Here is a 288358-nt window from a genome sequence, read left to right as displayed (position 1 = left end):
AATAAAGTTAGAAAACCAAAATTATCATGGGCTTCTTTCTCTAGAGATATGACTGATAATATCAGGCAGAGAAACTTTCTAGTAGTGCAGTTACATCCTGACTCTGGGATAGCTAAAATCCATTTATAGAATTTTTCTATATTTTACAACAGGCACAGCATCATGGACAATCTGACATCTAGTGTAGACTTTTAATGCTCCCATAGAAGTAGAGCAAAATTCTTAGATTTGCTTACTGGAAGATTTTCTCATCTTCCATAATTTAAAACATTTATTACTGTAATCTTTTAGTGTGTCTACTCTACCTGAATGTCTGAAGCTCACATATCTGTATGAGAGACAAGATGATGTACCTCATGAAAAAACAAAGCTCTATATTTTATTCAAAACAGAAGCATGTCATGCCTGGGAAAAGGTGCCTGACACTTTTCCTTCTCAACCTTTAGCATCATAACATTCACAGTAATGTGCCACTTTACACAGGGTTTTGATTAACTGGGCTGAGAAGGGAATGTAATGGCTGACATGGAGATATAACTACACTGAGCTCTTCAGCTGTTATCTCTTCCTATCAAATCCAAATCTCTAAACAGATTAGGATTTTCAGTCTCTCTTTTTCTATTCAATGCAGTAAATTGTCTGAGGCAAAGGAACCAGAATTGTAGATTTTATTTCCTTTCACTTATCTTGTGAAATATATTCAGCTCAGCTTAAATCAAGCACTCAAGCGGAGCTGCCTGTTTTGCATGCTGATCTGCCAGTTGTCAGCAGCAAGCTGAATGGAAATCAAAATCAGTATCTCAATATTTGAACAACTGTTATTATAAATAATTGCAGGAGTGCAGCCTCTTAGAGAATGACTATATATTGAAGGTATGAATACTGTGCCTCTAAAGTGCTTACATGGCTGCTTGTACACAAATGAAAGACAGAACACATCAATGCAACAACCAAGACAGAAAGAAGGAATGAGATGCAAAATTTTCACAGTTCACATAAATATTTAAATCTCACCTATAGTGAGAATTGTCAAAACCAAGGTTAAAATCAGCAGCACTTCCAGGAAGAAGCTCTGATAAATTTCAGAGCAAAATGCCACCCTGCATCTTGTCACTTGCTCAAGTTAATCTGAAGTCCCAAGATGAAATGCAACTTAAAGAATTCCACCTTCTTGTTTCATACAATATTAGGGCATTTTTTGTGACTATAATGTGGTCTCAGCTGACTTGAAAATTGCTCCAGGCCATCATGAAGCATTTAAAGTTGATAATACAAAATACACAAATTTCACGACATCTGTTTCTCCATTTAATTGTTTTGCATAGTTCATTTTTCTCCATTCCCAAGCACTAACATGAACTTTTGGAGTCTGTCAACACAATGTACCTTTACAGGTAATAGCATCCACTCCACAACCATTTGGTCAAAGTTATTTTCAAAGAACTTCAGTTCTTTTATTATATTTCAAATAAGGAGAAATCTTCAGGGAAATAAGGAAGCATGGATGAAACGGGCTGTCTCCCCCATCCGTCTGAGTAAGTGCAATTCAAAGGTAAAGCAGTGCTAATAAAATGGGAGAGTGAAACACTGAAAATGACCACTGAAAAGTGGAATAGAGAATAATAGCTTTGTTTTTCAAAGTCAGCAAGGGACTTGCATGTTGAATGTGTATAATGTCAAGTGAGCCAGATGAAATAAGTATTTATCATTGGCTAACACAGAGTGAATCCTGAATGAAAACAATTTTCAATTAACTGGTCATGCTACACTTACCTGAGGCTATGTTGCATAATCAATCATGAAGTGTTATTTGCCTACTGTTCATAAGCCAGATGGTCCCCATACTTATTTTAAAACTAAAATATGATTTTAAAAAGGAGGGGATGCAATGGCCTACTTGACTCCCACTGCAAAAAATGAATTAAATATGTCTATTGACTCTGTTAATGTAAAATTTCAAAATATTTTGAAAACAAAGACCAGAGATGCTGGCATCTAACAGTAGAAATAAACATGGCATTATCCTTCTGAAACAATTCCATGGTTACTTTTATAAAGAAAGTTATTTCACTCTTGTTAATTACTGTGGACTATGAAAGTCAAAAGATGCAATTAAAGCGGTAAAGAGATGCATGCAGATGGTCTGTATTCCCTCTTTATATGCTGAATGATGGTCAACAGTCCCCTAAACTAGCATTTGTATTACACCATTTGGTGTCTTTAAAAACATGTCTTGAAGTCGTTTCTTTCCTAGGGGAAAAAAATTTCACTCCTCTGCCACCTAGAACCCCTTTGCAATGCTGCTCTGAGGCTTTGTGTTGCCCAACTCTCCATGAGCCCAAAATTTTATGGAAAAATGGCAACAAACTTGATGAAGGGTCTGGAGTACAAGTCTGATGAGGAGCCGTTGAGGGAGTTGAAAGGAGGCTGTAGCCAGGTGGGTAGGATTCAGTGTCTTCTCCCACATAACAAGTGATAAGAAAGGAAGAAACACCCTCAAGTTGTCCCAGGGCAGATTTACATTGGATATTAGGAAAAATTTCTTTGCTGAAAGGTTAGTCAAGTATTGGAACAGGCTGCCCAGAGAAGCCTGGGAGTATTTAAGAGACATGTAGATGTGGCACTTAGCCACATGGTTTAGTGGTGGACTTAGCAGTGTCAGGTTAACAGCTGGACTCGAGGGATTCAGAGGTCTTCTCCACCCTGTGACTCTAAGATGGGAAGGCACTCAGGCACGGCCATACATAAATCTGCTTTGCAGTACCTTGGACTCTGTGCTTGGCTGAGACCATGGGTGCAGACACCACTGATGGAAAAGACATCCTGGTACCACAGTGAATCACCCCACACCACAAGGTGCTCTCACACAGAGACAGATGTAACTGCAAGCACAATATCACACATTATTGTGCAACACTGATGTAGTAAATTCCCCATCCTGCATCTCCTTCCAGGGGGACATACTCAAGCATGACAGAATCAAGATTTTTTAGAAAGGATACATGATTTTGGGTCACTCTTGAACATAACATATAACTGTGCTAGGCTCACTCCTTCCCAGATTTGAAATTTTTACAGTACTAGGTTCGATGGCAATTTATCACTGAAGGTATGTATCAGACCTTGTTCCTTTTCAGTCTCTTGAGGTTCTTTACTATTCACCTTCCGATTTTCTGCCTATTGCCTACTTTTCACTAGTTAAACAAACATACTCTGCACTCAGGAGCACAGAATGCAATTTGTGCAGACTTTACAGTTGCTTAGGGTAAAGAGGTTTTGTCTCCAAAAAAGAACTCCTGAAACCTTTGTAATACAAACAAATATCAATAATGTTCATGTCTTGGAGCAATCTACATTTCCCATGCCAAAGTATTCAGTTTAAAATTGATACATGCATGAGGCAATGAGAGACAGTTTTCATAATAATTTAAAGCATTCTTAAAATTTAGCTTGCTTCAAGTAATTAATATAATGTATAACTGTATTATTTTTATGTAATAAATACATAAATAAATTTACAAGTGACAGTATTTGTAAAATATCAAAGAGGAATTCTGTTTTTCACAAATGCAAATATTCCAAATATCTTGGAACAACTGTCCATGTACTTGCTAGTAAGTGTGTGCACAAAGAATGATTGCATAGTCAGAGGCATTATTTTCAGAAGGCAGAAAAGATTATTTTAAATACAACCACTGAATCACCCTAGAATTTCAAGCATTTTATAAAAGCTATTTAATTATACTTCTTGTTCACTGAACCTTTAATCAGAAGAGCTCAGCATCTTTTGCAGTAATTGATTAATTTTTCTCTTCTGACACCACAGTGAAGTAGGAAAATATTATTGTTCCCTCTAATAATTTGAGGGAAGTGAAAAGCAGTGCCCCTTTTCAGTGATGCTGCAGGTCAGGTACTTCCTCCAGCAGCAGTCTCAGCAGCACACTGAACACTACTCACTTGCCATGTGCATTTTGCAGGTGTTGGAAATTTTTCCAAGCAGTGATACGTAAGAAAGTCAGAAATAGCACCCGACAGCGATGACTTTGAATCACCGAGCTAACCAGTAGGAGAACATTTTTGCTAAAGAATGTTAACTAACTTGTAAGGCACTTCTACACTCTTTTGCGACATCTTCATTAAAGTCAGCTTCAGACACTTCGCAGTTGCTCTTAACCGAGTGCATCGACACCAAGGTGAACAGAAGGGTGGTAGTGCTAACAGAGACAAGATGTGTTACAAAGGGAACTGAGCCATGGGAAACAGAGAAAGCAATTCCCTAGGAGGTGCTAATGGATGGAAGACATGCCTGCATCCCAGTATGTCCTGTGGTTGAAACCCTCCTGCTAACTAATGTCGTGCTAATTAAATAAGATTCAGTAAGTCGACTGCCATGGTTATTATGTATCAGATACCACTTATCTCAAAGCCTATGCAAGAATTTCAAAGCACTGGTGAAAGTGTAGTTGGCAAAGAGCAATATAGGATGTACACAGGAAATTCACAGTGTGTTATGTTGGGCTGGAGCAGCTTTTGTGATAGAACAGGAATCGACATTTTCCTCTTAACCCTGCCTGCACATACCAAAGGCATGAGCTGCACACCTCAGTAGTTTTGGTTACTGTGTATAGTTCTTCAGCCAGTGGACAGCATGTAAGTGATGTGTTTGATGCAACTTACAGGGAATGTGCCTGGTGCATCCACTCATACCTGCTGGAACATCTTCAGGCAGGACTTCGGGACTGCTTCACAGAAACCACCTTGATGACACTGCTAATATGTTACATTCCCCATTTGTCCTTCTGTGTAGTTTGCTACAGCTACCACCAAGAAATGCCAGCAGAATTCGGGAGATGAAAGGAAATAGTCTCTACATTCCTGATATTCCTGAAAACACTAATCTCTTGCTTATTTTCTGCTGTTAGCTGTCACCACAGCTTCACTTAGGCAACTTTGCAGGGAAAAGGCAGAAAAATCTAACTTGTCTCACCTCATAAAAGAGCAGGTCCTTGCCTTCTAACTTCTGTGCAAGGTCACAGACAGGGAGTATTTGATAAGAGTTAGCCATTAATCCTCTCAGAGATAAGGATTCCCTCCTGTAACTGGATACTGCAGGGGCTTCAGTGGCAGAAGAGGATCTCATCTGCTTTGCCTCCCCTATTTTTCCATCTTCCAAGAACTGAGCCATAAAAATAGCCTTGGATGTTTACAAAAATCCTTTGAACATTTCTGGGAGTCAATGGCTGATATGATCCAAGACTCTGTGAAGAAGAGTGAAAGTGTTTCCTGGGGCGATGTCAATCAAATACCTTTAGAAATTGTGGCTTTGGCTCATGGCCAGGATGTTCACAAAGCCTGTATCGATGGCCCACTTAGATGGGGTTCATTGTTCAAGGTTGTCCCATACCTTTCTCCATTCAAATCAAATCAACTCTGAACAATTGATACACTTTTCTTGCAAATACAGAATGGCACCTATTGAGGCATCATTGATGAATGTAAGGGACTTCTTTCTCTTCACATCTCATAGTATATAAAGCCATGGTAGAAAAGATTATGCTATATATATATATATATATATATATATATATATATATATATATATATAAAGGTAGAAAAAGCAGTTGAGAAAAATATCTCTAAGACTGTTTTGGAGCTTGACCCTCACCAAATTCAGTCCTAGTTCTGCTGCAGAATTTCTTCTAGGTCATGAAGAATTCTACAGTTCATCCTGAATGAAGAATTTTCTGACAACTCACTTCCATCAAGACATTTACATTCATTTCAGGGAAATAATTTTAAAGGTTCTTAAAAGTAGAAGCTTATTCTATGTGCATTTACTAAGTCAATTAAATACACTATACTCATGCAAAAAAAAAATATATGAATGCTGTGTATATGCACATGTATGTGTATAAGGATATGCAAATATATAATAGATACAATAAATAAAAATCATCCCTGTATTTTGTGATGGATATTCCAGTCAGAACACTCTAATACTCTGCTTTTCTTAAACTCCCCACTTTCAATTCAAAGAGGAAAAATGGAATTGCATTTCTTTTCAATTGTAAAGCTTATTCAGCACCTTTGGTTCCAGAGGTGGGATAGGTACTTTGTCAGAGCAGTAATTTAATGCAGACCCATATGCAGAAGCTCAGACTAAAAATGCTTCATCAACAAGGCACTATTCCCTCCTTCTGCGGTGTAACTGCTCTTCAATTTACTGAAACCTGAAGGTGATTCACTGGGAAAAGAGAAAAATGTTGCCTTGACAGTTATTCATAAAACCCTAAAGATATAGGGACAAATCCAAAGAGATCTTAAGGACCTAAAAAGTCATTTGAGGGACTGAGCTACAAATACACTGTAGTAATTTAAATTGGAATTATCTACATCCCCTCTGTGGCAACAAGGGCACATAAGTGTATTGAAAGCCCGCAATAGGCCTAATTGTGTATTCTTTGGACTTGACTAACTATATTAAATATTCAGATCCTCCTTCTATAATTCACCTGATAGTGTTGTAGAGAAAACTAGCTTGTGATTAAAAATAAAATAAATACTCAATACACAAACTCAATACTATTATTTTACTACATGTATTTAACCTGACAAGCTGTATGGTCTATTTTTTAGCCAGGAATAATTATTTAGCACAAAAAAACTTCACAGAATTTACTGTTTCTACTTCAACTGAGCACCTTGCTCCACAGTTCTTAGAGAAATGTGTGAACATGCATAGATATCAGCCTGTAATTAATTAATTAATAAGGGGGTTTTGGTAGGATGAATCAAAAAATGCAACCTAGGAAAAAGATATGTATGGCCTTTTCAGGGCCTTGATTAAGAAAATGTGCTTTACGTAGTATTTGCTCCACAACAGACTTGCATAGCAGAAGAGCTGCCCATACAATTGTGAGAAACTCAGTTGAGAGAAACTCAGTTTTGAGAAGCTTGTATTTATTTCCCTCACCACTCTCCTAATGTTCTCCCTCTCTGAACATATCTGTAGCTGGATATAAACTCTGTATTGTGACATAGCCTTTCCACAGGTTTTCCACAAGGAGATCTTGTTCCTATGTTTAAATCCTCTCACTGGGTGTGCATGTTTAGGCTTAAGATCATTAAATCCCTGGCTGAAGAGAATTTCTGTCTGGTTCACATCACAGTTCTTCAGGAGGCTTGAACTCACACTCATCAGTTAGTGAACTCACTTTTTTGCAGGCCTTTCCAAGGTCCTTCCAGCCCGAATTGCTTGCCTGATTCTTCTGCCCATCAAAGATGATGCCCACCAAGACAGATTTTTTAGGAGATTCCTCAGCATCCATACTGAAAACACCATGGAGACGTGAAGCCAACTTACTCTGTCACCACTCACGATGAGAAGTGGCAGCACAGAGTTTGGAAGACACTTTATCCACACACTTTATTCAGGGCCAGAAACTCGTGGCTTTGGGAAGGAAAGCAGTTCTTCAGCTCCCCCTGTGTCTGCACCACTGGGTTGGGAAGGCAGACACCCTACATGCAACAGGTTGGTGCAGGCAATGTTGTAGGCTGTGTCCAAGCCTTCTCTTCCCTCTATAGCGCACTGAATACCTCTCAGGGAATATTTAGCACTTTTTGGAAATACTGATCTTCTGGGACAAGAACTCAACAGAAAAAGGCCTAAATTCAGCACTCTGCTGGAAATGTGCTATCATATAGAACCTACTGACAAAAGTTATTATTTTCCAAGGTTAGATGGCACAGCAGATGTTTGTCTGCACCTTCAGTCGAAAAGACAGATTAAGGGGCTTATGAAAAGGAGAGTGACAGAACCACTGTGAGAGCTCCCAAACACAGACAGTTCCTCTGTAAACAGTACCCTAACAAAACCCACTTTGAGTGTCAATTAAGTTTGGTCCTGCCCTTGTAGTCTGAAACAGTGTATTCAAAATACCTCATTCAGCCTGTGTACCCACTTGACTCTGTGTGCAGCCAGCAGCCAAATTAGTACCATAGAGTAGGGTTTTTTCTGTGAGTTCTGGCTTTGAATCACAACAGAAATGTGTGCAATTCCAGAGTGTCACTGAAGAGTATCAAGGGGGCCAGTTTTGGATGGATTATTTTCAGGATGAATACGTTGTGTGCTGAAAAGAGTGGCAATGCTGTCTGAGAATCTGGTTTTCTTTCCAGGATCTTCAGGCCATCTAAACTGCTATCACCACCAGTAATTAGAAAACTAGTTTGCAGCACCCTGGATGCAGTGGACTGCACAGAATTGGTTGGCAGTGGGAGGAGAAAGTATGAGTGTGTTGTAGCCTCTCAGCAGACTGAGAGGCTACAACATAACTAGGGACTGTAGCAGGATTGTGGATAAGCCAATACAAACTGGTCAAGTGCTGGTTACCTTTGATACCTTCAAGATGCCTACAAGATCCTATTGTCCCACTGAAACATCCTTTTTATTGCACTTTTTTGCTGCCCGTTGACAAGTTTTCAACACAAGATGAGTTCCAGGTGAGGGGCTGGCCTGGGAACTAATTTTTGAAACCACTGTGGCTGAAAGGAAAGTCAGACTTGGCTTTCCTGCTTCCTAGGGGAGCACTGGAAGCATCAGCCTACTAGTTATAGTTAAATATTGCAGAAAGACTGCAGCCAGCTTCCCCCATTTTCCTCTCTTATCCACAAAGCTGTGACCGAACTGTCAGAAAGACTCAATACAGTTCACATAGTTTCAGTGTGTCCCGTTAACTGAACTTCAAGCATTTGGGAAAGACAGGCAGATCCATATTAGCTACAAGGTCGGCAAAATGTGGCTGGATATGAAATCACTTTAAACCCCCTCAAAACACACAACACTACTCAGCTACTACTGGAAGAAAGTATCAGGTGAAGTTCAGTATCCTAGGTACATAAACTGGGGAAATTTAATCACCATTAAGTCTATGACAAAAGACAGTTTTAATGGTTTAATTACAGTTAGTAGAGCAGCTTTATTGATAAGTCACACACAGTTCACAAAACAAATTAAAGGAAAATGCTCTGTGAGCCGCTGACCCTCCTGAAAATCCCATGCCGTGATCCTTCATTTTTATACTGTCTTTATTGTCCCTAATATAAATAGAGGTTATAAACAAGGTTTATAACAAGGTTATAAACAAATAACAAGGTTTGGTTTACCTCAAGCAGTGACATTAAAGATGGACAACTCACTAAAAAAAACAGGGAAAATACACAAAGAAAGTAAAGTCAAAATTTTATTTGTGCTGAGGTAGCTTGCCTTATTGTGGAATAGTCAGCTGAGATATCTGCAGTTTCTATAGTGCCATTTTTCAGTTTTATTGAGATTTTAAACAGTAGGAACAAGGAAAGAGCAAGCAGCATCATTTACATGTCAGAGCATATCCAGATTACACAGAGGCAGCAGCAAATGCCAGCAGTGACAGTTTGAGTAGCTGCACAGAACCCAGAACTCCATCAGTCACACGAGCACTGCGAGTCATGCAAGCACCAGGAAAGCAATGTTAAAAAGGTGACTGGGAGGGGGGAGAGGGAGATTTCATGTGAGCCTTCTCCTGACAAAGGAGAAGGATGCTTGCCAGTAGTGAAAGCTGGATTATTAGATGGAGAAGTGGGTATGGGCAACAGGTTCTACTGGTGAATGGAACATATCTGTCACTGCTGCCCTCCTCACACAATAAAAGGATTGTGATTTTGGCCACCAAAGATGGGCTATGTAGCTCTGCTGACCACTTGAATGGGAAGGGGCTGCTGGGTCTCCTCAGGTGCTAAGGAAGGTTTTGCCAGAGTTTGTGCTTATGACAGGTTCAGTCACAGATGGGCCCTAAGAGAGACTAAAGATGCCCTATGAGGAAAAAAACTCAAACACACTTTGAAAATGGGGAGTTGACATCTAAACAATTAAGAACCCAATGTATCTTGTAGCTTCTATGACCTACTGGAGGAGGAGGAGAAAACTGAAATAAAAAGAAACAAACAAAAAAGCACCAATTTTTAACTTCTTGTCTAGTTTTATGCTTTGTGCAAAGGAAATGATGCAGCTTATATTAATTGAGTAGAATTAGCATCCACAGTGTGTAAGCGGTAGGACTAGCATATGCAGTTATATCTGACTGCAGAATAAGAGACCACAATCATTTTTTCATCTCTTCTTTATGTTACAGAAACAATTGCAATTTAAATTAATTTTCTATCTCGTGCTAGTGATTTTTTGCTGTTTGGGAAACTAAATAAATGGTTACAAATGAGCCATAACTTTTTTCTCAGACTAAGCTACAGAGAGTAAATATTTAAATGTTCTTTAGCTTTCTGGTAGTAAATCTGGATAAGATAGATGGAGATGGTAAAGTTTACTTTCAAAATTTAGATGTAAGCATTGCTATGTATCTAAAACCTTCTCTTTTCATTCTCTGCTCTTCAAAAACATCTCTTCATTTAGGTGCATTACAAAAACAAACTTGCTTGTTCATGTAAATATGCATATCAAATACTTCATAAGATGATTGCTATAGAACAACTACTGGGTTTTATTTGCAAATTATAACTATAAATTAAGAAGAATTCTTAAAAAGAGATGCTGCCATTCCCTATGGCTAATTCTAAAATAAATAAAATAATAAGTGCTGGATCAATTTTTGAAAGTTTGAATAGTCAAACAAGTTTGATCACATGTTTGAAAATCCACACTTAGACTCCTACTTAGGAAACTGAATTGGAAATTTCCCTAAATTTACAGCAACTACCGATTGCTTTTAGGCTACAAACAATATAGAAGCAGTACTTTTTGGTATTTTTGAACATATGCTTTTGATCCATATCTGAACGAAGAAATTCTTTGATGAGAAAAAGCAGAGCAGATGTACCATGGCCAGATTTAAAACCTCATAATTTATTCCATTTAATAGTAATTCTTATACTACAATATCCATTTCTCTGAAAGCAATGACACTTAGAGAACTCAGACATCTTTTAAAGCTCTGGATGTAGTCAGTGGGTTTTGCATGGAAATTATCTGAAGGATTCAAGAGGAAAGGGGATCTTCATTGTGCTGGTGAGTGTAACAAAGTGCTGAGTAACTTGTCAATCTACCCAAAGGCATTCAGTGCATCACCATCCCTGCAGGACAGGCCTTTGTGAATTACCAGCACCTCACTCCAGATTTCAAGATCAAAAGTACCATCAGTATCCAAACACACACATACTGTATCTGCTGCCACTACTTGTTTTGTTATTGCACTCAATATTAGGGAAGAAAAAAAAAAAAGCTAGAAACTATATAAGCTGCCAAGCTGGAAGAACACTACTCATAGGTGCACTGCCATCTTCTGGGAGATTTTATCCAATTTTTAGTCAGATGAATTTGTCACTTAGTCCACTCTCTGTCCAGTGAGTGAAGATGTTGATTTCCAGCTAGCCACTAGTACAGCTAAAAGTTTTGTATTTTGATTTTATGATCTCTTGCTTGAGTCAGCACCAAGAAACAATCATAGTCACAAACTAGAGTTATGAGCACTAATGCATCAGACTGCTTAGAAAAATCTCTCTCATAGCCACAGAAGTCAAGAGATTGCTGTAAAACATTATTTTCAAACAAAGTGTTTAGAATTTTTAACTAGTGGATCTCCTATCCAATAAACCAAAGGAAAACATAAGAAAGTATTTGGGTTTCACATGCAGTCAGAGATTCATTATGACTTTGAGACATATTAGCTGATCTTAAAATAATTGAAGTTATTTTTCTTGATGATGCACACTGACCCTCTGGAGCATATCAGTTGGACATATCAGTTGGAAATCAGCTTCACGAAAGGCTGCATGCCTCTAAAAATATTTTAATGCTGCTAATAAAAAGTCTGGATGTCTCAGATGTAAAGCAAACACTCTAGTCTTTTGAAACTTTTCTCAAAATATTTCTGTTCTCTTTTTTAGAGAATGTAGAAAACCACTGCCTAAAACCTCTTGCAGAAATCACATTAATCTGTTAAATTTTTAAAGCTAGTGTATATCAAGTCTCCATTGCCCTTTACTAGGCAGGCTACAGAAGGTCAATCTGTCAGTCCTGCAGTGTAACAGAAGGAAATAGAGAAAAAAAAAATTACTTCATCCTATAAGGAAAGTAAATGTTAAGTGAAACAACCTGTTTAACAAACTCAAAATATCCATTTTACCGAGCCCCAAAACCCTTTAGAAACAATATATCTTGCTGCTTATGTTGATAAGCAATGGACACACCAGTTACTATCAGTAATACCAACGAAAAACAAAAAAAGCATTACGGTGTGATTCGTTTGTAATCACCAAACTCGGGTTTCTTAACTCCTTCTGCTCTATCTCCTTCAGTCATAGGCTGGGTGTATGTCAGGTGAGGAGTTAGAAGGACTGCCATTAGCTAGTGCTGAATCTCATATCTGCTCTTCAGGCTAACGAGCCATTCCCAAGGCAATGTATCAGTTACTGCACTCAGACTCTCAGTCACTCCAAAAGGAATTGCACTCATCGAAACAGTTTTTAAAGGAAATGCCTTGTCTTGAAGTGAAATGAAATGTACCAAGCAGTACAGCTGATAAATGCTGGTAAGCTCAGGACAGGATGCAAAGATCCCAGAGAGTTCAGTGACTCCTCCTCTGCCACCACCTTATCACAGCTCAGGCTCCAACAAGGAACAAGGTTTCATTTGTTCGGTGGCTGTCTGCTACCAGCTGCTTTTTCCATGTCTCCACTAACTTTGACCTCCAGAGAAGCTCAGCTGGGGTCTCTGCCCTGTGTTTTGAGGGCAAAAGTTAATTACAATCAATTAAACTACAATGATGGTAGATAATGAACGCATCCCACTCATGAACCTTCAGACTTTCTGTAACCAAGAATACCTGTGATGTTCAGAGATGTCAACTAGAGGTATGTTCCAACCACTGCTTAGTCAGCAACTTAGTTCGACCATTTTGTTCCTAAAAATGGGTGTCTCTGGGAAGCTCACAAGGATGAGTGTTAACTAATGGAAAAGGCTGCCAGATCTAAATATTAAACTCTTGTAAAATACCTTTTTATTCTCTACTGTTATCTACCCAGTCAAAAGAACCTGGCAAAGAATGGCAGTCACCGGGCATAAAGAGAAGTTCACTGATAATATCAGGAATTAAATCCAACATCAGTGTTTCCAAGGAAAGTTTATGCACACAAACAGGAATTCACTGAAGGAGCCATATTTCCCTGAACGGTAATTCTGAGCCAATTACTAGAAAATTTAGAACCGACAGCTACAGTTAAGAGGTACCGAAGTTTGTTTTGGGGATGAAAGAGGACTGAGAGGACTGGATTGTGATACACAGAAATGAAATTATGATCTAAGTGTCCATGCTCAGTCATGTCAAATAAAAATGAGACAATTCAATTTGAAACTGGGACCAGATGCATTTCCAAGATCCAAGCAGGTTTCCGGGGCTGCAGATGAATGGAATAATTTGCTGACCAGATAAAATCAATCCATGGTTTTGTCAAAGCCAGCTGTCACAAAGTAACAAAGTAAACAAAAATGGTATTTTTCAAATGCTGATAGAGTGCTGCTATCAACACTCTCTCAAGAAAAAAAGGAAAAAAAAGAAAAAAACAGGAAAAAAGGGATTAATAGGATTTAGAGACAAATTTCATTAAAAGAGGGATACAGAAGTGTAGTAGATCTGGTTTTGTTTTCCAGACTGTATTACAGTAAGCCATAACTCCCTTCCCCTGGAAAGGCCAATGTGCCCTGTGGAACAGCTTGAATATTCTCCTCTGTTGAGAGAAGATGTAGAAACCATGATGGTCTAGAACACAGGACCTTTTGAAAACCAAATTTACAAACAGTTCCCATCCACAGGGACCAGAAACAAGACTGGAGGGGTCTGTAGCATAGGGATTATTAAAATGAGCAAAGCCCTCTTGATTTCATCTGTAAATCTGTGATGGTCTCAGTACCAACAGTGAAATTTAAGCAGGCTTTCTACTGTAGATGGCAGCTAACAAGAAAAGTTCTGAAAACACTGGAGTTTGTAAAATAATTGCAAATTGATTTTCTTGTCCATGGAGACAATTAACTCCTGATATCACTCTTTGGCTCCAGACTACAGATGCCACTGAAGAGTTTACAGGGGAAGAAGTGCTTGAACAGCTCTCTCCATCACCTCACTCCAGGGCCTCTTGCACCTTGCACCTTGCCCTCCTCCCAGCTTCAGCCTGGCAGAGGCTTTGTCCTGGGCTTCCCAAACCTACCCACCAGTTTTCAAGTGTGACCTCCTCTGGCTGGAACCACCACACAAATGCCTTTGTTGGCCAGTGACATCCAAAGAAGAAATACACAGCTCCTTCCCAGCCTGGGAGGAGAGGTCCTTCCGCCTCGTCCTGCCAGAGAGCTCAGACTGGGCTGTAGATTCTGTTTTCCTTTCAGCCCAAGTCCATTTGAAGGCCAAAGACTTTGTTGTTGAGAGCAGGACATCTGTCTGTCCTTCACAGCCACTACTGCTTCAGCTTTCTAGTATGCTAGAATAATTTTATGGAAGAGTCAGGAAAAAATAAAGATATTTTGATACAAAGCATTCTGAATTATTCTAATGCCTACAGTATTTATTAAAGACGCACATTCATTTGGAACACAATGAAAATCCTGGGGTTTAAGAATTATTTGAGCACCACCTACCTGAATATGTCAAGAGATGAAAATGAAGCATCAAAAATCATTAGATACTTAAGCAAAAGAAGCAGTGTATTTTTTTGCTGGCACTTGACATTATATTGTAAACAGCTTTCCAATATTCATTAAAGGAAAAAATTCATGACTGGGTAGGAATAGATGCCAGAAAAAAAGAGCTGTTTCTTTACACTTTCAGAAATTGGAAATGTTATTTTAAATGTTTACAAAGGCATGGACTGGAATACAGTTTTACAGTTTCTGGTGAACTAATCTAGAACAAAAATGATTGCTCGCTTTCCCACAGGAAGAAATCCTTATGTTTCACCCATGTTCCCTTTCCTGCACAATTAACAGATACTTCTGAACCAACAACAGATGACCTCCAGTAACCATTCACAAGAGACTAAATTCATAAATAGATACAGTCTTAAAAATATTTATCTAAAAGAAAAACCACTCTCAAATCAGCTGAGTGACATGATAGGTTTGCTTGGCACATATTAAGATATAAGGATTTTGACTCTTCCCACAACTTAGAGCCTATGCAGTTTTCTCAGATAATCCATGCAAGAAAAGCAATAAAAGATCTAAGAACTAAGAGAAACAAATCAGATATAGTTATAAATATCTATGTTGGTAATGAATACAAGCTGGTTATATTTCACTGAGAGTAAAAAATAAAAAAGCTTTATCATGACTTTCAAACAGTAGTGCAGAGTGCATTATTAAGCTCAGATCTCAATATTACCAGAAAACTCATTTTTATCAGCATCAACAAAGTCTATATAATATAAATATCTATTAATAGACTATAGCAAAAGACTATAAATAAAAACGACTGCATATAACTGCCCAAACAGGAAATGCTGGAAGTTAAATATTATTAACGCCTTAATGAAATGAAAGTTACCTTCTATCAGCACACTGTTCTCTAAAAGTTAGGAAGCTCCTGGAAATGCCTACTGTGGGTACCAGCTGTCCTCCAAAGAGGCAATCTATCCCCAGAAGCTGTACTTCAAGCAGATCTGTTTTTTTCAGTTTCTCTCTTAATTTTACGATTGTTGTGGTGGCAAAGCAGAGTTCAAAGGTTTGCACTGCTCCTTTAATTCACTCTGGGCTTTATCCTGCTGCCAGTAACTCACATGTCAGGATTGCTGGCTCTTTTCTCCTTTACCAAATGGAGGTGGGATGTAGATCTGCACAGCCAGGTGCCATGAGTGGTGCCTTAGTTTGGTTTGACAGAGAAGGGGAAAAGAGCAGGAGGAAGCTTGGGACCTATTAGAAATATCTTCCTCTCCAATTAAGGAGCCATGCATGTATTCCAGCTCAGCTGGAAACGAACTAAGCAAGAAAATTGGTGAGGCTCAGAGAGGTACAACAGCATTTACAGCGTGATTCACAGATTAAATACCTGCTAGTAGGACACAGAGATGGAATTTATTTCACTGATGCTTGTGGAAGGAGCTAAACAGGCAGATAAAGGACAGAAGAGTAAGGCTTTCATGTCCCTGACTTTCTTCTATTCATCTTTCACATTCAAAATTTAGAGGCTGCTTGAATTTAAACCATGAAACTTTCTAGTACTTAAGATAATTAGGTGGCACAGGTGACGTCAGATGTTAAATACAATGAGATTTCACCATTCATACAGTGAATGATGAAGCTCTGCAAACCACAGATGTCTGGTATCTATTCAGGAATTAATTGAAGTATTCTGTTCAAAATCGCAGGAGACTCGGTGCAAAGTTTAATGCTTATGTAGCTGGCACTCGTCAAGCCCACTCATGGACTGGTTGATGAACATGTCAAATTATACAGAATACAAGAATGTAAGCAAAATATAACAAAGAAAGTTACTGACTTTAAAATTGAAGAGGTTACATTCTACAACCTTGAAACTAGGTTTGGTGTAAGTTCAGTGCTTAGAAGTAATTTAAAAAGTAATAATGCCTCTAAGGAAACAATTGAACTCCTAAGTATAAAATGTGGCTATATTTATGCTATCAGCACACTGAATCAAATTATATCTGAAAAATAAAAAAGTCAGGACAGACAGGTTTTTCTTCCATACTAAGGTAAAAGAGATTTCACAACACTAAATGGAGTCAAGAGGTTAAGGGCAGGGGTTCAAAACACTTGAGAAAATAAAAACATAAACTAACATATTCAAAAGTGCCAGGGAAATTAGACTTTTGTATTCAAAAACTGTCAGAAAACAATTTTTTTCTGTTGCCATGCGAATTGAAACAAAACCAAAACCCATTCACAACCACAATGGAAGGGCAGGATTTTGAAATTTCCTCTGGAAGAAAATTTCCAGGGGCAAAAAAAAAAAAAAAAAAAAAAAAAATTAATTCAGAGCAATAAAAATACATTGCTTCTGATAGAGGAAACATGTAGAGCTAAGGCTCAGGATTTCCTTTCAGCAGTCCAGCTCACCTCTTTTTACATAATTAAAATGCTAATAGCTATATGATAACAAATAAACTATAAAAAAATTCTTAGTACTATATTCAAATATGTGCATGATAAATTGAAGATATAAAAGCAGAGGGGAATTGCCCTTTGACTTTTAAAATCTGAGAAGAAATAGAAATATTAGCGATTACTTACAACTATGCTGAGGGCAAGACAAACCATGTGTGTGTAGCGCTCACATACCAAAAATCATCTATACCAAGAAAAATTAGGCAAATACATCGAAGACTGGTAGTAGCTGTAGAATTTGCTCTCATGGCAGATTGTCCCTGTGTCTCCATCATGCTCCCAAGGACCATTTTACTGAGTAAAAAATTCTTTCACTTTTTATTGGCATGCATTTCCAGTTTTATCCTCCAAAGCCCTTCTTCCTTTTCCATGGGAAACTACTGGCCCATACCACCAAGTACATGAACCCCTCCCTTTTAGTCCAGGACAGAGCAGGGCAGAGTCACAACAGCAATGCAATGTACAATGTACAAGGCTGGGTCCCAGCACCCAGCTGGTCTATCCCCAGAACAACCCAAGCTCCAAGGCCAGGGACACCTCTGGACACAGGTAGGTAGCCCAGTGAAGTTCTTCCTGAAGCCACCAAGTCAGAACCTCAGTGGAGCACATTTACCTACTCCCAATAAACTGAAAAATTATGCAAGTCATATGTCAGACTCAATGGTCTTGGCCAAAGGTCTTTTCCAACCTCACTGATTTTGTGATTCTGTAATTTGGACTGCTGCCAAGTATGGGGTCACTGGAAAAAGAGTTGGGTCTCCATCAAGAAGAAAGTGATCCAGGGCCTGTTCAACTTCTCAGGTTCACATCTCCCTTCTCCCACTCAGCAGAGAATTATTATTATTATTATTACTCTAAACCTGGGTCATTCAAGCAATCTGCTCTACCTTTACACAGATTTGGATCCGCATGACTGAGATAGTGAGCACCTGGAGCTGGGGCTGAGCAAGGGGCCACAGGCAAACAGGAGGAATTCTTGAGTCACTTCTACCATCAGCCATTCATCTTCATTCTCCTTGGTTTGAGCTTTGTGCCCTAAACAGTAAAGGAAAAAAACCAAACCTACATGTTTCTTGCAAAAGACTTTCATACACAGTAAGATTTCTCTAACTGCCCAAGCCTTCTCTTCTCTAGACTAAACAGCACAAATATTATGTAATAATATTATAACATTCCCTCTTGAGATGACACATCCGTTTAAGAACACTACAGCTGACCAGCCATTTAGCAGTTACCGGTTGGAGCAAGTTTATTTACTGAAGGGTACTCTATTGAGAATATACTTGCTAATTATTGCAGAACACACATATCCATTCGTAATTATTACTTAAAAGAAACAGTGATTTTCTCTCTGATCAGCCTTCAGCTAGATTCCCATCAAAGGAATCACATGAACAGATGGGGCCCAACAGGCTTTTTATGTGTTTTCTTTTTTTATGCTTTGTAATGAAGCTCTCCCTCATAAACTTGTTAAAATGGACTCATTTCCTTTACCAGGATGTGATTTTCTGGTAACTGTTTTTCATTTTCTGTCTTGAACAAAGTAGATAATTCATTTCTCTTTACCAATAACCTGAGTGACTGGTAAAGTGTCACACACATCAATGGATCCATGACAGCAATCATGGAAGTGACAAATATTTTACTTTTTTTTCTCTGACTTCCCCAAGGAAAATAAGCATTTTCCAAAGAATACAGCTAAAACCGGATGAGAACAAATTTTTTGTGAATAGAAAATTCATTGAAAAAGGCTGTGTCAGAGAGAGAAACTTTATATCTGAATCCAGCCCACAGCTGGTGGGAATCTTCTACAAAGCAAACACACTGAACAAAAACAAAACAAAAAGGCAGGAAGGATTTTGGAACAGTGCATATTTCATTGTGAAATTTTCTGAGAGCTTCTTGTTTCCAATGATGCTGAAATCTTGCATTTCATCATATTCTAAAAAAAATTTTTTCATTGTGAAACTTTTTATTTTAATGTCAAACCAGTCTAAGTTTAATTAGATGTAAAAGAATTAACTCCTCCAAATCAAATAAAACATTGAATCAAAGTAAAAAAGCTCAAGGGGTTTTAAATTACAGATTTTTTAAAAACACTTTGGTTCAGCAACCAAGTAAAAAAAAATCTATTGTTTGGTGTAATAAATTATACTCTTTTTTATATAACTATGACAGGACAGCATGGGGGATAATTACTTCTCTTCCCCCTCAAACTAGTATGTGTTCCTTTTTTTTTCTGAGACATTTCATGCTAAATAACTTGGCCAAAGCTAAAATCAGTTCTTCCAATAAGCACTCAACATTTTACACTTCTCCACACTTAAGTCACCATTTTCCCAGTAATGAGGACTTCACTGCCCGCTTTGGACCACCACACCCCTGCCAGGGAAGGAGTGCACAGAGTGAGAGACTGCCACCCTACATCGCTTAAATGTCAGAAAGAGGCAGAAGATGTGACAGAGAGCAGAAGGATGCCAGAATGGTGGCACAGGATCACATGGAGCTTCAGGCAGGGCTGCAATGTTTTGTATCCCTGAGCTGTTTCACCGTGGGAAGTGATCCTTGATCCAGCCCAGATCCATCCCGATGCTCCGAGCCCACTGTATGGCAATGCCCACAGCGGTCCCTTCCTGGTAGAAGCAGGATTGGCTGCTGATCCCCACAGTACTCTTGTGCCCAAATGACCACAACAAAAAGCCTAGTGTCCACTTTCCTGGCAATTGAGCTGCCTTCACACTGCCAAAGATAACTTTTAATTAAGGTGTCAACACCTGACAAGACTGATCACACAGAGGTGGTTTCCTCCAAGCTGAGCTGTCTCAGATTCCAAACTCCTTCTTCAACTATACTTCACAACCACTTAATTAACAAGTAGTTCTTCATCTGACTTGCCGAGAAAAAGGCATCTCAATCTCCACAAAAGGAGTCAGAGAGAGAAAAGAGCCAGATTTTTTTTAATTTTTTTTTTACTTTTCCTTTTGTTTATGTTCAAATGCCTATATAGCTTCTTTTTTGATGATGTCACCCTACAAGGATCACTTTGATAACTGTGGAATCATCTGGCCATGAGAGTTACTATTCAAATGTTTTTGCTTGCCTTTTTTCATCACAAAGAAGCCAAGCATTTTTCTTCTCTTTTTCATTTTCATCCAAAAATCAACATTCAATCAGCCCATGTAAGGCCTATTCCAATTTTTTTTTTTGTATGCTGGACTAGATTAGTGATGGGGAAGTCATCTGCATTTTAAAGGAACTGGATGCTGAAATTATATGCAGAAGAACAGGATTTTAGCAATACAAAGCATTTCTTCTGACCTTATTCCCTTCACCCTTTCTTTTAGTTTGCTGAATAGCTGGGAACATTGGATGGATTATAAAGCCTGGCACATACTGCATGCATGGAAGGGGAGTGTTGCCAAAGCCCACTTGGATGGAAAGAAATAGAGAATCAAAGGGAAAACAATGACCACAAAGTGAGCAAGACTGTTCCCTTCCCAAAACACATTTATCTCCCAGGTTACATTGCACAGTGGTTTATCTACTCCATAATGACCACAAGAAGGGAGAAGGCACTTTGCAAAAGCTATGCTAAGACACACAGTTCTTTTACTTCAGAGCACAAGTGCAGGCTGCGCAGAAACTGGATTTAGAAAAACCCCAAGAGGAAGGACTTGGGGTTGTTGATGGATCAGAAGCTCAGCGTGACTCTGCAGTGTGCCCTTGCAGCCCAAAAAGCCAATGGCATCTTGGGCTGCATCCAAAGCACTGTGGGCAGCAGAGAGGATGTGGAACTCTGCTCCATGCTCATAAGCCCCACCTGCAGTGCTGCATCCAGCTCTGGGGTCCCCAGCAGAGGAAGGAGACAGACCTGCTGGAGCAGGTCCGGAAAAGTCTACAAGGATGGTCAGAGGACTGGAGCACCTCTCCTATGAAGATAGACAGAGAGCTGGGGTTATTCAGCCTGGAGCAAAAAAGGCTCAAAGGTGACCTTAATTGTGGCCTTGAGTAGACAAAGGGGAACTACAAGAGAGCTGGAGAGGGACATTTTACCTGGGCATCTAGTAACAGGACCAGGGAGAATGGCTTTAAACTGACAGAAGGTAGATTTAGATTGGATGCAAGGAAAAAATTCCTTAACTATGAGGGTGGTGAAACACTAGCACAGGCTGCCCAGAGAACTTGTGGATGGTTTCATCTCCGGAAATGCTCAAGGCCAGGTTGGATGGGACTTTGAGCAACCTGGTCTAGTGGAAGTTGTCTTTGACCATGGCAGGGAGTGGGAACTGGATGGTTTTTAAGGTCTCTTCCAACCCAAAACACTGATTCTCTTGTAGGAGTTGAAGAGAGGAAAATCTTCAAGACATGGAAGGTCTTTGCAGCTCTTGCCATCAGCCTGTCTTTCCTACTTCATTGCCTCCTTCCAGTTGCTCTCATTACATCTCGTCTGTTTTCAGGTCTGAGGAAGCATTTTAGCTCTTGCAAAAATGGGCATTGGACTGAGAAGGGCACTGTGGAGAGGGCAGAGAAGGCTGCAGTCAGTGCCTCCTGAGCAGCAGATGGACACTGGTGCAAAGATGTCTTCTTCCCACCCACCATCTGGAGCATGGAGCATACAACTGCTGTGTGGCATATCCAGCACACGCAACTCCTACCCTAGACCCCAGATTCCTTCAATGCTTATCTTCATAGGGACTCTCAGTGGCCTGAAAGGCTCTCAGAAGTCTGAAGTTTGCTATGCCATTCCCATTCTTGCCCCGTCATTACTTCAATGACAAGGCAGAAAAGCCGGGGCAAAGAAATTTTGAGCCACCTCTACAGCCTCGTCAGTATTTGCTTTCAAGGAACACTTTTGTTTTATAAACCCTTTCCAAATAGCATAAATCATGGGATTAATTAACATATTAGATGGAGAACACAGATGTTTTCAGCAGGTGACAATACAGTGAAAGCAGGCCAGCAAAACCCAGCAGTTTCGCTGCAAGTGCCTTTGGTAAAGCCCCACAGTCTCCCTGCACTGTTCTCCCTGCACACCTCTGGAATGCAGCAGCTCCTGAGCAGATTAGCAGAGGTTACCTTTGCTAACAGACAGCCAGAAGTCTGCACAATAATGCTCTGACAGCTGTCCAGTCAGTCTGTATATGGCTATATATACAAAATTCCAGAAGTAATAGACTTCCATTTATAGAGGCAACCTAAGAGCCAACAGTACATTACTGCACCAGAATATGCAACTAGAACAGAACCAGATTAACACCAGAATTTGTACCAACCTTTCATGCACAGAACACCGCCAGAACTTTAGTTCTGTGGCTTGAGATACATTAAATGTGCTATACTTATGTGTGAATTTGTATGTTGCTTAGGAATGCTTCTGACGAGTTTTTAAATTTACTGTCAAGACTGAAATGCTGAAGTCTAAATTTCCTTCACATTAAGTGGCCTAAAAGAAATCCACAAATAAAGATTGTCTATTACTTATTTTGATTCTTCAGTCAATACAAAAAAAATTGCCAATGCAAAAAAGTGTGTGATGCTAAAGGCAAAAGAAATAGAAAATAAAAAATAAATTATAAAAACTACACGCACACATACCCTCCCATCCTACCCACCAGCCAGCTCTCTTTCTATACCTCTAACTGGAGCTAATTTAATCTTTAAAATACCCAGCAAGGAAAAATAGTGCTGTGGGTCTGGTAGCTTTTTTTTTTTTTTTGCCTTTAAAAACCAAACCAAACAAAACAAAACAAACCCCCCGAAAAAAAACCCTAAAAAAACCCTTGGAACAACATGAAAATTATTGTCCCAAGGGAAGTGGGGTGTTTACAAAAAAGTCATGTTCCCTTTTAACCAACTTGAATTCATTGTGCCCTTTGTTTCATTCAATGCTCTCCATCACCACAGAACAGCAAGACTGTTACTACTTCCCCCCTGAAATATTTAGAGAAATAAGAAGTATAAGAGGCTTATAAAGCCATGCTGTCTGACACCAGGATCATTCTGGTTCATAAAGGATTCGCTCAATGAGCATTCAACCAGCTTTTTGGCACCTGGAATTATTTCTTCAGCACTTTTTTTTCCCAAAGATACACAATCCAAATAAGACTGCAACTGTGTAAACTGAAGAAACGGATACTTAGTTGGGTACTTGAGGTTACACTACCTGGAATAAAATTAGGACTCAGGATCTAATCTCAGGACCCAAGTTGCTCTTCAAATACTTTTATTTTAAAAAATACCTAAAGTCCCAAAATTCACAATTCAGGAGCAGGGAAAACCTCTTTCCATGAAATGTGTGTCATTTGATGCTGTCAAAAAGTAATATTGAACTAGAGAAACTACTTTGAACTCTTTCATGCTTATAGTTTCCAGGTTTCTAGAAAATGTGGTAGAAGCTGCAAGGATGATTTATGGCATGTGCTTCAGAAAGATCCGAAGTCCAGCCAGCCTGAAAGGCAGTGACAGCATCACATCTAGAAACTGGCTCAGAGAAAAGCACATACTGTAGCTGTAACTCAAAGCCTGTGGGAAGACAGTACATTATTCCACCTCAAGGAATGGGTTCAAGGCTAAATACAGAATTCTACCTGTGATTCAGTAGAAACCCTTGAATTAACATAACACAAAGTAGCCTTCCAATGGCTGCTGTTAAATATCTGAGCCTTCAACTTCTTCCTCATTCCTGCTTTCTCTCCCAGGTCTCGAAGAGGTGTAGGAGGGTGGCAACACCAAATTCAGTGATACAATTTTACTTCCCCAAATGCTATTTCATACAGACCTCATTATTTTCCTGCAGAACCACATCCCACTCTAGGGAGGAACGGCTCCCCACAGTGTCCCAGGAAGGGTCTGCTGAGGAGGGGTCCCTCAGCCTGTATGGTCAGTGTTAAAGGGGCAAAGGAAGAAAGGGAAGCCTGAATACCACTGCTTGTGCATGGTCCCTTGCTCCTTCCCACCGAGGCAGCTGCAACAAGAAAACTGCAGTGGCAGCTAAACAGTATTTCTGCAATTTCTCCAAGCCAAGATTTTTTTTTCCCTTCTTTAATGGTGCAATTCCAGGACTTGGCACCATTATTCTATTTGTATTAATGCACAGGGGCAGATTTTACAATGCATGTCAGAGTAAGAATATTTTATATGGCTTACAAGCCAAGAAATAATGCAAATTTGGGTTATAAAAATACTGTCAGCATATTGCACCTGCCTCTTTGCCAGCACGTTTGCTCCCTCTCATATTTTATTATGTGTTTTTTTAAAATACTACAGGAGGCTGAAATTCCAGTTGCAGGTCATTACCGACCCTTTAACTCCTTAGTCCTGCAGCAGCCATCAGCCCATTCCACAGTGAATTACCACTCTATGCACCACCTGAGCTCTTACAGTGAGATGGGAGGGCATTGCCCTGAGTTGAAGTTAGTAACATCTTGCAACTTGTCTAGAGACACACAGTGACCTTTTCTTCTGTCAGACTGTGCTTGGAACATAGGTCATCAGAAAAAATTAACTACAACTACGCACAAAATTAAAAGAGAAGGTCTCAGCAAGCCATGACATTTTGCTGTGCTTGGAAGAGATGCTGCAATACTTGTGCAGCTGGAAAGTGCTGAGATGGTTTTAATGGCATCTGCTGTCTCTTGATTGACAGAGCACAAACATTTCAGAAATGCAGGCAACAGCACTGCAGCCACACAGCAGCAGACAGCATTATTTACTGACTGTGACCGAGCTACTGCTATCAGTCACAAACTGCACATTCAACTCAGGGTAACTGTGATTTCATTTGAGAAATATCCTCTTCTGGATGAAGAGGTATTAGCAGCTTCACAAACACTGTCAGCTAGTCAAAAAATATTAGAGAAGCTCTCCACAGCTTAGTGCTTTTTTGTCACTTGCTCTAGATGTTAGGAATATGTGGAAATAAATAAATGTATTAATACACAGCAGCCTGTGAGGACCCCTTGGCACGCTGTGAGCCTGTGTACTGCATTTGCCATCCAAATCTGCCTGATACTCTCGGCAGTCCCTGACAGCAACCCATTCACATGGGAATCAGCAAGAAGTCTGCTTTTAAATGGTAATATCTGGCATGATCACAGAATCACAGAATATGCTGAGTTTGAAGGGATGCAGAAAAATAATGAAGTCCAACTCCCAGCCCACAGGACAGCCCAGTTATCACACCATGTACCTGAGAACATTGTCCAAACACTTTTTGAGCTCTGTCAGGCTTGGTGCTGTGACCACTGCTCTGGGGAGCCTGTTCCCATGCTCAGACACCCTTTGGGTGAAAAACCTTTCCCTGATATCCAACCTAAACCTGCCCTGACACCACTTCAGACCATTCCCTCAGGTCCTGTCCCTGTCACCAGGGTGAAGAGAACAGTGCCTGCCCGTCCACTTCCCTTCACACAGAGGTTGTGGACTGTGAATTTCTACCTAAGCCATAAGCGGTGTTTCATTTAAAGGCCTGACACAAATGAGATATTTATATACCCACATTTATGTTCCACAATCTGAGCAACACTGTAACTCTTACAAAAAGCACTGCCTATGCTCAGTAATTTCATCCCTGCTAAGCTTTGTTTGCTGCTATCCAGGTGGATGGAACATGCCTTTCTGATTCAAAAAGACCCTCCTTTTTGGACATAAACAGACTACTGGATTACAGGCTGGCTGGGAAGGAGGGCCAGGGTAGGAGCAGGAGGGGATGGAAGGGAGAACGAAGGAAAGGGGAGAAAAGCACTGGTGGGAAAAAAACCCTCAGGAAATAAGTGAAAAAATGTGAGGACTTTTTCTGTCAACTTCTTCCCCTTTTCCTTTCTTCTGAGGTCCTCTCATGCTTCTCCACCACACCTTTTGACTGAATGCTTCCTGCCTTCTCCCATTTCTCTTTTCTAATTCCTTTACAGTGGACTTTTTCTTCTACTAATATATCCCAAAAACCAGTGCCAGTGCCAGAGCCTGCCCCCAGAAAGGCAGGAGCTGTGGGCAGTGGGGTGATAGCCCTGCCAGCTGGAATCCCCTCAAATAGAGCTGCAATGCAGTGCAGTGCTGCCTTCCCATTACACACTAAGGAAAAGCAGGAAGAGGTGGATGATCCTGTGGAAATATTGGATATCAAAGGGGAAGAGCCTGGCATCAAAACAAAGAAAGCAACAACATGCCAGTAAATTGTTTTGTATAAAAACCTACAAATCTCTCCCATACAAAATGGGATGCATGACTAAATGGTAATCTTCTCTGTGCTTTGGTGTTTGAAACAGAAAAGCTCGGTGGTAAAAAATGAGCATTTTTAAAGCAAAAAAATGCGGTTTGGGAAAAAAAAAATATCCAATATACCTTCTGTTGACATTGATATCACTATCAATCAACAATATGCCACTGTAGGCCAAGAAAGAAGACAAATTTAGTAAGACACAATCCCCTAGAATGTGCAGTGTCTCAGTCTTTGCTCTCATCTGCTTCTTTCTGGCACTTGAGGCTTGTGACACTCTCTAGCACCAGTGCCTGTCACAGCACTGCAGTTCTGCCTTGGGGGGAGCATCTTTTGGCATGAAGCACAGCTCATGTCCTGCTCACAGTCACACCTGTGTGAAACCAAGAGCTGGATTTATTCCAGCAAAGGGATAAGGTTACAAGAAAGCCATTTTTAAGATACAATTGATTTTAAAAAGGCCAAGATCTCATCACAGGAATCAAAATTGTGTACACTAAATGATATATGGATACGTACTTCATCTTCTGATGTATTCCAAAAGATATATCTTACTTTGCTGCAAGCTGTACCAATGTATAAAGAACTTAAAAAGTATAACAGCCTTAAGATTGATTCATGAGTTCAATCAAAAGCTTATCAATTTCATGACAAATTACCAGTCAGTAAAATTTAATCCACGAAGTTGTATATTCTGTGATCCTTGAGTAATGCCTGACACACAAAATGAAAATTCTCAGTAGCACTTTTTCAACTATTTAATATAATTTCTTGCAGGTTTTATCGCATCACAATATTTTTCACTGCTTTTGATCTTCAGTGGCAATGTAAAATATATATATCTTTACATGGACACCACCAAGACATTTTCTTTGGACAGAGAATAACTTTTGTGCCGTTATTCTGCTGCTTCCTATTAGATTCATATGCACATACATATTTAGTATTTTGTAACATTGCATCTTTATAATGTTAATTGTTCAGCAAGAACAAATCACATTTAGGCTAACTTTGCCTTTTTCTATTCCTTCAAGAACTATGGGAAGAATTACCTTTAACTGTCTGTGAAGCATCGCATACCCTTACAATAGTCAGCAAGTAACAAGCCAAATCCTGAGGTTTGTACAAAGCTCAAAATATTTTCCTTAAGTCCCATATCACTATATTGATTCACAGCAGTCCTGAGAGACACACCTTTACAATGTATAGGCTGATCCTGTTCTTTTTTGTTTCTCCATCTCAGAAAGAGGTGAGAGCTCTGTGTCTTAGTAAATTTAAGTGCACCTCAGTTACTTACTTAATGCATTTTGCAATAGGAAATCTGGCAGACACATGAAAAATCAAGTTTCTGTAGTGGCCAAAATCAATTGTCACTTTCTGACATCTTACTCAGTTCTAAAGTCAATTCCTATGGAGTTTGATCTTCTTGAATAGAAGCTCAGTACAGGCTTCTGTATTTGACCGAATAATATTTTAAAAAATAAAATAGTCAAACCTCTCTTTAAGGAAAATACTGACATCACAGTGTCTTTGATTCTCCGTTGCCCAGCACCTGATTGAGTCACTAGACAAATGAAAGAAAATGAGTGTTCAGAAACACCATGGACTATAAGGTCCACTTAACACTCTAAGGTCCTTGAGCTTCTCCAGCACTGCTTGAAACACAGCAGAGTTAGCTGGCTGCTTGAGAAATCCCCGGAGAGGAGGAGAATGCACAGAGCTGCAGGACTCTGTCAAGCAATGAGCACTGCTCCAGCACACAGCACACACTAGGAAAGCTGCCACCACCACCAGACAAGCTTTAGAAAAATGAGCTGAAATAGTTCCAACATGGATGCCCACACGCAATGCCCACCCTTCATCTCTGATGGGCAACACATGGCAGAGGAGAGCATGTTCTCACCTCTCCACTGCTCAGCACTTCAGCCCTGGACAGAGAGCCAGCACAGCAGCCAAGATGCTGCTCCCACTGCTCCTACTGCTGAGGCAGCAGCCCCCAGTAAGGAGCTGGGCTGGCAGTAGGCAGCAGTAACTTCTAAAGGCCACCACAGATGTTTGCTTCAGTACCCACAAATCAAAGTCCCTGGGGAAGCCACCAGGGTGGCCTTAATCACAGGAGGATCCCCTCCAGGCACCAGAATTGCTCAGGGTGACAATAGCAGGAGAGATGGCTAAATGGTACAAAAAGCTCCTAATCCTGCTTACACCAGACACTTCATCCTGGGACTTATCAACTTAAAACCTTTAGGACCTGATTGGTCTTGGCCATGGCTGGATCCTAGGAAAAATATAGGCACAATAGGAATCATTTATTTTAACAAACTAAAAATGTATTGTGCTTTTGGATAGAAATTAATAGTTATTATGCTTCTGTGAAGTAAAAACAATACGTACCAATATATTTTCTGCCCCACCTTAGGAAACAGGTTCCCAACTCTAAAACTACATAAATGTGTTAGTGAGCACAATTTTACACACACACAATTCCTTCATTTATCTAATGTATTTGCAGGTAAAAACTTCACTAACTTGTGCAGTAGTTCTTACATGTTTGTAATACATCTCTACCTGAAGAGAGCAAATTATAAAAGCAAAGTCTGTGTAAGATATGAGACTGCTGCAGGGGAAAAAACAATGAACAAATCAAATAACAATACTGACAAACCAAAAAACACATTTATCTCACATTTAAAACTTTTTTCCCAACTTTTTGCCCCCAAAAATGCATAACATTTGTTGTGCAAAAAACCCCACTAAACCACTACACGAGGCATATTTTAAAGCCTCATATAAACAATGAAGCTTTTATGGCATCCTTAGAGGAAAGAATGTCCAAATATGGCTGAGAGTTAAGTACCCTGAGAATCGACTGCTCTTAATGAATTCACTGAAGTTTGTCAGTCCACATTTACCAAGATTCAGAAGAGAAATAAAGAGAAGCAAACATGATTCAACTCATTTTCCTCTACCATTCTCTAAAGATACTGTGTTATAAACATCCTCCATATCTTGGATACTGGAGGCATCTGTTGAATCTTGGTCGCTGACTACAATTCCTACTGAAGAAAGGCTAGAAATGAAGGAGTGCATCTTTTTTGCATAAATATCCCTAATGTTAAAATAGGGTAGGTCATTGCTTTTCTCTTTGCGATCATTGTTGCACTGGTCTCTGTCAATAGCTTTTTGCTTTTGGTAGTACTTAGAAAACTTATTGAAAATAATGGTGATTGGAAGTGCTACCACCAGTATCCCACAGATAATGCAGAGGGTGCCTAGCAGCTTCCCAGCAAGTGTGACTGGGTAAGTGTCCCCATAACCAACAGTGGTCATGCTGATGGTTGCCCACCACCAGCAAATGGGGATGCTCTGCAGTTCTGATGAGTCATCATCTTTCTCCACTGAGTAGACAAGCACTGAAAAAATAGAAATCCCAACTGACAAAAACAAAAGCAGGAGTCCAACTTCCTGATAGCTGTGTCTCAAAGTGGCGCCCAAAGAGCGCAGTCCTACAGAGTGCCTGGCCAGTTTCAGGATGCGGAATATCCTCATCAACCGCAGGATCTGAACCACTTTTCCCATGTTCTCAATGTCTTCACTTTCTTCTTCCTTCGTGTCCACAGCCAGTGTGGCATAAAATGGGATAATAGAGACGAAATCAATGATGTTCAGTGGTTTTTTCCAGAACTTCTTTTGACTTGGAGCAGTGAAGAGCCTGATCACTAGCTCAGCAGTAAACCAGATGATGCATGTAATCTCCACAGCTTCCAGCACAGGGTCTCCAATCTCCCTGTCATTGGCATCCAGCCTTTGAAATTCTGGCATGCTATGAATGCACATGGCCACAATTGATGCCAGAACAACACTCAGGGATGACACGGCAATTAACTTAGCAGACAAGCAGTACGCAGGATTTTCCATTCTGACCCAGATCTTCTTTCTTATTTCACCAAAACACAGATTATCAAATTTTTCTAGCTCTTTATCGAATATGGATGACTCTTCATCGGAGGAGTCCATACTGTCATTGCTCTTCTGATCCCAGTCTTTATCGGGACCTTCCTCTTTCCGTTCCTGGTATCGATTGCTGCAGCAGGAATCAATAAACAGCTCATTTATCCCCCAGTACTCTATTTCCTGGCAAAAGGAAAAGACACAAAGTTCTTCCATAACGTGGAGTTTGCCCGTATAGTAAAAATTCAGAACATATCGGAACAAGGAAGGATTCCTGTCAAAGTAATACTCCTTGTCTGCCACACTATAATCATCACATAGCTCTAGAATAGCCTCTTCTGAATGGCATTTGAGAAGTTTTCCAAGTCTGGTATGGGGAAAGCGGAGCAAGGTGCTTTGATCCACCGACTGCTTAAAGCCACCCACATTCAAATTGATAAGTTCTGCATCTTTGCTAGGTCGGCGGAAAAATTCACCATAAACCATTTTGGACAGATGAGCTCCTCTGCTGTTGCCCAATGAGATTACATAGAACCTGAAAAGAACATAAGATATTGTTAGAGCATTTAATTCAGTTTTGCTCTTGTGACACATTCTTCCCTCCACCTCTGATTACTGTGAAATGCTGTAACAAAACAAGCAAAAAAAGAAATTAAATTATGAATACCCTTATTCAGCATTTCACAGGTGTATTTTAAATTAGTTTGGTTCTGTCCTGGGTTGAAGTATATTTTATCACCATCTTCATGAACTGTTGAAACCAGGTGAGGCAGTGCTCCCTGCCTCCTCCACTCTGGCTTATCTTCTGTTAATGGGCCCATCAGCACCTTTGCCACACAGCTCACAGATAATCCCCTCCTGGACTACCTCCTGTTAATGGGCCCATCAGGCCTTATCACATGACTCACCATGCCATTGTGGGATGCTCCACCCAGAGGGAGAAACCAAGCATTCCAGCCTGGATATAAGCTGAGACTCTGAACACCAGAGTGGGGGGCTTACCCACTGGATTACCAGAGGACCCGAGTTACCAGACCTTTCTACAGGATCACTGCTTCAGGAAGACCACCTCATCTGGACTGCTTCCATCACTCCGCTCAGGTTGTATTCTGACTCTGTCAGTGGTCTTTTGTATTATTGCATCTATTTTATTTTACTTTCTTTCCTTTTTTTTTTTCTATTAAATTGTATCTCTGACTTGGAGCCTCTCATTTGTTTTGCTTTCAAACCACTACAGGTTCACAGCTTCAGAAAATTTGAAAGCAGTAGGTTCTGGTTTAGGTCTCCTTTTTTACCAGGGTGAAAGAAGGCTGCCAAATTCATCTGCAAATCAGTCTCTGCTTTACTATCACACTGAAATTAAAAGTCACAAAATCCATGTACTTCAATGATGCAAAAAAATCTTTAAAGAGAAAACTTGTCCATCAATCAAAACACTGAGGATAAAATTTTGAGCAGGTTTCTCTCAATTACAGTTTCAGCTGAGTTGTATTAATTTATATGATGCTGCAAGTTATAATCCACAATATTTATTTTTATAATATATATTTATAAATATTATATATATATATATATATATTTACAAATATAATATTTATATAATTTATAATCCACAATATAATTCCAATGTTTTTTGCTTGAATGTGGATTGCAATCACTTCTGCTGACATTTCAATTCTTTTACTTCTAGAGTAATCCACACAAGAGTGTACTGTGTTCTTGAAAACATATCAGAACTGCATTTGAAGCTTTTCAATTCCTGACTTCAGAACGCTGCAGTACATATCTGGGTATCTTCACTCCTCAGGTATTTTTCTATCTGCCTTCCTACTCACCTCAAGTGACACAACCCTCTTACAACCTTGGTCTGTTCCTAAAGCAATTCCTATTCTGCCAGAGCATAACTACAACCACTACAGCAATACTGAGAAGTTGAAGTGTCCAGCAATGCTGAGAAGTTGAAGTGACATTTCTGCAAACACAGCTTTCAGAGATGGAACTTCCACAGTAATTTTTCCTCAACAACTAACTGGACACCTGCAGATGGACAGAAGGACGTATAAATATTTCCATATTTTACTATAAATTCAGCTGAAACTGAATTCAAAAGTCAGTTATAGTTACTAGTGAGTAAGTTAAATTTTACAGAACTGTTTTCTTGCTTTCCTTCCAAAGAGAAGTCGTTGTGAAGCCAAAACTGGCAGTTCTTACACCTGTTATCAGATTATATGTAACTTCAGATCATGAGGAGAGCAAATGTTTTTGATCTCTGACACTTAAATGCTAATTGATGTACACTAAGCTAATTAATTTCAATTTAGTATGGAAATCAATTCATTTTAAATGTGACAAAATGGTATCAAAATCCTCCTGTCCTAAGAGATGACACCATATGGTGTCATGCTCAGCATGTAGAGCTGGGGGAAGAAGAGGGAAAGGGGGGTGACAGAGTGATGGTGTTTGTCTCCCCGAGTCACCATCAAATGTGATGGAGCCCTGCCTTCCTCGGGATGGTTGAACACCTGCCTGCCCATGGGAAGGGGTGAATGACTTCCTTGTTTTGCTTCACTTTTGCTTTACCTATTAAATGATTTTTTTTTTAATCTCAACCCTCAAGTTTTCTCATTTTACCTCTCTGGTTCCCTGCCCCATCCCACAGGGAGTAGCTGAGTATGGGGCTGAGCTATCAGCTGAGATTAAATCATGACACCATAGAAATTATTTTGCACCTTTAGATTTAGTTTGAAGGCAGGTATTTGCTAGTAATAGAGTGGCTGTAAGACACATTTGCTCCAGGCATTTCCCAAGGCTTCAGTTTGCAGGAATCATTAAGACGTAAAATAAGATCATTGATCTCTCCTCACAGAAGAAGAGCAGCAACACTCATCTGGTAAACATCACCACACTTCACTCACAATCTAGAGCCAAGCTCTGTTTTATAGCATTATAAATTTTAAAAAAAGCCATAAATCTGGTCTGGGGTGACTGGAAGTCAAAGTATATTCAGACCCAAAAACCCTCTAGTTATTGATTCATTTTAGTCAATAAAATCTCTACTTCTAGCAATTCATTAACATGAGAACACTGGCAGTGTAAGTGAGCACTATAAAAACCAGGCAAGATCTCAGACCACAGAGTCACAGAACAATAGAATGGTTAGGGTCAGAAGGTGCCTTAAAGACCATTTCGTTCCCACCCTCTCTGACAGGGCCAGGGACACCTTCCACTAAGACCAGGTTGCTCAGAGGCCCATCCAACCAGCTTTGAACAATTTTGGATGAAGTTGTATGAGACATCCACAGCTTCTCTGGGCAACCTGTGCTAGTGGCTTACCAAGCTCACAGTAAAGAGCTCCTTCCTAATATCCAATCTAAATCTACCCTTCTTCAGCTTAAAGCCATAACCCTCCTGTCTTGGGGCACTTCTGACCACGAAAAATAATGACAAATACAAAGCAAGTTTTACTCAGAAATAACTAAAGCAAGAACTTAGTGCTCAGCAAATTCTTAGTAGACTAGACTGACTTACTGTTGAGACAGCAAAATAAAACCATACCGATTATGCAGATGATATTCATAATGGTGCCTCCATGAAATTGCTCTGTATAATAAATTCAGTGAGCAATAATTTACTGCTTTGTTTTGAGGGTACTGTAGTCATAATTTGTGCAGGATACAGAGACAAAGCGAATCTTGCTTAGAAAGACCATGGTCCAGAACCCGCTTAATGCATTACTACTATTAAGTGGTTTTTAGACTACAGAAAGAATGTATAGGAAAGATTTACGATAACAATGTCAAGAGGAGCTTCATCATCTGAAGAATGTCTTGTTTGACCTGCAGAGACCTTGATTCCTGAGCCATGGACCAGGACATGGTTGTGCCAATTACCATCAGAACAATGTGTCTCATTTTAACAAGTGGCTCAAGGCACAGGGCAATGTCCACAGACAACTTCTGTCTCAGCACAACAAGCTCTCTACTCAAGGAAACCCTTTACTCACTCAGGAAACCTTTTCCTCTAGTGTAAAACTGTGCTCAAGTATAAATGATGTTTTCCTGGAGCATATCATGAATATCCCAGGAACATCAAACTACCAGAAACGTTGCAAATCTCAACTTGAAGTGCAACATTAACCTCTTTGATCTTCTTCAAATATAGATAACATAATAGGCTGGTAACCATTCCAAATCACACAATTCTTGCCCTATGGAGAGTATAAGAGAGCAAATAAACACATACCAGATGTTAGTTACTTGTTTGCTTTAATTGCTTCAGCTGTTTCAAGCAGCTACTGGGTAAGAATTCATATAGAATAGAAAATGAAACAAGACAGAAGAAAGATGCTTACTGGAAGAATGAACATTATTTTCCAAGATAATGGAAAAAAAAAAAAAAAACCTCCAACAAATAGAAGATCCAAATGTTAAGCTTCAGGGCTAAATAAAAGCCAGTCATAAGGAAAGCTGTGTGAAAAGGATTCAAACTTTAGAATAAAAAACAATTACAGGATCTAACTCTTCCCAGTTCAATTTGCGTATGGGCTCTAGCCAGTCCTTCTGCAGTCACACATTATTGGTGAGGCCACAGGCCCATTGTCTGGCTTGGAAAGGGAGTTGCAGATTTTTCGGCTTTTAGCACGCTGTGAAATCCCTAAAGCTCTCAAAAGGGAGTCACAGAGACAGTTTGCAGATACAGTCCCTTTAAGACAGCTTTGCCACAGATGTATAACACATCCCAAAGTGCTGTGGTTTCCAACCTCTTCTGGAACAAACCACTAAGATTTTTAGTGACCATGTGGATCCCCATACTACACATTTATTTGTTAGCAAAGTTCCTCTTTCTCAGTTATGCTTTGCATAGTATCTACACAATGTCCCCATTTTCTGTGAGGTCCTACACCACAAGCTTCAGAACATCTTTTTTGATGTGTTGAATCTTTGAGTACAGTACCACCTTGGCAACTGGTAACTCCAAATTTGGGCAGTTTCATCTTTTGTTAGCATTAATCTGTGATTATCCAGACAACAGAAAGTTGAACTAGTTTACAGCTATCATGCTCTGCTACTTAAAATACTCAAAGAGAGCACATGCTTAGAGATTTTCTACCAGTTTCCTTCATGGCTATAATGTCTTAGCCTCAGCTCCTGCTTTCTGTATGTATGTTACACTCCATAAACCTCTCAAGATCAAGTTCCCATTTTAGCATGGTTTTCTCTAAGTTGAAGGAGCACAAACAAAACTGATATAACACTGATGTGAACCTGAAAGGGCATGCAAATCCTGGTAACTCAACAAAGTATTTTCAGAGCTCAAAGTAATTTTTTTTCCCAAGGAATCTGATCATCTTGGTAGATCTATCTCCATTTTAGGGTTCCAAACTGAGGAAATTCAACTGTGAGCAAATTCCCTCTAAAGAATCTTTGGCACTCAGCCATGCCCCTGAACCAGATTTTGTCTCCTAATGATGCAGACAAACACCTGGGCTGTTTAACATTTCTGTTAATTTCCCGAAGTTAAGAGCTTCTACAAATCATCCAAGCTACATACGTGCAGGTTTTGACACCTAAGTACTTCTAAAATGCTGTGGATAACAAACCATAAAAACCTTCAGCTCAGGATCAACATTTCACTAATTTTTTAAGTGTTTGAATTTCTCCACTCATTATAGGGCAAATACTTGTCTAATGCACCACCTAGAAGTACTGTCTACATTTTCTGACTCACTGAGCAGAGAAAAACATTTAAAATGCATATATCATTTACTTGATCAATCACAATTAGGGATTTGGACTGAAATCCAGCTAGCATGGCTTAAGTTGTTGTCTGTCAGCTGGGCAGTAATAACTGCTTAAGCACACTTAATTAAGCCTGGAAAAATATAAAGTAATATTACTTGGCACAGCTTCTTTCACTATGATATAAGCTGCAACATTCAACTTTCCTTTGTAATACTTGACATAGTTAAGTTAATTGTAAAGTCATTCACAGACAATGGAGGCAGAGGTTAACTTTAAAAACTCTTTTAGCACAAATAGCAAGACCATCTGAAGAAACTACTCTGTGGTTATGGACATTCTGTGAGGCAAAGACAAATTAATCAGCTAAATTATTTTCTCAGCTGTAATTTATTTTTGTATCCCACTGGCAGCATCATCCTTTATCCAAAATATTGCATTAAAATGCCATGAAAATAATGGAATTATGCAACTACATTTCTTTTAAAATGTATTTAGTACAACCACCCAGAAGACCTCAGGTAAGTTGAGTTGAATTATCCAGGTCAAATTTTGTTCTGCTGTTACTCGCATGTAAGCCTGGGAGTGTTGGCTGTGTTCACCCCAGCAGCGCAATTCTACTGTCACCAGGCTGTTTTAGAATCTGAGCTTGTTCCAAAAGTTTGTGCAACTTTACAATACAATGAAGATCAGAAAGAGATGATCATCATTTGGAAACAACAATAGCTGCTAGAAGCACTGCTGACATTCAAATGTAAAACTATTTAAATATTTGTACGTGTTGAAAAAAACGACCTTAAAATATAGGGGTTTAAAAAAAAATTACTTCCTCCAAAAGACTGAAAAGGAAGAAGAGAAGCTGTTATAACTGAGAGTAAAAGAACATAAGCACGAATAAAAGAACAAGTACCTCCAGCCCATGGTTCACACCACCCAGCTGAGGCACAGGTTTTTGGGGGTGAATCACCAGTGGTGGGGTCCATCTTTGCCATGACTGGTTAAGCAGCCTATATGAGTAAGTGTGTAACTTCCATGGGACTAATACAACGTAAAATGAATCCTCCCAAAGTAAAATTCTGCTATTTCCACTATGCGGATGCCAGTGAGGACAGAGGATATGCCAAGGGTTGGGTATGAGAAAGGGGCAATGAAAAATGCACCAGCTGTAGCCTGCACATAACAGGAGCTTGTTTGGGAATGCAGTCTGTGACATGAACTGCTTTCTCATATACTTTTCATATAAAGAACAAGTAGCAACACCTAATATTACCCAGTTATCGGAATGTCCCCTTGTAAAATGATTAAAGTGAAAAAAAAAAAAAAGTTACTCTCTGACTTGAAAAGCCCCTGGAGATAACACACATTATGAGAGTTAACAAGGCTTGCACCTTGCAACACTCCCAAAGGTTCTGCAATTTATATGCTGTTCATATAAATTAAAAGATCATTATCCACAACTAAGTGGAAGTGACAGATTTAAATGCTCTTGCTTGAAAACCAACCTGTAAATCCCCACCATTTAAGCACAGTTAGAATGCTGCAGTTACAATACCTGTTCCACAGACAGCTCAGACAGACAGCTGATCACACTAAGCACTTCCTTGTGTTCTATCATCCCAATGGCTGAAGCTCACAGAAATATTTGAGAAGATACCAAAGGCATTTTTCTAGGTACCTCTGTAATGAGGGCAATTTCTATGGATCCCTTTCTCCAAAAAATTAATTTTAGTACCCCATTTTCCACTGAGTTCCACATTTTTTTCCATTCAAGTACCTCTCCAGTGATCACAATCAACATAAAATCCTATTGTTACATTTATTGTGGTAATTTGTGATATCACTGGTTGTCAAAAATATCTGATACATGATCCCAACATCAGACGCTTCCATATAAAAAAAAATATGCAGAATAAAATATATCAATATACTTCTTAAAAATAATTCTGCATTCCTCCTTGATCCTTGATTAGTCTAGAATCTACGAAGATCCTTGGTGAAACTAATTCACTTATAGATGTCATTTGGTTTTGAAAGTTTACCTACCTAAGCAAGGAAAATAATGCAGATACCCAGAAACAGAGGAGAGAAATGTCCCTAAAGTCACACAGCAGATCAGCTGCCCACAAACAAGCCCACATCCCTCTCATATCACTACCTCTTTCACAGTCTCCTCAAAAGCTATCACAGACCTCTCCAGGTACTGGTTCCCCCGAGACATGTGGGCCCAGAGCCAGCAGTCAAATGCATTCTGACAGTTCAGCCCTACAGCAGCTAGTTAAAACAAACAAATAAACAAAACCAAACAAAAAACCCCACCATATTTATCTGGCACAGAAAAACTAAATGGCATTCCTGTATTTATAGTGCAGTTTCAATGTCCATGGCTGCAGAGGGGCCATGATGGCAGAGGTGAGAAACTGTCCCATCTATCCCACCACAACTCCTCCAGGCCTGACATAAAGGGATGAACAATCAGGCATGATATATTTTCTCTAATACACAGGTCCATGAACCATTGAAGACTTCCTTGAGTTTTTAAGGAGAGTGTTAATGGTTCACAAGCCTCTGCACAGTGGCAAATAATACCCACACAGAGCCATAACTCTTCCCTGTTTAGGAAAGGAATGCTAACCTTGGTGCAATTCAGAATATTCTTATCTCTTGTAGAAGGGGTACAGAGTATTAAAATTAAGATTTAACTCACAACCAAGAAGACTGATCTGATACTCAGAATCTTCTATTTGTTTGTCCATCCTACATCTTCTAACTGCAAAGTAAAACTAGTTATCCTCATTTCTCACTTTGGAGTCTGAGGAACTGCCCTCCTATACCTACTACAGATGGCAGAGCTGCTGATCATTTCTGCTCCCAGATTATCTCTTTCCACTCCTAATTTCTTTACTTTTTTAATTTTTTTTTTTTCATTTTTGGAAGCAAGGTAATGTTTTCAAAGGGAAAAAAAATTCAATCACAAGTCAGTTTCACTGGGTGAAAAAGTTGTTCTGAACAATCCAGAATCTATGCACCACATAAAGTAGGTCTTTCCCTCCTTAAACTGGGAAGAGACATGAACATAAACACCAGGATTATGTTGTAACACATTACAGCAGAAAAAAATGTAAGGAGACCTGAAAACAGTCCTGCCTGTGCTACCTGTAATACTTGCACTAGCAGCAGAGCTAAAAGGGCAACTCAGCTGCAGAGCACAGGGCTAAAACCACTGATCTGGATACACATAACTTTAGAATCCATTACAGCTTTATTCTGCAGAGTCCTGGCTTTGGGATAAGCTGCTTGAATAAAAAAAAACTCTCCCCTCACAATATTGTTCTGGGTGTACTTCAGCCCATTTTTTGGAGTTTTTAAAATTTATTTAGAAATAACACGCTTACGTTAGTAAAATACCATTGAATACAGAAAACAGACTTAGAAATTCAGCTTCTCCCTCTCCCCAAGGCAGGATCAGCTACTTCAAGACAAATTTTGGCAGATATTTATTTAATGCCCAGTGATAAAGCCTCTCCAGAGAGGTTGTGGAATCTGGTCTAGTGCTTGAATGCCCTTGTTCTCTCAAAATTATTTTCCTATCTACTTAATAAGCACACTGTGCCACAGTCCAGGCCTATGGATGTGTACATGTACAGCAGATTCAGAATGGGATGGAGTCACCCAGGATGGACAGCAGAAACAGACTATCTAAAAATTTTCCACAACAAGCCAGTTCCTTCCTGTGCTATGTATTTAATTTTACTTGGCAGTCTGAGTAGATAAAGTTACATTGTATTTATTTTTTATGTTTTGAAAAAATTCTATTAATTTCAGAGATAAACAAAGGTTTTCTTTACCATGCTAAAGTTCTCCAAGATATTCAGAGTCTCTTAGGCGACAAGAACACAACCCATTGTTATTGTGAATATTCTGAGTGAAACCTTCAACTGTAAAATCTGTAAAAACACTTGTGTTTGCAGCATGTTAATCTCACAAAAGGAGTCAGTACTGTTCAATATAAATTCTCTTGACCCCAGACAATTCTGACACAGAGCTACAAATCTCACATATAAGTTCTGCAGTCTGCTGTGATCCAACATTCACTTTCAAAGCATCCAAGTAACTTTTACAATGTGCTGGTATGTGTGACTTGAGTGCCCAGGCTGAGGAAGGACATGTGGAGGCAGCTGGAGAAAATACCTACAAGAGATGCACGGTTCAGAGCCACGCTGCCAACCTTACCCACCCTGAGGCCTCCAGAAGCCTCCACTTCTTGGAGCACTCAGATTTTGCTACGTGCTCACTGCTCCTATGCTGGACATGGCTTAGCTATACCACTCACTCCTCCTGACTTTCTAGGTAGCATCACAAAGTAATTTGTGGTAAAAAGATCCTTTGGAGGTCATCTTGTCCCACGCAGAGTCAAAGCTGGTTCAGTTAAAGAAGGCTGTTCAGGGCCAACTGATTTTTTTAACATCTCCAAAATTTCCCAAACTCTCTGGTAACCTGGTCCAGTTGGACCCCTCTTATGGGGAAAATATTCCTCCTAAAGCCTAGTCAGACACTCTTCTGTTCCAGTCTGGGTTCAGTGACTCCTTCCGTGGACCAGCTGGCTACAGCCTTGCTGACAAAGCGCAGGATGCAGCTGGCCCTCCCTGTGAGGGCATGGTGCTCACTTGTGCTCTACATGCTGCCTACCACAATGCCCACGTCCTTCTCTACAGAGCTGCCTTCCATTCCAGCTGTTGCATGGGGCTACTTCATCCCAGATGGAGTTTCTCCAGGGTGCTGACAGCCCTTTTAACAGCATCCATCAGTCAACCAGTGTATTATTAGTTATCTCAGTCCTTAAAAAAACAAAGGTGTTTTCCCTGTTTATTTCAGCTTGGCTGTCCCCACAAAGCATCCAGCAGGAAGGACATTTGCCAGAAAATGTGTGAAGTGAGTATGTGACAGGCTAAGATACAGCTGCATCACTGCACCACTGTTCAATTCAATATTCATAGAAGCTGAGGCATTGTTATTGCACACAAATAGAAACAGTTTTTTCACAAAATAAGTCAGTCCTAACCAGTGGAATTCATTTCAGCACCTGTCAGTATTATTATCCATTGTTTTTTCAATCTCCAGACCTGGAATTACATATGCAAAGTAGTATCACACATTGGCACAATTTGTAAGGTACTGGAGGTGCTATGTGTGTGGGCTGGATTCTGGCTAGCACGTGGGTTTGCACAGCCCATAACAACACAGTCATTTAATCAACTCCATGTCAGACCTTATAAAATTACTGTGGTGCCATTTTTGCTATTGTATTCCAATGACAGAAAGTTTGGAACAGATATAAAGCCCAACCAGATTAGAAGAAATCTCAGAAGCCAGAATCCAGCTCTTTCTCTCCTTACTTCTCCAGCTTTTTTCTTACAAATATATTTTTCTAATGTTTAAGATGACCCACGCAAATGTCCAGAGAGGGAAAAACGAAGGTGTATGGCTGCATAAATCCTAATGCCCCAAAATTAGCAGATGTTTTGTGAAAGATATTACAGGACAAGGGATTTCTTAGGATTTTGCCTGGGCTAAACTTCAGCTAGATAGATTCATAATTTCCCACAATGAGCTCCAAGGATTTTGAAGGCACCACACACCAAGAGGTCCAGAGGAAGATCTGAGATCCTAACTACATGTCTTCCAAGAAAGAATGAAGAGCTAATTAAGCATATGCAGTGCACTGGAAGAAATTAAGAGGAATACATATTTGGGTGTTGTTAGTAGTTTCCCTTTACAAGCTGCTGCTTGAAGCACAGTACCACTGAACATCACTGTAAGCAAAAACTTGTTCGGCCTAAAGGGCAGTGCTAATCTATAACTCTCTAGAGGAAAAAAAAAAGATCCTTGAAATTATATTTTTTTCCTTCTGTCTACTTTAGAATGAAGTACTTCAGTAAGTGCTCAGTAAAACTCTGGAGAGAAAAATGACAACTCCTGCCTCTCACTTCATTTGTGAGGCAGTTTTCCCAGAGTCCCCAGACTTTGTATCTGAATATATAAAGCCTTGATATCATCTGAAATCAGTAATATTTATCACTAAGAGAAACATGTCTGATTGCCTAAGACCCAAGTCTCAAGGCCAGGAGTTTTTAGAGGTGCCAGCTGAGACTCGGTCCAAATTTCTCAGAAACTTGGTTCCAAGTTTTCAGATAGAGTTGAAAACACATCAGCAAAAGGAGTCTTTTCAAGTCACCTTGGACTTCTTACAAGCTAATGAATAAAATCGTGCTTGAGTATTGCCTCAAAACAGGGTTTTTGCTCAGCTCCAAGGATAAGCGATAGCTTAAGAAGGCTGAAACACATCCCCTGCCTCTAGCAGTTATAGAAGACCTCAGAAAAGATTGGCTTCACGGTCAGGAAATGGATGGAGCATCCCAGAGACCCAGGAACAAGCACTCTGCCTAGCAGCAAGTGCTTGCAGATTAAGCTTTTCTCACGTTCAACATTCACAGGTTTCAATGTGAATCCACAATAACTCTTATTTGAGCACCAAGCACACTATGAGCTAATTTTTCCTTTGTTTTGTTCTTTTCTGTCATCATAAAAATGAATCAAAGTAAATGGGAAAAACTTCTCCCTGCCTGGCCTAACATACAGCAAACTGTAAAACAAAATCACAACTCCCTGAAAAGAGTAGTTTACGATGAGAACATGAACACCATTACTGTTTCCAGACTAATAGCACTGAGCTAAAATATCACCAGGAACTCATTCTATCCCCCTTGTCCAGCTCAAGCTTTTACCAATTTCATGGGTGAATTATGTTGGAGTCCAGGGCACAGGGAAAACCCCTCAAATTGCCCAGAGGGTTCGAGACCCTTGCTGGGACCCCAGAAAAGCATTGCCTTTGACCTTAGTCCATGGGAAAAACTGCCAACACTTATGGATGAAATGAAAACAACAAAAATTTAAATTAGATAGTAGTTTAGTTTGTCACAGGGTGAAAATTTGTAGTTTTGGGTTTTTAGAATGGAAGTAGATAGAGGCAAGATGGGAGAATTTTGGGCAGTGTCTTAAGTTCTTCGACTCCATCTTCTGCTGTGACGGTGGTACAAAGACATGGGTAGAATGTATGTGATGTAGAAAATTGCGTACCTAGAACTGGTAGTGATTATTGGTACAAACTGTAAATATAGTATGTTTTAAGAGTTAATTAGACTAGGAACCTTTCAAAGACCTTGAAGACCAGGTCTCGTGCTCTTGGAAGTGGTGCTTTCCAGCGCGTTAAGCTGGGTGTTAGGCAGCACACCAACTTTAAGATAAGAAAATGAATAAACACCTTTTAAGACCGAAGCTGCAAGTTCCATCCATCTTTTACACCCTGGAACAGGATTTTGAAAGGAAAAAAACCCTAATTAGAGGGATCTTGGACTCGAAATACAAGAGAATTAGAAGAGCAGTATTGATCTATGCTGGCTGCCCTTTTCAGAGCAAACATTGCACTGGACAGGAAGACACACAGATCTTCTTTGCTTAGGAAGAATATACAAGGCAGCATCATTTTCAGGAGCTTATTCAAGAGAAAAGGTGTCTGCCCCTAAAATGTCATGCTGCAACCATCATTCAATGCTAGTCACTAGCTACAGCTAAACCATGGAGGACTGATTTACATTTGTGCTGCAGTAATGAGTGAGCTGTTCTCGAAATGAAAACCTAATTTATGGCTCTATTTGCTCTTCTCTCAACAGGCAATAAATGGAGTTCATAAAATGACAAAGTAGCTTTGGAATCATAATCTAATTAAATCAGCAGTAACTGATTGAAATAACTGAAGAATTTTATACAAATATATAAGATAAAGCCTTCAAGAACAAGGACTCTTCTTTGGGACACACCCAGTCTTCCACCACCCCTGTTTTAAACATACTGATTGACAACAATTGTCCACAAAACTAATACTGTAGATTTATAAATGCATCTCATAAACTATGAGGTTAATTCTTCTCCCACTGAAGTCAGGAGTGGAGTGAGAATCCCCTTGCTCTCTGTAACACACACCACCATGGTACCAAAAAGGTTTTAGAGCAGAAGCCTCCACAGCAGGTAACGCCTCTGGAAGTAGCAACAGCTCTTGTCAGCTGAAGGAGAGGAGGTAGAAGAGATGCAAGGAGCACAGCAGAGCAATCAGAAGTTTATGACGCAATTTTTATGAAACTACCCAGGCTGTTGTGACTCCTCCATGCAAACCAAAGCTGTCAAAGAATTTTCTTGAGTTGGTTATCTGCCTCCCACAGATAACCTGCCTGTATTTACATGAACATCAACAGTCAATGTGTTCGGCTTGAAGAACAAAAAACAGAGAAATATGAAACTCTATATGGGGAACAAAATTGCGAATACTAAGTTTTACAAGACTGACGTACAAGATAGTTTTTGTCCATAAATCTCACAGCACTTTATTAAGTGCTATGAGGCAGATGCCTTGAGCTCCATGCTTTGGAAGCTGAATCTGAGACTTGAGAGGTGACCTTTTCAATGTCATGTAGCAGGTCAACACGTTGTAATTCAATATTCCCAAGTCTATGAAGTCTCTGCCATTGCTTTGAGAAGACAAGCAGCCCTCTGTACAAGTTGAGCTCTGAGTCTGTCATTAGAGTAGCACTGGACTTGAATGATTAAATGCTTGGAAGAATTAACCAGTTTTTAAGTTATCAGTTGGCATCAAAACTGCTTGTCCAAGCTGATGAACAAAAGACAAAAGTGTAAAAAAGGAAGAAAAAAGAGGAAGAAAAATTCTGCCTCAGATCACAACTAACCTATCCTCTTAAACCAGCCACACTCCATTTTGTCCATGTGACCTTTGCTAGTATTTACTGGCAGGCTGGCAAGACCAAAAAATTTCAAAAAAAGGGAAAAAAGAAAAGTTAATTTCTTAGCCTTTACCCTAATATAGTCCTGCTCAGAGCATACACAGCTCCAGTTGCACAGGTGCACCCTCAGAGCACTCACATAGCACACCACCTCGCAGGGCAAGAAGGGACAATTGAATCTCTTGCTGCTGCAGGCAGAACTGTGGATGGTGCCAGGCTGCCCATCTGCCACTGTCTCCCATGGATCGATTCTGGATTCACAGTCCAGCAGCTCTCCCTGCCCGAGATAAACCTTTAAGACATAAACCTATCTGGAGGAGAAGGCAACAGACACTGAGCAAGCCAAAGTCAGGCTGATGTCTGCAGCCAGGGCACGTGGCTGCTCTGAACAAAAGGGAGTCAGTCTGAAGGGCTGAGCCATAGTGGCCTCTCCTGGAGCCCCCTCCCAGAAAATTCTCAGCAGCTATGAGAGCTGTACACCAGGACCCCTCACCTCAGTCCCCACTCACCTGTCAGGGATGGGGAGGCAAAATGGGTAAGACACCTTAGTGTGAAGGGCAAGAAGATGAGCTGGAGAGTTTGTGGATAAAAGAAGGAAGAACAGAAATTCATGCTATGACTAGTGACATTGGGAATACCCAGCAGACAGACATCACTTGCAGAAACAATTTAGAGGGGGCAAAATGAGTGAACCCTTCTACACCTTTACATGAACATTACTAACACACAGAGACCACCATTTTTACTCCAGACTCACCTGAGCTCCTTGCTGAACAGTGCACAAAAATTGAGGTCTCAGGCTTTACCTTTAACACAGCAAATGGCCCCAAATGTGCAGCAAACTAAGAACAAGACCAGAGACCACAATGGGACGTTCTAATACAAATCATAAAGCTCATCTTCTCAGAAGAAAGATGTCTCTTGAAAATTATCGTGTAATAAGCTCCCTGAGAAACCAAGGACCAACACAGTCAACACCATCTCCCTCTGCAAGAGAGATAAATATTCTAGAAGTCATCTCCTCCAAAACTGAATGAAAAACAAAAGAAAACCATTACAAGCAACTGTCACACACAAAATGCCCTTGCAAGAAAAACGAGCCAGTTATTCACAAATGACAGATGACAGCAGTTTAACACACTGCTGTTAGGACGTCAGGTACATTATGAAGGAGACAAGATGAGCAGACACATTCACATAAAATGGAAAGTACAGTATTAAGGAAAGAAGCATCAGTAAAATATGGGGAAATGAAAAGGACCAGAAGGAAATGAAGTATTAAAAAAAAAAAAAAAAGGTAAAGAATGAGGTAGTAGCTTGAAGCAGATGCTCCCCTGGCATTAAGTGGTGCAGAACACTTTCTGGAACAGGTCAAGGACAGTTTCTGTCAGCTGAGGATTTGGTCCTCCACACAATACCAGGCAATGGGAATGACAGCATTCTGCCATTCAAATGACAGGTTTTCCTGGGATGCCTTCCCCCTCAGAAAGTAAAGAGGCAACACAGGAAGAAAATAAGATGATGCCATAAATTAAAAGGCAAGGCTTAACAGAAATAAAAAAAAATAGATGAAGAGCAAGAAATAAAAACAAAGGGATGGGGCAAAGGCAAGATAAAAAGAAAATATCCATAAATTAGTGGAATACATTTTATTTATTCATGATCTCTGTTTTATGATGTGTCCTTGGCAGATGTCCCACAAGTGAAAATTTGCAAAGGCAGATAATGATGCAAGGGTAGAGACCTGAGCCTTGGGCAGATCTTTTCAGTATATGTGCCCCAATAGGAAGTAAACAAGTTCCTTAAATCAAGAGTCTCTGGACAGGAGACATGTTCCAAACAAATGGGCTTAGACAGGGACTCCAGGAGATAAGACGAAAAGCATGGTCTCCACCTGTTTTCAAGTAACCAAGCTGAAGGTCAGGCTGCTAATATGGATATTGCCCAACAGGACGGGCTCTGCCTCCGCCCAATTCACACCAGACCTTGCCTTTCACACACCCTCCTCATTAAGCAGAACTTATTTCACCTGAGTGCACGAGGGCTCAGCCCGCCCAGCTGGCAGGGACAGGCATGCCAAGAGCAGGCAGCCCTGGGAGCTGTGGCCGTGGTCTGGAGTGATCCCAGCACCGAGGCAGGACACGTGTCCAGCACCAGCCTGGCCAGGGGCTCAGCCACAACAAAAAACACAAGTCTGGCAGATGCACCAGTGCTGAGTGAGGAAAGCTCGGCTGCCTCCACTCTCCATGCAGGTTTCAGGTGCCTCTGCAGCTCAGCTCAGTCACTGCTGAACCTTGTACTGACGCTGAACGGTCTTGGCACGGAGTGTTAGCAGTTGATTTTGTCCTGCCCCTGGCTGTCACTGCACAACTAAGGTGATGCTGGTGGCAAAACACTGATTTATCATCTTCTCAGGTTTAAGGTGGTTTTATTCTTCTTGCCCTGGGAAAGTGGCTAAATCCTAGAGAGGGTGAGCAAAGAACTGCTTCTCTTTCAGGACCACTCTGTTTCTACAAAGGACGTTTTAGTAAAACGTCTGACCTCACATGTCCCAAGAACACTGCTAGGGGTCACGCTGCAGTTTCCGTCAGCTCAGTTGAAAGCTGATCATTGATTTTCTTTTGCCCACACTCACAAATAGGAAGCTGAAGGGCTGCTACAACTTCTGTGGGTTGCCTTAGTGCTGAGACAGGTAACAAGACATAGAAGATATTTAGAGAAAAGGAAGCAGGTCTCTTAAAAAAGAGCTTTAATGTCCTCTGCTTCAAATGCATATAGATTTACTTTTTTTTTTTTTTTTTTTTTTTTTTTTTTTTTTTTTTTTTTATTTCAAGACCCACTTAAATCTGTCCAGACTGTACAAAACAGATCTAACAGACAAGTAAATAACTGTGATTTAGGAAATCTGATATTATTTCTGGACCTTTCCCATTCTTTAGTTCCTGATATCGAAAAAAAATCTAATGATACTGTGCCCCTTTTTAAAGAGAACTGTTTTGAAATCTACAACTAAGCAGCACCCTCGTAAAAGCTAGGTATGACTACTGTACATTAAAGTTCTTTTATCATCATTTAGCTACCTACCTGTATTTTTAAAATAATTTACACAATTTCAGAAGAGAAAATCATTTTTGTCTACCCACAGTGCTATCTCAGCAGAAATTTAGATACAGAAACTAAAAAGTTTCTTTCTTATAGCCAATTTCATTCCCCCAAATGACTACTGGTTTCAACACTGCTGCAATGGGCAGCTTCCCCCCAGCAGTGGATATTAAACACATCTTGCAAAGTTGAAAAGCCATCTCTACTTCCTAGCTTAGGATAACTCAGATAATCTCCTACCAAATCTGTAAATTATTTAACCCTAACTAATTAGAGGAGAGAAAGATTTTGGGAAATGCTGCAATTGTGACTGAGGAAAGTAAGAATGAGTGGTCCAGGGCATGTCTCTGAAAATGAAATCTGCCCCAGGTATCCCAAGTCAGACACCCAGAACTGCACTCACACATCCCCTCTGAAACTCCTGGCTCCCGTACAAAAGGTACTCTTGCTCCCTCTGTCCCCTCAGGACGTGAGCCTGAGTGCCTTATGCCATCTATTGGCCTGAACCAGCGACAGGCACTCGGAGGAGAACTTTAATTCTGGGAAAGCGACTGTGTTAAAAGGAATCTGTCGGTAGATCTGTAAATTCCACTAATGGAATCAATACACTGCCGCTGCTCAGATCTTGAGGTCTACCTTGCCCAGCAGACACACTGAGTTCAGCTCCCAGAATAACCAGCAGCTGTGCTTTGCATCAGGCAAATGAAAAATAGTACTGATGCAGAGCAATCCTGCAGGCAAGAAAATCCAGAAAATAAGCAGAGAAAATTTTCATTGTCATACAGATGAACATTTAAAAAGTCATTTATAAAAAGAGAAAGCTCCTTCAAAATTCACTTAGTTCTAAAACCTCGTTAACTATCCCCAACTTAGTAAAGTCTACTTTAAATCTGACGCGCGCAGTGAAGAAACTTCTTCCACATTTCCTCAGCCACAGAGGCTACCGTAGTCATTCACGGCTGTTTAAATCTAGTTTAGTTTTTAATCTAAACGAGTTTCTAAAAGACAAGGCAGAGCTCTGCAATGCGAAAGGACTCAGAGGCATCGCTATTGATCCGCTCCCGCACAGGCCATTACAAAACAGCCGCGGAGGGCTCGGCAGGACGCGGCCCCTCCGAGGGCCGGAGCGGAGTCCGCGCCCCGCTCGGAGCCGCCTCCCCGCGGGGAGCGCAGAGCGCCCGCACATCCCGAGCCGGACGGTTCGGGGCAAGACCTCGCCGGGACAAGCCCACCGAGGCTCCCCCTGCCCCAGGTGGCATCCCGTGCACCCCTCTTCCTCCTCCTCCCCCGAGTGTTTGCCCCGCAAAACGCCAGGAGAAGACACCGCACCCCCAGGTACGGCGCCGCACTCCGCGCTGTCCCCTCCGCGCAGCGCAGCCGCTCCCCCGGGGCCGCCCCGCCGCGGGCCGGGACGGCGCTACCTACCTAGAGCCGCCGCCGGCCGCCCCGCCGCGCTCCGCCCGGCTCCGCGGGGCCGCCCGAGGTGGGAGGGGAACGCCGGCGGCGGCAGGCGGGCTCAGGCGAGTCCCCTCCCCGGCCCCGGGCATCCCCCGGCCCCGCTCCCCTCCGGGCGCGCAGCGGGCCGGGCGGTGCTAAGCCCGTGGGGATCCCGCAGCGCCCGCGGGGGCCCTGCTGCGCTCCCCGTCGTTCCGCACCGTGCCAGAGCCGTGTCGCCTTGCCTCCGGGGGATCCCGGTGTGCTCATGCCCGGGCGGTCGGTGTTCCCCAGAAGTCCCGCTCTGCGCCCCGGGGATCCTGCTCCGTGGCTGCAGGGAGTCCCACCCCTTAGCCTCCCTCTTCTCTCCCGGAGCGTCCCCGCACTTTGCCTGTCGGTCTGCACGGCACCCCCGGCGCCTCGCCCCGCGCCCGGGAAGGTCCCGCTCAGTTCCTAAGGAAGTCCCGCACCCATCCGGAGCACGCGTGGGGATCTGGCTGCGCCGCTGCCTCGCGTAGCCACCTACCAGGCACCCCCGGGTAGTTCCCCGCTGTCCCGCGGCTCCGGGAAGGCGCGGGAGGGGGGCGGCCCGTGCGGAGGTGTGATGCTGCCGAGGCGGAGCGGGCTGGGCCGGCCGCCTCCCGGCCCGGGCTGCGGCAGCGCGGCGGAGCCGGTGCCGCCCGTGCCGCTCGTGCCCGCGCTCTGGGCTGCGGGGCTCTCCCCGTCCCGCTTTTGTGCGGCGGCGGGGCCGGCACTGGGCGCTGTCAGCGCCCGGGGATTCATCTGCCATCGATTCCCAGCGCCGCTCTGCTGGAGTGGCACATAGGTGGCTCGGTTATCTGGCGGTACAGCCTGAGATGCGGAGTGTCCCCCGCAGGCTGCAGAAGGAAGGAATTTGTTTTCCGTGTTGTGCCCCACAGTAGTTGTCTGGTTGTGTCAGGGCTCAGTTCTGCCCGAGTTAAAGTCAGAGGGCAATGGGAAGCCAGGCCTTCTCCCAGTGTAAATCGAAGGCACAGCTGCGACAGCGTCCCACGGTTAAACATTTTGTCTGTTTCAGTGGTGTTGTTTTGAAAATTGTCGAGAATGAACGGGGATGTTTATTCCTTCATTACAAATTTTAACACAATGTAAAGTGTTTTCTGCATTTTTGCCAAATTTTCAAAACTTTTCACTAAGAAAAAGTACTCTAAAACATCATCATCATCATCATCATCATAACTAACTGCAGGATTGGGGAAAAAGAATCTGTTTCGTAACTATTTCTGCCAATCAATTTTACCTTGAAAAAGATCTTGCACAAATACTGCATAAAATTCTCCTTTGTTTTTAAGGGAGATTTATTTGTGGTGGGTGATTTTAGAATTAATTACATAATTTAAGGAGAAGATTTCAACTACTTTTTTTTTTTTTTTTTTTTTTTTTTTTTAGCCAACGCAAATACTATGCTGTTTTGTTCTGGTTGTCGTAATAATTTTTTTGTCTCATACGAGTCCTCAGTTTTAAAAACTTAGGAGAGCCGGGATCCTAAGAGAATACATTTCTCTCTGATTGTGTTTACTGTTATTCCCTTAAGATACTATTGCTGTGCAGAGAGGATTCATTTTATTACATGTTATGGTGTATAATAGCATTAATAAATTAAATTTTTATCACCTTTCTCTTTCATTAATCACAGAAGTTTTAATCACTGCAGAACATGTGTTGTCCAGATATTACATCAATTCTTCTATGTTGTGCACAGCAATATGCATTTATGCTACACATCTTTTTCAAAAACCATAATTAACCAGGAGTACAGAATGACATTTAGTTGCAGAAAGTTTGTGAGAAAGCCATGCCCTGAGTGCAAAGTGAGTTCCTCAGAACTGTACAAATACAAGAATGTGAACAGAATACTTCCTAAAGACGAATGAGGTCATCTTATGGGTCATTTGGAGATTTCAGCATAAAATTTGAAAGATCCTGCAGAAATATTGTTACTGACTTTTGGAAATGATACTGCAGCACGGCAGCCCGTCAGAGGGTTGCACAACCTCAAGTCATCACAGGCAAGAATGTGAGCTGCTGGAAATTGCCCAGGAAGGTGAGCTGCAGCTGCCTGGGCAGCAAGGACACACACGTTTGTAACACACAGTGGCATCTGTAGTGACGGAGGGGGAAATGGTCGGCTTATTGCCTGTGTCAACACGCCTGGTGACACTGGTGACTGTGTTCTTAGTGCCTGTTGTGGGCACTGGATGTGTCCCATGGTGCTGCTCTGCCTGGTAGGGAGGGCAGAAATATGCTGTCTTGGCTGCTCCTCAAGCCTGTCGAGCTGCAATCTGCATTATCATAACTTAGAGCTCCTTACATCAGCATGATCCTGCATTGCTCTCTTCTAAACAACAGACCCAGTCCCCTGAGGGCAGCACATTTAGAAAAGCCAGTTCTTTCCTCCCAGTGTTCTGCAGACCCAGGCATCTTCTCTATTTAATCTGCATCAAGAAATACCACAAGACGTAGGGGTTGCATTTATTTTTGTATTTGATGTATCATAGTTTCTTTTCATATAAGCAGTCCCTGAACACTGAGATGTCTGAAGAAACATCTTCCATTGCATGCAGTTCTTCACATGCTTCCTCTAAAACACAGCAACTCCCCTGAGCTGTGATCATGCTTTTACATGGAGGGCTGACTTGTGTTTTCTTGGTAGGTTTTAGCAACTTCATTTTAAAATTTGCCCTGGAATTTGCTTGACTCAATCATCTGGACAAGGAGAGAGGTAATTTGGGTTCTTCCTGATACAGAAAAACTCACTGGCATCTGTTTATGGTGGGCATGAACCTAGTTCCTGGCAGTGAGAAACAGAGTTGAAAGGAAATCTCAGCTATAACACCATCATCTTCATTGCCCTGCAGTGGTTTATAATATTGCAAAATGGTGTTAAATGTTGCTCACCAGCTTAAAAGGATTGTGAGACAAAGACTGTTAGGGAAAGTGGCATGTATAAGGCTGGCTTGTAGTATCTTGTGCTCTAGCCAAGGATCAACCTGAAATATTATTCAGGAACAAATAATAACAAAATGTCTAGATTAGTCTTTAAAAATATTAACTCCTTCAAAGTTGCTGGTAATAAGTTAACTCAAGACAGAACTGTTGTTTTAAATTCCTCTTAAGATAAGAAGGTTTTCACCAGAGGAGTGAATGGAGTGAAAAGTGAACATATGGCTACATTGAAAGGGATTGTGACCCCCCATGAAATAGCTTACATCCTTTTTATGGCTCTTTAAAGCACGCAGTGGGCCTATCCAAAGTCAAGCTGCCACTGGCTTATCTAAACTGGAAACAACAATGCCCTGCCTGAGCACTGTTGTGCATGTGTTTGTTGTGTTTGTGTAACGTTTTCATCTCTAGGGACTGGCCATTATCCATCCCCCCCCCCCATTTGTATTCTTCCCTGAATTGCCTTCATCCAACCAAATTCTGTCAGCAGTTACACCAAGGGGACCCTATTAAAGACAAATGGACTCATTGTTCTTCCTGAAGAAATGCTCCTAATTTAAGCTGCACAGCTGTGGGACAAATTTAGAGTAATTCTGCCCTGGGTACTTTTTTGGGGGGAAAAGGAAAAAAAAGAGTGATTAGAACGGCAGCTCTCCTGTCGGTGAGAGCTGAATCTGCTCTACTCTGCCTGCTGCAATCCCACCCATTCCAACCTGCCAGAGGACACATGGGACAGGGATTGCAGAACCACTTGCAGCCCCTGCAGTGCTTGCTGGTGACCATCCACAGCCACCACAGCAGCCAGCATAGGGGTTTCCACTTGCTGCACAAAAACAGATACAAATCACAGCTTTTCACACTCCCATTGACTTACATGTTCCTTAGTGCAGGACTCTGGGTTTCATTTGCACCCTGGCTGGATGAGAAGTGTCTCATTCAATTGAGTTTTACGTGGGGTTTGCACTGCCTCCAAAAGCTCAGTCCTGCCTATCACACAAATCACAGGAACTACTGTTCCAGTATTATGTTTTTGCAACGTCACAAGTGAGAGGTCACTGAGCCCTCTTGTACTTGCTCTTGTGCAGTACCTGGGGACTGTCCTATGGTCTTTTGATTTGAGAAAGTCAGTGGGAATTTTCAACTAATTTTTATTCAGTTCAAGAACATCAACTTTATCTCTGACTGGCGGGGCCTCTCCTTAATTGTCCTGAGAAAATAACTTCATATAATGCAATCTAGTGCCTTCAATTCACTAAATAGAGTATTTCTAATAATAAAAAAAATATTACCTGAAGAAACTCAAAGGGTTTTAAATGGTTTGTGAGGCAGCATGATCCAGTAACTTGAGGAAACACTGCATCTGCTGTAGATCCAGGAACAAAACTTAGAGATCTGGAGGGTTTTTTACTATTTTTTAATGCTGAATTTGGTAGTAAAGTATGAGTAGTCAGAGGATAACACTGAATTTGAATTTAAAAGCATCTGCAAATTTTGCTAGGAATATGTGAACCATAACAGATCTTCAATTAAGCAGAAGGTAAGAAATTTATCAATGTCAGCTCCCTGGTTATCAGGCAGTTCACACAGTTCTTAGAAAGATAAGTCTAATGTATATGTGTATTAAACATACTGCATTTCTGAAAATTATGTTTTCCATTAATTATGAAAACATATTAACACAAAACCTTGTTTAACAGAAGATGGACAGTAAATTACTGAACCACTACTTAGCGAAATAGGTAGGAAATTCCTGCTACATTTTCTAACTCAAACCAATCTGAAATTAGAAATCCTACCTGTAGCAGGATATGTCTAAAATAGAGCCTTGTGACCACAGTATATAAACAACAGCTCCTGTGGAAATGTTGAATGCAGCAGCTGTCATTACACAGGCTACCAATACAGTAATTACACTTTGGATGTGTAACCTGGCTTGCCTGTCACAGCTGAATTCTTGTTTACAATAAATACACTGGGGTTTACAGAGCTGTGCCTTTAAAAAAAAATAATGGGAAAACATGGTTCCTAAGGTAAAAGAAGACAAGGTTTTTCAGTGGGAAAAGGATGTCTATAAAGAATGGTGAAAATGGCTTGTATGTAATCTTGTCATTTCTCCTACAAGTTTATGGCAGGGGAAGGAGTGTGTGTGTGTGCTTAGGAAGCTGCAGCAGAAGGTGAGGCCTTCTTTTGTCAACCTTTTTTCTCTTTTTTTTTTTTTCTTTCTTTTCTCCTCTGCTCTCTTTCTTCTCCATTTTCAACTCCATTACTATTCAGTATTACTAAGGTAGTCCCTTAGGAGCCTCAGTCCAAGCACATAATTTCACTTGGATAGTTGGGACACAGTCAAGTACAAAGGAAGAAATTCTGAATATTGAATAAGACAGGGCTATAGAAGAAACTGAAGATCAGAATTTGGAAGGCAAGATAATACTAAAATGAATAGAGCAATATTAAAGTTACAGCAGTGTTTCAATTTTCCTTAATTCTTTTCCTCTATTTCTCTTCAAATCTATAATACTTTTTCTTCTAGTTCTAGTTTCTTTTCATTCCTTTTGGGGATTTTTCATTGTTTTGCATTTATGTTGAGCTCTGAAGTCCTTGACATGTCCATTTCTCTGACTTTCTGTCACCAACTGTGTGGGTGAAAAATAGGATTGCAGAGATTTTCTTTGGTACTTCAGAGAAAAATGGGCCAGGAATCGATATTGCTATACTGGCATAGTAAGGGTATTTACATCTGAAAGCATTCTACCTTGCTCTTCTCATGAATAATGAAAGAAATCATGGCATTCTTGTGGGGCTGGGCTAGTCAAAAAAAATTTTTGAAGGGACTACTACATTTTCATTTCCATCCTTTGTTCACTTATTGTGAACAAATAATTAAAAGGATTATTGTGTTCTGGGAAACAAAAAAAAATAGAGCACTAACAGGTAAGAATTTTGTCCCCATTTTGGAAAGTTTATATTCTGAAGAATCTATCAATGCAGACCATTGACACTGCTACTGTAGAAGTTCCAAAGAGGTTCAATACTGAAGTCTTTTAGTTCTAGGGAACCTGCATTTTAGTAAAATGATAAGAAGTTTGCCTATTTGCATTCCTTCAATGGCTACGTTCTCAGCCTAAGAAAAACAGGACCTTATTTTTACAAGTGGTTTGATGTATTCTATGTATCTTAAACATGCACCTGCTAAGAAGAATTGTTTTTTGGGGGAAATGCTCATCTTCATGTCATTGAGTACAGGACAATCTTAAGTCTAATGGCTTGGGCTAGGAACCTAAAATCAAAGGATTAAAAGTGATGTAAAGGGAATCATGTTCTATGTGATAAAAACAGGGAAATCTATTTCTGGTTAAGACAAAGAATGTTTACATGACTTTTTTTTTGTGATGAAATAGTTGCACAAGAAGCACTCTCCAAAAAAGGCAGCATCAACAAAATGACTGCATATCTTGTTGCAGATGAGACAATAACGTGTTCTTGATGACAAAAGAAGAAACACTGGCATTCAAGAAGGAATGCTTGTTCTGCCCTCAAAAGAATTGATAAGAATCCTCATCACCATATCTACAAACAGGATAAAAATGTTGATGTTGAGTGGAGAAAGTGGATTAAATGGTGTGTCTTACTCTGCTTTGCCAAAGTCTTCTTTTCCATCTAACAGCAGTATATCTATTGCTTTATGCTTTACAGTCTCCCCAGAACTCTCCCTGAAGCCAGAATAGTAACATCTCTGAAACCCCAGCTTTAAACTCAAGTCAAATTCCCAGCAAAGAATGACTAAGCAGGACACAGGCTGGTGGTCAAAAGTGCTTATGATTGACTTGCTTTTCACAATGCATGTGATTTTTTCTGGAGCCTCTCTGTCCCTTTTTGTGTAAACAAGCTACATTTCATATAGCTTTATGTTTAGGAGGGCATATAACATGTTTTTTACAGTTTTGTGCTTGCTTCAAGGTGAGAATTATTTAACATGCAGCAGCTCAAATGCAGTGAGGGGAAAGGCCTTTTAAGGAACCCATCTGCTCAGAGTTTAGACTTGAAAGAGAAGAGAAAGGTGTTATGAAGGTAACTGGTCATCACATGGCTATGAGCCATGAACAGAACATGACCATAAAAACCCCAAGGTATCTTCAGCAGAGATAAACTTTCCTGTCATTATGCACTGTGCTGGCAAAACCTCATCTGTGTTCTAGTCATCTGTATTACAGAGGAACATGCTACTAGGATGTTCAGATGAATGGAGAATCAAGTGTAAAATATGATGAGAAAAATTAAGGTACTTCAGTCCACAAAATGAAGAGTAGCAGTATGAGTTCTTTGGAAAATGAGGCAAAAATCAGGAGGTGAATAAAAGTAAATTTGACTCACAAGCTATTTTGGTACAAGAAAAAATCAATATTAATTGCTCAAGAACCCAGTCTAGATAAAAATTACATTTCCAAATGGCAATGAAACAAAGGTCTGGAACATTCTTTCATTAGAGAGTTTGGGGGAGGAAAAATATGGGGGGTTTTTTTGAGTGGGTTTTTTGAACCTGGTGAAAATTATTGTCTAGAGGATTGCCTACAATACTGGGGTACTAAGTACAGGGATTTGTGGACGGATAAACTTCTGATAATTTTAAGGATACCACTGCAAGCAAATGTGGAAAACATCCAATTTAAAGTAGCACCATTTAACATTTGCACAAAGGAAACTGTGATTTGTCACCATGATCAAAAGCACTTTTAATGCTGTATCCAATTTCTTATCCTGGTTGAAACTAAGTACTTTAAGAACTGCTTCCTTCAGCAAGAAACATCTATTTATATGCCCAGTTTGTCTGTGAAAGCACTAGATAAACATAGATGCAAGCAATGCATCTGATGAGACTGGTCTTACCAAAGTCAAAACAGGCAGGCCAACAATAAATCAGCTATGGAGCAACCTGATTCCTTAATGGAAAGATAGATGAATCCTACAGTGAGCTTAGGTTTAATGGCACTGTAGCACCCTCCTGTACAAATGCAATAAATAGTACAGAACTCAGTAAAATATTTATCTGGATGAATTATGAAGGTTCTAACGCAGTGTCAAAACATGAGTTTTCATACCTTACAAGTGTGTGAAAAATATTTGGATGATTCCTATAACACTTGGATTTTTCCAGGTGTCTTAGTAGTTGCAGCAGAATCTGATTTTTCATTAATTCTGACTTGAACACCAGCCACTGCTCACTGCATGAGATTAAAAAAAAATAAAAAAACCCACTTATCACCTTAAGGGGATGAAGATATTCAAAGCACATTGAAAGAAAGTAAACATCAGTGTTGCTTCCCAATGCTGAGCTTTAAAGAGATGACAAAGGAGTTTAAAAGCAAACTGCTTTGCAAACACAGGATTCAGTTGCTCCATACAGAAGCTCTAAAACCTGGGACATCATCTGGATTAACATGGAATATTATCAGACTGATGGATAGTTTTGAAAGCTCCATCTTTACTCTGATACTGATGTCAGAGTGCTGCTCTTTAATATAACCACAGTACTGAATGGGTATCTCTTCACCTTATGTAAAATTAGGTCATGTCACTAACTGTAACATGATTTTGTTTTATTGTAGTAGTCTTACATCTAATATGTATAAAATCTAGAATAGCATATTTATATGCTGTTTAGGGCATGGCAGTGGTAAAACATCAACCCAGTACTCCCCAGCTGGAGCCCTCCCTGGGCCCACGGGTGGCCAGGGCATTGCTGCTCTTTCAGCACTGGGCCTGTACTGGCCAGGCTGGAAATCCAGTGGAAACTTGATCTGAAGGGACTGTGACATGAATAAGCCTATGATGGAACAGAGATCCACCTGCCGTCTGTGGAGAGTCCCCCACCAGAGCAGGTGGATGCCTGAAGGAGACTGTGACAGTCAAAGGATGAGATGGGGATGTGTAATGAAGTTTTATTGAACAGTGTGGGACCTGGGCATGATGCAAATGGGGTGGAATGTGCTGGTTTGACCTGGCGTGAGTTTTTTTCACAATATCTGGTGTAGGGCTGTGTTTCAGATTCATGCTGAACACAGGGTAGATAATATAAAGATGTTTTTGTTATTGCTGAGCAGGGCTTACACAGATCCAAGGCCTTTCCTGCTTCTTGTACTGCCATGCTCTCAAGGGGATGAAGGGTACGTGGGAGGGTGGGAGGACACACAGCCAGGATAGATGACCCAAAATGACCAAAGGGATGTTCCAGACCATATGGCATCATGTTCAGTATGTAAAGTGGGGAAAGAAGGAGGAAAGGGAGGGATGTTTGGAGTGATGGGGTTTGTTTTCCCAAGTCACTGTTACCTTGATGGGTCCTTGCTTTTCTGGAGGTGGCCAAACCCTTGCCCAACCATGGGAAGCAGTGAATTAATTCCTTGTGGACGTGTCTTTTGCTTTCCCTATTAAACTAGTTTTATCTCAATCCACAAGTTTTCCAGCTTTTACCCTTCTGATTTTCTCCCCAGTCTCACTGATGGAGGAGTGAGCTCCTCTGCAAGGGGCTTGGCTGCTGGCTGGGGTGAAACCACAGCAGGGCTACTGTATGAGCAACCTCTTGTTTAATTGGTTCGAAAGCTTGTTGTTGCTCAGGACCCCACTTAAGATTTTTCTCCTATTCCACATGATAGAGCAGGTTTACAATCTGACTCTGGAAAATGTGTCTTCCAAAAGCTCTCAGCACCTAGGAAAGCTTGTGTTTCCTGTTTGCTGGTTGGTGAGGACATAGCTGCTATTTCATTGTCCATGTCCTTTGGAATCTGGGGACATCCATCTTGCCATTTTACTCCTAAAAACTGAATCTCCTGGGGAGGTCCCTTGACCCTTACTTTGCTTTATGGCAATACCAACCTTCAGATTCTGGATTATCTTCTCCCCTTTCTTAAAAATGTCTTTTGTAGTGTTGCCTTATATGGTGGTGTTGTCAATTTACTGCAAGGGTTCTGGAGCCTCCCCCTTTCCCTGCGGTCTGACTCAGCTGCAGCCATGCTAGCCCAGCTGCTCCCTCCAACTCAGAACTGGCATTACCCCACAGCTTCCCCTGCTACATTTGTTCAACCAGAAGGAATCCCTTCTCCCAGGAAGAGAGGCAAAAAATAGCTCTGTGTTGGCCAGAACCAGGACACTGCCAAACTACTAAGTGTCCATGGAATTCTGAAATGATTGGTATTGGCATTCTGTCATCAGCTAGCATGGTACCGTGTGGGAGCTGTGGTTCACTTGCTGAATATCTTCAGTTTCTCTCCATGGTGAGGAGTCTCTTGCCGTGCAACAACTTCCAGGATGCAGGACAGACTTGATGTTACCCAACAAGACACCAGAGCACATTGCAGCTGAGGAAGTCTGGCAAGGGAATTTGACCTATTATGGAGAGATGTGAGATCACATCTCTCATAGAATCATTTAGCTTGGAAAAGACCTTTCCGATCAGCAAGTCCAATCCTAAAGACATTTAGTCTATAATCTCCAAATGATATCCAGAAACTCAAGAGATTTTGTACCAACATCAAAGCAACCTGGAGAAAAGCTCCTAGATTCTTCTAGCTTGAATTTCTTCTGAATTCTTTTTCTCTCCAGAGAAACCTTTGAACTTTCTCTTCTGCTAAGTATTTCATTATTGCTGCTCTCTATCTCTATTTTGGAGTAAAAAAAAATCAAACCTATTACTAGGACATAATGCCATTTTTTGACTGAAACTAATGAACATTCAATTGCATTTATTGTGGAATCTTTAGAGTATATGAAACACAGAACGGATGTGACCAGTATCTCATTAGGCCACAAACTTTTTCTTGTAAAATACATAATCTAGAGCAACTTTCCCCTGTATTCCCCAAATACAGTGTAAATCTGGATTGATTTAATTTAAAATAATGATATTACTGTAAATCACAAATAATCTTTCATTCTTACCTGGCCATTTTGGTGCATGTATTCTGTAGTGTAAGAGCAGTTCACAAACTCTTTTTGTACCTTGCTGAACAGTACTCTGAACTATTATTACCCCTGTCTTATAAACGGGGAATGTAGATACTGGTGTCTACACCAGTAGAGACTTCATACACCAGAGACTTCCAAGATCACCTAGAAAATCTGAAACAAATGCCCAAATCTCAGTATAACAATCTAGTTCAGCGTAACGATTCCTGGTTTGTCTTATTGCTCAAGATGAAGAAGAGAAAAAAATTGAATGAAGAGTTTGGGAGACCCAAGCAGCTTTTTATTAGCACAGTCTTTCCCACATTCTGTGGAGTTCAGTTGGAGGTTAAGACCATTTTGCCATTCTGGCCTTATCCATAAGTATTCTCCGTATATGAGACTGGTTCCTTACATTTTCCATTGGACAAGACGGGGATATTCCCAGACCATATCCATGTGTTTCATGCTCCTGCATGAAGGTAATTCATCATTTGGTTTTTATTATTGGAATCTCTTTCCACAGAAGAAGGAAATCTGGCGAAAAGACAGAATTGCTTCCTGACCATCATGAGAAAATGCAGTGAAACCTTTAACTTAACCCTGAACAGCTGCCAGTTCCAGGGACAGGAGATGCATCATCTGAATTTAAACTTCTGTTCTCCCCAAAAGCAATATGGAGCCCTATAAGCACTGCAATACAGATAAGCACTGATGAAATTGAAGACAGTTATTCAAATTATTCAAAATTTCAAAATAAATCAATCATTAAACCCAAGTTTTTCACTGATTACAGTGTGCTGGGAACACATCCTCCAAACGTGGAGGACCTAATCCGAAACTCACCAAAATCAAAGAGGATCAGATTGTTTTTCATTCAAGACTGTGGCATTAAAGATAAGACTTCAATAAATAAACATAAAAGAGTCTTTAAAGAAATTAAAGTTAAATTTACAAGTTAAATTTTATGAAGACACTGTGGGAGGATTACTCTTCACTTGCTTGTGCATTGCTTCATTAGAACTGCAAAGAAGGAATGGAATTAATGGAACAGACAGAACAACTATGTTTATTTACAGGTGATTACACACTATTTTCACTTCCTATCTCTGTTGCTACAAAGTCTAATTAGTACTGGTGTATGGTTGCACACCAGAGAAAATTTCCTACCTTCTTACAGCACCAAAGACTTAGTAGAGAAGTAAAAGATACTGCAAGGGCTCCAAGACTCTACATAAATAAAGACAAGTTTGAAAATCAGTGAAATATGAGTATAAATCAAGAGAAATATTGATAGTCACCAAGAAAAAGAAATCTGTCTGAAGAGAAGGGTTGAAGATGAGCTAAAAGTACTAAAAGATTCTCTCTGTGTGACCCATCTGTATGACAGGAGCTACTTTATGTGTCCATTACTTTGAGGGATATAAATGTGCAATAGCATCTTTAAATATAGACAAAGAGAGAGAATGGGAGGGAAGAGTAAAATGTGTTTGTCTGTATTTGAAATAGAACTAGATCATAGATTGTATTTTCAATTTAAGAACAAGTCGTTCTTTCCTTGTTTATTACAGTCATCAAGTAACCATATATAACTACATGTAGACAAAGAGAGGGTTGTATGGGGGCAACAATTACTAATGGACATTACTGAATAATAAATAAAGAGCTAGCTCAGAACTGGTATTCATTGCACACAGATGTCTGGGCCATGGGCAGATGTCTTAAATCGTCTGCACAAAGCGCTTTTGTGCTATCACAGTAATCTAAATTGCTTTGCATTTGGTTCCAGGCATTTCCACACACTGCTCTTCACCATACATAAATTCGTGTTCTCAAATCCCACCTAGGTTTCAAGGGCCAAATTACTTCCTGGTGTAACTCTTCAGCTTTGTTTGCCTCAGTTTTATTGATGCAGATAAACATTGAGACTAGTGTTCTCAGTTACAGGAGATCTTGTACATAACACCTTAGGTTCTGGTGCTGGTTCTGGGCAGGGCATCCACTGCTCCATGCTGAAGGAGATGAAAGCATGAGCAGGAAGGAGGAGGGGTGATGCCATGACTTCATGCATGCTTTGTGTGAACTATATGGTCATGACCAACACTCTTGAGGGAAAGCTTGCTTCAAAGGTCCTGCTGTTCCCTGCTCAGAGAAGAAAGGACTGCCATAGCTTGCCTTCTAAAGCTTTAACTCAGGACCTCTGTCCTTTTAAGTGCTGTCAATCATCATAACTACTGCCCTGGGCTACAGGGGTGCTCTAAGAAAACCACTCATAACTCTGAGACAGGCACTTTCCTGACTCTCTGAGATCTTAGAACTACTTCACTCCCGCAGCAGGACTGTACTTCACTGCAAATCAAGTCAGTGATGATTTAGGAAATAATTTGTATCCCCAGAGGAGGCATATCTTGCAGCAGAGACAGCCCAGCATAAGTTGCTGAGTTTTAGTTAATGGCCTCATTCTATCTAATGTGTCTGCTCTTGCAGATATCACTTACAGATGAACTGTGTGTTTTCTGTCTCCCTATTTTTTTTTACATGGAAAATATTTGAATTAGGCTAGCACATAAACACACTGTCTAGGAACAGATTCGTGGGAGAAGGAGTTGACAGAGAGAGACAGATGGAGTAGTAGTTTGATTATAATATTTTGCATTGCAATCCTATGAAGAAAATGAGTGATGCATTTCCTGGTGGACATTTTATAAGGGTCACTTTAGAAGGGTAAGATTGAAAAATCTGTCTCAATTTTACTATTCCTATTAGCACAGAATTATCTTTGATGTTAATTTAGTATGCATTTTTGCATGTAGTCAGAATAGCTTTCAAGGTATATGCCTTTTTTCTTTCTTGCTCACCTGCTTCCTCTGGGAGACCTGTAATTTACCAGCTGAAAGTCTGGAAATATTAAGATACCCTCTACATAGTTGTTAGTATTGAGAGTGTGCATAACACCACATCCTTTCTTCCTCTTCTTGTCCCGATATGGATTAAAAGGCCAAAAGGAATTCTTTTTTCTGTTATGCTGGACATTTTAACCATATGATTTGAGTAAAGCCTGCTAGATTTCACTTAATCTTTAGCAATTAAAACAAGACAAGATTTCTTGCTTTCTGCCACAACTCAGAAACATAAAAGTGTACAGAAATTAATCTACAGTTGATGGGTAAAAAAAAAAAAAAAAAAGAAAAATAATGAAACAAAGAATGATTGAGACTGACTCTATGGATAAACTAGCTGGGTAGTGTTTTCAATAACACTGTGATAAGGCTGGGCTGTAGCAGACCTACTGAAATTCTTCTTCCTTTCTGGTAAATGGTTGTTAATTATTGTGATACAGTTTAAACTGCAAGGATTGAATAAGACACGTCTAGAATGCCATTTGGCCTTATAACCTCAGCCTACATGTGAGTATTGGCACATTGAAGGATTAAGGGAAACATGGCTGGAATCTGTTTGGGATGGAAAAGTATAAGCAACCTTGATACTACCCTGAGCCAATTACTTGTGATGTGCTTGTCAACAGTGCAGATCTTCAGAAGTCCAGTAGAGTTCATGCAAACTAGATGAAATCTCAGGCAGTTTCTTGGTGGTACCTAAAATCAAGTTTGGAAAAAATTGAATAACCCTTTTGTAATATTGTAAAAGCACACTGCACAGTGAAATAAATCCATAACTCAAATGGTCTCAACTCTGACAATAAACAGGGTCATACTATCCGATATTTAAGCCCTGACTGCCTGATCATGGACTTATTTATTATTAGAACACATGATTTATATAATATCCTTGGTGGATAGTGCTTCTCAGGAAAGCTCCTTCTACAGTTAAAAATCTATCACACAGGGAATTTCGAAGGAAACAACTGCTACACAATCCAAAAGGAAACAACTGCAATACAAATCAGTTGGGAATGACTCTTGTTTCTGAAGTGAAATCTAACATTTTGGACCACGGCAAACTTTGGATTTCACATTCAATGAATTTTTTTTAATACTCTTGAAGACGCGGGAGGGGTTCAGTGAGGCTACCCGTGACAGCAGCACGAATCCACGCCGGTTTGAAACGATCCTGTGCCATCTTTGCTGGGCTCAAGAACGAAGCCAGACCAGCACTCGCCGCCCGGCTGCGCTCCCGGGAAAGTGCCGAGAGCGGCGGGAGCAGCTGGGCGATGCTTCGGCTCCCTCTCCAGGACATGGCGCTTAATTACAGATAAATCCTCCATCGCGGCTCCTGCAGCCTTCTCACGGGCAAAGGGAGCAGCAAACCCTGAATGTCACAGGCATGAGCCGGGGACAGAAGTATCCCCTGTATAAGGTTCATTTCGATGTGAAGCGCAGTGAAAGGGGGATGCAGGCAATCCTGAGCACTCCTTAGGAAACGCTGCCAAGCACCAATAGTGCTCAGCACTTACAGACAATGTGAACAGACACCTCAATAACCCCTTTGCTCACTGTGTGACCTGGCCACGCTTTGAGCATCAGCAGCTCAGCTCAGCAGCCCTGGAAGCATCCTGCTCACACACACCACTCACCTGGTCACATCAGGTCACCAGAGTGCACACATGGTGGGAAACTGTCACTGACCCAGACTCAGGGCCCAAGGTGTAACTTCTCTGCCTTCAGCACACAGCAAAGGCAGGGTCCTTTTCTCTGATCTGTTTGTGGTCAGATACACTTCTACCTTGGGTTAATTTTCTCCAAATTTGAGGATAATTTTTGCTCTAGCTGTTCTACACATCCCCCAACAAGGTAGTTCTTCATATAGTTTGTGACACTGATCAGTCTCTAGCTATGTTTCGTTTTACTGTTGGTTTTGACCTCTTATTTTAAAGGTCAGTAGTTCCTTTCTATTTTGTTAACCCAATTGCCTTAAAACTGCATTTTGTACATTTGCTTCTGGCAGACTCAGCTGTCCAGGGAAGGCTATGCAAAATCCTCCACAGAGGAGGCAGGGTACGTTGGCTTTGGGTAGCAAGATTTTCATAGCAGGGGGACTACAGCGGCGGCTTCTGTGAGAAGTTGCCAGAAGCTTCCTTCATGTCCAATATCCAATGCCAGCCAGCCCCAGGACAGATGTGCTGCTGGCCAAGGCTGAGCCCATCAGGGATGATGACAGCATCTCTAGGATAGCAGAGTTAAGAAGGGGAAAAAAAAGGCTACTGCAGCCAGGAGAGAGGAGTGAGAACATGTAAGAGCAGCAGCCCTACAGACCCAAGTGCAGAAGAGGGGGCAGGAGGTGCTCCAGGTGCTGAAGCAGAGATTCCCCTGCAGCCCCTGGTGAGGCAGCTGTGCCCCCAGAGGTCCTTGGAGTCACGGAGATCCACCCAGAGGAGGATCCCACACCAGAACTGCTGGGTGCCTGAAGGAGGCTGTGACCCTGTGGGAAGCCCCTGCCAGAACGGGCTCCAGGCAGGACCTGTGAAGAGAGGAGCCCACACTGAAGCAGGTTTGCTGGCAGCACTTCTGACCCCATGGGGGACAGTCTCTTCCTGAAGGACTGTACCCCATAGGAGGCATCACATTGGAGCTGTTTGTGAAGAACTGTGGCCTATGGGAAGGACTCATGTTGGAAAAGTTCACACAGGACAGTCTTCTGTGGGAGGGACTCCACACTGGAACAGGAGAAGATTGTGAGGAGTCCTCCACGGAGGAGGAAGGAGTGACCACAGCCACCATTCTCAGTTGTCCTGTGCTGCTGGTGGGGATGAGGGAGAAAAATTGGAAGAGGAGTACAGGAAGTAGGGATGGGTAGGGGGAAAGTACTTTTAAGATCTAGTTTTTATTTTACATTGTCCTATATTGATTTGATTGATAGTAAATTAGACTAATTTCCCCAAGTCAAGTTTTTTCCCATGACAGTCACTGGTGACTGATGGCTCCCTGTCCTTATCGCAGCCCGTGAGACTTTCCTTATATTTTCCCTCCCCTGTCGAGCTGAGGAGGGAACTTGGCATCCAGCCAGGGTCAACTCACCCCACAAGAGCACAGTAGCTGCAAAATGATGGATTACCTCATGCTTTATCAGAAGAGCACCAATTTCACAGAATCACAGAATACTCTGAGTTGGAAGGGACCCACAAGGATCATCAAGTCCAACTCTTAGGTAAATGGCCCACAGAGGGATCAACCAGGCTGGCATTATTAGCAACCTGTTCTAACCAAATTAGTCCTGAGAACCTGATAATTAGGAGTTGACAGATAAAAATAGAAAGATCTAGGAACCAAGAAGGCACAGATTTAAACAGTAAAGCAAATAATCAGGTGATGTGAATTACAGGTGAATAATTAGGAGGACAAACAGCTGAAAAAGGGTCTCATCAATATAAATGCGGCAGCCTTTCTATTTAACCTAAGACTAAAAAGCCAGAAAGGCTTTGATTTTTATTCAAAACTGAGAAAGGGTTTGGGGTTTTTTTGGTTTTTTTTTTTTTTGTTTTTTTTTTTTTTTTTTTTTTTTTTTTTTTGCGTGTGTGTTGTGCCATAAAGGAAAAAACACCACACATAGAGGCTGTGTAAATGAGCCATGAAGCTGAGCCTGGTGCAGAGGTGAGAGCTCTAGGGCTACTAAACGTAAGTTGTCTTACTTAAGGCATTAAGTGTATTAACTTTTGTGGTTTGCCTTCCCTAATTTTCTAGTGATGGCTAAGGAAAATCCCTTTTTCTAATTGCCTTATCTAGAACTGTTGCTCTAAACTTAAGGCTAGCTTAATATTCTGAGGAGAACTTTCTGAGCAAGAAATTTGTTATCAGTTTGTCACAGCTGAAACTGCTGTTAATCCCTGTCTTCTCTTACAGGTTTCTACTAATACTGATATTTTTCTCTGGGGCATGGACTCAAGAGACATCAGGTAATGCTGCTGTAAACTGATTTCACAGCAATTTCCAGGCTTTTCCATAGGTGATTTCTAGGTTTATGTGTGTGTTACAGAAGAGTCTGAAGCTCTTGTGGCAGCCTTACCTGAATGTTTTTCTGAGAAACTTTAAACATAGAAGAATTTGCTGGAAACTACACTCTTTAGTTTTATGTGTAACTATAATAAGCAAATGTTTCTACCTTTCCTCACTCTGGTAACAAGTACTGATGAACTAATAAGGACTTTATTCTTATTTTCTTGAGTGTAATTGTTATTAGTCACCATACAATAGGTAAAGTCTTTTATCATTATTTAACCCAGGAGATGAGGAATGAGGAAACAGCTTAAGTACCAGTCAGCTCTTTGCTCATTCCTCATCTCCTCCTACCCCAGTGAAATGGAGAGGTGACTCAGGCAAAGCCTTGTGGATTGAGAACAATATTTTAATATTTGGAACCAAGTAAATATGACAATACTAATTATAATAATTTTAAATTTTCAAGTTATAAAACCTAAGGAAAATTTGTGATGTGCAATACAGTTGCTTATTACAACTGATGCCCAGTCTGTCCCTGAGCAGTGATTGGTGCCTCAAGCTAGTTCTTCCCAGTTTATATACAGGTCATGACACTCTATTTTGTAGAACATGTATTTGGCCAGTTCAGGTCAATTATCCTGACAGTGCTACCTTCTTGTGTACCTCCTCCCTGACACAGCATGAGCCACCTAAAAACCCTTTGGCTTGGTGCTAAGCGCTGCTCAGCAACAAACCAAAACTTTTTTATCAGCACAATTCTCGCACTGAATCCAAAATATATAGCTCTGTACCAGCTACTAGGAAGAAAATTAACTCTATCCTAGCCAAAATCAGGATAAAATATTATAAAGATAGCAGTGATTCACCTCAGAGGAAACAGTTTTCTTAGCCAGAAGTCTTTCCTTACAAAACAGAGATGGTCCTAAAGCAGTAGTTGCAGAGAGCTGTTTCTGGAACTTTCTGCCCTCACTCAGTGTGTGTCCTGTATAAAATGCATGGGCCATCCCCAAAGATCAAAGTAAATAGATACTGGAGAAGGTTTTATCCAGCTTGGAGCAATTATCTAGCTTCTGCATTGAATCCAGTTGGTAGCTTGGAGTATGGGTGGAATGGGATCATGTTCACCAGCGTCTGTCTGCTGCTCCTTAGTGTGACCATCTCTGACGTGGGAATTTCCTCAGCAGTAAACTTCATCAGTAGCAAACTACAGTGCTGAACCCTCTAGGAAAAAGAATCCTCTCAGCTCTTAAAATGCACCATTATTGTAAAAGGTCTAGTTGATGTTAGTTCATGATGCCATTGAAACTCCTGTTTGAAGCACCAAATCCCCATTTATTACACGTGCATATCAAATGAGAGAAGCCTTCCCTGGTCTCTAATCTTACACTTAGGACAGTGTGTACCTGCTTCCTGCCTGTAAGAGTTTGGGAGCCATGGCCTGGTTTATGCTGGGGTGGTACCTTGGGACTGGAGCTTCTCAGGCTGCTGCCTTTGCTCCTGTGGGGTCCTTTCCAGTATGAGCCAGCTGGCTTCTGGCACAGGTACCTGGGCAAGTGACCAGGGTAGGCTGATGGACAGCTTCTGTGTCTGCTCTCCACCCAAACTGGCTTTTGGCTCTTCTTGTAAATAGAGGAGTGAAGGTTTCTGGTTATTTTGTGGGGGGTTTGTAAGGTTTCTGACCCTTTTCCAAAATCCTATTTCCATAACAGGCTGTTGCAAGTAGCATTTCCAAATCATCAAACACCATTACTTAGAGGATAGTCATTTTGGAGCATTTTCTCCTGGAATTACTGCCAGTATAAACACCTCTCACCTCTCCTGACCAGAGATGTATGACTGACATAACACCGACTTTATAAAGCAATCTGGGAAGTAGCAGATTTATTTGTATCTTATTTTCAATCCCCATCTTACCAGCTTTTTAATACATCCAACACAGGACCCATGAGTTTAGAGTGCTTGGGGAACCTTCTGAGGATAACACTGAGTGCAGAATACTTTGAAGACAAATACTTGTCTCTTTTTGTTATTGGTAAGTTGATGTAGAAGAACTTGGTGAGAGAATTACACATGGTGAAATATTTAAAATTCTCTGAGGTGCTTCTATAATAGAATTCCCTGGATTATTCTACTATTATGGAGCTTAGTAGGTTGGATCTCATTATAAGTAAACCCAACTGCTACCTTGATTTCTGTGTAACCTTTACTGTCAACTTGTTTTTTGATAACTTAGCTATGATTAGACTTGATTTTGCTATCTTTGGGCTCAAATTGAAATGCACATGGTGGTTTCTAGGCATGTTAAAGCTGGTGGATTTTCTTTGTGATAAGAATGTTTTCTAATAACAGCACATACTGTTCTGAAAATTCACTAGCTGAAGCTGGCACATTATTTATTTTTGCATTAGTGGCTTTTCTTGGCTTCAGCTTGGTGGAGGTGCATACTTAATGAAGTTTAAGAAAAATTAGCTGGGCCCTCTAGCTATGGACTTAGTAGTCAGCAAGTGGTACATTTCTGTGAAAAGCATCACAGAATGCCCTGGAAGGACACAGTGATAATACTTTTGGGCTATAAACACCTCCCATAAGATTATATGTATAAAATGCAAATTTGGCCTTGAAAAAGTTCTCCATGCCATCCATTTTTCTAGAAGGTTAAACTTGAGTCAAAACCCACTTAAAATGTGTTCTTTATTCAGACATCTTCACTCATCCACAGACACACTCTGCAGCTGGGATTCACATATCTTAAATCATAAAGCAGTTCTTTTTGGAAGGAAAAAACCCAAAACAACTAAAACACAAAACACTAAAAAGCTCTAAAAGATAAAAATGGTTTGTATATTAAAAGCATCCAAGCTAATCTTTAGTGAGTTCATCATCCTGGTTGATTGTCTCCTGAAGAGACTCTACTGGGCAGGCATCAGAGAAACATGAGCCTGTGCCAGCCACAGGTCAGCGTCCTGATGTTGCTGTCGTCATCTGTCACTGTGTTGGTGATTTGGGGTTTTTTTCCATCTTCAGTCCCTCTTGAGGTGTTTCCTGTCCCTTCCTTCCTGAAGTGTGCCTGTAATTTGACCATTCTTTCTTTCTTTGCACTTTGTCACAGCTCTTTTCCCACTCTGCAATTCTCTGAGCCCAGGGGATGCAGCTGGGCAGTCTCAGAGCAGGCTGAGCTCAATCCTTATGCCAGAGCAGGCTTTTCAAGGATTTGCAGGGCAGGAGTTATACTTGCTAATACAGCTCTTTGCTATTTATTTGCCTGTAGATCACTCTGGCACAGCCTGGGAGCTTGATGAGGCCATGGCAGCACAGTGTGGCTATGCAGTAACTTACACCACCTGGAGGAATATTGAGTTCCGTGCTTCTGCACTGAGCTGCCATTCTCACTTAGAGGTAAGTCTGTTACAGACGTTTTGACTATAGCGCTCCTGTACACTAACTTTGTGAGAAATTGCTGAATTATTAATGGACATTAATGGCGATGTCATATTGTTTTGAGTATCTGTTAGCAGAGAATAATTTAATTTTCTTCAAATGTATCCAAAGGTCTGAGAATATTCCATGGTACTGCCATTTGGAGGGCCTACAGATGAACACATGAAGTATACCACACGTGACCTTAAAGGGCAACAATTTTCGTGTGGATTACATTAGGAAATTGCATCTGGCAGCTGTGTTGCTCTCTGCCCTAACAATAGTTAGTGTCCTGAGACACATCACAGTAAAAAACTCAAACTTTGGTTGCTGGCTCACTGCTACTGTTATAAAACAGAAAATCAGCTACCTCTTAGGTTGGTTGATTTGTTTGTTTTCTTATTGTCCAATTCTTGGGCTATGCAAAAGGAACAAACCTGCTGCCCAAAGTGTTTATGTTGCTGTGTAGCTATACACCTATGTGCATTTATCTTGTGTAGTTAATGAAGTTGAAAGTGATAGTGCTTCAGTATGGAGTTGCTCTTCTGTGCAGAGGCTGGTGGGTGAGTTCTGTAATTTGCTTTAGGATCACAAGGGTAGGTGGTGCTCAGCTAGAGAAAATCAGCCTAATGTGGAAACAATTCCCTTTGCCCATGCAGAAAGATGTGTTCACTGTAACTATACAAATCAAATCATCTCATACTTCTGATATGAGCAATGCTACAACACATCTGAAAAGTGCAAGTTGCCATTATGGTCCATGGAGTCCCAGGGAGTTAATGTGTGAAAGTAACTACATGGAGGTAAGTACTTATGGAAAGTGCTAAAAGTAAAGAGGTAAGTACTGCAAGATGCTCTCTTAGACTGTGTTTCCAATGCATATTCCTAGAATCTAATCAGCTTCAGACTGCCCCACCGTGAGCAGCTTGTTAGTGAGTGCACAGTATGCATCTTAAATTGATACATTTATATTATGATTATATAACCTATATTAGCAATAGTAGCTAATAAAACTGTGAAATAGCATTCAAAAGGTTAAGCTTATAGCTTGAACTCACTGAATGTTGCCCCGACAAATCTTATTTGAGACAACAGAAGACATTTCCTGGCTGAATTTGCTGGGGAGGAGTGCAGAAGGGGGAAATGGACTCTTGGAAGAGGACATGAGAGTCAAGAACGAGCTCTGGTCTTAAGTGAAAATAGAAAGTAAAAGATAAATGAAAAATAAAAAGAAACTGAAATCAAGCAGACTATAGGTTAATCACCAGGCATAGTGGCATCTCCATCTAGGAAATGCTAATGTCCCTTGAAACAGGCTTGTAAGGTGTTGAAGACAAGGAAATAATCAGCAAAACCCTTACAGATGTTTTTTCCCCTCAGGTTTCTGTCAGAAGGGAGGTTCCACAGACTATAAAAGGCTTTACTCAAGATGAACCTCAGGACTGGACTCTTGTATTCCCAGAAGTAAAACTGCAGGTTTTCTTTCTAGTAAAACCTAGTGCTACCTCTAGCACAACCATCCTTCTTTTCTTTAACCATGCAGTACTTTCAAAAAGTACATAAATAGCAATAACAGAACTTCTCTATTAAGTGGTTTTAGTATATTTTTAGGATTAGAAGGACAGACAGCTGTAGGCTGTGTCTCCAAGGAAAATATCCTTCCTCCGGCAGGAGATTGAGGGGAAAAAAAAAAAAAAAAAACAAACCAAGAAAAAAAAAAACAACCCCACAAACTAAGATGCCATGGCCCAGAAAAAAAAAGTGAAGATGCTTTTTTTTTTTTCTTGGACTCTGTATGTGCGGAGTCTGCAGCAGTGCAGTTAGTGACATTAGTTATTCTCTGATGCCCTTAACATGGAAAGTTTTCTGTATATGTGAGGTGGGGAAAGCTGGAGGGATATCCCACTAGTAAAATTTAAAGTAAGGCAACAAAACTTGTAATTCAGCTCAGTAAATCATTCAATGCAGTAAACCTGTTACTTTGAACATCATGTTTAAACTACTGATGAATTTCTCTGGATAGGCAAAGGCAGAAGAAGCCTCAATATGGCAGATAATATTTCATCAGCCAGAAGAAAAAAGGGCTCTGCTTGTGAGCAATGCATGGAGTGCAGGCTATGGACTCAACACCACAGACTCCAGGGTTCTGCTGCGAGTTCCATACACTGCTGCCCAAGTTCAGCTGGTCGAGGTTGGTGTGCTCCTTCTGTCCCAACAAGCTTCCAGGCTGTGCAAGTCTAACCAGCTGCCTTCCCTACAGGATCAGGGAATTACATTTTCTGTGCTGAGATCAAGTACATTTTACAAATACCAGTGGGTGATCCTGATGCTGGACACTGCTGTGGCATGTCCTGTAGGTAAGGAGTGTGGCACCAAGCTCCAATGCCAAAATGTGCAGGGACAGACTCACAACTAGTGAGCTGACAGCTTTCATGTCTTGTCCCTAAGATGGTGTGGACTACACAAACAAAACCATCACCTGGACTGTTCCAAAGTATATTCCACCTCTCTCTGCTGGAGTCACTAGCTTTAAGGATGTGCTTGTGGAAGCTGGTGTGGATCTACGCAAACTCTCTGCTGAGGAAATGGCTTCCAGGAAATATGTGTTATTGAATGAGTTAAAAGCAATTACAATGAAGATTCCAATAGGTGCAGAAGGTGGTTATTACAAGGTAGGTGACTTATATTAGGTGCCACACAAGCAATATTCTGGGATGTTTGTTTGTTTTCTGATGAGGAATTATTCTTCATCTTGTGCCTTTCAAATGAAAGGTGGGAGTGAGGGAGAGCAAAGCATTTCTTAAAACCTCCAGAAGCCCTGACCAAAGAAAGCACTTGTAACTGCCACTTTATGAAGAATTTCTTTTCATGCAAGCAAGGGTAGACAGAATCCTACATAGAACTATTGATCCATAATTTTCTCAGCTTAACACAGAGCTTTCACCTATTAGTCCTGATGTCATACTCCTTGGAAATAGTCCTAACTGGATTGTAAAGGATGCATGGATTCTGTTGTATTTTACACAGACCACTTAAGAGCATGGGAATAACCTATTAGTCTAACAGACCATGTGCTCTTGGGATGGGTTGGGACTAAGTATCTAAATCTAGCTACTTGGGGTCCTGGGCAAGTGTAGCAACTGAAACTTCTGATGAAGTTACAGGAGCAGCCCTATTCACTGTGAAATAGTCCCCTGCTGCTTTGAAACTTGTGGAGTGGGAGATCATTTTCCAAAGGAAGTCTTCTGAGTATTCTGAGGTAATCTAAACAGGGATACAAGAGTTCAGGATTCCTGAGCAAGAAGGGCAATTGGTTGCGGCTGTAGGTTTAGCTGAGCTTGAGATTCTCCAACACAACTTTTATGTAAAATCAAGCCATACTAAAGGGTGCTGATTTGAAATTCTAGACCTCTGTGAGCAATGGACAGCTTGGGGTAAAATACACCATCAACCTGTTCTTGGAACATCAGTGGGAAGACAACAAATGGAGACTAACCAAACATACTATCATCAAGGAAATAGAAACACCATTTCAACAAGCAGAAGTTGCTATAACCAATAGTAAGTAGCTGAACGTTGAATTTGCCGGAGGTTTTGGTGCTGTTAAGAGCTTAAAGCTATTTGTTCCTTTTCAGATTTAAATCTGAGTGTGAGGCTAATGAATATTACAGTGGGAACATTCCTCCCAGATGTTGAGCTTGTGAACTTAACCATTGAAGGGGTTGCTGTGGCTGTACCTGAAGCTGTTGAGCATGGCTACCTAATACACAGGACCAGATATGCTAATGGAAGCAAAGCATATGTAATAGAAGTCCCACTTGATGCACCAAGTGTTAAAAAAGAGGTGTGTGCTAAGACACTGCACCATGGTATAGAAATGATGATATCACTTGGTGATTTTTCATGTCTAAATATGATTTTCCTAGTACATGAGAGAGGACATGAGAGCATACAGCCTGAATGTCACACTCACATTCATCACCTATCCATCAATAGAGGCCTTTGTCATCCCAGTAACTGTGCTGTCAGCTGTGAAAGATGCAGGTAAACTTTGTGGAGCTCGGGCAAAACTGCACCAACCTGGCTGCAAACTCTGGCTGTGAACTGGGCTGACTTCAGCCATGGATACTGCCAGTCCCAGGGAGCTGTATTAAACTGATGGCAGCTGGCTGACTCCTGGCTGTTTTGCAGTCCTGCCCAATGGAAGAGGGTTTTGTGATGGGAGGAACCTTCATCTCATTATCACTCATGGGAATGTGGACCAAAACTGGCTACCTTTCATCTCAGACTGGCACTTGACCCAAGAGGCTGCACAGAAATACAACTACATTCTGAGGGACAATGACACTCACCTGGCAATCTCTGTCCCTTTCCTTTCTCCCCATGTGAGCTATGAGGTAAGGCTGCCAACATGTAGAAATTGAAAGGCATGTTCTAGCTGTGAGATGTCAACAAGACACAGTATATCCTGTGAGCAAAATAAAACATCTCTTTGAGACAGTCTTCAAAGGTATAATGGAGGATTATTTTCTGCCCTCGTAAGAAAATTTTATTTTCCCTTGGTCAATGTTGGCCGAAATAGGCAAGGAAAAAAGAAATGTATTCTGCATTTACTTTATGGCTGGATGTCTTTAAGGACAACTATACATGCAATGGAGTTTTTATCACATCTTTTTGCAAAACATCTGGAAAATCTCTCTGTGTGATCTTCTGGATTAAAAACACCTTGTTTAAATACATCCTGTGGATTTGACTTTGCTCAAGCACCATTATCTTTGGCTTGTGATAACCTGCCCTCTTAGTTTTCGAATGCTTTAGTTGACCAGTGTGTCTTTATTCTCTTGCTTAACTTGTGGTTGTCATCTCTAGGGATTTCATACCTCTGCAATAAAGGCTTCATTCTACTTAACCTTGAAGGATGGCATCACCTTGGCTCAGAGGAGACATTTCTCAGTTTCCTGCATATTTTCACCTTCAGAGCTAATACGTAATAACGTGTTGGGGATTAGCTGTTAATGCTATTTGAGTTGCAAAACTAAGCCCTGTAGTCTGAAATGTTTCTAGGTTTTAAAGTTGTGTGGCACTCTGTTTGCTTGGCAGATTTCCTACCAGTTAATACGCCATAAGGCAACTCAAATTAAATATTGGACTATCCTGTCAAGTACAGGAATGGGGGAAGGAAGTGGGAAACACTACTTCCCTGCACACCTCCAAAATCAAGGAGCTTTTTTAAAGGGTTTTTGTGGTTGTTTTGAGAGTTGGAGGAGGTGGGGGTTTTGGTGGCATGTGGGGAGAATCAGCGTATAAATTAGTCATTCTAAAGCTACTTGTCAATATTAAATGTATTTCATATCTTGGCTAGAAAAATCCTTTTGAAGAGAGTGAGAGCTCCTTGTGAGCTGCAAAAAGAACTTGCCAGCAAATCCATTCAGAACATCTTTGTTGTTAGGCTACAAAAGGAGTTTGATTCCTGATTTGTGTGAAAATGTGTATTTCTCTTTCAGAATGCCTGCCTAATGGCACTGTGATTATTACTGCAATCAAACTGGTAGGTGGTGAAGACCTGGACACTGCTCTGCTTGTCTTGAGGGACAGACAGTGCAAACCCAGTCTAGTGACAGAGAAGACTGCAACCTTCAAGTTCAATGTGAACACTTGTGGAACAAGCAGAAAGGTAAAGTCTTAGTCACAAGAAGTTTACTCTGCTTTGGGGTAGGGTTATTGCGAGACCTGGCAGAGGTTCAGAGGTGAGCAGAAGCTGCATGGAAGTCACAGCTGAAACCAGCACAGTAGTACATCTATACTCTTTTTCTGAGCTTACTAAATTCAGTTGAGCAGAATTTCTTATTGAGTAAAAAAATTTTTTCAAGATCAGAGGTGCTTTCTGAAACTAACCTTCAGTTTGACACCTCTGAATTGTTTTGTGGTAGGCTTGAATGTGAGTTTGTGCTGGTCAGATATACTTGTGCACCTTGCAGAAGCTCTTTGGGTATTGCTAATGATTACATGGCCAAAGACTAGAGTGGGTACTGTTCCTACCACCAAATACTGTACAAATAGAAAACAGACAAAATAACAAATAATCAGAACATGCCTGAATTCAGATCATCATAAATGCATTGTTGCATTTCATTCTACTCACTGATTCAGTAAACAGACCCAGATGTTGTTTTTCTCAGGATGCATGCACTCCCTTTCTAGGGTGTTCTATCATATTGAAGCTAATAAACTTTCTTCTTGACTATGGCATAGCTGTCAGCTATGGTCAGCTTTAGTTCTGTGGTCATTGGGCTCTTGGCTGGTAATTTCTGGCTATTTCTAAGCATACTCTGCTCAGTAAAATCTGACAGTCAAGTGGAGGGGATGTAAATATTGTGCCAAACGCGAATCAGGCTCTAATATGACTGATTGTAATGATGTACATCTTCCAGTTCAACAGCACAACTATGACATATGAAAATGAGGTACTCTATTTCAGACCTGGCCATGATACGCCCATATACCAGTAAGTGTCATTCCCTAAAGGAAGGTTGTACATGTTATTTTGGCTGTAAAAACTCTAATGCTAAACCTCTTCTCTCAGACTGAAGTTTCTCTGCTCGTATGCAGTCAAGCAGTCTGCTGATGTTCCATATGAATCTAAGAAGAACCCACCACCCAGTATCAAGCCAGGGTTTGGCTGTCTTGCTCTTTCATTGAAGCTTTTCAAAGGTAACATCTGTGATTGGACTCTGTAAAATCACTGAATAGCTGAGGCCAGAAAGGTCCTGAGATTGATCCTACTCATCCACTCTGCTCAAGCAGGGCAGTGTAGAAAATGTTGCTCAGCACCATGTTTAGATGCCTTTTAAATGTATCAGAGAATAAAGTGGAAAATTTTTAAGGATTCTAGCAGGAATTTTCTATTCCAAAATGCCAAAAAAAAAAAGGTCAAATATCGGTAGTGGAACAAACTTAGCATAACTGACATTTGTATGGTTTTCCTTCTTCATCTGGGCATAATGTAAATTTTGTGTAGTGAATGTGATGCTAGCTTCTCTCTCCTATCAACTCCTGAAGTGCTGCTGAGCAGATTCAGCAACTTGCTGAAATAGTTTTAACCCTGTGTCAAAGATGCAATACTGCTTTAAAATGGTACTGATGCCAGCAGAAAGGGCTAACTGAAGCCTGAACCAAACACTCACAATGACTGGAATGGCCATTATGATTTTTTTAATTGATTTTTCCTTTTCACTCCCTTTGAGACAATTTTGAATAAAAAATCTTACTTTAATAGCTTTTTGTAGAAGGAAGGAGTGTTTAATTTCTGGATCCACAGAGCCAGGAAATATGGTTGAGATTTTTGATTTCTTTGCTGATCTTGCTTTCTTGCCATTATATCCCCAGTTCTTGACATTTGTATGCTGTCCCAGGTTTTAGTATTACTGAGCCAGAGTAAATGGTAGTGGAAAAAAAGAGTGAAGCAGAAAATTTGCGAATATTTTCTCAGTAAAAAGGGAGCTCCTAATATCAAAACTCTCTTGCAGAGGAATCCTATTTAAAGCCCTACCAGGAATCAGAATATCCTGTGGTAAAATACCTGAGGGAGGCTCTTTATTTTGAAGTTGAACTGCTCCAGCCTAAAGATGCAAGACTGGACCTAAACCTGGATGACTGTTGGGCTACCAACTCCCAAAGCCAGGACAGCCTCCCCCAGTGGCACATCCTTATACACGGGTGAGGAAGGCTTCCCTCCTCTGTTTGGTAACTGCTCAGCACAAGGTGCTGTACCTCAGGTGGGAGGAAATGGGAAGAGGCAGAGGTGGAAGTGGCAGAGGTCACCTTACAGGCAGTTGCTGCTAATCTGTTGGTGTCAACACACTGGCTGTGCCTCCTGGGGGCAGCAGGTCCTGTGAGTGGCCAGAAGGGCTTCTAGCTAACAGTTCTGGCTGGAAAGAAAGAGCGAGAAGCAACCCTGACTGCAGCCAAAGGCAGGGATCATGAACTGGGGAGATGCTATTCATTTCCCTATAGCACAAGGAAAATGGAGAGGGAAGCTTTGCTGTATTTCACCTCTTTTCTGTGTTTGAAGATCTGGTTGAAGGTTTAAATTAAATACATTTTCTCTCACTTTCCCAAACAGGTGTGAAAACAACAAAGACTCCTATAGAACTGTCTTCCACAAAGTTAATTACAGCCTCAGAGTAAAATTCCCTCAGCACCTCAAGAGATTTGAAGTGAGGATGTTCAGCTTCGTCCAGGACACATCTCTGTTACAAGAGGAGGTGAGATGTCTCTGTTCTGTCATGAGCTGTTGGCAGCCCCAACAGGTGAGCCCGGGGTGGTGCACGCCGTCAATGCTGTGTAAGGGCTCATCTGGCCAGTGCTGCCTGGGCCTATTGGACACCTCCTTGAAGGCACAGCACTCTGGAAGGGGTGAATTAATACCAGCCGCTTGTGATCAGTTCACAGAACAAAAGTATAGACTCATTCAGGTTGGAATAGACCCCCAAAATTCCCAAGACCAGCCCTTAATGACCATCATACTCACTAAATAATATTGTGAACTGCCACATCTGCTTATTTTTTAAAAAAATTTCAGGGGTACTGTCTCTACCACTTTCCTTGGGACACTGATCCAATGCTTTGTCACTTTTTCAGTGAAAAGCTTTTACCTAATACCCAAACCAAACTGTTCCAAGTGCATTTTGAGGCCATTTTCCCCTTGCCCTGTCACTAGTTGCCTGGGAGAGGCTACCTTCTCCACCTTGACACAACCTTCATATCCTTGGTATGAATGGTATACATTGGATTCCAAATAAGACTTCCCTAAACATAATCAAGTGTTCTTGTCTTGTAGCTGTATTTCCACTGCAGTGTGGTGATCTGCAACACTAAGCAACAGCCTTTAGATGGTTTTTGTCCAAGGAGATGCAATCCTGGGAAACACAGATTTGGTAAGAAAACAGGCGTGTCTCAAGTCTCACCTGTGTTTTTGCTCAGCAGTTTGGCATGTGCTCTCATGAGTTGTCTCAGCTCACAGACTTCTAGTCCTAGATTATGTTGTACAGGGAATTAAAAGCTGAAATGTCTTACAGCCCAAACTGCACATCCACATGGGCAAGTGTCATCTGGACCAGTGCTTGTTAGGAAGAACAACGATAAGAAGAGGTTGGTGTCAATCTTAAATTACACTACTGGAACACCAAGTGTACTGCTGCTATAATGTAACAGACTTGTGTGTACCTCTCTTCTCCCTGCAGGTGAATGCACCAACTTCTCACTGACTAAACAAGAACCACTTTGTTTTATGAAGTCGCAGTTAGCACAGCCTACTGCCAAGATTCACAACTAAAATTGTTTCTGTGGTATCTACTGGGAAAATAGATTGTCAGTGTCTATGGAGAAAAGGGTCAGCTAACCAAAATTGGGTGTAACTCAAAATTAAATTATTGTATTGTTCTTCTCTGTTCCTCTACAGCATTAAACTCTTGGTCTTTTGTGTGTTCATCTGGCCTAGTCTGCTCAGCTACGTCTGAAACTTGTGTTGCTTTGCAGTTGGAACCATCTGTTTTGGAGTGGGGGAGGAAGATGGTAACGAGTATAAACTTAATTGTAAATCACTTCAAGCTTTTTTTTTTTTTTTTTTTTAAGCTTCTGTATGAATAAAGGACTGCAGGGAGCTAAATGTCAGTAAAAGAATGTGGATTTTTTTGGAGTAAGATGGGGTGAACATCCTTGATTCTGTAGTGGCTGTTGTCAGGAAGGCTGTAAACTGTGATCCTTGCAGGAGTGTTGTGGCTCTGCAATGTCAAGTTGCGTTCCCTAGGTGGGTAAAATCACTCACAGGTAACATCAGTGACTACTTAGCTGAGTATCCTGTCAGCCTAAATGGGAACAATTTTTAGTGAAGACTTACAGTAGTAATAATGACAGTACATGGACTCTATCTGCAAAGTGTTAAGGCTTTTTCCTTACTAGGGAACGTGATACTTAGGGATTCCTGTCAGATTTTCCTGCACTTGTTTTGTTTGTTGTTTTTTTTTTTTTTTTAATGGGTAAAAAATTTCTTGGTTTCTTCTTTGCATCTGAACTGTGGTGTGAAAAGAGTTTGAATTCAATATTGTATTTTCCCGTTCTAATGGAAGCTACTGCTTAGCGTGAATCTCAATCCCTTAGGGGTAAATACACAAAAATGGGTGGCTGCTTTTTAACTTTAGATTAAAGACTATTATACAACAGAAAGTTTTATGAAAGCTAACTTAAGAAACAATTTTTTCTATTCCATGATGTCTCACAAAATGCTAATAGATTCACAGAATACATTCTATCTCTGTTGCTGCCTATACAAAGACCCCAGTGAGGAGTTTGTGCTGAATTGCAGCTTGGGTAACTCTTGTTTGTCTTTCAGTTGCCTGCTAAACATATCTGTAGTAGATCTCTTACTGTCAATCCTGGAAAAATTTGTGTGGGCTTCATGATGAGGAGCACATCAAGACTGTTTTCCAGTAGAGAAGGCTATTGTGATGAAGGATTCATTTTGCTGCTCCAGTTGTAGGTGAAGACTAAAGCCATGGAGCTGCGATATTGAGGAGTATCAACACAGGAACAGCAGGAAAATGCAGAACACATCAAGCCTGAAAGCAGATTTGACGAGTCAGTGACTTGGTGCTTCCCCTGTGTTAACCCACTGCTCTAGGGACTGGGTAATGCTCAGTCTGCAGGCAAAAGCCATTAAGAAAGCAAGGGAGACACCTCTAATGTGCTGCCAGGGTTTTGCACCTAAGAGAACACAACTATGGGTGCTCTAAGTGGTGTGGTGATTTCCCTGTGCCTTACATCACACTCTTTCCCCAAGAAATAAGATGGGTGAGCAGTGTTTTCTCCAGCTGAGTGACAATCTTCATCTGCCTTTACAGTGCTCTACCAGCACAACACAGGCTGCCTTGAGGAGCCTGAGGCACCTTCTTTCTTACATCTGTGTGAGGGAAAAGTGTAACATTTAGAGACTGCTGTGAGAACTGAGCCTGCAGTTGGGCAGCCTGTTTCAGTACTGTAAACTCTGTCTTGGTTGTGGCTTCTTGGGTTTTCAGATTTTTCTTCAAACCAAGATTCAAGGACACCGTGAGGCATGGAAGTCTGGTATTTACAATCTTGTCTAAGACACTTTCATTTATTTTCATAAGCTTAGTCACCACCTTGAAATGTTTTATCTGTTGATGGGCTTTTAAGAGTTGTAGAAAAGCAAGGTGATGCCCAAGTACACAGTGGCTCTACACTTCAGCAGTTCTAAAAGCTTTGTTTAGTGCCATTTTGAAGGATGTGTATGTAAAAAATCATCTTCTCTATTAACTTTCTGATATGTGGGAAAATTCAAGGACATTTCCCTCCACAGTTGGACAAGGATTTATATAAAAGCTTCTTGTCAGATGTTCCAGCAGCCTGTGAGATACACAAAATCCATTTGAGTATCAGTAAAATCTTTTAAAGACGTAACAGTAGTACTCTCTCTAGCTCAGAGGTGTCTGTTTATACTAAAATTCAGGAACTGCCTTCCTGGTGATATATATAAAAAGAAAAAAAAAATCTTCAAGTGTTTTATCAACACCTCTTTGCCTTTTAAGTGGATATTTTATGACCACATGCTTTTCCCCTGGTATTAGGGATGTTATTTTTATATCCCTGTTAACACAAGTTGAAAGCAGATCAATCTTCTTTGTTTATGCTTAACGTCTTCTGCAATTTCAGCAGGTGAATGACAAAAGTGTAATGGCAAAGAGAAGTCTGGTGTGATTTGTTTTCATAGGAAAATGGGAACAATAACACAAATGTACTGCAGATAGTTATTTCCATTTCAAATACATGTTGGTAAGTCGCTGCTAATAAGTAACTTCATATCTGGTCACTGATAGGCAGAAATCTCATCTTTTCTATATTCAATGACAGCTAGTATTTTAAAACTTTACTGTTTTGGTGACTTAAAGTAGCAACAACTTATTAATATTGAAAAACTAAGAAAACTGACATCTACTTTTTTTTGTCCCAGTTAATTCTCTCTCACTGGCATATTCCTTTTCTTTTTCTCTCAAATGCTGAAGTCTTCAGTAAATGCTATGCAACTCCATCCAGAGGAAAACATGTTCTGACAATGTTCCAATGATTTGGAAAGCTTAAGGAAGTTCAAGTCTTGGCTTCTGCCACAAGTCTAATTGTGTCTTTAGCCACTTCCATCTCATTTCTGCTTTTATTTGTGCCTGTGAATCCAGAAACACCTAAACACAGTGTTAGCTAGAATGTTGCAAGGGCATGTGCTTTGAGAGAAATGCTTTAAAGCATAAATAAGGTGAGTCTTTCTCCTTATCATCACATAAAGTACTGTAAGAATGCAAGCCTGGGCTGTTGTTGGTGTACAAAGAAGAAAAAGTCAGGGGCTTGCTCAGGGAAGGGGGTTCAGCAGGACCCAGCTTCTATAGCTCATTAGAAACACACAGCTTTATTGGGATCTGTGAATTCTCTTTCCAGTTTCCTGCTTGTTAAAGGCAATAAGAGGATTTGTGGTTGTATGGCAGGTAAGTTATAGAGCAAAAGTCAGTCAGATACTGGCACCTTAGAAGCTGGGGGTGCATTTATGTTTTTGTGGAGTATTTTTTAGCTACTGCTAGGCAGAGCTGGAAGAATAGCTGCTGGCTTCCCTAGTCTGTGGGGATGTGGCAGCTCTCAGATAAGCAGCTCTCCCAAGGAACTGGCTGAAGCCCATTTGCAGGAGGTTTTCTTTGTCCCAAGCACACCTATGTGCAGCCCAAATGTGTCACCATAAAACCTCTTTGCACCTACATGGTGCTCCTCAGCATAGAATTTCAAAGCCCTGTGTGTGTGCGGGCGGCCCCAGGCTCCCCTCTGCTTTGGGGAGTGGGGGGTGAGTTCTGTGGATTACAGAGCTGTGGCTTGCCTCGGGAGCTTCTCCCACTTGTGGGCCTTTAACCACTGGGAAATGTTCTCTCCAAGGTACTTATTTGTACCCTCAAGAGGTGATTTGACCTTGCCCTCCTCAGGGTCTATGTCTAGGTATTGCTGCTGCTGGCAGACAACACTTCTGCATCCTTTGTATAGAGGAGGCAGAGAAGTTGCCATGCTCCTGGATTCAAGTGGAAAGCCTGCCCTGCTGAGTGAGGCTGTGCAAGCCTCCTGAGTCCTGGGCTAATGCCCTACCTACAAGGCCTCCTTTGTATTGCTGTGCCTCTTGCTAAATAGAGCACTATCATATCCCTCCAGCTGCCCCAGAAGAGCCTCTGGTCCCTGAGGTAGAAAATGAAACCCAGAGTCTATTCTTATATCATTGGTACCAGCAACTGCTCCCTCCAGCAGCACCAACTGCCTGGCTCACAGCACCAAAGGAGTTAACCGGTATAAAATCTATTGTACGTAACTGCCTGTTCTGCCTTGCCTTTTTCTTCACTAATAAAAGGGTTGAGATGGATGTGGGGCTGCTATCCCTCTTTTCCCTAGCTTCTGAAACTTTTAACAGTCTGTGGTTACACCTGGTCCCTCCTCAGCAATTCATCCGGAGAAGAGGCAGGGGCACAATTCTTAGCATGAAGAACAACTCAGGAAACAGCTGGTGGGGTCCAGTTGTCTCACCTGATTTGGTGCCACTTGCTCATTTCTCTTGACCTCAGCCTACTTCTGGGCTGTTTGTCCCTGGCTCAGTGAACAGTGCTATTTTAAAGCCCAGAAATACTTGTTTAAAAGGCAAAAATTGTAGTTATGTGCAGCAACTGATGGTAATCACCTCATTGGTAAACTGAGAGTGAAGGACTGGTAGTTCAACCAAATTGCCAGGCCTTCTGTATCTCAAGGCTTTTCCTGAGGTTCTAAAATCCATTTAAATTAATGAATTTCTGTAGCAGGTCTCTTAATGTACTTTATCCTTTTTCTCTTTAGCATTTGAGGACTGTTCTGCTGACTTTTCTTTTTTATGGCTAGTATTGCTTAAGAAATATGATTTAATGTACCTGAGAAAATTGAATACAGTAGAAGACTTTATTTTAGTGGTGATTTTTTTTTCTTTAGGATCCATGTTCTGCTCTCTAAGTTAGTAAAGAATTTTAGTGACATGCTTGTCTGCAAAAGGGTGAGCCCTTGGGGACAGAAGAGTTAATTTAATTAACTCTATCAGTATAATTTTTTTTTCATTCATGGCCTTTCAGCTATTTTAGATTTATTTCTATGCATGTTTTTAGCATATTGTGTTGAGAGAAGGTGCTCGTATGTGAGAAATATTCTCTGCTTCTGTGGCTTGTGCAACTTTTTCAGACTGAGGTTCAAATTTTGTCTCTTTTCTCCAGATTATTGTGGTGTTACTGTTAGAGTTAAATACAGCTTTATGGATCTTACAGTCCTGAAAGTTAGATCTCATAACTCTAAGTGGGGAACTTGATCTCTTTCACATCACTTGGATATCCTAAACTCCTGGGCCTAAAGGAAAATGAAGAGGAACATTACTGTATTCAATTTTGAGAACAATAAAATCCAGCATTTAATAGCAGCAGGCCTTGGACCATCTTGTACTGTGAATACAATAATTCAGATTATTTTCTCTGGATCAGTGAAATATGTGTGTCAAGGGGAAGAATTACAAAAGGTGGGGCATATAGAGATGTTTTTTGTTAGGTAGAGCAAGAATTAATTTCCTTCTGGAGGGAAGGAAGGAAAAAACCTGGCGCATCTTGGGAAACCTCTGTCATGGACAGGTATTAAACCTATTTCTTCTTCTTCCAAAGTTGCTCCCATTCTCCACCCCCAAGTAAAAGGAGAGATCCCCTGAAAGAGGATCAAGCAAATTAACTGGATCATGAGTACAACCTATTCTAATAAACTGCCTCCATTGTGTATATGGGCTGTGGCACAGGGAGTGATTTAGTGCAGCTCTTTCCCCAAGGGCAGCTTAGATACAGCCCTGTCCTGCTGGAGCCTGGGGCAGTGGCCCCTGGAATGCTGGAGCCAGGGAGCAGACACAGCCAAGGTCTGGTTCACTGACACAAAGGCAGTACCATGTTCTTTTGAGACTCACAGCCTTGCCTCATGGGTTACCCACGAGCTGTTGCTCCACCTTGGGCTTTCAAGGAGACAGAGGAACACCCTGGGCACATAAAAAATCACAGCTCAGCTAGCTGAGGGCCTTTACCTCCCTGTTTCACTGGGGTGGTGGGGAATGCTGACGGAGCCACTTCTCCAAGGTGCAGAGTACCTCCTCCCGGGACACGTTCTCCATACAGCATCATTCAACTTTGTGAGCAGCGGCTTTCTGAGTTACCAGTCTTTGTTTGCAGATGGTTAAACTGAGGCAGCAAGGCTGGATGACCAGCCAAGGTCATAACTAAACTAACAATGAAAGGAAATCCTTTTAACTCCTTGTTTCTCTGCTTTAACCAAGACCCTACAGGCTTCCATAGCTGAAGAGCATAGTATCTACCTGTAGTAGGTGTGGATCATTTAAAGGACAAAGTTAAAAGTCTACCCACAAATAGACTTTTGGGTCTTTGAGAAAGAACATGGGATCAGGCTTTCACTTATGGTTCTGTGCAGTCTCAAGCCTTTGCAAAATCGGTCCAGATTGACCTTCCCTGTGTGGCAAATCTGCTCAAATCTGGATCAGCTGCACAGATTTATACTGAGGAATGCTCTCCTACCATCACTGTTGCCACCTCATATCTCTAATCTGACAATTTTACAGGGCTTAAAAAAATATTTTACTTATATTCTTGCTGAAATACTAAAGCCTGTAACAAATCTAGCATGGGTTAGTTACAAACAGAAGCATGTGGGAAATGCTTAAATGTGGTTACATCTGAGTGACAGTAGTACCTGCATAAATTTGAGGGTAGTTGCTTTTTTTGTGATAGTGCTGAATTTCATTCTCATTGACCCAGTATGTATATACCATGTGAGAGGAGCACTGAATCAGCTTAGGCTGATCCTTGGAAGAAAATATATACAAAGATAATTTGTAACTCCTTCCAAACAAACAGAAAGAGGGAAAGAAAAAAAAAAAAAAAAAAAAAAAGAAAAGAGAACGAAGTTTTAGCTTTGTGTTTCTCTACTACAGGATTTATCCATAAACCTAGACCATCAGGCCACCCAGACTAGCTGTTCTGTGGGGTGACAAACGCGTTACCTTCCAGCTGCTGTGCTCTCTATGCCTTTTCTGCTCCCCCAGCAGAAAAAGCTAATATGACTTAATTAGCTCCCCACAACTGGGTTTGCTCCCTTCTGGCTTGTTTCATATGCCACATCTTATAAATCAGTCAGGCAATGAGATTTAACAAAGTAGCACATACTTTTGGTGGTGAGGTGCCTATCAACTGCAAGTCAAAGTAATTAAAGATTAAAACTACATCCCTAGTTGTTTTGTTGTTGTTTTAGTTTTTTTAAATCTTTTCTTTGCTTGTGTTACAGAACTGTGACTGGCTGTAGGAAATGGCTGATTAGCTGTCAGGCTTTTAATAAAATGACATAATTACCAGAGCCCTCCTGGCTTTCAGTACACCTTGAGAATAGAACATTCACATCTTTGTGAAACCTGAATCAATTTATTTCATGCTAGAGAGTAGGATATCTCAAACTAATCTTATTTGTTTAAGAAACATGATGCAAAAATGTCTTCCATCATTTATCAGCATTGAACAAGGGGTTTTTTACATATTAAATATAGAAAAATTATATACTTCTGTATAAATAGAGAGGACTTAACAGCATTTTATCTCTATAAAATGTCAGTTTGCTTCTATTTAATTTTCCATGTTTAGCAGTCTTCACTAGATTTTACTTATCTTTCAATCAGATTTATAATACAGGATACAGATTATGACACATTTATTTGTTTAAATGCAAGGATGTTCTTACTATTACTTAGTTTCTTGATTTTTAGGTACAGTGGAAACGTGGATAAATAGACAATACTTGAACTAAATACATGTTCTTCTTCATCCTGTGATTAAAGTGCCTACAAATCAATACACTTAGTATTCTTATAAAGCAGTTGTCATTTTTTAAAATTCATTTTAACACCTATGGATTTACTATTGTCCTTATAAAACAAACTCAGTCAGAATAGTGATACATATGTAAATCCTAGGAAGATCAGCCGATTTTTCTTTTACTTTTGTATCAGACTAGGTTTAATATTTCTCAAAAGCTCATTAAAACAAAAAAAAACCCCGAAAAAACCCCCCAAAAAAATGAAACAAAAAAAGTAAATAGCAAGACTTCTGTCTCAGCAACCTGCTGCTCTTGTTTTCAGGTAATCAATCCTACATCACCTTCCAGCATCGTGTTCCAGGTACAGCAGTGGCTCCCCTCCCCTCACGCCGTCCTCCTCTCAAACCAGGCCCCACTGTACTCTGACGAGGAAGAAATTTTGATGGTTTTTGGTTTGTAAAGACCCTGAGCATGCCGGGGCAGGCGCTCCCAGCAGGCTCTACACCCTCTTGACGCTGTTGAGGAGCTCAGTCAGTTCACTGATGTACTTGATGGTGTACTTCAGGGTCTGTATTTTGGTGAGGGGCTGGCCCCGCTGGCTGTAGACGGGGGGCAGGTAATTGCGCAGCGTGTGGAGCGCGTCGGCCAAGGTCCTCATGCGCAGCTTCTCCCTCTCGCTGGCCTTCCTCCTGCGCTGGGCTGACATCCTCACCTTGGTGCCCTTGGGCAGCCGGGCCTGCCCAGGGCTGGGCAGGTAGGCGGGGGGGAAGTCCACCAGGCCGTATCCCACCAGGCTGCTGCCGCCACTGCTGCCGTAGGGAGTCTCGGCCGTCGCTGGACAAGGAGACGAGGAGTAGGATTCGAAGGAGGGCGTCGGGGACAAGCTGTGAGGGGGTGAGATGGGGTGCAGCTCGAAAGACCCAGCGGAGCTCTTCCAGTCCCAGGATGACAAGCAGGCGGAGTGTTCCGAACCCAAAGCGTCTTCCATGTTTATCAATGTCTCGTGCAGTTTGTCCATGCTGGAGGAGCACTCGGGAGAAGCAATGTCCTCTGCCCACCAGCAAAGGCTGGAGCCGCCGGCTGCCGAGACCTTTTTATGATGGAGGGAGGAAAGTGACAGAGTGGGAACACGGGTTTGGTGCGAGGAGTTCAAAGGAGCGCCAGAAGTGCTAAGATAGAAAATGAACTCCTGATGTGCTAGTTTCTTCTCAGTGATAATTATCAACCTTCAGCTAAAAAGCCTTTAAGCTAACAGGCAACAGCAAGAAAGGGAGAAAAAAAGATTATCTTCTTGCAGCTAAACCAATTAAGGCTGTGCATCTACATTGAGCGTTGGGCTGGGGGGAAAAGTGGCGAGAGAGGAAAAAAAGAAAATTAACCATTTTACGAAACAATTTACAGATTTATAATTTATTGGTCGCTAACACAAACTCTAAATTTAAGCCATTGAGCCCTGATTTCTGGGTAACTGAAGGTGGTGGCACTACAGCAGTGAATATGTGACCTGTGCTGACTGCTGCTGGGGTAGTCTCTTGTCTGCATGTTAATTGTGAAAGTCAAAGATGGTTTGTTTGGATTTGTGTGTGTAATGGCTTTCAGTGGATTTCTCCTCTCATGAGATTGCAACTCAATAGAAACCAATCACTTTGGTTTTCAGTATGAGAAAGGAGGAAAGAACTGCAGTGCATTCCCCGGCAGTTTGTAGCTTTATGTGCTATTTTAATACATGACTGGAAAATCAGAAAGGAAATCTGTAATTGTAAACAAGGTCAAAGTCCCATTAAATAATAGGAAAATGTAATTTAAAAGAAAGGTCTAGGAAGCAAAATATACAATGTATAAACTTTGAGTCCAGTCAAATGTTTTTTATGGAGATTTAATTCAAAGTAATATACAGGTTATATATGTGTTAGAGAAGACTAAAAGCTACTTCTGTAAAATTTTCTACCTCTAGGAATCTGTTCTTCTGGAAAAAAAAAAAAAAGCCCTTTTCCAGTCCCAGTTCAATGCAACAGTGGTTATTTGTTACACAGTTCAAGTGAAAATGTATAACTTATAAATTAATATCGTTAATAATAAGCACTTTTCATCTCTAGGCTTCAGTGCGGCTTACAGTGGTGATTAATGTTCTCTATTACTCTGGGGAAATGGATAAGTGGAGGCAAGGAAGAACTTTCCCCAAATCACACAGCAAAGCAGTAGGAGAGCCAGAAAAACTGTCCAAAACTCCTGAGTTCTGCAGCTGTTGAGCAGCTTGGCTGCCAGCCATGACTTTGTGTTGGCACATAATGGAAGCAAAGTGTAATTTATAACGAAAAGAAGGGGAGAAAGAGTGTCAACCTGGAGAAAAAATAATAGTAGGATTTATTTTAGAGTTTCCCTCTGTGTAATGATCTCTGTGTGCTCCATAATCCACTCCAAAGGCAGGGAATGCCTCAGAATGGCACACAGCCAAAGCAGGCTGAGGTTTTCTGGAACACGCGACATCTTTCTGTGAAATCCTCACTACAACCACATAGAAAAAAAAACCAATCCAATACTCAGCATAGTCATTGGGAAGGCTTTTGTGAGTTTTTATGAGTTAGATATCAAAACCTTAGGAGGCATCTTATGGTTAGGAGGCACTTACTGGTTTTATGCTGAGATTAATTAGAAAGTACCAAAAAGTGAAGGATTTTTGGATTTCAACCAGGGCTGAGAAAGTTTGACCATAATGACATCTACCCCACACAAGAACTCAGGGCACAGCTGCTACAGACAGGATTGCTTCATGTTTCATGGTTACCTCCTCATATGCTGTGCTCTTCCTCATTAAGGAAAATGAGGTGAAACAGTCCTAAAAATCACAGAGATGCTAAAACAGCTAAAAACTAAAATTAAGACAAGATGACAGGTATTTTCTGTGACTTCAGTGATCTGAGTGGTTTCATTGAGTGCCAAGATAATGGTCACAATAGCACAAGTTAGACACAAGAGCTAATTGTGCATAAATAGGGAATTTGTTCTGTCCCATTCTTTTTCCTCCCTGTATTTGTGTTTTTAGTGTCTTTTCCATTTGATAGAGCCCCTGCTCTTATTTCATGTCTTTCTTTTTTTCTTTTTTTTTTCCCTGTTAACACAGCAATTAAAAAACTAGAAATACAAAAATATAAGGAGGGGGAGGTGTAAGAGGAGGCACTTTTGTCCAGGTGTGAAAAGGAAAAGAAGCTTCCCAGCATATGTATACATGTATGTATACCTGTCTGCATGTACAAAATATGTGCATATGAAATATATAAATATATTAAAAATACACACAGTGAGCATATATATAGACTGTTCTGTATAGCAATTTTCATTTTGGAACTATATAGTAATTTAATGCAATAATATTTAGAAACAAAATCTTCAACAAGTTACGTGCTTGCTGACTATAAATAATGTAGTTCACTAGTTAATTTATGGGTAAATCATAGGAAGTGTTGCCCAGACCCCAAGGGGGGAGAAGAATTTGTGCATGTCCAAGATTTTCTACAGATTTTTGCTGTGAATGAGAGATGAACACATTCTGATTTCATGTCTGTGTTCTTATATATCGGGATTCAGATGAGATTAGGCAGGGAAGAGGAATGCAAATTATAGCAGTAGCTATATCTTTTCTTATTTCTTATGAGTAAATGTTTAGAGCAACCAAGGCAGGATATGAGAGTATGTAGACAACTACTCTGGTTACAGGAAAAATCACTGTATCTTGTAAGCTTATGCTCTTGTGAACTGTTACACAAGCAAGAAAAGAATTGCAGGCTTTTCTGTACTAATAGATAATGTGGGGCTAATGCCTTGCAGTTCTCTGCATCCTTTTTGTGGCCTTTGTGCTCCCTGACACAGTTTTAGCTTGGACACACCTATTTGTGTCCCAAATGCTGCCTGACTGTGGTCCAGGAGAGGCCACTGAGGGCACAGGGGAGAGCAAAGGGTTTCCCCACACTAAAGCAAGCGTTGCCATTACACATCTTCAGAGCCAGAGAAGGGGCCATGCCCTGTTTGCTCTGCTTGTGGAGACGCAGACAGAGGTTCTGTTTGGAAAACTAGCCGCCCGTTTCTGCCCACAGCCCCCAGATTCGCTAAACAGACTCAAATGAAGTGTGTTTCAGTTTTGGCTCAATCGGGAATCTGTGTAACACTTCTCCATGATCCTGGTGTGATCCACAGCCTGCCTAAGTCAGCAGAGTCACATGGAATGTAGCTGTGCTTGGATTAATTAGTTTTGGACAATGCTGCATTTGCACCCACAAGAATGAGAATTTTCACTTAGGAAATTATCTTGCAAAGTACAGAAAATTATAACACGCAAAAATCAATGGGAATGGTAGAACAATTCTCTGTGTTATTTATAACACTTTAAAAAATATCATACAGAGGAAGGCTACAGGCTGGATACCAGGTTTATTTTTCTAAACCCTATGACAATTGGATGCTCTCATTAAAGTTATTAGAAAGCCTAGTATCTCAGATGGCCTCTTCCTAGACAGTAAATTCACAAAAAAATGGGGGGAAAAAGGAGTTTTGCAATCTTTATTTTATTCTGCCTCCTGCAAATTTTAGGAATTTCCTTTTTGTCCATTAATAATGTCAAAACATTGAAGGAAAGAGAGACACTAGGCTAACATCAATGAAATATGAACTGACAAAAAATTATAAGACATTTTCTTCTTGACTGGTTGTTTGGATTTTCATTTCAATAATCTATTCTGCAATACAAAGGCTAGCATCTCAATCTTCATCTCCTTTAAAATGAAATGTTCCCTGCTCATATTCTTTTAATTCATCACAGGAACATGGATGCACGGAAGGAGCAAAAATTTTTCCATTAAAAAAACCCGAACCACCCATGGCATAGAAAATTTCTAGAGCTTCAGGTTTTAAATTTTAAATAAGAAGGCCAGATAATATGGCATGATTATGTATGGTAAAATAAATGCATTTTTGTGTACAGTAATTTACAACTGATATAATTTTTTTTCCGATATTAGAATGTATTTCTACCATACTGTTATTTTGGTAGGAGAAACAAACAGTGAGTGAAAAATTATAGTGGCTGGGAAGAATGCAGGCTGAAAATGAGAAAACACGGATAAATGTGTTTAAATAACATGAATCACAATCAACCCCCTTTACAATCAGGACAGAAATCTAGGCTTATTTTTCACATGAAGCAGATCATACAAACATCCTTGTAGAGCACTTAGATGATACAGTCTCCTCTTGCAGTTTGTAACATGAAAAAAAATAAAATACATCTCCCAAAAGCTTTTAAAGTCATTTCAGCTCCTCTTTTCCAAATGGTTCCCCAAGTATTGGCTACACCGCCACGTGCTCTCTGTGGAGGTGTCTGCGGCCATCCTACACGAGGAGCCAAGAGCCACATATAAAATGTGGGGCAAGCAGCTGCAGGTCTCACTAACTTCAGCAGACACAGCAGGTGTTCAACACTTCTGAAAAACAGTGTTGAACACCTCTGTTTACACCCATGCTGGCAATAAAGGAAGGAAAGGATACACCACATTTGTTATCCAGACTCACATTAGCCACCAGACGACGCTTCTCTCCTTTTTAAGGCTTTGCCTCAGTTTGGATAGAATTTTTTTTTTTTTAAGAATTTTAAGACCTTGAAGCTTTCTTCCTACTTGTGAAAGAAGGTTTAATCTGGGTCCAACCTCAACCGAAACAAATAAGGCTTCTAAATAAGCAAGTTGGTCAACAAATCCATATATTTGGGAGTTTTTTGAGGTCAGTATGCCAAAGAATGCAGATGCATAGCCACTTATACTTCCCAGACAGAAATAAGGCAGTAAGAAAACAAGGAACAATTCTTAGTCCAGTCCTATAAGAGGGAGTCCAAAACCCTCACCATAATCAATGAAAATAATGTGTAAACTGGATGTCTAATTGTTATTAGACAATTAAACCATCTTGGGTCAAGCAAACCTGTGGCTAGCACAAGAGAAAATGTTATTAATTTGTAGTAAGACCAGAAGTAGTCTAGCTCTAATGCTGTTAAAAAATCCTGCCATAAACATTTAAAATTTTTCATGTTCTCAAGGGTGCAACTCCAAAACACCCAGACTAGACCCTGCTCATGGAGAAGAAAAAGTCAAGTGAGTATCACTGATTTCTCCAGGGCTTTGCATAGTGAACAAGAATCTCTCTGGTGTTGGGCTGGCAGGATCAGGACTTATCTATTTGCTTTACATCCTCAAATGTAGGTATTTGATCCTGCAAATAGTGTCAGTCTCCATCGACTGACAAGTGACATCAGCTCCGCAATTCAGTTAAAACATCTGATCTCCAAGCAACTGGCTTCCCAGATGAAAAGCCCTACGTGTGGAATTTACACCTACCCACCTTTTAAGTAGAGAGTTTATTACCTAGTGGTTTTCAGCTGATATTTAGGAATGTCTTTTTAATACCCCTGTTAACAGAAGTTGAAAGGAGTTTTGACTACGTGGTTGGTCTTTAATGTCCACTGGCTACTTCAGCCAGAAGGAAAGGGCAAAACTGGGGGAAGGAGAGCCTAGTAAGATTAATTTTGCTTAGAAATGAGATGTAACAGATATTATCAAAATAATAGATGCTGTTTCTTCAGGAAAACTCTATAATCACTCAGTGCAGCTAATTGTATCAGTTTTACATTTAGTTTTAAATATTGTTGTCTGCTGTAGTGGAGTGGATATATCTCAGTTTTTCATGAGGTGGAGAGTTACCTGTTGCAAGTATTTCAAGATCACCAATACCTCCTTTCCTACCCAAAAGCATACATTCAAGTCTAATAAATTGTGAAGTACAATATATTTTATCCCAAGTGTTTCTTCTGCTGTCCCATAAACAGCAGGATGATTGCCTTTGCCATGTGTAACAGTGGTTTCACAGGCCTTATTAAAAAACTGGGATAGCACCAAGGGTCTGTACTCTTGCTTTCCAGCTATTAAAATGGGCTTTCATGCATTCATTTTGCAACATGATGAATTTTCCAAAACTAGGTAAATCTTACAAAAAATTCCAATAGCCAGGAAAATTGCATTAAAAGCTCAGTTGTGACTGTTTGTAGTAAAGCTGCAGAGCTGAAGTGTTTGTGAAAGGAACTATTTTTCAATTTCTGTGATTACATTTCAGCTCAGGCTGTTCTGTTTTGTCCACTGAACCTCTTCATCAGCATCTACTCATTTCTTCCTTCCCCACATCCTAGCACTGATGTGCAGAATTGCTGTGTGCTCTTAACAGAAACCATGTTTCATCTCCGTGTTAAATAAAGTTATGCTCTGGGCACAGTCTCAGTTCAGTTTAATAATTATAAAATGGACCAATAGTCTGTATGAGAGACAACATACAAGTGTTAGATTACAATTTTATTTAGCTCTTACATATTTCACATTCTGAAATAAAATGTTCTGTGTCTGTTTGAGCACCCACATTTCAGGGCATGTGGTTTGCCCATGGATGAGGACCATTGATTTCAAACTGCAATCACAAATTTTTTGGCAAGTTGCTAAATCTTAATTTCAATCACATTCAATCCCACCAAAAAAAAAAAAGAAAAAAAAAAAGAAAAAAAAAAGAAAAAAAAAGAAAAAAAAAAAAGTCCATCCTTCAGGCTATTGATGAATCTGAATGGGATGTTAATTTGGGGATTTATTTTTCATTTGCTCAGAGTGCTTCCGTGAATTTTGCCTACCAAATTGAACAGTCTTATAAGAGTCCCATGAATATATTTGACTAAAATTGTTCACATTTTTTATATGTAATGCTGCATATGCAGAGGTTTTCAAATGGTATTGAAGTGTGGGTAGTGGTTAATGTCTTGGAGAGCAGAGCTTCCTTCAGAGACACTGGATAAAATTATCTGGGAGCAGCCTTGGGATGTGGAAAGAAAGCAAAGGAAAATCCCTGTGCTGGCTGGGATAAGGCCGTGCAGCAGCACAGGCTCAGGGACACAAGCCAGGAGGCAGCTTCTTAGAAGACCTGGGAAGCCTGGGGGGTGGAAACACTGGAGCAAGTCCAGAGAAAGGTCACCAAGCCAGCCAGGGGACCAGTGAATGTGGTGTGTGCACAGAGGGCCAGGGAGCTGGGTCTGCCCAGGGGGCTCAGGACAGGCCTTACCACTGCCTGCAATTGCAACTACGTGGTGGGAGGTGAAAAGAAGAGCAAACAAGCTCTCTGCACACTGCAGGAAGAGGCAACAAACACAATTTCTGAGTCTTAAAACCTTTGACCTTTCAGTGATGCATTATAGATTTCCTTCTGGTGATAGAAGACACAGGTATTTTTCTTGCCTGCCTATATTTTTGGACAGTTGTGTTTGGGTTACAAGGCCATAGTGCAGAGGTCTGTATTCTCTAACGCTGAAGACCCTGCTCCTTTTCTTTCACTCATGATCAATTTTTTTTTCCACTCCTTCTCAATTTTTCTACTTCTAGTTTGTTCTATCTATCACTAAATATTATTTCTTTTCCTCTTTTCTTTATCATTTAATTAATTTAATATCTCTCTCTCTCTTTCTTTAAGGTTTCATCTACTTGGTTTTCTGTCTCACTCTTTTTGGTGCTTCTTAGTACTGACAGTAGAAAATGATGCTTTTCTTGACATTTCCTGCTCATATAAATCATACATCTCCTTTATCTACTCAGTTGCATGCATAAAGTTAACTTAGAAGCAGGAGACATTTAATTATCCACTTGAAACAAGCTTTTTAGGCAGTTCCAAGCACAGTCTATGAAATAGTTACATAGTTATAGTATATAGTTAGAAATAGGGACTCAGTCAAGGTTGTCAAGTTGAAAAAACAATACTTTAGCTCACTGCTGTTTAGAAAATTATTTTTTTAATTTCTATTTTAAACACAAAAGAGAGTAAAAAACCTAAACTTCTACCAATGATATTTAAGTATGGGCCTGTAAGTAAAAATGAATTTATCAGGTCAAGCAAAGAGAAGATAAAATGTGTAACTAGAGGGAATAAAGGATAACCAATCAAACCCTTAGCTTGCCTTCATTCTGAGAGCCCCTTGAGCTGTGTGCTGCTGTCCCCATCACTCTGAAGAGACACAGACATCTGGTTTGCACCCTGCCTGAGTTCCTGCTTAGTTAATGGTAATTGGGATGTGTAAAAGTGGTGCATGCATGAATAAGCAGGTAGATCTCACAACAGCAGGTATGCAAATCCAGGAGGCAGCTGGTCCTGGCTACAGCTCCACTCCCTTAGGATGCAGTTTGCTGCAATCCAGGGAAAACAGTAAAGCACTGTCTGCAGAGGCGGCACAATCAGGTCACAATCAGGACGGGAAATCAGGTTACCAGTGCCCCGTTCTCAGCCCTGCCCCTGACCTGCATGACCAAACAGAGGCCCTGTCTTCTGCTCTTGCTCCCCCAAATCTCTCCCTTCCTTGGATACAGGCTGTGTCAGGGGAGGGATTACCTCTCTGCAGAGATCTCTATAGTGCCCGCTACAGCGGTCAGCTTAAAAGAGTGTATAAAACGGAGACGGAAATAGTCATTAAATCTAAATTCTCCGGTTGATACTGCTTTAAGTCAGTTCAGCTTCCAGAGAAGTGATTTTCCTGAGTAAATACTGGCAAATGGGTTGTAGTAAAAATAAAAACAAAGAAGGAAAGAAAAAAAAAAAAAAAAAGAAAAAGAAAAAAAAAAAAAAGAAAAAAAAAAAAAAAAAAAGGAAAACGTTGATTTCCCTGACATTGACCTGCCCTGTCAGGCTGGGATGCGCATTCATCAGTGTCTCGCTCTTATCTGGTATCTGACATTCTGTGATGAGTTGAAAGCAAAGTAACACAGATGGATGGCGTTCTCTTTTGAAGAACAAAATGTTCCGGGAACTGAATTTTCAAGTGCTTTCAACGTGAAGTTAACTCTTAGATTGAAGGAACATCTTTTAAAGGAGAGGCAGGAAAAAAACCCAGGGACTCAGAAGGGTGACTGGGGTTTCCCTATTAATGTGCATCCAAAGTAAGCTAACATTTACCTAGTCCCTGCTACTTTCAGTGTACTACAGACAATGGCTAATCAGTACTCATTACACAGCTTTAAAAAGGCCGAGTATTCTGGGGTGGTGACCCTCATCCTCACAAATAAAACCTAGAGCCTGAGGCTATTTGGTCAGACACCTCAGTCCTTGGAGCTTTCCTGAGATCAGACTGGCTGTCCTCCTCCAAGAAACCTACCAAGCCTTATATTCTTTCAGAGGAAAAGCTCAATTTGTAGAAATATCACTTGCTAATGGTATGTACAGGAAGGAATCCCATCCAGGGAATTTTTAATTAGTGAACTCAGACTACTTTAGGAATCAAATCTGAGATGAGAATGAAATGAGGCACTGGCACACACACCTGGGATTCATCATTATGACCCAGCAGAGGGATCAGCTAGTTATGTGAAATTTTAAAAAATCATGAGGGATGCAATACTCCTGTTTCAAACACTCCACTATGTTCCTATTGAATCCTTAGACTTCCTACTTCTATTGTGGTCAGATAGGAAATACTAAGAACATCTTTTTTATATTCTAGGGTTGTGTGTTTGATTATGCTCACACATGCTTATGGTGCCAGGAGCACGCAGATTTTATTTTTTTTTTTTTTAAGGCTTCCTCTTCCAGCCCAAAGATAGCACACCTGCCCAGAGAGTTTATTTTTTGTTTTCTTTTATTTAGCAAAGAAAAAATTTAAATAATATTTAATAAGTGGCTCCATGGCTGCCAAAGTCTTTTCTCACTTGGTGTCAAAATTCTTCAAGTGTCCTGCATCAAGTTGTTCCTTTCAGTAATAAATTCAAACCTATAGAAGAAGCCAATCTTTATAGGTAGTGGGCCATCAGACTGTATTCTTTAAAACTTTTCATGAGGACTTTCTCTAATTTAAAATAAACTCGAATAAAAGAAATCTCAATGTATTTTATTTCTAGTGTTATATTTGGCCACTCAAATTCAGAAATAAAAAAAAATTCTGGACATGTTATAAATGATCACGAGCAAATTCAAAATTCAAAGATTTATTTAGCAATTTCAAAAATCAATTTCGAAACGCCACGATAAATCAGGACAACATCGATCGAATCTTGGGTGGACCACTGGGCAGCAGCAACGGTGCTTTCCGACATTGCCCACGAATTCGGAGTCTCAGTGCAGGGTTTTTATCCAGTTTTTCTGCCCGGAGGCAATGTCCATTGAAAAGTCCGAATGTTTCAGTGTTCTTTTCTCCCCAGTGAGGTTTTGAAAGGATTTCCTGTGGAATTGAAAAGACGTCTCAAAAGATCTTCTTTTGGGGCACTTCATGAAATCATCTGCTAGATTTTCCATTGAGTTCGGTATCAAATTCTTGAGTAGCTGCGAAAACGTGGTCCACCCTTGTTTAATGAGTCATCTCCACATTATCTCCACTGTTTATGTAGCAAATTTCATGTTTTTACAGCTTGGACAATGGACTTTGGAATTTTGGAGATGCCCTTGGTTTGCTACTGAGAATCCAGGTTTTAGTTACAATGTGTAATTTTTCCACTTACAATTTTAATACGCGAATTTATACACTGCATCTATTACAGGACACAAATAGTTTATTTTTTTTTTTCTAGTGTGCATCTTCAGGGTGATTCTCAGAGCTACTTTTGCTCCTAGGTCTTCCACCTGGTAAAATGTGCACGTAGGTGTCTGGCCAGGGGCACACGCACTGAGGGGAAAAGATCAAAGGCCTACAAATGTGTCAAACTTTCAAATGCAAATCTCCTGCCATAACGCTCCTGAGAACAAATCCTTCATTATCACCATTCTGTGAAAGGCTTAAATTAGCCTGAATTAGCTGAAAAGAACAAGAAAAAGAAAGCCATCTATCTTCCTGTGAGTTTTATTACCTTTAGATTTATTTGGCTAATGGTCTGATAGCCCACTAATCCGAATATCTGCATAACAGATTCTTCAAATGATCCATAAATAAAATATGTGATGACATAATCTTATTATTAAAGTGAGATCTGTGACAATAGATTGATAAAATAGCACTTACAATAAGCAACTCCTTTTCATTGCCAAACTATGAGCTACTGTGATTGATTTAATAGCAATTATCAACTGGCTTCTGAGCTTGAATCACATTTAGAGGAATTTTTTAATGTGCACTTCCTAAATTGTGTGTTCTCCAGACACATGCTGTACCCATCCTCACTACTGGCTTATCATTCTGCAAACATACTTTCCTAAGAGGTACTATGTCTTGGAGTTTTTTTATGAATAGTTTGAGTGATGTAATAGAATATTTGATCAATTTAATTGAATAGAAAAGCAAGAGTTATAAACCCCCACAATCGCACTGTACTTTATTTATAAGGGGAAATCATAGCACTGTATTTTATTAAATGAACAGCTGCAGAAAGATTAGGGGAACTTTATTTGGAACTTGATAGACTGCTCTCAGAAAGCTCTTGGTTGGGTTAGACAAGGCAATGTCTGGGAAGAGCTGTGGGGACCCTGAACTCCACAAGCTTCTTCAGAAGGTGTCCTTGGGTGGGTCTGGAGGGACTTCCCAGAACACCTGTGCTGGTAACTTCTATCTGTACTATGGACACTTTGTACCTCACTGGTTCTTCAGTTGGTCAGATTTTTAATATATTCCCTCTCTGAAACATTCATCCCACCACAGTCACTTGCCCAGGTTATATTCCGAGTTATATCACCAGTTAATCACAATATACAAACTCGGGTCTTCTCCCCAGGCACAAGTAATAAGGTTGTAAGATTTCCATACAGGAGGGCTGTACCAGGTCATATGGATACCCACATGGATGAGGACCGCAGAGTTTTGAAGTCTTCCTGTTCACTGTCATGTCAGAGCAGCTCCAAGTCTTTGGCTTCTGTGGTGAGAGTGGGCTGGCCACTGGAAGACACCAATGATGGTTGATAGCGATTTTTTCTGAATCTGTAACTTACAGCCTCCCAACACAAGCAGTTTGGTTTTGTAGTAGAAAAGAAAACAAAATCCCACACTTAAATTGCTGGTACCTTACAAGGTAAGTATACTATCACAAAGAAGTTTTTGCACGAAGGCACCACTGTTATTGGAAGGAAAATACTCTTGGTGGATTTGTTCAGTTCTCTGTAAAAATTCAAACATTTTCAATGCCAGAAACACATGCCCATTTTACACAGTTATTCTTCAGCTTATCAGTGTGGGGGGAGGAATGTTCTCTCTGTAACACCGCAGTAGTGAGCTACCACCAACCCCAAATAGAAAATGTCACTGTTCATCCTGCTTGCTTTCATTAATTTACCTCGGAACCCCTTATCTATTTGATTATTGTAGTGTTTTCTTCTGGTATTGCTAAAAAGAATATTCTTAAAACAGAAAAGCAGAATAACATATTCAATGAGTTTTTACCATTACCATACTAAAAACCATAGCAGTCAGCAACTGACTGTAATAGTGGGGGAAAACAACAATATGCTATCAGCTGAAAACAGTATTTCTTTAGAAACCACAAACAAAAATCATGAGGCTACAACTTCTCCCAAGTATCTTTCTCACAAATTCTAAGCAATCTGCAAGAAGAAAAGGGATTTTTAGGAAGGGTAACAAAGTGACATCCTCTTTGATGATGGCATTTAATTAGAGGCCAAAACAAAGGTGTATTTCTGCTTGGAGATGCATGAGCACAAACACATCAACCTTCCCTTAGACCTGACTGACAGGGAGAACAACTACAAATCCCACACATCTCAGGATAAATAATAGACACAGAGAACACAAATCACTACCTGAAACCATGTGAAAGTTTGTATTTTTTAGGTTAAAAGGTAACAGAAAAGCAGGAGTAGAGGTTGGGCTGTGCATGCCTCACTAAAAATTGTTGTAGGAGCCACACACAGGGAGGACAAGAGTTTGGCTGGGTTTATACAAATGCAGAGATGCTGATTTGCATGCCTTGGGCTTTCCCAGGAGGTTATACCAAATCTGGCAACACAAGTGCTTGGGAATTCAGGATTCATATATGCCCTGTGCTCCCCCACTGTACTATTTCCTGGTCTTCTGTTTTATTTCCTAAACTTCTCTGTAAATATCAGCATCACCTTTCCCAGTTTTTTGATAACTCCCCAAGGCAAAGCCTTTACATCCTCATGCACACCTCTGTACCCTCCAAAACCTTTGATGTGACTGACAGCCAAAGACAGCCCCACAACACAGCTTACGGCAGCACATGTCAGCTGGCTGCCCAGTGGACTGTCAGCAGAGCCACTTGCTGATTTCTTTCCATCAGGAAGGCATGGCACTAATTAGCAGAAATCAGACTCTATTCCACATTTCTAACTGGCAGATCTGATGTGGTTAAGAAGCCATTCAATAATTAGAAAAACCAGCAACACTCTAGTTTGGAGATGAAGTCCTGTGGAGCCACTGTACATTAGGTATGCATGCGGCTATCACATGCAGTTTTGTTCCACTAAACTCCAGGTTTTGGGGATTCTGAGATTGAGTTCAGGGCTCTTTCCCACCCAGCTGTAGATCAAGCAGCAAATTTAACTATCCAATGCAAAAGGTTCAAAGAAAACATTTAAAACACACTGCAGTGGGCTGAGAGACAGAGAAGCTTAAAGGCTAAATCTGCTCTGGGACGTGGCATTCAGGTTGGACTGAAAGAGTCTGAATTCAGCCTCCAAGGGGGCCACAAATTTCATGGTTTTGAGGCAGATAAAACCTGGACTATTTCTAGGGTCGGGCCTATCTCGTCTGTTATGTGGTGTCACTGCGAGGGGAACACTGGGATCTTGGAATGGAGGACTAAGACAGCATCTAAGGGTTCATCTAGTTTGCCCATGAAATCATCCAAAACAGACCACATTGACAGCTCCTTCTACCATGTGCCAAAGAACACTCAAAACTTACCACAGAGCCAACCTTTGTGAAAAATATTTGGTAAGACAACTAGCTGGGCTTCAAACTTGACTGGAGAAGTGCTCTAGCAGAGCAAATTGCATTTCAAAAAAGATATTAAAATAACAAATACTAATGTAGAGCCACTTCTACACTATGTTGGCATTTCACATATTCCTGATTAACTTATTTTTCTTAACTGATTTTTATTCAGGCAGCTAATGAAAATTAAATATCTATCAGGAATTTTATTAGGGCTAACTGTTTTTAATGAACAAGATTTTCTCCAGTTGTGCTCAGTCTCTGAAGTGGCAAAATTTCTACAACTTTGTCAAGGGAAATTGGGGCAGGGGTGGAGAGAAAGCTTGGGTTTAAGAACTTTTAAAGTTTCTTATGTGATTAATCTTAAATTAAATTAGATTCAGTACTGATGGTAGCTATAATGCAGGATGCATGAGCAGGAGAACTGTGCCGAGTGGTTCTGTCACCCATCTTAATTTTGTTTTCTTGAAACAGTTAAAGTGTTTTGTTTCCTGAATGAAAAAGTGCTAAATCTTGCGCCGAGTTTACGGTTTCGTCAGTAGCACTTGGGTTTACAACAACTCCCAGTAATATTCTAACTGCAGTTTCCTTTCATCTGCTGCTATAATATGGCAGGACCTGACACCTTTTTAGACATGAAAAGACTACCTTGTCTCAAGTAACAGCTGCCATTAGTCTCCTTTGCCACTCCATTTCCAAGCATCTCCCTTGACACAAGAGCACAGAGCCGAGGCTGTGCAGATCCTCAAAGTTAAATAAATCCCTTCTCAAATTAGGAAATTTCCTGCTTAACTAGCAAAAGATTGAGTTTATCAAATTTTTGTGTTTGTTAGGCAGGTTCACATGTGGGTAAGCATTTCAATAATCTTTACCAATGGAAAAATGACAATGGGATAAAGAGACAGTGAGAGGTGATCTTTTAATTTTTTTTTCCAGCTCTCTACATATATATTCCATATAAACAGCATATATGTTCCTTTCTTGTTGATTGTGGACGTGAAATAGTGAGGAATGCAAAGTAAACGTTTCCCTTTCTCAAGCTATGCTGACCAAATGAGCTGCATTTAATGTTTAATACTGTTTATTAGTGGAAATAATACTTACACTGCTAAGACAGAACCTATGGCTCTGCTCTATCTCTGTGAGCACCATTCAAGCCAGAGGGATGCCAGCAAGCACGATAGATCAGGTAAAGTAGTCGGGCTGGGACAGCAGTTGTGTAGAAAACTTTTCAGAAAATGACTTGAAGAACAATCAGCCCCTTACCTGCCCCACCTCCACAGTTGGTACAGTTTTATTACTTTGTACAAAGCACCCTGGTAGAGCCTATTCAGACAGATCAGGACAGATGATAAAAGAAAATCTATTCAGGCTCATGAGGTTGATGCATCAACTGATTTATTCTTACAGGCAGTTTAACATAATCCTGGAGAAACATCCCCTGCAGAAGTAAGTTATGTTACACCCCCTCCATTTATTTAAACATCATTCTCACAAGTGTGAGAGGTTGCAAAGCAGTCAGCTCAATAAAAACTCCAAAGAAAAATCATCCCTAATCTTTAGATTTTAAATTACATAAAGATGAGAAACCAAAACAATTTAAAAACTGCAATTACCTTTCTGTAATGAATCACAAGTTTAATTCAAGCAACGGTCACCCCCAAAGATAATTGTTTTTATTTCCTGCAATGAGCAGCTACAGCCTAAATAGAGGAAATATTTCACACAGTTGGGGGTTTTTTTGCACATCTATTGATCTATTATTGCTTCTAAAATAGTGGCAGAAAACTGGCACAAAATTTGGATGCATTACATATGAAAAAATTGAAAATTTTCTGCTTTTCATGCTTGAACTGTACTTGTGAAACCTGATTAATTAGCAGGAAAAAATCACATAATATTTTTTTCTCTGCAGTTCTTAATATCTTATATCTCCTTTCTGACTTTCATCATTCACAAAATTCTGACAGTATTTTCACCTCCTCATCCATTAGAAGCAGTCTCAAGCAGATTTGGGAAACAAAGAAAATTCCCTTCAAAATCCACTCTGGTCCCCCAATTCTAAAGAAAGCTCTAAACAACTGAAATCCACACATTGTGGGAGAAGCTGAACGATCCCCCCAACAAAAGTGCACATTCCCATGCCCTGGGAGGGAACAAAAGTGAGTTTGTTCACATGGTACTGGCATTTTTATTAATGAAAATTGAAACACTTGATTTCAATTTTCAGCATTCAAAATCAACAGTAAGGAAAAAAAAAATCATACATAACCAAGAACAATGTTTTTCCACAAAAAATACCCCCACTCAGATCTCTCCATTACTGATATAACCACTGCATAAGGAGTGGTTCCCTGTCCATGGCACGGGGGTTGGAAACAGATGAGTTTAAGGTCCCAAACCCAAACAATTCTGTCATGCTGAGAATCTCTCCCTTTAAAATTCCCAGGTGACTCTCACTCTCCTTCACAACACTACTCTTCCAGCTACCCTCTCATATCAGCTGGCTGCATTAAGAGTCTCCAGAAGACAAAGACCATCTTCAAAACAAAAAATAAGTTTCCAATATTTTTGTTTTTTCTCATTTCCAGAATATATTTCTCATTCGGAAAATCAATTATAAATAAAATCTTTCCATCTTCCCACTGAGTAAACTAAGAAACTACCATTTTGGCTAATTACAGAGTATATTAACTAAAGGCTACCTATGTCTCCCTTAAATATATCCAGAATGCAGCTTCCAAACTTGGTCCTTGACCATTATGGAGAACTGACATTTTCACTAAGGCACCAATATTCTAAATTTCTCTTGTTAACAATGTATCTTGGCAAGAGTAGTGTTCCATCTGGCTGGTGCACAGAAAAACTTACAAGCACCTAAATGCAGACAAGGAGGCATTACTTCAACAGGCAACTGTTGAAGACAACTTTTCTTAGTGTATGAACAGATTACTTCTATAATAGAGGTAGGAGGAGCACCTTCAAAACTATAATTATACTCCACTTTCCCCTTTTAAAAAAACTCTAATTCATAATAGAGTGAAAGATAAGTTACAGAAAATCTAATTATCAGATTGCAAATTCTCTGAATATAATGTTTGAAGTGAATGTTAGATGGGATTTCAACCTTCTTTAAGAAAAAAGGCCCTAATTAAATTTAAATTTAATTAAATTTACTTGAAACGGTAATCAAATTTCCTTAGATATTAGATATGACAGCTACAACATCAAAGTACCCTTACATGCCTCATCACACTCTTTGGAAGAGACACACCCGCAAAGAATAGTTTATTTTGGGGCATGGCAGATATAAATTTAGCTACCCTGTGAGGTACATCTGCTCTGTGTCTCTATCTGGTCCTTCAGAGATGGTCAACCAGAAACACAGGATTTCAAAACCCATTTCAAAACTTGCAAAATTAAGTTATTAGAGCCAAATAGAGAACTTGAGTTTAAAAATGCTGCATCACTTTGTCTTATTAAGAGTCTCCAACAACACTGCAGGCACTATTCTATTAAGTGTTTTTATAAGCAAGACCAATAAATGTACACAAAATCTGCACAATTGGTTGGGAAAAAAAATCCTTTTTCTTAAATAAATCTTCCACATCCTTGCATACTGTATCCTGATGCTTATGTATCAAGTTCAGAATGTAAACGCACCCAGAATGACTGGTACTTGCCTATAATCATCTGTTTGGTACTTTTGTTAACATTTTAGTTCCAAACTTCAGGTCCAGTGACTTCAGCACTTCCTATTCATCAAAACTGTGTCCACATAAGACTGATAGAGCATACTGCAGAAACTGTGAGAAAGAACTCTTCAAGAACTGACAGTTAATTGATAGTTAACTGATAATTAATTGCTATCATCATCTATTTTATGGAGAACCTAATTGATTTTGATTCTTCTTTTCAGTCTTTCAGACAGGGGAAGAGGACTGTCTGCCCACACATAAGTCAGAACATCACTTTTGTCTTGCTGTGTGGGATCAGAACCCAACCTTCCAATTGGTTGCTCTGGACTTTGGGAACAATTAACTTCCTCTACAGAAGATGATTTTACAGATACCTGCATTGAGAAACTATCAACAGCTTTCTTCAAATCGATGGTTTTCTTCTTCTCTTTAATTGTAAGGGCTGAGTCACTGTTTGTCCTTTTGCTAGTAACAACACTACTCCTTTTCTTTGTAGTACATTTTTTAAACTGGCCAGGGTTCAGTTGCCTTTTCTGCTGCTCACAAATCAGGATTTTATCCATGTGCCCATCATCACTGTCTTCACTAGAAGAGCATCTGTTCTGACAGACACTCTTTTTAAAAGAAGCTTTCCAAGTAGTTTCAATACAAGCTTTTTTAATGTGACAGCCAGTTGCACCTGCTGGCTTTTGAGATGCTGGAAGCATCTCACATCCAGGATGAAGTGTCTTTGTTGTTTGCCCACTGAAGGCTAGAGATGCAGAACCACTTATATAAGGGTCTTTTTGCACCATTTCAGCCAGGGTGTCAGCTTTTTTGCATGCATCTTGATAGATATGTACGCTGGATTCACTTGCAGAGTTTTCTGATAGAACATTTTTACTTTTCTGCGCTAGGTTATTTAACTGACATGAGGAAGAGACATGATTTCTATCAGGATTCAATGTTTCTTTTGTTTGTTTAAAACAGTTCAGAGACTCCAGTGGCACTACATCTTCAGACAAAGGCTGTGATGGAATGGGAGCCTTCTTAAGTATTCGCTGGCTCAAAGACCAGTCCTGAAGTTGTCCCACAGCATCATTTGAGAACAAATCATCTTCACTATCAGAATGCACATCAGACTGTGTAACATCAGAATATTCTGAGCTATTTCTTACTGTTTCATGACTTAGTGGATGTGAGTGCTTTATGCCTATGGTTAAGTCAGCTGCTGGATCACAGTCATCACCTCCATGGGCTGGTGAAGTGCTGAAGAAGGTTCCTTTCCCATCAGCACTGCTCAGCTGCAGACCAGCTGGTACAGAGGAAGAGGTTATCCCTGAATACTTAGTGCATTGTGAGGGCACAGATGGGCCAGCAAGAGCAGCTGCTGATGCTGACATGTGAACTGCTGCTGTGCAGGAAGCTGAAGGTAATGCTACATCTTTTGATCCAGCATTTCTCTGCCGTGTCTGATCTTCTGGGGGAGCTTTTGTATCTGACATGGAGTGTTGCACATACATTCTGTATGTAGGCTTTAAACTAATTTGAGACAGAAGACTGGTAACTTCATCATAAGCATTTGGTAATTCCTTTTCTTCTGGTCTGTCTTTCTTTTCTGAAAAGAAAAATAATAAAAAGTGCACATTGAATAGCATATAAATCACAGTTCACATTTCTTAGTGCAAAAGTATAGAATAGTAATATTAAAGCACAGTCCCTGCGAGGCATCATGGCCTCATTTTGTTTTGGCATGATATTGTTCAAGACTGGGAGAAATGTTTTTTGCTTTTTTTGCATTCTGGCAAGATACATAAATTCACATGAATATACATAAGAAATAAGCTTCTGGACTTACTTTTCTGTTTCTTCTGGAGAACTCCTGACTTTTCCACTTGATAGAGGGCAACAACATCTGGATAAGCAGCCTGAAACAAAGACTCTTCTTCTACTGTGACTACAAACAACCCCACAGGCTCATCTTCTGGATCAACATAATGTTCTGAAAAAATAATGAATGTACTTCTGATAAGAATATACACATCAAAGTAGGGAATGAAAAACCAAACAGCAAAGATTTGAGTACAAATAAGGTACATAAAAAGTCAATAGTATGATATTTAAGATTTATCTACAAGCAAAGTAGATGGCACAAATGGACATATTACAGGGGAGGAGTCTAGCAGCACAGAAAATTTTCTAGCTAGTAAATAGTGACAGCTTCAGGTACATAGTGAATTAAGGTATGAAATACACAGTTCAGGTCTTAGTAATATGTACCAAAAAAAGTGGCTGAAGACTGAGTCCCTTGCTTTCTAGGTAATTTTTTTTTTCTTTAACACATTGCTTTTTCTTTCAGGGTGTGTGAAACTTGATGCACATTTCCTGTTATTTCCACAGAACAGTTTCCAATCTCACCCACATTCCACTGCCTCAGAGTGTTGCCAAACTCTTGTCCTCTTTAAAGCTTGATTTTATCTTTTTCTATGAACTGTTTTGTTTCATAATGTACATAGAAACCAGACCCACCTGGTTTCTGCCATTCAATTTCAAAACAAGGAATTCCATTTTTAACACGTGTCTTAACAATCCTGTAAGAAGAGAAAGTCCATTACATGACTTAAATCTAAAAATATTTCAATATTCCAATTTGGAATGATTCAGAGAAAAAAATCTACTCATAAAGTTGAGATTACTACACCTTTTTAAAAAAATACACTACTCTGTATATAGTAAAATTTGCAGTATAGGTTTGAGCCCCGAAACATTTTTATTGGACACTCAGAAGAGCATTTACACAAAATAAAAAAGCTCTTCTGTAACAGACAAACATAATGTAGTCTCCTACAAACATCCTGCCCAAAAGGCAGGTCCTGCTTGACCAACTTGATCTCCTTCTTCAATAGGGTGACCCACTCAAGGGGATGAGGGAAAGGCTGTGGATGTTTTCTGCCTAGCCTTTAGTAAAACCTTTGATGCCATTTCCCACAGCTTTCTCCTGGGGAAACTGGCTGCTCATGGCTGAGTTAGGTGCACTGGGTTAAAAATGGTTTGGATGGTCAGTGCCCAGAGATGGGTGGTGAGTGGAGTTACATCCAGCTGGAGGCCAGTCACTGATGGGGCTCCCCAGGACTCACTACTGGGGCCAGTCCTGTTTAATGTCTTATCAATGCCCTGGATGAGGGGATCAAGTGCACTCTCATTTAGTTCACACACAAGTTGGGCAGGGGTGTTGATCTGCTGGAGGGCAGGAAGGCTCTGCAGAGGGATCAGGACATGCTGGACTAATGCTGAGGGACAATTGTATGAGGTTCAATGAGGCCAAGTGCCAGGCCCTGCCTCTGGGTCACAACAACCCCTGCAGTGCTACAGGCTGGGGAAGAGTGGCTGGAAAGTGGCCAAGAGCAAAAGGATCTGGGGGTGCTGGTCAACACCAGCTGAATGTGAGCCAGAGTGTGCCCAGGTGGTCAATAAGGCCAGTGGCACCTGGCCTGGATCAGCAACAGAGTGGCCATCAGGACCAGGGCAGTGATCATCCACATGCACTCATCAGTGGGGAGGCTGCACCTCAAAACCTGTGTCTATTTCTGAGCCCCTCAGCACAAGGGGTGATACTGGATGTGCTGGAGCATGTCCAGACAAGGGCAGTGGAGCTGATGAAGGGCCTGGAGCACAAGCGTGAAAGGAGCAGCTGGGGAAGCTGGGTGTGTTTAGACCAGGAAGGACCTCATGGCTCTCTGCAACTGCCTGAAAGGGGGATGCAGCCAGGTGGGGGTCAGTCTCTTCTAAGTAGCAAGTGATAAGGAAAGGAAATGGCCTCAAGCTGTACCAGGGGAGGACCAGCTTGGATATTAGAAAAAATTTCTTCATGGAAAGGGTTGTCAAGCATTGGAACAAACTGCCCAGGGAAGTGGTTGAGCCACCCAAATATCCCTGGAAATATTTGATTTAAAAGATGTGTAGATGTGAAACTGAGGGACATGGTTTAATGGTGGACTTGTCAGTGCCAGGTTAATGGTTGGACTTGTCCATATTAAATAATTCTATGATTTTAAGATATAATGCCAGAGAAGGCTGTTGCCCTGGACAGCAATTTTCTGAATGACCAGACAGGGACATTTATATCTTTTGCAAGAGAGCATGAGAAGAGACAGAACTTGAACTGAGCAGGGACAGTCAATCAGTATGAGATTTTTCTAAAAAGACTATCTACACCCCAGTTTAGTAGTTTCTTATGCTGAAACATTACTGCATTTTTAAACACTTGTTAACAAAAAAAAATCTTTGAGAGCACACATCATCTGTCTTTTAAACTCTTGAAACTCCAGAAAGTGTTATAAACAGAGAATGTCAATGGATTCATTCATCAAGGCAAATTCTGGTAATTTATCTTGCCAATCTACTTAAAAAGCATTCTCCAACCAGCCTCCTCAGTCTTTTGAAAGATAACACTGAATAGATCAGCATCTCTGGAAGTACTAATTCAAGACTATCACACATCAACCCAGAAGTGATACTATCACACTGATATTGACTGTCCTCCTGTGCCCCAATAAAAACCTTGACTAGCACAGAAGAAGTACTAACTTTCTTCCAATAAAAGAATTAGGGAGGCAGGGAGAATTTGGGTTTCATTAGGGAAACAAAATCATGAGATAAAGTTAAAATAAGTCACAATTCTCTTCACAAAGTGAAGTTCAGGTTTGCCAACAGACACTGTAGATTCCAGAAGTTGACTTAAGTCTAAGAAAAGATTAGATCATTAAAAAATAAATTACATTGAGGGCTGATAGAATAAGAAAATACTAACTCTGGCTCAGTAAATGCCTAAGTAACAGAAATCTGGATGGCGGGAAATTATTCTGGGAGAAAGTAATTACGTGCTTATCTTACTTTTTCTTCCCTGCATATCCATTTTTAGTAACACTATACTTGGCCATTTTTACATTCCTAAATGTAGCAGTCCTGAATGAAAAATAGTGTCAACACATAATACAATGACAGTTGGTAAGTCTGATAAGCAATCAGAGACTATGACTGAATTTGCATGCTCATTTCTAAGCCTGAACTCTTATTTTGAGACCCAGAAATCAATTCAATGTCTGCTAAGAACCTGAAAAGGGGACCTAGGCATATCCAAGGAAAAGAAATAAAAAGCAAGTGTAAGAGAACACAAGCACTGCCAGTAAGAATGAAACTGCCCTGTGTATTACTCTGTGCAGCAGTGGTAGAATTGGTGCACTGATCTGAACTTTTACCTCTATTCAAAAACACGCACAAAGCTTGAAACAAAGATGGAGGAAAACTGTATTTCCTTTTTTTCAGAAAAATCTTGTGGTTCTTTATCTGTTATTAAGTCCAAGAAATCAAGCTACGTTACCGTATTGCCTGCAGTTGTTTTGAGTCCATGCATCCAGATTTTCTCTGGATCATATCATAACGTGTCAGAAGTGCTAGCAGCTTCTTACAAGCATAATGTTTGGTCCATTCCATCTTCTCTGAAGCAAATAGCTGTTTGTATTTAAAAAAAAAATCCCAGACTTTAATATTTTCTTTATTCTGTTAGCTATCATGCTTAGATAGTTATGCAGTTGGGAGACTGGGCCAAATACTTAAAATATCTAGAGTGCTTCTATACATTATATAATTATACATTTATACCTCACTGCCAAGGGAGGGAACAGCCATCCCTACTAGGGAACATTCATCAGCTGTCAGTGACAAGCCAAGGGAACAGTTGTGTGGTGGCAGCAGCAGGGATAAGACAGTTGTTAAACACCTTGTCAGATTCACATCAGCTCTACCAGGAGCTGTGAAAGTTACAGATTTCACATGTGAGACAATGAACATGGATTTTCATTAAAGCCACATTGTTTAACTGTGGTCTATTCTACTATCCATAATTCTTACACTGTTATCAAACCCAAAAAATGAAACATTGTAAGAGATTTGATTTTGCCAATAAAAAAAAGTAAAAAGCCTTCCTAGAAAACAATGCTAATGTGCATATATTAACAACCTCACCCCATCTAGCAATATTGACAAAGAAAAACAAAACAATGACAAGTGAGCTTTCTCTTTCTTCCACTTTTCTATCTACTTATTTACAGCAACTGATTTTTTCCAAAGTCTTCAGTTTTAGGCTTTCAAAACAGTGAGGTATATTAAGATGTTGTAGCCAGATTCTTTAATTCTTATTTCAAGTAAAATTGCCAATGAAGATCACAATTATCACAGATGCCTTCTTAGTAATAAATAAAAGACTACAAAGCTGAATATTCAATATCTTGTTATATACCTGAAAGGACAATAAATTTGGCCTTCGACATTCCTTTATGCTGATCAATTTATCTTTGTTTACAAGAAACTCTTGGATAACCTTGAGATAAAACATAAAAGGGACAGTTTAAAAGAGGGCAAAAAGCTGAAATGTAAACTAATTGATGAAAACAATTGATATTAAGTAGACTTGTTTGTTACCTCAGAGAATGGAAAGCCCTCACAACTCTTGGCTTTTCTGCAGGTAAAAACAAATGTGTTAGGAACTGAGGATAAATGGGAAAAAATGGAGAATCCAAATGTTCACCCGGCATAGGAATGCAGGGAAAAGCAGTTAAGTTTCTAGGCCATTCCTACTTTCTGATACTGTCCTCCACTGCATTTGCTTGTTTCACTCGCTCCCACCGATGCCAGGCACAAGGGCAGCAGTGTTTGGAGTCACTGGGTTTGCAGCATCTCACACTTCCACAGAATTTACATCCATTGTGCTCATGTTCCCTGTAAGATCCTGTAGCAACAGACACACAAAGTGAGGAGAAAAGGGGTTCCCAAAATCTCCAAACCTATAAAGGCAATATTACAAATACAAAGCTCAGAACACGTATGAATGTGACGTGAACAGCAGCTGTAAGCAGATCTGAGTGCATTAGCTGCATTTATGGATCTACAGTAAAAACTGAAAAAAGACATGCAGACTTCCATTTGTCTGGAGACTTTTTCGCACAACAGTTTCAGATCTTAAGTTGGAAGCTTATGATCTGAAAACTACAGGAGTAATGTGTTGTAACCTGGAAAACACACACAAGTAATATATTTGAATCAGGCTTTTCCTTTTCCAAATGATTAATTTGAATGACTCCACTGATCAAACATGATACCAAAATCAGGGTCCTTGGGATTAATTTCTTTATGAGAAAACACTGCCACAAATCTCATCAATGATGAGATTCTGTCCTCTTGATGCAGGATCAATTCAAGCAACTTAAAAAATAGTTGCTGGGCAGTATAGCATGCTGTCTTTACTGATCAAAAAGACAAATACCAGGGATCCCATAACAGCATTGTGATAAGATTCCATCTGCTGTCAACTAGTTCCACATTTGAAGAAAATTAGTCTCGAGCCCTAAAAGTGTTTATATAAAAAGGGTACACATACACAATATTGAAAATATGAGAATGGAAGCTGAAAAGTGTTTTTAATGCCAGTAGAAAAAACCCCATAACTCAATAAAACAAAAGCCATCACCCTATAATAAAATGTAAACAATTTGGCTAAAAGTACAGCTCAGCACTTTTCACACTGACCTGGATGATGGCACTCTGAACAGTGAATTTCTCTTTTAACCAAAGGTGGATTATCATCATGCTGAAATTGTTCCTTCCACTGCTCAAACCTAAAAGGATGATGTTAAAAGGATCAAGAAACATTTTTAGACTTCACACTTTAACCACTGAAAAATAATCTCTTTATACTTCAAGCATTTATCCAAGGAACAGGTTTTCAACTTATGAAACAGGGTTCTTTTACAGCACATCATTGGATGTTGGGTTTCTAGCATTGACACACACATTATGATAACAAACATAGAAAGCACTTGGTATCTCAAACCCTAATTCACCACCCAATTAAAAATCAGCAAGTCTCATCAGTCTCTACAACTTTAACTCCAATATATCAACTTATACCTGCTAGCTAAGAGCTAGGAGCCAGCTAATGTTTAGAACAAATAAGAGACTTGCCTAGCAAAACACCCAATTTCTTTAGCATACACAGGTAAGGAATGTGGTAATATCCTCCCTAAATATTGTCTTGGAGCTGAACTACATATTAGGTCTTTGAATATAAAAGCACTTACATAAATTTTCAATTTACCTTTGCAGTAAGTTTTGACCTCTCAGAGTTTCAATTAACTTTAAAGCTTGTTCCTTTCCAACTCCTGGAACTCCCTATAGAGAAATATGAAATATTATTTAATTAAAAACAAAATACTCATATCTTCACAAAAACCATCTTTATTACATAGTGTAGAGAAAGGACAAAAAGTGATTTCAGATGTTGAGAATAAATTGAGAAAAATATTTTTGACCAAGTTTAAGGGCAGAGAAGGTGACAAATTACAGCTGTACTGCCAGTGTAACACACAAGCTGTTCTAATGCTCAACAGCACCTCAGAATAAACAAGGCAAAGAAATAAGTAGAAAGCAATAATAAACTAAAAGTTCAGAATAGAAAAGTTACAATGAAGTAGCGAAACACTGGCACAGGTTGCCAAGAGAGGTGGTAGCTGCCCCATTCCAGAAATATTCAAGGTCAGGTTGGAATGCGGCTCTAAGTGACTTGGTTTAATTGAAGATGTCCCTCACTGCAGGGGGGTTGGACTAAGGGAACTTCAGAGGTCCCTTCTGACCTAAACTATAGTATCAGTCCATGATTTAAGACACACATATTGCTTTCCAGTTCTTTTCATCTTCACCCTATTTCGCCAAAAATCAATACATCTGATTATAAAGATTGTATTGAGTGTACTTTCGACAGCATCATTACAAATAAATATATATTTATTCAGCTGTAATGGCACAACGGAACACATACAACCATACAAAATAAATCTACATTTCAAACCAAGTCCTTGTTGGACTACAGTCAGACATTCAAGTAAAGTCAGATAATCTGTTTCTGCAAGGAAAGCAGTATTTTGATGTATTTTCAACAATTCATGTGCAATTACAGTGTGGTGTTCTCATTTACCTGTTCTGCCAATCTTCATCCCAATGCACTCCCGTAATTCAGCTTTCTTTAAAAGTTTGTCTTCATCTACTTTGCTGAGCTGCAATAACTCAAAGGACCTATCTGACATCACATAATTGTGACACTTTAGGACTATGTAAGAACCTGACATTCCAGGAGCTGCTTTGGTACAATAACCACTGATTATCCACTGCTTTTTTTACTCCCTCTCTTTACACAGTAATAACAAAAATTCCTATAACAGAAGCAAAATTAAAAAAACAACAAAAAAACCCTCCAAAAAAACAAAAAACAAAACAAAATCCAAAAAAACCCCAAAACAATGAAAGGTTTGTTTTTTCCAGCAGTATCAGTAGTTTAAAGGACAGTTTTATCAAACTGGGACACAATTATTTAAGATTAACTAGATATCCACTGCAAGCCTGAATGGGAGCAACCATTGCCTGAAGTCACTACATGATGAACTGTATGGAAATCAAGTTTCATCCCACTTCTTTTCCCTTACAAACAGCCATTACAACAGCTTCTGTTCAAAGTCTCAAAAAAGAATTCAAGAGTTTACAGGAAAGAAAAAAATGAAGTAGTAATGAGTGAGATTCCTCTCAATTAATTAGGTAAACTTTCAAATAGATCACTTCTAATTCTTCGTAAATTATATATTTATGAACAATGGAACAGGAATACATCCAAACTGCATGCAGAACTGCCTTTACTAATAACTACAGCTCAAAACTATCACTACTAGGTCTTCCAAAGAGCACAGACAAAGCCATTTTTTTTCTCATTTTCCACAGCTCCTCTGCCAGGGATGATCTTGTGACTTGTTATAAAGCATCCTCACAAACAATGGAGCTCTCACACCTTGGTTCAATGTAATCAGCATCTAAACTTTTGCCTTCACCTCCATTACAGAAAAGGTTTGGAACTACACAAAGCAGTCTAAGAAAGACTGATGTTCATGAACCATTTTGAATATATTTAGCCTTTTACAAATAGAATTTACAGTAACTTACTACGCATATACTGGATCTCAGTAATCATGCATTGCACAAGCTTTGCATTTGCACATCTTCCTTGATACACTTTGTCGTTTTTCAAGACAGTGTAAGCACTAAATAAAAAATAATTACATAGCTTACCTTTGGAAGATAATCACAGCCCAGAAGAACTGCTAGCCCAATCAAAGACTCTCGGTCACAACCGAGTTTCTCTTTAATAGAGGACATTGTGTAACTGTCAAGATGTGGATCCTGAAGAGAAATTTATTGCATATTATTTCTGTTACATCTGTTACAGGGAAGGAACTGCCCTGAGTAACATTCAGTTGGGAATACTTACTCAACCCTATTCACCCACACCAGCAGGAAAAGGCTCTACCCCATAAGAGGGGTCTAATAGAAAAAAAAAAAATAAACTGCCATTAAACAACTACAGTTCTGGAACTTCAAGTATGGACATCAACTGTTGAAAGAAACTAAAATAAGCTAAGAGGTCCAGCACACAGTTGGATAACCATGTTACACAAGGGTGAGCAACTGGCTCACAGGTCAGGCACAAAGAGTTACAGTGGATGGGGTTAAATCAAGCTGGTGACCTCTCACTAGAGGAATTCCACAGGGCTCCTATCCTCAGCCCACTTCTCAACATCTTCATTAACAGCCTGAACTTGATAGCAAAAGTGTTAATTTCATTTCAGGACTGGAAGAAGAACTAAGTAAGTCTACCAACAACACTAAATTGTGAGTTGTTGACTCCCTGAAGGGCAGAGAGACAAACTAGAGAGATGAACATTCACCAATCCTATGGAGTTTAACAAGGGGAAGTGCTGGGTTTTGCACCTGGGATGAGGAAACCCTGGCTGTGTGCACAGACTGGGGCATGAGAGGCTGGAGAGCAGCGCTGCAGAAAGGGACCTGGGGGTCCTGGCTGATGGCAAATTGAACATGAGCCAGCAGACCCCTGGCAGGCAGAAGGGCCAGCCCTGTCCTGGGGACATCAAGGGAGGGGATTGTCCTGCTCTGCTCTGCACTGGGGCAGCCTCACCTCGAGTGCTGGGGGCAGGTTTGGGTGTCACAATATTAAAAATACATTAAGCCATTAGGGAGCATCCAAAAGAGGCAAGAAAGATGTTGAAAGGCCTTGAGGGGAAGCCCTATGAGGAGTGGCTGAGGTCACTTGGTTTGTTCAGCCTGGAGGAGACTGAGGGGAGATCTCACTGCAGCCTTCAACATCCTCCCAAGGGGGAGGAGAGGGGCAGACACTGATCTCTGATCTTTACACTCTGGTGACCAGTGACAGGACTCGAGGAAGCAGCATGAAGCTGTGTCAGGGGAAGTTTGGGTTGAGTACTAGGAAAACATTTTTCACCCAAAGGGTGTTTGGGCACTGGAACAGGCTCCCCAGGGAAGTGGTCACAGCACCAAGGTACAACTGGCAGAGTTCAAAAAATGTTTGGACAAGGCTCTCAGACACATGGTGTGACTCTTGAGGTATCCTGTGCAGGGCCAGGAGCTGGACTCAATGATCCTGATGTGTCTCTTCCAACTCAGTACATTCTACGATTGTAGGTGTTTTTATTGTTTAGTATCTGTAGAAAAAAGTGTGGCAAAACTAACACTATCAAATCGTAGTGGCTGTGCAGGTCATTTCAGGAAGTGAAGTTTTTAAAATTCACGTAAACATTTCAATGTACTACTTAAGTAAAATAAAAGAAAAAGAATAAAAATGTTACCTAACATATTAGTCATAAGCTAAAGGAATAATTGAAAGGTAAAGGGACTCAAGTACAAAACAGAATCAAGATTAACATGAATTAAAACATAAGCCACTGCCTTCTTCCTCAATCCTGACAAAAGAAATCCCCCAAAAAGCCAACAAATCAAGGTGATCCATTTTGCTAGAACAGATGCACACTCACAAATTATTTTTTATGCTGACTTATGTATGTAACTAAGTACACCTGAAAGATGGAGCTTGCCTTCACTGTTGGTGATAAATACAAGGAAGCCAAATGAAAGAACCAGGTCAAGTGTTGGAGAAGATGAAAATTGAACAGGAAAGTCTTACAGATATGAATGCTTAGCAGAAAGTTCATTAGAAATGAAAGCAAGTTTTGATATAGAAGAATAAAACATGTTTAAGTTAGGGATTGCTGAGTTAGTTGTTACTGAAAAAAGGTTAAGATGAGTTGGAAGAAAACTTTTATGGTTGAGAGCAAAGGACAAGTCATCTACAAACAAAAACATGCTTTTACCAAGTAAAGGGAAAAACCTAGGCAAACAAAAACATGTTTTTACCAAGTAGAAAAAAGGTCTAAGAATTTTTCACTGCAAGAAAACCGAAAAAACAACTTTAGCTTAAAATGTAACATACTAACTTAATGTGATTGGATACTACTAACCATAATATGGTAATAATAGTAGCTGTGATAGGCTATAGGTAAATGTAAAGGCATAGTGTATGATGATGATTGATTTTTATGTATTAAGATCCTCAGTAAAGAAAACTATATAATGCATTGTAACCAGAGCTAAAGTGGCTTCAGGCATGCCAAAGCTGTAGCTGGCAGCTTTTACCCAGGACCCAGGAATGCTGTAACATCTTTGATACAATAAACAGCATTTTCAAGAGCCGCCTGTTGTCCCAACATCCTTCTTTGACACATTCTTCTATAGTCAAGGAAGAATTCAAACATGGTGTCACCAAAGCAAATAAGCTTCCATCAACCCTAATTATTTTCTAAAGAGTTAATTGTTTGTAGTGCACTTTTTTGTTCTATTGATTTTCTCATATCTCTAAAGTGTTTTCTCAACAAGTCTTTCAGGTGAATGAATATTTTAAGTTATAGAAATTTGGGGTAGCCTTTTACCAGTTCTGGAAAATTGTGCTCTTAAAAAATGAACACTTCACTTTAAGGCTATAAATTATTTGTTTTTTTGCATGATCACAAAAATTGATTATGATACAGATGTACAATCCCTACCATATTCATATTCAATTGGGACGCACAGCATTAATTGCAAGTATATTCATAATAAAATGAACCTGTACGTGCAAACATGGGAACACTTATTACACCCAGGAGGCTGATCAATCTCATATGACCTAAGGGTAAAATTTATAGGAAGCAATTACTTCACTCAACTTCTCCACTATAAAGGAGGAGATGGAAAAAAAAATTGCTATTTAGGTTTATATGAGACACCACAGGGTACTACAAACACTGGCAGTATTACCCGGTTCTCAGTAGTTTTCCTCTCACAGCTAATACAAGAACTACCAGTGAATAACATAAAATGTTCCTGTCTTAAACATACAATTTTAAACAACTCCAACCACTACAAGGTAAGTTCAATAACATACAAGTATTTTTTAAAGTCCCTTCTTTTACTTACATTCCTGTAAAGAGTCGACAGAAAGGGTGGAAACAGGATGAGGTACATTACCTTGGCATTCATGGCAAAGTTCCTATAAACGGTTTCAGCTCCATACAAGAAAGCGTCTCCATCATTGGTAATGCAGCCATCCACAAGTCCTTTAGCATTTAGGTAGGCACACATTGCCTCTGCTTCTCCAGCAGCTTGAACCCAAGGGACACCTAAACACTCCAGCAGCTCAAGACACTAAAAGAAGGAACACAAAAGGAAAGAGGTTGAATGCTTAGCTATTAAATTCACTTACTAGCATGCAGTTTCACAAGGGCATATAAAAACCACTACTGTTGCTCTGCCTGTATAACACTACATCAATGAAAGCACTACTTTAGCAAAAAAAAACATTTCCTGTAACAGTGAAAAGTAAGGATCCACAAAGAGCTAAGTATTAAATACAGGACTTAAACACAGCATGATTAATGGCCACACCTTCACAAAAATCTTTACACTTTAAATAGGTATTTAGGATGTTTTCAGACATCCTGAACAGTAACAAAGGAGTATTTATCTTTGTGAGGTAATGCTGTTTATTCAAGAAGTAATGCTGAGCCAGAACAGACATCTTCCAACAGGTGCTAAACTCCCCAAGACTATCAAGCAGAAAAGCACAATGCTGTCATCCTACCAAGACTGGATCAGTGTACAAGATACATCAATATATACTTAAAAACTTCAGAGAAAGTATTTTATTTTAGAATTTAAGAATAAAACATGAATTGGTATGTACAGTCTAGTGAAACCCTGAGTGTCCATAAATTCTACTTCATAAAAATTTTGAATAGTCAAAAATGGTTAATGAGGGCTTGAGGATACAAAGAAGTATGGATACTAACACTACAAAAGAACAGCAAAGTTCAATTTGCAACAAATGCTCATTTACAGTTGTCAATCACAACAGCACAACACGCACAGGAACATATCGATGAGAGAATTGTTCTGACACTGTTTCTCTTCTATAACAGATGCTGTAAGGCCTGATTTCAAGGGTGAAATCCTTCAAATCTCAAAATACTGTTTACATTTGTTGTGTATAAACTGTGAGAGACTGAAATGTCAAGGGTTAATGACTGAAAAAACTGGCTATTTAAAAAAGCAGCAGGTGCTTTGCTGAGGCCAGGTTTGCACCCCCAGCTGAAGAGGAGGAAGATTTTTGGGTGTGTTGGTAAAACCTCTTATCCAGTATGACACAGGGAGTGCACACCCACCATGGGAGGATGATACAACAAACCAGCCTTTGTTTAGCAGACCAGCTAGTTTTTGAGCTGGGTGAGGCCAACAATCAATAGATCCTGTGAGGTGAAATAATGCTTTTTATCTTGCCAACCTACACAACTGGCTCAGGTGTAAAAGATGTACACATCAGTCATTTAGTGTCATTCCACCCTAATCCACCCCAAAGGAATCTATTAACAAGAACCTCAGTAACCTGGCCTTCGGGGCTGGGTTGTAGCAAAAGCTATCAATTATTTCAAGTTCCTGTATTTAATTTGGTTAAGATTTCTATCACATTAAAAACACTTTAACACTCAATTACTCACCTCTTTTAACATGGCTTTAAATAAAGATCTCCCTGTTCTTACAGCTCCAGATTTCTTTGAAGGCCCATAGCGCACCTCATTCCTCTTGCTCATGGTGTCTGCTTTCAACCTGGGGGCCTCTCCTTCCATGACAAACACTAGTTTAATTCCCATTGATGTCAAGAAAGAGAACCGAAAAAATAGGTTTCTGCAATAAAGCAAAGTGCTCCATAAGTTCAACTATTTGTGAAGACTGATTTCTTCAGACATCTTCCTTATATCCCCTATATTTTCCTGACCTCACCACTGGAAAAATCTTAGCATTAGGATTTATCTCTAACGATTCTCTTGCCCATAAGCTAAACAAACCTCTGATCGATATTCCTATCTTTGGCTGAAATTGTCATACAATGAAATTGTAGCAGCTTTACAGAATTCCCCCAAAAACACCATATAAGGACAGGAAAGATCTTATACGGGTGTAAAGATGTAAGGAAACTTAAAAGGCTTAATAAAAATACATTTAATATCCAAAATCTGCCTCCAAACACATATTTGCTTATATTGATTTGTTTATATCAAATATTAACCCCAAATCTATCAATACAGGTACAGCCAAAGTGACTGAATACTGTGGTATTGGACAGACTTATAGATACCATTACCATGCCAATTCATTTCATATGCAAACCAGCACCATTGAGGGGTGGAATTTCACAAGGCTGCAGTAATAAATATTTGGACCACAACAGTAAAATTAACAGCAGTCATATCAAACAGCATAGGCTTTTTCCAGTTATTCCAGTATCAATCTTTCAAAAGGAGTAGCTCAAACATTTACATCTCTTTGACTGTCATGGAGAGACCATTATACAAAATTTAATTTTGTACAGTTACTACTGGCAAAAAACAGTAAGTTGGTCTTTTGAGTTTAGTTCTATTTTCACTAATGATGTAAAAAATCAATCCATTCAATAAGTTACTTGAAAATACAAATTCACACACACACACACAAAAAAAAATTTTCAACTGTCTGAAAACAGGTAGAACATTTTTTTTGGCAGAAATCTTTTCAACCCTTTTGTCTTGCTTTGGAGATCTGGCCTGATGCTTCCATTCCACAGGACATCCGACCAGACTGATGCAATGACTTTAGTCATGCTGCCAGGTTTATAGCGAATTATCCATTTGGGCTTGTAAGGATATAACATTTTAAGACATTATTCTCAGAAAATGCTGAGAATTTCATATGCTGATATTTCATATCACGCTGAACTCAACAGAAGTCACAGGAGAGTATAATACCATTTAGTAACTCAGTATTCTGCACTGATAACCATAACAAGCACTGATGAAAATTTGTGTATATTTTCATTTTTGTCAGCACTGTTTGCAGAAAGCTGTGTTTTGAAACTATAGATGTTTAGACATGGTCATTCCTTAGGTAAGTAATTTAAATAAAAAATACATACGTATTCTTCAAGTTTGTTCAAAGGCCTGAAGAATGATTTAATACTAAGTAGACCTCCAAGTTGAATTGAAAACGTTTAACTTCAAACCCTTTATATACGTAGCATAAGTGATAACTGAATCAAAACACCAGTCATATGAATTTCAGAGCTACTCTTAGAAGTCTACTGAATAAGTAACGTATTTAAATTATACAGTTCCAAGGCTTTTGGCTTGAATAATTTATATGGATACCATACCTGAGATGTGGCTTGGTAACTACTCCAACCATCTTTTTAACGGTCTGTGCTTCACAAACCCACAAACTTAAATCAACTGCAAGTGTTTTCCCTCTGAGACTACTCAGGCTGACAGCTTGTCTCACAGGCTCAAGGATTTGCCATAGATAAATCACTCCCATTGTTTTGGCTTCCTTGTTGTCAGAAAGTAGATTTTAACTGTGAAGACCAAACAAAATAAAACAGCTTCAGAATATGACATGAAGTATTATGACTGAGAGGTTCAGAAGATAAATATATTTGCCATTATCAGTTTTACTTTTATAAGCCAAGAACATTTGCAACCAAGTCTTCTAAGTATAGTGACTCTTGTTCACAGATAGTTTATTACCAAATATCTTCTTTGGACTGAACAGCTGCATGACTAATAAGCTGAACCCAAACAAAAACAAATTGAGTTGAGGAAAAGAAAAAAAAAAAAAAAACAACAATGAAAACATATTTATTTCCAAGTCTCACATATGCCTTACATAAACACAATCGAAGTTTTATTCAAAAACAAACCACAGGATTCCTAAGGGAAATACTTTCTGATTTGAGGTAGTACTCAGAAATACTTTCTGATTTTTTCTGTTCAAATAGAAGTATCTTAAACCTATTTGAGGAATATTTACAATGACAACAGAATTTAAACTTTCCTTGCATCCTAAGATGATACTGGAAGGGTCAATACCCAGAATTTCTGGCTTGGGAAATTCAAGTTGGAGTTCAGGGAAAAAAAAAAAAAAAAAAAAGATGGTATTGCAGCAGTGGTTGCTCACAGGTTGCAGACATTCTTAACATCCAGCTGGCATACTGTCCTACTGCTTTAATCCAATGTTGGTGCGAACCTCCCTGAGCAGGGAATCAGCAGTGATTGACACTGAAATTTGGGAAGAAAACACCAATGTAGTATTAAGAAGGCGGCATTACTTTATTCCGGCCCTGGATGCTTGGGGAATAACTCTACCCAACAAGCATACCTGGCTCAAGACTGCGCACCTCATTCTTGGCCAGGGATATCCATGTGCAGCTGAAAATTGTTACATTTCTGAACAACTTGTTACTTAAGGCGGGCACAGAACCAAACACGACTTCAGGCTATAACAGAGCCCTTAAACGGGATCGGGCCGACTTGTTACTAAGCTCTCAACACAACAGGATGGCTTTTGAATCTCCCATCCAAACAAATGTCGGGACATTTCTAGCGCTGATTGCGGAAACACACCAGTGTGCGTTTGCACTGTGTCCGTTTCGGTATTGTGTGACTATAATGCATGCCATTGAAAACATACACCCACTAGCAGGTATATTTCTTTGTCTTATGTAACTTTACTTATACAGCTCCACTCTCCATGGTACCCCATTACCACAGTCATTTTCTTCTGTTTTCATACCTTGCCAGTTTTATACAAGGCCTCTAGCACACACTCATATGCTTTCCCCCTCACAATACCAATTTATTCCTGCACTGTCTTATGGTACAAACTCTCATGCTTATTTATTTTCTCTCTTCTCTCCCAGTATTAGAATATAAAAATCAAATACAATCTTTAATGTTTTGTATTTCTTTCTGCTTTTGACACTACTGTATACTCAGATAAATTAAAACACTCCTTTGAATAAATCAGACTAGATGACCTACCAGTGCTTGGAGATCTGTTTAAGACACGTGAGGAGCTAAGCCACTGTGTGGTCTCTCACGTTTAACACCACAGTCTGCCAGAACAGCAAGCCGGCCTTTGGAGGGTGCATTCCTTTATACTCTAATTCTGTTTTAAAACAAGGCAGCTCTTCAATTCCAGGTTGCTTTTAAACCAAGTTCTCATGTTAAGATTTACTTTCAACAGAATTTAAGTCTCTAATCCATTTCTTTGACTACTACAATCATTCAACCTCATTTTAGTTGTATGCATACAGAGTATTGCTTTTGTTGTTATACGTCAAGCACATAAAATTAGTTAAAAATACAAATTAACCATACAACTACATAGTACAATTTCTTGAAGTCCAGGATATCAGTTTCTCTGATGCACAGGGGAATTACCCAAACCTTCCCAAAAGACAAGCAAAAAAATTCAGCTTCAGTGACAGAACACCGAACAAAGAAGGGAAATGTCTTTTTTGTGTTATCATTTGGTTTCTGCTAGTCTGCATCGATACAATTTCTTAAAAAACAACTGTGTTAGTCAGTTTCTAAATATTATTATGGAGTGTCACATGGTAGTTAATGGGAAAGACAAATACACTACAAACAACCTACATTTAGTTAGATTACAATAAAAAAAAAAGTACAAAAAATGATAACTAAAAAAAAAAAGGCTGACGTTTTCATTGCAATAAAGTACAACTATTCGAGGACTTCAGTTTTTCAGATCCCATTGAACATATATCTAAGGGCGAGTTATGAAAGCCTGCAAGACCTACCAGTCTTTGCTTTTTCTGAGTGTATTTCGTAAAATATTTAAAATTTGAACTCAGCGTACAAATACCTCAACTACTCTTAACATGAATGACCTGTCCACTTGGATTTTATTTAAGAGCTTTATCACACGCCTCCAACCCTAGAGAGATGGCTACTTCCAAAGAAGCAAGACTGAACTTGATTTAGTTTCATATACTTAGAAATCACTGAAGAGAATTAACAGTAAACATAAATACCCCCCTACAAAACCTTCTCAACGTCTTTTTAGGCTAGAACATACTAAACCTACAAAGCCTTTATATCTTATATAGCGCTTTAAGTCTACATTCTGCTCCAAGGTTTTTACACTGCCGGAAACGCCAGTTACTTGAAAATAACTACAGAAAGCCTTTAACGCTGAAATTCACAGTTCATACAGAGATACTTCCACACATTACCAAGGTAACTTGCAAAGACAGCTAAGCATATATTTTATGTCTCACCCAGAGGCCTTTAAAAAGGAGAAAAAACACGGCGGACGAAACACTAGAGCCCAGACGTTTTTAACAACTCTCCCCCTCTCTCTCTGCGTTACCCCAGCACGGCTTTGCCAATAAACCTGCGCACCCGAAGGATGGCAGTGGCACACTCCGGCATTTACGGATTTCTCCTCCAGGATCTTCCCCGCTGGATGAACAACCCCGAGCGGCCGCCCGGACGCGCAGGCTCCCGCAGGCAGCGTTTGAAACTCCCGCCCCGCTGCGCCAGCGCTCCGCGCCGACAGGAACAGGCGGGCCCGAGCTGCCTTGGGCTGCTCAGCCTCGGCTCGCGAGCGGGTCGGCCCGGGCGGGGACCAACGGGAACCAACGGGAACCACAGCCCCGAAAGAGCCCCGAAAGAGCCCCAAGAGAGCCCCGCCGGGCGCGGTCTGACCGGCCCCAGAGCGGCGGGCGCTCCACCCCCCACCCGAAAATGGCGCGCACACGGAAACGGGCCCCGCGGGACGCGGAGCGCGCAGGCGCCGCACTCGCGGCGGCCGCTCTTCCGCCCGCTCCGGCCCGTCCCGCCCCGCCCGCCCCGCCGTGCAGGGATCGGGAGCTGTCCCAGGTAACGGGGCGCGGAGCAGGCGAGGGGCGGAGGGAGGGGGGAGAAGGGACGGGTGACCCATGCCGGGCGAAGGTCCTGACGGACGCTGTCCGGACGCGCCCCGCTCTGGACAGCTGGGAAGGAGGGAGGGAGGGAGGGAGGGGAGGGCGGCCTGGCGGTCGCAAGGCGGGGCAACGGCTGCCACCCGCTCCTCCCGCCGCCTCCGGCCCGGTGCCGCGGTTGCTGTCGCAGGTGGCCTTGCGGGGCCGGTTAGCGGTCGGAGCTGGCGTTTGTCACCCGCTGCCCAGCGTGGGCGCCCCGCCGGCTGTGAGCGTTCCCCCCGGCGCCCACCTCTACCTGCGGAGTGCAGGAGCGGCGGCCGCCCGGGCGTTCCAGCCGCCAAGGGACCCGCGTGTCTTTCCTAGGGGGTGGGGGATCCTTCTGGGTCGTGCGGTGTTGGGAAAAGCAACAGGTAATGGTGAACATGAGGGGATTTCTGCCCCTCTTACGTTTCTGCTCTCCGTAGAGGAGGCAGAGCTGCCCTCTGTGTCGCAGTGCAGTTCTGAGCTCCTCAGTACAAGAGAGAGACGGAGGTCCAGTGGAGGGCTGTGAAAGATGATTAAGGGACTGAAGCGTCTCTCTTAGGAGGAGAAGGCTGAGGGAGTTTGGCCTGTTCAACTTCGAGAAAAGACTGCTGAGAGAGGACCTCAATCTGTATAAATGTCTAAAGGGAGGGTGTCAACGGGACCAGGCTCTCCTTGGTGGTGCTGAGCCATAAGTAAGACTAGAGTCAACAGGCAGAAACTGATGTACTGGGAATTCCACCCGAACATGAGGAGGAATATCTTTACCGTGCAGGTGAACATGAACTGGAACGGATTGCCCAGGGAGGCAGTGGATCAGCCTTACTGGAGATGTTCAAAAACTGCCTGGACACAAACCTGTGCTGTGTGCTCTGGGATGATCCTGCTCGAGCAGGGAGGTTGGACCAGATGACTCGCTATGTTCTATTCCAGCCTTACCCATTCTGTGATTCTGTGGGTCAGGCAGTGGTTTTCCAGTGTTTAGATGGGATGGTACAGGCTTCTTGTGCACTGGCTGCAAATGTATTAGGAGAGAAGTCGTGAATATCAGACACGTAGTCTAACATGGAACTTCTGTCTCAGATAATCCCAAAAATGTAGAGCACCCCACTGCTGTGTCTGAGGCTGGGCTTCTGACTTCAGCTCTCTGAAATACCTCCCTTTAAGTACAACAGATAGTGTTTTACTTCCTTCATTATTATTAACTGCTAGTGTTAATTTGTAATTTTAATGCTGCTTTTGTGACTGTTAAATGTAGTGTGCTATACATCAGCTAAAGACCTCTGGCATTTTCTTCGTCTTCTTCCCTTTGCTTCTTCCTATGTCTTGTGTTCACCGTGCCATAGGTCTGCTCTGATGTCTTTGCTTTACTTCTGTTTTTCCAGCTGGGTGAAAGGCAGGGTTATAGCTGGGCTGGCTCCAGAGTGTTTAAAGTGGATGTCCCACAAGACATGTGGGACACCTTCCTATCTTAGGTGGATAGCAGGCCAGCGAGGGCTGCTAGAAAGCCAGTGATGTGTGTTTGGTGACAGCAGGTTGGTTCTGCCAGCTCTGGATGAGCCAGCTGTCACCAGCCGGGTAGGGGAAAGGGAAGCAGCTGTGGAGCTCCACTGTCGTGAATATTGTGGAAAGATAGGTCATTGTTTAAGTTGGAACATGGGTGAACATCAGTGGATGCAGCCTCTACCTTCCTATCCTTTGATATGTACAGGGTAAGTACTTTTCTACTAAAACATGTAGCAGGCCTTAGCATTTTATACAGGACATTTGGGGCTTACATTTTTCTTTCGTGCTCTCATTATATGAATAACAATTGCTTGTTGTATTTTGCAGTGATGCTTTGATTGTTTTTATAATTGAATCTGTCTTGCCTTTATTTGCTCCTAGTTATAGGTCCACGTTTTATTCTTAACTGTATACTCTTACATTCCATGATAGTGAAGTTTATTTTCTTTATTAAATCAGTACTCTTGATTTCTTTTCCTGAATGACAGTTGGATTCTTGTTTGAATTATTAACTTGACTTTGTCAGCACAAGTTTCCATTACCATGGTCTTACTTTATATTGCAATATACTAAAGTATATTGTATACTTTAGTTTTTAAATATGGTGCCTGGTCCATTAAAAATCCTTTTGTTAACATTTGTCAGCACTGTCCACTGTTGGCTTCTCAGTAGTCTATTTCGTATTTTAAAACGTATTGATGTATGTTTTTGCCAGTATGTTTCCAGTATAGTATTGCATACTTTAATAACCATCAGATAGGTTGGATCAGCTGCTTTTCCTTTGCCTTGAATAGTTATTCCCAAACTGTTGTTAAAGTTAGGGTAAGTAGTGCTGAGACTGAAAGCAATGAATTTTTTCAATTAAAAACTTAATGTAGAAAATTAGGGATGCCTTGGTGCAAGAGCTTTGGGAGCAATTAATGTAGAAAAAAGAACTTTTCTTCTCAAAAATATCAAGATGATATGAAGATAAAATTTAAAAATGTGTCATTTTCTGTGTATTTTTTTTTAAAATGTTGATTATTTCTTTTGTGCCTTTTAAGACCTAGTTTCTTGTAAACTCTTATTAATGGGTTCTCTGTGGTTGTGGTCAGTTTCTCACTTCTTTTGACTTTTTTCTGCTCAGGGAAGGTTCTGCATCCACTGATATTTGTCATACTTTCTGAGGGTTCTTAATACAGTTTGCTTGTAGTTCCAGTTCAGTTTTGTTTGCAGTACTAGCTCTTCAGCAGTTTTGAGGTGCAGACTGTTCTGTCTCTTTTGCCTTCCTCATAGTTAGATTACATGAGATTGTTTTGTTCTGTTTTCTGCAGTTACACTCTCTTTTCCTTAAATGTTTAAGTAGTATAGCAGTGGAACTCATAGCCCTCGTCTTCAATTTGGATGTTATTAATTACATTTAAAGCTTATATTTCCCCTTCTTTTTAGAGGAAGATTTTAATGGAACAGAGGATTCGATGATTATTTGTCTTCATATTTGGGTGATGGATGCCAAGAGCTTGCAAGTGACTGTTTCCTGGTCTGAGTAATTTGGGCATGAAGGCATGTTTTTGTAGTAAACAAAGAGTAGCGTAGCAAAAGGTATGTAAGTCGAATCATGAAGTGTATTTGCTCCTTGATTTCATTGTGTGTGGTATTCAACTACATATATAAAGTGGATATGACAGTTTTGCTTTAAATACTTCATGGGGGTCATCATTGTGATAATAATAGTAATAATAATCAGCAGTAATAAGCATCATCATCATCCTTCTCCTCTTCCTCCTCTAATATTTGATAAAATTTGATAAAGAAATCCCCACCATACTCCCTACCCCATCCCTACTCTTGCAAAATTATTGCAAGAGTGTCAGATGGGAAGTTTACTGTATTTCTACATTTGCTTAGAAATTTGTTCATTCCACATAATGGAAAGGGATTCATACTGTCTTTTCTTCATCTTTTAGAGGCTATGTCATAGAAAATTAATGAGAGGATCATAAGACACTATTTTATAAAGCAGTCAACAAACACATAGACTAGATATATTCTTTGTAATGATGTAGGAAATTTTGATGTCTCTTATAATAAATGCTGTTTTCTATGATGCTGGGTAGTATAAGCTGCCTGACCTCCCGTCAGTTGAATTCAGGCAGTAGTTTGACCAGAACATTGGGCTGACACAAGGAAATGGCTCAGAGAAGCATCTCTTTCTCCACAGTGACCCAAGCATACAGATCTGCATGGTGAAGTGGTTTGGGAGCTCACCTAACTAACGTTAAAAGAAATAAGTTTTTTCCTGCATTACTTTTTGTTAGAATCAAAGACTTGAGATGATGTATTATTTTGTTGTGTAAAGAGCTGCTTAGACTCAGGGGGGTGAAGCAGAATGAGAAGAGGGAAGAAAGACTTCTCCTCTCCATTGCAGCATGTGTTCTTGTGACTAAAGTGGTACTTCAGCAGTCTTTATTTCAGTGAGTTCTCTGTAGATTCTCCAAGTAGCTAATCTTACAACATTTACAGAGAGAATGTGGAGCAAGACCGACTGAGAAGCTCTGGGAGGGCCTGAGGACTTTGACAAGGCGGCCCCTGGGGTCGTGAGACTGAGCACTGCACAGCTGGATGTGCTGTGCTGAACCACCCAGCCTTCTCACAGACCACGTAACCTCCCTCCAGGAGATCAAGTTAGGAGCTGTTAGGCTGACTTGTATGACTTCTTTCCTGGATCATCCCATCTGTCCTGAGGGACAAGGAAGTGCTTGCTTGTTGTCATCACCTCTAAGCCCCCAATTTGTTTAGACGTGTTATACCAACTCAGGCACTCTATGTCTCTAATGCTGGTCATTCATTCCTGCACTCCACACATTTAATTTTTTCTTTTTTTTTTTAATAAGCAGCTTATTCTTAGGCCATATGTCATGCAGTGATCTTTCTATAGGAGTGAATGTTAAGTACATTTATTGCCTCTGAATTTTGCTTGAACTGGTGATTTGCATTAAAGTTGGTTGTCATGTTTCTTAGAGGGGAGCTCTAGATTAAATTCCAGCAAACAAAGCTGAGTAGGAGAACATAATCCATTTCAGAAAAGTTTTGATGTCAGAAAACTGTGCAACTGATGTTCGTTTTAGCCTGGTTTAGATATTTACCAGTGGCGGACTTAACTACTGACGAATAAAAAGATTGTGTGTTGCATTTGTGTAAATAGCACCTTGCTTCTAGTTAGGGCAAGTATGTCAAGTTCTGTGTTTTGTGTAGGGCTTTGGGTCTGTAGGTATGAAGAAGGTAATAAGTACTTTTGAGGGAATAAAAACCAGGCCATTCAGCTTATGAGAACAGAAAATACGAGTTTTTTATATGTTTTAATGAAGCCTATTACTTTTGCAGGATTTGTTTCAGACCAGTCCTGTTAGTGCTGGAAGTCTGTGTGTTATTTATTGATTTGTAGAGGAAATTTAGACATGTCTCCTCTATATAGAGAGGATAGTTATCCTTTATTAGGAGCATTTTCTTTACTGTGATCATATTATACTACCTTGCGTGTAAGAAGCAGCATAGGAACAGTGCTATGAATTTAAATTTTCCTTTATTCTACTTTTATGTGTTCTTCATATTAATTTTCTCGGCTTTTGTCAACCACAAATAATTAATGCACTTTGGTTTTGCCCATGCAGCTGACTTTTATCAAACCTGTATTGATGCTCATTATACTAGTTATGTACATTTTACTAATCTTCAACTCCATTGCTAACCAAAAACAATTTTATCAAGTATTCCAAAGTCTAATGTACCAAGGAAAACAGAATCAAGGTTGATTTTATTTTTAATCAACACATTCAGCTTGATTAGAATAATGAGTCTGTGTCTCTTTTGTTTTGATGCAACTCTTTCATAATAAATGTAGCCTTAAATTACTGAGATTTCGGTTCTGGAAAAGTGTTTGTTGCAATGTTTGCTGTGATTTCAATATTTGTTTTACCAAAGTAAATAATTTGGTATGTCTGTGCTATCACCTGTGGGTACGTTGTCACCTAGAGGACTGAAACTTATAATACTTCATTACTTTCATTTTTCAGTACTCATGGGTAAGAGAAAGGAAGAAAGTGTTTCAAATCCTGGGTCCCAGAAAAAGCAGAGAAAAGAGTACACAGATTACACAGATATACATACTGATGATAGTAGTGCCTCTTCACAGTCGGTAAGTGGTTTAAAAAGTCATAGAGACAAAGATACAAGAAAAGTTCTGTGCTTATTGAAATAAATGTCTTGGATATAGGCATCAGTAGAACAGAGGTAAAAGAAACCACGGATACTGTCTGTGATGAGGACTTGCATGAGGTTATTCTTATCTTACATCTTTTGGGTCCTCCAGTTATAATAGTCAATCAGAAAAATAACAATATTCTGATTTAATAGAAGGAATACTACTGCAGTTGTCAGGTAAATGAAGGAAATGGATTTTGATAGAACTATGGTATATTTCATTTATGGTTGGAGTAAAAGCAGACAAAATATTTGGAAAACTAATTATTTACTAAGAGTGCCAAATACTTGTTTGTTTTGCATAGCTGACACTGTCAGAAGTTTGAAAAAATCTAGTGTTTGAAATGTAAATTTTGATGGAAAAGAAACTTGAAAACAGGAGTACTATTTTTTCTGCTTTTCCTTTAGTAGTTGAATTTTAGTTTGACAGAAGATTTTTAAAAAATTATTTTTGAGATTGAAAATACTGTCCTGTGTATGTAGACTAAACATTAGGAAACATTTCTTTACCAGTGGTAAGACACTGGACCAGGCGTCTCTGGGGAGTTGAACCTGTCTGGTGCCAGGTGTGCACCAAAACCACTCTGTCAACTGCCCCCCTCTCCTGGGCAGGGGAGAGAAAATATAACAAAAGGCTTGTGGTTGAGATAACAGCAGGGAGAGATCACTCCCCAGTGACTGTCATGGGCAAAACAGATTCAGCCTGGGGAAATTAACTGAATTTATTTAAAATCAAATCAGTGTTTGAGAGATAATGAGAATTGAACCCAAATCTTAAAACTCCTTTCCTCCACCCCTCCTTGGCTCATCTTCACGCCCAATTTCCTTCTCCCCCTAACAGCACAGGAAGTGGGGGCTGTGGTCAGTTCATTATGTGTTGTCTCTGCCACTTCTTCCTCTTCAGAGGGTGGACTCACACTTGTTCTATGCTCTGAGGATCCCTTCCACAGGATGCAGTCCCTCAGGAGCAGCCTGCTCCAGCCTGGGTCCCCCATGGGGTCACAAGTGCTGGCAGCAAACCTGCTCCAGTGTGGGCTCCAAGGCCAGAGATCCTGCCAGGAGCCTGTTCCAGGGTAGACTTCCCATAGAGTCACAGCCTCCTTTGGGAATCCACCTGCTCCAGCATAGGGCTCTCCATGGATCTCTGCTCTGATGCCTGGAAGACCTCCTGCCCCTCCTTCACTGACCTTGGTGTCTGCAGAGCTGTTCCTCTCACATCTTCTCACTCCTCTCTTCTCTGGCTGCTGTTGCTGCAATTGCAATTTCCCTTTCCTGACTCAGCCTGGAGGCTCTACCACTGCTGCTGATGGGCTCAGCCTTGGCCAGCAATGGGTCTGTCTCGGTGTGTGGCTGGGTAATGGCAGTGGCTCAGACATGGGGAAGCTTCTGGCAGGTTCTCACAGAAGCCACCCCTGTAGCTTCCACCCCTGCTACCCAAAGCCAGTACAGCTTCCTGGAGAGGTGGTTGGTGCCCCAAGCCTGTCAGTATTTACAAGACATTTGGACAATGCCCTTAATAACATGCTTTGACTTGGTCAGCCAGATGTGTGGATCTTTTGTCTTAGTATTTTATGTTGCATTGATGATAAGTTAGTAACGGGCAGAGCTGAAAGTTACAGTGTGTGGGGGATCAGCTTTGGTAACTTTTCTTTTTATTTTACTGTGTAACTGCTCTGTAGCAAGCGACTTTAGGAGTGTCATGAAACTCTTCTGTTTCCTTGTGGCTTGTAACAACTGATGTTTGATATCATACTGTCATTTTAATGCTCATTGCGTTTAAAATACAGAAACTTAATCTCATTAAAATTCATACGCAACTTGAGTTTTAATTGTTCATTCTTTAGCCTGATGGTGAAGTTGGGATAATTGAAAGTATCCAGCTGAAGAACTTCATGTGCCATTCAAATCTGGGGCCTTTTCAGTTTGGATCAAATCTCAATTTTGTTGTTGGAACCAATGGAAGTAAGTGTTAATTGCACAGTGTCTTTGTCAAAGAACACTTCTGTTAATAATGTAGAAGATGTAATTTTTATTTGAAAAAGAGTTGCTAGCCATCTTTAAGGCATGGAAAAGGATTCCCTTTTGAAATGAGGCACCACACAGGTCTATCCCAGTAGTTAAAGGCTGGTGAATTAGGTCTTAACGTCGGAGATTTTTACAGAAGATAATGTGAATGTAAGTATTTTAATAGCTAAATAATGCGCAAAATTTTATTTGAAATAAATGTACTTATATGTTTATTATTAAATGCACAATACTTGTCCAAGTGCCTGCAGTGCCCATCACTGAATTTGGAGGAGCCGCAGTGCTTGTAATGGGGTAATAATTAATGGAGTAATAATTAATGGGAGTAATGATTGTAATGCTGATAGTTGTATAATGCTAAAATACATCTGAACCACATTCAGCAACATCCTGCTTCCTGATGTTTTCAGCTTCCTAAGGACACCCCAAATTTTCAGAAGCTGTTGTAGTTAGCCTGGAGAAGGAGGAGATGTGTCCTCTAAATTGGCGCTCGAAGGGTGAAAGGTGTAATTGTGGGCGGTTGCCGCTAGATGGCTCCCGCAGCCCGGGGGTGGTGCCGAGGGCGCTGACCAGGCCAGTTTCAGGGCCAGCAGTTCCGTCGTGTCCTTTTATGTCACATATCATATCTTATCCGCCAGCATTACAGAGTACTTCAAAATGATAACCTTAGCCCAGGGCCCAAAACTGAGAAACACCAAAGCAGGGAGCACATGCTATGAGGGGCGTGTTACATAATGCAGCTCTGAGAACCAGCACAACTCTGAGAGCAAATAAATCAGCACTGTGATCTGCAACTATTAAACTAATATCATGAATGCTTACAGCAAATTTATTTATATCAACCCTTTGAGCCTCACATTGGTGCTGGAAAGGACTATTGTCATTTAATCCCTTTTGGCAACTAAATACCATGCAGCCACTCACTCACTTCCCCATGTTCCCCCAGTGGCATGGGAAGGAGAATTGAAAAAAGGTAAAACCTGTGGTTTGGGGTAAGAACAGCTTAATAATTGAAATAAAATAAAATAAAATAAAATAAAATAAAATAAAATAAAATAATTTTTATAATGAAAAGCAGAAAGAAAGAGAGGAGTAAAACCCAAGAGAAACAAGTTATTATGCAAAATACAGTTGCACACAACCAGCCCATCCCTGAGCAGCAATCAGTGGCTCCTGGACAGCATCCCCCAGTTTATGCACTGGGCATGACATTCCATTGTATGGAATGTCCCTTTGGCCAGTTGGGGTCAGTTCTCCTGGCCAGGCTTCCTCCTGCCTTCTTGTGCACCTCCTCACTGGCAGAGCATGAGACACTGAAGAGTGCTTGACTTTGCTGCTTACTAACAACCAAAACACAAGCATGTTATCTTCATTATTCTCCTGCTGAACCCAAAACACAGCACTGTACAAGCTACTAGGTAGAAAAGGAACTCAATTCCAGCTAACCCAGGACAGTGTGGGGCACATAGAAACTCATTTAAGAAAAGGAAATCATACTTCTTTATATGACCTCACTTCTTCTGGAGAAAGAAATAAAAAAATTAAATATAAATTTTGAAAGAGAGCTTAAAAACCTTTCAGATAGGTAGATAAATGGTAATGTGTGTTTGACTTCTTTTGTTGTGTATCAGTATGCTTTTAAGAAAGGAGAGATTCCTTCCTTCTGACCTGCGACATGGTGAATGCAAATTGCTAAATAGGATTTTGGCTCAGCATGTTGGGTTTTCTTAGGGAGAACCTGGAAAATGGCAGATACTTTACTAGCATTATTGTTATTTTATATGTTCAATAAGGACAGAATTTGGACTTCTAATGCATGAATATATAAGAAGTCAAAAAAATGTAATGTGGATAGAGTAGAAGTTACAGTATCTTCCCTTTTAAACAAGTTCAATGCTTCAATTACAGGTGGAAAAAGTTCTGTATTAACAGCACTAATTGTTGGACTTGGTGGAAAAGCCACTGCAACTAACAGAGGTTCCGCATTAAAAATGTTTATTCAAAAAGGAGAGACGTAAGTAAAACTTTAATCTTGAAGTTGCATATGTAGTTCAGTGATTGTCATTGAGGTTAGCTTATGAGTTTTCTATTTATGGTAATTTCTGCATCTTTTTATGGGATCCACCAGGTTTGAATAAAAAGCATAACACTGAAGAGGCCATATTTAAACAACACCCTCCCCCTGCAAAGAAACCCCAAACCCTGAAAACAAAAAACTTCAGAAGTTTTGCCATTAGTATACCATTATTTCTGAATGTTGTAGTTTGAAACCAAGTGGAAATTGAACTCCAAACAGCTGGTCTCTTTCCTCTCCAGTGAGAGAGGCATAAAGGTAGAGATTACAGGTTGAAGTAAAAATGTGCTGAAAAAAGCCATCACGGATGTAAGGAAACAAACACTAACAGCAGCAGTACTAATAACAACAGTGTACAAAAGAGGGTGATTACAAGCAAAAATGCTCACTGAGTCTGACTCAAGGCGACTGCACCACAGCCCAGGTCATGCATCTCCTGAGAAAAAGAAGAAAATGGCAAATGGATCTGCCTGTGCCCGTACTGTGAAAAAAATAGACAATGGTGGACAAATCATCTGCACCCACACTCCCTCCCCAAGACAAGAAAGAAAATGACGCACCAACTCCGTGCTAAGACTGGAACCTCCCCACTGCTTCACTAGTCATCCACTTTCCCTGGAATGAAGGAACAAAATGTTGTCCCTTCCACTTCCTGTTCTCTTCCTGAGAGAAGCTGAAGCTGTGCCCCCAGGGATGATGTGTGGAGCATAGAATAAGAATACTCAGGTGGCCCCAGGCTGTGCCTCTCCCAGTAATGGCAAAAAAATTAACTATCCTACCTGAAACTGGGACACTGAACTAGCTAACATAGTGATGTTCTCTGTATTCCTTGCTCTCATGTATTCCATCCACTCTGTAACTGAATATCCTACAGAAAAATGGAGTTCACGGGAAAGATTCATAGGTGACTAGTTACCGTTGTTTTGCAAGCAGTGAGGTAAATTATTTTTCAATCATTCTAGTGAATGCATATACAATCTAAAGACCTTGACTTACAGCTGGATACTTAAACATGTGAGAAGTGGATTCGTGTCTGCTGTGAGAGTGTGGATAAGGTGTTTAGGGAAACCAAGAAAGTGATAGAAGGTTTAGGAGTTTACGTTTCCATGAAGCTGTTATTCAGAGTCCCAGTCTTTCCCTTTCAGAGGTGCTTGAGAGTAAAATTGTTGATAGTACTTGCCTTATGTGTATTAAGTTTCAGCACTCACTTGAGAAACAAGAAATAGGAATTTGGAACTGAAATTGCGTCTCATCTTTTCTAGAAGAATGCCTTAAACATTCTGGTATAGATTACTTTGATTAGGCTGTAGAAGCCAGACAACTGTTTTATACAGAAGCCAATTTGAGAAAAGGAGAACTACCAAAAAGCAGCTTGATTCTGCAATGTGAAATGAGGACACTCTCAGATGAGAAGGGAAGATGGAAGAAATCTCTCACAAACATTTGCTTTTGGCTCATTATTTAGGTGAAGCATAGGAGGTGCAAGCAGTCAGTATATGGCAGCAGTGTGTGTGTTGTGGTTACGGAGATGAGGGCTGGAGTTTCTGGCAGTGTTTGATTCCATACCCCTCATGTCATGGCGCGGCCGTGGTGTCAGCACAAGGAAGCTTAGGCTGAAAGCAGAAGCGTCGCTTTGGCTTTTGCCAGGTTCAAGGGAAGGGGTGTGTAGGTTTCAGGGTCAGCCCAGCAGACTTTGCCCCTCTCTGCCACTGACAGTCTGTCTTGGTCTAGAGACAGATTTAGGAGAAAACACTCTGAAATGAGTGTCTCCTCTGAAGAGAATGGCTTCAGTAATCCCTTTTGCCAATGAGAAAATAAATACTGATGGGTGAAAGTGAAAAAAACCCCATTTATTAACTAGCAAAGTGCCCACATAGCACAAAAAAAAAGGTGGATTAATGCTAGATATTGAACTTTTAGAACCTTACCCCCCACACACACACACTCCCCCACCCACCCACAGCAGAACAAAAAACCTCAAAATGCCAGGGGAAGAAATAGATGGGCTGGCCGCGTGGCCGAGGGGGACCAAAGTGGTGGCTGGCTTTTGTGTCAGGGAAGAGGAAAAAGTTCATGCAGCAGCTTGGGCTAAACAGGTGGGAACCTGTTGAACCTCTGGCGCTGGTCCCCTCCTCACAGCAGATGAAGCTGGTGGATTTTTGTGTCCTTTCTTTTGTTGGTTCATCTTTGCCCGAGGTTTTGGGCTGGCTGGAGTGGCCCCCGCTGCCGGTCTCGGCGATTATCTGATCTCAGACCAAAACCGAGCTGAAACAGTTCAAGAAAAAACAAACAAAAAAGAAAACCTGCAGAAGGATTGCTGCTGCTGTCCATGGGAAAGGTGTGGAGGGGGGGAAAATAGGGAATCTTGCTTAAGCTACTGAGAATGGAGTTAGCTAAGCAACAAAGAAACCACCACTGTCCACAGGACCTAGCACACTGGGGAGTGAGTCTTTGAACACAGAGTCTGCACAGGAGCCCCCGAAGGCTCCCGCCCCTCCTCTTGTCCCACCTTACAGCCACAGCTGCCATGTCTGAGCATGAAGCAGACCATCAGGAATAGAGCATCATCACAAAATCACCCCAAGACACAGCCCCTTTCCTCTTCCTCTGAGCCACGGCTTTTCTGGTTTGGTGCTGAAACACAGCACTTGGAAGCCCAAGATGCCACTCAGAAGAAAGGAGAGGGAGGTGATGCCTTGAGAGGCTACATAAAACACAGACTAGACAGTGTTAAAGGAATAAAGTAGATATTTATTAAAAAGGCCTTCAAAGGAACACCTTGGGCAGTACAAGAGCCCAACTGTGGCTACACCCAAGATGGATGATGGGTCACACGTTTTTGCACTTTTATACGTTATGGTCCATTTTCCTATTGGAGTTCATTGTCCAATTACATCTTCAGGTTATGAAGTCCTATCCTCCCAGATTGCTCTCCTCAATCCTCTGTTGTTTATACTTTTTGGGCCTGAATCTGTGAAGTTGTCCTTGGTTCTCAGGCTGGAAAAAGCTTGTTTTGTCTTAACTACGCTGTGAAGAGAACTTGTTAACACTTTATATGGAGTTCAGAGTTATATACCAATGTACAAAATCTGAAAAATATAAAAACTAAAACTTAAGGCATCAGAGGGAACAGCAGCAGCACGGAGCCAAGCCACAGCTGCCGTGATGGCAGCAGCCACCAGAGCCACCGCAGCCGCTGCAGCAGCAGTGCAGCACCGCTGCTGCTAGAACTGCCAAACACTCCAGTACAGCTCGTACAATCATGCCCAAGAAAAGGGTCCGCTGGCCTGTTTCAGAGCCCTGTCAGGTCCCACCAGGTTTTGTCTTGTCCCTGTATTTCCATTGCTTTTTGGGCTGGGGAAGGGGAAAGTTAAACCATGAGCGTGCCTGACGTAGTGCCTTTGTGTTCTCGTGCACTAACTATATGGCACACCATGAGGCCAGTTGGCATTTTGCCTTTGTCTGGGAAACCATGCCGGACACTGTATTGTGGAAGCATTTTTGTTTGGTGGTGAATATCCTTCAGTGGTAAAACACTCTCTGTTTTGTACACTCTTAGTGATATTGTTGTGATTTTGAGACTTTGCAGTAAATTGTAATTCTGTCTTAAAATCTTTCCTGTTGTTTCCTTCACTGTGGGAAAGGGGGTGGAGGAAAGGGTGCAGCTTGAGTGGGTTTACTTTTCCTGCTGGGTTTTAAATCGGCAATATGTCTAATGCAGTTATGGCTCAAACCAAATAAATACATGTTCTTCCTGTTGGTACTATGACTGACTTGCAGCTGTGACTTGTAGGACACCTGACAATTTGTATGGAGAATTAAAATGTTTTGATTTTTTGTTGTTGTTTTTGGTTTTGAGATTAATTTCAGTTGTCTTTTTTATTATTTTTGCTACTTTTTTTTTAGTTCTGCACATATTTCCATAACTTTGCGAAACCAAGGAAGAGATGCATTTAAACCAGAATTGTATGGTACCTCTATTACTGTGAATCAGCGCATTAATCAGGATGGAAGCAGAACTTGCAAACTGAGAAGCAAATCTGGTTGGTGGTAGTTTGCTTTACTCTCAGTCTTAGAAGTTCTCTAATCTTGTTCATGGCTTTGAGTGCCTTGATGTTACTAAAGAATGATGTTTCTCTTTTCATAAAATCATTCAAGGATGAGGACAATGTCCATTTTTTTTGTTTTTATCCCGAACGAAGAATATTTTTGTATGTCAAAAGTATTATGAATTTAGTCATATGTATTATTTAGTATGTCAGGTGTTACATTATGTATTTGTTTTTACAAAAATCAGCTTGTGTGATGGGGCTGAACATAGTTATTATAGTCTTTTTTGAGGTTTTATTGAATTTGCTGATTTATTTCAATTTATCTAAACAGAGGGTTTATGAGGCAAAGAAGGACTTCAATTAGAAGTCTTTCTGTACAAATGCAAATATATTGAAAAAATAATAAAAAACTCCTAACCAATGCTTCTTATTTAAGTTTGTGTTACAAAGAGATTGATCTCATTTTTTATATTTTCTACAATGAACAAAAGACTGGGGCATTGTATTTATTGATCCTTTTCCTTTTTTTTTTTACCACTAGGGACTGTCATTTCTTCAAAGAAAGAGGAACTCATAGGAATACTGGATCACTTTAATATACAGGTAGTTGTTGTAGTGTTTAAATTCTGTGCAATTTAAGAAGATGTTGGAATGTGATATTACAATTTTTCAATTAAAGAGAAATGTACTATTCGTTAAAGGAAACAGTTTCACCTCTTCCATGTTATTTAAAGATCAAATTCGTCAGCAAAAAGAAAATTGAAGCATATATCTCATGCTATGCAGGATAGGATTCTGGCCCAGACAGATAAGTATTTGCTGTCACGTGTGACCTGTGAGTCATGTATCCTGTTGGTAAAAGTCTTGACATATTTCCTTTTGTATTTGGAGAGCTTTTTTTTCTGCTAATTATTTCAGTTCTTGCTGTTTCAGAAATTTGAGTGTGATTTTACTGCCTAAGTTATTAATAAAAGATCAGGTACTGCATATGAAGTTTAAATATTTAACATACTTAGAATTTCAAATAATAGAAATGTCAGTTAGCATGTATTGGTTTTATTTTGTGGCAACATCTGTAAGAATATGAATCAATTAATTGCATTTATTGCAATACTTTCATGCAACAAGAATTTCCAATGCTGATTTTGTTAAATAAGTGGAACTTACGGTACTTTATTAAGAGAAATCACGTATGCTCTTTGAAGCAGTTCCTTAGTTGTCCTTGCTCTGGTTCTATTTTGTACTCGATATAGTTGGGGTTTTTTAATTTTCTGTTTGTTATTGGTTTTGTTTGTTATGTTTTGAGTTTTTTGAAGACTCGAGAGAATTAAAAAGCTTGATTTCTAAACCTTAGCTTATTACTAAGTTGCAAGACTGGAACAGGGTGCTCACTTTCATGGGTTTGCAGTTACATAGTAACTTGTAATTAAAATAAGATGAAAATAATTTATTTTTGCAGGTTGATAATCCTGTGTCTATTTTAACCCAAGAGATGAGCAAACAGTTTTTACAGACTAAAAATGAAGGTGACAAGTACAAGGTAAGAAAAACAATTTAAGATAGTCATAAAACATTGAAAACCTGATTGCAAATTTTCAGAGCATTTGGGAAAAAAATCAAATTCCTTAATTTTAATAACTTGTTTTGGGCTAACTCAGCTAAGTAGCTAAATACCACACAATCACTCTTTCGCATCCCCAAGCTTGGCATGGGGGCTGAGAAATGTAGAGTAAAAGTGAAAAAAATAGAAGGATGAGATAAACATTGTATAAGAACTGAAGAGAAAGCTAGAAGGAGAGAGAAAGTAAATGAAGCAAACTAAGAGATGCAAAGGCAATCACTCACCACCTCCTATTCGTAGATTGAGGCCCAACCAGTGCCCAAGCAAAAGATGGCTAATCCCCCTTAACTCGCTCTTACCTGTTTTTATTGCTGAGCATGACTGTGCTAGTTTGGGCTGGGCTAGAGTTAATTTTCTTAATGGCGGCTTGTATAGGGCTACATTGTGGATTTGTGCTGAAAACAGTATTGATAACATGGAGGTGTTTTCATTGCTGCTGAGCAGGGCATACACAGAGGCAAGGCTTCTTCTTCTTCTTTTTCCACCCCACCAGCAAGGTGACTGGGGATGCACAAGGAGTTGGGAGGGGTCACATCCAGGGCAGATGACCCCAGCTGACAAAAGGGATATATATCTCAGATCATGTGGCATTAGCCTCAGCATATAGAGCAGGGGGAAGAAGAAGGAATGGAGGGGTGTTTTGAATGATGCTTTTGTCCTCCCAAGTCACCGTTAGGCGTGATGGAGCCCTGGGAATGGCTGAACACCTGCCTGCCCTGGGAAGTGATGAATGAATTCCTTGTTTTGCTTGGCTTCCATGTGCAACTTTATTAAACTATTTTTATCTCAACCTATGTGCTTTCTTGCTTTTACTTTTCTGATTCTCTTCTCTATCACACCCCAAATGAGAGTGAGTGGCTGGGGCTGAACCATCACAATGACATTTTCTGAGGTGGCATATCTCTTTGGCTGCTTGGGATCATCTGTCTGGTTGTATCCCTCCCAATGTCTTGCACACCGTGCCAGTCTATTCACTGGGAAGGCAGAGTGAGAAACAGAAGACCTCAGTCCAGCAGCTAAAATATGAGTGTGTAGTCAGTAGTGTTTTGATCACACATCTAAAATACAACAAGAGTAACAGTTTCTGTGAGGAAACTTTAGCTCCATCTTAACCAGAGTCAGTGGCACTGTCTGATTGCACCAATCATCCGCTTGCACAAACAGTATTTTTGAAGATTCGTCTGTGTGAAGAGATGGATAAATTTAAATTTTAGGGCACTGCTAAAAGTTCATTATTCAGAAATCCCCCTTTTGGAAATTTCATGTTTAAGTCACCCAAAGAACAACTGGCATAGGTATCAGCAAAAGCAGATTTAATATTAAAGTGAAAGTGCAGCTATGTTTGTTGGGAAGGTTCACTATCCTACTTATATAGATTCACAAGAGGAAAATTGGACTGAAACCTGAAATCAATCAATCTAATACCAGAATCAGCTCAAAGTGATCTACATGGAGGTTGGAATGGGGAAAAGCTGAGGGTGAAAAGGAGTAAGGGAGACCTTCCCATTAAGTCACAAGGTTCAGAATGGACCCCCTTGCCAAACTTAGCTCTGGTCTTGACCACAGTTTAGGCCTAAAGGTTTTGATAGTGTTTTGACTCAACAGTACTTAATTAGTAGCCTGATTTAAACAATTAACAGAAGATTCTTAGAGAGTTTGCAACAGCACAATGGTTGTGCTCCTAGGCCTCACTTGTAGGCCTGATTTTCTTACTAATCTAAGTACTTAAGAAATACTCGTTATACAGTTGCTATACCATATACACACTTGTATGTAAACAGATCCAAAGAGTATGTGCAAGTTGTATACCTGTGAAAAATTCCCCTGGAGCTCAGAGAAATACTCATGACAAATGCCTTCAGATCTTCTCAGAGGATGAAGGTTGATCCTTCAGGATTGGGGGTATCAGCCCAGGCTCTGTCAACTTTTGGCAGCAGTCCTCCAAGTAAACTTGAGAGTTCTCTGGCTCACAGTGGTGTTTAGCTCGGAGGGAGATGCTGTCACAGGCCACTGTGGTCCAGGAGAGCTCAGTGGGTCTCACTTGGGACCATTGTTTATAGGGTCACAAGAGAGTGGGCTTCAGTCATAGTAATTTCCCATCCTGACCACAGTTCAGGTCAGTAACTTTCTTTGAAAATTCAGTAAAAAAAATGTTGTTCCGTTTGGGTTGTTAGTCAGGCAAGAAAGACAAGTTTCAAAGGCCCTTCATAAGGAAGAGGAGCTTGTCAGACAATATAAGTTCCTGGGAATAGAGAGTGTTTCTGATAAACTCAAGAGGACCTGAGCCCAGCTTCTTTTCATCAAGGCTGGGGCCTAATGAACATTTCAAATATCACATTGCAGCCCGAGGCGGGGGTGGAAGTTGTACCACCAGAACCTGACCAGATTTTTCACTTTGGGTATTATTCGGCATGGAGGGATGTTGGGATGAATGGTCTTTCTGTTGTAATTATTGCAGATAATTGGATAAGGTGCTGATCTCATATCTACATCTTTTTATTGCTTTTTAGTTTTTTATGAAGGCAACTCAGCTGGAACAAATGAAAGAAGATTATTCAGTTATTGGGAAAACTAAAAAAAATATCCATGTTCAGATAGAACAAGGGGAAGAGGTATGTAAAAGTTAAAGTAATTATTGGGATAGATCTGAGCAGTGAAGGAAGTACAGAAGCTAAACTGCATAAGTTTTGGGTTTACTAGCTCTCAGTGACATTAAATTTCAAAAAATCCAAATCCTTCTAAAATTTCATATTACATCACAGCTTTTTGCAGTCATTGAACCCCTGTTTTCTTTTTTAAGCGTCTTGAAGAACTTAAGAAGCAGTATTTGGAAAAGAAGGAGATTTTCAAAAGCATCGCATTTGTGAATGACATGCAAAGTCGTCTCAAAGATTTGAAACATCAAATGGCGTGGGCAGTGGTAAATGTCTTGCTAAAATATGTTTGTTCATGTGAAATGTGCTTCATTCCCAGTCTGCTGTGGATATGCTAATATAGGCTTCTCTTTAGGTGAGTGAGATGGAAAAAGAAATAGAAATACTCGAAGAAGCTGTCAGAGCTGAAGAAGGAAATACAGAGTTCCTTCAGAAGGTAGAAGAATGCCAGGTACATGTATGATCTAAACAATTTATCACTCAAGCTGTAGTCACCCCCCAAGTCACACATCTGTTGTGAAGGTTTTCTTGGGTATCATTGCCTTTAGAAAAGATCAGTGATTTCAGGAGACCTGTGGAAGTTTTGGGATGGTTCTTAAGACTTCTGTAAGTAGCAAGAAAGAATAATTTTGTCATACATTCTGATTTGCATATGAAACATATTTTGTGCAGAGGAACAGGCATTATTATTTTGAGTCTAGAATCACAGAATAGTGTGAATGGAAAGAGACCTTAAAGATTATCCAGTTCCAACCCCCCTGCCATGGGCAGGGACACCTTCCACTGGATCAGACTGCTCAAAGCCCCATCCGACCTGGCACTGGATGCTTTCAGGGATGGGATATCCACAACTTATCTGGGCAGCCTGTGCCATTGCCTCACTACCCCCAAAGTAAAGCATTCATTCCATATATGTAACCTAAATTTCCCCTCTTTAAATAAGTTTAAACTTATTGAAACTTTAAATTAAACCCATTATTCCTTGTCATATCAATACAGATAATGAGGAGACCTATGGAAGTTTCCAGCTTCCTTGTAGGCCCCCTTCAGATACTGAAAGGCTGCTATGAGGTCTTCATGCAACCTCCACTTCTCCAGGCTGAACAGCCCAAAACATTTCAGTCTATTAAAACTCCTCCAAGCTTTCTTTGTTAGCACTTATTTTCCTTTTTTAATAAAAATGTTTTTAGGGTTTTTTCCTTCTTTTAAAAAGTATTTGTTTCACAATTGAGGCATTTTTGCTTTATGTTCAACATGTCTATGTAGCAATGAAGGAACATTGTCTAGATGCTGGTTTCCTTTCTTTTGATGTCATGGTACTTGACCTTATTGTATTAAGAATCCTGTGTTTGAGTAAACCTTGAGACAGAAAAAGGGGTTGCTGTCTGCATCACAGATTTGGTAGTCTGTTGATTTCCTGAGAATGAATATTTATGAGTTTTCATCTTAGCATATCCATAGTTGCAATGGCTTTATTTTTTTAAACCCAACAAAACTCAAACAATTGAGATGTCTCAGATGGATCCTTTTGAGAGACATTTGTCCTGTAACATTAGGAGGTTTTTGAAGAAAAAAATTGTTTCATTACAACTTGTTTTGTTGTTTTTTCACCAAAGGCAAAAGTTAATGAAGCAGAAAAAAAGCACAAAGCAATACAAGACAAATTGATAACAGTAAGTGAAGAAGCACAAGACCTTCATCCTCAGTGTATTTCTTTGAAGGCGGAAGTGCAGGCAAAAAGAAAAGCAGTCCATGAAACTGAGGTAGGCAAAAGAACCCCAAAACAAAACCTTTCAAAGTTCATACCAATTTAGACCTTTAAATTTGTCCATGCTTTACCCATCTGTAATTCTACACCTGTGTCTTGGATTTTGAGTCCGTAGTGGAGTTCAGAACAGGTGCAATTTCCTGCCTGACTGGCGAGTAGTACCTGTTCAGGGGCCCTGGTGTTTATGTCTTTACACAGTTACTAAACAGGGCTAAGCTTAGGTCAAAATACATAAATAGATGTAATTTTTGTAAATCAAGTTATGTTTGTCTGGTTTGGTGAAGTTCAATATTTACTTAAAACTGTAGTTCTTTCAGAAATTATTTCTTCTATTTCTTAAACTACTGTATCCTATTTCCTTGATAGATCATTTATAATCGTTCCAAAACAGAGTTAAAACGTCTGGGAAAAGACAGTCAACAGCTATCGAAACGAATTGAAGAACTGAAAAGCTGGTAAATACAGATACAGTGATTATGGTGTATGTTTATTAAGATATAGGTGGAAAAGAAGTGAGCTTTTCTGATTAATGAGAAAACCTGCAGTAATAGAAAATATTTATTTATTCTTTAGCAGGGTACAGTTAAATACCTGAATATTTCTAATCCCGCTTCTTTACATACCAAGATTTTGACTAGAATATCAAAAGAAGAGGCAACTGGGTAGCAAAAGTGCTTTCTTTTTGTTTGGTTGGTTGGTTGGGTTTTTGTTTATTTGTTTTGGGGTTGTTTTGTTTTGTTTTTTGGTGATAATATTCTCTAGCTTCCATGTTAGTGCGAAACAAATATGTCTTAAACTAAATGTGATAGGAATGTAACTGGGGGAGTTACATGTGATTAGAAATTTTAAAAAATAATTTAAAATTGGCATTATTGCTATGTAGATCTTGCAAGTTAACAGAATCTTAAATGTAACTGATGAGTAAATCTTCTGCACACTACAAGTAATAAAATTCGTGTCACTTGTAAAGCATCAGTATGGTTGTAAAATATGGACGTATGTTCTTCTCTAGTGCTAATCAGGTTTCAGAGCCTGAGAAATTGGAAAGACAAAGGAGAATTGCATACCTTAGGGAGCAGTTAAAGGCATTCCATGATGAAGAAATAATGATTGGTCAGCAGGTGGATCAGTTTCAGCAGGCTATATCTAAGTGTTGGGAAGAACATTCTAGACTCGGGTAAGTTATGCTTTTTGAATGTAATTGTTTACCTCTGTTCCAAGTTAGAGAAAATCCCTTCTTTTATGTGTCCCTTCTTATTTGTCTGTGATCCCTGAGCTGTTAAGCTCTAGTTTCCTTTTCACATTATAAGAGAATAGATACACTTAGCAGTAATTACTACTTCTATAGTTACGGCAGATTCACAGAGGCTTTGAGGCTAAGTGATTCAAATACTAATTTAGCCAAAGATAGAAAAAACCAAAGCACTCTGGCTTTGATTTGGAAACCTAAACTTGAACAATGATTATTGGAGGTGATTATGGCAATGTCAGTTATTGTCTTAAAGGATTTGAGAATTGTTCCTTATTGCACCTGGTGTTTTGGTTTAAATGCCTCTTATCAATTATTGTAACCAGTGCTTACAGTGTGTTTTGTTGAAGATCTTTGAAGACAGTGAAATTGAAGCAAATAATGAGAAATAAAATAAATTTATTATAATTTGTTAGAAATAAAAGTCTTATAGAACAATTGCAAAGTAGTAATTTTCTCTTGCTTTTTTTTCTCATGTTTCTTGAAGTTGGAAAAATACTACTGCATGTGTGTACCTACCTTTACATTGAACTACTGCCATCTTGATAAACAATGTTATTAGTAATGGAAAAACAAGGCTTTATAATTATTTTAGGGCACTTTAGGCTCTATAACTACTGAGAAAAAAATCTGTTACCTTAGGAGAGAAAGAAGTGAAGTGCAACAAGCACTGGATGCCCAGCAGAAACAGCTGAGAGACATGAAAGATAGTAAAACAAACACTTTGAAAAGATTTGGACCACATATACCAGCATTTCTTGAAGCAGTTGAAGTAGCCTATAAACAAGGACGCTTCAGAAAGAAACCTCTTGGACCTTTAGGTAAGAATATTTGCTGAAACATTTTCTCATGGGATATTTTTGAATGGCTGCTAATGTAAATAGTGGTCTTTTAGGAAAATTTTATTCTTTAAGGAGCTTCAGATATATTTTTTTCTTCTGTACTTGCTGGACTAAAGGTTTTATCCTGGTAGGTTATCATCTTTTGCTTCTGGCACTAACAGCTACTGACTTTCCTCATTTTCCAGCTGTTTTTGTTGAGGTATTTTACAATGGTAAACTTTCAGTGCATCCATCTAACTCCCCCACACCCTCAAGGCACCTCAGAGAACTGTGCTTTGACTACTTGTCCTTCAGTGGATAGCACTGTCCAAATCTTGGACAGATTTTGTTCAAAATGTCTAGTGGCTGACTTGTGGGTTTGTCAAACTTGAGATGTTGTGCATGAAACAGGTCAGACAGGACCAACTGAGATTTTCTTGGGAAGCTGGCTGTTATTTGTCTTCTGTCCTGCTCTGACACTGGCTGATATTTTCAGTTTGTAAATGGGAGGAAAGGTGTCAGCATATTCTGAATGTAAAGTACACAGCATTTACTGCAGGGTGAGAAGGTGAAAATGCGTGCTACTGAAGACAGGTGATATAATGGAAATCTTCATGTTTGTCTAATTTGCAGTATAGTTGTTCCACTGCCTTCATCCTTAAAGCGTTAAATTGCTGATAAGCTATCTTTGCCTTGATACATTTCTGCTAAGCTGCCATAAAATTGGTACCCTACTGGAAGAAAACACAGGCCTCCAACTATGTGTAGGTGTCTCTAGGCAGAGAAATTATGTGTTTGTGTTCTCAGGTCTGTTGTAGAGTCTTTTAACTTTTAGTCAGCCTCTTAATTTTTTTTTTCTACGTGTAAGAAAGGTTTATTTTAGACTCTTAAAAAGCCCTGCAATATAACAAAACAAGAACCTTGAATGGTAAAAATGCTCTACTGGATGTTCTGTCGTGGAAAAAGCACCTAAAGCCTTGCTTCTTATGTTTATTTAGGTGCTTTGATTCATCCAAAAGATCCTGAACTGATCTTGGCTATCGAATCCTGTTTAAAAGGCCTACTTCAGGCATTTTGCTGTGATAATCATAGCGATGAAAGAACTCTTCAGCTCCTGATGTCAAAATATTATGCACGTGGACATAGACCTCAAATAATTGTAAATAAATTTCAGAATAAAATTTATGACACTAGTCAGAAGTAAGTATGTTTTGAATTTTATTGCTTAGCCTTGATGGTTGAAAAGAACTATTTGTAATTTTTTTTTTATTTGAAGTATCTCATGTGAGTTTTATGAATGATGTTTTCCTTTCTTTTCTTCAGAGCTGTTCATCATCCAGAATTCCCTTCAGTTCTGACAGCATTGGAAATAGATAATCCAGTGGTTGCCAATTGTTTGATCGATATGAGGGGTATAGAAACAGTCCTGCTGATTAAAGTAAGCCTTTATGCTCCCTGTTGATCTTTAAAGAAACGTGGGGAGCATTTATGACACCTTCACTGGTAGTGTCTGTAGTAGATAAAACAGATAGAGGAAATTATTATGCTCCCCTCTCTGCCCTGTGTGTTTCAGGACCTTCCCTGTTTATTTCTGGGTTGTTTGCCACTACCTTTCTGGGCCTCCAAGTGTAGTTTCCCAGTCTAAGTAGTCCGTGTGTGTGTAATCAGCCTCCTAACTGCTGGCTCTGTCTCATGTCTCTGTGTTAATTGGTGGGTTTAGGATGTGCCAGTTTTGGGTAGTCTGGGAGTTACCAGAATTTGCAACCCGCTCCTACCAGTTGTACCTAGCAGCTGGTAGCTAAGTTTTCTGACACTATCTGATTTCTGATCTTAATTGATTTTTGATTTTCTGTTAGTATTGAAGATACCAGCTCCTGCAGATAAGATTACAGGTAAAATGTGCAAAGATAAAATAAGGTGTGTATGTTTTTATTTAGAGAAGGCAGGATATTCTCTAAGTAAGTGGAACTAATGATCCTCATTTTTGTGGATTTTGTTTTTTCCAGAATCTCTTGTCCTAGTTTATCCTCTGACATTCTTAATGGAAAGAGTCAGTTCATGCTCTGTCTAAAGAAGAGCTGACTGTTTATCAAGCATGGCTGTCGCTGCATGGGTTACATAACAGCTGAACTTTGAAGGCTTTTCTCATGGCAGGAATGTTGGGATTGTTCTTCCCCATCTGCCTGAACTAACCAGTGATTTTCATAACATTATTATCTTTGAGCCTTACCTGAACAATTTGAGCTGAATCCGAAAGAAGTATTCTGTGGAAAAATTGATATATTGGAATGAATAACCTGGTTGCCTTGGACAAAGGAACTTGCCACCACTTAGTCTGTCACTGTCAGTGCTGGGTTTTTTTACCAACATATTTCCCTGAACTTTATTTGAATATTGTTTGATGTCCTTCATACCTTGCTTTGGAAGCTTGTTTCCTCTATGCTTATTCTACTTTTGACAGTTGAATATATCTGTGCATGGTGACCTTTTGGTTAATTATTTTTTTTCCCCCAAGGCAAATTATGAGGGACTGTTTAGACTACAGAATTCACAAATAAATGACCTATAAACTTAGTGGGTTCTTGAGAACATAAATGTCTTACTCAACTAAGAAAAGTAGGTTCTTGACATTATAGATAATTTTCACATTCTTTCATTACTGTATTTCTTTTCATTAAGAATTGAAATTATTTCTGGGTGAAAGCATCTAGACAACTTATAAATTCTTATCTTTAATTATGGTTGCTCTTCTGCTTATATTATAAGGCCATTTTGTTTTTCAGAACAGCCGTAGGGCTCGTGAAGTGATGCAGTGCAATCGGCCCCCAAAAAACTGTAAAGAAGCTTTCACTGCTGAAGGTGATCAAGTATTTGAAAGACGGTATTACTCTTCCAATTTTGTCAGACCCAAGTTCCTAAGTCAAGATGTTGAAGCAGAAATCAGGTTAGCATCTTGTAATGTGTTTGTGAAAAGTTCTCCTGTTGGCATGAATTGTGGAATTGAGCATTTATCTATTTGCATGTCCGCTACTCTCTAGTTTCTCCATTTTCTTTACGAGATTTACATTTCCTTTTTGAGAATTCTAGAAAATTATCCCTTTCTGTGATAGGGACAAACTTGCATTGTATCTTTCAATCTTTCAGCTTGTGGCATGTTTATCCTAACCACCAAGTAGGGATTTTCAGTGCTCAATACTCCAGGAAATCCAGCTACCTTCTTTTTTATGATTGGTCAAAAAGAATACGGAGTCAAAGTTGTTTCTTTAAAAATACAGTATTTGAACAGTGGTGTCATAACTTACTGCAAGGGAGGCCTGACTATTCAAACCAAAGTTGTTAGCCCACATCCTCCTACTGGTTTCAAACTTTGCATCTGTGTTTCCTCTGGCTTTTGATTTCATTCATGGTAGGTATCTCTGAGAATTCCTTCACCTTTTCTATTTTTTGGAGTTTTTTCTCTCATTGTTTTCAAAATGGTAGTTGAAAAAGCAGAATGTACTTCAAAGATTACAAACTTGAACTTGTCACCAAGAAAATTAGTGACAATAGAATACTTCCATTATGAGGCTTGTATTATATTAAAGACATATTAGGTAATTTTAGTTTAACAGCTGATAATATAAACTGAATTGAATGTTAAAATTTATTTCTATAAACTCAAAAGTTTCCAATATGTCAGTTAACTGTAGTTTGTTCATATCAGTATATAATGAATTTCACTCAAAGATTATCTTAACTTTCAAAGTGTTACAGGCATTCCATTGGCAGCTTTGCTATGGGGGAATAATGTAGGCTAGTTAAAAAGAAGTGCATTTTTACCCTTTGTCTTGTCATGCATGTAATTTTTATTTGTGTTTTTCTGTATGTGTTTGTCACAAATAGTATCTGTGTAGTATGTAACATCTCAATATCACTTTGTTTATAAAGTCACTTGGATAAAGAAATTGAAAACAAAAAGGCACAGTTGACAGCGTCTCAGCAACGCTTATATTCCATTGAAAATGAGATTAGGCAGAATAAAGATCATCTCTATGCTCATCAGCGACACCAAAAACAACTGCAGGTAAAAATAGATACAGTGTTAGTTTTTAGAATCTCCTCAGTCTTTCCCTGTTTCATTTTGACTTCTGCAATCTATTTGGAGTGCTTGACAGTTTTAAATTTTAATCCTTAATTTTTTTGTTTGCTTTCATTTTTTTTATTTTTGTAGTATGTTCTTATAATTAAAGACGGAATGATAGAGGCCACATCAATCCTAGCATATGCTGTTGTTTCTGTTTGATATCTTCCCCCCCCTTGTGCTAAATCTTACGAATTTCTACTGCTCTTTTTGACACTACTGGTAAGGTTTTGCAAAGAAAAGACACTTGCATCATATAATGATTCTCCCTCCTTTATTTCTGTTGAGCCTTGCATCTTCATTCCCAAAACCTTGCTTATCTTCATGCTCTTCCAGTAAATTCTTAACCCATCTTGATATGCTGAATATTTCTTCTTTAAGTTTTCTTAATTTTAATTTCTTTATAAACCATTTTACAGCTGTTAGCCTCCTTTCTGTGGTCTCTGGTACTTCTAGATAGGATACATATTTGGGGTGGCCAGTGGTGCTTCAGATAGTGTAAGCTAATACATACTATATAAGGTTATATTCAGTAAATTATAGGTCAGAAGCAGTAAAAAAACCTGGCATGTAGTCTGAAATGCTGAAGATACTTGGAGAAAAAATTAAATGTGTTTCATTCAGTTGTCATATTGAATGGAAATATGTTAATGAATTAAAGGACATGACTTTCAGAACAGGTTATAGCTCATGAAAATTAATTCCACAGGTGGGTGCGAAGAGTTGTCTCTTGTTAGTCAGTAATGAAACTAATAAATACAGGTATCTTCTTTCCTGTGATGACTTAAATGAACTTTTCTCTTTAGTTAAGCTTTAGAACATCTATTTTCTTTTTCTTCTCAGGTAAAAATAAGAACAGCAAATGCAGAGATAGCAGATCTTGAAAACGTGGAAGAACACCAGTCAGCAGACGTCCATATATTAGTAAGAATAGATTATCCAATTATGTCTAATCAACATATGAATAATGTCTTTTAATGTTGGCATTGTTTTGAAATAAGCAAAGTTGGGTAGTGAAGAATGTAACGCTTGCCATAATTCTAAATATTTCTTTAAATTGAGTGACTATTTATTTTTTGTAATTTAAATTTTTTTCCCCAGGTTTTGCAATATTCGCTGTTTTGAATCAGAAAGTGTTTATGATGATAATTCATTAGGAATAGAGTTATTCTCTAGGACACAACAACAATCCACTTTTCCTGCATTGCATTGTATATTGGATGTATATTGGCCACAGATCCAGAGAGAGGTTATCTTGTTCTTTTCAGTCTTTCATCACAACTCCCAAATAAAATCCTCATAGTTTTCAATCACATAAATGTGAACTTCTATTTTGCAGTTTGGTTTAGCCGTCTCCTACAAGATCTGTCAGTCTCTTCCTTTGGCCTTTAGTGATAATTACATTGAGCTGCTCCTATTCTTACTAGAGTTAGTACTTCATGTAATACTGCACCTTAATAGTGATAGTAAAATAATAATCTGGTACAGTAGTTTACAAATGTGTCTCATTTTATTATTCTTAACTTTAATACATTTTGACAGGAAGATGAAGCTGAAGAAAATAGGGGTAGGATGGAATGTGTAAAACAAGACATGCAGCTACAAAGCAAAAAAATGGAAGAACTGAAAAATAATCTCCAAGCAGCTGAGAAAAAATTAGAAGAAGTCAAAGAAAAAATTCATCAAGTAGAAGAAATTGCTGGCCCAATTAAGGTAACAGTAATTTTATATTGTATTTTTGATTTTTCCATTTGTGTGTCTAGGTGAATGAGGTTAAGGAGAGGTGAGGCAGGAGGAAAGAACTTTCTGTTGCCTGATGTAGTTAAGGTCAACACAGAAAATGGAAATGGAGCATTCCATCTAAGAGCATGTTGGAAAATAAGCTTGGCAATATTCTGAAAGTGATGTTGATTGTTACGTGTAGTCACTGTAGTGTTTTATCTTTAAAGATAGTTCATTTCCAGGTATCTTTAGTCATGGAGTGAAAAGGGAGGAAAAACAGTTTCCTTGATTTCCTTTCTGGTGCCTCACATTTGTTGTTTTTGCTTGTTTGTTCCTAAGAAACGTTGGCTAAGAATGTTCATAACTTCATTTCTCAAAATAGCATTTGAGGTTCTATATGAAGTGGTTGTTATTTTATGAAATTACATAATCACAGAAGGTACCAATATATAGTTTTAATTATTCAAGACTACAGAAGGCACCTGGAAATGGCTGAGAAATAGCAAGACTTAAGGTAAATAACAGAATGGTGACATGCAAAATTTGATATTGGCAAATGGAAAGCAGTCTCACATTGGCAAGAAGAACTTACAGTTTGAAAATAGAAAACAGAAATAAGAGTTGGGGACATTTTTAGTACTGTAAACTTGTAGAAGGATCAACTGAAGAAAACTTAAAAGATAACTATGAGAATCTCTTACATGTCTCACTTAAACTGTAAATTGCTGTGTAGCCAGCCCAAATTAAAAGAACAAACAAAACCAGTAAGGAAACAGGTCAGAAAAGCAACAGATAAATGTATTAGCTCTAATGTATCTAATATGGAAATTCTAGACATATGATCTATTTTAAAAGAACCACTCTGTATGGAAAGAGATTTATTCAGAATATGGAAACATTATTGCTTGTTGTTTAGAGTGCTGAACACAATCGAAAGAAGCACTGAAATTCCTGAAAAGGTTTTAAAAAGTGTTCTACAGTTATTTAATGAACTGTTGACATATAGGAAGTTGTGGTTCTGAGATAGGATTGGAAGAAAGTAAGAGCATCTGTTATTGTTGGTGATGGTTGGTTTTCTTGTTTTTGTTTTTCTTGTTTGGTTGTTTTTGTTTTCTTTTGTGGTTGGTTTTCTTGTTGTGTTGTTTTTGAGTTGTTTCTTGTTTTTTTTCTGTTTGATTTGGTTTTTTTAATTTTTGTTTGTTAAGACAAGCCATCTAGTTGACAAGAGTGAGGAAGAAAATGATGCCCTAATTTATGTCATTCTTTATACCTTTTTGCTTCTCTGGAAAGATATATCACTTCAACAGTATCAATACTAAAAGAGGTTGCTGGTAAAGGGTCTGGAGCACAGTTTCTGTGAGGAGCAGCTGAGGGAGCTAGGGCAGTTTAGCCTGGAGAAAAGGAGGCTCAAGAGGGATCTTACCAGTCCCTACAACCACCTGGACGGAGGTTGTAGTGAGGTAGGGATCGGTCTCTTCTCCTGGGTAACAAGTGACAGGAGAGGAAATGGCTTCAGATTGCTCAAGGGAAAGTTTAGTTTAGATATGGGGAGAAAATTTTTCATGGAAAGAGTTGAAAACCATTGGAACAAACCTCCCAGGCAAGTGGTGGAATCACCATCCCTGGAAGCATTCAGAAATGTATGGCTGTTGTACTGGATGCTGTGGTTAGTAGTGTATATGGTGGTGGTTTTGGTTTGATGGTTGTACTTAATGTTCTTAAAGTTTTATTCTGACCTTGACTATGCTATGATTCTATGATTTTATATTACAGGGATAGCAGGGCACTGAATTTTCACACAAAAATGCAGTTCTGGCTGATGTTACACAGGCATCAGAAGTGCCACATAGGTTGTAGTGCAAAAAAATGAATGCAGTTTTTGAGCTTTAGGAGAAAGCATAGCTTTTTTTTTTTTTAAGATGAAAACATCACCACAAGATATAATTCCTAAAATCATTACATGCGTTTATTCCTTGTCAAAATTAAGCATAGATTTTCTCATAAACTGTGGTTAAAGCTCCCAGACTCTAGAAGTAGTGTTACTGAAAGCAGAATAAGTTAGAACAACCTGTGAGAAGTCAGTAAACACTAGAGATTCACAGGAATCCACCCCAAACAGCTCACATCATGATTTGTTCCAAACAGGCTGAATTAAACCAGGCTGAGTCAGAAGTGGAAAACAGTAAACGCCATTTGCAGCACTATGAAGACAAACAGAGAGAACATGTGGCTTGCATAAATAAGCACAGAGATTTACTAGTTTCCAAAGGAAAGGAATTAGAGGTACGTGTGGTGGTGTGTTTTTATTTTTTTTTAGCCATTGAAGTCAGATGGTCATGATTCTTCTAATATTTAATAATAAATCATTCCACTTGTATAACATACAGACCATATTAATATATTCAGCTACCCTGAGTATTCTCTCAGCTATGTCCTATGCTGGCTATGTAAAACAAGTAAAGTAATTTTGTGTAAGTGAATTGAGGCCTTTTTTTCTGACAGGACACCATTTCTATCTTGACAGATAAATTTGGGTTCATCCATCTAGGACCATTCCTTCTTTTGCAGTTCAAAGATTAAAATTACTTAAAATTCATGGCTTAAGTTAAATTGAATAATATTGTTTTGGTTTCTTGGATGGTACGTTTTTCCTTGTACAGGCCCCATATCTGTCTTTTGAAGACTTACCTAATCAAGCTTTATTAACTAACCCTGAAGTCACATCCACAAAGACTTTTGGAAGACTGCCCTATTTAAATATGGTGATTTTGGTTCCTTATTTATCTGCATCAGCTGAGTAACTGTGATTGTATTAAAAATCTTGGATGCAGTTCTTGGCACTGAAATAACTGCCCATGTATAAATGTTGTCGATAAAATTGTTAACTGGGTTTGCTGTAATGAAAACAGAAAGAACACAAAAATATTGTTCTTTCTTGGAGTTCGTGTTTTTCCGTAGCATTAAATACTTGTTGTGAAGAGTAAACAGATTTTTGAAAAATATGACAGTTACTTGAGTTTCAAATATTCCTTTAGGAAAAAATGGCAAAAGCGAGGCAAATCTTCTCAGAGCGCATCAAGGTCAGCAGAACTGTTAAAAGTCTTGATGCAGAAATGAATCGCTTGAGAGAGAAGATAAATTCAGAAAGCAGTCACCGTGGAAACAGAGAAGAAATAATCCGGTAAGTCATCTTTACTGTCTAAAACTGTTCAGGTAGGATGGAAAAGAGAAGGGAAAGAAGAGTTTTCTTACTGTCTCACTATGTGTTTATGTGTGTTTTTGGTACTTCAGCTATGTATGAAGATGTAGAAATGCATTGTACTGATTCTCCCAGTACTGAACAGATTTAAGAGTCCTGAAACACCTTCCAGTGATTTTAAGCAGCATCTGTGCTATATAAATGATGTTACCCATAATCAGATACCCTCTCAGTGTGTTGAAGTATCCCAGTTATGACTACACAAATTTAACTTGCCAGTATTTTGTGATGCATTGAGTATTAAGCATAATTCTCATTTGAGTAACAATTGCACAACCTGGACAGGTCCTTGAGGTTTTGACTTCAGTGTATTTCAAGGAAGCACTCTCCTCAGATATTCTTGATATTCTGTGGGGAAACCAGTCATTCTCCTTGGTGAAAGAATTTATTTTCAAAAGATTTAAAAATAGAATTAAGATGTAATTTTTGTTCATATTTCATTTGTGAACAGTGTCTTATTTGACTTATCAAATGCTTTTAGCTTTCATGTAAATCCTCACAAGAAAATTTTCATTTGAATATTTTGATCAAAATGATTTTCAGCATTTACAACAATAGTTCAGTTTTAATGTAATGCATATTACTCCTAACCTTTCTGTTAATTAAAACAGGCAATTTCATTATGCAAAGGAAAGGTACGAAGATGCAAGTAATAAATTAAAGAATTCAAGGAGATTTATTGCAAAGCTGGACGAAGTAATGACAGAGAGGCTCAAAGTGTACCGACAGTTCCTAAGGTGAGTTTAACACAGTGTTCACAACAATCTTTTAACCTAAACTTGTCCGCACTTTCAATCTTATCATGCCTGAGAGTTTAGAGGCAACCTGGACTGAAAGCTGGAAAAGCAGTGAAATAGTGGAGCCTGTATTTTGCTTCATCCCTAAGACCTCAACTGGCTGACTCCATCCAAGGCAGTTCTGTTTGAGAGCTGGTTTTGGTCAATAAAATGTCAGCAACATACTAGGACTTGAAATAATCTGGGCTGTCACTCATTTTTATTGATTATAATCAGTGGTGCTGAGCTCCTATAATGTCATTGTGGGCAAAACACTTCTCTGCTCTGTGCTGAAAAAAATTGAAGATCTTGATTCAAATTCTGTAATTTGGCAGCTTCTTCTCCATTACTGTGTACACCCCTTCTTTCTTGCTTCACTCCCTTAATAAACTATACTTATTCATGAAGATTTTGTGGTTGCCTTCCTTCCGTAGGATTCTCTCCAGTCTGTCTAATATCTCCCACCTGAGAGTGCAGTTGATTTTGAGAGAATGTTGTTATTGGAGGAGAGCTTAACACTTAATGATGTGGAACTGTTGATGAAAATCTGTTGTCACTTTTTCATGTATTTAAAAACTTACTCCTCTAATGTTTGTTTCCCTGATTTAAGGAGCCTTTCTATGCAATGCAAACTCCACTTTGAGCAATTATTACGTCTTCGAGGTTGCTCTGGACATATCATTTTTGATCACAAGAATGAAACACTTTCCATAACAGTAAGTTATTTTATATTACTTCAATTACCATAATACATAATGAATTATTATTTGTTTTAGTCTCAGGTGCTAGAAATGCATTGTAAATGATGGAGTAAATTATTTTTCCCTCTCCAAAATGTGATACACTAATTTGTAGTGTTATATATATTCTCATCAAGTAATCAGTCATACAAAAGAGTTAGTTACAATTACAAGTAGAAGATTGTGAAGTATAAGGTATAGAAAGTTTAGGAGTGTTGTGCTTGAAATATGCAACCATAGGAACCTCATCAAGGAGTTGCTGGACTTCTGTGTTTTGGTTAAGAAATTATGGAGACTGTCATGCACACCAGTTGTGCTGCTTGGAAACCCCCCTATCCTTCCCATCTTGGTTTGAATATCAATGATTCCAATCAGTAGACCTCAGCAGGGATGGCCAATGATTGCTTTAGGATAAGAATATTGATGAAGTTATATAACTAACAAAACCAGTCATTGCAGAAGTTAAATTTAAGAGTGGGCATATTATGCATAATATGTAAAAGAACTTACGTAACAACGATTCAGCTGGAAAAGTATGTAAAAATGGCAGGATTTTGTCTGTTGAGTAGGACACATTGGAGGAGTTTCCAAAAGACTGAGTGAAGAAGTGTCTGCCTAATCACATCAAATTGGTGTTGGATAAGTTTCTTTCATCCCATTTGGTGACAGTAGGATGTTGAAAACAAGCAAGGACAAAAAACATTTCCATTTTAAATGGGCAGGTTGCTAGATTACAAGGAATTAATGTGGATTGGTCATCCAGTCTTTCAAAATACCTCATTCCTGGTTCACTGATAGGAGGTTCACCAGTATTTGTGTGATTGTATAGTGGCTCTAGTTGTTATTTAAACAACTTAATGCAGGAAAGCTTCGATAGGTGGGTTTTTTTCTGTACCTTTTAACATATGTCCCAAAAAGTTTTATCATGGGTTTATTTTGTTTCTGTTGGAGACTTCAGTTTTAGGGATTAAGGGGAAAAATATGCAGTGGCAACATAAATACATGTCACAGTCCTAATTAGACAGGTGAAGCACATGGATCTGAGGAACTAAACTCAGTCCATAAAATATTAAGTCATTACTTGACTTTATCAGAATATGTTTTTATAATAGCTGATATCTCGGATATCTCACAGAAGATATCTGTTTTAGTCAAGGAATGTAAGTTGCAAAAAAGGAAACTGCAAAAAAAAAATTCAACTTCAAAATAATCCTTATTTGCCTGCTTAACTTGTTAAAGGCAATGCAATTAGTAGGGCAAGAAAATGCCCAAGCTTCATCTTACAGAAGGAGTGCCACAAGATGTCATCATAATCAATGCAACCAAATGGCTGCTCGCAATGTTTTATGTATTCCATGTAAAGAATCCCTTCCTCATTTAAAAGTCTTCTGTAAATCAATTACCTGCTTTTCTATTGTAGCTGGTAACCATGGGATTTTACTGTTATGTAAAATCCAGCATTTATGTTGCCATTTGTTAAACACTGTTTAACAACGATTAAAAATAAAGATTTGAATAACAAAAATCCGGCAGAGTCATTCAACCTGTTCACTGTGTATGACTGTGATAGAGGAAGCTGCAGTGTTCCTAGAAATGTGTTACTAAATGGTTAGGAGCCATCCCATACCAGAATGGCAGTTGCAGTGAAATGTAGAAAATTGTTTTCAAGTGATGTCTGTGTGTCCATGTATAATGTGTTTGCTTTTAAAATTATGATTCTGTTAGTGTGTCTTCATCTCAGATTTAAAAATTGCTCCAATATTTTTATTTCAAGGTTCAGCCTCGAGAGGAAGAGAAAGCTGCCCATTGTGATCTGAGATCCTTATCAGGAGGTGAACGTTCCTTCTCCACAGTTTGTTTCATTCTTTCTCTGTGGAACATTACTGAATCTCCTTTCAGATGCATGGATGAATTTGATGTCTACATGGTATAGTTTAAACTTAAACTATGTCTCCCATTCTCATTTGTATAAATTAGTGAAATTGTTGGGTTATTTGGTTAGATTTAAAACCACTATAGTTAATTGTAAATTATAAAAAGCCCCCAAACCGAAATCAAAATCCCCCAAAACAAAATTTGTTAGTGATCTCGTTCACTTTGTTTGGTGACTTTTGAGGCTCATTTTGTTTCTGAAGTTGATATCCAGAAATATGAGCCTTTCTGTTAATTTACATGCTCAAACCTTTGTTCAGCACAAAAATAATGAATAATAATTTATTTATTAATAAAAAGTAATAAATCAGCTGTTACTGTGTTTGTCAGAGGCTGACTCTGCATATTGCTGGGACATTCTGGGCTTGGTATGTGCTTTGATTTCTGCCAGTTTTGAGATCGGTGTAGGGGTTTTTTCAGAGCAAATGTAGCAGTTGGGTTCACTGTTGCTACTCATTTTATAGAAACTCATACTTCAGCTTGAAGCATGTTTCCAAGATGTTGAAGTGCAGAATAGTGAACAATAAATACTAATGTTAGCTAAAACTAATAAATCCTATTTTTGTGTACAGTTTTCCTGGACAGGCCACTAACCCGTTTTGAAATTTCTTTTCTTTTTTAAGATTTATTTCCTATTTATTAATATGCAGGGTGGTGTGAGTTTGAGAAAATATTTACTTCTGTGAGACAAAGATTTGATATTGGCTCATTTAGTTTTGCCTCAGTGTCTCTTCCTCATCGATCATTTATTTACTAGGAATCACCTAGAGAGAACAAAGATAATACAGTTTATATTAAAGAATTTCAAAAAGGACAGTATGAATCTAAGGTAGTGAAGCAGTCGTTTTTCAGCCAACTTTCAAATCTTAGATTCTCTTTTAAAAGTTAGTTGTGCAGAAGTTTATCCATCTTTCTGGAAAAGGGTGGATACTCAGAACTGTAGGCCTTGCAAACATCTTGCATGTCATATACTCCATAAATTATTCCACACAATTTCTTTCCACGGCAGTACCAGTAAGTGCAGCCTTGCTGTCCACACGTTCTGCAGTTACTCTTGGTGTAGTCATGGAGCCCCACCACATGAGGACACCACAGTGTGTTTTTGTGGGAGATCTCTGCTTTCATGAGGGCCAGTGCACGGCTGCAGAGCTTTGCTAGTCCCTGCTAATAACAGCTTCCTATTGCACATTCTTTGCAGTAAGCCTAAGGTTGCATTCAAAATAGTTATAATGATAATAAAAATAATAATCCTAATAAAAACAAGCTCCATAATATCATATCATCATAGGTTTCATGGAGCCCTTAAGTCCTTTCAGGTGATTTTTCAGGCAGAATTTTACAGGAAACATTATTCTGTGAAAGCACAGTTCATCTCAGCATATCAATAAAATAAGAAGTACGGTATGTACATCAGAGATGATAGAAAAACACTGTAAGTATATGAGTGTGTGATTTTTCTGACAGAAGTTTTCTATTGCTGATGTGTACTAAAAAGCACAGTCCAAGAATTTCCCAGGCTATAATTTATAGCTTTTAGATTTTTACCCTTACGTTTCTCCAGTTTTTCTTAGTTTTAATTAGTCTTATTTAGATATTTTCTTTAGCCAACCTTGACTGTATAGCAGTTAATTCTGGTAGGTTTTCTAGAATCATGTTTTCTAATGTATTTATTACTGTTAGTACCTGTACCTGACAAATCTTTTGTCTTTAGGATATGCTTAACAGAAGAATTGCCATCGATATGATTCTGGAGAGGGCTGACTTTCAGCGGCATCGGCAGTTCATTTTGTTCACCCCCCTGAGCATGAGGTAATACTGTTGTGGTTTATTTCAGGATATAAGAATTGCAAGGGAGTTCTCTTGCAAGGAGTGTAACTTGAAAAAGTTGAAAATGAGGAGAAAGAAATGTTGCTGTTCATAGCAGTAGAACATAAATAAGCAGCTCATTGCTGATGGTTCTGTGAATTTAAAGGAGTTTTTTAATAGCTTTTTTTTTACTCTTCCTTATATAATGGTAATTCAGTGGAACTTGAATTAGTTTATCTGAAATAAAACAACTTTTAGAAATGTTTTATTTTGTCAAAGAGGCTCTTCTTAGCTTAGCTTTGTATGTCCCTCTCCCCTCCTAAAAATAACAAAAGACTTGGGCTTTTTTTCTGTTAATGCTTAACTACTTTCAAGGGGTTTGTCATTTGAGTTGATTTTATTTTCTGGGTTTTAATGTTGCTGGCCTAGAGGCTCACAGCTTACACCATGTTTTAAATTTTTGAGCTAGTGGTTTAAAATTCTTTGAAAACCTTTATATAAAACCGTGGTAGAGCCATTCCCAGTTTAAGGGGACAGTCATGTCTCTAACCTTGTGCAGCCCGCTCCTCTCTATTAACCCAGTGTAACCAGAGAAGCCTGAGAGGGCAATTAAAACTGTCTTCAAAAAGAAGTTGATTTATTCCTAATTGTCTTCCCTCACTAAAGTATATAAAAAGTAGAGTAGTGGTATCTGTTGTTATTTCAGTGGAAATGCTTGTGTGGAGATTTTCTGAAACTAATAAACACACAGGAATTTTTTTGTATGGTTACTGTTGAAGAACGTAATCATTCAAGTTCAGTTTGAATTTGTTATATTGTTCCATGTTTCATGCTCAGGAAACATAAAATTTAACAAAAATATGGGGGCAACTTCAGGAAAAATCCATTTGGGATAATCAGTGGAGAAGCCTGTGTATGTTTAATAACTTCGCTCATTCGTGATATATTGTGATTGATTAGATGTATGTATGGTGTGTGCTGCTTCAGCATCTCTAAGGCAAATCCTTACGTGTATTCCATCATTTGATCATTTGGAGGTTTTTGTAAAAGCACCTTTTCTCTAGTTCAGGCAGTCTAATTGTTAGAAATCACATGATTGAAATGAGTGGTTGTCTTTACATCAAACTTTTATTGAAATTGGGCCCAGAATCAGTTCAGTGGAGCCCGAACTTCACCCCATGTTACTGCTTTTAAAACTGTCAAAGAAATAGAGCGGTTATTTAAAGGAAAATATGTAATGTAAAGAATCAAATGGAAATACTAAAATTCTTGGAGAAGAAATACTGTTTAAATGATGCATCCTTTATTTTTAGTTCTCTGCCTACGAGTCCCCATATTCGAATCCTCCGCATGCCAGACCCTCCAAGAGACCAAAGAACACTGAATTTCCAAAATAGGAATGACAGAGATGAAGATCAATAAGTATCTCTGTATGAATATGGTATAATATTGAAGACAAATGTGGAATAATATATGTAAATTTATTTCTTCCTGATGCTGAAAAAGATGATGATTTTTTAGATACTCTCAGGAAGATATTTCTGTATTATTATTAATTATTTTTTAAAGGATTACTGTGTGTGCACAGAACAAGAATAAGCACAGTTTGGACAAGGGGAAAAGTTTGAATGTTCTGTTGATATTTTTAACTACCAACTACAGAATTTTTTTATCCATTGTTCTGATTTTTCTTCTGGAAAAATTAAAATATATTTTGTATTACTATAAAATATTTTAATAAATGGTTTGAACTGATACTTGTGGTAATGATTTAGTGTCTCTACACACTTAAAATTAGCATTAAGTTAAAAATACTGTTTTCTTCTTAGCTATGCTTTATTTCTTAAATGTGTGGTAGGTAATTAATACATGCAATAAAAGATTTTTTTAATTATTATAAACTATTGATTTATAATATTAATTGATATTTATTTTATTATCAAACGTTCATTTATTTTCCAGTGAAACCACAGTAGCTGAACATGAGAAACTATTAGAACTTACACTTTCATCATTAGAAAAGGGAAAAAAAATTTATATGTAGTATATTATCTTGGCAGGAAAATAGTTCTTTCATTCCTTTCCTAAAGAGTTTGAGTGTCTTTGGACATGAGCTTACAAAACCTGGCAAGCTGTGTCTTTATAAAGCTAGATTCTTAATTCCAGTGAACTTGTTCTTACACGCTCTTGAGTTTACAGGTATAGAATAAGTCTCTGAATATTAATTTTATTATAATAAACTAAAGAGACAGAAGTCTTTCCAATATATAGGAATGAAGTAGAATAAGAATTTGGGGAAATAATATAGTAACTTTTCTATAGCATTGTAGATCTGTGTTTTGTTGGGTCTCCCTGCCCTCCCTCTCCTCCCACACTTCTCTGGGTCTAGAGCACTTGATTTGTTTAGATATTGCAAGCATTTATTTGGGATAAGAAGGAGAAAGAAACTGACTCAAATTAACTTTTTTTTCCTCTCCTGTTCATTTTTTCTCCAGGACCTTGAAATTTTTGGCCACTCTTCAAAAAAAATCACTTTTTAGAGTTCAGCTGCATTTCTTTTTTGCTGTTGTTTTGGGGGATTTTTTGTTGTTGTTTGGTGTTACGTGGCTAGAAAAGCTATTGAGACTACAGAGAACAACATTCAGCAGTTTCTGCACTTTTTTACTGAATAGCAGTTCCTTAATAAAACACTTATTACAGTGTAATAAAACAGTGTAAGTTTTAACTTGACTTTGTAGTGTAATTTGTTTTCAGTCACAACATGCTATTAAACTTGCAGGTTTCTTTAAAATACGGATGCTAGGTAAGACTTGGAGGAAATACACCTTATTGGAATCATGGAACCATAAAAAATGCTGAATTGTAAGGGACCCATCAGCTGCATGATGTTCCCAGTTGACTTCTGGCAGGTTGAAGTCCCGCGTAAGGAGAAGGGCAGTTGAGGTGGAAGTGTTCCTTAGTTCCTCAGAGAACCATTCATCGGTGTCATCGTCCTGGCCAGCAGATCTATAATAGACTCCCAAGATGACATTGCACTGTTTGTACGTCCCTTGAGTCTTACTTAGAGGTTTGCAACTGTGCCATTGCCAGCTATAGGCTCCATTTATTACATCCCTCCCATGACTTAGAGTGCCAGCCTGCCTACTTCTGCCCTGCCCATCCCTTTTGAAGAGCCTGTAACCATCCAACAGGGGCACTCCAATCACAGGATGAAGCTCACATAGTTTCACTTGTGCCAGTGATATCGAATCTCGGACTGGCCCAAAGGCTGGTCTCTGAGATGGTCTTGTTGCTCATGCTGTGTGCATTAGTGTAGAAGTATTTCAGGTGTGGTGCTTTGCAGCCAACAAACCTGAAGGAGATGGAGGGATCCCATTAGTTTTGTCAAGTTCTGGCACATCATCCATCGCTTCCCACTGGTGAGTCTGGTTTTGTCCCTTTCCTTCTTCCTAGCTGGCTTAAAGTTCTGTCAATGAGCCCTTCTGGCTCCTGTGCCAGAGCTCTTTCTCTTCTGAGATAGGTGCATCTCATCAGGTGTCAATAGAGCAGGTGTTGAGTTGATCATCCCATGGTAAAAAAAAAAAAAAATTTTCCTTACACCAGCCTTAGAGCCATTGACCTGGTGGATCTGCCTATTCCTGTCAATATTATTCCTTGTTGCCAAAAGGATTGTGGAAGTCATTACGTCTGCTTCTGATTCTTCAACCTTCAACCCAAGGCCCTGAAGTCTCTTTTGTCCTCAGAATTCTCTTTGTTTTTTCATCACTGCTGGCTTGTACAACCAGTAGTGGATAGTAATCAGAGGGCCTTACTAGATTGAAGAGTTTTGCAGTATGTCCTGGGTTGAAGTATATTCTATCACCATCTTCATGAACTGTTGAAACCAGGTGAGGCAGTGCTCCCTGCCTCCTCCACTCTGGCTTATCTTCTGTTAATGGGCCCATCAGCACCTTTGCTACACAGCTGACAGATAACCCCCTCCTGGACTACCTCCTGTAAATGGGCCGATCAGGCCTTATCAAATGACTCATCATCCCATTGTGGGATGCTCCGCCCAGAGGGAGAAACCAAGCATTCCAGCCTGGATATAAGCTGAGACTCTGAACACCAGAGTGGCGCTTACCCACTGGATTCCCAGAGGACCCGAGCTACCAGACCTTTCTACAGGATCACTGCTTCAGGAAGACCACCTCATCTGGACTGCTTCCATCACTACGCTCAGGTTGTATTCTGACTCTGTCAGTGGTCTTTTGTATTATTGCATCGATTTTATTTTACTTTCTTTCCTTTTTTTTTTTCCTATTAAATTGTATCTCTGACTTGGAGCCTCTCATTTGTTTTGCCTTCAAACTACTACACAGTAATTTCCCTTATCCATGCCCCTGGGAGTCAGCAGAATTCCCTGTGAGTTGGGTCTGATCCCAGATCAGGCCCTCCCTCATCTCTCTCCCCTTGAAGGGAGTCTCTTATCAGAGCTACCCTTCTTTTCCTGTTAACAGAGGAGGTCTTGATGTGGGGTACAGGAGCTGTTGCTTTGGAAGACACATCTGTCCCAGTAGGACTTTAGTCTGGCCTTGTTTCAGAGCATCCTATCTGTTGTAGAAGGTTCCAGTCCTACTTGTTTTCAGAAGAAGGAGCCTCCTGGTATGTGGAATGACCTGCTTTCAGCTTTCATCTTGAACAGACCCTTGAGTAAAAGACCTTGACTGATTACCCTGCAGGGTTCTGAGTCCACCTTCTTCTCCACTACAGGGGAGGTTTGAGGCTCCTGAGAGTCTTGAGACCGTGACATCTCTGGAAATAACCTGTCTTTTGCTTGTTCACTCAAATTCTGCATCGCAGACCTCAGAAAGCCCAGGGTAATGGGCAGACTCCCGGCAGCTGTGAGGAGGTTACTGACAAAAGGAGACCAGGGTTTTTGTTAATGTGTGTGCTGCAAGAGACAGACAGCAGCCATTGATTGAAGTGGGGAGGTTCTGGCTGACTAAACCAGGAGGGATTGTTCATGATGAAGATGAGAAGCATTTGAGCATGTTAGGCAAACAGGCTGTAAAATCTCAGTCCTTGGAAGTTTTTGAGTCTGTTGAATAGATTACTGCATCTCCTTCAAGCAGGGAGTGGGGCAAGAGATCTGTGAAGGTCTTTGCCCATCTGAAGAATTCCATAATTACCCAATTCATGGTACTTACACCTTTAGGATTATGTAAAGATACTGGGGGGCATGTTACCAGGAGCATGCCTGCAACACTTGTCTGGAACCAGCAGGTTGAGGGAGGTGGTTCTACCACTCCACTGTTGTGAGATCCTGCCTGGAGTACTGCAACCCGGTCTGGCGTCCTCAGTGCTGGAAGATCATGGATCTGTTGGAGCAGGATCAGAGGAAGGCACAAAGATGCTCAGAGGGCTGGAGAGCCTCTGCTATGGTGACAAACTGAGAATTGGGTCTGTTGAGCCTGGAGAAGGCTCCAGAAAGACCTTATAGCACCTTCCAGTGCTTAAAGGGGTTACAGGAAAACTGGAGAGGGACTTCTAACGAAGACATGTGGTGACAGGACAAGGGGGAGTGGCTTTAAACTGACAGGTAGTAGATTTAAATTAGATATTAGGAATAAGTTCTTTATTGTGAGAGTGATGAGGCACTGGAATAGGTTTGCCCAAAGAAGTTGTAGACACCCATCTCTGGAAGTGCTCAAGATCAGGCTGGATGGGGCCCTGGGCAACCTGTTTTAATGGAAGATGTCCCTGCAGGGGGTTGGAACTGAATCATCTTTAAGGTCCCTTTCAACCCAAACCATTCTTTGGTTCTATGATGTGGCCATGAGCCACATGTTCAGTTTGACTCATTTTAATGATGAAATTGGACCTTGGTTTTAGACCCTTTTACAGTATGAGATAGAATGGCATTGCATTATTTCCTCCTGATTTTCTTCAGCATGCACAAAAAAATAAAAGGCAAAAGTGCAGAGGCAGGAAAGAGTAAAGCATTTATCTTCATTAGTATTCTATAATGAGTTCTGTGGAGAAAAGAGCTTAAAGAAAATTAGTGCATTCCTACTGAGCTAACACTTCAGCTTTCTCCCAAGTTTTTTAGATTTACTTGAAATACTAGAGGAGGTGGCAACAATTCCAGTCTTTCATTCAAGTCAGTACATCGTATTTATTCTAATCTACCCCTGTATTTGATGAAAATGTGTTCCTGATTGTATAATTATTATAAGCATATTTTCCTGGTGGAGAATTAATTCTGAATAAACAATTATGGAAGGCTTTGCATGGATGCACTTATTTTTTGCAGTGATTTTACTATCATAAAAACTATCATATTCTTGGCTCTTTAAATACAAAATTTAATATAGTGGCTACCTAGAGAGAAGATTGCAGTGCTGATGTTGCATTTTTGAGTTTGACTCTGTTTGAGTTGTTGGCCATTTTGGAGGGCAGTGCATTGTTTAATGCTGCACTAAAGTAAATGGAGCCTGTCTAGCTACATAAATTCAAGATGCAGGGAAACATAAAATGAGAGATTGCTTCTCATATATGTAAACCAGAGGCATAAAATCTGAGAAGTATTCAATGTGGGCATATAATTTTCAGAAGTACATAATTTCTAGAATGCGTGTTTTAAGTTAAACAGCCAAATACATGAAATATACCTCTCCCTAATTTTCTAGGATTATTGCCTGTGTAGTGTAAGTAAAATTCTGATATTAGAAAATGTAGTTGATATTTCTGCTTTCTCTCTTTGTTTAGAATACAAAGTAACTGAAAAATGAGAGGATTGCTGTGGTTGTGACAGCAACCAATTCTGTAATTCCCCCCCCCAACAATTCTTAGCAAGCTGTGTAAAACTGGTTTTTGTTGCTTGTTTTCTTTTCCCTTTAATTATAAGATGAGCTTCGCTTTTTAAATTTGAAAATACAGAGAATTATTTGGTTTGTGTCATGTTTATTGTTTGATTTTTAGCTATTAAAAGTATGGTCTTGTTTCTTCATAAGGTAAGGAAGAAATATCAAACATGCAATTGTAAGATCTTCAGATTGCTTTTTTTTTTTTCTTTTTTTTTTTTTTTCTTTTTATCCAGCAAGCAACCAACTGTTTAAAGCATCAGGGAAATGGGGCATAGGAAGGTTTTCATCTGCAACTTCTGCAGTCCAACAGTTCTTCATTCTTTCCCAAGGCTGTGCAGAATTTGTCACAGGATAGAGAGAAACCTGATTTATGCACATAGAATTGAAGGGGAAGTTGGTTCTCCTCAGTATCCCTCCTTTATCATCATACTTCATGGTTAATTTATCAGAAGTGATTTTCAACAACATGTCTGTTTATATTAAACACAGTAGTTTAGTGTCAGATGGTAAGAGGAAAATCTCTTACTTCAGGAGGGAAAAACATTAAAAACCAGGCTTAGGCCAAGCAAATAAACTGTATTTCACTTACACAGCTTAAAAAGCAGCACAGGTCTAGTAGCTTTCCTGCTAAATCTTAGCAGTAGCATCTTAGAGCATCAACAGCTGCTCCATCCCTAAATACAAGAACTACACCTGGTTTTGTATAGTATGACTCTTCTAGTGAGTGAGTGCAAAGTAGTTTTCTTCATGCTTCAATAATGAAATACATATTTGCCAGTGTACAGTGACAGATAATTAAAGAGATTGAACTTTTTTATTATTATTACCATGCTGCAGACATGAAATAAGAATTAGGGGAAAAGGTCAAATGTTATAAATTTATTTTGGGACTTATATATTGCAACCTCTGTGGAAGCTTTTGAAAATTCTGGCAAAGATCAATACACTTCCAATAAAACCTTTAAACTTGCAATAAAACAATATTTTAAACATTATATATATATATATTTATATATATTCTTAATTAAAGGGTTAGTTTTTGCAGGATTTTCTTTTTTTTTTTAATATACTGCATTCCTCTGACATAGCTCTTTCCAGATTGAAGGGATGCAAATGAGGTAAGAATTAAGGCAAACCTAAAAGGCATGCAAATGAAGTACATTTATATCCACTGACAATACAAGCATGTGTGGATCAGACTTTGGAGCCGAGGAGTTCTTCCCTCCTGTCTGTCCAGTACTACTTTACAGCAGAATGGTGACATGATTTATAATAAACAGTTAACATTGCCATGGGAATTCAGTGTCACTAACATTACTCAGTCTAGGAGACACAGAGCTAGCATCAGTAAAACATGAACAATAAATAATATAATTCACTGCAGCACAGGCCTGCTGCACAGGCTTCAGAGGAAGAGGGTTGTTGTGAAATGACATTGCACACATCACGTTGTGGCAGTTTATTTTTATATACTTTTAAAATTCTTTAGCAAATGACATTCTCATGCACACAAGTGTTTCAAACACAAGAAGCAAGTCCATTTATAGGTAGTCCAAGCAATTTTTTGTGTGTGTGGAAATAGCTGCAAACTGAATGGAACATTAAACTTCTGTGCAGTCTATGACACATCGTACACAAGCTCATTTTTGAATGTCACACTGCAGGAGTAATACAATGGATGGATCACTCTTTGCAGCTTCTTTGAATTCATCCAGTGTGATCTGATCGTCTTTGTTCTTATCCATCTTACTGAAGATCTTGTCTACCCGCTGCTCAGGCGTCAGACCATCCTCATTCATTTTCATCATGATCACAGTGCCCACCATTTTGTAGATGGCCTTTGGAAAGAAACCAAATGAAAAATTCAACATGAAATTCAATCTAATTTTTTGATGTGATCAAATTCTGGAAATATGTTCTAACAAGAAAATTATTTCAGCTTTCTCTAAAGATGGTTTTTGGTTGTTTTTTTTTTTTTTTTTCCTTAGAATCCAAAGTCAAGATGCTTAAAACAAGGAAGAATATATTTTACTTTCTTTAGATATAGGGTTATTTTGATGGTTACATTTTGCATCCCAGAATGAATTTCTTTGGCTTCCTATTTCACAGTGCAAAATTCTTGTAACTTACTCTCTAGATCAATTGTTCAGTTGAAATATTTCACATAACTTCTGAATAATTTGTTTTAGAAGTCACCACCCTTAAACAGATTTCTGTGTGTACATGTGGGCACAGTCTGGTATTAACTGCTGTGGCCAGTTGCCTGCAGATGACGAAGGTGGTAAACTTTATCCTTCTCTTGTATGTTGTGGTCATCTTAAAGCCCATCTGTGAGAGCTCACTTAAAATAGCGTGTTGTTATCCCTGTAAATTTCTGTAATCATTTGAAGTTAATCTCCAGTAAGGCTTCAGTTACTTGAGCTACAGTCCAATAATTTCATGGGTGTCAAGTGACTTTGAGATGTGCTTTGTAAATCCTGTGCTGTGCTGTTCTTGCGATTAATCCATTCATCAGGGAAGAAAAAAATCTCAGGATATTTAAAAGCTTATATGCCCATATGTACTCTCTGCAATTCTCCAAGATTACATCTACTAACTAACATGTTAGTGTGCTTGTAGCACTTGGGCACCAGTCAGTGCAGGATTAATGTCTGTAATGTGCATTTAATGTACCGTACAGCCTCTGGTGTGCCTAAAATCTAAAGTCTGTGTGAATAGGGAATCAAATTTTATTAACATTGTGACGTTTTTGAGTGTCATATTGATCTCACCTCTATAATTTCCAGCATTTCCACTCTTGTAATTTTACCATCACCATCCAAGTCGTACATGTTGAAGGCCCAGTTCAGCTTTTGCTCAAAACTGCCTCGTGAGGTGATGGACAGGGCACAAATGAACTCTCTGAAGTCGATAGTCCCATCTCCGTTTTTATCAAAGGTTCGGAAGGCGTGCTGGGCAAACTTAGAAGCATCTCCATATGGAAAGAACTGCAAAATAAAATAATATATAGAGCTGTGTTAATGCAAAGGAGAGAGCTGTATACCTGACTGTGAACCACCAAAGTGAGGCTTTTATGAAGAATGGCTGGTGAGCTTTGTGGAAAACTGAGGATCTGCAATGTAAAGTTCCCTGACAGTTACACTGGAATGATTATTAAAAACATATTTCTACAAAAATCTCTCAGGTTTTCACAACATATAATACAAATATATATAATGCTACTTTAATGCTAAATTAACTAGCTAAACTCACTAAAATGAAGTTGGGTGTAAATGGCAGATTGTGTGTAATATTCTCTGACTATGAAATACAGAAGCCAGGGTACATTGTAAGAGAATTTTAACCAGCCCATGACATATTGTAACCAAATATATGTGTGGGATTGTTATATAACTTCATTTATTTAAAAAAAATAATCCACACATAACATAAAAACCCACATGAACATATGTTTTTTTTCTGCCAACCAACATTCAAGTACAGAAGATGAAAACACAGATTCAGTTAAGCAATACAGTGCAATGCTTTTCATGTTTAATATGCTAATATCCTTCAGTGAACACTGCAATTGAGTGTATCTTAAGAGAGTATTTTAAACAACCATAACATGTAGGTTTTCAGCTGATACATTTTCCCTTCAGGAAGTGTATAGTTTAAAACATTTGAGCAGGTAGTTGTTCTTTCTGTTGGCCAGACTCAAGAAAACACACCCCTAAAGAAAGGGGGTTTTAAACCAGTGCTGTAGTCCTATTGCAGTGCAGGGACCATACACAAATGTTTGTTATTATATTTCCAGCACAATTTCATGGACGTTTTCCTGCTTCTAAAATATAAACATGCATTATTCCCCATATAAGAGCCATCTTATTTTGTTCTTTTTAAAATTCCAGTTGTTATTAAGCACTGCAATTATAATGTAATTTTGAAGGAAAGTCTTCAGTGGCAGCTGAAGTGGAGCTGCATTTGCAATTTTCCATTTCCTCATCCAGGGCTGTGTCTTGCCTTAAAAATGCAAAACTTAGAGCTCAGCCAGCTGCTTGCATTATGTGGCCATGTGGGTCATGTCAGGAGCCACTGCTCTGTTGCCATAGGGGTCCCAACCTGAATGTTTCCTTTCAACTTTCTGTTTTTCCTGAAAGAGCATTTGGTATTGTCTCCTCCTGAAAATGTAACTTCTGTGCCTGTACTCAACCCAAGCCCTCTTTCTGTTTTGATAATCAAAACTGATGGAGCAGTCGAGGTACTGCTGCAGCTCCTTCTGTACTTTCTGCTTTCTGGCCTTTAAATATGGTCATGATTGGGCTCATCAACAAACATACTTGGGTTCTCTGATACAATTCAGGATTTCAGTGTCTGCAGTTACCAGACCTTGCTCAGTTGTTCTTCTAGTGACAACCTCAACCTTTTGTCAAGGCAAGGAGAGCTCCCTCCATGGGAAGGTTCCCTGGGCTCACATCCCAGCATTCAGGGTCAGAACAGTTTGCAAATGTTATCCAAAACCTGAATGTTATTTTCAGGTTCCTCACTGCATCCTCTTCTCCATGATCCACCTCCCCCTCCAATTCCCGTACCAGCTCCAAATGTTAACATAGGTGATATTTAATTTGATGTGTATGTGTAGATGAATGTGCACTTCTCCAGTTCACTGGTGAGAGGTTAAGAAATGGCTCTTGTGGCCTATATTCCACCATGAATTCCATGTCCCCCACCTTTTATTCTTGAGGGTATGCTAGCTGTTCAGAGCTGAAAGGACAAATATTTTGCTTTTTAAATCTGTGCAGATGACTATCCTGTGACGTATGTGTAACAGAACAAAACACTTCAAAATTTTACAGTCTTTCAAGTATTTTTGCTCAGAGCTGACTGCTGCTGAGAAGGCTGCCTGATCTCTGTTCCTGTGACTGTCACTCTACAGCCTCTATAAAAGAAATCTAAATACCTGGAGGGAACTGGGACTGTTCTTTTCACTGCCCAGAAAACCAAAATACAGAAATGGTGCAAACATACTGGTGAGACCAAAGAACGAAAGTACAATGAAAAAGCACACCTACACAAAAGGTGAAGAAGTCAGACACCCAAAACCATGTAAGAGTCCAAGAACAAAGTGGGGAATTAGGTTGGGTCAGTGGCTGGAGATGCTGAAGACCATTTTTAAGTTGTTCTGGAACATATTTTTCAGTCTTCCACTGGAGGAGCATCAGCAAGCTCTCCCTACCTCTGTGCTGCTCACACCATTAGCCTAATGTAATGAGTGAGAAAAACATCCTTCTAATTTTTTTATCACACAGAAGACCATGATTTTTTTCTTTTCTGAGGTAAAGAAGACAGTGGCACTGCTCAGCTAAGTCTTGGCCTTTACAGCATAATATGAACTGTTACCTTTTAATTTTTTTTTTCTCTTTGTCTTCCTGTATGGAGCAAATGCAGTAAAAGGTCCTTTAGGGACTGAAGGCACTGTTCTCCAGTCTGTACCTGCTGATTTGTATTATTTTTAGCTCAGAACAACTCAAAAACATTGTCAAAACTTGTTTAAAAACCTACTTGAAGTTTTCCATTGGCCTGTTTTGAAACTATTCATAAATAAGACATGAAGTAAAGAAAACTAAAACAATTACAGAGCAAAAGATGCCAGCTCTGGTAAAACATTTTTTGACTATTAAAACACAGTCAGGCCTTAGCAAAGTGTAAAGGCACAGGCTTTAACTACTTTCAGAGCAGTGTAAGCCAAGTAGCCATGGGAGACAGGGATTTCTGAAAGACAAACACCAATTTTTTTTCAGAGGGAGTATGAGGAGGGCGGTTTAGTCTGCCTCTCCCATGACCTCAGTGAATACTTCAGAAAAAATAAAGAAACACAACTGGAATTTTCAGATACACCTTCAGCTTTCAGTGCTCCCTGCAAACCCTTGACCAGGTGATCAATCTACATACAAAAGCAACGAGTTCCCTTCCACTGCAACCTGCCACTGAAAAGGGCACTCCATGCACCAGCATTGTCTCCTGATTTACCCTTTTTGTCCAAAAATCAAGACAAACAATACCAACCAGTTCCATGGGTGACCCAACACTTTCTTCCTTTGTTTTTGCTTCTCTAGTCTCATCTAGAGAAAGCTCTCCCTGGTCTAGAGAAAGGCGCCCCTACCCATCCCAGGAGGTTGGAACTAGATGACCTTTAAGGCCCCTTTCAACGTAAGCCATTCTAGGATTCATCTCTTGCTTGGTCTGTGTGTAATTTCTAACCAGTTAGATCAACATGCTGGGGTGTGAACAAAGGGTTATCTCTACAGTCAACTGCCAATTAAGGAAAAGATAAAAAAGGGATTAAAAAAAATTCCCTAAATCTGCTTCTAAATTTTGAATGAGGATTGTCTTGCAGATTCTTGGCTCCCACTGTGTTTCTGGAGACATTTCTGGTGTATGGGGGGCATTCAATCAGTCCTGGAATCAGAGTATCTAGTTAATAACACCGGCAAATTGTACATAACTCTTGGGGAAACTGATCAAAACCTGGAAATATTTATCAGCTTGTCTGCAGCTGCTTTAGCCTCTTTGAAGTGATGCTGTTCACAGGCAACTCAGTGATCAATTCATTCAGATCATCTTTGGGAGGGAATTACTGCAAAAGCATGAAGCATATGCTAAAGCATATGGCTAAAATTTTAGCATGTGGCTAAAATATAAAGAAAAAAAACCAAAAGTGACTTCCCCAAATTCCCCAGTGATAGGGAGGGGTTAGGAAAGAAAAGGTCTCTCCATTCTTAATAGGATGGGGTGGAATGAACTTATAGACTGGCCTGAGTAGTGCTTTGTTTTCCACATGATGTTTTATCATGGGATATGGAGATGCATTTCTATTAAAGGGAAATTCTGCTATAAAAGAGAAAACTGAAAGTACACTAGTGTACAGAAAGCAGGGCATGCTGCCAATACATGCCCAGGTGACAACTTGGTCACAGCTTCCAGAGCCGGGGTGGGAGAGCACAGAACAGGAAGTGGGAAAGCAGGAGGTGGCACAGGGCTTCTGCATCCCAGGCTTGGAGAAGATGGGAGAAGCGGCTGCTGATTCCCCTGTCAAAGGAGATGTCCCATCTGGGGCTCAGCACTGCCAGCTCTGCTGAGAGCTGAAGCAGAGAAGGGGAATGAGGGGGCACAGCCAGCGCAAGGAGCAGAATGAGCATTGCCAAGGGCCAGCACATAAAAACAAGCCAAGCAGTTGGCTCTCCAGAGAAAAGCCTTAAACATTTGAAGCTGTTAAGTTTTAGGAAGTTTTCCTCTTTTTACTTACTTAATTAGTGTTTCACTTTTGAAGTCTGCTAGGCATCCACGTTAACTTTGCAAGTGAACAACATGAGCACTTTGAGAATCAGAAAGTTTGGCTGCTTTTGGAAGTTCAGGCAGGTATTTGTTAATAGTAAATAAACCTCTTCAAGTTGAACCCAGGTTATAATAGCTGCTTGTCTAGCCCAGTCTTACAGCTCCTTGGAACTGAGGTCACTGGGGAGGATGCCTGTGATGATGGGGAGCAGGTTACTCCTCGCTAATTTTCCAAGAAGATGAAGTTCTGGATTCCTGCCAGCAGTACAAACACAGGAGTTGATGAGATAAGAAAAAAAATTACTCTTCAGTTGTCTCATTTAGAAAAAAAATTTGAAATTTACTACAATGCACAAGTACTCTTGTGCTTCATGTGTTAAGGCATGAGAAGGGGAAGGGGTATCCAGGCTGTGACTGTCAGGATCTGTTGGGAAGGCAGTGCCACTGGTACCAGGATGACTTGCAGGGCTGCAGCCTGTCTCTGCCACCACCTCTTTGTAAAAATGAAAACTCATGTAACAAGGGCAGAACCAGGCCAGCACAAAAAGACACAGACACACATCTGTCTTTGTTCTGGAAGAGATCTGACTGCTGCAATCTCCAGCAGATCTGCAGTGTAAGGGAGAAATCTCCCACCCAAGGTAGAAATCTCCCAGCCACCTGGCTTCAGCCTGCCAGAGGGTCCCAAGGAGAAGGCACCAAGCACAGCTGTGGGTCTGTAGGTCTGGCAGCAGCTAAACCACGGGGTTGGGCCTCTGATTATCTTCTGAGAAGATTATCTTGGGGGCCACCAAAGACCAGAATCTAAATGTCTCTTTAGATATCCAGGACTCAGTTCTCCATGAGTAAATCTGTGAGCTGTGCCCACCTCAGAGGTGCACTGGGAGGATAAATACAGAAAACGATTTGTGATGATTTCAGATGATGCAGCAGTGGAAGTGACAGAGCAGAAGTCAAGAACTGGGGAGAGCTGCCAAACTCCATGGATGTTTGCTCATATCTCTGCTCAGTAGCTTTAGTGCTGTGAACATGTTTGCATGCACATGGGGAGGTTTATAAACAGCTGTTAGTTTTTACATAAAGAAGAAATATTTAAATGAGCCAAGAAATGTAACTTCTTCTGTTCACCTGGAAAATTCACAACTTGTACAGGCTGAAGTGGGATCAGCAGAGTTTGGTGTCTCACCCAGACCACAAATATTGTGAGTAGCCCTTACATTATGGTAAAGGACTAAGCTGCTCTGTCTCGCAAGTATTTTAACCACCACAGAAATGCCCAGTTGAAGAATACTGAGAAGAAATATCTGAGAATTTAGAAGCTGACCATGAATTATCAATACTAATTCCTTTCAATTGTGTGAGACAAGAGTTAAGAGACCAGAGAACAAGCACAAACCACAAGTTAAGGTAAGAGAAGACTCAAAAAGAAAGAATATGCCGAGAGATTGGAGGAAGATGGATGGGAAAAGAGGAGTCATTGCTTCTTCTTCACAAACACCCATTTGGAAGAGTCTACCTCTGAAAAAACATTCAACCTGAAAAGTTAATCTTTATATTCACATTTGTGGGGAATTAGTCATTAACTAGCAGGAAATGAATCGATTTTCAATCCCAGCTTTTCTCTGATTAGATTTGGACAATAAGAAACTTAATTGAGCTGTGGTAGTGCTATAGGTCAATACACTAGCAGCTCAGCTATTACTCAGTGCTAATAAAAAAAAATCTTCAGGGAGAATTCTCATCAAAACAATTAGTATTGCTAGTGCTTAACGCCACAACTACCACTGATTAAATGTTATTTCTCTTTGATCTCCCTTAACTTAGCAGCAGCACTGGAACACTTTATTTATTTTAAGATTAGCAGAATCTTCCACTAGCCCAAGGTCAGTGACAGCACAGGGCTATCAGGATCCTGCTGTATTGTGGCTATGTCCTGGCCTAATTGCAGATTCCCTTTTCTTGACTCCATGTTATCTCTCCAGGAATCTGGGGAACACATCAAATGGAGGATACACTGGGACCTTTCCTTTTCCTTTTTTTCCTTCTTTTTATTTTTCTTCTCCCCTCAGTAAAGATCATCTGAATCCATTTCTGCAAGAGACTTTATTTTCCCAGTGAGTTTTAGTTCCCAAGGTTCAGAGTATTAACTTGAACGCTATGCCTGCTGTGTTGTGAAGTCCTTAGTGCAAATTTCCCAAAAGAACAGGACTATAGAAGCATCATTAAGTGCCATTTCCAGCCAAAAAGGGATTTGAAACACGAGTCACTAAAGACTGAGACAACCATCTCATGAATATCCAGATGGAACTGCAGAAAAAACACTTGTGCCTGAAATATCTGACTGTCTCATGTACTTATGTAATGTGTCCTCCTAAAATTCCTCTACATTTGGAGTTGTTATAGCCTGGTACTGCAGAAAGGAAACTGCAGAAAGAGAAGGAAAATGGCTGTAGCTGGGTCTATCAGAGAACTGATACTTCCCAAAAGGGAGAAGAGGTAAGGGAATGGGATGGACCCCAAAGTCAAAGGGGAGGGTTGGGAAGGATGGCAGCAATAGCAGCAATACTTGACATAATACAGAAGAGACAGGTGGGCAACAACTTGGTGTGGTCATTTTTTTCCTGTTGTCCTTAGGCATATCCTATTGACTTATTTTCAGTACTGAATTTGAAAGCAATCCAGCAACTCACAGAGGAACTGCACTGAGATGAGATTTTGAATCATTTAAAATCAGGCCTGCAAGGTCTGCCTTAAAGCTTTTCTTCTGCAATGAAGCTGAGAGCAGATAGGCTTTCAGGTAGCCTTCCAAAAATTCTGTACAGCCTTACCTATGAGATCTATCCTTCTGTAACTCTTCCAATTCTGTTCTCATGGAGAATAATAATAATAACAATAATAATAAATTTCTTTTACCACAGCGCAGTTTTAAGAAGACAGCTTTCCAAAATAATGTATTTGTGTCCATATCTATCCTTCTCAAATAAAGTAAACCCTTTCAAAGGTCAATGCCAAGAAGCATAACAGGATATGAAAGCCTTGAAATACCAGCATTCTGGTGCAAGGGACCCTGCATCTATACCTATATATACAACTAAAGAATCTATATGTGTATATCTATAAGGAGACATACATCAAGGTGATGGACAAAATCAGTTCTTCTTTAGAAGTGGGACAATACTGTCGAACTCACTGACGTTCAAGAAAAGCCACTTTTATTTACATAAAGCGCTGTGCACATTTGCAGATCCACATGGATAACTTTTATTATTGCTGTTATTGATAGTCACAGTATCTAGGAATCTTGGCTGAGCAGCATCTGGATAACACCTAAAGCTCAACATGTAAGAAAGAGGAAAATACAGTGCAAGGAGGCTGGAAGACATTAATTTGTGACTTGAAAGCATTTTCACAAGGGTGGGAAAGAAGACAGGAACGGTGCAACCCATTCCGTCACCACCTGGTAATTAAGAAGCTGTATGGGCAAGCCTAGAATAAATCACAGGTATTCAAGCAATGACAGCTCTCAGGCACACTGCCTCCTTGGCTTTAGCCTCACAGACCAGCTCCCTTAAGAGGAAGATGTCTTGAACAAAGACTTTCAAAAGATGTCTGGAATCATAAAAAGGAGCATCAACACTCTTGTTCCTTGTCTAAAATGGTGCAAGAAGGGAAAAGATGCATCATATACAATTTATTTTTCCGATCATTTGTGTTCTTCTCTTTCTGCAGAAAGAGATGTAGAAAAGCTCCCTGTGGGCTATATGGATTGCTGCTTTCACACAGAGATGCCATCTCCCTGAACATGCTGATGCTGGTACTGGCTGCGCTCAGCCAGTGGAGACAAAATGTGGATATTGATACTAGTGATACTCAGTACTAGATGGTTCCCAAAGGTGTCTCCTTTTTAGAGAAGAGGCCAGCTAAAAAAGACAGTGTCATGCCACAGAGTAGAGTTCCTCACAGATTTCATCCCATCAACTCCAATCAAGTCTTGGGGGATGCAGATTTTTGTGATATTTCATGAACTGGATCTTCAGAGAGGGAAAATTACCCACAGATTCTGTTTTCTTAGTAACTTTGTGTCAAGGTAACTTTGGATAAGCTCATAGAAACGCACTGGAAACTGATAATACACTCTTCCAGGTATCAGACACCATCACAAGGACTCATTTTAGGGACATCCATAAACCTACTACTATGGACTGGAACACGCTGCTTGTTGACTTAGAACATTGCAAGTGAGAGGCAAGATTGCCTCCTCTCCTGCATTTGCCTGCTGATGTAACTTTAAATCCTTCAGTGCATGGTAACTTTGAATTTCAGCTCCTTTTCCCCATGATTAAACTATCACTGATGCAAAAAAAACTATGACTAGATTAACCTCTTTTATAACAGAAAAGTCAACCAGCTATGGGCTTACCTGCCACTTGGTTCATTCAAGATCTTATAATTATTCATATACTTAGTCTGCAAAAAACTTAACACTAGAATGCAGTAAGACCATAGAAAGGGGTAGTATAAGATAATTATGAAAATCTGCAGAGAATGAGTTACCTTTAATTTTAGAAAACTATAATTTTTAGAGTGAGAAAAACTTCACTCACAAAAAAAGCATCAATATGCATGCTCAAAAGAAAGCTACTATCCATGCCCATTCTTCCAACACCAGGATATCTCAATGCATTCACTATTTGACATCATTACAGTGCCCAAAGTTTCAATAACATAACTGGGAGTCATCTGAAAGGAAGACATAACTAAAAGCACTTAAGCAATGCACTCCCCTGATGTTGAGTCTTTGCTGCTTTATTTATCACAGAAGCTTAGTGTAGCTACATGTTTTCCTTTGGATTAAGTTTCCCTTTGTGCACCAGAGCAGCTGAGGATCCCCACACCACTCCAGTTGTGCATAAAATTCTGAGCCTGACAAATGTAAAACTGACATCTTCACTGGAGTGGTGAATGAAATTTCTTTTCAAAACCAGATCTATATGAATTTTTCCCATCATTTTTACAAAAAAATCTCTAAAAATATGGAAGTCCAACTAAATAAAATTGAAAAGAGCAAAATACAAGATCTATTTATAGACATGGCTAAGCATAACTAGAGGGATGTATCATAATCAATGTTTCCCATTAATAAACATAACCTCAAAAACACGCTCAAAAATGCAGATTGATGCAATTTGAACTGCCCAGCACTATAATTATAGTAACCCTCTCACTCTGGGGAGCAACTTTTACTTTTCCATGCTGATTAATGAGTATGAGTAATAGATTTGAGTTCCTCCGCCCCCTCCAAGTATTCTGGTAAACATGTTAAATAAATCAGATTGTAGGGTTTCATGAATACACAACAACAGCTACTAAGTCCTTAGCAAGCGCACAAGAACACAATAACAACAATAATGGCGAAAAAAGAGTTCATTATTGGAGTGAGAACTCAAAGGAAGTTTGATTAGTCATATGTGCCTTCAGAGAAGTTCACTCTCTTATCTTGTAAGAGCAGCACACTGTATCATCCTTAATATTCTTCCACCCTAGAGTCAATGAAGATAATTGACAAGCTGTATAGACATTAATGGCTGAACTATAAACAGTGTAATTATGGCCAACCTATTATGCTCCCAACTGCTTTCCAAAAGGATTCTGGTTTATGCTTGCCAGGAGGGAGCCTCCCAGGAACACTGTTCTTGGTGAAGCCAGTTCCCAGAGCATCCTTTTGAGGTTTACAGCTGGAGGATACAGCCCAGTTCCTGGCATTCATAGGTTCTTTCATATCTCCTCTGTGAGCTGACTGCATATAATGCTCTCTAGAGATGATTTTTTTCTAGAGGCACAGAAAGAACATATATTTTACACTTACTTGTTGGGCTCACATTTCATACCAGATGTAATTAAGGATAAAATATAATGAGTTTATTCTAGAATGGTGTTAAATGCTCAAACATATGAAAAACATCAAAACCAAAGTCTCAAGAAGATGAGAATTAAACAAGAAAGCATTCTCGCAATTGTGTGCTATTACCACAGAGGTAATAGGTAGGCCTTTTCTCCAGCATCAGGGTTTTTCTGGATTTCCTCCTCTATTGCATTTTCTCAACAGACTCCTTAGAGTCTTCTTGCTGATCAAAGGATTATAGAAGTCAAATACTCTAAACATTTAATAGCCCATTTGTAAGAGGCATTCAAGGAACAACCCCTCTCTTATGGCAGCTGTCTCTAGATAGCAATGAGTTTCACAGAAACACCATGTGACATCTTATTTAAAAATATATGACAGTGTTGGCATTTCAACTGCTTTAGAGTTCACGGTTTTACAAAAACAGGGCAACCTCCCCCTTCTTATAGCATGAGATCTTTAGTTATGAAGGTGGCAACACCTTCATAACTAAAGTTACCATCAGATTTCCTCGTAAAGAAATCTCAAAATCTTTTACATCTTTCCTCAGTGACATCCAAACACCTAAAGGTGAAACATGCCCAGGAAATGACCTTCTACAAAGCAGCCAGTCTGTGAGGAAGTGACAAATACTGACTGAATAGGAAACACAGGAGAATTTTGTCTAGAATTGTTAAAAAATAGGAGACAACAAACTTGAAATATGTCTAAAGAAAAACAATAGTGTACCAAGCTAATCAGTGCCAATACTTTTTAGTGCTGTCAAAATATAGACAAGCTTATGTGCCAGGCTGGGGTTTAGGGTCCAACTAGAAATCACAACACTGGCATTTCTTGTTGCACCTGGGATGGAGCCCAGAGGATACCTAGTCCAGCTGCCAGGGCAGACTTAGCAGCATCATCTGCTGTGACCCTGGGAACAGATACTGCATGAGAAAGATGGCAAAATCCTAAACCACAGCTCCAGAGATCTCAAATCCAACATTTTAAGCACTCACCCAAGAAGACACCATTAGCAGTTAGGAGCAGTATTTTAATTCTCTGAAATCTATGTCAATCAGAGACTGCTTTCTGATGAGCTCCGCTTTTAGTTACACAAGCATTGGCAGGAGCCTGCACCTCCAATGGCTCAGTCTCTCCTGTTAGAATGTCAGCAGACTGCCAGCTCTTTGGAAGCTCCCGGAGCTGAATGATATTTTCACAAAAGTCTGCCAGCTGGAGACTCCTTGTGTCAAGGTTTTGGCTCTCATCATTTGGGAAACAGTGAACGTATACTCAAAGCAAGCACTGAAAAAGGTAGATTTTTCACAGCTGTCCAGATTATTATGAAGAAAATTGTCTAAATTCAATCTAAATAAAGCCCCGCGGGCAGAGAGAGAAGGACTCAAATTTAATCACTTCTACCTGCTGTCAGCATCAATACTTTTTCCAGAACTACCTGAGAAAATGTTTATATCTGGCTTCTCTCATTCAGTACATTTTGGACACCTTCTCAGCTGTGGAAAAGTCCTGGTATCCAACTGGTGCTCAGGACCTACAAATCTCATCTGGGAATATACCATCTTTTTTTCTGGTAGTACTGTTCATTGAAAAAAATATTTTTGTGAGCTGATGTGTTTAAATGGTTTGTCCTATTTAGCCCAACAAACAGCAGTTCAATGCTCATTGCTCATTGGAGAAAGATGCTGCCTCTTAGTGGGGTGATAAATCCCAAGGTGGGCACAACAGTAGGCATGACCCAAATCCCATTCCAGGTGAGAACTTTGTGATTTCTTGGGGTTATGAAGATTTGCATGACTACAGGCTGAACACATGAATATCTCAGTGAAGAGCAAGATTTTAATTCTCAATTGAAATATAAAATGTTATTTCTCTATTCAGTCTTAAAGTGATGATTTATCTATAGTCCTTCCAGACTTACCAATGAACAAGCCAGTCCTGTTGCACATCCAGTAACATGCATAAATATCTGCAATCTACAACTACCTATTTCAAGTGCTGGTCTGAAATTACAAGGAGAGGAAGGGATGGTGTGGTGCTGAAGCTTGAATGTGATGTAAATTTGAGGCCACAGCATCATGTGTTTGAGACCTATCATAAAGCTGAAATACAAGTGAAGCTGTCACAGCAATACAATGACAGCTCAGTTCAGCATGCTCATGAAGTGACTAAAATCCAGGATGACTGCAGAGCCAAGGGGAAAAAAAAGCAATTTTTTGTGTACATAAATAGGAAAGATCTGGTTGTTTTGTCCTGTGAACACACTGAGATGTCTAAGGCAACAACTAACCTGAGCTATAATTATAGAGTGGCAGAATATGTTGACTTTTCAACTGAAATGTATCCTTGGTTGTTTCTCTTGCAGCAGAGCTGTGTTTGCACAAGAGGGCAATGTACATTTTCTAGTCACAGCAAACCAGTTTGTGCCTTTCCCCTGACAGATATCAACATTCCCATTGTCTCAGGAGAGACAACAATCTGTGGATGTAGCCAGCTATACTAATTTGTAAGCTGTGTACTTAATAACAGGTTTTCAATTTTAAAAAGAGCTTTTTTCACACCTACAGAACTGTGAGTGATCCAAAGTGCTTTGCTGGCATCAGTCTAATCCCACAACCTACGCACATGGGTGGACAACCAGAGAACCTGCAAAGCCAAGCAACAAAACAAATGAGCTCGTGGTATCACAAATAAATAAGCCATCTACCAGCTTTTATACCTGACCTATCACTTTATCACTTTTTGGATCCATATGCTTGGGACTATCAGGTGAAAACAGCATGGAATTTGTTTTAAGTAGGCTTTATGAAAACTCAAATTCCCAGGTAAAGGATCATCCTGCATTTGCAGACTGAGTCTCCAGTGAGGCACAGCCTGTATAACACATACCAGGAGCACCAGGGTGGCTGCCCATGCACAGCAGTCAAACAGCACATGAACAATATGCCCAGGACTGATGCCAGAAGGTGCAAAGCTCATTGTTTTGGTGCAGATCAGTTATACAACATACAGACATTAGTTATACAACATACAGACATTGGGAGGAGCCACCTGTTATTCATACTGTGTGGTGTGGAGGCACATAACTCCCCAGGAAGCTTACTGAGAAGTCCAAACATAACTACGAGAAACAGCATATTTTGAATTTGGATATTGGAAACAATTATCACATCTGAATCATCTACAGCTCCCAAGCTATGAAAGCAAATAGCGTGCTACTGAGAGGGAAGGCAAATTTCTGGCTGCTCTGAAAAGCCCAGAAATTACAGTTTCCATGTAAAGCAGGTGAGATCTTGGTTTCCAAATACTTTGAATCACGAATCTGATAGTCTTCCAAATTCTCCCTGGAAAGGTTGGTTTTTGGTTTTAGGCATTAGTATCAAATGCCAAGGCCAACTGATGAGCTAAGATGAGGCATTTATGTCTGTGCTTCTGAACAAGTCCCAGCCACTTACTTAGTCATTTATATTTGAATACTGTGCCTCTCATTGCTTTCCAATGCACTGTTTGATGCCAGGTTTTCAGCTTTACTTAAAGATTGTCCGAAGGTGAAGGAGAGTGTGAAGTGTGAAGGACCTTCCAGGAGCTCCAACAGTGGGGGGCCAGTTTCATACTGTCTCAGCATCTGATGCTGCTCAACACTTCTGGGCTGCTAAAAGCTGGGCAGCATCCCAAGAAGCTGGGAATTGGCAGAGCTCTAGGGTCCTGCAAATAGCGACCATTTTCACTGGAAATATTTATGACACTAGAAGGAAGGTCGCCCCGTGTTCCTCAGCTTGCATCAAAATCCTGTGGGCATGTCCTTCCCTGCCTGGGGAGTGGATGCAAGGAGGCTACAGCACTGCTGTACCTTCAAAAGCCCCTTCCACCATCATCTCTTTTCAGTTTAACTTGAAAACATAAAAGCAATTTAATCTTTCCTGCCTTCAACTTGAAGGTTTTGTTCTAAATATATTTTGACAGCAGAAATAAAGACAAAGTTTTAATAGAACTAACTGAACCACAAACTGAATTATGTATTTCCATTTCAGGAGACAATCTTGCTGCTAATAACATCACTCTCCTTCCAAAAGCATGCATGACAAAATTCAAAGCATTTCTCTGTTCCTTCACGGCATCTGGCAGCAGCTGTGCAGCATAGAGAGCTGCATCTTACCACGTGTGTGTGTCATGGGTCCCACTCGCTGTGTCCAGGAGCTGGGGTGGAACCATCTCAACTGCTGAACCAGTCTGTCTGGAAAATTTGTGTGCTAGCAGTCTGAAACACAGGCTGAACCCTGGCAACATCCCTGCTTTGGATCTCTGCCTAGAACCTTTATTTCTTCAGTGCTCTCTGGAAACATGCAGCAGCTGCAGGCTTTCTGTAGGACCCCCACACCAGCAATCTTCCCCCAGAATGGAAGCACACAGCAAGGCAGGTCTAAACTGTACTGACAGCCTGGAGCATCTTAATTTTTCAGCACTGGATTCTTTATTTGGTTCCTATCTTACAGAAACAATAGCAGTCACCAAGCAGCTTACTAAACCAGGGTCAAATCCTGAATAGATGCTTTGCTCACAGCTTTGTTCTTAATTAGACAAACTTCCTCTGAAGACACCAAAAGTGCCAATCAAACAAAGGCACATTTTATTTTGTGACCACAAGGAAAGGGATTGAAAAAATTTACATCGGCGGCTAAGCATATGCTCTAATGACCACCACTGGATTATTAGTAGTGACCTAGATGTAGAAAGCTTTGATCTTCTTACTCCTGGTTTATTATCCAGTTTCTAGATCTCTTAAGGTCAACCAGAGTGAATAAAAATTAGGATGGGTAGAAATTGTGTGTGATCCAAGAAAGAGAACCATGAAATATCGATCCCAGGCATTTCACTGACTAAAGCAGGCAGAAACCAGTAAACATGATTAAGAGCAAGCCAGGAAACAGCATTACATTTCAAAGAAGTCTAGGGGTGAATAGCTTGAGGAAATGAGATACAAAGACTTTCACATGTAGGTCACCCGTTTTAATCCAGCTCTGCTCATAGCAAACTCCAGTCATTAATATCTGATAGCTGTCTGGTAGCCAGGTAGAATGAGATGGTGGTCTTTGTTTAATTGCTAGTGGTATCTGCAAAATTTAACAAATCAACAGAACTGCAATGCTGTAAAAAGTCTAAACAGGAAGGTCAAGGACTGCGTGGGCTTTGACAGAGGATCTCTACCCTCTTACCAAAAAGCTTCATTTCCTATTAGTGTCAACCTGATATATCTCAAGGGTAATAAATCTTTGTGGGTGAACAGAGGATAAAGAGAGCAAAAAAACGTTCAAAGAGAGCTGTGGTAACTCTGCTGCCTTGAACTCAGACTAAGGGCCAGCTCCCCAGCTGGTTCCACTGAAGTGCCAGCACACCACCAGTCCACACTGGCCCAGGGCTGCTCCCTGCTTCTTCCAACAACAGCAGCACAAAGCCAGGACCAGCAGATGCAAGGGCAGACACACAGAGACAGGGAAGGAAGGCAGAGAGCAGATCATGGCCTAGAAAAAGGAGACTGAGAAGGAAAAAGGTGCTCTGAACAAGCCTAGAGGATGACAGTGGAGAAGATGACCTTAGCATGGCTCTTTCCCCATATGGATCTGGTTTTCATATCTTGGTCCAGTAAGAATCTAAGATGTGCACTGTTGGTCCCACTCTGACTGTCACAGAGGCTGCAGAAACAGGCTGGCCACAGATCACTGACCCACCCCTCAGCCCAGGACCCCTCTCCAGAGTCACAACAACTTGCCGATTGAGAAGTAAGGTATGGGGAGAGGTTAAAGCTGGAATTCACATGATTGGAATAAAGGGTCCACCCATAAAGGATGAATAAACAGAATTCCTTATTGCTGCCTTTTCAAAGCCTTTTCTTTATGATAAGAGAAAGGCCTGGATTTCCAAAGCCCATGTGGAATACCTGACATTCACCTCAGGAAATGAGGGAATTTAAAATGAGACTATTTTACAGCTTGCAAAACAAATCCTCCCAATTGCATATCAGAACAGAGAGTTCTGATTTCTATGTTTAATTAAAAGAAAAATTATTTAGGGTTGTTGTTGGTGGCGGCGGTGGTTTGGTTTGGCTTCTTTAATAAAGGTCAGGTTTAAAAACCCAGTTTTGATTCATAAAAGCAAATGGTGATTTTTTTTTTCTTCTTTTTCTCTAATAACTGTGCCTTTGTTTCTAGCTCACAAATTTTTTCTCACTTTATCTGTTCCAAACCCAGGTATTCTATCTCAGCTACTTATCAAGCCTCATTCAACAGTGACTGAAAAGAAGCAGTCACCTCCAACAGGAGATTGTTCTTCCTAAACTAGGAGGATGTTTGGAATAGGTAGGATGAATTCTTCTCTCAGGTGGTATTCACTGGAGATGCCCAATGTATACCTGGTTTGGACTCCAATATGACAAAGTTAAATAGGTTGAACACAATCTCCTGTAACCTGGAGTGACTCTTGAAGCATCTTATGGACATTTTGCATGGATATTTTGGGTCATGTCTTGACCAGTGTGCTCTTGATGCTATTGTATAAGGCATAGTACTTTTATGTGTAATAGGTTGTCTGAATGTTGTTTGTGAAAATGACAAATCAAATATGTGTCTAAAAAGAATAGTATGGAGTTTAAAATTATGGGATTAAATACTTCTTATTCACAACTACCAGTGTTGTTTAAACTGCTCAGAATAAGAAACATGCCAAAAAAGGGAGTCATGGGTTTTGTTTGGATTTTTTTGAAGTATTTTCCTTTCAAAACTCCTCCACTTGCTTTTGGAACTGTGTACATGATGTTCAAGAGTCACATTTGCAAGTATTTTGCATTCGGCAATATCTTATAAATACCAGTTTTCTTTCATATCACATTTGTCATTCTATCCTGGTCCTTCATGTGGCCTCTCCAGCTGTTATACAGGGACAGACTTCACAGCAGATTTTTTTTTTTGAATGTTTTTACTAAGTAAACAAACAAATGATGCAGAAATGTATTGAAGTAGAATAGCCCCAGGTGAGAATTTTCCCAGTTTCCTGAATAATTCTGCATAGTACTCTCCAAACAGCTATCCATCAGGCTGGAAGGTAACCACCACTAGATGGTGGTGGTAGATGCCACACATGGGGCACGTGGCACTACTTGGTTGGCTTTCTCACAAGAAACACTTGGGCACATCCAAGTGGAAACCTCCACTGTGCTGTAAGTCAAACACGGTCCTGGATCCCACTCCAAGCAAGAACCAAGTGCTTTAACTTGCCATAGGCTGTTGTATCACTGTCAAAAGCTGCATAATGAAAGTCTTAAAACTGTGGGAAAAGTGTCATGTCCAGTGTGAGACAACTGAGCACTGCAGGACATTGACAAAAAGAAAAATGAGGAATTTGGGAGTTTATCTAGATTTCATTTAAAATAATCACACTCTGCCCCATCATGGTTCAGCTAGCTTTGTTGAATTTAGCTCCATAATTGGCAGTGGAAACCTTTTTGCTCTCTCTCTTATGGAATTTACATGTTCTGCTGCTCTTCCTTCAAGCAATGTAATTAAAAAGCCTCCTTAGCATAATTAATTTGCAAACAGGTTGGATGAAATGGGACTGTATCCCAAAGGCTTTTTCAGCATTAAGTAGAACTACTTCTTCAAGTTTACTTTAATCTAGGGTCTCCTGTATATAAACTTCTTGCATTTTGCATTTTAAAAGCTCTTCATTTTAAAAGCTGTTACAATTGTAGCCCAGTTCTGACTTGTGTGGCTGATATGGACCTAGATTACACAGCTCATTCTGCAAACCATGTCCCCAGAGCCCTCACTCCCTGAGCAGAGGGAGGCTGTGTAGTCAAGAGCTCCTCCATTTGAAGAGGGGTTTTTTTTGAAAACAACTTATCTTCCTCAAAAATCCTCTCTCCAACCTAATCTGAAACAGCAACATGGCCTTTTAGATGTTAATGGGAATTTTAAAATCAGTCCTGCACAGCCACCCAGAGGAATACTAAGGGAACAGGGAGGGAGGAAGGAAAACCTTCCCAGAGGGAGAGCTGGGACCTCTGCTCCTGCGCCACTGCTTGGATCAGCGGCTGTCGCTCCCCACCGAGAGCCGTTCTGCTGCCTGCACCAAGACTTGGCATTGTTCCTCCCTCATCTGGAGGCTTTATTTTAGGTTGGGATTTTTGTTTTGTTTTGGGGTTTTTGTTTGTTTGCTCTATTTTTTGTTGTTGGGGTTTTTTGTTGTTGTTTCTGTTTTGTTTTGGGTTTTGTTTTGTTTTTGTGGGTTTATTTGTTTGTTTGTTTTTTTAACTGAGAACTTGTCCCGCCCACTCTACAACAGAGAGATTTCAGCTCCCCCCATGACAAACTCACTTCCAAAGAATGATAATAAATCAATCATTTATGGCATTAACAGCTTAACTTGAGAGACTTTTCATTCCAATACAATCACCAGTAGCTGGTAACAGCAGGCAAATGGAAAGCCCTACCCCCCAAACCTCATTTAAAGCTTATCGTCCCAGATTAGAAACAAAGAAGATTATTTCAGTGATCTAACCTGAGAAAAGATCATTTGGGTAGTTTTACAAAGAGGGAAGCACACTTGTGATGTGACAGTAATGGACAAGTGATGCAGTAAACAGTCCAGTCTCCTTCATCACAGTCGTTCAACCACTTGAATTTACATGGAGACTAACAGAGTTGGTCTGCCAGTGCAAAGAATAAAGATAATTCTCTCCTAATAAAAACTGATCTGTTGTAGTGAAGCATCTATTAAACTCAGCTGTTACACAACAAAAGTAATTTAGCAAGCTCATGGTTTCTAGTGATTATTGATATTACCTGCCAATATTATTTTTATTTATGCCCTAATTCTACTGCTTTTATAGGCAGTTATTTTCTAATACAAGCTGTACAGTTCATCAAGTAGTGAACTGAGTGATGCTGCTCAAGATGATGATGCTGATTCTCACCAATGGAGAATATGGGGAGAGAAGTCACTGGACTTCATCTGTTGCTTCATGACTGGAAGCAATGAGCATGCATGGTGCTGTATGAGGCACTGAACTGCTCATTCCTCAGAAATCAGACATGAATCCCAAATAAATGTCAATCTAACAATGCTTCTAAAACATGCAGGCATTTGAGCAAAACCAGTTATATTAAAAGAGCTACTGCCTTTATTAATGAAGACCTCTTCCACACATAATCACTGTATCACATCACCGGAGAGTTACAGGATATATCACAATTAAAAAGTCATGAAAATTGTCTGCAGGGCATACCTGAAGCCTTGAATTAGAAACTTATAATAGACATGGAGGTTTATCAAGATGTATGTAAGGCTACTAACCACAGTATACTATGGTTTAAGTAATAAATTTAAAATCATAATGATAAGAGGAAAATAATGTAATACATTTTATCTTGTTTTAAATTATTAATAGAACGGGAGAGAAACAAGTACTTGATTGCTTCCGTAGGCTTCATAATCTTAATTGGTTAATATCAAATACTTTACTTAAATCGTTAATAATTTAGTTTCATTATTAAGTACGATATTGAACAAGCTATTAAACTTGCTAACAGGGGACAGATAACCTCTTGAGCATCAGGCTCAGAGAAACTCATCATTGCATCTCACAATTGAGTGCCCGTGTGAATTATCTGATACAACAGAAGGTTGCAAGCATGCACACAGCTTTCACAGCTCCATCACATCATCTTTATTTTCTTAAGAAAGGAGACAGCAAATATTGCCCAGACAGAAATGACAGACCAGCTCTAGGCTCAACCAGTGACCTTGGCCGGCAGCTCTGGCATAGCTCGGCCCAGCACTGCTGCCTTTGCTCAGCATAACAGAGAAGAGGTTGAGGAAGATTGAAAAAAACCACATTAATACCAAGTGTCAAAGGGACCTCAATGGGAACTTAGAAAACTACCTTGAAATAATACTTTCCAGCGGTGATAAGATTGCATCTCAATCCCTAGTATAGTTTAAGACACCACGTAATGTGCTCTAGAGGAGACAGAAATGCTGCTTTTGTGGAAAGGTTTGATTTTGCTTTGGTGTTTTGCTCCAGGAAGGGCTCTCCATCCTGGGAATCAAAAACTGAGAAACACAACCACCTTCAGCATGGGTCATGGGATGCCATGCTTTCTGGGAGCAGTGCTACATCTAAACCCCTCTCCTGGACATTTGTCATTGGAGAATCAGCTCTCCCCTGAAAATATTGGCTCGAGTGACTAAACTGATCCTCCCATTGAGCAGGCACCTAGAAACACAGCTTGTGTGAAGAAAAAAGGAAAAATATACTTCCTCTTGAATCTGTCCAGTCAGGTTAATTGTACATTTTTTGTTTCTTTAAAATTTCTGTTATGCTGGTACACCCAGGATCTCTTGTGGAAATGTTTTTGCACAAATTCTTCCCCAGAGCCTTCTCATCTATACAGGCTGTTCACGCTTCTTTTTCCAAATTAGCCCACTAGAGCAATTCACAGCTCTTGCTCTGAAAGTGGTTAGTTTCTTTGAGACAGACTATCAGCACCTGGATTTCACTTCTGAATTCTGAGTATAACAGAAGGATGTTTAACTCATAGACCTTATCTTAACATCCATCCATCCTGGGTCCCTTTCTCTTGGCAATGGCAGACAAAGAATGATCTTCTCTTCATGCTGGCACAGAGAAAACAAGATCTAACCCAAGCACAGATGCTGTAATAAACTGAACAGTGATTTTTAAAAAATATGGCTTACTACACAGAATACCCACTGCTCACCTAATTTATTGATTACACATAGTGTGTTGAGCCCTCCACTAGCAGTGGAAGGGAAAATAACAACTACATGTTCTTGGTTGCGCATGGTGGAGTGATAGCTCACTGACATCAGAAAGCCTTCTTGCCAGAAAGATTCTCTTATATGCAAGATGAAGATATCTTTTAGAGACTAAACCAATGAGAGGAAGACATCCTTAATGAGTTAAAAAACTGCCTCACAGACCAGACAATCATTTATTTCTTCTTAATTTAGTGATGGTTGGTTCTCCAGAGGAGTTCAAGACTGTTTTGGCAGTTGAAATCACCTCAGCTTTTGGATTCTTTCCTCCAATCTATCTGTTACCAGAACTGTCCGTCTGACTCTGACTTCTCCTTATAGTTGTAAATGGCTCCCATTTTACCAGTGGACTATTTTAGCAGGAGGTTGCTCCCATCTTCTCTGTAGGTGAAACAGCATTGCCAGCTTCACAGCACTGTTCCTCATTCCTTCAAGAGAAGAGCAATTTGCAAGGACACTTTTGTGTGGCAGCTTGAAGAGGATAGAAATAAAGACTATGTGCTTTTTCTGGAGCTGCCCTATGCCGCCAGCTTCAAAAGCTGCTGTTTCAGGAGTAACAACATAATCCCTGTCCTCTGAGGTGTCCCAGCTGGGGTCCTGGTGAGCACAGCTGCCAGCACAACCATTGGAAAACACAACTTTCCACTGTCAAAGCAGGGTGCAGCAAAGGCTCTGCCCTCATCCAGAATCAGGGAGACTAACAGATTCATTCTCTTGGATAGTTAACCCAAGGACACAGTTCCTCCATTCCAACAGTACTAGTGGAAAGAATGATTAGTTGTTGCCTTGACTGATGTTATCCAGATGTGTTTTTTATGGAATCATAGAATCATTTAGGTTGGGAGAAACCCTTAAGATCATTAAGTCCAACAATTAACCTGAGTCTGCCAGACCATGACTAAATCACCTCCCTAAGCACCATGTCTACACAACCTTTTTTGGCTCCTTTGTTTTTTTTTTTTTTTTTTTTTTGTTTTGTTTTATTTTCTTTTCTTTTTTTTTTTTTTTACTTAAAATATTTTATTTGTCATCCATGATCCTATTTCAATTTGTATTTCAACTTCTCCCTGGGTACATTGGCTCAAATTCCTTCAGTTAAGGTAAAACACGTGAGTGCAGGTGAGAACATTCATTGGAACTGCTAGCATGAGAAATAATCAAAATATTTAGAGGTTTATTTTTTTTTTCCCATGGTTTTTCTCCACTAGTACTGATGACACAATTTATTCCAAGAAATTCAGGGTGGCACCTTCAGGTGCTGCCTTTCAAGAGGTAATATGATTCTCCTTTATGAATCATAATACACATGAGAAAACAAAAAGGTAGCCATGCTCTGTGCGACAGCACTTTCTGCTCTGAGAACAGCAGTACAATTTTCAAATGAGATAGACATTGCTTCCCCTTAAAGCTTTAAACATATAGTTAGAAAAAAAAAGCTAAGGCTAAGAATACATTACCCTTCAAAAAAGCATTAACATAATATATTTAAAATATATATACAAAGTATTGTTCGGCACAGAAATCCAGAAAATACAGGTAAATACCCTGTATGGATGTTAAAGTAAGTAGTTGAAAGTCTGGGGTTATCTGAGGTGTACTTGTTTCTCAAAACTCCTCTGCACTCAATAGATATATCCTTGTTCTGGGTGATTCTAGGGAGAATTTTTTATCTCTTTTCAATGACTTTTCTATAAAAAATCTAGGAGACACCTATTTCAATCTGGTGAAGAGCTTTGCTATATTCTTTGGAAAGTCAAGGAAATGGTACCAACCAGTATATCTTTACACAGATGTCCCCCTACCCCACCAGACACCTCGAAGAGGTAAGAAATGAACACACAAAGTGTTGACACTCACCCAGCAGACTGTAAATACATAAATAGCAATGGATACATTTGAGACTTCATACTAGTGGTGCTGACAGGGGAAATATAGCTAAATTGGATGGAGTTGTCTGAGTGCTGAGGAAAAAAAAATGTGTACAGTCGGACTGAGCTATTGATTTAATCTGAATTTTTTATGTCACTTTTTCCATGTCATTTGCCATTTTTTTCAAATATTACACTGTGCTTTTATTACAAAAAGATAAACTAATCCTATTTTTTTGAATTATACTAAAAATCCAGTTTTTCTATTCTTATTGTGCACAGCTATAAATGTGTATCTTTTTTATTTCTGCAGAGAATTTTTTAAAAATGTTTTTCACAGTCTAAATATTTTGCCCCAAATGTCACAGCAGTTTTGTTTCCTCATTTCAATAGTTTCGTTGGTAAAGCAGTGTGTACCAAAATGCAAGCACTCTGGGTGAAGATGCTTTGTCTCTTACAACAATAAGGGATTGCATATATATACGTTGGTTTCTTGACAACCAAGGGAACTAAAGAGTAAGGAATTTATTGCATAAACTGCCTGCCTAAAATGACATTTTATGATGTTATTTTCTCATCAAACTCTGTCTTGAAGTGCAGGAAAGTGTAACCATTTTGTAGGAAATTTCCCTTAAATGCTTTAATAAAGACAGATGTCTTACTTGCCATACAGTGTTATTCTAGAGGAGGGAATGCCTTAAGGAATTATAAAATGCCTTCAAAACTAAGGAAACATATGAACAAATTTTAAAGAAGAGTAAAGAACTTCTGCTTGTGTTGAAGATAATGAAAATCTGTCACTTTCGCTGTCCAAACAATTCAAACTTGCCCACTGAAACCTTTCTCTGTCCTACAAAACTTGTCTTCCTGCTGTTAACACAGCTGCAGAATTCATTTTCCTGCCCTGTCAGTCGAAGTGCAGGTGCCTCTTTCATGGTACCTCTTTCTTCACTGTACCAAGGCACAAATGCAGACTGGGTCTTCACTTGAAGCAGCGGATGTTGCCTGTTACCAATTACAATTTTGTAGCAAGCAGCCTTACACGTTCTTCCCACTGCAGGATAGTTCCTCCTTTTCAAAATATCTCCTTGGAGTCTGTCTGTCATTACCCAAGGCTTGGGTAATGACAATTTGGCAGCTGGCATTTGGGTTGTGACTTCTGGGGTTGTTTCACTCTTCACATTTATTCTCATGGTCTGTTCCCCTCCATGCACTGCCTCCTCCTCCTCCAACGCAGACCATTTTGCAGATAAAGACCATCCTTATGCCTTGTGTTGGTACAACACTACTGATCATGCACCCTTAAATGCTAATGCCACTAACTGCAACAGCATTTCTAACATCCAATTTCTTATAAACAGTCCCACCAAACTGAGTCAAAGCCAATACCAAAAACACCAATGGAAAAGAAAGCAAATCAAACCTTTAAAAAGCACTTGAGACTGACTAATTTCTTAGCCAAATATAAATACATTTGTCTCTAAAAGAAGAAGCAAAATTACTATGCAAAATACTATGAATCAAACTTGGTAGGAACTAGATGATCTTTAAGATCCCTTCCAACCCAGGCCATTCTATGATTCTATGATTTAGAAAGCCTATATTCATTAAATTAAATTAAATTTTCTTAGCCATGTTCTTCCTATTCCTTACTCCCCATTATCCAACATTGCATATACACCTAACACTTCTTGGTAAGGTTTGGCAAAGCAAAACCAATTTGACCACAGTGTGTTTTCAAGAGCATTTCACCAAAATACAATAAGTTGCTTGATTTTCTTAACTTTCTCTAACACATTATATCCCTCTAATTCACGTTTCTAGAACGGAATTGTATTCTTCTTATACCTCCACATTTCTACATATTTCCAAAACCACATTCCTCATTTGTTATTTTAAGTGTATTATACATCTGTGTTCCTACCCATCCTCTTTACAGATCTGGGATTTAACTCCAGGCTTTGGCAGGTAACAGCCCTGTTGCTTGGCAGCAGCTGAGGCACATGTAAATGCAATAATGGAAATTCTTGCAGTTTCAAAAGTGGAAAGCCTTTGCCTGCTAAAAGCAGATGTTTATAAATCATCTGGGAGTGGAGTAAGTGGCACTATTACATTAGAAAAATTATTTCCAGCAAAATACAGTTTTGTATACAAATCCAACTGGCCTGACACAAGTAATAGAGATTGAGGTTAAAAAAGCAAGAGTCAATATTTAATTATGATTGCTTTTACATATTGATTATTCCATTATTTTAACCATCATATGATTACCAGTAAAATAGGCCACTCTCCATTTAATTTAATGGGTGAAATAATAGACTTAAAAAAGTCAACCGCAAAACTTCCACTGCCTTTATAGAACTGGGATTTCTTATTTTCTAAATCAGTTTTCTTTAACTCATTTTTCAAAAAGCATTAATCCAAGTGCTAATGTGGATCCAAAGCCAACTGCTTAGCACTGCATCTTTGCTTAAAAAAATACCTGTTTTAATCTGTATGTGACAGATCCATGTGCTCACAGAAACATGCAGATTACAACCTAAGCTTCTTAATTCTATGGTACCAGCAGCAGAAAGAAACCTAAAATGGTCTCTAAACTGAAACAAATTAACTTGAGAATTACCCCAGTCAATGATGAGAACTGTCCCTTTCTACATGTACTCCAGTATTTTCTGCATTGCTGGCATGTAGCATGTTGAGGGGTGAGCTGGTACTCCTCATGCATTTATCTAATTTTCACCCAAGTTATCTATGTCTAAAAGAAAGATATGAAACATGAGAATTTCTGCATAGTGAAAGGAGAATTCTGCTTCCATAGCATCATTAATTTCTTTGAAAAATATGGTCAGGTTAATTCCTTTGAGAACTCTGCTTTGGTCCAGCAGCTATACAAGAAACAAAGGCAGTTCTGCACAAGGCAGGCAAAATGAATAATCCCATGGAACTACCGCTGTTTTTCCATTGATTCTAGTGCAGCCTAAATAATCAGGTGGCAAAATTAATCCCAACCCTTGACTCTACACTGAAGCTCAATGGCAAAGATAAGGGATGACTAAATAATCAATGATCTGTTGGAGAACACCCTGGATTTTAAATTACAGACTCTGCATATCACCCCCAGAGGTGCAAATAGTCTCCAGAAAATTAATTTATATCTATTTCCACCTCCAACCCAGACTGATTTTTGCCATCTGTAAAACACTTATTTTGATACACAGATCTTGTTCAGGACTTCTTTCACCTAAAGATAATTTAAAACCTCGTATTTTGCTCTACATTCCCTGAGTTCTAGCTCCATTTGTTGTTTATTTTTTGCATATTTACACATGGCACAAGACTGTTTTTCTTCACTGAACTCTGTATGTAAAAGGATGAAATAACAGATTTTCCTATTCTAAATATTTGACACAAGGTTTCATTTATTTCAACAGAATGCTATTTATTTGTGATTTTTTCCTTTCTAAGTATGGTGGTTTGTCAGCTTGTGACACTCATTTTCTATTCATTTTCATCAGCTGCGTCCCTGGCTCCCATGAGAACACTTTAAATTTGTTGCATGGCCCAGAAATATGATAATCAACAAATATTTCTAGGCCAAATCCATTGTCACAGTGTCAGCATGCTCATGTGAAATACTGATGCAATTAAACACTGATTTGCCACTCCATCTCCCAGCAAGACAGATAAAAAATACAGTTTGGTTTACATAGACCATTTTAAATTATCCCCTTTAAAAACCTTATGAAAGATAATTGGTTATACTGAAGAGCTGAAACAGGAAAAATGCTTAATACTTTTACGGTGTTTTGCATTTTACTGCTGTACAAACATTAACTAATTAAGCCTCACAATACCCAAGTGAGGAATGGAAGGAAGCATTATTATGGTTATATATTATAATTATGCTGTGTCATTTAGAATTTCCTGGGCTTCGACTTTTAAACTAATTATTGTAATTATCACAAAACTAATAAAAAGTCAGAAACAATCTCTTTTTTTTCAGTATGAATATGCTCTAAGCTAAGCAAATAAATACTTTGCAAATGTCTAAAAGCTCACTTTTTTCCATGTATCTCAGCTTCTGTTTTCCCTTTGTCCATCTGAGTCTACAGGGTTTGATTTTGTTTTCACCAAAAGGGAAGAAAATCTTTTCAGTGACCACAGTGGATACTTGAATTTAACGCCAACAAAAAGATAAAGAATGTGTGAAGTAAGATTACTTGTGTGATTTTTACCATTTTTTAAGAAAATACTATGAGACCTTGATATAAAACATGCTTATATGTTCCAATCAATTACAAAATCTATGTGATAATTTGCAATTGGGATTAATTTTAATTATTATTGTTATTCTGCAAAATTTCTTTTCTCTCAAATACCTCTTACCAAGGTCTGGATTCCTCTTCCCAGTTCTAGGCATCTAACAGCTCACTGGCACCCCTTAGATACAGGTAGATAGATTCTTTCCAAGAATGATTTCTGCCATGTCTCTCATACATCTATTGCAATGAGATCATTTCCCTCTGGAAGTGCCTTTGCTCTCCACTAATAGCCAATGCATTTCTCCTATAATACTGGAATTTTTGAGGTCTATAGGGACAAAATCCATTTTATTAGCTATACAAAATTGTCACACAACATTTGAATATTCAACTGGCTCCATCACAAATAGCTAGTCACTCCAAATTCTTAGAAGTCAACCACAGCTTGATCATCCTCTGGGAGAATAATCCTTATTAGGCCATAATCAACCAAATGATAATTTGGATAAGGATCTCATGAATTATTTTTAAGTTGGAAAGATAGTTTCCTTCTTTCTTAATTATGTAGGATAGACATAATAATAATAATATTTTTAGAGTGGATAGAGCAGAAGAGAAGAGAACTAGTCTAATGAACCCAAAACATACACAATACTCTTCTGTTGGCAAGTGCTGGAAAAAATAAACAAACAAATAAAGATCTTATAATATATCAAGCATGTCAGGCCAAGATTAACAGAAGACACAAGAGAAGGATGGGATACCATCCAGAGGGACCTGGACAAACTTGAGAAATGGGCCCAAAAAGAACCTAATGAAGTTCATTAGGGTCAAGTGCAAGGTGCAGCACATGGGTTGGGGCAATCCTAGATATGAACACAGACTGGGAGAAGAAGTCACTGAGAGCAGCCGTGCACAGAAGAACTCAGGGGTTCTCGTGTGTGAAAAGCTGGACATGAGCCCACAGCCCAGAAAGCCAAACATGTCCTGGGCTGCACCCAAAGCCCCATGGGCAGCAGGGCAGGGAGGGGATTCTGCCCCTCTGCTCTGCCCCAGTGAGACCCCACATGCAGCGCTGCATCAGCTCTGGCATCCCAGCACAGGAAGGATGTGGACACGTTAACAGCAAGTCCAGAGGAAGCCACAAAAGTGCTCAGAGTGCTGGAGCGCCTCACCTGTGGAGGGTTTGTTCAGCCTGGAGAAGAGCAAGTGCTGGGGGGACCTTATAGCAGCTTTTCAGTACCTTAAAGGAGGCTTATAAAAAGGAGGGAGATGGAGTTTTCATATGGGCAGACTGTGGCAGGACAGGGGCAATGGTTTTAAACTGAAAAACGACAGATTTAGATTAGATGTTAGGAAGAAGTTATTTACTGTGAGGGTGGTGAAGCACTGGCACAGGTTGGCTCAGAAAAGCTGTGGATGTCTCATCCCTGGAAGTGTTTAAGGCCAGGTTGGATGAGGCTTTGAACTAGCTGATCTAGTGAACGGAATCCCTGCCCATGGCAGGTAGGTTGGAACTGGATGATCTTTAAGATTCTTTCTAACCCAACCAATGCTATGATTCTATGATTCTAATACTAATAGATTAGTGTTCCCACCTTGCAATCTAGAAACCAACCACAGCTCTACTCAGCATGACGGCTTCCACCTACCCACATGGCTGGAGATGGTGCTCAGTGCATTTGCCTGTTAGAAAAGGAAATTGCCATCAAATGCCATCAACAGAGGTTTTCTGGAATGCAACTCCTTTTCTGCATCAAGTTGCCAATACAATCCTTGTGCTAGTTATAGATAGTACTTTGACTGCACTTTCCTCATGACACTAGAAAGACCATCTGGCTAAACAGATGTGGTAATTTGATTTGTTTGGCCAATGAACTGAAAAAACCCACAATGGCTTGTATGGGAGTTCCCAGGAGTGCCCAATCCAGCATCTTCTCTGTGCCAGCTTGGTAACGGCTTATTTGCTTGTGGGAGTTACCAAGAGAGCAGGAATTTCCACACAAGAGACAAAAAGAAGTGACCATATTTTCATCACCAAAAAAAAAAAAAAAAAAAAAAAAAAAAAAAAAAAAAAAAAAAAAAAAATTAGTCATAGGCCATATGTCATTCTTTTGAAGTGTTTCATATGTTATAAAACAAGAAAAGGGTGAAATGCAAGCCAAACCTTTGCCCCTCAGAAGGTGTTAGATCTCCCATGGATTTGAACAGGACCATTGGCTATTTCATCTGTTTATTTACAGCCTTATCTGAAGGCTGCAAGTGCAGGTCTTCTTACATCCATGTGTTTTATTATAGATGTACAACCTTAAGCATGGAATGGCTTGTCTAGATAATGTCCCCCTGCCAACATAATCATCATCTGTCTTAATTTTTAAAACCCTTAGGTTTATAAAAATAAATGTCATTTTAAATCTTCCAAAATCTACAGCAAGTTTACACTTAGTCAACATCAATTTCTTCTCTTTAAAATTTACTTTCATTTCTCAAGCCTGCACGGTTTGATACCACCATGTATATAACTGCATTACTGCCAAGAAAGTTTAAAAAATTAAAAAATTACAAAGAATTACCTTCACCCAATCTCTGGTTTTATAAATTAGAAATGCATATGTTTAAAGACTAAAAGATTAAATATTAAAGATTTCAAAAAATCTTTCTGGGCACATTTCATTTCAGTTCAGGTACTAGAGTCTGGATAGTTCCTTTTCTCAAATGTTTCTCAGCACCATTAACAATGAATAACAAACAATTATGTCCATCCATTTTGCTTTGCTATGCAGCATCTTGCCAGAGCTTGTAGACTTATATTTTAGAAAAATTTTCAGCTATAAGGTTCTTCTTTGCATAAAGGATTAGGCTGGCTTTCTGGTATTGGACTGCCCTTGTCTTGAAGTAAGAAAAGAGACAGATGAAAATAAAATGACCAAGCCTCAGTCACAGGCTGAATGAGCACAACTAACAGGAAGCTTCTCATTATGCTGAAGTCACAAAGCCGAGTTTGCAGAAATTCAAAAGCTGGAGAAGAAAAGGACAGAGGTACAGACATCCCATCAGGCTCCACCACTCATCTAGCTAGTGCCCTAGGGAAGAAGGATATGAGCTAGCTGAGAAGATAAGCACATTATGGTTAGGAAAAAGATGGGGATGTATCTAAAGATTCCTCATGCCTGGCAACCAGGACTGTATAGGAGTTTGGAGATGACAAGGCTGCATCTTCTGATGTACTCCAGGAAGAAGGAGAGTACTTTGTTACTTTAGGAGAAAAAGATTTATATTTTCATTATATTGCATTTTGTGAATTTAGGATAGCAAGATAGCAAGAATGGAGGTTTTAATGCAACAAATGAGTTCTGGCCGTTTAAAAAACACATTTTTAATCCATCATGGATTATAATAATGGAATTATCCTCACTTTAGTCAGACTCTTACCCTCCACCATAATGCTTCCACTCCACTGTAGATGTGACATGCACTGTTACCACCCCCTCTGGTTTACAGTAAGTGATCTGCACAGTAACTAGGGACTGTATTTCTTGTAAGGAGTTTCTTTCTCCCTTTGTTTTTCTCTTGGCTCCAAGACGTCCTGCCTGCATAGCAACACGACTTCAGCTGTCCCTTGACCCAGCTATTGCACCAATGTGCTGGCAATAAATCCTGGGAGAAGCTCCTCCAGCCAGGGAGCGACATGAACTCACACTGCCCACACACAGGACTACCATGGAATTTTTATATCTTGTCTGCACAAAAAGGAATGAGAAAAGATACAAAGTACTCAGGCCCACTGATGTACATGTGACACATGTCACACTGATGATGTACAGTGACATGGGCCACTCCACAGAAATCAGTGGTCCTTTTAGGACTGCGTACTGGCTTCCACAGCATTGTATGTAGAACAGTATTTCTGTGAATCTGTAAATATAGCCCAAAGTACTCTGGCAACATGTAAGATGCACACGCACAAGCCCAGAATAGATGAGAGCAAAGAAAATGATTGAGATGAACAGTCACGTGGAAATAAAAACACTGGGTACGTGTATAGAAAATGGAAACAAATAACTGAAAACTGCCTGAAGGCAAGTACTACTGGTGATAATCCAGGGATAATGTTTTCGTAGGGATTAACTGTTCTGGAGCAATTTTCCCATGTGTAAAGCACAACATACTTTTTTATTCAGATAGGTTGATTTGGCAGTCTCTTTATTTCTAGCAAAAACTATTTATTGTGCCTGTATTCTTGTATTTATTGTGCAGAAAAGTATTCCAGCCTTGGACAGCTAGAATACAGACTTTTTTTTTTTTTTCTTTCCCACTGACAATTGCCTTCTGGATAGAGCTCAAGAGCTAATTTCCCGCAGATAGTCCACTTCTATAAAATTATTAGAAGCTTATGTGCCAAATTAATGATTTTGAATCTTGTATCTTTAATGAATTTGGCTACAAGTTAATGTATTTTGATACTGAATGTGTTCGTTCTTTGGAAACACATTTCATTTCTTTGGAAAAAATGTTGTTATTCTTACAGAGAAGTAACAAAGAGGTACTTTAAAATAAACTGCTGGGTTCAAAGACCACCAGTGAATTTTTGGTAGAAGTACTTTTTTATTATCAGCTTTATTGCTGTGAACCTGCTGGTGATTTTCTGTATGAGAAACTAAATTTTCTGAGAATGAAAATACGGTTTCCTTTCATATTGTTTCAGAGCATGTGCTCTTCCTCATGATTTTTCATATTTCAAAGATATCCCAGGATAGCAGATATAGGAAGCAGAAATATCCTTATTCCTACAGTTCTTGGCCGTACATTAGAATAACCCCAGAATTTATGTCTCTGTGAAAGTAACCTCAGGTCCATTAAACACCATTTTCCTGCTATACAGAAAAGCTCCTGGGGAAAAGAATCTTAAAAATAAATGAGTGGATACATCACAAGGGATAATTTGTGGCACTGAGTAAGCAATTCTAACACAAGGCCACTAATTTGTTTGGTTTCCCTTGTCATATACTGTATTTAATTGTGGCAAGGACTAATCAACAGATAAATAATTGCTTCTTCAAGCCAGGAATAATATAGCACCTTTGCAATTAAATATGGTTATTACTATTATAAACTACCATTTTCAGCATTGTATTCTAGATTTTAACCACAGTTTTCTTGCTGGGCTTTTAAGAACCACAGTAGAACTTTTTCAGTCTGGGTTTTATCTGAAGTATTACTTTGTTTTAAAAAAAAACAATGAACCAAACAAATGTCATGCATGGAAATTATATCTAAAATAATTATCTAAAATATTTTAATATAAAATATTGGGAAGTTTGAATTCTAAGAGTAATAAAGAGAATGTTAAGACATCCTTTTTTCTGTACAAATGTGCAACAGAAGAGATGAGACGAAAATATTTGTGCATGAAATGAAAACTAATGATGCTCAGCTGTAACTCTCTGTGGCTCTAGATATACTACTATGTACTCCTCTAAGAAAACTGTGGGATTTGGTCATCACTAAGCAACTGTGAGCTCAGAAGTGATTACCACCTAAATCACTCATCCTAATCAAGAAGCTTCATGTGTGTATAATGTTTGTACCTAGTGTACCAACCCACATGTAATATAAGACTCAGTGTGCTGAAGGTGCTTTCTATAGAAATGTAGGAATTTGACCCTGAGCAAAGATGTGTTTTCCTCCTGAATGAAATTAGCATTGTTAATTGAGCACAGGGGAGAGCACCTGACCTGCCAAGGTGTGGGTGAGAAGGTAAGTGGGAAGCAGAAAGTAGATGGGAAGCAATGATGTCACAACTCCATCCTTTCCTGCCAGGGCTGAGGTGTGTGTGTGGATAGAAAGGCTCAAAAGGAAGCTAAGGACATCTGCATTTCACCAGGACCACATCCAAAGAGCATCACCTTCCAGAGACCAGCATTTAGCAGCTGGATGAAAAGCAGCTGGCTGGAGTTTATTCTGGTGAAAACAGATCCATGCTAGGAAGAAGTACATCCCCTAAATTCATCTGCATGCCTCTGATGTCCTCTGAGGCTTTCACACTACAATTTCTTGTTTTAGCTGATCCATTCTTAAACAACTCCATCATTTCAGTTAAATGTTTTAAGATATAATTACCTCACCAACACATAAAATTAGGGCACAGTAATTGCTACATCACTAAGCACCAACACAATTAAGTTTTTCAGAACCAAAAAGGTATTTAGAAGAGGGACACAGGTATAGCCAACATGGAAATTAGCAGTACAAGCTGGAGCCTGTGAACACAAAAGCAAATTCAAGGACTGTTCCCTTTGATCAAACCCTGTGTCTGGTGTTAGCACCAGGGACAGGAACCAGATTGCCAAAATTCTCGTCTGTTGGAATAGGGCTTCATCCATCTCCTACCCTGATGGGTTTGACAGGGAGGAGCAAACTTGAGGATATCTGTCAAAGAAAGCTGTAAAGAGTCGTAAGTATGCTTAGAGGTGTGTAATCTCCTAGTAAGGGATAACAGCAATCCTAGGGTAATCCTACCAAATGAGAAGGGACCTCTACAAATAGCTTCATAACTGAATATACTTCTCCTGAAAGCTGCTGACAAGGTCCACATAGAATTTTATTTCAATTAATGACATAGGAATTTTTAATTCCTTTTTTTTGTTAACATGGAAATAATCCCCAATTGATATTCACTTTTGAGATTAACTGCAGTATTGATTTACACTTTTGTGTATACTGTTCTTTCTCTGGACTACAGGGAAATTTTATTTAGAACTTCATGTTCAGTTCTGGGCTATTCATGCAATCAGAGAGCCAACCTTCACATCTTCTTAACCTGGTGGATCTCACAGCACATTTTTCTGAGAATGTTTCATACTCATTTCTTATTTTGGTAAAATGGCAAAATCTCCTCCTGTCCAATTTTCCTTCTGTTGATTATTTTATCTTCCAAACCATATGTTTTTCTCATTTTGCTTTGTTTGTGATTGAATACAAAATTAAGATATTTACCTAATTCTCATGCCAGGTAGCAGTAAGTCTTCTAAATTCAGCAATCATTAGGTTTGTCAGTGCAAATAGTCTATTTCTATAAGCCTTAATTAAACATAAAAAGATGGAAATTTACTCTCATTGAAGAAAAAGGAAGTTGATATCTCAAGGTACTGGAAGTGTTCAGATTACAAGTAGTAGAAATCTGACTGGAATGTCAGCTAATGTCTACATGATAATAAAAACTGTGTTTGACTTGATAACTAACTGAGCTCCCAAATGCTTTTCCATTCCACAGTGCCCTGAAAAAGCACTTCTTGTTTCATTAGCTGCACAGCTCTATCTTCCCAAGCAGCATGTGCTGCAGGAGTAGCAGTGATTTGCCATCTCAGCACACCACAAGAAAATGGAGCAGCTGACACGGGCTGGGAGCACCAGGGCTCATCATAATGAGTGAACTCCCCTTTAATTTTTGAGATATTCACACCCAGCTACAGTGACTTACATATCATCAATTACATATCAAATCCACATTAGTATGGTAAATTAACTTTCTGCAGGCATGATGAGTTTCCTGAGAGGAGAGAGGGAGGAGAAGGTGAGGCATGGAGTCAGAGACGGCACAGAAAGGAGAAGGGATGGGGTTCAGAGCACCAAGTTCCTGTCCATACCTTATGAAATAAGAATGCTGTTTTCAGCTCCAGGCCTTGTGCACAAGTGAGATATTGAAAGCATACTTTGATATTAGAGGAAAACACTTCAATATTTAAAAGTAAAAAAAAATTAAATCACAGTAATTCACTCCAGTGCTGAAATGAAGTGCCCTGGTTTAATGCTTCCTTCAGGAACCCTGTAAAACTAAACAGTTTTTTATATATACTAAATGAACAGCAATGCTTATAGTTCAAGAAATGTGACAAGAAGTCCCTGAAAGACCCTAATTCACTTTGCCTCAAGTAACTAAAACACATGCTTACTAGCCTTCAGAATAAGGCTAGTATCATCCTAAAAGGATGATCTGCATTTCAAAATCCAGGTCGCTGAAGACCTAAAATACAGATTTCCACTAAGACATGATCACACTTTAACTACAAGGCACAGAAACTAGTGTAGATCTAAACTAGATATTTGCTTAACATCTGGCCAGAAGTGCCATATTGTTATGTGCATGTATAACTCCAGGAAGGCATTGCCAAGCCATTCTGTAGGGAAAAAAAAAAAAAAAAAGAAAAAAGAAAGAAACCTCACTCCAAAGAAATGAGGTAAAGGACATTTATATTTTGACCCATGAAGTAATTTTAACCCTGGCTTTGCTAAAGACATCAAGCAAATGGCTTAACCTTTTAGTATTTCAACTGTTTATATATCATGTAGAGAATTTATGTGCTTCGTTCATGACAATTTTATTTGATTGCAAGAGAAGGGGAGATCTCTGAAAGAAGTGCAGTCAATATCACCTCTCTCTCTCTCCTGCACATGCTCAAGGATTCTCACTGGTTTTGTGAATACTCTTCCTTGTGATGAGAAGGAAAACTCCGAGGTGGGATGAAGGAAGGTAGGAAGCAGAAGTTTCAGGATGACAAAAGTCTGAAATACTTGACTTTTGCTACAGAATATGTAGAGGTTGTGAACCACTTATCAGTACTTGACAGCTGCTGTGAGGACTATGTAACAATGGTAAAATAAGCATGGCTACAGCAAATAGTAGATTTGAATGTGATAACAGTTATGGGATGTGGTGCTGACAGTTCACTGTTTTTTTCCTTTGAGCTCTTTGGTTCCTTGTGTTAGCAATGGCTCTCTCCATCCAAGCTGCAGAGCTCCTTTATTACCCTTCAGATAACCTTATTAATGAATTCAGTATTTTGCTTCAGAAATAATCATAATATCCCAAATTCATTGTTTTGATTTCTCAGAGGAATAAAACATAGATCAAAGGTGAGCTGCAAATGAGGAAAGTCTCTTATAAAAATGCATGACAGTTTTGGGAACTGGTGAGCTTCCTTCAAAATAAAAGATGAAGTGAAAGTAATTTGCATGTTATTGTTGGAAAATTTACCCAGCCTGCATTATTTTATCAGACTACAGTGGAAACTGGGGCATGCATGTAGATGGTGGTATTTTTAAGCATTCCAGGCTGGATCATCTTATCCTGTCTGGATGTACTCTCTTCAATGCACTGGAAGTTAGTTTTATGCCTCCAAGAACCACATACAGCCACAGAATTACAGATATATTCAATACTTAATAATAATCTGGGGTTTGGACTAAATCTTTGCATTCCCCAACATCTGCTGACTCTGTAAGCCCTGAAGATGCTTTTGGACAGTTGGACTGCTTTTTTGGATTCATGTGACCATGATTCCTGCCTCTTCCAGCATATGTTACTGATTTGTTCAAGCATTAGGAAGATTCATTCCACTAGTCTGGATACTCCATAAGCTACTATTTAGAGCAATTAAGATTCAGCTGTTTAGATTTCATCACTTAAAATTGTCTGACTTCCTCATTTCCCAGATTTAGAGTCTCCAGAGGAGATTGACTAGAGGATATGGGCCATTATATGCTCTGCAACAGAATAAAAAAAAATAAAAATAAAAATAAAATTTAAAAAAAGTATTTTATTTTCGCCTTTAAAATTAGCCACTAGCCATAACATTGCACGGAGAAAAGGACTTGTCCTTCTTTGCCTTAGAAACTTTTTTTACCAGCTTTAGGACCCTTCCTTTCACCCCTTCCCCCCAGACTTACCACTGCTGTCTTTAAATTACAGCTCCCAGTGTGCACATCTTCAGACCTGATGAGAGGAGCTCTCTAGACTCTGGATCCAGCTTGTAGGACTGGACACTAATGGTTAATGGAGCTTGCACCAGACTTCACAGCACTTGGGTCTCACAAAGATAAACAATTTTGGGAGCTCAGTACAGTCCTAAGCGCTTAAGTAAGGATCAGGAATGAAAACTCCCATTAGCTTCACTGAGATTAGTGTTTCAATCTAAACTGACTCCATTCCACATTGTTAAAGGCTCTTAGTATTCAGTGTTGTGATTTGCAGGCATATTTTCAGAACTGTTTGCTACCCAGCATGCTGGTCCTCATCTGGAAATTACTGTTTTCAATTTGCTTTGCAGCTTAAATGAGAATCTGTGTTTATTTACTGTATTTTGTTTTTCAGTACGGTTGCTGATCTTTAAAGCTCTGTTTACTAAAGACAGATTTTAAAATCTGTTCCACAAAATGATATTAAGTCCAGACATTATTTTTCCTGAGATAAGCCCAGTGACAGAAATTAAGCAGAAAGGCACATTACCAGTATCCTCCCCTTCCCTGAATTGCTCAAAGTCAGTTTCAAAGTTAACACTGTCTTCAGGGTTTGTTTGATTTCAGTTTTATAAGTAAACATTCTGGCCCTTTGTTTTAAAATTCATGGAGCACAATCTCAGCTTCTGTTCGAAATATATAATAAGCCCTTTATGTGGTTTAGGAGTAGACCTGCATTTTGGCACAGCACCTGTCTATTCATGTCTATAAGGAGAAGAAAAATAATAATGGCAAAAGCAGTTTTGTATGGAAAACATCCAGGTAACAAGACCATGCCTTTTTTTAGCCAAGTCCTGTTTGAAAAGCAATTGCAAAAACTTTTGGTTTTAAAGTTATCAGAACCCAGCATTAATACAGCTTTGGAGCACCAAGCACATTGCTCATCCTGAAAAGCACTCCCCAGTGATAGTGCTGGACCACAAGCACAGTTGCTTTTCAGCCATTTAGATTCTGCTGTATTAATTTTCTTTTCATAGCAACATCACTGAACCTCTGGTGAAAAAAGATAATTTATTTCTAATGATTTACAGTAATTGTCTCAGATGTGCAGATTTGTATTAAGTGCTTAAGGAATGCATTAAGAATCTCTACCTCATCAACTGTTTTACAACCCCCCACAAGCAAAATTTCTAGTGAGGCCAATAATGTTACTGTCATTCCTGTCCAGACTCTATCTGCCTATCTAGACATGCACTGTTCCTTATAGAGACATACTGTGATGTCCCCAAACCAGTGCTATTTGTTGCTCTAATTTTTTGCATCAAAAATTTCTAAAATGACAGTATTAGTTTTATTATTCCATATCAGTTTGAAAAATTCAGTAGCGCTGCAGTAATATTAACAAGCTTAAAGATTTTTTAGAGTCATCTTTATAAATAAATACATACAATGCTTTCTGTCTTGCAATTAAATTTAGGTGATTCATGCAAGGAAGTATCCTGTCATATTGTCCAAGAATACTGCTGGTACACCAGATGTGATCTTCTGGAAGGTAGCAAAAAGGCTAAAATCTTTGTGTGGGTAGAAAAATCAGGTTTTTTTTTTTAATCTACATTATTTCAAGACATGATGCAGTTCTACAGCAACACAGGATTGGTGTAATATGCTAAATATATGAATTATATTTGGCATAATATTCTTAACACTGGTATAATATACCTTAAAAGTATTCCTATCATAGGGAGAGCTTAAGTGGCCAAAGCACACCCATAAAACCAGCACAGCTCTACCAGTTAAGAGATGATCCCAGGAAACATCAGTTTCTGCCAGTATAACTGCATCTATGTTTGGGACATCTGTAAACACAGCTGTGCCATTCTGGAATCCTACTTTTTTACAGCCACTGAAAGGCTGAAATCCAGCTCTAACCTGACATTTTGAGGAGCTCTGTGCCATCTTTAGAAAGATTCTAGTCTGTCTTGAAAGAGGCTGTAAATACATCCACTTAAATTTCAATAGATTTTTGAGATTCTTTTGTTCTACACACATTAAAATGAAGGACTCAAAATCAATTTCCTTCAAGGCTGGAAATGTGAGATAGAAGAAAAAAATATGACAAAACAATTGATTCCAATTAATAAAATAGCATTCTTTTTTCTTTCTTTTTTCTTTTGTATTTTTCTTTTTTTTTTTCTTTCATTTAAAAGTTATCTATAAAACTCCAAAACATATCTAAATAATATAGGTGCAACAAATTCACAAAGTAAGTTACTTTGTATAATGTTAGCATTATATCATGAGCATTCCTAACTCTACTCTTCCAGTTAAAGGACCATTGGTTCTTGCTTCTATTAAAGCAGAGATATGGTTCTCATGTTCAGTGACCCAGTTCCAAGAAGTATCACAATATAGAAGCCTATTTTCCACTTAATAAACATGCATAATTCCTGTGAATATTAGCAGTGATTATGCACACTTACACACTCCAGGGCATATTCATCTAAACCCAGTGAATTCAAAAGATCTGAAGGAAAATGTATTTGGCCCTCTAGACTGCAAGAAACCCTACAGAATGATAGGAACAGTCAAGAGTTTTATTGGTATCTTTTATTTTAGTGACAGTTTATTATATTAATTTCTTAGCGCTCTGTCTGCAATGCTAATGGAGTTTTATGCAAGATAAAAGAATTAAGGACTTTTTAGGAAAGAAAAAAGAAAATTAAGACAGCCAGTAAGGATTAAGCTTAACAGTTAGGGTTTTCTCTTTGAAGAAGGAAATTCTAGGTTCCAGCTTGTCTGATGCTATTTCCTACTGAAATAGAGGTTAACTGAGATATTGCCAGCAGCCCAGAAGGTCATATCTCATCACAGGTAGATAAATGAGAGGGCAAGTAGTGCAGATTCAAACAGAGGCATGATAATTTACGGAATGGGTAAAGTTGGAAGACACCACAGTAGGTCATCTGGTCCAACCTCTCTGCTCAAGCAGGGTCATCCCAGAGCACATGAAAAAGAACTGCATCCAGAGGGTTCTGGAGTATATCTAGTGAGGAAGACTCCCCAGCCTCTCTGGGCAATCTGTTCCAGTGTGTGGTCACTGCACAGTAAGGAACTTCTTCCTTTATTCAGGTGAAACTTCCTGTGCATCACTTTCTCCCTCTTGTCCTATTGCTGGGTACCATGGAGCAGAGCCCGATCTGCTCTCTTGGCACATTCCCCTCAGATACTGACAAACATTGATGAGATCCCCTCTCAGTGACTTCTCGAAGCTGACCCAGCTTTGGCCCAGCTCCTTCAGCTTTTCTTCATAACAGAGATGCTGCAGTCCCTTCACCATCTTTGTCACCCTCTGCTGGACCTGCTTCAGGAGCTCCCTCTCTCTCGTCCTGAGCCCAGCAATGGACACAGCTCTCCAGATGCATCTCACCAGGGCTGAGTAGAGGGACAGGATGACCTCCCTTGACCTGCTGGCAATGCGATTCCTCTAATTAATTCAGTTTTCTACAGCTTAAGCAGTACATAAACCACTGTGATAAAGGTAAAGCAATTACATTGTTTTTGTTCACTTAAGAGAGAAAGCAAGAGGACTACAGTCAGTTGATTTTGCTTTTCTACTGTTCTAGACAGCTCTCTGCAGTAGGAAGATGCAACTCCCATACCCTGGAGAAACTTAGAATTTAACACCAGCTCCTGTCCTGAGTAATGTCTTGTGGTTTTGCACGTTTCTTTACAAAACATTGGCTTGAGTTTTAGCTTCCTCTGAACGCTATCCACAGATTTCTCCCCCTCCCATGCCCTGTGCAGAATGTCACGACAGTTAACTCAGTGTTTCAGTATTTAGGACTCTTTGTGGCTCTGGGCTTGCAGTATATAACCAACTCTTCAATAAACTATTAAAAAAACTGCAGGAGCATTCACTTCATTCAGTGCCATGGAGGGAAACATGAGCCCTAACAGTTTGCTACAGATTTTGTCACAAGAAGAATCTATCTATCCAAAAATGAACGAGTATTTTCAATGAACTTATTATATTAAAGAAAATGTTAAATATGTAACAGTATAAAGTATATTTCTGCCTATTAAAAGACGTATTCTTGACTAAATATTTTATAGACACTTCCACTAAAAGTTCTGCAAATAATTTTTCTGTAGAATCCATTGGTATAACTGCTATTTATTTTATGCACTGGATGATTTGTACTCATAATGGAAATTTCAATAGCAAATATCTCCAAGCCAAACTAGTGTAATTCCCCCTTTAGTCAATACAGTTTTCATCTACATCAGTAATCAGCACGGTACAATTGATGAGAATATGTAGAGTTGGAAGGGTTTGTGCTGAGGACCTGACATCCATGTCACACATGTTCTGGAGATTCCCTTTCAGACCAAGTCAAGCTTATTAGCAGGAATTAGATACAGTAATACATCAGGTGAACCCAGGACACATCTAATTATGTTAGTTTGTTTTTTTTTTAAAAAGAGCCCAAACCATTTCTATGCTCTAAGATTGTGCACCCCACTCAGTAATTCTGATGGAAGAGAATGGCAGATAAGCAGGAAATTCACCTCAAGTATTGCTAATATAAAATGTTTTGTCTATTTAAACTGAGGATATTTTCTACTCTGCATGAGTAAAATAAAAGAAGTTTACTTTGTATCTAGGTTAGATGACCAACACCTCCTTATCAACACACATGAAAATGCACCCCACAGTTCTCACAAACAAAAAAATGTCATCTTAAGTCAACGTGAATTGGCAATGGAGGAAAATCTTGTATTTCTTTCCAAAATACATTGATCTATGGAAATGTTCCTCAATAAAATCCAGTTCAGACCAATAGATAAATGTCATCTCTCTCAAATCTAAGTTTATGCAAAAGAATTACGAATCAATACATGCTTCATGCATTTTCACCCTGAATATACTTTAAGTGAACTGAGATGCTATAAATGTAATCATAATGATTCAGGTCCCCTGCTAGTGGCTCCTCCTGGAAAGATCAAATTTCACATCTGGGACTTTATCTGCAGCCAGAAGCTGGGGCAGACAGAATGTCCTACACAGCAGAAGTCACCACCATGGCCAACACTGAGACTCTGAGTTCCTCAGAGACATATTTTACAAGCATTTCTGCAACGCAGAGAGAGGTAAAGCTCTGGATTTACTACAGCTAATCATATTTCACTTCACAAAACTCATATTTTGCCCTGCATAGACATTAAATATAGGATGATAATAAACTGGACTAAATATATGGCAGTGCCATTGCAGAGCAAAAATCAAACCCCACAACTACCAAAGCAAGGGAGAGAATCATATTTGATGTCCATGTCTAAAGATACATGAGGCCATAAAACTAAAAGCTGGATATTGCAGCTTAGTAAGATTACAAAGCTGTCTTCATTTCAAGAGCAAAATACTGCTTGCGCTCTTCATGTTGATTTTTGCACTACCATCTCTGCAAACTTGAAATTGAATTTACTCTCTGATGTGTCTTCATGAGTAAAGTATCTTGTGAAGTATCTATGAACGTTTCAAACACCCAGTTGAAGGAAGGAAGTCCTGGGAGCTCTGAGCTATTTTCAGATGTTTTTTGTCACAGCATAAAGAATCACCAAAAAAAAAAAGAAAAAAAAAAGAAAAAAAAAAAAAGAAAAAAAAAAAGAAAAGGCAAAAAAACACCACCCCACCAAAAACCAAACAAAAAGCCCAGAACACAAATCCACAAGAACAAAACAAAAAAAACCCCTACAAACAAAAAAACCCAACCAAGCAAAAAAACCCCAAAAAATCATCAAAACAAACAAGCAAACAAACAAAATAACCTTTATTGTAATCTTCCAAAAAGAAACAATGATCTCTGAAGAGTTGATACTCTTTGTCAAGAATTTTGTAAAGACTGTTTACTTTTCCCAGAAACGTGTATGAGAAATGACTGGATGTATGCTCTTGCTGGATGTGCAGTGAGTACTGTTTAAAATGGAACTTATAAATTATCAGTCATTAACAAGCACAACACCTGAGGCTGTAAAAATACTTCCATCTGAAAATATAATTCATTACACACTCATTTGTTTGTTAAGAAAAGAATTGTGAGGCAACATCTTCTTCAGACATAAATATTAAAATATGAAGACAGAAGCTTATTTGAGTAAGCTGAATTAGAAGTTTTTGCTAGAACCATTCATTAGAAAAAAAAAGGGTCTAGGTAATTCTTTGCAGAGGGATCCGGTTCAATGTTGAAGAAATTTAGGAAAGAACTGTAGCATGCATTTGAGGCAAACGACAGTCCCACTTGTCTGCAAAAATTGCCAGTGTGCTCAATATTAACTATGTACATTTGAAAGGCTGCTTTATTTTTATTCAGCCTCACAGTGTATTTACAAGCTGTTCTGATCCCACAGTTCATCACTGCCATTCAATATTTCTCCTAATTAACATTACTTTGAAGTCTCTGACCTTTAGGCTGACACTCAATTCTGAATTAAAATATAATTATCTTTGTCATATGAATACACTTTTTATGCTACCCCCATGTTCTTCTTGTTACAGAATAAATACATAATAAATGTAAGGGAAAGACTGCATTGAACATGACAAAGTAATGAAAAATAAGAAGAAAATAAATAGATCAGCCTGCTTTTCCTTCCCAATAAAACAAGCAAAAAGTGACAGCAGGGAAAAAAATGAAGGCAATACCTAAAATTTATGGAAGAAATCCTTTGTGCACAGTGCATAATTTATCTGCAGGTCATACTGTCGTGAAACTTCACCACTTTTATATAAGAATGTCCAGCAATCCCTTGGTTTATGTTGAACAGGACCATGGCCATCCTTTGAAGGTGAAAGACGTCCATGAATTTCACAGCACAGAGAATGTATTATATTTCTTAAGAATAAATCACAGGTTTTTTTCTCAGCTTTTGGTTCTGGTCACTATAGTTACATGAATCACTGGTGTGATGAGGATAACACTTCCCACTCATTGCCTCATCTTCACCATTGCTTCTCCAAGCAAAATTATTCCTCAGCCTAAATGACCAGCAGCTCTGGACCATATGTTTGTTTTACATTACTTCATAACTTTTTCTACAGTCAAACAACTTACTTTTAAATTAACTTTGTAAATAACTTACTTTCACGTAGAGCTGCTGAAACTCCTCAAGGTTCAGTCTACCACTTGGACAGTCCTTTAGAAATCCTTTGTACCACTGTTTTAGCTCGTGTTCGTTGAACTCCGTGCTCTTCACCAGATCCTCCATCACCTCAGGGGCCAGCTTACTATTTTGTTTCCCCATTTTGCCTTAAGAAGAAATAAATGAATGCAATTAGCCAAATGCGACCATTTTAAAGTGGAATTAGCCACATAACTTGAACAATTGTTTTGTATTCACTGCTGCTTTCAGTCAAACTTCACAGATTTGCTAGTGAACATGAACCTAAGTTATGCTTGATTATTGGAGGTTGAAAATAGTGAAAAAGGCAACATTCTTCTTTCATTTAGGAATCTTAAGGCATGGAGGCAGACTTCTCATTTCCCTTAAAATTAGGCAATTTACAGCTATTCTTTACAGTAAGATTGAAAACGATTCTTTCTTTGAATGTGACCAAAAATTTCACAGATTCAGGGATGTCCACAAAATTCCACTTAATCTGTGTCTTGAAAGTATCTTCTGATATGACAGCTAGATTAGCAGCTACTCCTCATATGTCCAAGGCTGTGGACAGACAGGCTTGTAACATACAGCACTAGGTATTCCACTGGGAGGAAGTAATGCAAGAATCCACAAACTTGGTCTCAAAAAATTATGAAACCAAACAGGAAAAATTAATTTAATTCTTATGCATTTCTACATATAGATCTATACATGCACATATGTATAAATAGATGTATATTTATATATTTAATGCATATTTGATAAACATTAGATGGCTTACATTTCATCACTGTTTACATTTCATCACCATTAACTCTGAAGATATTCGCTGCATTTGTTCCATAATTTTGTATGCACTTTAAATATTAAACATGAAACAGAAATACAAAATTTGCACATGTGTATAGATAAATACAGTAATTTCAGTACTGCTCATGTTGGCCCTTTGAGATACTTTCAGGTTCTTTGACATTAAACCAAAAATGTCCCTTGAGAGAACTTTGGAGAAAACCTCATCTTTAACTTTTTCCCATTTTGCTACAGTTTTTTTTCATGACTGATGTCTTTCAGTTACTTTTTATCAGATGACAGACAGCACTTAACTTGTCCTGTAGAGAACTGCAAAGCAATGAATAATTTCTTTCCAGAGCCCAGCTTTGCATTTCCATTTTTATCTCCAATATAGCATCTGTGTCTAATGACTGCACCACACTGAATGCATTGATTTCTAGTCCATATCACCACCCATTCCTGATTTTAATCTATTGCTTTTGGCATCTACCCCTAGTTCAAAGCAGAAGTTTCTTTCTCCTCAGAAAGACATATGTTGTTGTGTTCCAACGAATCAATATATTTATATAATTTCCCTTATGGGAATGTTCCTTGACAGATACAAAGTTAATAATTCCTGCTGGTCTCTGTGTGTGGTCAAGACATCCCCTGGTGCCATAGTGCCAGCAGCATCAGCTCTGTTCCTAAAAGACCTCATGGCCCCTCTCCCTTTTGGCCATGGTCCTCCCTGGTCTAAACTTACTCCATACTCTGAACTTACTTTGAGGCTCTCCCAAGCTCCCATTCACACATTTTGGTGAACTTAGCACAAATAAGTGAGAGTTCAATCTTCCAGTTAATTGCCACAGGTAAAACTGTACATGCAGATGTCCAGAAATCAGCTATTTTGACTAAATGTTGGATTTGCAATGTACGATTTTAGCGCAACTGCCCCAGCCTTATCTCTGAAGTCCTCATCTTCTCATGTATGGCATTGACCCAGTCTGGCATATTCTGAATTTAAACTCCTGGAAACTAAAGTATACTAATGCAATTATTTCTCTAGCTCCCACTCAGTTAGCTTTTACAAAAACCAGTGACTTTTTAAAATTTGTTTTATCCATTATGGGGCATGCTTACTTCCCCTTTTTCTTTTTTATTTACACTCTGTTACCTTTTGCAGCCATGAAGTTCTTTGCTTAAGACCCAGAAAACCCCTAAAGATACTCAGCAGTTACAGTAACTATCCTAGGTAGTTACTATATATAAATTCAAAAAGAAATTTTCTCTCTAATTTAGCCAATTGTGCTTTTGCTTGACTCTTTGCCTGGATTCATATCCCCATAAATATTTAACTCAACAATATTTACAGATGAAAAAAGCATCCTCAATGGGCAAAAATCAGGTGGTTTTGACTGACCATTTTTCTGTTAAAGCAGCTTTTTTATCTTTATCCATGATAGCCTTACAGTCCTTGGACCTGTCACTACAGAGATGTGGAACAGAACTGTGAATCTCAGCCACATCTGCCGAAGTTGCCTCTGCTGTTTTCAGTGATGTGAACATAATCCACTGTAGAACACCTACAGAGCGTGGAGTGGGTCTGTATGTGTGTAAGAATACACGAATAAAGGCACACATACCCACACATAACCTATCATCAGAGTCAGAGAAACAAGTCACCAGCTTTTGCCTCTGTGGTCCAGGTCCCTAATTTTGGGCAGCTACTTGTCTGCCACAGGTTGTCCAGTAAGTGCCAAACACCTTTCAGCCTTTTCTGATGTACCTTACCACAGAACACCCTCTAGTAAAGGAAACCACAGCTGACATTTTGATAAACACTTTCAGAAACTATTTTTTCCACAGAATCAAACCAGTATTTGAGAAAGGTATAATTTGAGACTGCTGGGTTCTATACTTTTATTTGCTGCTCCGGCACAGCATGGCGCATAATCTGCAGGGCTCTGTTTGGGGCAGAGTGAGCAAACTGGTCACACTGCTTTCCTGGAATTAGAAGCACTCATTCTTTCTTCATGTTTTAAAGTTCTTTTCTTACAGAATTGAATTATAGTCAGCAAGAAAGCTCAAGAGTCTCATATAATTATCAAATATAAACTCAGACTTCTGGCTCGGGGAGATCCATCTTATTTGGGAATAAAACTCAAACACATAGATTATCTAGTTAATTATATCGTAACATCTTCTAGAGCTTCACTGAATCTCTTATTATTATTGAAAAAGTACAATGACCCATTAGCAATGAGTATGCTACTGCCAACACATTTAGTTTTCTAAAATGAAAACTATTTTTAATTAACTTACAATCACAGTTTCCCAAACATGCTTTTTCCTTGTGAAAATCTATAAATATGCCTTAGGAAAAGACAGGAGAGAATAGCTGCACAATCACTTCGATTTCAAGAGGAGGAAAGTTCACAATGGGCCCAAATTCTGCAAGAATTTTTTTGTTTATTAAATTTTATCATTTTCAACTATAAATTTGCTTCTAAGTGATGTATTTCCAACAATGCAGTGTGCAATCCAAGCACTGTTATTCATACCCGGTTGTGTTTTCTGGCAAAAAATCATGAAAGGAAAAAAAAAAAAAAAGGCTGCACAGCTGCACTTGGAGAGATTAATGATAACCAAGGAACCAGGTATGTGGATGCCACGTAGCATCGATACAACATCAAGTCTGTTCCCAGAGAGATTATTCTGGCAGGAGAATGCTTATTAACACTAGTAAAGGCAACACAATCCAAATTAGAGATCAAGAAAAACACTAAAACTCTACTGTTGTGCAACAAGGAGCAAGAGCAATGAAAGTTGAGCTTAAAAAATATCACTTTTCTGAAACACTTGGAAAGGCTGTCAGCCATCCAGAGAAAATTGCTTTTCAGAAGTACTTAGTAGGCTACTCCAGTATTTCATTAAGTAACACCTTAATTGCTGCTTTTACAGGTCCATAGGAAAGTCAAATTTAAAAGATGGAATTTTATTAAGCAGCCAATCCCCAATCTCAAGCAGTCCAGGCTATGCCAGCAGCAGGCAGGGGCAATATGAGAATGGATCTACCTGCTCTTTGCCATGCTGGACCTCAGGAGGCCCACACCAGACAGCTCCTCCAGCTTTAAGGCCTGCTATTGTTTGTTTGATATATTTCCTCCAATGCCATCATGTGTCCCACATGTGCTCCTGTTGTTTCAAAAGCTCTCCACTCAATCACCATCCAAACCTCCTGGCCAAAGGTAAGGGTTTTTCCCTAGAATATTTCACAGCAAGTCCTGCACAGGTCTGCCTCTCCCATTTGGCTTGCCAGTAGTAAACTATCAGTGTGAGCACAGTTTCACAAAACAAAATTTAAACTAAACACCTAAGAAATAAAAAGTTTAATTTGAATAGCAAAACATGACTTATGGGATCTTGTTTGCTGTTTAATGATTTCAAAAGACCCCCACCCTGTGGCTTACACAGCTCCATTCCCAGTCTTCTTTCCCCTCCTCTCATTCCCCTTCGTCCTTCTTGGCATGTGCACAGAGTTCAAAGGGACCAAGAACAAAGAAATGGAACTCTGGCTGTTCCTAAGGAAAAGTAAACCAAGTGCTGCCAAAGATCTCCTATTTGTGCTGAAAAAGAACCTAAATTCCACCGAGAAGACAGCACCAACAATGTTCAACCTTGCCCCTAAAACCCAGCTTTGTGTTGCTTACTTTCCTTAGACATAGCTACATAAACACATTCTCTTTCCAAGTTGCATTAGGAAAAACGCTGCCAGCAGTTTGAGGGAGGTGATTGCTCTGCTCAGCACTGGTGAGACATCTCTCACCATTCCCCAGGTCACTGTCCCGTGCTGGGTTCCCTACACCAGACAGACATGAGTCCAGCAAAGGGCCACAAGGGTGGTGAGAACTGGTTATACAAAGGGAGTCGGAGAGGGCTGGGGCTGTTCAGCCTGTAGGAGAGAAGGCTCAGGAGGTCTTATCAGTGTGGGTCTTAATACCCAATGAGGGGAACAAAGACAGCAGAGCCAGACCCCTCTCAGAGATGCCCAGTGAGACTAGAAGCAATGGGCAGAAATTCAAATTCAGGAAATTCTGTCTTGATGTAAGAGAACATTTCTTTACTGAGCAGGTGAGCCAACACTGAAATAGGTTACCCAGAAAGGTTGCGGAGTCTCTGTCCTTGAAGATATTTAAAACCCAACTGTACACAACTCAGAACAATCTTCTATAGCTGACCATGCTTGAGCAGGGACTTGGACTTGAGTATCTCTGGAAGCCCCATCCAATCTTGGTGATTCTGCCATTCTGTGAAACACAGGGAAATGTGTTTCATACATAAATGGGGCAGTCAAACTACCTATTTTTGATACCCACAGTAGCTGCCTAATTTTACTAAATTCCCACATGGGTAGCTGAGAGGAAAATTGCTCCTCCAAGGCAACCTTTGTAATGGTGACTCAAGAGGTAGTGGTGACTCAAGCCACCTCCCTCCCCTCACTGATTCCAGGAGTGCAGAAAGATTCACCTCATAACCCTGGGCACAAGCACCAAAGTGATTTAGGCTACCCCAACTTATTCCCATACACTCTGGCTGCTTTGACACCCCCCCATGTTCACATGCTCACTTTCCCAGTAATTCTGCAGGAGCTGAGGTAGCTGGCAATCAAGCAATATCTCTGCAGCCTCGTGAGGTCTGTGCATCAAATGAATTCCCTTGTATGGTGCATGTTTTTCTTGCTCTTCCCTGGCTTTGGGAAGTGGGAATGAGTCGTGTGGACTATGCCAGAAGCAAATGACAACACTCACTTTGCCAGCTCAGCTGTGCTGGCAGGCACTCATTAGGCTGGAAGGAAAACTGTGGTTCATCCCCACCCTCCTGCCCACTCCCAGCCCACAAGCTCCCACAGGAACGTGCTGGCTCCTGGGGACAACATGTGAGATCCAGGCGTTGAGCAAGCAGCAGTGGTGGGCGTCTTTGCAGTCTTTGACACAATGCAAATCTATAAACGGCACATCAGTGTATAGACTCCAATATACACACATATAGGGGTAACAAAACATCAGACAATTAAGGCTGGGGAAAGCAGAGACCTATGTCTATAATCTACAATAGCAGAATAATTTTCACATGATTTTTAAGCAGACTGTTTATAAAATTTCCAGCCTTGTGCTGATAACTATGACTCCTAACAACTCCCAGCATTGTTCCTTTCTCTTCAGGCAGTGTCAGATACTGCCTTTTCTCTACTAATGCCAGCATGAAGGACAGATAGAAAGGTTATCAAGCCACACAGATGCCTCATTCCTTCAAATACCTTTATTGTTTCACAGAAGAAGAAATCTGGAGCTAAATTCTGTGTTTCACACACAAAACAAATAGCCTCATACCCAAAGCCTCATGGAAATAAGTATCCAAGGAACTACATGTTTGGAAAACAAGAGGAATGCCATCCCCATGGAGAGAGACTCTTTACTAGGGGCTGTAATGATGTGACAAGGGACTTTGGTTTTCAGCTGAAAGAAGGTAGATTTATTCTGGATATAAGGAAGACATATTTTACAGTAAGGGTGGTTAGGCATTGGAACAGGTTGTTCAAAGAAGTTGTGGATGTCCCATCCCTGCAAGTGTTCAAAGCCAGGCTGGACAGGGCTATAGGCAACCTGTTCTAGGGAAGGTTCCTTGCTCATGGCAGGGGAGCTGGAACTAGATCTTTAAGTTCCCTTCCATCCCAAATTGTTATGCAGCTATATTTTTCCTAAGCATTTAGTGAAGCACCTCTTCACATCAGTTGTTAAAACAATTTCTAAGTCAGTTTGTAGGGATGATGCTGAGCCCTGTCCTATACCTTGCACACTAGAACCACTCAGGACAGCCCTTCTTTCTCCCAATACATTCAAAAGATGAAGATATGTTAGAGGAGGTTCTGGCACTGTGGCATGATACCAGCTTTTAATATTCTAATAGGACAAAAGTCCTACACTATGATTAAACCTTCTGATAAAGGGGTCAGTCAGCTTAGAGGGACTTTCTCCCTTCACTGTCTCTCCTGTAAGCCAATCCTCCTCAGTGGCCATTACTTCATGATGCCATGGCATCTGCAGCTCTCCAAACTCCCACAGGACAAGAACTGCCTTGCTCAGCTTAGTCCCATCTTCCTACTCCTTTCTCAGAACCCCTGGATCCAAAAACAGAGCAGCTCCACACCTGCACTTTGCCCACAAGAAAGAAGGACTGCAACAACCTGTAGGAGTGGAAGATGAAAGCAATCGACCTCCAGGTGTTTGCTGCCAGGACAGAAGAGGCAGGCAAGGAGCAGCATGCCAGACCCTGGCAGAGGTACCAGGGGCAAAGGTACCCAAAACAGAGACAGCCAAATGGGGCTGGGCAATGCCAAGTACAGAGGTCCCGCTCTAGCTGACCCTGCTAGATGGGGCTGAACACTACTACACAGTCTTCAGAGGTTCCTGCCAACCTCCACAGTTCTAAGACTCAAGAACTGCAGATGTCATTTCAGTAGTTATATGGGAGAAAAATGATTATCAGGTATAGATATTTATATATATACTTTCATATTGTTATATTGCCCATAGTGACCTCAGGGCCATGTTGTTCCCTTTACCCAGATCTGATCCTGAACAGCTTCCTCCTTCATACAAAACTTAGGGCTCTATTTTAAGTTTTTAACCTGCCATGACCAAAAAAATAAGAATTAACATGTATGTGTGTACAAGGAATAACTTCCTTATGCAGGTGACCAAGGTGACCACTGCAATAGATTTCCCAGAGGCTGTGGAGTCTCCCTTACTGGAGATATTCAAGAACCATCTGGACACAATCCTGTACCATGTGCACTGGGATGACCCTGCTTGAGCACGATTAGATGACCCACTGCAGTCTCTTCCAACCTGACCCATTCTGTGATTCTGTGTATGTGTAATACCCTACTGAAATAGGAAGCAGTCATGATTTACTGCTGATAACATGAACCTCAAACTATGGATGAAAAAATAGGCTAGGTTCTGATTTATGTGGCACTACAGCAAAAACTGGAATAAATCCAGTGATTTCAGATTACTTTACTGGCTTTACCAAATATCAGATTCAGGCCTGTAATCTCTCTCTGTAAAAGAAATGGGGGAAAATAGAGAGTAATGGCATTAAGGAATGCAATTATCCAACCAAATTGAATAACAAATGCAGAAAAGAGGTTTAAGCAGAAGAAGAGAGATATATTTTTAAATTTTATTTGAAATGAGATGGATATTCAATTAGATTCAAGCAATAAAAAAAGCATTTGAAAGGGTAAAACCTGTACAGCGGGATGCTCTAACATAACAATGATTGATATACATTAGGTTTTTCTCTCTAGATGACTAGACAGACAACATAGAACTTTTTTCTTTAAAAGTATGTATTTGTTTTCTGTTAATTCTGGAATAAAGCTAAAGGGTGTTCTCTACATTTTCAGCATGAAAATCAAGGGCAATTCTAGACCCACAAACAGCTCTACTGTGGGTGCAGCCCTGTGAGTCACAGCAGGGCTCTATTCAATGCTCAAGACTGAAGCCAAGAGCTTGGGTAGAAACAAACCTACAGACACATGGTCTGAATAACATTGCAGGGTCTCACTTCTACCCCCTTTTCTCGTTTGGACTGGGAAATTGCTTACAAAAAGCCATAGCTGGCTTTCCTCCTTTACAAGTAGACATAGATGACAGGACAAAGTGTAACTTGGGTTGATCAATGAGACACAAGTGCTCAGAAGAGTTTCCAGGCTCTACCACTTAGACTTGGAAACAAAGGGACAAAATCCTTCTTTTGCTTGTTCTTTCTTTTGGACTCTTTTAGATCACATGGAGGAGTGACCACATATCTGAAGAAAGCTTAGGCTCTGAATGTTCAGTTGTCTTTAGGAAAGTTTTTACTTCCCCCTTACCTCCGTTATTTGGCTTTGACATGTCATGGCTCAAACTCATTAGTGGTTTATTTTCTTCCAAGTCCTCTTCTTTTCCAATACTTCAATAAAATTTAGTGATTTATATGTTCTACAGAGTTTAGTGATTAATTTCTGACGAGAACAATCAGCTTGTTAACGCTGAAGGTCAGACACTTACGTGAGTAAATCTGTTGCCATAGTTTCATTTTGCTATTGGTCCAGTGTCTACAGACAGTGGTGATCAGTAAGTAACAACGAAGTGTAATTTGAGGAGGAAGACTGATTTTTCAGCAATGGAATGAGTATTTTCCTCACTAGACTGTTGTCCATTAAATTTTGTCCTTGTAAATAATAATTTTAAAATGCCTGCAGAACATTTAGCTCTCTGTAATAATTCATATGGTGAACACCATTGCAATCACCTAATTATCCATAATGCTCCAACATTAGAGACCTGATTTGCTGTGACAACTTGTCTTGTACCTTATATGAAATATAAGAGGTTTTGATTACTTTCTCTAAAGTTTTATTCCAGAATATGGTTTCCAATAGGCTTTCCCTCACGAGATGAGACATCTGTAACCTCCTGGATGTTACTGCTTAAAAGTGGTCACTGGAGCAAATTACACAGCAGCATTACACAAAGGTCACTTTCTGAGCTTTGCATGTAAAGAGTGGCTTATACAATTTTAGATATGTCAGAGATCTAGCCAATACTCAGTACTACACCTTTGCTGGGATAGTTGCTGTAAACATCTCTTTTAGGGGGGAAGATTGACAGGGCATGCCTGAACATTATAGCTTCCCTGAGTATGTTCCAGTGTTCTGGAACCAGTCTACATTTGTGTAGACTGTAAACAACTATTTAATTTTTTATGCCAAACTGTATCAACATTTCCTCTGCCTGAGATACAGATTTCTTTTGTCAATTTGTAGAGAATACTGTCAATTCTAGCACTAATTAAAATGTTGCTTTTCTTTGAGATAAAGATTATTGAAGGCTCATGCTTGGGGATAAGTTTTTTTAGACTTTAGCCACTGCCTTGACTTCATTTACAAATATGCAAAATTTTTTTCTTAGTTTTCATTTGTTTTTAAATAAATGTCCATTTATTCTTTAACAATGCTATAAAAAAGTAATATCATGCTACAAAAAATAACATGTGTTTTCTCTCCACTTAAATTACAGGATGTCTTATTTGCTATCCGTTTATTGTTAGTTTGAAATGTCATTTTACTCTTCTGTCTGATATGTGCAAAGCCAAATTCCCTAGGTTGACAGGCTTATTCCCTAAGTTGATATGCTTACTAAGAAGTACTTTTACTGTTCATCTTTCACCCTCATTTTAATTTGAGTTTGAGTCCAACAGGTGCCTTTTTAGGACTGCACCTCTGACTCACTGTCTAAGTCATTGTCTTTACTCAATAGTACACACTTCAGTCTTCACTTATATTCATATTCCTCATCACAACTCTTAAACAATAACTGCTCTGCCTTCTGCAAAGGTGGATTAATTAAATCTCTGCTGTTTAAAAAGTCAGTTGTCTTTGGTCTCTCTGCAGTCAATGGAGAGAGGGCCAGAAATTTCAATGATTCACCCTGTGCAGAGAGAGACGTCTGAAAGAGGCAGGATGAATATATGCATGTGTATTTTAACACAGAATGAATCAGCAGGCATCTCTTTCTTTCTACCACTTGTAGAGGCAGCCCAGTAAACCTTCTTAGATCTGAAATGGGATTTCTAAATGCTTAAAGTGACGCAAGAAAAATCCCATCTTGCTCATTGACAGTGGATAACCTAATGCTCCTCCTGATCTCACTAGGAAAAACATACATTTGCCAAAATTGATTGTTATTCCTACTCATCACAACACTTATTCAGGTGTGATTAATGTCATTACAAGTGCAACATGCTGGTGTACCGAATGCAATCCTTCCCACAACGCTATTTACGTCCATCATAGGAGTGGTAAAACTCTCTTCTGCTCTTTTCCAGGCCCCCACAAACCAAAATAATTTTAAATAGCTGAACTGCAGAGATCAAATTGTTCAGGATTGTTTCATTATGCTCTTGTCATTTCCTGCATTTTCCTCAATTTAGTTCTTAACCAAGTAAAGTCCTGGCCTCTAAGAAAAATCTTTTTTATTATTGCTAAATACAATATTCTTTTGCAACAAATTTCATTCTGACCATCTAAATGCTATATTAATTTCTCCAACTCATCTCTAATATCCCTTTTTACCCAACGGAGTCCCTTTAGCAGCCATGTCCAGTGGTGCAAGGCCCTGTCTCACTGCTCTGGATTCTCAGGGAGAAGCAGGTATGGTGAGCACTGTGGCCCTCCTCTAGTCTGCTGGGAATAATAGCAGCCAAGATCAGTGCTCAGACTGGCCTCTCTCTGTTCCCAACTCACACAGGGTCTCTTTTTCATCTAGTTTATACTCCTGTGTCCTGTGATGACAACTGGGACTCACAAGGGATGGAGCAAAACTCTGAGCAGTGATTTCAGCACATGGTATATAGTGTTCTGATAACTGAAATAAATATAAGCTAACACATACAGACCACTTCAAACCTTCATTTCCATTCCATTTCTCCATGAAAAGAAGCACCCCAGGCTCTGGTGTTAGCTGGTTTTTGCACACCCATGACTGCTGTGCATGAGCTGATTTTGACCTATGGGCTAAACACTTCATTTCTAAAAACCACATGACTTTGTTATGGCCAATGTTAACAGCAATGGTTAGCAGGAAAGCAGATTACAGCTTTTTATTTACTAAAACCCTTTCAAAGTCCAAATAAAGTGTTTGTATCATTGTGGCTAGTGATCCACTGGCACAATGCTTGCCCCAAATTCATTATAAATGAATTGTCAGAACTATCCCTTGTGACTGCTTTAGATGGAGCCTGATTAAATGCAGAGGAAATATATTACTGAGAAGATGAATCATAATTCTGAAGAATGAAATCAATGACTTTACACCTTTGAGTTGGACATTGAGGGTAGATCAAAAATTACTCATACAAATGAGTGAAGAGATGAATCACATACAGAGCTTGGACAGGCAAAAGGTACCTAAAATCCAATCAGAAGTAGCCTTGACTATGACAGGAAGCCAGAAGAAATCCTGAAAATGCTTTCCCTAAGGTAGAACTTTCACACAGAAATTCTTTCTTTGCACTACTATGAAATGCAAGGTTTTTTCATCACTTTTGACATTACGGTTTGGAATAAATGTAAAAATTTTTCTTAGAGTGGCTGGATGGCTCATTTGAAATAACATTTTACCTCCTTCAATCTAGCTCTAAGCTGGCAGGTTGGTAACAAGGATAAGATGGCCTAACAAGTATCCGCTATTATGATTTAAGCCAGTCCAGTCAACTCAGCTGATGAGACACAGGGTGTCCCATGTGGATGTCTCAGACACCTTAGGTCCCTTCAGGTGGCACTAGACATCTTTGCTTAAACAGACGGATCAGCCAAATGAGATCCTGCCCTCCAGACTTAGACAGCTAACTTAGAATCACAGAATCTTTAGCTTGGAAAAAGCATCAAAGATCATTTCCAACTGTTACCCCAGCACCACTGTGCTCACCACTAAACCATATCCCCAAGTGACACATCCGTGTGCCTTTAGAACACTTACAGTAATGGTGACACCACTACTTCCCTGGGCAGCCTATTCCAATGTCTGATCACTCTTTGAGTGAAGAAATTCTTCTTCATATCCAATCTAAACTTCACCTAATGCAACTTGAGGCCATTTCCTCTCACCCTGTCACTTGCTACCTGTGCAAAGAGACCAACCCCCACCACCAACTTGAACCTAACAGTTAAATGCCACAGTGCCCTGTTTCTATAGCAGAGAAAAGGCATTGCAGAGAAACTTTGCTCACTGAAATTGATTCATCAAGGTTAGATCTAAAGTCTCTCCCTCTGGAGTCTATGAAAAATGCTTGCCATCCCTTAATCCCCACTTATGCAATGTAGGCAGCATCTGAAAGCTGGGAGGGAAATAAGGTGATTCTGATGTTGCTTAACACACTGATGCTGCTGTGCAATGCTGTGTTAGACATCAAGCTGTGAGCCTCCCTGCCCACTCCAGCAAGCACACACGCAACCAGCAAAGAGGGCATGTGCTTTGTTTCAGCAGTGCCCAAAGCAGAGCTGCCAACTCACCTGCTCTTTGTGCCTGTGAGTAGATCCAACCACAGAACCACAGAATTGTTCAGGTTGGGAAAGATCTTTAGGAACATCGAGTCCAACCATTAGCCCAGCACTACCAAGTCCTCTCTGCTGTTTCACAGAATAATGCACAAGAGGTCCAAATCACAGTTGACCTCATTTTTCAACCTTGAATACTATCCTTAATGGATATTGGAGCAAAAAGATCAAAGCTGGGAATGTGTGAAATTGAACTTGTCCCACCAGGACTGAATTAGAAGTATTCACTGACAACTGTGCTTCCTGCTCTAGGAGATTCCCTTTCCAGAGCTGCCAATCCAATTTCTGTCATAAAGCACAAAATTGATTCAAATTTTAATATGGTTTTAATGCAGACTGATAGCATGAGTTCTTTAGTGCAGACTGACACTATTACATCAGCAAGCCCTGTATCAAAAAGCGATAATGCCTATAACTATTACCTGGCATTTCCTCATTAATTAACATGTTAGTAACACTTTGAAATCACTCACTTTGAATCACTCACAGATAATATAGATGAGCCTCACAAACCCTTCCTCCTGGAAAAATGTAAGTATTTTTACAGATGACAGAGCTACTAGCAAGGTTATATATTGAGAGGAAAAAAGAATGCACTCCAACATTAATATTGATAGAAACTGCAAAATGAGCAAAAAGGACAAAGCAAAAGGAATGCTGGCTGTCTCAGAGGAGACTCTATGTCCCCAGTACAGGAACTTCATTATTATTTCATGACCTTAATGGCAAGCCCCTGAGCCTTGTGTATGTCTTTCATAACTAAGGACTAATTACAAATACAACCCAGTAAATCTCAGTTATGAAGCATTTGAAAACTGTTAGCTATTTCTTCTAGTTTTGACTTCATTTATACAGTACAATGGTTCTGCAAGACAGCTTACAACATTCCATACATTCCATTGTAAAACATACAACATTCCATAAGTCCCAAATATGAATCACAGCATATGGTCTTTCTGTTAAAAGATGCCAGAGGGAGACAGGGAGGGAGAGAGAGAAAGCCTCTCGTGCTAAAGGACAGCACAATTTCATCATTTCATACATTAAAAGTAATTGGAACAATTCCTTCCAACTGTTTTTCAATGATAGCACTACAGGAATAAATTTTTATAAAAACTGGCTACTGTCACTGTGCTAATAAAACTGATAAAATGCTCAGCTGAATCTATGTGTGTGCAAACATCTTTTTTTTTTTTTCTTTTTTTGTGAAATAATAAAAGGTATACAAAAAGAAAAAACAGAGAGAGGTACAGGCTAAATTCCAATAGCATTTACCATGGCCAAGAATAATGAAATCTATACTGAAGAAAGAGGAGAAGACAGAGAAAACCAATACAGCATACCACACATTTGTAGTACCACATCATCCATCTTCATCCAACTTCCATGCCTCATCCTGCAAACGACATCAAGTTTGTTGTGTTTTGGGCTTTTTTAGTTCAAAGAGATGCCTGCTTTTCAGATCACTTTCTAAAATGCTTGTTTTTCTAGGACACAGAGTTCAGGAGTTATACTTTTGGTGATGACATAAAATGGTAAGCAACATTTTTGATTCGGGTATATCAGTGCATGCAGAACACCTTCAGCAATGTTACATGGAAAGCTTCTGCAAAGGAACAGCTCTGGGACAGGCCATAGAAATACATTGAACAAGGCAGAAAAAATGCAATGGTGAGGCAGATAAAAATACAGATGAAAACAAATGAAAGCTATATAAACACTTAAATTATTATGAAATTCACAAAAACTATTGCCTTAATTCCTTCAGTTTAGCAACCACCAGGATAAAGCAATTGACGGAGGTTGCTAAGCACAGACAAGCTGACTCAGAAATCCTTCCAAAGGTTTCAAAATTGCAAATCTAAAATATCAGCCTACAGATCCATTAAATTGTCTAGGAAAATAAAATTTTGTTCTGATTCATTGTCCACGTTTGGTAGATAAAGACCCACTGAGGAAAGTATTTTAGAAATACAAGCAAGAAAAAGACATTATTGTAGGCTTTGAATCCTGGAAAGCATGACATATAACTAATTCTTAAGGGGCAGGATGTTCTTTCCTAACTTAGGGCTGCCTGTCACTGAATTGTCCATGGGAGTAGTTGAGGTCTGTGGAATCGAATTACAAAGGTGCTGGATGAAAAAGGAAAAGTAACCATAAAAAGACACTTTCATTTTCTATCAGAGCTACGTTTGCAGAGACAACCTCGAGACTTTTGCCAAAGCTGATCAAAGAGGATCTTTCCAAATTGAGGGGGGAATTGTTGGCGATAACAAGCAAGGACAAAGAGGCTGGACAGCCTTCACATGGCTGTGCCATCCTCAGCAACTGCTACTCCCAGGTGACAGGAGACAGCAGTGGGTGAAATATTTTTATTCCCAACCATGATACTAAGCAGGAACTGCACTGGCAGCTACCCTGGACTATTTAAGTCTGTAGAATCTGGAAAGCTAGAAATATCAAACACTGCCTTCCTTGGCAATACCTCATGATTACTTCACTCATCACTGGAGAATGTGGAGGCAAAAGGTTTAATATAAAATACAGTTGTTTCTCTCTCTAATGATTCCAGAGGCTGGGAATGATATAATCTCTTTGGGGATGATATAGGCTCTTTCATATTTATTATACTTCGGTTATAAAGCACAAAAATTAAACTGATTATAAGAAAGAACAAAAATATCTTGAATGACAAATAGGAAAAAAACCCTTTCTTTATAATCAAACACCCTTTTCACCACTGAATTGCACCCACACCTTTTTTAATTGCAAAAATGCCCCTCATCTTTAGTACAGGAAAATAACATCTACAGTGGGATTTAAATCAGCTCACTTTAATGCTCTCAAATTTTGGTGTCTGTACTAAGCTAGTAATTTAGACCAATAGAAATACAGTCATCTCGAGGTAGAGACTCAGCAAGTTGATCTAAGACACTTCTCCAGGATGGGATGAGTCATGCTTTGGAGGTGCCGTCCTCTCTCCATCGATTCTCCAGACTATCATGTCTAATAATCACTGATTAAATTAGCTTTCCTGAATTTGTCTGATCCCTTTTTGGCCACATTTATATTTTGGTCTCCACAACATCCTGTGGAAATCAGTTTTGTAATTTAATTAAATGTTATACAATAATTTCATTGGTGACCCTCTTTCTGGCACTATGAGGAAGAGTGACTATTTCTTATTCACCTGCTCCTCATCAGACATGAAATAACCAGACTCTGTCCAGCCTATGTGCCACATTTCTAAACGACTTTACTCCCTTTTTCTAGACTTTACAAATTTACTAACTCTTTATTATACAAGTGAGTATAATTACAGATGGAATGCTCCACACACATTTCTACTGTCATAGTAGTTCCTAGCTGTTTTAGCTGCTATTTCATATGAATTGGTAATTTGAGAGATCTATCCTCATTGATTTCCATTTCCTCTTCCAATTTCTACTTGTTATAGTCATCAATGCATTTTGTCCCACAGGCACTGTCTTCCTCTTATTGCCAGTAAATCCACCTGACATTTGATATTCCCAATATTCAGTGTTTTATAATCATGCTGCAGCAATTTATAATCAGATTTAAATCCAATTGTTATGAATAATCTCAAATCATACACAAACCTTCTCACTTCACTAGTCAATTCCACAAGTCATTTATGAATACTTTCCATTTTTTTTCCCATTCTCCATAAATTGCAAAAATGTGTGATAACTGTTTTTATGTCTACTACTTTTCACCATATTATGGGTATATAAGTACTACAAATAACTTGGAAAATTTAAAACTAGACAGAAAATGCCTTAACAACCTAGGAGGAAGTGTAGCAATCATTTAGGGCAGAAAAAGTATGATTTCACACCCAAATTCCTGGTTCATCTCCAATATTTTTCATTGAACAAGAAAACTGTTTTTGGATAGGCACTTGGTCTTGATTCGAAGTTTGAAAGCAACAGATAATCTACCAACCCTGCAGCTGGATCAGGCCCTGCTTACTTTAAATGATGTACTCGTAGAGCTGTTAATTCTCTCTGGTGTGACAACACAGGAGAAAAGTTAAAATAAATTAAGGCTGCAGTTTAGGCAAAAGATAAACAGTGGAACAAAATATAATAATACCAAAAAAAATCCCCAAGTCCCCAGAATCCAGCATCACAAAAACTATTGTGGCACTTTCTAGGAGTTTGGAACACCTACTAAATCAAATCAGAGGACTTAAATTAAGAAAAGTTCCCTTCCAGAAGGCAGAACCGTTTAAGCTCATTATACTAGTAGCAGGGTTTGAGGTTTTTTCCTTTTTTTTTTTCCTTTTTTTTTCTTTTTTTTTTTTTCTTCTCCCCCCAGCTACTCCCAAAAGATTCAGTATAAAAAGAACCTGTTACAGAATGGCCTCTGGAAGTGAACAAGGCTCCAAATGATGGCCTTCTGGTAACGATATTTTTCAATCTCCAAGACAAAAGGGAGTACAGAACAAATGGTGTTCAGGAAACCTGCTTTTTCATGGTGAAAAACAATCCCTTTATCTTTCCTGATCAGAGTAGCCCTGTTACTATGACCAAGCAAGAAGGGAGTGAGTGTGTGTCAAGAAACAGATTCAAGAAAAGGGATCAAAAATCTCTTTTCTTGCTTATAAAAATTTGTATAATTATCTTTTGTGGGAAATGTGCATATCTTGGAAAGGAAAAATGTAGATTTCAAGGCAAGTGAGATAAGGTCAGCTTTACAAAAATGTGTAAGTGCTTCTATGGGTGTGGACTACTGGCTAATGTAGGTAGTTGCCCAATTGCATTGGTTCATTTCTATTCAAGTAAATCAAGGTGACGTTCAGAACAAATGTATCAAGAGTCCCTCCGGCAGCTTGAGTGCTCTTCAGAAATCTCACCAGGTACCTAAATAGCTATGCAAATCTCATCTCAAGTATTTAGTTGCTGCATTCCCTGCTCAAAATGCAACTTAAACTCTGTCACCTTTACTTTCTAAGAATACAACACTAGCATACAAAGCAGGCTAGACACTGAACTTCATAAGGCTGTGAATCCATGCCTTGTCTCACGTGGTACCACTTCTTTACATTCTGAAGGTCCCAGTTTCTCACCCACTGCCACTGCAAACCTGAGAAAATTCAGGTTGGCATTTGATTCTTCATGAAAATAACCAGGCCTGTGAATAACCCTGTATTATATCAGTATTGGGTAACCGTGAGTGCTAAGCTGTCAGGGCACATTAACAGACTGTGTACAGCACGTGTCTGAGCAGCCTGGTGAGAGGATGGGCTATAAGTGTTATTGAGAAACAACACCACGTATAGAGATGTACACACACAATAAATATAGGCTAAGCTGGTTTTATTATGCAGGCGTGCTTAGCATTAAGAATCCCTGAACAGCATTACCATGGCTCTGCTGTGAGACAGACACTTAGATAACAGCAAACTGATTGTAAATCTCAGGCCCATGTTGCCGCTCTTCTTCTTCCTTGTCCAATCTTTACCCTGTACTTTTGGCTCCTTGGCTTGCCAAGCCAGTCCCACTAAACCTGTACCAACTCATCCTGACTCCTTCTCCCACTTTCCTTCCCTCCTTCCTTCCTATCTGGTTCTTACTCCCTACCCAATGCCAATTCTCATCAACCCTGATGTTTTATCTGTACTTTGTCCTTTCCTTCTCTGACTTTTCATCATCAAAAGCAGTGAAAGCAGTGATGTTTGTAGCATGCAAGATGGATACATAAGGGCAAAAAAACAGGTATGCTTGTTTAAGCTACAGTGGAATTCATCTGGTCAACATCTTGTTGACATTTAAACAGTCATTTATCTTTGTGCATCTTCAGGCACAAAGATAACACAACCACTCCCAAAGAGCAGAGGGATGCATGCCCAGGCTGCCAGCAGGGCTTTCAGCATCATTCAGAGAGGCAGAGGTTGAATGGAAGGCACAGAAACAAGATGCAGCATGTTTAAATGGTGCTGAAAACTCTAAAATACTGGAGAACATTTTATGTTAAAATGTAGATGGTAAAGCTAAGTGATTTATGTTGTGTAAAGCCTAAGAAACCCAAGACAGCCATGAAAGAAACACCATGTTTTACAGGTGAGGAGGTGCAGATGCAGCAGGGAGGACAACACTGATACAAATATTTCCCTCACAACTGGGCAAACAATCTCCAGCTACCCTAAAGTACCACAGACTGGTCAGAGGAGAATACACTGAAGAAGAGAGCTGAGGTTTCTCAGCAGAAGTTTAAACTGGTTTTGTTTGTTTTACCCAGAACAAATGCAGAAATGAACCTGGCTGTTGCTGATGCCAGTCTGCCCCTGATCAAAGGAAGTAATGAAAATGAAAAAGGCAATGAATGAGGCCAGAGATATCATGTCACCAGCATTTGTACTTTCTCTTTTAAAGACTAACTATACTTCTCAAAAAAAACCCAAACAAACAAAAAAAACCTCAAAAAAACCAACCAACCAACCAAAAAACAACAAAACTTTTCAGAACATCTAGGAAAAGCCTTTTTTAGGTTAAGAGGAGCATTCAATTTACTCCTCGGCTTGCCATGTAGGTCTGTTAAAAAAAAAGAAAAAAAAAAAGAAAAGGAAAGAAATCTTAGATCTGACATGCATGGGAAAGCCCTGAGGAGCTACAATCTCCAGAATATCCAAATAATTACCATATTAAAGTTTCCATCAAATTAGTGCCTGCCTCCAAATATTTGACATTTGGCTTATTCTTCACTGATGTCATGCTCCCACCCTATTTCACTACCTGTGCTCCAAACTCTCTTAGAAACATTTTTTTTCTCTTAACTTGAAAAGAGTCACATTGATTTATGACTCCAAGAAGCTGGCCAGAATCCAGAAAACCATCCAACAGCCAGTTTTTAACTTAATCTGTTCCATCATAAAAATGAATTAGTGTTTTTTAAAATACTATTAATGATTACAATCAATTAAAAAAGGTCACAATTATTAAAACTTTCCTATGACCAGGAACAATAGAAAACTGAGCAACTCCACTATTAATGACAAACTATTTGAAATAACTGCAAAGAAAAACAAGAGAAGACTCTTCTCCTCTAACACAGCATCCATAAAGCATACACAGAATAATAACAGGGAAGTTGTTATAGTCAGTAGCAAGGAACTTGATTAATCCAGCTTATTTCTACCTGGGTGGTAGCCATTATTAGTTGGATATCTAATCTAAACTAGTCATCAAGGCTCCAACGTGCAAGAGAGAAACAGGCACCCAATTCAGCAAGAAGCAATTCATTCTATGCTTAAAGTACATATAAAAGGTGACTGGGATTAATTGCTCTCTGGAAATGGCTACTCTTGTTTGACTAACAAAAAAAGTCGACACAATTAGCTTAGACTAAACATTTAACTCCTAGACAGCTAGAAAGGCATGAAAAAAATATTCTACTCCCAGAGCTCAGGCTGAGATGACTCTCCCAGTTTGGGGACAACTGCAGAGCCTTCAGTCAAACTGTGCTTCTCATCTTGTGACCCAAACCTCAGCACTGCCTGGCTGGTGAAGCCCAGGGACAGCAGTGGACCTTTGCTGAACTTGTGGGACAAAATACCAGCTCAATGCTACCTGCACAGACTCTTCCCGAGAAACTCTTTCTTCAAACAGCAGATTTACTGAAAAAATCACACAGTTTAATGTTCTTAGATTTCTCTGAACCATGTCATATATTCATTCAGATAATAAGTTTCTCTTAGATGAAGAATGGGGACTACGTTAACTTAATGATTTTTAAAGGTATTTTTTACAGGTTAATACCACTGTTGACACTTTCATGGGAAATTACTTAGTACCAACTAGTTCCAGTCATTGGCAATTAATCTACAGGAAAGAATACAGCCATTTCTACAGTATTATGTTTCTATAATTCTATAAAACCATTTTTTATTAATGCATCAGTAAAAGTTAACTTTAGAAAACAGCGTCTATCTGGTGTTACATAAAGAATTAGTTGTGACATCCTCACTGCATTTACAATGGTTAGTTTGGAGCACCAAGAGAGAGTAAGTATCCTGAAAGTCCTACTTCTCCAAACAGCACAGGTCATTTTGACATTTTTAAAGAGGACTAACTTACTAGGCATCTGAGCACAGTATAAATTAACTAAATGTCTTAAAGCACATCCAGTCACAGCCAAGGGTCCCAGTTCAGACACCATGCAACTCTACTCCCAAGTCTTGTGAAATGTTCCTCAAGATTCTTGTTTTTCTTAAAGAATTGTCCTTTGAATATAGAGCTGGCATGCAACCATCGCTAACTTCATCCTTACTTAAGCTTCTTTGATTTGCTTTCAACCATGACATATACTCACTTTGTCCTTGCTTTTGTTCTCTAAAGCAGTTTATAAAACTTGACAAAAAAAAAAAAAAAGAGTGCTTTGTATCATATGGAAAATAATTCTGCTGTAAGGAACAATACCAAGGCTGAGAAGCCTAAAATTAGACCTCTAAGCTTTGCTTTCATTGGCAGCGATGTGTGAACATTCACATTGTCCCAATCCCACATTCTACCTCTTTATTCCTGCTAAACACACTACTTTCTGAAAAACAATGAAGTTTAAAATCAGCAAACCTGTCTGATTTAAGGGTATACTGACCTCGGTGATGGGCTATTTTGACCACCTTTAGGCCTTAATAGTGAATTACAAGATCAGCTATTTTCAAAAGAAGCAGAGAAAAAGCATTTGCAGAACAAAAAGCTGAACATTTCTGAAATGGTGCCTGGAAAAATACTGCAATTTCTAGCTTGCTTTTTTTTTTTTTCCTTTTTTTTTCCTTTTTTTTTTTTTTTTTTTTTTTTTTTTTTTTTTTTTTTTTTTTTCCCTCCTAAGAAAACTCAAAAGCAAATCTAATAGCTGCATTTTTGCTGAAAGCAAGCTAGTGAGGAGATATGCACTGTATAAAGTTCCTGGTGCTGGGCAACGTGGGACTAACACGGATAATTTAGTCATAACAGGTTAGCATCTATGAAATACCCATTCCCTTCTCAGCTATGCTCAGTAAGTTCTCACTGCAGTCAACAGGGGAGATAAATAGGAGCAAAATGTATTCAAAAGGTCAAACTCCATGGATTTTCAAGAAAGCCACTGAGAGGCTAAAGTGAAACCAATGCTTGCTACTGCCTTAAGTATAATTCAAGCAGTTGCTAGTGTAGTGTTTATTTTGAGTGTCTCCTTGCGGAATTTCAGGATAAAATATGAGATTGGCAGTGAGCCTGAAGGGGGTATAGTCAGAGCAGTCCAATTTCAACAGACTATCAACATGAACTGTGGGGAGTTATTTTACAGGTTTATGGCTATAGTTCACTCTGAAGCACAGTGTTATTAATATTTGTAGAGCACTATGATATAAATAGCAACACTACATCCACCACCTAGATACCTGCGGTATGCTCTGACAGAGCACTTTTTAGATAACCAAATACCATTAAATGTGCCCCAAATGCTATACTTGAGATAGAATATTAGGTAGAGATGTAATGCAACAGTTATTTATGCATCAAAAATGCTGATGTGGTTCTCTAATGCAGCACTAACATTAGCAGCCTTAGGCACTAACTGCACGGTGATTTTCTGTCAGAAATCAGAATTAATTCTAACACCATTACAGCACATGGAGCCAAATAGTTTCTTGGAGTTAGGACCAGTGAAAGCCTAGATAAAGCTGGTCCTGAACTGTATTCAGTGTTTCCCATTGGAAAATCTGTGGCCATAAAAAGTAATGTTTTCAAAGTAAGACAAAGAGCAGCTGGAGAATACTATTTATTTCATCACACTGATCTATCTTGTTAGTATTTCCTAATGTCTCCTACACCCTGGAAACAGCATATGCTGTCCATCAAGCTTTGCTTACCAGCAGCAGCAAGCTCCATGGGTCACACAGTGGCATTTCGGACAAAGCTGAGCTTTTGGAATAAAGAAAGGAGGCTGATTGTGCCACTGAGACAAAATGGAGATGTTAAATACCAATTAACTACCAATTGCCTCAGGAGCAGCAAGGAAACCCTGGGAAAGGTAAACACACCTTTCCCAGAATCAAGGAGTTTTGTCCTAGTTCCAACCTCAGGATGAGGTAATTTCTTCCTGGGACAGCCCTTCTTTTGTGCCTAATAAAGCCAGGTAATTGCATCCTGGATTTTGTGGTTAGGAACATGATGTGCAGCAAGACCATTTATGGAGCTGTGGCTTCAGTCTCAGGCTTAGCTTTCTATTCTTACATATAGAAAACTAATTTTACTGCCTTGGTAACTGGCATTTTTCAAGTTTCTGTAATTCCTTCAAACACTTCTAATGATTTAATCATTATGAACATGCCTATACTTGAACAATAGTTCAAATTAAAATCAGTAGTGGATATGAACTACACAAGGCATTCCTGAGAAATTAAACATTATAACATTCTCATTCCTTCCTTATTTTTCAGAAAAGCACCTTGTTAATGTTATGTTTCAAATGAATAATTCTTTAAACTAGTAGCACTTTTACATGGAACTATTTTGGAATAGCATTTCCCAAAGAACATCAGGAACAGGAGAACTTCTCTTTGCTATTCACTTTACTACAAAAATGTGGGTTCTCATTTTTCATAGAATCACATAATTTGACTTGGAAGGGACCTTAAAGATCATCCAATTCCAATATCTCTCCAATGGCCAGAGACAACCTTCACTAGATCAGGTTGCTGAATGTCCCATCCAGACTAACCTTGAACATTTCCTGGGGTGTGGCACCTACAGATTCTCTGGGCAACTTATTACATTGTCTCACCACGCTCTTAGTGAAAAATTTCTTGCTAATATCTAACCTAAACCTGCCCTCTTTCACTTTAAAGCCATTACCCCATATCCTATTACTCCATGCCCTTGTAAAAACCTCTTCTGCAGCTTTACCCCTTTTGGTAATGGAAGGCTGCAATAAGGCCTCCCTTACAGAAAGTATAAGATACGTAGACCTAGATTCTAACAGTAATAAATTTCATATTATTTATTAATTCTTACAATGGATTATCAGTAGTAGGGTTCTTTACTGTGAGGGTGGTGAAGCAGTGAAACAGGTTGTTCAGAGAAGTTGTGGATGTCCAATTCCTAGAAGAGTTCAAGACCAGGCTGCATGGGGCTTTGAGCAACCTGGTCTAGTGGAAAGGTCTGTTCCACTCCCAACCATTCCACACTGGAAGGAGAATTACGAAATAATCAAAAGAGTTAAAGATTCTGCAGTGAACTATAGACTCATTTTTAAATATTTAAATTAAATTAAATTAAATCTACTTTAAAAGAATCCCCAGATCCCTAAAACCCTATGCAAGCTATGCACGCTGGTGCTGAATACTTTATAAATCTATATACTCCGTACTATACCATATGGAGGTTCTGCACAAACATTGAAGGTAGATTTGCAAATTCCTTCATGAATAGTGTAGGTAAATGTAAGTTAGGCTCTCCCAGAGCCACCTTACAGAGCAGAGGTAATGGCATAATATCCTGAGTCTGTGTGTAACCCAGACAAGCATGAAAGTTTTTCTCCAAGGTTCACACAGACCTCGGGAAAACACAAGGGTAAACTTGTGACCCGGGCATAACTGATGTGGGATGTTTGTATTTTAGGCAAAAATGGGTCATCATTCAAGCTGTCTGTGCAGTCTTCAGGTTTGCTTTCTCTTGGAGGATCCTCATGGCAGGTGCCAGTTGTCACTAAATGGTGGGTGCTGAGGTGAGTTGCACTGGATTTCAGAACTGCCCCAGCTCCTGGGCTAGTCCCCAGGACAGCTCTCCCCAGCCTGCCCAAGGCAGACACTTGATGCTGGCTGGCTGTGCCCACACCAGATGCAGACACAGGACCTCAGCAGCGTCCTCTGCTCTTTACTCCACACCACCTACTCCCAGCCAAGAGAATACGTATTCCAGTCAAAAGCAGTCTAGACATAAGGTTATATATGCAATACAGATGCACAGAAGATTATACCTGAAACAAAACTCGAAGAAATCACATGAAAAACTTAGGAGAAAAAATTGAGACAGGTTGAGTAAGCTAGTGACTATATTCCTATCACAATCTTTTTGAAAAGTTGCATCATCTGCTTACCATAGGAAGGGCTGCTTGCTACTTCCTGCCAGCCATATTCTGCTTTTCCACTGTTTGCAGCTTGTTTGGATTTTGGCTGAGTAGTAGATATGGAAAATCCCTGCAGGAATGCCAGAGTGCAGGGAGCAACCTTGCCTACTAATCGATGCAAGCTGCCTGGGAAGATGAGAATTTCCTCCCTGCTTGTTCATCTGCTCCCCCGGGAACAAGTTATACTGCAGTGACACATTAGGGCATGTGCTTCTGGCAGAAAAGATAAGTGAAATATCAAGTGACTGAGCCTTTTCAGCTAGCCATGGGATGCAGGGCTATTCCAGCCAAACCTAAGTCCCACTACAGCTGAAGCACATATTTAGATTTTTCATTTAAGAGTGATAAAAAGTCCCATTGCATAGTCTGCTACAGGAGCAGAGTAAAACTAGCAAGTTTGTTTGTTAAAAAACAACCAGACTTTGCAGTTCTCCTTTTCAAATACACACCTAAGCTGGAAAGTTTGCTGTATGAGCTCCTGAGTCTTGATGTGCTGGAAAAAAAATTGTGTAACCAACTCTTACACATGAAAAATTTTCTTCTTTTGTCTTCCATAATGTGGACATGGATAGCACACTTAATAACAACTTGATGGAGCCTGATGGAGTTGAATTGGCTTATATCCAGCATGACTGGTGCTCAAATGACTCAATTTTTAAAATATTTTGCCATAATAATAAAAAATGAGAAGTAATGATCACCCACAGCTGACCAAAGAAGTAAGGGATTTTTCAAAGGAAAAACAGGAAGCATGCAATTTATGGATCATTGCACATAAAATACATACCTTTCGTTTTCTTCTGCTCTAGTACTTCTAAAAACACTTTTTTACCAGGTCTTGGTCTTTACATTGTTCCACCCTTGCCTGAAACAAGCAAGAGCAGATAATAGCCACTCCTGCCAAGGCTTACTGCAGTGACAAATCTCATGCACAACCTGTGGATTAGCAGAATGCGACTGGTTATGCCTGTTCTCTGCATTGTACCAAGAAATCCTCACATTTCTGCTCATTCACAGTCAAACTGAGTTTCAGGTAATGCTAATGTCCAAGGGGAAAACCTACAAAACCTAAAATGGAATTTGTCTGTACGTTATAGGAGAGCTTTACTATTTAGCTGTATGGTACAAAGCACAGGGGTCAGGCTCATGCTTCTTTCTAAAGGATAACTTCAAATGCAAATGAGAAACTGGTATGAGCCCATTTTTCCATGGTACTTTGACAACTCGCACGCATGAGCAGTAGCAAGTTGACACCTGTATTTTTTTTATGCAAAAGCCTAAAAAGGAAAAATATGTCAAGGACTGTGGCTAAACTAATAATTAAAACTGACATAAGAATTCCATGTAAATGCAATATAATAATGTAATTAATCCAATATAATTAAAACCCAGAGATACAGAGAGGTGCACCTCCTCACTATCTACTTAAAGAGCCCAGTTCACTCCACATCAGATTTAGTCCCAGTGGATCATCAATATCACAACAGCATCCAACAGAACTCACCAGCAAAAGCACAGGAAACTGTGAGACATGCAAATACCTGCTTATTTCCACTTCATAAACATTCCAAAATTAGACTGCTGCTGATACTAAAGATTTAAATGTAAGGTATAAAATATGTATCATTTTTATTACTTGTTACTTACTATTACTATTTAATAATTTTGTTAAATATTTAGTTCATCAACTACACACAAGCACTTGCTCCTGTAACAATTTATAACGTTTGCTAGTATTACTAAACTGCAATGTTTAGCTTCCTACCAAGTACCTCAGAGAGCCAAGAGGAAAGACAAGCCTCAGGAACAGGTCACAGGCAGACAACGATCACAGCTCTGTACTGCTCCTATTGCACCATGGGATGATTACACACTGGGTTTAATCTGACACAATCCAGTTCTGCTGCCAAAAAGGGTTATACTCTCCAAAGAACCATATTCACCTTTGTAAGAACTCCTTGCCTCTTGTCTTGTGTATACCCCAGGCTTTGTGTGACCATGTGCAAGGAGGATAAGAAAAAAACTGGTCATGTTTCTTTACCCAGAAAAGGAAAAAAAAGGGTCATTTGAGTGAGGTAAACCACAAAAAATGGGCCCGGGTGAAGGGAAAGTGAGGCAACAGGGAAAACTTCCCTTTCTAGCAGATGTGACCATAGAGCCCTGCCAGGAAAGGCTGGGTTGGGCTGGAGGGAGAGCTCAGCTCAAGCTGGTGCCGTGTCCCCCCTCTTGCTTCCAGAAGCATAGATCACCTGGTGCTGGGGCCATCAGACATTGCCCAGACAGACTGGGGCACACCAGTGTCTCACCAGAAGTCCAGTGGGACACTGCTTTCATCCAAAATTCTATTCCTACATTTCATTTTTTTAAAATCCCAGATGTGGTCACCCCCTCACCAAACCTTGTACTACTTGTCTCTGACAGAAGACAATCTTCGATATGGGAATGATATCAGAACTGTGTGAACATTCCTTCTGAGGCAGAGATTGGCCTTTACTGATGTATGGCGCTGAAATACTTAGAGGTGAAAAATTTACACAAGTTGCCAAAAGTTTTTCCACCTTGACTTGTAACAGCTAGAAAATGTTTGAGGTTTTGTACAGCCTCTTTAAATTTATCAGTGCTAACTGAGCTGCTCCCATGACAGGAACTTCAGTTATAGCACTGTGGTCAAGCACATATGTAAAACAGGATCTACAGTTCTCTGAGAATAAGGTTTTGGGATTCCATCCTCTGCTTTGCTATCAGTTCTCTAAAAGCTCTTGGACCAGGTATGTTTCTGCCTTCTGCATCATTATCACGTAACACTAAGTGAATGAAATCATGTTAAATTCTATAAATTTGCCAATATTGTAGTTGCCATATCCCATTCAAAACTGACATCAGCAGTGAAAAATTACATGGCACATAAATACAAATGAAAAACAATGAGCAACTTGCCACATAAATTCTTCAAAATCAACTCTCCAAACAGGTTTTTACTTCAGAAAAGCAGAATTTTTAAGAGCAGCTGTTCAGTCATAAGATCAATGAATCATATGATGGGAGAACATATAAAGTCTTATGCAAATACTTCACATTTTATTTTTCAATCCTTCTCCCCACTTAGTTTCACGTCCCAAATGCTTTTGGATGAGCAAATTCCCCTGCACCCCCACAGAGCTCACTGCCAGAGAGAGCCTGCACTGGGGGTGTTTCTGTGGTCATTTTTAGGACTTGCATTGACTTAAAACCATCTCAATTCTCCTTCCTTTTCTCCAACAGCTCCATCTACCACTCATCTGACACACAGTGTAAAAAAAGTTATCACAGCTCATTGGCAGTTCTGTAGGGGCTTCCTCTGAGCACCTAACTCAGGTGCTTCTGCCCTAGTACAGTTCTGACACAGCTTGCCTGTCATTACATCAGAAGAACAGTTCAGAAAAGTGGCAAGAATCAGATGAATTTATTATTAAATTCAATGTTTCCTGCAAATTTAAGTTTTCCCTGTGAAGTTTTCTCACAATACCTAAAAAAATCACAAGAAGTGGTGCATCTGTTAGTACTTTTCATATTAATCACCCTTTTTGTGAGAGACTCCACTCCTCAGTGTTTCCTAGATGTTGACACCTTTGCCTTCTTCGATCTTCAAATGTTATCCTACTCCTTTTCCTCGCTCCCCCCTTCCTTTTTGATTCACTTAAAATGCATCTCCCTAGCACTGAAATCCTCACAGATCTGATCCTGCCTACATCTCTGACATGATTCATGATCACACCTTCTCCTTTTCCCCGAGCCTCATCTTTAGGCTAAGAGCTTGCCGAACACTTACACCTACATTTCCAGTCAACTCTGTGTGTTCAAAGCAACAGATTTCCCCATGTATTTAAACCTAGTCACTCAAAGACATGTTTTGGTGGTTCAGCATGTACTCTGCACTATTCAAATCCATTCCTTGATCCAATTTTTTCCAGTAGGGATTAGACAGATCAGCTCAGAGAATGAATCCTTACATTTGTATGGTAGTTGCATTGATTTTTTCTCTTTTTTTGGACATCGATGTAAATCAGTTACACTGATTTTTTTTTTTTTTATTTTTTTTTTTCCCCTTTGGTCCAGTTACTTCAGGAAGGGATTAATCCAGAAATCTCCATTTCACATTTAACTCCATGGTAATTTCTAATAATGGCCAACAAGCCATCTTTCCATGTGTTCCTAAAGATTTCCTGATGTCAGTATTTCTCAATAGTGCTGCTAATGTCACTGCCCACTGATGGCACACATTTCTTTTTACTGTACAACCACATCTAACTCACTTTTATTGTAATTTGAATTTTTAAAGCATGGCAAAGTAGGCACAGTGGTCAGCCGGTCACTTTGCTTTTGTTACGTGTATGAATTTGACACCTTTTCAGTTTGTTTGTTTCTTTCTCCCAGACTCAATGTTTATGCAAGAGTACCTCATTAGTCAAGTGTCCAGAGTGATACCACTAACTTTGTTCATTCAGAACAAACCAAAAATGCTAATTTCTGCAAACTTCTTGAAGGTATTTTCAACGGAAAACAGAAGTACAAGACTGAAATGGCTGCATGCTGCTGTGTACATCTTCGAAGAATTGAGAATCTCATAAGTTAGAGTGAAAAAATGCAGAGTTGGAAAAATAAGGGAATGTGTTAGTTGTCTCACACAGCTTCAGATACTGAAGATCTTCTGAATATATCAACACTGTCAACAGTATATGGTTGGATTTACTGGGCAATACAAGAATTACAATCTCCAGCTATCTCTGTTACATATAACACCAGAACAACCTTGAACATTTCATGAACTCTTTCTTTTATCTGGAGATGAGCTGACATTGATATATTGTTATTGGTCTTCACTAATACACTTCTGTTGGCAACATCGAGATGCTAGCAGCTGAAATGAGTCACATACTGCAAGACCTTGCAATTTATATGGAAAGAAAGGGCAATTTAAAAAAGATCTCTGTCTCCTCATCAGCCGACTGTGCAATGCAAGACACCCACTAAAACTCAAGTCACAGTCAGACAGTTATTTTTCAGATATTTGAAGCACATGAAGTTGCACTGATTTTTTTATTGACTAGCTTTAATTCACCAGCATTAAAACAGCAATACATAGTAATGATAAGACCGTTTGATACTGAAATAAAAATTACTCTTGTATTTTATATATACCATGGATTTCTCACATAGCAATTCACAACCTTGTTACACTGTTTTCATTTATTTATAGTTGCACATTATGAAAATAATCTACAGTTGGTTACAAAGATTTAAAGAAGGTAACAATCTAAAATAATGTACCTCACAAACAGCAGAAGCGACTAGCCAACAGTTCTCTAGCGCATTCTCATCTAAAAGCAAACTGCCTTGTAACTGAAGGACCTGCACTGATAGGTTTTGTTAAGCAAATTGACAACATAGACATTATGGCATTAGGTGATAGGTAGATACAATAAAACTACTTATAGCATTATGCAGGAATAAAAACCACAGAGAATGTTATGCTAAATTACTGTAACATTTTCAGTCTCCTGTATTGAATCTTCCTACCCCAAAATTCCACATCCCAGGAAAGAAAAGAAAAAGAAAAACACAGGCTGTGTTTCTACTCTGCAGATTTGCAAGAACATCTTGGGTCTTGCACTATGATACAGAGTTAAGGCACTGAAGAGAGCAATTCAACAGAAAAAGCAGACAGACACACAGAAAGAACACAGTTGTACTCAACATCTGTTTACACTGTACTCTGACTTCTTGCACACTTCTCTTTGAAAATACCAGATACCTTGTACACATCTAGAGATATCTAGATACAAACCCAGCTGTTTAGGACATATTCTAGGGTGTATCTACACTACAGCCCAAGAACTGGACAACAGTGTGTGCCTCAGCCAGCTTTCCACTCTCTGGCTTTGCCACTGTGAACAGTCCCATGGGGGGAAGCAGAACGTGTATGGATGTATCTTAATTATCTCACCAGGAGGCAAATCCAGGCTGCTACCAGGCATGGACTGGCTCAAAGTCACTCCATTAAAGCCCTGTACATGCACACTATCTTTCTACACTGGTTGTAGGTACAGTGTATTTCTTCCATCTTGTTAGAATTTTAACAAAAGTATTTACCCTTACAGCACTGTACATACAGCTGCACTTTATAGAACATATGCAAAGGCCAGATCCTTGTTTTGTAAAGTTCACAGTTTAAAAAACAAACACAAAACCACAGCTCAAATGCAAGATGAAGGAGGCATCCACCGTGGTTAAACATGCACAGCCAGTACTGTTAGGGAGAGAGAAGCTCTTGGGCAACAGGAGACTTTTGGAGCAGAATCAAAGACAGGAAGCAGAGCCAGAGAGGGAGAAAAAAAAGGGATCAGGGAAAGCTAAGGATGAAATAAGACATGAGGCAGTTAGCACCTGCTGACACTTCAGGATTACACTCCCATATAACAGAGTGGGAAGCCTGATTGAGCAATGTTCACCTCTTAAACCATGTAGAAATAAGTGTTACTTACTGATCTGTGTTCCAGTAGCACCTCTTTGTGGCAGATACTTGAGAAAAATGTAAAAAAATCACAACTCCTTCCAACCATCCTATTTTCCCAAACAGGAATTAAAATGAATAAACAACAGCCATTGAACTAAGTAGCTAAGAACTCACCTAGCGTGGGGGACAACTCTTGCAAACAAAACCTATTTATGAAGAATGATCAAGGCTACTTTGTGGTCTTCTTAGCATACCTGAGGAGGACAATGGAGTCTTAGAAGTTATTTCTGTTAAGCAGTTTGGCATTTCAATAACAGTGGTGGATTGTTAGGATTTCACTGACAGAAGGAGGGAAGAATATTTATGCACATGGAAAAAAGAGTTTGTGATTATTCAGCTCTCTTTATTTAAGGATGCATAATACAAAGTTTTAACAAGGTTAAACATTTAACATACTGATTTCATACTATTCTTCTTAATTTTCTCATTCCGCATGGATGGCAGGGACCAGATTCCAAGTCAGCTGGAGGTCTTTGTTGAGCATTGTTCAACCTTACAATGTGGTTGATGTGACATATCCAAGTCAGATTAAAAAAAACCAACCAACACTTAAAAAAACCCAAAAAAACAAGACACCCACAAAAATAAAAACAACACCAGATCAAACTTTGTTAGACATTTGAAGACATCTGAAGATGCAGTCCTTTTGTCCAAATCAGCCTGGTTTGCAAAAATCATCAGTATCATCAGATTCATGCAGATACATGCATCAAACTAAAACTACTTTTCAGGCTATCAATATTCCAAACGGAAAGCCTTTTATGCCATTCAAAACACAAATTTCAAAAACATGCACAAATGTTGACACTCATTTGCATGGTTTTAAAAAATACACATTTTAAAGGAAAAATGACTGCTTAAAAATAGTATATATTCTGGTGTAATGAAAGAACATTGACTGTAAGGAAATTGACTGGATATGTGCTGGATGTTAACAATAACTGCACAGATAACTTTTTGCAGCATTACCCATTACATAAGCTGATTTTATTTTCAGTGTTAAAACTTTTTTAAATGTTCACTTGCACCAACTTTAGAAAATCTTAACTTTTTCTTCTACATATACCAACTTCTACTAAAAAACAAAAGCATTTTAATTCTAACTACTAACTAATATCTCAGATTTAATTCTCTAAAAGTCTCCAGTTACTTTGTATTTCTAAATATAGCAGATAAGAGTACAGAGAAATATGCTGTATTGTAAGAGCTTTAATAAACAACAGTTTCTAATTTTAGACTACTCCATTCTGAATAAAGTCTAATTAAACCACATATATTCTCAAATGCAGTCCACAAAAAGGATAATATTCATGTCTCCTCACTGCTATTTGACTCCATCTTACAGTGAATGACTTAATATCTACTTTTGAGTAAAAATGTTTTCTATAAAGTGGAACACTAAACTTTCATTAAAAAAAATTCATTAACTTATTACCTTCGTGAAATTATTTTCAGATATTAAAATCAAGTCATAGGTACTCTAAACACACCAGGCTCAACAGCTGATCTATTTAAGGGGTTTTTTTCTTCAACTACTTTGGGGATTGATTATTGAAGAACTTGTAATTAAGTCCAGAACCAACATATTTTAACACTAAGGACAATTAATTACTAAAAAAGCTTAGAGAGAACATAGATACATTTTCCATTCTCCATGGTCTTTAGATCAAGACTGATTTTTTTTCCCTCCCCCAAATTTGTATGCAAAAGGAGAGTAAAAGCATCACATGGCCTCTGCTAAACATGGTTAAAATGTTCATTATTCTCCGTTGTAGGTGTAAACATTTATGAATCTAAGAGCTTTCATCTCTAACACACAACTTTCTATTTAGCTAGAAGTTAAAACTAATAAAAGTAATTTTCATCAAAAGTTTCAGAGCCTTGTATTCATTAGTCTAAAAACTGTAAATTACTGTCACAACTTGTTTTGGTTTTGAGTATACACTTGAACTTGTACAAAGTTTGAGCAACCAAATTAATTCCATTGATTGATATTATATTGGCTGATTCAACTCATTAGCTGTTAAAACAAAACCATACTATTTTTTATGCCTAACTACTGTATGAAAATACACTGACAGTACCAAAAAATTTACCACTTGTAAGTCTTATCATCATGGATCTCAGTTTCTAGATATTTTCATAAATGAACTTTGAGAAAGTCTAAGTTAGTGAACAAGAAATAAGTGAATTTTTTTTTGATATTTAATAGTGCTGCATAAAAACAATGATGCTTCTCTGAAATCATTGATTATTTAAAATTAAATCTGCTTTAAGCCAAAAGTGATTAAAGGTCATTTTAACCAAAAAGTTTAGTGTCTCATATTTATATTAGTGTAAAAGCTATAGGAATCACCATTATATTTCTTTTCCTGTACATCAATTCAGACTTTTTTAATACAGATTGTGTAGATAATCTTCCTCAAATAGCTTTGTGATGATAAAGTGATTTTAAAATTCTTTATATTCCTAATAAAAATTATTTTATTATATTATCTTAAAAGTTGGTAATCTCAAATTACCACTTCTTATTAGTTCAAAGCTTGTAGGTTGTTTACAAACTCAAGAATGTAGCAAACTCCTGATTTTTCAAAACAGTGAAACTGAGAAAGCTACAATACATTCCACTAATTTTTACAGTCTGGGATTATATATATGACTTCATGGGGTTTATTTCAGGGAGAAAAATCTTCAGTAATATCTGTAATGTGTATTTCTTTGTCCTTGATATCATAATTTTAGAACACATCATGCCTAGTTCAAAAAAAGATGCAGTTGTCCTTTCACTCCCAAGGAGCACAATTTATTCCAATTAGCTGTGGTTTTACAAGTTATTTTACTGAACATATTATGTTCCTTACTTTCCTCAGGGGCATAATCACAAAGAAAAACAGCTTGATATTTTTATAAACAAATCAGTGAATTTGACTATCAAGTAGCTTTTATCTTTTTCTCCTTCAACTGTCTCCTTGAAACCACTTACATTTTTCAACTTTCATCCATGAGGCCATCTCTAATAATCTGCCTTAATTTCCTACAAGTGTATTATTGCCCTTTCAGTCACATTCACATCCAAATGTGGAAAAGCCCTTGAAAGCAGAGACCCTGTGGATAACATCCACATAGTTAAAAAAAAGAAAATAGACATATATATTCTTAGCACTTTATAACCTAAAAAGCAATAAAAATTTGTAGCACTACTCCGAGATTTTGTACTCCATGAACAAATATTCTTTTTATCACTTGCTTAATTTTCTTTGAAAGGGTTTATAGCTATTACTCTCGGACCAAGAGTATAAAATCCAAAAGGTAAGATTCTCTCTCTATGAATAAAGACAAGTAGCTGCAGCTGAGGTAAGAAAGCGCCGCCCTGTGATGGGAGCCCATCTGGATCCTTACATCTTCCAGCAGAGCAAATGCTCACAGCCTTCCCTGTTGGTGCTGTATTCCTGTACCACAGAGAACTTTCAGGGATGCCATGGAGAGAAGCTATGGGGTAAACCATGGTCTTTCCCAAGAAAGAATTCAACAGCAAAGAAGATAATTGGTAAGGTGGAAAGCGATCCAAGGATGCAATGAGCACACGCAAAAAGAAGGAACAAAATTACACTCCGAAGGAAGAAAGAAAAAGCCCAGGGTTGTAGAGAATGGCAAAAGGTGTGCAAATGCAGGTAATAGTGACCCAAAAGAAAATGGGGACAGATGAAATGGTCTAGGCTCATTAGAAATAATGCAGGAAGATCACACAGCGCTTTTCTCTGTTAATGTAAGACAACATTAAAGAAAGCAAAGAATCTGTGGGCAATCAAACCCACCTGGAAACAAGCTTCTTTACAGACCACTCAAATGACAAATGGATTTAGCCCCAATGCACACTGCTAAAACAACACCTATCAAAAACAAAAGGATGAAGACCAGTGCTGACAATGTTTAACATCACAGACAAGGAACCCAGCTGCTCACGGTAAGTGCTGTGTGTTTCAATTCCTAGGACTTCAAAACCAAACCTGTCTATCATACTTTAAATTTTCTAATTTTATCTTCAGCTAGTGTACATTGCTGTTTGATTCACAATTAGAGGATGAGCCAGCATTTTTTGGCCAAGTGACATAAGATTCTGGAAATCTATGGGAATCTACAAAGGTTGACAGAACTGAATACCTAAAATGGGAGCATGAGGCACAGATACAATACAAAAAAGCTTAGAAATTCATTGTGCAGACAGACATAACACTGCAATTCCAAAGCTGAAAAACAGAACCAGGACAACAGCTTGAAATATAAACAATTACAGAATCACCCACAACAAAGTTCACCACGTTCATGTGCTTGTTAAGGGAATCTGTATCCATTAGGTTTAGATCCCTTCTGCAGCTATACTGAGCATATCGACAGAAAGAAAAGTCATGAGGCCTGTGGCAGCACAACGGTGCTGCAGCTCTTGAGCAGGACCCTGCTGGAAGGCACGTCAGAATCCCCCCAGACCTCAGACACGCTGCCACCAAAGCCAGCGGCACTGCACTGCTTCCATCCTGCACAACCAGCCTGATCTCTGCCCAGTCCTGCCCCATCACCTCCCGGTTAGACTTGGCCTCATCATTCTGGCCAGAGCAGAGTTTCCCTTCTGGCTGGTGCTGTGGGGCGGCATCAGCCGTAACTCTGCTGGTACAATGCAGTAGGGGAAGGCACACAGGGCACAACGGGACCGACAGTGGCGGAGACATCTCTGGCATTTTCTCTGTGTTGGAAGTTACATAACGCTCTGATACTCCAGAGTAGATGCGCTTGACGACACAATGTATCTGCTGGCAGTAGCTGGATCTTCCAGAACAAGAAGCACATTGAAAAATCAGTGGTGTGAAGGTATAGTTTTGTATCAGGCAAGAAGACAGGGCAACCTAGAAAACTGGTTAAATATTGCAGCCCTATGTCATAAAAGTTTGTGGATAAATAACAAGATTAAGGATTCAGTCCTTAATTAAAAGGCAGAGATAACACATATCCAAGATGAAGAACACTTCCTTACTTTTCCTTGACAACAACATTAGCCCAGACTACTTCAAGCTTTGTTTGAATGGCGAAAAACATAATTAAAGTTTTAATTAGAATTGATCGCAGTTCACAAAACTGAAATGGATTGTGCTGTTTGAACACTGTACTAGAAGATCTTTCAAGAAATCTGATGTGCTTAAATGAACTATGTTCTTTAAAAAGGAAGGGCATTCTGTCAGGTAATAGGGCAGTAGTGAAAACTAATGACTCTGAAAATGTATCACAGAAACAACTACTAGGAAGTACACATTCTGAAAGGGACAGTGATTATGTATTCTACAAAGACTGAGCTTCCACATACATTTATTTTTCTCTGTGATTAATCTGTCACATATCATATTCTGGTTATAAAATATATCCATCCTTTTATTCTTCATAAAGAGATAGCGATACCTCTGAGATCTGAACTTTCCAATACATAAAGGAAGAGAATGCCTATCCACAGGCACACTAATAACAAAACATTGCTAAAAATATATAGCCAGCAGAATTGTTGGGAGAACTACCTGTATCTCTTAAACCCATCTGTTACATTTACATCTTCTGTACAAGAACACGGAATTTGTTCATATATTTGGGCTTTTGATAATTGGCTATGGCTTTAATCACCCTTCACCAAGTAATCACCCTTCACTTTTAAGGAAAAGGGCAGGTGTTTTCATCACCCTGTTACCTGCACCTTTGCTTGTCAGCCGAAAAGCCTGGCGGTGCAGGTAAATCCCCTCCCCGCCTTGCTGCACTGCTCCGGCTCCTGGGGGATTCGGGAGCGAGCGCAGTACCTGCGCGGCGGCGGGAGCTCCGCCCGCTCCGGGTCCAGCTGCCCTTAGCCCGAGGAAGGCGGAGAGCCCCGTCCCACCTCCGAAAAGCCCGTCAACAGGCTCCTCCAGGGCCGGAGAAGCGGAGAGTCGGTCTGCAGTTGCCCAAGATCAACCCCCCCTTTCTCTCCCAATTCCCGACGGTTTCTCCGCACGCCGGTGGCCGGAGCAGCCAGCCCGGGCTGGGGCAAGTCAGGGAGGTGCTGGGTCCACCCACCAGAGGAAAGGCTCATGGCATTGGGGACGGGATGCAAAGTCGGGCTGGGGGCAACATTGCAAGTGGCTTCATGCAGGAAGGGGACCGCCTGGCTGCGGCGGGAGGAGGGAGGCGTTCCCTTGTGGGGGCAGTGGGGAGAGCGGGGGACTCCGGGGGGTGGGGACACCCCCGGCCTGGCGGGAAAAGCCTCGCACCGGGGGAGCCGGCGGCACGGGCAGCCCTGCAGACGGCAACGAGCGGCGGGAACCGAGAGGCTCGCGGTGCCCGGGGACCGAGCTGTGCGGGAGGGCGGCAGTGCTGGCGTCCCTTCTGGCAGCCGCCGCTGGGAAGCCCGCAGCGCTCCGCACGGCGCCGAGCCCCCGTGTCCCGGTGCGGCACCCCGGGCGCCGGGGAAGCGTCCCCGCCGCAGCGCTAAGCACCGCGCTTCCCCCGCAGCCCGCGGCCAGGACCCGGTTCTTCCCGGCGGGGGATGGAAGGGGAGGGCGAAGAAGCCCTCGGGGTACCGGCAGGCGTTCCTTCCCTAGCCCCACACAAACAGCACGTCTCTCCGGGTACGAGCAGCTTATTTCCAAGCGATGCTGGCGCGCAAAGTTGCGCCGGTCGGGCAGACCCCGCCCGCGCTCCCTCCCTTCCTCCGCAGCCGTGCACATCGCGGCCCCCGCAGAGCCCCCGCACACCGCTCCGCTCGGGTCAGCGCGGAAATCGCCTCCCTCGCTCTCCGCCCCGGCTTCTCACGATCTGTCTCAACCTGCTCCACCTTTTGTTTTGATCTTTGGAAACGAAATTCTCTCTCCTGCCGTCTCCCTTCCCTCCTCCTTCTCACGCCTTCGTGTGGGAGATGCCCAGGATCGCACACCAGCTTTTGTTATCTCCTCCCACCTCCATCTTCACTCCGATTCATGCCCTAGTAAATAGCAGGAGCGCGGCACCTCCGCCCCGCACCTACCCCGCTACCACCTGCAAACACCTCGCCTGTTAAATAAATTAAATTAAAAAATAAATGCATCCCTTACAGGCAGTATAAAAAGTGACAGAGCGATCGCATGGATCGGGAACACTTTTGCCTTCCCTGTAGTGTGATGACCTTGCGAGGGCTGCTCTGGCGCTTGGTTTCGCACGGTCTTTTTTTTCCCTTTTTTTTTTTTTTCCCCTTTCCCTACTGGAAAAATATCACGCCCTTTTCGCTATCCCTTTTCAAACGAGCACGAACGCCAAAGACTCTCTCTTCCACCAAAGCGTTTCCAATCGCAAATTGTTACGCGACAGCTCAGCTCTTCCCTTGGATGCTGTCTGTGTTCGTATCCTGACCGGCGGGGATTCGTTAACTCGAGAGTTAACGGCAAACCGCCGCGGGTACGATCTCCCTCCATCTCGCCAGCGGAACAACTCCCGCACACCGACCGCGCACATCAACTTTCCCGGTGAGGATCATCCCCGACCGCTGAGCAGCGCCGAGGCCGCGCAGCCTCCGCCTCAGCCCCGCCGCGCCTCCATCCCGCCGCCTTCCCGGGGGGAAAAGCCCCGCGCGGGGCACTCCGGCAGCCGGTTCTCGCTCGCACCTCACGGGTGCGGAGCCCGGATCCCCTCCCTCCTTTCCCCCTGCGGTCCCTCCCCGCACTTACTGCGGGCGCGGGGTCTGTCCGCGGTGCGGAGGAGGGCGCAGGGCCCGGGGTCCCGCGCGCTGCTGGGGCCGGAGGGACACGCGGCGCCGCCTCGGTGCGCGCCCGCCGCCGCTCGCGCCGCAGCTCCTGTGCGCGCCCCCGCTCCGCCCCGCGCGCCGCCCGCCGCCGCCCCGCACTGCAGGACCGCCGCCCCGCGCGCCGCCCCGCGCTCCGAGCATGCGCGCGGGGCCGGGCGGCGCGCGCGGGAGCGGGGGAAGCCCCGGGGTGGGCGGGGGGCGCGGGCAGAGCCCCGAGGGGGTCGCCGCTGCCGCCGCGGCTGGCTCGGCCCGGCGGCCTCGGCCTCGCTCACGGCCAAGCGGCGGGCAGGCTCCCTGTGCCCGGAGTCGCCCGTGCCTTGCCCGGCGGGCTGCGCTTCGCCCGGCGGCTCCTTCTCTCCACGCGTGGAACCGTGCTGCGCCCTGCGTGCGGGGACAGCGCCGGCAGCGCGGCGTGATCACAGAATAAATTAGGTTGGAAAAGACCTCTGAGATCATCGAGTCCAACCTGTGACAGAACACCGCCTAGTCAACCAGATCGCGGCACCGAGTGGAGCGTCCAGTCTTTTAACATCTCTAGGAATGGTGACTCCACCACCTTCCTGGGCAGTCCATTCTGTTGTCTAATCACCCTTTCTGTAAAGATTTTCTTCCTACTGTCCAACTTAAACATCCCCTGGTACGGCTTAACAAAATGTCCTCCTATCGCCAGTTGCCTGGGAGAAGTGGCCGATCCCCATCTGGTTCCGTTCATGTACAAGGTGATAGCACTGGTCTCCCATGCGTGGAGCCGCCTGTAGCTGTCACCCGGGTGTGGAGGCGTCATCTTCCGTTGCAAGCCTCGCGTCCACCGTGGCTCTTGTCCACAAGCTTCTTACGCTATCGTGGAAGTTCATGCTACATAGTTTAGCTTCAAGACATTGTTCAACTCCTGAAAAGTGAAATTCAACTGGTCTTGCCCTTCAATACAAAACCCAGCTGATGCTGCCCTGCCCTCACTTTTGTCACCGTCACTGTGGTAGTTGCTGTTGTGGTAGGAGTAAACCATAAGGGCGCCTTCACAAGATGCTGCACAGCATGTAACTCACTGTAGGTCCTTTTTAAGGCAGAGACATGAATGAGTGTTTACTTTCATGCATGGCAAGTTCTGTCACTGACTGTTTACATAAATTAAGCATATTTAGCATGTCCTAAGCACAACACTGCAGAAAGCAGATGGATACAGCAAGGAGGTGAAAGGGAGGCAAAATAATGACATATATAAAAAAGAGTGAATTACTCTATGCCTGTTTTTAACTATCTGCTCATTATTTCAGAAAGGCAAAAGCATGAAGATTGTGTATTAAGTGATAGATGGAAATAATCCTTCATTTACTGTTGAAAAGCCAAAAAAATTAAATAATAACACAAGATGATGTGTACAAATGTAGAGGAAGTGACAGTATTTTCAGTTTGCTAATGTAGACAATTGAATTCATAAGTTATCTTTTTGTGATTGGCAAAAGTCACCAATTTTGTTCCCAGAATTACTTTTGTTGTGTAAGACAACAATTTTATGATTTTATGCCCTTTTTTTTTTAATTTCCCTGTGTACCCTTCTCTTCAGTTCATGTTTTGATTTTCTAGATGCATAAAAATACTGCCTGAAAATGCTAAAAAATTAGCATTCCAGGTTTAGCAGAAAGAAACAGGATTTGATACACTTCACTAGGTGTCTCTGAAATTCATGTTTTATTTGTTCTGATTAATTTAAATTATTTTCTGTCATCTTCATATTTTGCTACCTCATTGCTTTCTTGGCCTGGCAGATCATTAATAATCATCTCTAGCACTCTAGTATAATGAAAGTTAGAGTGATGTAACATCTGCTTCTAAGTTTTAACCACATTGTTCCCTCATATTTTCTGTCTCTTCCTCATTTCTTTATAAGTTTGTCTTCTACAGTCACAGTGCAACATTAATTCTGTGTGACCTATTTTGATTTTGTCCATATTGCAGTTACTGCATGACTTCATTTCATCTTTGTAACTCTTCTAGTGGCAGCAGCGTAGCTATGGGAGTGAAGAGCTCTGGGGTGGCTCTAAACTCAGGTATTTACTTGGTGTCTTAGCTGGGTTTTGCTGTGTTCTTCCACAGCTGCCAAGGTAGCAGTATTTCAGGCAGCTGGTAGAAGGCTGCCCTATGCTTGGTTGTCTGCTGTGTGACTGGGACTTAGAGATCATGCCCCTTTCCTCATCATTTGGGGTCACCCTTTGCAAAAACCTGAACATTTTCTTACCCTCAAAAAGCAGAAATAAGAGGTTGAATTTAAAGAAAAAAAAAAAAAGTGGCTAAGAGGCATTAGGACTTCTTCTATGTCATAGTGTTTTTTAAATCTAATTCAATGGCAGAAGTCCCATCTGCTGCAAAAAGGGTGCAGATTAAGCAGAAGTAACAATGTAGTGTGTTTTCATGTAAAACTTCCCCTGTCTACATTTAGGTAATTCCATATAAAATCAGGTTACTTAGACTGTGTGTTCAAATGCATTTGAAAACAAAATGCTCATCCAAAAAAAGAGGTATTCTACAATATTATTCTAGAAAGCTGGCTTGTTTTTACATGTACTGCATCACAGAAACAATGCAAAAAATCCCATTTGAAAAGTGTATATACATATAAAACCTCTCCACTTGCATTAGTGCTTAGTCAAAAATGCCCATGAAAAAGCTGCATTTTGGTGTTAACAAGAGTTACCTCTTATTCTATTCCTGGCATTATCACTAGAAAGGTAATAATGACATTAGCAGTGTGTGCTATTATGACACATCTTACATGGTGCTGTCCTAAACTGCATGCAATTCCAGAAGGCCCTTGTAAGTTAGCTGTAAAAGTTTACCAGTTCACATCATTGGCATTTTCAGCCACTTAGCATTCATTTTTTGATCTATGCAAATAATACTGTATTTTAGACTGTAGAGAATTACATTCACTACGCTTGCTTCTCAAGATAGATAATGGCAGAATTTTCCATTTTCTTGCTATACAGTTCTTTGGATTTTGCAAATGAAACTTATTGTTGCCAACTAATTGTTGCAACTTCAGATTTTTTTTAACCTAATTAACATGATGCTCATAATGAAGCTACAGCAATTTAAAAAAAGAGTCGGGGTCTGACCCAAAGTTTCCTATTGAAAGTGTATATTTTTTATTTTACCCTCAGTATAAATAGTGTAAATATAAGAACTATTAGCCTTTGAATGAATAGCATAACAACATGGGTACCTGCTCTTTTACAGTCTTCTGTGGCTTACCTGGATCTTCTTTAGGCTTTCAATCTCCTAACATTCTGCTTATACCTTTGAAAGAAGCCAAGTGAGGCCCTAAGACTGATCTTGTCAAGGGAGATAGATAGGCATCTCCAGAGGTAAATTCAAAATCTAATGAAATTGTGGATCCTTTTTTCTCTCCCTCCTTTGCACTCCAGAGTAGACAATTCAATATTAAAAGACACAGTAGTCTCTGAGAGGACTCACTATCTCAGCAGGTGGCCCTTACTGGTAATGAGATGATTTTTTTTTTTTTTTAATTTAGCATGATCTCCTGTTTTTCAGATATCAATTTAAATGCAGAATACCACTTTGGGGTTTGCATTTCCCCCTCTCTATTTTATGCTCAATACTTGCTAAGAATGTATTTTACGAAAATCAACAGCAGAAAAAATATCATTAGAAGGAATTTCAGTCTGTATCTATATCTCTAGCTGTATGCTTTATGTTCTGCCAGGCCTTTTGAAGGAATGATTGTCTTTCTTCCTTCTGTGTTCCCTTGGTTCAGTTTTTGCACACTGAGATGTACTTGTCTGTTAGATGGGGAGCTGAAACAGCAATGCGGCTGCAAGGATTGGCAGAAGGGAGCTGCTTCAAGGCTCTGTGATTAAACGAAGCTGCTGCAACACACTGCAGTTGGAAAAGGGTGAGATTCTTGATGCTCAACAGCAAACAATGAGCATGGCTGATTTTATCGCTTTCAAAATGGCTATAGATTGTCTTGCTTCTTTAATGTGCTATATATAGTTACATAAAAATGACATTTTTATATATATCTTTCATTTTCATCTCTTATTCATTTTTTAAATAATGCCCCTAAGAATATAGATTAAACACAATGTACTTACTTTACTAATAAATGCAAGTTTTCTTCCTTATGAAATGTAGTGATTTCTTGTGTGCAGATCACCTTTGTTTGTGTCAAACCAAATGAATTATAATTCAGTCTTTTCATTAATGAGACGACTTATTAGTCTTCAGTTTCTCAGGCTCATGGAATGAAATGCAAAGAAAATACCATTTATGTAACAGCAACTCTGATGTTGTATAATACAGTCACAACTGGGGACTGTGTGCAGTGTATTACTTTATATCCTGCATTTGATAGCTAAATACCTGTCTATTTGCTTGCACTTCCTTTCGTGTCAATGAAACTACAAAGAAACTGTAATAGGGTGATTCAGGCTGGGAACCTGGCTAGCAGGAGTCAAGTAAAGAAATATTTAAATTCAGGCACCTAAATGAAGTGTCTAAAGCTAAATGGCATGAGCTCAGGTTTCACTCCAGTAGGCTGCTTCCCACAGAAGCTGTTCCAGTTCTTCTTAAGTAAGGCATTTGCTCAAGCAGAAATAAAAGGTTGACATTCTGGACCTGAGAAATATAAGCTTCAAGTAAATAATGGGTGTTTAGAAGGATAGGAATGACTAAACTTAGAAGCATTTCATTTTCTACAAATGTCCTAAACATAGCTTTCCTCTGCCATTTAGCTCAAGGCAGAACTTTTACATACACAGAATAATTCCTGTGAAGTCACACTGGTCATGTGCTCTTGAGATGTTCCAACAGGATTTGTTTGTTTATTTGATCTGTGAGTGATTGTTCTTAGCTAAAACATTATAATGGTGACATGGAAAAATTGAAATACAATTGTACAAGTAATAGAAAATCATGAAATTTAGAGTAGAGGAAAAGGCCACAAGTTGCAGCTAGATTATCAGATTTATTACTAATGGAATTCTTACTTTAATCAACACACACCAAAGCAAACAAGATGCTATCTAACCTTCTTTTTTGACACCAGATTATCTTACTCAGTTTTTCATTTGTGTCATTATTTTTATTATTAATGTTTGTCATAGACACCTGTATGATTAATAATACACTTCAATGCTGTGATATGGGTGCATTTGCTACGAAAAAATGGTGGAAAGGGTAGATGGAGAATAAGCAGACTGTTTACTTTCTTATGGACAAAATGTCCTCACAACTTGGTGGATGCATAGGTAGTTATCTTTGTGTAATTAAACTGCACTGTGAGACATGATGACTTCGTATAATAGTCTTTATTTTAGAGGTAATACTTTTTAATATGATTTGGTTTGAGAAAACAGCAGTGAATCAGCACTCTTGGACCATAATCACAAGAGCAGGATGTACTGCTAAGAGCAGAGATGCATCTCAGGAAGTGGGCTACTGGACATAAAATCAGAACCAACAGAGAGAAAAGAACCATCCGAGAAAAGAGATGTTAAATAAAACATTGAAAACTTATTTTCTAATTCCATTTGCAATGACATCTCTCCACTTCTAATTCTAGGTCACCTTTTCCTGCATCTGTTAACCCCTAATATCAGTGCAGTCCTCTGCCCATATCTTTCTAATTGCCAACATCTCTATGTGTCAAAATCCCGCTACTGCTTCTCTCCCCAAAAAACATCACACAGCATCTGGTCTTGTACCTGATATCAGAGAGATATCTTAAGAAAATCTTATCAAAAGCAAAGCAGTTACACAATGTTTCTTTTACAAGAACCTCTCTGTTTGTGGTCGTCTCAAGTTTAGGAACATGCAGAGCTGGAGTACACTTTTGGATCAGGAAGCTTAACAGGTAACTATGAACTGCTTAGTAATGAGTTTGTCATTATTAAGGAATTTATGTCTGTGATTTCTGTAACTTCCTGCTGCAGTGAGTTCTACATCTAACTAAGTTTTAGATATGTGAAAAAGATATTTACCCATACCATTAATCTAGAACTATTTTTTTCACATTCAGTGGTGAAAAATGTAGTGCCACACTGAAAACCAGCTGTGCAATATCAGCAGATTACTTTGAAGTAACATTGAAAATGATAATATATAAATATTTATTGAAATACATAATATAAAAATATATTAATTCTGTACTAATGGTACTGATTATTTTCTGTCTTATTTTTAAAAAAGTTACATTTCAAAATAAGTGTTCTGCAGCATATGCTGTCAGCATGTATACTTGCTACAGTATTCATGGGCCTTTCCCCAGTTCGACCTCAAGGAGCTCCTGGGGATTGATTTATTTGTTTGATGTAGGGGGGTGAAGAGGGGAAGATGAGGAGGTTTGGTGTTCTCAGAACCAGCCTCCTAAAACTCTGTGCGCTTGAAAATCATTTATCTGTGAAAACCATCCTAGGTGGTTTAGCCAAGCATCAGACTCTATTTTGAAGTGTTTCTTCTTCCCTGGGCCTCCCTGGATAACTTCCACTCCCTTTTGAAGCCCTGTGGGTAGTCTTTTTTCTTAAATTTCCATCCATTCTGACTTTCGCCTCAAGTCCCTGTCTGACCAGCCTGCATCGTTGTTTACTCCTTCATCCCTGGAATATCCTGTGCTCTCTGCTGCACTGAGCAGCCCCTTTTCCAGGGGCACAGGCCCTCTTCCAAAACAGCTGCTTCCTCCCAGAGGAGAGTCCTACCAAAAAGTGAGAAGGGGTGACTGTGTACATATCATATTTTAAATTTAAGATTCAGCTTATTATCCTATGTATGTATCTTGTTATGCAAGAGAAGGAGAATTATAATATTTTTACTTGCTCTTGTGACCTTTTCAACATTGCAGGAAAAGTAAACAAAGCTAAAGGGAGAGTAGTCAGGTGCCACTGTCACAAACAAATAAATATGTAGCAAGCCAGGACACTTAAAACAAATATAACAGATACTTTGCTAAACTGTTGTCTCAAATAAGCATTCTAAACTTCTCCAGTTATTTGTATTAGTCTGTGACTGCTGGAGATATCGATGTCTCTGGAGATTATTGAAAAATATTCACATACTTGCTATCTTATCCAAATTAGGAATAATATAGCAATAATAAATGTTCACTGTGTGCATATTTTTTTTTAATTTTTTAACCTGACTACTTACTTATATTTTAAAATTTGGTAGTTTATTTCATGTTTTACAGCATTGTACACTGTATTAATAACTTTCCTCCAAATTTCAGACTCTTTATGATCACGATTTTTGTCCCCATAATTATTTTCTATGTGATGTCTAACGTTCTGGTCAGCATATTTCAAGTCATTCTCAGGTGCTGTTTAGTTCAATAATGAACCCATCAGTGTCTGTAATTTGGGAGGTGAACCAAAAATAATGGAGTTAGTTGCATTAGTTTAAAATCAACTCACTGTGGAAATAAGATTGCCCCTAGTTCTTTATTATATGACTGCAGGCTGCTGCTAACTGGGCAGTACATTGTAACACAACACTGTATCACAGCAGGAACAGCAAAGAATTGAAAGCAATATTGAGTTGGATGAATTTTAATTTTAATCTAGAGCTCATTTACTTATTTACCAGAATGATCCCTTTCAGAGGCAGTGTTGTAAGAAAGCAATATAAGAAAGTTTTGATGTCTTATGGTGTTTCAGATAATTTGTCTTTGCAAAACAAATGCATTCATGATCCTTAACTTTGATGCCATTTCAAACTACTGAATGTCCTAGTAAGTGTTTTGTCCTATTTAATTTAATATGAGCAGTAGTGTAACTGAGATTCTGTTCCTTCTCTTGAGAAATTTATCTCATTGTCTACACGAGTTCAGAGAATCACAGAATCACAAAATATGGCAGGCTGCTTAAATGTGGGTTAGTGTACACACATAATTTGCATGTGTATATGCAAGCATATGTGTGTATAAGTTCATTATATTGTTGTGTTGTATATGCATATGTATATGCATTACATTGTATATGCATATATTCTTGTATTGTTAAAGCTGTATTATTTACTGCCAATTTTCATGTGTTAAATAACTGATTGTCTTCTTTACAAAATTTACTCAGGATTTTTTAATTGACTACTTACCTGTCTGATACTGAGTAGCACGTGACCAGAGTGTAATAAGCCACGTGCTAATATATTAATCTCTGAGGGTCCAGCTGTCTGCAGAGAAGAGGCTATAATTAATTAGTGAGACTGCTCCTCGGAGGTGTTTTGTAAATCAGAAGGTTGAATAAGTAAAAATACCAAAATAACAAACGTTACAGAAAGGAAAATTATAAAGCTGTGCACAGGTGTCAGAGAAATCGCTAAGACCTTGCTAAGACACCCTAAAAGCCCCTCACTTTCTTAGTGCTCCTTCCTAAATACTGAATGTTCTAGGAGGGATAACCTGGCTTGCTGCCAATAAGATCACCAAGAGGCTTTGAGTTACACTCTCAGAGCCCAATCCATGCCCCTGTCCTGGTGCTGAGCCAATTACAATGAGAAACCCACAGAATCTTCCAGCTAAACTGCCTAACATGTCTAAAGGTAAACTGAAACTCACTCCCTGTTTGGAAGCACCTGCTGGGTGTGTGGGGGAGGCTTTACTACACTTGCCTTAGTTGTTCTTTAGGCAGTTGAGTAATTTGGAACAGACCTTTGTATAGGAATTATCTTTCTTATGGATTGGTCTCTTTTACCAATTTGCTGATGTTTAACAAAATATCTGAGCTATTTCATAGATGTTTTACAGGACATCTGAGTATGGGGATTGAAACAGAGAGCATAACAGAACTGATAAAGGAGCCTGATATCTTAGGCCTGATCAAGCAGAAACCACAGGAGAGACAGACACAGATAAAGGCTCCCTGAGGTACAAGTGACCAAGAAACATGTTGTGAAACTTTATAATCATTACCAAGTAACTGATGTCATAAAGAATATATAACCAATGAGAATTGTTACCAAAAATAGAACCTTAAATAAGTGCCATACAAGAAAACCCCTATATAAATGCCTTGTATGCTCAATAAATTTGGCGTCTACCAGAACTCAGAATCTCCCCATTTCTCAGTCACTGATATCTGAGCTATTTCATAGGTATTTAATCAGCTTTCTTTCCTCATGTTGAGTCTATTAATGTCTATCCACAGCTGAAATGGGGGTTGAATGTAGGAGTTTTGTAAAGACTTACTGAAGTGTCATTTTTAATGTATACCTGTGTTTACACATAAGAATGGCTCATATAAAATTGTATAAATATACATAACTGTGATATACAAAAATATCTATGATAACTTCATATTGGTATAAAGCAAATATATTTATAATTAGTCAATCTTTTATGTGAGATCAGTGATGATCATTTTACAAGATATTTTAGAATAATTGCCTGCAGACTTTCTCCTGTAGGTAGTTGACCTTGTTCAGCATGAACTCAAAGAAAAAGTTCCATGTTCTTAAGGAATTTTTCCCCCTAAACCTTTAATTCAACACAAATTTCTGATTCATATTCTTGAAAAAAGAACATTACATTCTTCCTGTATTTCTTCCGCCCATAGATTTTTTCCTAAGACCTAAATGTGAAAAACAATTAAAAGGGAGATTCTGTTTTAAATACCTATTCATACCATGAGTATTAATGAAATTCTGTGTCTCTTTCAAACTAGCAGCACCTGAATAGATTAAAATAGATTAGAAAGAATGATTGCTGAATTTAAAAGTGAACTGCTTATTAAATCACAGTAGTCTACGAGTTGTTTTAGCAGGCAGTCAGTGTGGACACCATTTACCAGTGGCTAGGATGTCTCATTTCTAGTGTCGACCTTCAGCTCTATCAAATCACTGTGGAAGAGTGGAGAGGAGCAGCCTGCCTACCTGTGTGCTCGGCCTGATTCCTGGGGCTTGCTGAAGGCAGGCACAATGCTCTGGCAACTTACAGCAGTGCCAGAAATGTCTGGGATCACATGAAAATTACAGTTTCCCATTGGAAACTATACTCCCATCCAGCCCACTCCACAGATGAGCAGAACTGAGTGGGGATGCATGGACATTTTACCTCTGTGTTTGCCTACTTCAGCAACTTTTCCTGTCTCCCTGTGTTTTTCTTTGTCGAAGATTTTTGTAAAGAAAAAATAAATAAATAATAATAAATTAACAGTGTAGCTACACTGTGATTTCATGGTATACATCAGAAAGCATCTTCAACATGAAAAAACATGAACAAAGGGTTGATATTTTTTCAAGATAATGAGACAAAGGCAATGATTTTTTTTAATATCTAATAACATATTGTCTGTCTGTTAAAAAGATTGATTTAAAGAAATAAAACCACAGAATTATGTTGTAGAACCAGTATTTTACACTGTTCACTTCCTAAAAATGAATATAGATTTTATTTATTTTTATTTATTTTGTATTTGGTTTTAACAGGTATAGGTTTGCTCATATGAATGGACATAGCAATTTTTGTCATCAATCCCATTCCCTAATATATCTTGTTATTAACTTTTCTTAGACTTTTTAGTCTTGCACACTAACAAATTAAAATATGCATTTTGATCTGAAGTGTTTTATCTGTGTTATTATGATTAGACTATCTTATTCATATCAAGATCACTTCAAAAGATGCTAAGAGATATCCACTCTGTTTAAAATTGATCTGGATAAAACATTTTAAACTCATTTGATTTCACCTTACTAACACTGCACAAGAGGTCCAAGTCTTATTATTGACAGATTATTTTGAATTGTGCTTTCACAGGGAAAAAAATTGCATTTTAATTATAAGCCATTTAGAGTATTTCATCCTTATAACCTACAGTTTCCTCAAATGCTATCAACAGTATTCCTGCTTAAGGAAGTTAAGGGAGCTTCAATTTTGCCAATCTGATTTCATCTTTCAACTTTTAGTCATAATTTTAAATATAGAAGATAGTTTATTCACTGTAAGCCACAGTATCCTGCCAGTGGTTCCATATTAAATTAATGAAAAGATGTACTTTACTGAATGTGTTTTATGCTCACGTTTTATGCCCTCAAATAATACTCTGTATTAGATCAGGAAGGTGAGGGACAATAAAAAACAAAAATAAGGCATCTATCAGTTCAAATGGGTCTATTCCCTTAGTGTAAGCACTGAATTAAAGAATTCAGAAAATATTTATCATTGTTAATATATAGGAATAGAGGAACATGTGTCTGGAGCAGAGCTTTAGCCATGGATTGCACATGAGAATAATTTGGAGCAGAGATTTTGGTAAGAAATACAATTATTAAACTGTAATCCCATTACAGGAAACAGTTTCTGAAGCCCAAATAAGAGATTTTAATTTTGAAGAACTTATGGGGTGTTAATATGTAATGAAAGCTCCCTCTGGAACATTTGCCATGGAGTAGCGTGCTATTCAAATTCCAGTCAATTGTTCTCAAAGTCAAAACTATCTATCACGAGAACAAAATGTACCATTATGCTGTTCTGTCTGCTGAAAGATCAACATATCTTCTTTTTGTCACTAAGGAGATGTGTTTTTGAGGAAATTTCAAACAGGAATGATTAAAAAAGCAAGGAAGAACTCATTCAAAAATATTTAACTGATTTAAAGAGGGATGGATATTCAACCTGTATAATGGGCATTGAGATTTATTAGTTCATAAATATTTAGGCTTGATTACCTTTCATTAGCAGCACATTTTATCATACGGTATCTTCTGAAAATGTAAAACCACAGCATATTTTTGAAACATAAATAGCAATCTGAAATATGTACCTAATTAAAAAAAAGCAAAAATGGCCATACTGGATCAGTTGTTTGTGTTTGCCCTGGATACAGATGGCACAGTATATTGTCTCCAACACTGACCAGCAGCTGATATTTCGAGGAAGTGTAAAAGAAATGATCCAAATATAAAGTAATCCTTCACTTAGTACCTTGAAGCTTCTGATGATCAACATTTTGCAATTTTTTTTAATCTCAGTTTGCAGTTAGTCATTGTGCTTAATATGTTATGGAGGTCTCTTTCCTGGATTTATTTTAATTGCTTTTTAAACGTTTCATATGTTTGATCGTCATAACTACATTCTGCCATGAGTTCCACAATTTAATTATATATGAAAAGTATTATATTTTGTTTGTACTAGGCTTCTGGAACAGTAATTTTTGAGATATGTCCCAGTTTTTGTCCTGCAAAGAATACCTTATTTGATTACTTCAGAAATTATCTGGAAAGGGGAATGCATAGAAAGGTGATCAAGTTTGCTGATGATATTGACCAATTTGGAGTAGTAAAAAAAGAGAACCACAAGTGAAGAACTGAAGAAAATCCCTGTGATGTGGGACAATAAACTGGCAGTTTAAAAATTGTTTAAGTAATGTAAAATAGAGAAGAAAGGAAGAAATAGTCCTGGCTTCACATTTAAAATGATGGGCTCTGAAATGACCCTTACTGCAGAGGAGCCAGCTGTTCAAGTTATGATGGATGGTTCAGCTAAAATGTCAGTGATCATCAGCAGTCAAGAAATCAAGCTGAAAGTCAAAAATTATTGGGAAAAGAATAAACCTCAAAATGAAATAACATTAATATGCAGATGCGTATATATGTGAAGCACCTGGAATCTTACCATTATATATACTTCTGATCCCTCATCTTACAGACAATATGGTAGAATTTTAAAAGGCTCAGAGAAGGGCATCAAGGATTATCGAAAGTGCGGAATTGTCACCGGTAGGGACACGAAAGAACCACACTCACTCAGTTTCAGAGGTGAGCAGAGAAAAAGGAAGTTTATTATTTGGAATTTAAATAGGATTTGGAGTTTGATCAAGGATTGGTAGATGAGAGGAACACCTTTCTGACCCTAGTGGTCAGTTCACCAGTCCATCACAGACTGGAATGAAAACAATCTACTTGTTTATGTTACATTAGTGAGAGACTCCACTAGAAATATGTATACAGTCATCAGAAGGCTAAAGAATCAGGGCGACACAGAATATCTTTTGTAGTGGGATCGACCAAATAAGGCTCTACTTCAATCTGTAAATAGATGCCTGATCATGATATGACAGAGGTCTAAGAAACATGACTAGCATGTCAGGGTTCTGTAGGGATTGACTGTTCACTGTGTAATTCTAATGCAAGAGAGCAAGGTAGTAAAGCAGGGCACTGGTTCCACATGAATAGAAAAGGAACTTTTCTTAATGCTATTGAGGTTAATCTGTAGAGTTCTTTGATCCTAAATGTTTGGGGTGCTAAAAGTTTATGTGGAATTAAAGGGAGATTGAAAAGAAATCACAGAATCATAGAATGGTTTGGATTGGAAGCAACTAAAGATTATCTAGATCCACCCAACCTGCCACAGGCAGGGGCAACTTCCACCAGGCCAGGTTGCTCAAAGCACCATCCAACCTGGACCTTCAATGCTTTCAGGAATGGGGCATCCACAATTTTTGTGTGGACAACCTGTTCCTGTGCCTCACCATCCTCACAGTAAAATTTTCATCCTAATATCTAACTTAAACCTACTGTCTTCCCGCTTAAAGCCATTGGCCCTTCTCCTATCACTACACACCCTTGTGTAAAGTCCCTCTCTAGCTCTCTTCTAGGCTCCCTTCAGGTACTGAAATGCCACAATATGGTCAGCCCAGAGTCTTCTTTCCTCCAGAATAATCACAACTTTCCAGGCTGAATAATCACAACTCTCTATCTCTCTCTATTGAATATAGAAAAGAAACACATGGAAATCCTGATTAAGTAGACAGTAACCAAACTAGAAATGGTTGCAGACTGAGGCCTCTTAGGAGATGTTCTTGCCTAACCCAGCCTTACCCTCTTTACAGGGCCTGAGTTTCTTGTTGCTGTGAGGATGCTGGGCTGGACTGACCTGAGTATTGTCCAGTATCTCTTCAGCTCTATGAATACTCCTTTTCTTTTTCCCTCTTTTATACTATCAAAGATTTCGTAGAATCATGTCTTCTTCACTACTAATGATCTTCCTTCTTCAGTTAAAAGTTATATATTGAGTTAAAGTATACAGTCTTTTTTCCATAGGAAATTTCTTTTACACTGATCATCACTGTTGCTTTTTCCACATTTTCTAATTGTATTCATTTGGGTTTTTTTTTAAAGGTGGGATGACTGGAGTGCAACTTACTGTTAAAGACTTGAACATTCTGTGGATTTTAGAAATATAATTTTCCCATTAATCTCTTTTTCTCTTTTTTATTTTTTTGACTGCTTGTGAATGTTGAATTACCATTTTCAGAAGTTTTCTGTAGAATGCCCTATATCTTTTTTTTTCAGAGTAGTAAGTAGCTAGTAAATATATACTAAATGTACCTGTAAAGACAGAGTTTTATTTCTTTTATATATTAACTCTCATTTATCAATGATGAAATCGATCTGTTTTATTCTTTTGCAGTTGTTTAGTATTGGAGGATGATTCTGGGATTCTTTCCAACCAGCCATGTCTTTGAGTATCTCCAGTACCTGTGATCTTTCTTACATAGTAAGTAATTTATGAGTATGTCAAACAGCATAGTTCTCAGCACAGGTTTTTAAGAAATAAAAGGAGAACAAATAAAGGCTTTGTCAAGCTCATCAGTTTGTTCTCATATGATGTTTGATGCTCAAAGGTAAACTAAATACACACTCCTAAAAAGTGCATTTCAGTTTTTATATTCTCCTTCAAAAGGCACTTTCATCTTGCACACTTAATTTTCATCTGTTCTTGCCAACAAAGCAAGTATTATAATCTAGGTAAATTTAAAAAGCTAGATGGGAAGTGGCAAAACAAGACTTCAGAATTCCCTTGATAAGACAACTAGAAGAGTTTATTATTTTCCTGTTTCTGATACAGCCCCAAACTATCATGAAATGATGCATAATACACTCTTGCCAAATACGTTTGTGTGAGAGTTCAGGAACTCAAGTCTTTAACCTGCAATGTTTTTAATCCCTTAAGGCAGTAGAGTATCTATATTAGTTGTCCTTTTTTTTAAACAGGAACTGAGGTGCAATGGATGTAGGGAAGTACCTTATGAAATTCCTCCGCTGCCCTATGGATATTTTGCACTGTGATTATATGACTTGGAGGAATATTTTGTGGGTGCAGATCAGACTTGACTTTTACACTGCAGACCTCCCAATATAAACTGTACTTCCTAAGAGTTTCTGCATTTCTTTAGCACCTTTTGAATGGCTCCACTTGTCTGAGAAGCTGCTTGAGCAGCTAAGCCCTGCAACTTATACAATATACCTGGCTAGTAATGGCAGAAATGGCACGGTGTTTGTTTTCAACCAGACATATTTCCGGGGGGGGGGATAAAGAACTACTGATAAGGAGATGTTGCTAATAATAAGCTTTGCTATTTGATTCTGAAATATAACTTCTTAGCTGTAAGGAGTATTCAATAGAAAAATAAGAAGTCCAGATATTTTACATCTTCACGATGTTTTTAAAGAAAGAGAGTTGTTTTTTAAAGGTGATTTGTTATTCTTAAAAATTTTTGATCAGAAATTTGTAATTCTATAAGACTGAGTGAAGAGCTACATGTGTTACTCATGTATTACACTTAGTTTATTTAATCCATATGTGATCAGCACAGAGTAAAGAAGAGAGCAACAGTAGAAAAGGGAATATGGTTTACTTAAAATTTAGCACTATAACCAGCCTTCAGTAGCAAGCACTCCAGAGGCATTGGGGAATCTCTAACCCTAGAGATATTCAGATCTTGACTAGAAAAGCCCTCAGCAGCCTGATGAAGGACTGAAGTTATATACAACTTGAAGCCTGGCTATGCTCTAAGCAGAGTGGTCCAGATGATCTCCTGAGCTCCCTTCCAAACAAAATCTTCTGTGGTTCTATGAACAAGCCTGTATGTTCTATGCAGTACCTAGAGCAAAAGTAAAACAGGATTAGGGATCATATGGACTGAGTTAATTGCCCTGCTAGTATGAAAGAAAGAACACTGCATCTCAGTGCCTCTAGATGTGTGTGACCTGAATTCAGCAGCACTGCAGACTTTCAACAAAGAGGTTTTGAACTGTCTGGCAGGCAGAACTATTTTCACTGCCCTTTATGAAGAAGATGGATAGTAACAGATAAAATTTGATGCAGAACATTTGTATCTCTGTGTTCAGTGCTCTGTATACAAACGGCCTTTTTTTGCTGCTTCTGTTTTGAAATTAAACTACAAACAAGGTATTTCAGCTGGAAAATGAAAACATCTTTGAGATGTACAGGGACTCAATATAACAGAGAATGATATGGTGACAGCAATGGAGCAGTATGATCAAGCAGTGTATCAGGTGAAAGATAATGTGTCCAAAATATCAAGTCCAATAAACAGCAGTTTTTATTCAACTTGACAGCTGTCAAATGAGTAGGACAAGGCCGTCAAGCAGTGACTTCATTGCAGTGGACAAAATAAAGGGGTCATGGAGTGGTATGATTCACCCTCCAGTTAAAAAGAACTGGATTAAGTTCCTAAACACCTTTTAAGTGTGTTCATTTCATATCCCTCAAGATGTAAAAGAACCCCCTTTGAAAGCAATGCAAGAGCTGGAAATCAGAGCTGGTCATTGTGGTAGTCAGGCAACAGTGGAGATCAGTGCAGGGAGAAGATGGTGTGGGCCCCTTTCCCAAAAGCTGAAGAGTGGGGTTTGTCACTTCCTGTTACTCTCAGCTGTAGACACAGTGCCTTCTGAATCTCTTCACACCCTTTGTTCCATAATCCCATTATATCACAAAAATACTGTACTTTGTTTGTGTCAAGCTTCTGGAACAACACTTTTACTTATATGTTCCAGTTCTAGTCCAGAAAGGAATAGCATCCACAAATTATTTGGACAGGGGAATGCATAACAAGGTAACAAAGTTTGCTGATGATATGGAACTTAGAGGACTAAAAATGAGAATTACATGTGAAGAATTGTAGAAAGACCTTATGCGATGGGGCAATAAGCTGGGGGTTGAAAGATCAATTGGAATAGTGTAAAATGCTGCATAGGGGAAAATTTAGTCCTATGATCACCTCTAAACTCATATTTTACGTAATTTTAAAACCCCTTTGCTCGACAGCAATATTTTTCTTTCAATTTAGCTTTGTATGGAGTTACAAGAAAAAAAATTACGGAACAGCTTCCTTTTTTTATGAAAGCTAGTTTTGTGTTGGTCATAAAAAGGCTTATAATAGCAGAAAAAAAATGAAAATGGGAGGAAATATTAAAATAACAGCATCTCAAGAAATGTTACTGAGCTGTTAGTAAACTTGTACTAAATAACTTTTCAGAGAGTCTGTGATTTTCAGGGCAGTTTTATTTCAGGCCTAGCTTGGAAAGTCTGACATATCACTGAATCATTCTAGGACTGTTTCTTGCAGACACATGGAAGCTGATCATAACACCAAGTAACTTCCACATGATGTTTTTTTTTCTTTCTTAATCAATGTGGATACTCTGTTGGGAATATGGAATTAATATCTGCAATGCGTACTGAAAAAAAAAGTTAGTAAAGATGAGGTTCTACCTTTATAATACCAAATAAAAAGTTTATTACCAATAAACAAGTGTATCAGTATTAGTTATTGGGGACAATATGGAATACTCTGGAACAAAAGGAAGGACTAAAATTTTTAGTTAAGCTTTTTCAAAATTACATGAATACATAGGAAGCATATGCCTTAAGGCTGCAGATAGAGCAGTTGAGATAGAAAAGACTGAAAGTATTTTCAAACCCCAGATTTTTTATGAATATTTTTAATAATTATTAAAATTATTATTAACTAATAGTAATGATGGTTGTGTAAAGTGTCAGTAAGATGACCAAAAGGTAATTTCTAAAATGCAACTTCATACGATTGGTGACCAATATCCTGTTCATAAGACTAGTATCAAATTGAATTTTTTCCCAGTCAAACAGTAAATTCCCTTTGGAATATTAATTATGACCTTTGATGAATCAGTGTTACAAGGTGAACTACTTTCAGGGTGGAAATATTAGCATTACAGTGCATGATACAAACATGATGGATTACAACAGTCCTTCAGCCTTGAAATTTCAGGTTCTGAAAAGGCAGTTTACTCACAATGAATTCTAAGCACAAGGCTGAAGTCATTAAGCCAGCACAGCTAAATTGAGACAAAGGACTTGAGCCAAATTGCACTGTTTCACTTGACAAATCAAGACTGTCAGAATTTAGTGTCTTACAGATCACATTGAATAGCACAATTTGTTTTGGTGCTGTCTTTGTGGATACTTAACTTAAAAAAAAAATTCCTGACCTTTCTTTTAAATATTTTGCAACATTTTTCTTTTCTAGTTTTCAGTAAAAAGAAAAAAGTTAAAAAGAGAATGAGAGCTGTGAAACCTTTTGTAAGAGTTTTAAATAAAGGTTTGAAGGGAAGGAATTGGCTGCTGCTTCAGTACCCAGATCTTCTTTGATGTCTTTGTCAAGAGTCTGCTCTTAAACCCCCTTCATCAACTTGCACAGTATAAGAGTTGAAAGAAGGCAACAGTTGAAAAACAGCAAAATTCTACAATGAAAGCATAGTGTTTACATCCTATTAAAATACTATTGAACCAAGTAGAGGAGAAAGCAATTATGTCTTTTTTTCTACTCCATTACCAAAAATATGCTATACCCAATTTGTACTAGAAGTAAACAAGTGTTACAAATAAATCTTCATGAGTTGCAAATTGGAAAGTGCAGAGCATGCAAGATCTGCTCCACTGTAAGTCTGTCAGTTTATGCTGGATTTCTAAGTTATATAAAGCAAAGTAACCCATGGATGTGGAACAGCTGGATGGGGTTTCATAAACAATTTTGATTTATAGCTTTGTAGATGCAAGAAAAGGCAGTTATCTTTATTTTTCATGTAATTCTGGTTGGTTTAACTGGCCAAACACTTGAGTAATTTTAAACTGGCTCCTATTTACTTGCAACCCACCAAACACACTAAGGGACTGCAGGAGAGGAGTAATATTCTGTTCAGAATATGTTAGGAACAGTGGTGAAACCGACAGCATTTCTGTTCAGAGAAATACAATACTTCGCTTCAGGAATACTTCCTAGATGCTATTCCAATGCAGAGGAGTAGAAAACATAAGCAGCATGGTGAATGTCTCTTACATACCTTAAAATTCTGTTTCTGGTTTGAATGATGACCTTTATTTCATATGGTATTTTAAATATTTAAAGGTTTGCATGTAATCTTGATTTAAGAGGATCTATATCTTGTTAATTAAAGATTGATTAATTAATTGTATTTTTAAGTATTAGAAGCAGCTATTTGACCGGCTTTGCTTACAAAAGCAGCAATATTAAAGAGAAAGCTATTTTAATGCTCAGTTCTATACAATTCTTGTGTGTAACATTCACTACCAGGGACAATGGATCTATTGGGCTTCAGTGGATTTGTTCACTGTAGTTTGGATGACAAACCTTAAAAAAACCCACGCATTTGCAGCAACAGGCCCTCAGGATGTTTCTAATTTTTATTGCCCATCTGTAATGTTATCACAGTGACCTGCTAGTTTAGCGCAAACTTTGAAAAATAACCTTTTGAGCCTTCCAGTGTTTGGAGAGGAAATATCTGTTTCAGACGCCTGGAGCTATAGGGATACAGCTTATTTTGGGAATAAAGTCCTTGGTTGGATCAGTGCTTGACGGTGAAAAGAAAGATCAGGGATGCAATGTCTGCTCTGGAAAGGAACACGGGCGTAACCTTTTGCTCACGCAGGACATCATACTTTTGGAATCAGGGCAAAACGCATCCCGCTTGAGGAAATAATCGGCGTCGGGATGCTCCGCTCTGCTCTGTGGCACGCCTTGCTTAGGGAACAAATAAAGGATTTTCCAACCCAGCTGCAGGCTCTCGGCCGCTGGGCGCCTCGACCCGCAGCCCTTTGGCGCCCGAATCCCAACCGGCCGCTCAGAGCCCGGGGGCGAGGAGAAGCCTCCGCCTCTTTCCCGGGAGCAGGGACACCGGGACACCGCTATGTTGGAACCCTGGAAAAAACCCACACCGGGACACTGGGCCAGGGCCGCCCCTCAGGGCGGGCGGCCGGGCGGCCGGGCGGGGTTTTCCCGCCTCGTAGGCTGTTCCCGCCCTGAGGCGGTGGCGGCGGCGGGAGTCCCCTGAGGGCGGCGGCAGGACCCTGCCCTCGCCTCCCGGCTTCCAGCTGGGCAGTCCCGCGCCCCGAGCCCTGAGGGCCGGGGAACACTGGGCACTCCGAGCGCCGGGAGGAGACAACGCCAGGAGAGGGCGGAGGGGGCGGGGGCAGGCGGCTTGGCTGCGGGGGAACTCGTCGCCCCGGGGGGGTGCTCCGCCGGCGAGTGCCACAGAACGGGACCGGGGCTCTCGGATAAACAATCACTGCGGAACGATTAAAAGGAAAAGCTTACTAGAGGCTATACAAACCGAGAGGGCTGCCTTGCACGTATTTCCCAGAGGAGGGAGGAGGGTGGGTGTCTGCCAAGAGGGAAACCACCTCGGCGACAGGACAGGGGAGTCCTGTCACCTGCAACGAGGGAGAAACCCCTCAGGGAGGGTCAGAGCAGCCTTGAGGGAGGCGGAGAAGCCCCGAACCTGAGGATTCATTCTCCAGGTACATCCCTCAGTCACTGGAGTGTTCCTTGCCAAAGTGGATTTTCCTGTGCCATTAAAAAAGTAAACCTGTCAAGTTAGGAACAGTATGTGATTACTGAATCACGCAGTTCTGGTTAAGAAAATTAATTTTCTTAATTATGTAGTTAATGAAAGGTTTTGAACATGTTCCTGTCGGCTCTCAGATGTCAGCTCTGCGGTGTGACTGGGTTGTTCAGACACATTGGTGAGCCAGGCTGTTGCAAGTGTGATAAATCCTCTCAATCACTATACAGAATTTAATTCAAATTATGTTCTTCACACGAGGCAGATCATTTTTAAATGAAGCTGATGAATGGCAATTTATTTTAACAATTAAGATTTTAAGAGTTTGAAAGGATCCACTCTCAGATTTAGAGGAGTTCATCAGTGATTATTACTTCCTTGATATTCGCTCTCTATATTCAGGGATTTTTGGAAAAAATACTGTGTAATAAATGCATTAGAAAATGCAATTAAACTCCTTAACTTGTCAACACATCAAAAATATCAATTTTATTTTCGAAAAAATCTGCAACTTTAGTAAACCATTGTTTTCTTAAGTTCTAGATGTTGGTTTTAGATGTTGTTCAGTGATCCTGCCTTTATCTCAAGTCTGTAATTTATATAGAGCAAATATAAATGTGTCAATGTATTGATGATAGAATTACTGAATTTTTTTTCTTGCATGGTTTGGAAATCATTAAGATACCATTTATGCCTAAAACTTTAATATTTCTTTAACTTTCAGGACTGTCTCAGCAAATATAGTACTTATTTTTGTGAGCATGAAAAGTGCATATTCCAAAAGATTTTTATCTTCATCACCAGATGAAACCGAATGTTACCTGTATGCAAAGCGAACTAAAACAGAAAGTGATCAAAAAATGAGAGAAAAAAAGGAGCAGCAAAAGCGAGAACAAAGCATACACTGTGGGAGCAAGTACCAAACATCACCACACAAACTCCTCTATTTGCCAGAAAGACAAAACAACTGGGCATTGGAAAAACAAGGTTGTGATGCAGCAAGAAAAACTTTTATGAGAGAGTTTTTCAGTTCTAAAACTTGCAGTAATGTAGGATTAGCATGTAGAGTATCAGAAAATGAATCATCCACCAAAAAATGGAGACCTGAAAATGAAGACCAAAGTCTTATAGAAGATGACGTTCCCCTGAATGTTCGTGGACAGCCTCTTGAAACAGAGCTGCTCAATGTGTCAAGCACTGCTGACACATGTCAAAATCTACCAGTACTAAACCCACCCCAAGTGCAACAGAACAACAGTATAGAACAAAAGAATAAAAGAAATGAGGATAATGAGCTCAAACAAAATTCTTCAGGTACATCCTTAAACAGACACACGTTTCAGACTGAATTATTAAGTCAAAAGTCTGTCTCCAATAAAAAGTGGAAGAGACACCAGCTTTTTCAAATTCCATTTTTGAGTGAAACAAGTTCTGCGTTTTCATGCATAGAAAATGAAAAATGTAAAATCCTGAAAAATGTCTGTTCTGCAGAAAATAAAAATTATTCCAATTGCAATAAGGATACTACTGCAAAAAAAGATAATAAAGAAAGAAATAATTCATTGTATATAACTCCAATATTGAAGCCTTTAAAGCGTATACAACCACTGGAAATCCCTAATTTTCGATTTCCTAGGATTTCAAATAAAATGAGTAGTAAACAGTCATCAACTAAATTTAGGGAGACAGACTGGAAGAATTTTGAAGATGAACCAGCTTTAATGCAATCTAAACATATACATGGTGTGCAAAAGATATCTGAGACAGGGAAACAAAAAATGCAAAATGATAAAAGCAGTGTCAGCGCTTCAACTGTTTGTTCCGAATTTAAAGAAAAGAATTTCCCACCAGTTAAAAAACAGGATCACAGAGCTTTGGCAGAAGGAGAAGTATCTGGAACTTATTTCAGATGCAACAGCACTGGCACTGAATGTGATGAAATATTAGCTGAAAATTACTTCAAAGATAAAATAATGGAGAATTCAGAGGATGATGATGACCAGAAGTCAAAGATTCACTTTTGTATTAGTGCTAAAAATGTTCAGAATGAGAAATGTGTCTGCTCTAATGATCTTTTGCAGAGAAGGGGGAGGAAGTGCACTAATGAGAATGCAGGAACACTTCATATGCAGATGAGTATTCCAGTAACAACAGAAGAATTAGAGAAAAATAAGTTAAACCTACACTGTGGTATGCATGATTCCAACAGGGATATTCATTTCTTTGAAGCAGAATCAAAACTCTCCACAAAGGAAATACTTGATTTCCAAAGTTATGTAACAAAAACCATTACATTTAGAAGTAGTTGTCCTTGCATTATTGTGCAGGATTTTCCAGATAAAAGAGCAAGTTGCAATGTATTTAGGAGGATGGAAATGCTCAAATTAAAGTTTTCACTTCAAAACATGTTGTTTGGATGGGTCAGGATGTGGACTGAGTCTTTCCATGGAGCTATGCCCACGTGTCAGGATGACAGTGTTACACCTTGGTCTCATTGCTGTGTCACATTAAAAGAACAGTGTGATGCTCAAGTGTTGGTAAAGAGCACTATAAATAGGAACCACAATGATAAAATATTCATGTGTTTGCTGACTGTTGTTTCAAAGCATCTGAAGGTGGAAGTACTAAAGATAATACTTGCTTTATTTTTCAGTAGCACAAACACTTTATTAACAACTGAGGGAAAGTCTATACGAGGAGAGAAACAGCCTTTATGTGGCAGAAAGCAAAATCAGTTAAACTCCTGCACAGATGATTCTTTGAGGCAAACCACGGGACTTCTTAAAGAAAATGAAACTTATCCAGGAGTTTTAAGTTCTAAATTTGTGGAAAGCATTGATTTTGAGTTGCATAATGGATGCCACAGAAGATGCTTTTCTAGAACTTTAGGTGAAGAAGTACGAAGAGGAGCCTTCTTTCATAACCAAAAAAGCAGATTATGTAAGGGAAGACATGTTAGGAAACACCACCTCTTGTCCAGAGTGAGTGAAGGATTTAGCACTGGTTTGAGGTCAGTCAGTCACAAAAACAGTATGAAAAAGCAAATTTTACTTGCTGAATACCTGATGTTACTGCAGAGCTCTTCTGATAGTTCTTCACTACACAAGATCTATTTCTGCAATATCACAAAAGTACAGTATCTGGTCGGAGGCAATTTTAGATACCAGAGTTACTTTCCTGCTCATTCACAATTGAAATTTGAAAAAGTGCATAAGAAAAGTACATATCAGGAAATATCAGTAACTACTCTAAAGCAGGAGAAGAACAAACCAAGCATAAGGCTTAGTAGTTCTTTTCATGTACAATTATTTAAAGCTCACCCTTTTGTTTTATATGAAAATAAAAAACACAAGACAACTGGATATAGAAACTGCATAACTTCTACAAGTGTAGTCACTAATGAAGTAACATACACCATGAAAAAATATCTGGGTAACTCATTCATAAATGCTGATGAAAAAGGATGTGTTGTTAATTCAAAAGAGTTGCAAATGAATTGTCATGATTTTCTTTCAAAAAAATCTTTTTCTGTTTTTGACACATATGAAAAAATTCCCCTAGCTACTGATTCTGAAGATTTTGACCAGATTCCAGTTGTAGAGCAGAACAGTTCTATCCAAAAAAAGTTTTGTGAAGAAAGTGCAGTCACTGGTTCAAAAGACATTCAGTGTTTGCCTGTTAAAACAAATGATGTCTTAATTCTATCTGAGCAGCCAAAAGCAACCACAGAAGAATATAATTCTCTCCTGTTGCTAGATAGACAAATAAATAAACATGAGAATTGCAAAGGCTTAGATACTTGTAGCCCAGATCTAGCAACTAAAAGAGTAGACAACCAAAATACTTACTTATTTTCTGAAAATTTATTTCCTAGTTCCTCAAATATTTATCAGTCTGTCACTTTGCCATTGGATAGAAGCTCTTTTGTCAACAGAGAAATAAGTGAAGGTGGGCACTGCAGGATTTCCTCAAGTGCAGATGAACAAAAGACAATTGAAACAATTCCTACCATGGTACAGTATCTATCCATGGGAAATCCAGCCATGACAGATACATACTTGCAATTACAGGCTAAAGAAACAGCACCATTTTCTTTACAAGGAGATGAGCAGATGAATAAGACAGGCAGTTCAGAGCCGGCAACTTTGAAACAGCATCTTGAATATGTAAAAGAACAGGAAGAGAGAAATTATGAACAAATGTATGTAGCTAATGAAAGTCAATGTGAGACTGTAATGAATTACTTGATTATGTCATATTCAGAAGATAAATCTAAAACATTCATTGCTGCAGAAGAGGATTTAAAAATGCCTTTATCCATAATGAACAATGGATGTCTCGAAGATGTAAAAGATAAGTATTTACCCTTAGAAAATAAAATCACACATGAATTTGAACTGAAGAGAAGATTTGATTTAGTGCTAGAAGAGCTACGTATGTTTCATGAAATTAGCAAAGAAAATGTAAACAATTTGTCTAGTTTGGAAACAAACTTGCCCAGCAGTTACTGGAAATTAAATAAGGCTGAAGAAATAGATGAAAACATGGCAAGGGTTTCTCGAAGGAACATAAGTATTTCATCTCCAATCTGTGGTACCACAAAAGGAAAACACATAACTGACATTAATGAAAGTTCATTACATGTAAAGATGTTAAATGAAAATGAAGACCAGAAAGTAACTAAGGAATATTCTATTTCAAGAATGTCAAGTAAAGAATTGCTGCACTCCCCTGCAGAAGGTAAGCACATAGAATTACTGTCTTATGTAATCAAGAAAATTTAAATTTTAGGCAATATTTGGTTTTCTTTAAAGGTGTATTTCTCAACTCAATTCCATGTTTTTAGGGAATTCAAAGTTTGTCGAACAAATGTACTTGCCTTTGAATAGCTGAAACCAAAAAATCCCACGCTACTGCTGCTACCTACACACTGTGCTGTAGCAGGTGTAGATCAGAATTCAGCTGGTCAGCTCCAGGCTCACTCAAACCTGTATTAATGCACATTCTGTTTCAGATTATTCATTTTGTCTGATTTCATCACAACGAGCCCTAAATTCCCTAAAAGAATCAAAACCACAAGGAGATGCACATCCAAAGAGAGAAAAAGTCTCAATTAAAACATGATACAATGTTTACAAAGGAGACAACTGTTTCCTTTCAACAGATGTCATGAACTCAGTCATGGAATAGTTTGGGCTGGAAGGGATAATTTTAGGTCATCCAGTTCAACCAACCCCCTGCAAGGAATAGGTTCATCCACAAGTAGATCAGATTGCTCAGAGCCCTGTCCAACCTGTTCTTCAATATAACTATATAACTCGTACAACTTCTATAACTATCGTTATGTTTGTTCAAAGTTTAGGTGCTGCTGGTTTTAACACTTTTAATTTTTTTTTTTCCTCTGGAGAAGCTCAATCCCCATTACAAACAGGATGTGGGGAAATCTGATTCATAAAGTCTAAGACTCCTACCCCATTTGCTGCATAATTGAGGTATTTAATGAGTAAAGGACACTGAGAAGAAAACCAGTTGAATTCTCTACCTTCTTGTACAAATAACTCAAAAGTGATAAGTAAATTATTCAAACAAAAACTCTTTTAGATTTTTTGGACCTGGAATTCAGTTTACAGAAGTGATGAGTTCTCACAGCTGCAAACAAAATTGGTGAGGTTTATGCTTTGGCCACATTTGGTAAATTACCTGATGAAAACGTAGCCATCTCAAAGTTGTCTTCAGAGCTAAATTTCTCAGTGATTTGTCTCTAAATTTGTAAAGTGAACATTTCAGGGGAGTTATGAAAGTAAGTAGTGTCTGGGAAGAAATTGTTAAAGAGTTGAAAAAACCCCAAAAGGAATTCTGTTCAGTAGAGCTTTGACAGTATAATGTGCTGCAAGTTACACCTGAATGCCTTGCAGAGCATGAAAACCTAACAGTTACTGGGAAAATGGCTAAGCAAGTGATCACTTTTCTGCCTAAGCCTCAAGTAAGAAGATACAGGTGGAGCAACTGATATGTCACCAGAGGATTAAAAACTACATTTTTGCATTTATGTGAAGGAGAACTTCATGAGGTGTAGAAACAGCTTTTTCCAAGCCTCTGAAAATGAGACTTTGCAGCTTCGTTAGCATTACCTATAGTGTGCACAAACATGTTTTAATCGCATCAACAAGAACCACAAATTAATAACTAGATGAAACAAACTTATTTGTTTATAGTCTTTAAATGAAAAAGTTGAATGTATTTTTTTTGTTTGTTTGTTTTAACACTATTTAGGTGCAGCCCATAGAAATCCATACACATGGCATCCAGCTTTTTTACCCGGCGCACTTTTTAAGGAACGAAGCCATAATTTACAGAAAGAAGGAGGTAATAGTTACATTATTCTGCAATTTATACCACAAATCTCAGTGCTAATCGACTTATTTCTCAAACATTTGTATTTGTTTTCTTCCCTTTTTATTTCTATCTCTATAGAAATCATATTTGGTTTAATTGTAGGTTACTAGAAAAATGTCCTGTCTTCAGCTTGGTTCACAGAACAAGCCAGGCTGATGAGCATTTTTGTTCTTTGGAGAACAGAAAAGAACTTTAACAATATGGGGTTTCCTTTGTTGCTTATTTTGGAGCCTTTTGGAACAAACATCTTTGGGCCTTCAATCATTGTGATATAGCCAAGATATACTACAGGGAGAACATGATTTGTTATACTTTTTTTGAAGATTTGAGTTTTGTACACATTGTGAAAGGACATTCAGAAGGATATTGTGAAGTGGTCTCTTAGGATTTCAAAAAACATGTTTTGGCAGTTTTTTCAACGTATGGAAACAGCAAAACAAGTAATTTGTTTTATTCTGAAGTGAAATACTAAAACTCTGTCAAGAAAAGGCTATAGATAAACTTCTGTTTTACTTCATGGAATCATGTACTGCTATTTTGACTTTTATTCCCCATTGCATCTCTTAAAACTGTTGCACAATTTTCTTGCTTCAGAATTCAGAAACTGTTTTCTTCACTCAGGCCATTCTGGGAAGTACTCGAACAGTTACAAATGATCTCTGGTGTTCTTTTCACCTATATTTTATTGAAGTTATGTTATCTTGTGAAAATGTTCCACATACCCAATGCAAAATATTGCTGAAAATTCTGCTCTACTTCTTTGCTCTTTGTCACTGCTCTCTAAGATTTTATATTTTTTGTGGTGTGGGTTTTTGTGATGGGTAAGTTTCTGACTTACATAGTGCGTATTTTTATTGCTTAGGGAACTTCAGATTCCAGAATACTGTATTGTACATAATACACCAAGGTGATTGATATTAACATCTTCTTGGAAGTGTTGTTCAGATGAGATTGAAGCTTTCAATCTTCTTCTTTCCCTGCTATTTTGGGCTGCAGGTCAAGGGCAAAGGAAATCAGATGTTTTCTCTATTGCTGTTGCATCTATTTCTTTTGCATTGCATCCTAATGTTCTCTAAATTCCCATCTGAGCTTCTCCAGAAGTGTTTGGGAGAGGCCTTAGCAATGAGTGTCTCATTTTTCCCTCCATGATTGCTGAGAAATTGTGTAGATTATTAGGGCAATGGCATATTTCTAGGGCATTTTGTACTTTATTTCTAGTGTTTTGTCAGAATCAACAGGAACCTAATATTCTTCCAGCAGAAGAAGCTGAAAAAGATTGAATGTTCTCCCCATCATCTTTCTCGGTTGATAGCAAATAGGAAACTGTTGAGTATTGTCTTTCCTTGAGGAGGTAAATTGGCAGAGACCATTGTCTTCCATTTACACTTGAAGTTGCCTTGGAAGTTATTCTGAAACCAGGTTTTGTCAGGGAAAATACTATACTTACTGTACTGATAGAAGTTAATGTCAGAAGTTATGCTGATATGTGACTGTCTCCCTCTATTTTTCAGTAGGATTCTGAGCCATCACATATTGTCACAGAACCTGTGACTGCTTTGGAAAGAAGATACTTAGGTGGGACAAGAATATTTATACTCCAGTAGCTTTGCAATTTACCGTGACTACCAACCATGCTTTCCTGGCTACATATAAACCCACAACATTTGATTGACTTTCAGTGCATGCCTTTTCTCTTCTAGCTGGCTCTTACAAGTCTTAGAAGAGACATAGCAGCACTGCTGTCTCATCATTGACCTAAGAACAGAACTTTGTGATTTTTTTTCTCATCCCACCATTTAAAATTCTTGCAAAAGGCTTAGAGAAATTTTTCTCTCCCATTAATAGGATACCACCTGAATATCTAAGGCTCTTATACACAACCTGTTTGATGTTCTGGCTAACTGCTCAGTGCTTCATCATTTTATAGAATAATATAGAATAGAACTGGAATAGATCTTGAGAAATTTGACCCCTTCTTCTTCCAGATGAATCATTGTCCTAATCTCTAGTTAACAAGGTCATGATCTTCTATTCTGTCCCAGTGAGTATTATTTTATGCAAAACAGAATAACTTCTAAAGGATGACTGATACTACACTGATCACTGCTTGAGATCACTAAATGGTGCATGCCTTACCTAATAGAATGTGGAACAGAAAACAGATATCCTCCTATCCTGCTTTTTGTAAAATGAATGGCACAGGGCAAGACATCAGACTAATTGTGAATATTAAAGTGTATCCACCTCAGCATGTCCACTCTGTCCTGATGTTAACTTGTATCAAATAATGTGCCTTTGCCAGTCTGTTGGGAAAGTTATGTAACACTGGGTTGAGGATTATTCTAATCAGAAGGAATCTGCACATGACCCAGCCATGTGCACATTCTTTTCAGCCCAGAAGAATCCATTAGATGCTCTGCAGCAGAATGGAGGTGGGATAGGATGTAGTAAGGGTTTGTTTAATCAATACCAGTCTAATTTATCCATCTTGTCAAGATGTAATTCTCGTCTATATCATACAGAATTCTGGGTCTGCTTTCATTTTTTATTCTTTCTTTCTTTTAAATATAGGATGCTTTCTGTCTCGTGATGTCATAAGAGTACAGCCTCTTAAAACATGCAAGGGCCCCATCAGGATTGGGCTGTCAAGAAAAGCTCGGCCAAAGAAGCTTCATCCTTATCTGAAATGACTTCCTGGATTCTTTTACCAACCTTCACATCTGGGATCACTCCACTTGAAAACTGTTGACACGTTTTAATGTTAAAATTTTTTGTTTTGATACTTTGATCTGTGTGGTTTAAGGGGGTTTTAGATATTAATATTGCAGTATTTGCTAGTGATTTATTTAGGAATACTCCTGTGAATACTTGATAGCAATGGGATTTATAATGAATGTTTACTAGTAGAAGTTTTAATGGAAGTGTGAATTCCTTTTAAAGTTTATGTAATATTAATAAAATCTGTCATGTATTTTTCATCTATTAAAATGTACAGTTGAAATTTTCTGTCACATCCACACATCCTTAGAATCCTCTGTGTGTTTAAGTAGTTTTAAAAACTCAGTAAGTATTTTTAAGGAGATTTGTTACAAATGTTTAGAGTGATGTAGAAGAGAATTTCAGGAAGTTAAATTTAGACTGCTAAAAGAAAGATTATGTTTTAGGCTTCAGGGGTTGTTTCCTCTGAGGTACTTTCAGTTCCATGTACTTGTTCTGTTTGACAAAGAGTTGGAAAGGAATAAAGCTATAAATGCTACAGACAGTTTATCTCATTCTGAGGGTAGTGATTCCATTGCATACACCATGGAGGCAAAATAACAGTGCATAAATTCTGGAGATTATGTATCTTGAGAAATGTGGGCACTGGGGCTGCTCTCAAGCATGCAGATCTTGGTTAGGGACATCAGTTAGCTGTTATTATACTGATATTTTTGTTAAAGAATAAGGACAGTTTCAACTGAATAAAAGCACAGTAAGAAACAAACCTGAGTGAAGTCTGAAAAAAAATTCCTGAAGTGTAAGGACAAGAGTAATCTAATAACAGGTATTCAGAAGAAAGCTTTAAACCCTCTGTGATTGCACAGATTTTTTTTTTTTTGACAGAACATATTTCACCCTGCAGTGGATAAGAGAGTATTCTGGTATAAAAAGTGTAACAGAACAGTGATGGAATTATGATAAACCCCTTTAAAAATAATAATACATGGCCACAGCAGACACAAGGAAATTGAGCAAGCTGAATTGATAGGGAACTTATCTGCAGATAAATTATTTTATAGAATTCCAGCAACAGTGCAAACACTAAGTACCTTCGCAGCTTAATTTCTTTAGCAGCAACATTCAGAATGTATCATATGTAGTAGCAAGCATATCAGTATGTTTATGTTATAGGGATCTATATAAGAAAAACAAATTCAGTCCATATATTGAGAGATATCAATGAAACAATGAAATCTAGAAAAAGAGTTATAATTTGGTTCATGGTTCCTTTTATATGAAGTAGTAAGAATCTTAGATAAAAATTTGCTTCTAAGAACAGCTGGAATATCCCCCTGGAGTTTTGTCCTCACAGCTGGGCAAACAGTTCTCAAGTGCTATCAGGTATGAACTGGTTATCAGGCATGATGTCTTGTCAATAGCTTCTTTAGATCATATTTGTAAAGGTTGATTCCTAAAGTAGGAGGATTTCTTAAAATTTAGGAGTGATACTTCTATATTTACAACCCATTCTATTAATTCTTTGGGAAACCTTCTCTCTGTGTCATTTCCCACAGAGAGATTTCTCTACCCCACACAGTCATTTTCCTGTATTCTCTTGTGCCATTCGTCTGTGATCATTAATGACATGGGGAATGCAATTAAAACATTGCATTTTTAATAATTGTTGGGCAGCTCTGATGGCCATGGCTTGGAAATAGGTATATAATTTCTGTCCTAGCACATCTGTGTTCCCACTGCTCAGAGCCTGAAAAGCCACTAACCACAGAACTTCACAGATCAGAGCAAGGACGGAAACCAGAGCATGTGTGTCTACCAGCAGCTTCCACACTTCAGACTGAGCCTTTACTGAGTTTGTAATGTCCAGGGGTCAAGACCTTACATGCCGAGTATGGAGGTTTCATGACTTTGATTCCTAGTTAATAGTGCCCAACAGACCTAGGAAAATGGCCTTTGTCATTCTGAAATCAGTTACATCAATACAAAGCCATGTATGGAGATGATGTGACCCCACCAAAGTGTACTTATAATGAACATTCACATAGGTAATTTTGAAACTGAAGGATAAGCTGTTCCTCGAAATTCTTAGGCAAATTTATTCTGCCTTATGATAAACTTTGGGATGCCTAGAAACACAGATTAATCTAAAATCTGCAGAAATTAATATAATGGAAAGATTCCATGAAATGACCTCAGCATTTTTTATAAAACAAATCATCTTCCACTGAAGAATATTTTTCCCTATTTTTAAATCAATGAACTCATGTGTTTCTAAAATGTATATCTTTATCTGATGCTTGTATAAGAAAATACTACAATGCTCTTGTCTGCAGAAGACAAAGGTACACAGGCTACTTTTTCAGGATGAGAAATAGAGTCTT

At 39.4% G+C, this 288358-nt stretch overlaps 6 protein-coding genes across 13 annotated transcripts; 2 read left to right on the top strand and 4 right to left on the bottom strand.

Moving 5' to 3' along the window:
• Positions 1-27228: 27228 nt before the first annotated feature.
• Positions 27229-49984, bottom strand: KCNS3 (potassium voltage-gated channel modifier subfamily S member 3). 2 transcript variants are annotated; one of them, XM_066179971.1, is made up of 2 exons: positions 49967-49984; positions 27229-30852 (listed from the first exon to the last, which is right to left on the bottom strand). In XM_066179971.1, exon 2 carries the CDS (start codon positions 30801-30803, stop codon positions 29322-29324), a length of 1482 nt encoding a protein of 493 aa, XP_066036068.1. In that variant the 5' UTR covers positions 30804-30852; positions 49967-49984; the 3' UTR covers positions 27229-29321. The 2 variants fall into 2 exon arrangements, with proteins under 2 accessions (XP_066036068.1, XP_066036067.1); XM_066179970.1 differs by lacking the exon at positions 49967-49984 and adding an exon at positions 49432-49490.
• Positions 49985-66804: 16820 nt separating this feature from the next.
• LOC136287332 (zona pellucida sperm-binding protein 2-like) lies at positions 66805-80348 on the top strand. Of its 5 annotated transcripts, none has more exons than XM_066179966.1 (22): positions 66805-66905; positions 67155-67207; positions 69190-69282; positions 70519-70646; positions 71327-71470; positions 72048-72131; positions 72691-72858; positions 72928-73024; positions 73116-73339; positions 74075-74228; positions 74303-74511; positions 74594-74711; positions 74859-75064; positions 75537-75654; positions 76172-76341; positions 77099-77172; positions 77251-77378; positions 78194-78383; positions 78790-78931; positions 79507-79603; positions 79745-79817; positions 79910-80348. In XM_066179966.1, the coding sequence occupies exons 1-22, from the start codon at positions 66883-66885 to the stop codon at positions 79911-79913; spliced, it is 2697 nt and encodes an 898-aa protein (XP_066036063.1). In that variant the 5' UTR covers positions 66805-66882; the 3' UTR covers positions 79914-80348. The 5 variants fall into 5 exon arrangements, with proteins under 5 accessions (XP_066036063.1, XP_066036062.1, XP_066036065.1 ...); XM_066179965.1 differs by having other exon boundaries at positions 72048-72143; XM_066179967.1 differs by lacking the exon at positions 66805-66905 and adding an exon at positions 66911-66929 and having other exon boundaries at positions 72048-72143.
• Positions 80349-88122: 7774 nt separating this feature from the next.
• On the bottom strand, positions 88123-88641 carry MSGN1 (mesogenin 1). The gene has a single exon (XM_066180561.1). The coding sequence runs from the start codon at positions 88639-88641 to the stop codon at positions 88123-88125; it is 519 nt and encodes a 172-aa protein (XP_066036658.1).
• Positions 88642-103549: 14908 nt separating this feature from the next.
• On the bottom strand, positions 103550-126064 carry GEN1 (GEN1 Holliday junction 5' flap endonuclease). Of its 2 annotated transcripts, none has more exons than XM_066179964.1 (14): positions 125981-126064; positions 122932-123129; positions 121244-121430; positions 119718-119894; positions 116412-116522; positions 114397-114470; positions 113829-113917; positions 112881-113031; positions 112725-112761; positions 112543-112623; positions 111625-111755; positions 108774-108835; positions 108103-108246; positions 103550-107862 (listed from the first exon to the last, which is right to left on the bottom strand). In XM_066179964.1, exons 2-14 carry the CDS (start codon positions 123090-123092, stop codon positions 106460-106462), a joined length of 2808 nt encoding a protein of 935 aa, XP_066036061.1. In that variant the 5' UTR covers positions 123093-123129; positions 125981-126064; the 3' UTR covers positions 103550-106459. The 2 variants fall into 2 exon arrangements, with proteins under 2 accessions (XP_066036061.1, XP_066036060.1); XM_066179963.1 differs by having other exon boundaries at positions 125857-126051.
• A 1267-nt stretch (positions 126065-127331) lies between these two features.
• Positions 127332-164643, top strand: SMC6 (structural maintenance of chromosomes 6). Its single transcript, XM_066179959.1, has 28 exons — positions 127332-127421; positions 129457-129609; positions 132081-132202; positions 134112-134229; positions 136201-136306; positions 140273-140409; positions 140960-141021; positions 141878-141958; positions 144550-144651; positions 144840-144959; positions 145049-145144; positions 146310-146456; positions 146828-146916; positions 147474-147638; positions 148353-148531; positions 149530-149731; positions 149855-149969; positions 151315-151475; positions 152459-152594; positions 153495-153575; positions 154194-154364; positions 156519-156656; positions 157409-157554; positions 158244-158369; positions 159019-159124; positions 160923-161075; positions 162792-162889; positions 164200-164643. The coding sequence occupies exons 3-28, from the start codon at positions 132086-132088 to the stop codon at positions 164306-164308; spliced, it is 3261 nt and encodes a 1086-aa protein (XP_066036056.1). The 5' UTR covers positions 127332-127421; positions 129457-129609; positions 132081-132085; the 3' UTR covers positions 164309-164643.
• Positions 164644-170529: 5886 nt separating this feature from the next.
• VSNL1 (visinin like 1) lies at positions 170530-256260 on the bottom strand. 2 transcript variants are annotated; one of them, XM_066179960.1, is made up of 4 exons: positions 256135-256260; positions 216786-216952; positions 172506-172721; positions 170530-171572 (listed from the first exon to the last, which is right to left on the bottom strand). In XM_066179960.1, the coding sequence occupies exons 2-4, from the start codon at positions 216945-216947 to the stop codon at positions 171375-171377; spliced, it is 576 nt and encodes a 191-aa protein (XP_066036057.1). In that variant the 5' UTR covers positions 216948-216952; positions 256135-256260; the 3' UTR covers positions 170530-171374. The 2 variants fall into 2 exon arrangements, with proteins under 2 accessions (XP_066036057.1, XP_066036058.1); XM_066179961.1 differs by lacking the exon at positions 256135-256260 and adding an exon at positions 255270-255499.
• Positions 256261-288358: the final 32098 nt, after the last annotated feature.

Source organism: Chamaea fasciata, unplaced genomic scaffold (genome assembly GCF_029207755.1).
Source record: "Chamaea fasciata isolate MVZ Bird 193981 ecotype frontalis unplaced genomic scaffold, bChaFas1.0.hap1 SCAF_3, whole genome shotgun sequence".
Lineage (NCBI taxonomy): Eukaryota > Metazoa > Chordata > Aves > Passeriformes > Sylviidae > Chamaea > Chamaea fasciata.
Note: the sequence above shows the minus strand (reverse complement) of the source record. Positions and strands in the feature narration are given on the sequence as shown.

What these genes read in the sequence shown, in the direction of transcription:
- KCNS3 (XM_066179971.1), bottom strand. Translation starts at nt 30,803, where the DNA reads ATGGTTTATGGTGAATTTTTCCGCCGACCTAGCAAAGATGCAGAACTT.
- LOC136287332 (XM_066179965.1), top strand. Translation starts at nt 66,883, where the DNA reads ATGAAGCTGAGCCTGGTGCAGAG. An exon ending in TTCATTGAAGCTTTTCAAAG is followed by an intron (nt 77,379 to 78,193) that starts GTAACATCTGTG and finishes ACTCTCTTGCAG; the next exon opens with AGGAATCCTATTTAAAGCCC. An exon ending in CATCTCTGTTACAAGAGGAG is followed by an intron (nt 78,932 to 79,506) that starts GTGAGATGTCTC and finishes CTTGTCTTGTAG; the next exon opens with CTGTATTTCCACTGCAGTGT.
- MSGN1 (XM_066180561.1), bottom strand. Translation starts at nt 88,641, where the DNA reads ATGGACAAACTGCACGAGACATTGATAAACATGGAAGACGCTTTGGGT.
- GEN1 (XM_066179964.1), bottom strand. Translation starts at nt 123,092, where the DNA reads ATGGGAGTGATTTATCTATGGCAAATCCTTGAGCCTGTGAGACAAGCT. An exon ending in CAAATTTATTGTCCTTTCAG is followed by an intron (nt 111,756 to 112,542) that starts GTATATAACAAG and finishes AAATACAAACAG; the next exon opens with CTATTTGCTTCAGAGAAGAT. An exon ending in TCTCCAGAAGAAACAGAAAA is followed by an intron (nt 107,863 to 108,102) that starts GTAAGTCCAGAA and finishes TTTTCTTTTCAG; the next exon opens with AAAAGAAAGACAGACCAGAA.
- SMC6 (XM_066179959.1), top strand. Translation starts at nt 132,086, where the DNA reads ATGGGTAAGAGAAAGGAAGAAAGTGTTTCAAATCCTGGGTCCCAGAAA. An exon ending in AAGCAGTCCATGAAACTGAG is followed by an intron (nt 146,457 to 146,827) that starts GTAGGCAAAAGA and finishes TTTCCTTGATAG; the next exon opens with ATCATTTATAATCGTTCCAA. An exon ending in ATGAAACACTTTCCATAACA is followed by an intron (nt 159,125 to 160,922) that starts GTAAGTTATTTT and finishes TTTTATTTCAAG; the next exon opens with GTTCAGCCTCGAGAGGAAGA.
- VSNL1 (XM_066179960.1), bottom strand. Translation starts at nt 216,947, where the DNA reads ATGGGGAAACAAAATAGTAAGCTGGCCCCTGAGGTGATGGAGGATCTG. An exon ending in TTCAGCAGCTCTACGTGAAA is followed by an intron (nt 172,722 to 216,785) that starts GTAAGTTATTTA and finishes TTTATTTTGCAG; the next exon opens with TTCTTTCCATATGGAGATGC. An exon ending in AAATGCTGGAAATTATAGAG is followed by an intron (nt 171,573 to 172,505) that starts GTGAGATCAATA and finishes TTCTTTCCAAAG; the next exon opens with GCCATCTACAAAATGGTGGG.